The sequence below is a fragment of the Panthera onca genome, chromosome B1 (genome assembly GCF_046562875.1).
Source record: "Panthera onca isolate mPanOnc1 chromosome B1, mPanOnc1 haplotype 2, whole genome shotgun sequence".
NCBI lineage: Eukaryota > Metazoa > Chordata > Mammalia > Carnivora > Felidae > Panthera > Panthera onca.
In genome coordinates, this window is record NC_138342.1 from 92,083,366 (window position 1) to 92,371,723 (window position 288,358).

Here is a 288,358-nt window from a genome sequence, read left to right on the forward strand (position 1 = left end):
GCTTTGCCCATGCAGAGGAGGATGGCTGTTCCCCCAATTTGTCTCCTGGAGACATGCCTGGCCCCTGACTAGCGAACCGGGCCAGCTTTCTCACACGGCACATGTGACCAAGGGGAAAGAGACATCCTGCCCCACAGGAGAGCAGTGGGCGGTGGTCGCCTGCTGAGGACTGCTGAACCTGGCTGTGCAGAAAGCAAGACTTCAGGGCCCAGCAGAGAGATGCAGTAGCAGCTGGGCCTGGTGGAAAAGGGAGGGAGGGAAGGAAGTGAGGTGGGGGTGATGGCATAACAGAAATGCCTGACAGAGGCTGCGAGACTCCCCTTGGTGGTTTCCAGAATTAGATGCAAAGGACTTGGCAGGAAGTCAGAGGTCCTGCATCAGTGGGAGCTACAAACTGGTAAACCGTTGGTCTCTACAGGCTGGTGGGTCCAAGGGAAATTCACGTTACAGGTAAATGAACAAATGAGTTGGCATAGCTGCCTAAGTCTGTTTGGAAGCTCAGTAGGTTTATTTATGTTGTCTTAATTTGATTACTCTGAGACGAAGTTGAAGTTAGAACTGCTTGTAATTTGGAAACAAAGTGCTCGTTTTGCGAAAAGGCTCTGGAATTTTATAGTAACGCACATAGAACTATGAACCGTGGAGGATGCAGGAAGAGTGAACACTGCCTTCTCTTTGTAGAGAGATATTGGCTGCCTTAAGAAACACCCATCAGAGTTTTCATAAATAAAACATAGCAGAGCAATGCCCAGTGTGTGTGTGTGTGTGTGGGGGGGGGGCAGTTTTCCCTCTAGTATGAAAGGAATTAGTGTAGTCGATAGAAAACGAGGCTGTGTATGAAAGCCCAGTGTGTAGCACAGGGTTTTCACCCTGGGGGCCTGAAAATACCAAAGATAGCAGAATCCAGGAGTGAGATCGCAGCGGGGTGGGGGGGTGTCAGGAGGGGGCTGGCACATGTGTTTAACCCTTAGGTTGCAATGTTGTTTTCGTAGTGTGCATGTGTATGATCTTTTCCGCACAAATACATATTCTATGATGCATGTATAAATAAGGTGAAATACCAAAGGTTACTTCTTTCAGTTATTATGTACATGAAAAACAATGAAAAGCAGAAGAAAATGTAAAAGGTGACAGCGTAAAATGGATAGTGAATTAGATATCTCTTTTATATCGGTAGGATCTGATCTTTTCCTGACCCAGAGCCTCTCATCTTGCCTAGAGTCTTTTATTAGTGACATGATGTTTCAGGACAGCATGGAATGAGGCAGACAGCACATGCAGAAGCACGTGTGTGACTATCCAGTTGTGTGTGTGGGGGGGTGGGGGGCAGGATGTCCATCCCCCCATTGTGGACATCCTGCCATCACCATTGCTTCTCAGCAGGGCCCCCTGTAGACTAAGGTGTTTGGCAATAACTGAGACCCTGCCCCAGATCTGCCAGGACTGGAGATTAATCAGCTATAGACAGATCAGTGGGGAGCTCTTAATTATTTTAACTGTCCTGATCATTGATTTAAGGCACTCCCTGACTCCAATTAATTTCATTCACTTTGAAACAGCAAAAAACAGCCAAGAGTGCTCATGTTCCTGAAATATTGGTATTCGGATCCCATTCTTATGTTTCCACTTCTAGGAAGTCTGCTGGAGTAAGTTTCTGGGTTTTGAAATAATGTAAGTGCAGCCTTTTTGTTAGCTAGATGATGATATAAAATGCTTTATGTTTTAATGCTTGCTTCATTCATCTCTGGAGCTTGTATTGTATCACTGGTTTTATCAGTCATTTGTATTGGGTTTCTGAGACTGCTATCAAAACGAGAAACACTCCCTATGTTTGCTTCTGCTTTTCTCTTTCTTTTTTTTTGAGTGAAGTTAATAAAATAATTTGAGAGTAACATGGAGTTCCCTGCCACCCTGCCCCATTTTATCCTGAGTTAAGAGCATACGTTAAATAGGTTAGAAAAGGAATATAAAGTTCCCTCTTTCTTGGGGTGGCTGAGTGGCTCAGTCTGTTGAGCATCTGACTCTTGATTTCGGCTCAGGCCATGATCCCAGGGTCGTGGGATTGAGGCCCGTGTAGGGCTCCCGCTGAGCATGGATCCTGCTTAAGATTCTCTCTCTCCCTCTGCCTGTCTGCTGTGCTTGTGCTTTCTCTAAAATTAAAAAATAAAATTTTTTTCTTATTTAAAAAAAAGTTCCATCTTTATTCTGAGGTGATGTAAAAAGAGGCATGTTCATAGCAATTTGGCTGTGGAAAACATCCCCCAAATGACAGGTTCTTCGGTGCAGGCCTACCCTTGCTAATAGTCCACAGGTGTGCAGGTAATGAATATGCTGTGCCTTCCTGGGGAAGAGGTGCTATGCTTTCAAAATATTCTCCCCCACATACATTTTGCCCTGAAACCCTTTGTCCAGTGACATGGCAAACTGCTTCCTAGTTCGGTGCCAGGTATTGGAATGTTATTAATATATACTCTACTTCTTCCAAAGGATTCGAATGGCAACAATGAAACTGAAGTTAAGAAGATGATGTTAAAATTCCATTCCTTCTACTGCTGTGACATTTGATTTAATGAGAAAATTTTCCTCATCTGTAAAATGGGTTATCCAACTGTGACTGTCTGCCCCATGACTGCTCTGGTGAGCTAATAGGTCTGGAAAGCACGTAAATTAAGAAGTGTTGTATCTGTGGGATCTGTAGTTGTTCGGGGACTACGTCATTATTGAGCTCTACTTGAGACCCCCAGTGACTCACCTACGTTCCACGAGAACATTGGTGTTAAGTGTGGAGTGACCTTCCTGAGATTTCTGAGTAGGCTGTAGTGTCCAGGATGCCCCCTTTGGAGTGCCCAGAGCAAGAGATCAAAGAAACCAGAAACATAGTTTGATTTTAAATCAAAAGTTATGACTTTATTTTAATATACCAAGAAAAAATATTTCTTTGAATGTTGTGAAATAAGCACTTGAAAATAACAACTCCAACATTGCTGTGATTTGCTCTGTGAAGCTTCTGTGGGTGAACTTCTATCTGAACGTGCTCTGGGGCCCCTAAGAGGCTGCATCTCTCAGCGGTTTTCAAGTTAGCAGCAAGCAGCCTCCTACCTGAACATGCCCGGACAGACCTGCCTGAAACTGACATGCCTGGGGAGCACAATTAGGCTACTTCTGGAGAGTTCTTGATATCTGCCCACAGAGAAAAGTCTCAAGAGCCAAGTGTTGAGAAATTGTTTAAATACCAGCATGAGTCAGGACCCCTCGATCCTGGCCTAAGTGGGTTGCAATTATGGCTTGACCCTGACTTATGGGACCGGTTTCTTGAATTTAACGAGTTGCTTCAGAAGTTTACTACAATGTAGTTTTGGGCCTAGATTTCCACTGAAGTGTATCTGACTGCAAGACTTTTGTTTGCCTGACATAAAATTAAAATGCCCTTATTATGACCTTTCCAAACCCACACATGGGTGTGCATGCATGCTTTCTCTTCTATTGTCAGAACAACTTCTGTTTCACTTTTTTCTAAGTGTAATTCAGGAGGAAGGGAAGCCTGGGAATTACTGTCTCCCCTTCTATGAGCCCTGAATTTTTAAAGTGAGGATGAGGAAAGTTAATGGGATGATTCAACAGGCTTGTGAATATTCTTCGATACTCTGTGCGGGTGTTCTTAGCTATGGGTTCCGCCATGTGGCTGGAGGATGTTTATAATTGGGAGTCTGTCACAACTGGCATTCAAAAAAATGCTATAATGGCACTGACCTTGTTTTGCTCAAGTATTGGGTACCAGCAGACCAAGGCCGTCGGTACGTTGGAAACTGGGTCCTAACACTTCATACTGATTGTTGGCACAAAGAGAGTATCGCTGCTTTATTGGCTCTCACTTCAGTGTGTGCGTACTACAGGCCAAACCCTGTAGTGCATTCTCAGCAAAATCTCTTCTTGATGGTAATGGGTCTGAGGCGCAAAGAATCAGATCTTGTGTATGAGACAGAGAGCACTTAACAAAGCTACAGGAGACAGTGACTCACGGGACGAACTATCATCCTGAACTGATAGCAAAATATCAGTGGAAACAAAAAAAAACCTGAACTACTGGAAAGTTCTGGGATTCCATCATGGAATTTTCACACAGTTACACTCTTGGGGACAGAAACTTTTTCAGGGAAACAAGTGTCTAAAAGAGACAGGCATGGACCACCACATACATCTCAAAGCACTCGATTCTGGGATCAAAGTCTACTGGATCTTCTCCACTCCACTACCAGCTCTCTTGAATCAGCACGTGGCCAATCCAACAACTCCGAGAGAGAGCAAAAAAAAAGCCCTCAGGATGTGCTGGAGCTGGCATTTGTGTGACACCTGGTCTCTGAGGGGAGGCTGTTTTATCAGAATAAAGAGAAGAGAGTAACCTGAGCACGCTGTCTCTCCCAGGTAATTTTGCAGTCTGGGAATGAGGCCAGACTTCTGGAGCATTCTACTCAGTGTAGTTTACTCCAGGCACTTTGTTTCTTTGATGTGCCAGGTTTTATCACAAAGATACCACATCTGATTTAGAAAAAAAAAAAAAAAAATTCTGTAGATCTCTTTCCCAGAAGTGTTCTACCATTCTGTTCTGCAAAACTCCTACCCAAATGAAGTTTCTGATTCAGGCCAGAACCACATTAGTAGAGAGGTGGGGAAGTGAGAGTAATATAATCAATCCTTTCTTCCCCCTTAAGCAATCTATCCCTCCCCCCTAGTTTTTATAGTGGAGTGTGACTAGAAGGGTGAGGGTAAATTATCTGGAATAAGAATCTTGATATAGGATTTTAATTTGGTACTTTGGCCTGGCAGGAATTTAAATAGTACAGTATTTACTCTTTTCTCATTAGCAAAACTAGAAGGCCCAGATAAAACCTCCAGAGTGTTTTTCATTAGAATGTTTTTCATTGCAAACTCGTAGACTCGGGTTGATACTCAGACCTCAGGCATCAAATTGCATGCACTTATATATGAAACGAAGGATGTTTGTTTGTTTTTCAACCCAGAAATGTTTTCAACATGGTGGGATTGGAATGCAGTGGAAAATCTCCAATAGAAAGATAATCTATTGCAGCATAGAGGGGCAGTTCTACAAACTTGCCTGCCCAAGTTTTTCTGGAATGTTAACTGATAGTAGGATTATCTATGTGGCAGTCAATTCTCTGGTAGGATTCAGATTTGCCATGGGCTAGTGGTCCAGCCTCTTATCTCGATATAATTAAGTAATCAAGCCAAGATGTTAAAAACATTGTATTGAAACTGTAATACCAGAATTTTTTTTTTTAAGGTTTTTTTTCCTCCCATGATAAACATTGGAAAAGCCTTTAGATATATTTAGCCAATTCAAAAACTATTTATTAGACATTCAACCTGTAAACAAAAATTCTAAATTATCTCACAAGTGAACACAAGTATGAACCTGTATCAAGATAAAAGTGCTTTGGAAGCATCATTTAGAGTCTATTTAAGGTCTATGCTCATTTCCTTATTCTAACCTGCATTGAAGGATCAATGATAAATCAATGGATTCAATAATTAAATTAAATCAACCAGATAAGCTCTAACTGGTCCTTCAGTTAAACTCAAGTCAGCTGTATTTGGCCTTTTTCTCATTTTAATTATTCTGCTCCTTTTCTTTTATAAGGAAAAAAAAAAGCATATTGCACAGTATCATGGATTTTCAAAGCTCAAAATAACATTATTTGCATCCTAAGAACCTAGTAGCTGTTATAGCAGGTCCCACCTTTTTAGCTCATGCCTGTTTTTGCCTTAATATCACAATACATCCCTCCGTCAATTGTCTCTCATCTCTGGACCAATGTCAAGACATCATAGACTGTTCACAATAATTTAACACAGATGTAACAGTTTCCCTCCCCTGCAAAGCCCCACCCCCACCCTGGGTCTATCAGTCATGACCTGGTTTGCATGGATTCTTTGTTCATTGTTCAAGCCATTCACACAGAATGGGATAAAACTTTATTCTTTTAAATTCCACACATAAACAAGATGCTGAGAAAGCCCTTGTCATCTCTGACAGAGAAGCAGAGCAGCTCTGTTTCATGAATGACAGCACAATTAAAGCTAAAATAATATAAAAATAATCTGAAAAATCCCTTTTACTGTACACTCTCAAATAAAGCAAGAAAGATAAACAACAGTTTTCCTTTTCTGCTAGCCAGAAAATGTGTCTCTATGCATTTGGGCTTTGAAGTTGAGTGTACCCCACATCTGTGTGCATGTACGTGTGGTTATGTGTGTATAGTCTACACAGTGTAGCTGCTAATCGTTTTCATCTAGTTTTTCTAATCATGAAGCTACTTAACCAATTAGAATACTAGCATATCACATTGAACAATTTTACATAATTGCTTCTTTGAAATACTAGGAATGTTTACACATTTATTTGGCTTGTAAAGGACTGAAATATTACAGATAATATTATATTATCTAGCTTTTTTTTTTTTTTTTAAACAATATGGCTCTTAATAAATTGATTTTCTGAGTTCCAGAGCGAAAGTCCCTTTTAAAAAAATTTCTGAAGCGGACTTGAAGCAGGAAGAATGTCTTCTGATTTGGCCAAAAATATGACGAGTATTTTATATCATTTAAAATTTGAAGGATAAGTCTCTAAGGGGCCCTTTGTTGTCAACTGTTCAGCCAAACTTGCCATGAAGTGTCTGTTGAAGTATCTCCACTTGACCAGCAGAGGGCACTTTACACACCTCTGCATTGCTTAGGCAGCAAATGCAGAGGATGAGGAAACACAGTGTTCACCCAATATCAGGAAGAGCCCTGCAGATTTCTTTTTGAAATTCACAAAAATATAGAAAATATGGACTGTACAACAGGGTTTCATTTGGAAAGTTATGAGTGTGTGTGAAGTCAAATAGAGAGGGGTATGCGTAGTCTGTTGTATTCATCTTCGGCCCCCTACTTTCCCTCCTGTCCTTTCCCCTTTTTCCCAGCTCAAGATATCCGGCTGGATCTTTTCACAGGTAGTACAGAATCCATTTTCAAATCATTTGGTTGAGTTTTACCTTTTCTATTCTGTATTTACTCTTCGGTTCCAAAGCCCAGGGCAACTGAACCAAGGATAATCCTTTCTAGCTCATTTCTGAGTAGAAATTACAGTTAAACTATCAGAAATGCTCCATGATGGAGCTGCCCCTTGAGGAACTGGGCTGTGTTGTTTCCATCCTCCCAGGAAGAACCTTGGAAAAGTATTGTGCCCCGTTTGGTTCTAGCAAACCCACACTAGCCTGAGCCTGTGCTATGAAGGGAAAGATACCAGTCTTTCTCTGAGTTGAAATACAATTGTTTACATCTGTTTTCATGAGAGGTGATTAAGACATCTTTTCTTTTGGGGGCTACAGCTACTAACCTTTCTTTAAAAGGTTTTACTTTTCGCAAAAGCATTATTGTTCTAGATACACACCCTGTGTCTCTTCCATTTTATCTATTCTATTGGCTCCAGTTTAGTGTCAAAAAAGATTAGAAAGGATTGTGTGTGTATGTGCTCGCACGGTTTTTTAAGTAAACTTCTTTCATTCTTAGAGAAATATAACACTTAGTAAATACGTTTTTTGTTTTTTTTTTCATATAGTGTTAATAGCCTTTGTTTACTTTCTACTTCTCTCTCTTTCTGTGCCTCTGGCTCACTTTTGTTCTCATTTGTCCTAGAACTGACAGTGAAAGGGGAATGGGGTTTTCCAGCAGCAGTCCTTTGAGATGGAGGTGCACTCAGTGAGTCCTCACCCAAAAAGGATCATAAACTTACTGGGTTACGTCAACCTAATTATCCCTAAGCTGCCTTGGGTTTTGTGTTTGCTCATGTGTTTTGTTTTGTTGTAGCTGCACCATGTGTGATTCCTTGTGCCATTTTCTTTTGTCTATTGTTTTTCTTGATGACCCTGAGCTATGGCTTTCTCCTCAGTTCCAACACTATTCAGCCTTCGTTGTTTTCCTCATCTTGCCGATGTAGGCCTCAAAGAAGAAGTGGCAGAAAAGCACAAGGTAGCTGAGGTACATGAGTGAGGACCAGAAGATGTTCTGAAAGTGAGAGTGACACTGGTCTTGCTGCATCCAGGAGAAGACCAGGTAGTTAATGACACAGCCCATCAGCATCTGAGTGATCTGGGACAGGGTGATGAACATGGCAAACTTCCGGGAAACTCGGAAACCTGCCGCTCGCAAGGCATAGTAAGAGTACATCACGGCGTGCACGCCATAGTTCATGGTCATAAACCAACCACCCCCGGCTACCATGTCCTTGTAGGAGTACCAGGAGTACAGGAGCACAGTGATGTGGTGGTACCAGTGCAGGAAGATCAGCTTTTGCTTCCTCAGAATAATGAATATTGTATCTCCTGAAAGACAGAGAAGGCAAAAAATGTGCATGAGCCCCTTGACCATGACATAATGGTAATTCACATTTTTACAAGAAGGTAGGCATCTTGAACTTGCACTTGGGCGTGGCACGGACGGGGTTAGAATCCGGGAATGGCACTAGCTCTGTGAGCTTGGGCAAGTTACTTATCCTCACGATTTTCCAGTTTCTGTAAAATGGGGATGATGGTGGGGATACCAACAGTAGCTTGGAAATGTCCGAGGACTAAATAAGATAACCAACATGCCCTCTTGACACATGGAAAACACTCGATAAATGTTACTTTCGGAAACCTGTTTTACACAAAATCTTAATAACTTTTGATCTAGAAGGGCCATTAGCAATCATGCTACCCAATTTTTAACTCGGCCATACATTTTAGGAAATATTGTCTGGAAGAGTCAAGTGACTTCTCTCAGATCATTTATCAATAGAGACAAACAGATTAGAATTGGAGTGCTCAGCAAAATGTCCTTAGGTCTCTCTAGAGTAGGAAAACCATTTTTCTTTGGTATATGACAAAAGGTACTCCTCTCCTAAAAAACATATCTTTGTAAGCTCCCTGTAAAATGTGAAGCCTCGACATACAGCAGTTGGAAAAGTAAAATGTGAGGAAAAGACAAAAGCAGAGAGAGAAAAGTCACCTTTTACCCAGTTTGCTGAAGTAAAATTTTATATCTGAAAATTTTATATCAATGAATCGAATGATTAAAAACTTAAAAATGACACACATTTTTATGGAGTTAACTTTGAGAAAGCTTTCCAGGATCTATTAACAATATTCTCTTGAAGAAAAAGACCCCTGTTTCTAAGGTAGGAAATTTATGTTATAGACGCTAGGATTCTGCTCAGGTAGGTAAATGCTATTTATACGTAATGATTCTCTGAAAAGCCTTAAGGATTCCAAAAAATATACTGTAGAAAAACTTATGTGAAAATGGATGAAGAGCAAGCTTAGTCACAAATACACATAATTCCATAAACAATTATGAAAGAAGTGGAAAAGACATTGGGATGTGGGACAAAAACAGGATGTATGCTCCTGGTTCTTCTCTCTGGTTCTTCTCAGATATAGGAAAACTCAACATCCTTTGCGACCTTTGGAATTTGATTTGCTTTGCACAACGAGAACTAGAAGGCCCCTCGTCTCATTCTGAAATCTAATTAAGCACAAAGGGAATTAGTACTTACCCATGTCTTATCCCTTATATACTTCATGGATGCCCTAAAACATTTAACACTCGGAAAGGTCAAAGAACGTGAGGTCTGGGTAAGACTTTTAAGGTTCTGATGGTCATGGTTGGAATAATATAGGTGGTGTCCCATTTCATTCAGCAGGAGCTATTCGTTTGTTTCTCTACAGAATTGTTAGACATTATCACTTCATATGTGTTTAGAACAGAAAAGGACAGCTATCAGTTGCTGTATTTCTGAACATATTATCAAATTTTCTTGGAAGTCCTTTTTTCTCTTATGAGATGTCTGGCATATTATGCCTTTAAATGTTAGCCAGACTGATAATGATTGATGGTGACAGTTACTCTGACTTGTATACTTAAGGGACAGAACTGGTATCAGGAGACCCGGGGTCTACTTCTTAGTGTTAAGCTGTGCTATTTTTGTGTGCCTGTCAAAGATCCACTATTTCTGTGTAATTACTACTTTGTGCCTCCCTTGGCTCAGTAAACTATAATGTAGACACAATAATTCTAGCTTACTTTTGTTCAAAGTGGAAAGAAGGTAGAAGTCCAAGGAATTATATGTTAAAAACAAATTCAGTCATTCATAATTGAGAAGATGTTTTTTATGAGTCTCGAAGCATGAACAGAAATGTATATAATCCACCATGACATCCAACCATGTTGCAATAAAAGTTATTTGCTGTAAAGTAACAAGCACCTCATCCTTTTTAATTCTTTTGATTTTTAACTCTAGCATCACTTTTATGTTAAAACTGTATTGTCTAAAGAACAATTTCAGTGTGAGGAGAGTAATAGGGGACAAAAGACAGACCATATTAGAATAAGCTAACTGGGAACCAAAAGTGGGGCCTAGAGTTCTGGAATTGAAACTTGATTTGTGTTTTTCCTGTCTAAGTAGGAGTCTCACATCTCACGAGTAGGGGGCATGATCTGAGACACGTTAGGTATTTCCATTTAAATGGGGGAGCTGGAGGTGAAGGACATGTCATGAGAGCTATAAAACAAAATTAATTTGATTTCATTTATGATTTTTTTTTTGAACAGACAGGATGGCAGGTGGAGTAATGAAGATGGGATTTCCCAGTAAAGGTCGTGGAGCCTCTCCGGGCTAGTCTCCAATGCCCTATTAAGGTTAGTATCCCCAAGGAGGCTGCTGACCTAAGGAATGGTAGATTCTCCTGGGCAAGGGGAAGAGGAAACTGGCGGGGTTCCAGAAGGGCTTCCCTTAAGACCACCTACTTTTTTTTTTTTTTTTTTTGGATATTGCAGCTGAGATGCAATGTCACACCACTCTGGAAGTTATGAATTATTTTTCTTCTGGGGAAACAACATAATCTCACAGTTGACTTGTCATGAGCCCGTCATGCCATGGTATGGTATTGACAGGCCTGCCAAAAGCTACAGAGTGACCTACAAATGCAAACCAAAGATAGGGATTGTGTATTTATTTGATGTTGGCCAACCAATCTTTTCTGGCCAAAGGTCTGGTTGGCATCATGGAAAGAATGTTGGCCAACAATCAGCAGCGGGACTCTCGACTCTCAGACGCTTCAGCCACATCATGTATTTTAGGTACCGCTGGTTCGTGTTCTCCCTACCACTGTCTAACTACTTTTGATTCAGCTATTTTCAGTCTGCAGGCAGGGTGTGCTCTTCTCATTCCTAAGTGTCCCTTCTGAACTGTACCTTCAGCCTGTGTGCCTGTTAAGTACAGGTGTCTGTGCGGCTTTGGAGAAGCCCATCAGCATTTGGAAACCCCCGGGTTGCTCACAGTCACCAGGAGATGGACAGCCCACTGTGCGTGGTTTGTCACAGATGGCTATACCCCTCTTCGCAGAGTTAGCTGGAGCTCTGCTGAGTCAGAGTTTCAAAAACAATGACGAGCTCAACTGTGCAAGGACCTAGACTCAGAGCAGATGTTTCCAAGTTTTCACAAAAGCAGATCTCAGCAGCTTTTCATATAATTCAAACAGTAGGCGCGCAAAGATTTTGGCACACAAAGCAGGTTGGCGGTTCTCTTCTCCTCATTTGTTGTAATAGATCGTAACTCTATAATTCACTGAAATGAGCTCCCTGTTTTCTGCTGAAACAGAAAGCCCTTCTTGCTATTAAGAGTTGAGTGAAGGAGGAATGGTGATAGGATTTGATGGGTGGTGGCGAATGGGGAAGATGAAAAACTGCTAGGGGCGGATGATGGCGATGTGAGTAATTCAAGTGTTCTTAATGCCACAGCGCTGTATACTGAGAATGGTTAAGTTTTACATTATGTGTATTTTGCCATCCCTACCCCACTCCCCCCTCCCCCATCAGCCCCCAAAGAAAAGTATAGTGAAAACTGCAGGCATGTAGGTTTGAGTGGGAAAACAGAGTTTCAGTGTTGGACACAGAAGAACTGTTCCTTCTCACAGGAACCTTTTCTTTCTGCTGCACATAAGGGAGTCCAGAATCTTAGGGTACTGAACAGCAGAGCTTAGGACCTAAAAATAAGAAAAGTTCTAAATAATCCAAGTGGATAAATCTTTATTTCTTTCCTTTTTTTTTTTTTTTAAGTTTATTATTTTTTTTTGTTTTTTAGAGAGTGAGTGGAGGAGAAGCAGAGAGATAGGGAGAGAGAGGATCCCAAGCAGCCTCCACACTGTCAGCGCAGAGCCCGAGGCGGTATCAAACCCACGTGAGATCAGACCATGCTCTGAGCCAAAATCAAGTGTTGGACGCTTAACTGACTGAGCTATCCAGGTGCCCTGTGGATGAATCTTTCTTAACTAAGTGGTAGAAACAATGTTTTCTAAGAATGAAAAAATTGAAAAGGGTCTTAACTTCCAAAATGAACAAGAAGGCATTCAAGAAACATGTTCACTGAATTAGGGCTAGGGGCTGGTGATCTCTTGAGGCACTCAACTGGTACTGATTTTTGGATCTATTTTGATTCAACAGTTTAGTTTGGGAAGGCCATTGTCAATGAGCTCCAGACTATTCAAAAGGAAATAAAACATATTTTAAAATAGAAAAACAAAGCAGTCTGACCATGAAAATATGTATATAATGAACCTGAAACTACATGAAGAATGTCATTAAAGAACCAGATTAAGTTTAGGATTCCCGCCCCCCACCCCCGCCCCCCACTCTTTAGCCCATTGTCAACACTTCAATTCTATATTTTAACTATTAAGAAATGGAGTGTTTGATATCCAACCTACAACCCACTAAGATGCATGAGGCTTCTTAGGGAAAGAGATTATCAAAACACTGGCACAAGGGACTACAGTACAGCTCCTTCTGGGCTCAAGAGGGAATAGAATTGTGTTCAATTATAAGGTCTACCTTGGGGCAGTGGGGAGTGGTGAATTTGGGTCTAGATTAAATAAGACAGGTGATTAATTAGCATCACCTGGACTAACACTCTAACAAGACACAGGATAACAGCACAAACACCTCTAAAATGCTTCACCAATAGTTCTAGTCTGGAAATTTTAACTCTGTCCGCCATCCTAAAACTTTGATGTCAATGTGGAACAGAAGATAGGAGGACAGACAGTAGAGGTCTACTCATGTCTTTGAAGAAAAATGACCACTATAGATAGGTTGAGGTGGCTCTTCGATAAATTATTCTAAAGGTAGAAGGGACTATTTTGAGTTTCAAGTCCCTCAAATACAATGGCATAAAATTCAGAACACAGACAAGCAGCGTTTGCAAGGAAAAGGATTTCTAGAAGCAAAGACTGAGTTTGTTTCTTTGCAATTTAAGGCTTAAGGGCCAGAAGCATAGAAGCACCATTGCTGATTTGAAAAAAAATACGTTGAGCGTAGTAAGGTAGAAATTGTGAAGAGTGTTCAGTGGTGAACATGTTGGGGGGGGGGGTTACATGTTTCAAGTATTCACTGTACTCATATATTTATGGTCAGTTTTGTATCAAAAAAGATGGGGTGGTTCAGGATCCTTATTATACAGTATAAATTAAGTCAAAGGGATATGATATTTCTCAAAGTGAATAGTTCTCAAACATTAATAATGTATGGATTTTAAAGAAAATGTCACAAAACCCCAGGGGAATACATGAGAATGCACGCTCATATTCTTAGACCAACCCCTGTTTGAGAAAAAGTAATCTGCCTCAGAAATTCTATGAATCTAAAGCATCACTATGAAAGAAATATATCTGGCAAGACAATCTTTTATTTCATCTATAAATGCAAACACAAAATTAACATGTTCCCATAGAATTTTGAAATTCCTAAAAACACATCTGTTTTAGGCACTGTGTATGGCTCCAAGTTTGGAAAACATTTTTCTAGTCTAAGATTTGACAGCTTGTGGTCTCAATTCAAACATGAAAAAAATAGCGTCCTGTGGCCTGGTTCATAAAACTCCTATTCTAAATTTCTTTTTAGATGGATTAGACATTCTATTCCAGACTCTATTAAACATCCATTGTAGGTGCTTAACATAAATATATTAAGTGAATGAATGAATACATCCATACTAATGCATTTCACCCTAAGTCTGCTTTCATAGACTCTGCACACACAACGGTGATCTACTTATTTTGGAGAGGACCCCTCTCCATACCCCTGCTTTTCTTAGGAAAGGTTTTCTGAAGTTTTCCTTGTCTTTGATTTGGGAAACTAATAGTCAAACCAATAGTTCAAATCCATTGCCAGTTCTCTGTAGGCAGGATATATAAAGCAGCTGGTAGAAAGTGGTAGATTGTCAACATACACATCAGAGAGATCTCACATCCCTTGTGAACAGACACAGGATATGAAGTAGGGACACCTTAAAGAAAGACTCTGGGTAGTTTGTATTGTAACATGGCTTACAGTGAAAGTACAACCTCTAACCCCCTTTTTAGGAGAAACAGGAGAGGGAATACAATCTATAAATAAATATTTTGAACTAAATAATACAATTCTTAACTCCATATAAAAAATTAAAAAACCCAGAGAGTAGGTGTTCCCTGAGGATATAAACCAGTTTTGAGATGATGACCAGTACTGCTCATGGATGAACCCAGAGTTTATGATCACCAGCAGATCACTTTCTCCGACAGTAAAGATATTGGTGAACTACATCCACGTCAAATCCTTAGTCACAAATTTTCCACAGTTTCTGCTAACCTATGCCACACTTGTATTCAAGACCATTAAAGAGTTGAAGAAGAAGAAGAAAAAAAACACCCTACATACACTGGGAGTTATTTTGGATTAATTTCTAGAAGGTGGGCCATATTCCTCTTCTCCAAGGCCCGTTCCTTAGATGATTAAAATCAAACGTCAGAAACCAATGCTTAGCATTTGTTACTTAGAACATGAGGATACCCAAATGAAAGGCTAGTTTCTAGATCTGAATCTAACAGCAGGATGAAAGTATGCTTCCATGTGGGACTGGGAAATTGCTGCATTGTGAATTTTCCTCCATATTTGCATCTTAGCACAGCTGCTAATGTGCTGGACAGAAGGGGCCACATAGATTTTATATGCTCTGGCAGTGTATTTTCAGTAGTGTTTGGAAGTCTGCATGTTTACATAAACTATTTTGCTCTTTGTATATACCATGAACAATTATTGAAAAGGAAGGAAGGAGGGGAGAGAAGAAGATAGCGGAAGTTAGTTAAGAACTCTCAAATTCATTAATTATAACTTTCCTGCAACCAATAAAACAGGGCCTTCAAATCGTTTCTTTGTTTTAAAATAAATACTGTGGGTGTGTAGCTACCAAGGGGGGTGGGGGTGGAAACGGAAGGAGAGAAGACACTCACCTAGTTCGGGTGCTTTGCTTAGCACAAATGCATAAGCCCAGAATTTGCTGACAGGTCCATTGTAAAAACTCTGGTCACAAACTGACTGCTTCAGGCCTTTGGTCATCAAAATGTACACCATATAAGCACCAGTTCGAAGAGCACCGAATATACTTCATAACGAAAAGAGAAAAGAAACAACATTCAGGAAAATAATTTCATTTCTGACATTACTCACACTTTGAAGACTGTCTGCCGCTAGTGGGAAAGAGGTATAGATGACTCATAATCATTTGCATTTACCCAGAAGCATCTTAAAATGTTTTGTAAGCAAGAGCAACAAAACTTCTTCGCAGTGCTTTATTCTGAAAACCATACACAATGCCACTTATTCTTCATCAGCAGACCCCCAAAAGGCCATGGACAAGGGGAATGGATCCAGGGCAGGCTCTCACGAGGAAGTCTAGTGACCTCTGTGTTTCAGCTTGAGGAGAACTATCCTTTGGGGAGGACATGGGCTTGGCTGAAAACTCTTGGAATCATCTCAAGTCTGTCCTATTGATGAGGTTTTGGGGCGATGGCGAGGGGTCTGGAGCCGACGACCAAGAAAGAATTCTTGAAGACATCTTTGGTGCAAAAAGGTGATTTTGTTGAAGCATGGGGAAAGGACTTGTGGGCAGAAAGAGCTGCCCCGGGACCACGAGGAGAGACTGGTTACATACCATGAAGTTGCGGGAGGTAAAGTCCAGTGGAAGTTTCCAAAGAGATTTTCATATGCTAAAGAAGACTCACAGGATCCTGGAGGCCTAGCTATTGTCAAGCTAAGGTTGTTTTTCCCTCTAGCAAAGCATTAGCATTATGACAGTAGGGAGTTCCTGGAGAACCTTTTACTGCGCCTGCCTCAAGTATTTGTCAATGGGCTGCAGGTTATAAGGAGATTTAATTTTATCCGCCATTTCCTTCTGCCTTTGTTTCCCACATCACTATGTCCAATCATTTTCGAAGTCCCCGGCTGTATTGCTTGAGTATCTGTTTATTTCTCTCCACCAACTCTTCCTTTACTTTTGGACTGGCCTCATCAATGTAGACCTCCATGGCATCTTTTTGGACCCCAGCAGCAGCCTTTAAACCACTAATATCATTGGTTACCCTTTTCTACTCTAATCTGTCTCACAGAAGCCAGAAGAAGGCTCAGCTCTACTGTCACCTCCTCCAGGAAGCCATTCAGGTTCACTCCTCTGAGCTCTCCATAACCACATACTAACACTGTTCAAACTCCGTCATGTGTTTGTCTCCACACAGGCATAGGTACTCAAAGACTGTTGAAAAACAAACCGACTTATGACATTTTTATTAAGGAGCCTTTAAGGAAACAGGAGAGCTCTGGAATGTGTTGAACTCGGTGAAGCAACCCGAGGTGTGAAACACCTTTGCAGCTGGAACAGGCAGCCTCTGTTACAGACTGATCCCCCAGGCATATGTGCCAGACCATGCAGACCACACGCATGACAAAGCAAAGCTGGCAGACCATGTGGGGAGATGTGCTTGGCCATCATTTTCCTGGCAGCATCCCCTTCAAAGGTCTAAGTCAGTTAGGAGATTAACCAGTGAACAACTGTTGAAGTGAGTAGCAGCCTCACCACATTGGGAAATAGGAGCTTTCATTTCTCTTCAGAGGCACTATTGTTTATTCGGCATGTCTTAAGAGTTTGCTTCCAAATAAGTCATTGCTCTGGGCTACAGGGTCTATAAACAGGCATCTACCAACTAAAGGTCAGCTTTGCATAAAACCAATGTGAAGAAGTTGAATTCCTTGCACCTTTTTTTTTTTAAAACGTTTATTTATTTTTGAGAGAGCGAGAGATAGAGTGTGAGTGGGGGAGGGGCGGAGAGAGAGGGAGACCCAGAATCCGAAGCAGGCTGCAGGCTCCGAGCTGTCAGCACATGCCTGACGCGGGGCTCGAACTCACAAACTGTGAGATCATGACCTGAGCTGAAGTCAGATGCTCAACTGACTGAGCCACACAGGCTCCCCTGGCAACAGTTTATTGGGACTTAATAAGTAGCTTCTCTAAGGATATACTGCCTACATTAAATGGAGTTACGCTTTCCAACATATAAAATGATTCTGCTTAGGATTTATCTAATCCTTTAGTAGCTTTCCATTGCATACAGAATAAAACCCCCAAGCTTCTTAACACAATCTACAAGGCTGTGAATGTCCCTTTGTCCCCCACCTCTACCCTTCCCACCTGCCATTGTCTTCCGGGTGACTGTGAGCCAATTATTCCAGTGCTTTCTTATCCTTTCAGTTTCCTGCCTTAGGAACTTTGCCTAAGAAATGTCCTCTTAGGGGGCTTCTCTCCCTGTTCTTTCAAGGCTGTTCCTTCTCACTTTCTTATCTCAAAGAAATGTCCCCTCCTAGTGGAATGACCTATGTCTTTACAGTCAACAAACTGTCCTAATTTGGGTGTGGAGGATTGGATTTCATTGGTAAACTCAGGTAATGGAACTGTTTCTGTCTTACCCGAACTGATTTTTTATGTGTTGTCTTTACCTCACCAGATGACGGCTAAATTATGAGAAGTTGCCAAACCCCTTCCTCTTTCTCCATATCAAAAGAATCCTGATTTTGTTGTCTCTCCCAACTCATAATTCTCCCAAGAAAGTGACACTATCTTCAGTTTAGGAGTAAATCCTAATTACTTAAGCAAGTTTTAGCAATCCCATTTCCCTTCCCAGTGATTTGTTAGGGTGGGTATTGACCTACTTCCCACTTCTAGCCAACTGTGATGTGAAGACAGGGCTGGCAGGGGGCCTTTGGGGATAGGTTACTTGCTCTTTACTGTGAATTGCCTGGAATCACAGCAGCTACTTTCCAAACAGGAGGGAGCTACTGTGGAGACAAAAGTGCCTCTGAGAGGATGCCAAAGTATCCCTTCAAAATGTGAGGGAGCTGCGGGAATAACCAATGCCCCTACTGCAAGGCTTCTTGTTTTTGATAAAGCTTTCTTTCTTATTGTATAAGCCCTTTGGGGTTTTGCTTTCTATTACTTGCATCCCAGCAGACACAACACACCAGATCTGATTTTCGGTAGACCTTTGAACACTAGTTAACATTTCCGTGGCTATGTAATACATCTAAGTCAAGCTACAACTTACTACGTCAGTTATCTGCTTTCTATAAACCAGTGAGAGATACATCAATGATTGTTGTACAAGCCCAAAGCAGAGAAACACACAAGTGACATGCTTTCAACACGTATCAGTCTCTGCTCATTAGTCCCTGGTCTAGGACTTTTCCGAACCATCAGCATATTGTCCAGAGCCCATCCCTCCTGCTACCTCCGGCCCCCTGAACACAGCAAGCAGAGCCCCTCCTCTACTAGGTTGTGCGGCTAGACTCTACTTCACCCGTGATCAGAGCAGATCCGAGGACAAACTTCTGGAAAAGTCACTGTCCTCTCACCTTCTCGAGTCTCAAAAATCATGGTAGTTCATGTCCAATTTCTTAAGTATCGGCACGGTTTAATCTGTTCCTTCAACTGTTAAATATTTATTGGCAATGTCCTAGATGCCGAGGTGACACAAACCAGTAACTCTGGTGAGTGGTGGTGGTGGTGGTCCTGGAAGACTTCAGAGGAGGTGGTATTTGACTTGGGGATAAATAGGTGTTCAAGCTTTGGGGGTCAGGGAAGACGGAGGTCACCTCAGAGCACTGCAGAATTAAAAGTTTAGGTATCAGGATGTTGCCACAATATTGCTGGCAACGAGCGTATCACACATATTACTGTCCCATATCTGGGCCTAAGCCTCACTCCCTAAGCTCTGAACAATAAGGCTGACTCAGAACAGAGGACAGTGCATTTTTCAGGGAAACCGGCAGTGCCAGCCATCAGGCCCATGTGTCTGCGGGCAAAGGCACTTTGTTGTGATGTGACAATGCTCCTGCTGGAGAGCCATCAGGGAGCCGCTTAGCCAATGGGATGATTGTTATCTGTGGGAAGCCAGTAGCTCTGCCCCTGGCACATCTCGGCCACAGTATACTTTGGAACCATGTGGCTCTTTAGTACAAGTGGGCACAAGGCCCTGTTATACATCAAAATATACTTTGGATCCAGAGACATTCTTCCCTCCCTAAGTTACGTCATCTTGAGAGACACTGTGATGTAAAAGACAAATATGCCACCCATGCTCCGCTATCCCCGGTCCTCGCTTCTACCAATGGCAGACATTCCTGATCAATCTTGACACTCTTTCTGGCCATGCCTGGACATGGCATCAACACTCTCAACCACTCTAACCCATTCCAACAGATGAGAGCCACAAATTCCAGGCACAGCGCTCTCACTTGCTAGTTTCATGGCTGGGTGACTTAACGTCTCTAAGTTTTTGTTTTCTGAAATGTTATTATCTAACGTGCACATTAGTTCTATGAATTTTGTAGGACGATATAAGTAAGGTATTTAGTTAGCATACAGCCTCTGGTATAACTGAAAACAGTTTTTGTTATATTATTACTACTTTATTACTATTTATCATTGTTATTAATGCCACTTTACTTGGTCTGTTCTTCAGTTTGGGAAAGCACTTTTACCTGTCTAACCTCACTGTGTCAGACAAAAGAGGTTAAAGCTAATTAGCCCTGAATGAAAGTCAAGAAAATACATATACAGAGAATTTGATTTGCACTGATGATTGTTCATATTATTAAGTGTTTTAGAGAAGGTGTTTATTGTTAAGTGTTTCATGAGCCAACTTTTCACAAAACAAGCGACAAGCAGCAAATTCAAAATAGGATGTGAAATCAGCATTTTCCATAGAACATCTTGAAGGAGAGACTGTTGGTATAGAGAAGCATCTGCTTCATGTAAAATTTATCTTTCAATCAAATGATAAAAGATTATTCTAAATCTAGGGCCTCAAACCGGCTGAGAGTCTGGGCCATTGTGTTTAATGAGGGCAGATGTGTTTAATGAGCTCTAGCACGTCCTTTCCCAGCTGTAAGGTCACACTGGCATTTTTTAAAAGAAATACATAATTCTTTGTGTCAAGGTCCAATTTTGATTATAATAGTGAAGGGACTAGGAAAGAGCTTCGTGAAAGGAGCGGTGGATGTTTCCACTCTCTCTCCGCTACATTAGGCACAATGGGGATCTGGGGGAAACCACAGCCCTGATTAGCTTAAGATGCTTCTCAAACAAATGTTCTAGATTCTTTGTCCAGAAGAAGTCTGTTTCTTCACTGTTAGCCATTTGCCATGGCACGAGGAGGTACCAAGAATGCTTATTGGACTATTAATTATGATACTCTGGGGGTAGAAAAGGGAACCGTCTCTACATACATTTCTGACTATTTTAAAGCAAGCATATATTAGATTGACAATAAAAAAAATTTGTTTAAATAGGCGCTTAGCTACAATTGCTATAATGAATAAACAATCACAGTTGTACTGGCGTGCAAGGCCTTACATAAACTTTTTAGTGTGAAGTTGAGATGTAACATTAATCCCTGATCAGTCAGCCCATGGATGGCACACTAGCATTGAGCCTGGTGGAAAAAACTGGGAGAGTACACATATGTATTTGGTCGGGATTCTTTGGATATATAACATGCTACATTGAACAGATGTTGAAACATTTAGAGTACAAGTTTGGAAAACAAGTTCTCATTTTCAGGTTGTATTAGTTGTTTTCTTTTACAAGCATAAGAATTAGAGTCCTTTCTAAAGAAGTGTGAGAGACATGGCAAATTTTCTTTCAAACCCAGGCTCTTACCATGAGGCCTAATCATTTGTCAACCTTGAGAAAAGGGTGAATAACTCTGTATTCCAGCTTTCCAATTTTCCTGCCATCTGGAAGTCAAAGTGGAATAATCTCAGCAATAACCACAGAATTTCAGAATTCTGCCCTTGGTAGAAAGACTCTTAGGTATAAATCATCACTCATCTTTTCAGTTATTTCACTGTGAATGTCAACGGTAGATAAATTCACTTTTACATTGTTCCCTCATTGGCCTTCGATTTAAATGAAAGGTATTTTGGAATCAAAACAAGGTTTCTGAAAGGTTTTTATTCTGAAGTGCCAGCCACCCAAGTCCCTCACCCTATTAACTCAATAACCAAAGGGGTAATTACTTTTAGGATTGGGCAATGAAATGTTTTAGTATACTTGTATCCTATAATAAGAAAAAGCGGGAAAAAAGTGTGAGATTTTGTCAGTTGTCAAAACATGGCAACAGCTGATCTAACAGTAGTAACTCTATAAACATAGTAGAGGTCACTGATTTTCCTGATAACAAAAGTTGGAACTACCATTTGTCATAGACTCTGACAATTTTCAGAGTAGGAAGAATATTCAATGATCCCAGAATGGGTTAAAGTAAATTAACAACAACCAAAAAATCTACTCTAATGTCTTTAGACTCAGGAGGTGATACATGATTATGGTGCTTACGGTATGGAATAATGGCATCTGAATGTCAGTATCATGTTTCTATTGACCAAGTGCAATCCAGCTTCTAAAACCTCTCTGAAGGAGAAGGCAGGCATCCTTAAATAGAGAATGCCTATTTTAGTTTAGCTTAGTATTTAGCCTGGGTTAAAAATGCACTTTTCAATACTAACATAACAGATCATCAAGCATCAAGATGTGCATTTTTTTCCCCAATAAACCAGCAGTTAAATGGGAATATACATCGTAACTTTTGATAATTTACTTCCCCTACTCCCCCACTAACAAGTCAGAGTACACAGTTTTATCTTTTACTGAGTGATCATTTCTAGGTTTGACTCATTTATCTTGATTGGAATTTTTAATCAGACATCTCCATTACAAAGTCTTGCAAACAACTTGTAGACTAAGACACATGAGGCTAAAATTGCGTATTATATACGTCAAAACTGAAAACACATACATCTTATGTAATACTTCCATTGTTGGAAACGGAAGTTACCATTTAGGTAAACTTGCAAAATCTAAAAGTCTACTAATGCGAGAAAGGTAAAATAAATTACAATAGACACAATGTAACTATAAAGTATGCCAGGTACATCTGCCTTAGGTGCTGACATGGAAAAGCTCCAATATACAGGATGATTAAGTGAAAAATATAAGGAACAGAACATTCCATGTGGTATGATCCAACTGGTGTACATCTAAAAAAGGTTGTAAGGTTACCTGTACATGTACTGATGGCTATAAAAATATTTATGGAAAAAACCCTTCAGCTGTTAGCAATGACTCCTATTAGAATTGTTTTACAATAGCCATGTAATGCTCTTTTAAAGAGGTTATTAGAAACCTGATTTTTAATGTCTATTTCTAACATTTATAATCTGATGCTAAATAATCCTTGGGATTTTTTTCTTAATAAGAAAGGATACATTAAAAGTCTAAATGTTACTTAGATAATGACCATTTTACTTTTCAGATATCAGATATGTTAATTTTCTTAAGTTTTTATTTATTTATTGAGAGAAAGAGAATGCAAGCAGGGGAAGGGGAGAGAGAGAGAGAGAGAGAGAGAGAGAGAGAGAATTCCAAGCAGGCTCCACTCTGCCAACATGGAGCCCGATGCAGGGCTTGAACCTATTAACCATGAGATCACGACCTAAGCTGAGATCAAGAGTCAGACACTTAATCAACTGAACCACCCAGGCACCTTGAGATCAGACACGTTAGATGGAATTTTTAGTCTAAAGGGGAATCACATAGCCAACAATCATCATGAAAAAGACCAGAAATAAATCATTTCAAACTTAGGTACATGTTAAGACAGAAAAGTACCGAGTAGAAAAGCAGAGCCTACTTTAGAATAGGAAGGGGAGGATAGATAAGGCCTCTTTGGAAAACTATCATTTAAGCCCTGAACATGGAATAGTTTCTACTGCATTTCTTGTAATAGTACCTAACTGCTAAATAGTAACACAGATAATGATATTCATGAATCCTAATTAAAGTTACATGTTGCAGCATGGAATCTACTGGAGCTGAAGGTTTCGTGGAAGAAGCTGTAGGTGCAGAAAGTCTTGCAGTACAGGGAAGGTATCTTAGCGGGTAATATGGTTCCCTGACAGACAGACAGTGGGCATATACTCTGTGATGCTCTCTCCACTCACCACAGATCCCCCTGATAAGTCAGAAAACTTCAGTCTCAAACACACGTTCTTATTCAGTGTTTGGTAGGATGGGTTGACTTCAAGTCACTTCCTGATGTATCAGTTTATTCTCTTAACTTGTAAATCTAAGCCTTAAAAAAGGAAAAAGCCTTACGAGGTCTGAATATTGCTTAGAAAGTAGTGTGGGGTACAGTCCATGCATCTGAAATATGCAATGTGGATATAATACAACACACTTGCTCCAGGTATCTGACAAGGCAAAGAAATGCTGGCTCAAGTTTAAAAAAAATAACCTTAGGGGCGCCTGGGTGGCTCAGTCGGTTAAGCGTCCGACTTCGGCTCGGGTCATGATCTCACGGTCCGTGGGTTCGAGCCCCGCATCGGGCTCTGTGCTGACAGCTCAGAGCCTGGAGCCTGCTTCAGATCCTGTGTCTCCCTCTCTCTGTGACCCTCCCCCGTTCATGCTCTGTCTCTCTCTGTCTCAAAAATAAATAAACGTTAAAAAAAAATTAAAAAAAAATAACCTTAAAATAGCCTGGCAGAGTGGGAGTAAGGATGGGTAGGGAGATTAAAAGAAATATTAATAATAAGGGCAATTGGTAACATGATAGATCTCAATTAGAATTTCCCCAAAGAAATGCAATACCTGGCTATAGAACTCATAACATTTTACTTTTAATTTGAAATTTCAAGATTGCACAGTGTGCCATAAAAGACAGGATTTTTTTTTTTTTACTTTTATTTGAGCTACTGTTATTATGCTGTAATCTGAGATATAGGAATTTATTTCATCTCCTTAGAACAACTTAGCCCCATCAGGGCCCGAGTGGAAGGCAGTCACTGCCTAGCATCACCCTGATTCTCAGACCACAGTGCCAGCTTCAATTCTTACTGACAAGTACTTGACTTTGTGCAAGCATTGTGCTAGACACTGGCACAATATTACACATTTGAAGAACTTTATTGAGCTCCTCCATTTTAAAATTTTATTTTTACAACTTCATGAAGCACCATTATCCTGGTTATAGAGACAAAGACATGTGCATGGGGAGGGCAGGGAACCGGCCCAAGGTCACCCGGTTACTAAGTACCAGAATCCTCTGACTGTATCTCCAGTGCTTTTGCCTTTTACCCAGTGCTGATCCCAAACTCCCTACCAGGCTTTCTTAGCTTACTGGTTTTTAGCCTGATTGGACATTACAATCACCGAGAAGGTCTAAAACAATTCTGATGTCTAGGACCCATCCCCTAAGAACTGATTCAGAATCTTGAACATGGAAGCATGAAGGACTCTGAGTTAGGGACTCAGTCTGGAGTCTGGAGTCTTCACCCTCCAAGATGCCTTCCTGCCTGTGCCTCTCCCCTACCCATAATTCCTACCTCATGAACCTTTGGATGAAGCAAATTACCTGTCTATGCATCAATGTTGTGCTAGATGAGAACACTTGACCCTGAATTTTAAGCCTTAGAGCTCTGCTAAATTCTACAGAATTAATGTCTTTTGATTGGTACACTTTCTGCTTTTGCCTTATCTTCTTTATTCAGCTACTGATGGGATCTTATCTAAGGTACTCCGGAGCAAGTGGAGACTGGCCCACAATTTTCAACTATGTTTGGAAAGAACAATGTGCTGATTTCTGGACTTTCACAATGGGAACAAAGAGATAAAGTGCTACCATTAGTGACCCCAATTAAGCACAGCAGAAAATTAGAATAGGGGAGTTGTATGAACTCAAAAGAACCTAAAGATAAAGGTGGGCAGTAGTAAAGATTAGTGTTGAAGCCAAAAAACTCACCAAGATCACACAAAGTGATTAGTCATCTTGTTTCTACAAAAAATGTTGCTTTGAGAAAACTCTTAATCAAATTACTAGGACAGTGATGATTTCAGTGCTAAGACTAATAGCATTGGCCCACTCACTCCGCTGCACAGTCTTAACTAAGTTTCATAGCCACATGAGGAAACCAAACTTCTTTTTTTCTGAGGGATGATTAATGAAAATTTCATTGGAAGAGTACTTGAATCATGATATTGTGATATTCATGATATCATGATATCTGTTGTGAAAATAATGGAAATCTTTTTAAAAACAAGAGTCCAGAAGCCCTGAAGGGAGAGCTCTCATACACGACACCCTATGGGAAGAAGCATTCCTTGAAATCCCCAACAGGAAGAAGCTTAATTTACATACTCCAGCAGGAGTGAGGAAGAATCTTTCCGGGTCTAGCAACAGCCCAGCAGTGAGAAACCACCACACTCAGTCAATGAGAAGCCATAACAGCCCCTCCCAGCTTTCTCCTTTCCCCTTTAAGAGTAAGCCCCTCCCCTCTGCTCTCTGGACTTGCCAGAGTTGGCTTGTCCTGAACTGCAATTCTCTGCTATTCCTAAATAAACTCATTTTGCTGGTAAAATAGCTGGCTCTTTAAGGTCAACATTGTAAAAACAGTCTCCCCCACTCCCACCCAACCCCCAGACTAAAACAAAATAAAAGGAAGGGAGGGAGAAAAGAAACAAAGAGAGAGAGAAGAGAGAGAGAAAGTTATTATGACTCTGTTTTCCACATCCTTAAATTTAGGGACTGGGAATGTCCTTCAGGATTCCAGCCCTAAACTTTTGTGAGTTCAAAAAGAGAGGAAACATATATCAGAAGTTGCGGCTCTTTATATGCCCAATTTATTCCTTTGGGCTTATGGCTCTAAAACCCATCAGATGAATTTTTGTAACCTTTTTAAGCAGCACACTGACAGTTGTTTTTTTCTAGAATTTTCATAGTTGTTCACAGTAATTGAAGAATCCTAATCACAATACCAAAGAAAGTAAATTTAAATAATATTCATTTCACAAATATTTATTAAGTACAAATACCTACTAGGTGATAGGCCCTGAGCCAAGTCTCACTCCTATCAAAAAGAGTTTAGTTTTTAAAGAGATCACTCAAATACCACCACTGGAAAGAGATGGTAGGAGAGAAAAGATATTCCTTTCTAAATCTGCTTTTGTTAATATATATATATTTAAAGATAGGGTTATACAGACCTCAAGGGAAATTTCTGAGGAATTTTCCAGAGAATTACAGGGCCTGAAACATCTGGTGAGCTCTTTGTCTGGTGAACTTTATGTGATAAGGGCTCTGAGAGTCAGCCTCCCCCATCACCCCAGTCTTTTTTGCATCAGAAATATGGTAGTTCTCAAATGAGATCAATTAACCACCAGTATCAAGAAATTAGAGGGGTTGGGGCACGTGGGTGGCTCAGTCGGTTAAGCATCTGACTTCGGCTTGGGTTACACGGTCTCAAGGTTCAAGAGTCCAAGCTCTGCATCGGGCTCTGTGCTGACAGTTCAGAGCCTGGAGCCTGCTTTGGATTCTGTGTCTCCCTCTCTCTCTGCCCCCTCCCCTGCTCATGTTCTGTCTCTCTCTCTCTCTCAAAAATAAATAAACATTAAAAAAAAAAAAAGAAATTAGAGGGGTTGGACAGATAGACACATATGGACTGAAGCTCTTCAATGATAACTATTGACTTGCTAGAGTGCCTAATTTTTAGCAACTGGCCAGTGATCTCAGAACATTAACTCTGCTGGCTACAAAAGTGGCGGCTGTAAAAATCCTTTGTACTGGTAATCCTAGGAATCATTGGGGATTTAACTTCCAGGTGCAACTCAACTTTAAACTCTTCAACTGCAAAGTTGGAGCCCACAGTGGTCACTCTTGAGATATGTCATGTTGGCAGTGACTGCGTTGCGGAGTTCACGTGCTCCCCCGAAAGAAACCCCGGCAAGAAACCTTCAGCAGCACTTAACGGTCCCTGAGATTGTGGTCAGTTCAGAACCTCCCATCCTAAAATTATCAACATACTGGAATGGCTACCCTGACATTTGTGAACATCCAAATGGTCTGTTCTGAACTCCTCACACCCCCACCTCACGAACTTACTTTTGCCCAAAGAAGCCCGAGAATTTCCCCTCTCCTGCATCTCAACACCCAAACCAAAGCCTCCACAGTCCTGCACGACTAGGCAACAGGATCTCACGGGCCCAATTTAATTGCAAAATGATTTTAAAAACAAAAATCATAGTATAGAGAAGCACATTTTTATCCATTTGTGTATACTAGGTAGGTAGGTAACATTCAAGAAAAGACATCTATGTACACATTTGTCTCTTAGTAAGAAATCGTATCTGACTACTAACAGATTAACAGTTGAAAACAACAATGCTACCAAAATCAATACGGAGAGCATTAAAGCTCAGATCCCTTGTTTTAATACTGGAAAAACTTTCAAGCCCATTCAGCTTCTTGGTTGGGACCACAGGTTTATGGAAATATTTTCATCTCTTATGTTTCTATAACACATGTGCCACTGACCTCATAGAAGCTGATAGTTGGTACATTTTGCACCTGGATTGACTTGACATTCAATCACTCCTATCCTAGGAGTATTTCCTTTCTTTCCACAGAGGAATTTCATTTTTTAATCCTCAAGGCAGAAAAAGCTTAAAATGGCATTAAGTATGTTTTCACAAATTACCTTAAAGGTCTTTGGTATATTAGACAGTAGTATCTGTGAATTACCAAATGGCCCTCAGGCACCTATAAATAATAGGAACTCAATGGATGTTTCTGTGCTATGACATTTATGATTATCATGATTGGGTGATACAAACACAGGCTTTAAAAAATTGAGACACCATGCTTGTTTTCTTTTACTTCACAGATCCTCAGGCTATTGGAGTTTCCAAATGGCCTTATCATGCATACCTGAACTCCTAAGATCCTGTAAATTTTCTCAGGGAGAAGGTCTTCTCACTTCATTATTGCATGTGAGTGTGGAGAAACAAGGGGGAACTCCTTCCACTTCTGTCCCTTCACCTCCCAGCCATCCCAGCAAATAAGATGGTGCCCTTGAGGTTTTAGAGTTTTCTCTCTTCTGGAGGAAAAGCCCGCTTCCATCTGATATTTGGGAAGAGAAATAAAAGATATAGCCAAGAGCACAAGTGGAAGGTTGGTGGTTTGTGTTTGGCATTTCTGGTCTCACCTGCTGGCCTTGTCCCTTCCTGTTACTCCTTTCCTTTCCTGTAACCTGTGGCCCCTTCAAAACTTTGAGTTTCAAAATACAGGTTCTTTTGCTTCTCCTTTTCTATAGGAAATTCACATACTTTCTCAATTAGATGTTAGAAGACAATGTGATTGGAGGAGAGAATGAATGAAACTCTCTTACTCTTTCTGGGGAGTTAGAGAAATTTTCAACTGATAGAATTGCAGATAGTCCCAGTCTGAAGAATTCCAGACAGGGAAGGGGTAGGGATTTTTAATCATTCATTCATTCATTCATTCATTCATTCAACCAATTCTTTCTTGAGTGTTTTGTATGTGCCAGGTACTATTTTGGGTGAGGGAGAGGCCTAAAATTTTAGGACCTGGACAATTTTAAAAAGAATATGGATAAGTCATTAGGTACTGGAATACAAGAGTAAACTCAACAGATAGGTCTTGCATTTCTTAGTGCTTACATTTTAAAGCAGGGACAGATATAGTACATCAGGAAACATATAATATGCCAGGTGATGGGGGCACCTGGGTGGCTCAGTTGGTTAAACATCTGACTCTTGATCTCAGCTCAGGTCATGCTCTCATAGCTCATGAGTTTGAGCCCAGTGTGGGGCTCTGTGCCAACAGAGGAGAGCCTGCTTGAGATTCTCTTTCTCTCCGTCTCCTCCACTCATGTTTTTTTTCCCTCTATCTCTCTCAAAATAGATAAACAGACTTAAACAAAAATAATATGCCAGGTGATGGTAAGAAAGATTAGGATGGCTGGCTGTGAACTGGGCTTGATGTTTTATTATTTCTACATATTCCATATTATTTCCATATATACAGATGGACACCTCAGTAACATGGTTACATCTAAACAAAGAGCTGAAGGAAGTAATGGAGTGAACCCCACAGTTGTCCTCCACCCCATGACGTTGACCTTAGCCTTCCACTGAATCCCTATGTCAAGCTGTACCCTATTCCTTTGTCTCCTGGAGCTGGATCTGTGACAGACCCATACATTACTCAAAGCTTTATGCTCATGAGTTCTGTCTCCAATGGACTAGGATGGAACCACAAGCCAAAACCTCACCCAGTCCAATTTTTATGACTCTGGAAGCATGTTTACCTAATTCAAGAGTACTGGAAGGGGACTTCGATGTCTCCAAGTCCAGACTCCTATACTTTGAGCAATCACTTCAACACCAATTAGGTGGGTTTCCCAGTTAATGACTTTTAAAATATTGGAACCAAAGACAAACCAAAAAGTCCAAATGGAAGCAACATATGCCTTTGACAAAAACACAAAAATTACTTTCTGAAATAAACTGGGTTCCAACAATGAAGAGATGATAGAATGAGCTCTAACTTGATCAAAATTATTGGAGGTGTAATGGTGTTGTGTGAGATGGTAATACAGGATAAGCAGATTAGGAAACTGAGCAAGCGTATAGCAGTCACACTACCTATCAGCACAAACAGACCTCAAGAAATTGCCTGATAATGACTCAGAATATGAAGGTATACACTGAATTTGTTTATAAGTAAAAATGAGGAGTTAGTGAAGAGGACTTAAGAAATGAGAGACACATATTAGTGCAGTGTCTTGGGACAAAAATGCAATGAAGTATAAGAGGATAAGGATGAAATCAGAACTATTCTCTGCAATTTATTATATATAACTATATATGATAAGGTGTCAAATGTGTTCATTATAGAATCATAACGGGCTCATTATGGCCGTCATCCACAAACCTCTTTAGCAGCTCCTTAGAAATATTCAATTAAGGAACCCCTTCAGGTATTATTACATGTAAATATCCGAACCAGTAAACTTTACTTGACCATTGAGACAAGAATCTGGTGCCTAACGAGCAAAATCAGAGAGACAGATAACTTTTTAAGAAAACTGATCTCATCAGATTGTTTCTATCTGGGTTTATTATTCATTTAAAAAATTTATTCCAGCTATGGATACTACTTTTATTATTCCTCACAGTGTGGATGCTCCTGAGATCTGCTGACAAATGCACAGAAGGAGAAAAAAGTGATGATTTCAGAGATTTAATTCATCCAGACAGCTGGTTTATTGTAAAAGAAGAAACTATGAAGCCACCCACTAGAATTGCTAAAATTAAGAAAAACTGACACTAGCAAGTGTTGGTGAGGATAGGGAGGAACTGGAATTTTCATATGCTCATGGTGGAAGTGTATATTGGTACAAATTTACTAAAACTAAGCAGTATGACTGATCACACTAAAGACAGGCGTAAAAATGTTCACAGTTGAATTACTCATATCTCCAAAGTAGAAACAACCCAAATGTGCATCTACAATAGTGAAATAAAAACGAACAAATGAAGTACAGTAATGAGGACAAAGGAAAAATTGCTATATGCAAAAACATAAGTAATTCTCACAAATACAGTGCTAAACTGAAGAATCCAGACACAGAAGAGTATATATTGTATATTGTTCAAGTGACGTTCAAATATAAGTGAAATTAATCTGATAGAAGTGAGATTAGCAGTTACTTTTGAGGAGACAAAATTGGGAAGGAGCACAGACAGGAGCTTCTGAGGTGCTGAGAATTTTCTCTATCTTGATCTGGATGGAGATTACACAAGTGAGTTAACTTTGTTTAAAAAACAATCATTGTTTTGAATCATCATTATTTCCTTGGGATAGATTCTCAGCAGTGGAATGACTGAGTTAAAGGGCTGGTTAAGAACTTTTCCATAAAACTCTGTCAGATCATGTTGAGAATGAGGCATGATGGGACATTCAAAGAAGAAAATGCAGACTGATATGAAACAGGGACTCGAGAAATTTGGCAAATCTTATGAGTATACGAGTGGAGGGATGTAGCGTGGGAGACGCTAGAGCCACAGAGACATTTTGCTCATAGGAAATCGTAGCACAACTATGTGATCCTATTTTGGGGCTTTCTTTGCTTCTCACAGCTCTGTGGATACAGGCATTAGGCTGACCAGGAAGTCGATTGACCAGGAAGCTGATGGAGATATGATGCCCTGGTGAAAAGTTACCAGAACACTGATGTTATTTCAGGTGCAAGCACCCACTTAATAGTCCATGGAACTGGGTAAAATGGCTACAGAAAGGTCAGAGACACAATAAGAAATGCATGAGTAAGTATCAAGTATGCCGTCATTGGCCAGAGTCACAGCTTAATGCCTATCCAGAGGTCATCATGCACTGGACTTCTTAGCTACTGAATACCTCCCCCAAACTCTATTGTTTAATAGGGATTTTCAGTGGAGGGCGTCCCTGGATTTGGGGTGAGGGAGAGAGTAATGTCTAAGGGGCATGTAAGACCCTTGAAGTCATAAGAGAATTTTAATTACAGTAAACCATGAAGGTTAGTAAAAAGTGCAGATTGCCAGGCTCTAATTTAATAGCTTTGGCGGAAGACCCAGAAATGGAAATTTTTAAAGACATTCCAAGTGTTTTGATGCAAATAGTCCACAGGTTACAGTTTGAGAAATTCAGCTAAGTTTATCTTCCTTCCCTTGGCGTATAAAATCATATTTCCCGGGGCGCCTGGGTGGCTCAGTCGGTTAAGCGTCCGACTTCAGCTCAGGTCACGATCTCACGGTCCGTGGGTTTGAGCCCCGCGTCGGGCTCTGGGCTGATGGCTCAGAGCCTGGAGCCTGTTTCCGATTCTGTGTCTCCCTCTCTCTCTGCCCCTCCCCCATTCATGCTCTGTCTCTCTCTGTCTCAAAAATAAATAAACGTTAAAAAAAAATTAAAAAAAATATATAAAATCATATTTCCCTTTTATGGAAGTCACTCACAAAGACTGTCTGGAGGTAGCACCTTTAATTTTGACCTTCCCAGTTAAGTAAGCAGCATGTATTGAGCAAAGACCATGGGGTTATAGGTCAGACCAACTAATTCTGACTCTGCTATCTATAAACTGTCTACGGGTAAAGTGCTTAATCAGTAAGCATTAGTTCCTTCATCAGCCAATATGGGCACAGTTGCATTTTACATGGATTTGGATCACAACATTTTGAAATACTGGCATATACAATATTAATAAAGACACATGTGATATGCAAAATCTAAAGGAAAATGAATCCCCTATATCTAAAACGTACTCAAGAACGACATAATTTCAAAGCAGATGGCCAAACTTATATAAACTATGACACTGTCACACAAGAGGACCACATTAGTGGAAAACAGAAATACCATCTTCTGTCAGCATCTTCCGAACTAGGCTGTTGTTTAGGTACCTCAGAAGTCCTGAGTGTGATTTGTGGTGACTATCGAGCTATTACTGGTAAATTATAACCATGCATCCAAGTATTCATTAAGTCGGGGTTGCTAGTGGTAGAACAGAGAAACATGTGCCAGAAGCCAAGAACCTTGGAATGAAGAAACAAAAGTTAGACACAATGAAAAGCTATGATTAGGTATGTATTGTTGTGTTTAAAATTATTCCTATGGGAGCACCTGGCCGGCTCAGGGTAGAGCATGTGACACTTGATGTTGGGGTTGCGAGTTCAGGCCCCACGTTGGCCATGGAGCTTACTTAAAAATAAACAAATTAAAAAAATAATAAATAAAGCCATTATCAATTAAAAAAAGATTTAAAAAAATTATTCCTACAGGAAAACAGATTTTGAATTATGGAATTTCTGAAATATCTGAACATTTTGTCATTTTCAAGGAACGCCTCTATCTCAAAAAATGTGACACCCATCTAATAGCTTTTTCTGCATAGGTCTGTTGGAGGATGATTAAGATTTTGTAGATAAAGCACTTAGCATATATCATCTAAATTGGTTATTAACTTTGGAAATTTAGAGCAAAACCTATGATTTCTTCTCTATTTTCAACAGAGGGGACATGTTCACTTTAAGTCAAGGTAATCCTAAAAATTTTTAGAAAACAAAGTGTTTTCAGAATAAAAATTTTCCATTTGATATTGAAAGCTACTTCCTGTCCCTCTCCTCCCACAAAGGTTTTCATCAATAACATACAAGTCCCAAAGAAGCCTCCTTGAAATCCTTAGCTTTTGTATTACGACAAAGCCTAAGAGTGGGTAATGAATCTGATTTTCAATCTCCTTTATTTTTTGTGGTTTTGACAAGATGGTTCTTTGCTTTGTATTCTGTTAGTTAAAGCAAACAGACCACTTCTGCTCTCTTAGAAGTATTTTTTTGTTTTTTGTTTTGTTTTGTTTTGTTTTTAATAAAATTCAGTGGCTATTTTTGCACCTTGGCTCACATTTCTTTCCTGCAAGAGCAGGGTTATCTGAACAGCCTGAAAACTTGGCAGTTAGAGTAATTATTCTCACTTTTGGACTTGGTCCAATTCAGGAAACAATAAAAGACTTCCGGTAGTTTGCAAGCCCAGCTGTCTCTGACACTCCTCTTCATTCTATAAAAATTCTTGAATGAGCTTCTTAGTGTGCACCTGTCATTAATGTCACATCAGAGAAACCCATCCTTTCCTTTGTTTGTATAGTTATTTAAACTGCATCAAGAAATAATTCATTTAAAATTTATACTGGGATGAAGGAGGAGTTAATTTTTAAAAAAAGCTGCTATATTCTGGATGGTGTTCAATACAAAATACTTCTAATCAAAGTGGTTTCCGGTAGCTTCGTTTAGTCAAAAAATTGCTCATATTGCCTTAACAATGAGTCATTTCTGATCTCTCATTTTCTTTTTCACATTTCTGCCTCTTTGAGTAAAGATTACAAATCACAGTTTTATTAATTTTTGGAAGAGTATTTGAAATCTATTTAGGATTTGTAAAGCATCTCACAGACTCTGCCTAGAAGTGTTTAAGGCAACAAGAAATAATAGATTGCCAGGCCAAGATGGCCCTTACCCTAGGTTCAGAAGCTTCTAGTTCCTTCAGTCACTCCTGCTCAAAGGTTTCAGTGCAACTGTGTGTGGAGTTTATTTTCACCAAAACCAACATCATGGTGGTGTAGCTTGAGTATTTTATAGGAATCAAGATGAGAATGTATATTACTTTCTTCTTTTCTTAATGTTTATTTATTTATTTTGGGAGAGAGAGAGCACGCAATCAGGAGAGGGGCAGAGAGAGAGGGAGAAAGAGAATCCAAAACAGGCTCCATGCTGTCAGTGCAGAGCCCCACGTAGGGCTTGACCCAACAAACCATGAGATAATGTCCTGAGTTGAAACCAAGAATTGGACATTTAACTGACTGAGCCATCCAGGTGCCCTGAGAACCCATATTACTTTCAATCAAAAGTCTGGGTACAGCAATGCAAGGAGAGTGGGATGCCCTTTATTCATATTTCTATCAACCATAACTCTTAAAAAGATGCAATTTGTGTCCATCACCAATAGAATTCTGCACACCTGGATACCATATATTGCTTGAAAGATATGTTATCCATCTAGTCATGTATTGATTTGAGACATAATTGTGAATCATACTTTGTGCTCAAGATGGAGATTCAGAACAGTGACACAATTTCTCCCTCACAAGCCACAATAAGTAGTCCTTGAAATAACAAAAATATTTGACTTTTGTTCTTTAGAACTACTTCACATACAATTCTGTTTGTAATCTTAGCTTGTGTTTGTCAGTGTGAAGGAAGAATTATAGAACATATTATAAAAGGATAATAGAAAGAGAATCAATCAAATATTCACATGTTGCTTCCATATCTTGGGATTGTAAATAATGCTGTAATAAACACAAGTGCACATATATCTTTTTGAACTAATGTTTTCATTTTCTTTGGATAAATATTTTAATAAAAGGAATTTTATCATACGGTAGTTCTATTTTCAATGTTTTGAGGAACCTCCATATTTGCTGCACCAAATTTACATTCTCACCAGCAATGCACGAGGGGTCCCTTTCTCCATATGCTGACCAACACTTTTTATTTCTTGGCTTTTGGTAATACCCATTCTAACAAGTGTGAGTTGCTATCTCCTTGTGATTTTGATTTGTATTTCCCCAATGATTGGTGACATTGAGCATCTTTTCATTTATCTGTTGGCCAATGTATGTCTTTTTTGGAAAAATGTCTATTCAGATCCTCTGCTCATTTTTAATTGGATTTTTTTTTTTTACTGAGTTTTATGAACTTCATGTATTTTGGATATTAACCCCTTATCCGATAAATGATTTTAAAATATTTTCTTCCATTCAGTAGGTTATTTTTTCATTTTGTTTATGATTCATTTGTAAAAAACGCAGAAGTTTTTTTAATTTTTAGTTTGATGTAGTCCCACTCATTTATTTTTTGCCTTTGTTGTCTTTGCTTTTGGTTTTGGATCCAAAAAAATCATTGCCCAGACCAATGTCAAAGAGCTTACTGCCTATGTTTTCTTCCAGGAGGTGTATGATTTCAGATCTTACGCTTAAGTATTTAATCCATTTTGAGTTAATTTTTGTGTATGGTGTAAGATAGTAGTCCATTTTCATTCTTTTGCATATGGTTGTCCAGTTTTCCCAGGACCATTTACTGAAGAGACTGTCCTTTCCCCATTCTACATTCTTAGCTCCTTTGTCATAAATTAATTGACCATACCTGTGTGGGTTAATTTCTGGGCTCTCTACTCTGTTCTACTGATCTATGTGTCTGTTTTAATGCCAATATCATACTGTTTTGGTTACTATAGCTTTCTAATATAGCTTAAAATCAGGGAGCTTGATGCTTCAACTTTGGTCCTCTTTCTCAAGATTCCTTTTGTTATTTGGGGACTTGTGAGGTTCCATACAAATTTTAGGATGTTTATTCTATTTCTATGAAAAATGCCATTAGAATTTTGATAGGGATTGCATTGAACCTGTAGATTGCTTTGGTTATTATGGATACTTCAACAATATTAACCGTTTAAGTCCATGAGCACAGATTATCTTTCCATTTATTTGCATTTTCTTCAACTTTTAAAAATCAATGTCTTATGGTTTTCAGCGTATAAGTCTTTCTCCTCTTTGGTTAAATTTATTCCTAAATATTTTATTCATTTTGATGCAATTGTAAATGGGAATTTTTTTCTAAGTTTCTCTTTCTGATAGTTCAGTATGTGTGTATAAAAACATAATAGATTTTTGTATATCGATTTTGTGCCTTTTACTGCATTCATTTATAATTGTTAATAGGTTTGTGGTAGATTCTTTAGGATTTTCTACATATAATATCATGTCTTCTGCAGAGAGTGACAGTTTTACTTAATCCTTTCTGATCTGGGTGTCTTTTATTTCTTTTTCATGACTAATTGCTCTAAGACTTCCAATACTATAATGAATAAAAGTGGCAAGAATGGGCATCATTGTCTTGTTTCTGATATTACAGGAAACACTTTCAGCTTTTCATCACTGGAAATAATGTTAGCTGTGGGCTTGCCATATATTGTTGTAATATTATGTTGAGGTATATTCCCTCTATACCCACTTTGATAAGAGTTTTTAATCATAAATTGATGCTGAGTTTGTCAAATACATTTTCTGCATCTTGAAATGATTAAATTATTTTTATCTTTTGTTTGGTTAATGTGATGTATCACATTCATTTGAGGATGTGAAAACATCCTTGCATTCCTGAAATACATCCCTCTTGATCATGATCTTGATCATGATTTGATCATGGTTTATTTTTTTAATGAATTGTGCAATTCAGTTTGCTGACATTTTGTTGGGAGTTTTGCCATCTATGTTCATCAGGGATATTGGCCTATAACTTTAATTGTGGCATCCTTGTTTGGTTTTGGTTTTGGGGTAATTCTGACTTTGTAAAATGATTTTGGAAGTAATCCCTCCTCTTCTGTATTTTGTATGAGTTTGAGAGGGATTGGTATTAATTCTTCTGAATGTTTGGTAGAATTCACCAGTGAAGAGGCCTTGTCCTGAACTTTTGTTTGTTGGGGTTTTTGATTACTGATTTAATGTCCTTACTAGTAATCAATCTGTTCTGACTTTCTATTTCTATTTGTTGGTATGGTGTATGTTTTTAGGAACTTACCCATTTCTTCTAGGATGTCCAATTTGTGGGTATATAGTTGCTCATATAGTCTCTTACAATGCTTTGTATTGTAAGATACAATGCTGATATTTGGTAAGATCTCCTCTTTCATTTCTGAATTTATTTGAATCCTCTCTCTTTTTTTAATGTTTATTTTTGAGAGAGAGAGAGAGAGAGAGGAGAGAGAGAGAGAATGAGCAGGGGAAGGAGCAGAAAGAGAGGGAGACACAGAATCCGAAGCAGGCTCCAGGCTCTGAGCTGTCAGCACAGAACCTGATGCAGGGCTAACCCAGGAACCAAGAGATCATGACCTGAGCCAAAGTCGGACGCTTAACTGACTGAGCCACCCAGGAGCCCCGAATCCCCTCTTTTTTTTACTAGGTTAGTCTAGATAAAGACTTGTCAATTGTTTTATCTTTTTAAGAACCAGCTGTTAGTTTCATTGGCCTGTTTTTATTTCTCTTTAAGTCTCTATTTCATTTATTTATGCTCTGATCTTTGTTATATACTTCCTAACTTTGGGCTTTTTCTTTTTCTAGTTCCTAGAAATGTGAAGTTAGGTTGCTTGAGATTTTCTTCTTTCTGAGGTAGGCACTTACTGTTATAATCTTCTTATTGCCTTTGCTGCATCCTATATGTTTTACTATGTTGTATTTCCATTTTCATTTGTCTCAAGGTATTTTTTTACTTTTTTGATTTATTCTTTGACCTATGGCTTATTCAGTAGCATGTTGTCTAATCTCCACATTTTTACAAATTTCCCAGTTTTCTTCCTATAATACATTTCTAGTCATGCTATTGGTCTTGGAAAAGATACTTGATATTATTTCAAATCTCCTAAGTATATTAAGACTTGTGTTGCGGCCTAATATTTCTCTCTTCCGGAGAATGTTTTCCATTTATGCTTGAGAAGAATGTGTATTCTATTGCTTTTAGATGGAATGTTCTGTGTCTATCTGGTAAGTTCATCTGGCCTAACATATTGTTTACAGATGATGTTTTTTTATTGATTTCCTGTCTGGATGATCTATCTATTGATTTAAGTGGGGTGTTATTGTTTTGCTGTCCATTTCTTTCTTTAGGTATGTTAATATTTGCTGTATATGTTTAGGTGTACCTATGTTGGGTGTATAAAAATTTACAAATACTATATGCTATTTTTGGAACTCACTCTCATATGTAATGTTCTTGTTTGTCTCTTATTACAGTCTTTTTTTTTTTTTTTAAAGACTGTTCTGTGTGATATAAGTATAGCTACCTCAGCTTTCTTTAGGTCTGCATTTGCATGGAGTATCTTTTTCCATTCCTTCCCTTTCAGTCTGTGTATCTTTTTTTTTTTTTAATTTTTTTTTTTAACGTTTATTTATTTTTGAGACAGAGAGAGACAGAGTGTGAACAGGGGAGGGGCAGAGAGAGAGGGAGACACAGAATCCGAAACAGGCTCCAGGCTCTGGGCTGTCAGCACAGAGCCCGACGCGGGGCTCGAACTCACAGACCGTGAGATCATGACCTGAGCCAAAGTCGGACGCTTAACCGACTGAGCCACCCAGGCGCCCCCAGTCTGTGTATCTTTACATCTGAAGTAACTATCCTGTAGCAGCATATAGACGGGTCTTGTTTTTGATCCATTTAGCCACTCTATGTCTTTTATTGGAGAATTTAGTTCATTTATATTTAAAGTAATTATTAATAGGTATTGATTTTATTGCCATTTTGTTAACTGCTTTGTAGTTTCTCTGTTCCTTTATTCTCTTGCTCTCTTCCTTTGAGGCTTAAGAGGTATTCTTTAGAGGTATGCTTAGATCTCTTTCCCTGTGTCTTTTGGGTTATCTACTAGGTTTTTGCTTTGTAGTTACCATGAGGCTTACATACACCAATTTCCATTTATAACAGTTTATTTTAAGTTGGTAGCAACTTAAGTTTCAATGCATTCTAAAACTCTACATTTTGGGGCACTGGGGTGACTCAGTCTCAGACTGAGATGATTCTGGCTGAGGTCAAGATCTCACAGCCGTGGGATTGAGCCCTGCATTGTACTCCATGCTGGGCATGGAGCCTGCTTAAGATTCTCTCTCTCCTCTGTCTCTGCTCTTCCCTCTCTCTCTCTCAAAAACAAACCAAAACAAACCAAAACAAAACCTCTACATTTTAATTCTTTTTCCCATTTTTTGTTTTGATGTCATATCTTACATCTTTTTACCCTGTGTGTCCCTTATAATTCTGGTTATAATTATTTTTACTATTTTTGTCTTTTGATCTTCATACAAATTTTACAAGTGAATTTTACTATATATTTACCTTTACCAGTGAGATTTATACTTTCAATGTTTTCTTGTTACTACTTAGTGCCCTTTCTTTTCAGCCTAAAGAAATCCCTTTAATGTTTCTTGTAAGGCTGGTTTAGCATTGATGAACTCCTTTATTTTTTATTTTTTGGTTTAAAGAAAATTTCTTTAACATTTATTTTTTAGAGAGAGAGAAAGAGAGAGAGAGAGAGAGAGAGAGAGAGAGAGAGAAAGCACGCAAGCAGCGGAGGGGCAGAGAGAGGGAGACACAGAATCTGAAGCAGGCTCCAGGCTCTGAGCTGTAAGCACAGAGCCTGACATGGGGCTCAAACTCATGAACTATGAAATTATGACCTGAGCCGAAGTCGGACGCTTAACCGAGGCACCCCTGATGAACTCCTTTAGATTATGCTTGTCTGGAAAATTCTTTGTCTCTCCTTTAATTCTGAATGACAACTTTGCCAGGTAAGTATTCTTGTTTGGAAGTTTGTTCTTTCAGCATTTTGAATATGCCTTTGTAATCATTCCCTTCTACCCTGCAAAATTTCTGCTGAAAAATCTGCTAATAGTTTCACAAGGGGTTCCCTTCTATGTAAGCTGTTTTTATCTTATTGCTTTCAAAATTGTCTCTTGGTCTTTAACTTTTGGCAGTTTAATCATAATGTATCTTTGTGTGGGTCTGTTCATCTTATTTACAACTCTCTGGGCTTTCTGGATTTGGATGTCTGTTTCCTTTCCCAGGTTAGGGAAGTTTTCAACCATTATTTCTTCAAATAAGATTTCTGCCCTTTTCTCTCTCTCTTCTCCTTCTGGGATGCCTAAATGCAAGTGTTGGTCTGTTTGATGTGGTTCCATTAACTCTAAGCTATCTTCACTTTTTTCCATTCTTTTTTCCTGCTCTGATGGGGTGAGTTCCAATGTCCTGTCATTGAGTTCACTTATTCTTTTTTCCATTTCATGTAGTGTGTTTTAAAACCCCTCTACTGTATTTTTCAGTTCAGTTATTGTATTCTTCAGGTCTGTGATTTGTATTTGGTATTTTCTTATATTTTCTGTTTATTTGTTGAAGTACTTACTGTGTTCACCCATTCTTCTTCCAAGTTTGGTGAGCATCTTTATGACTATTATTTTGAACTCTATCGGGTAAATCACTCATCTCCATTTCATTAGTGATTTTTTTCCCTGAGATTTTATCTTATTCTCTCATTTGAAACATATTCCTGTTCTTCATCTTCCTTGACTCTGTGTGTCAGTTTCTATGCATTAAATAAAACAGCTACTTCTCCCAGTCTTGAAGGAATGGGCTTGTGTAGGAGATGAAACTTACTGTTCAACTTTGTTCTAGTTCTTGATGGTCTCTCAAATCTTTGTGATTATTCAAGCAGTCTAATTTATGTTTAATGTCTCCCAGTAGTTGAGATGTGCCAAGATCTGTCAAGGTCCCAAACAGGAGGATCTCTCTCAGTATTTAGATTCAGGCTGATTAGATAGAACTTCAGGCAGCAGCTTGTAACATATGCAAATATACACAGTCCTGTGGGACAGCAAACAAGCCCCATTGGCTACCACAGCAAGGTGATCTGGAGGTGGCTCCTGGGTGAAGCCACAAAAATCAGGGCAGCAGGCAAGGCTATAAATAAATTCCTTTCTGGGAGATACCCAATAGCTGTAGCAAGGCAAAGAGAAGCATAAAGAGGGTGCCCACCAGCCTCTGTCCCTGGAGAGTACTGCAGCAGGCCCCTAAGTGTTTGTTAAATTAGATGCTTGTCCCTTAGTCTGATGCTTTAAAATAAGCCAATGAGCCTCTTGATTGGCTGCTTCTGCACTGGGCCCTGGAATTGGTGAGTCCAAGCACACAAGCCCTTCAAGAGGCACTTCTCAGGTTGATACAGCCCTGTGGGTTTTGTGTGCTCAAATCCCACTGATTTTCAAAGCTGGATATTGTGGAGTCTCATCTCCCAGGTGCATGTCTTTGAAGTTGGGATGTCTTCTGCTGTGGGGTCAAACCCTTCATTCTTCAGGGAAAAGCTCCAGGTTTTCAGTTGACCTCCTGATCGCGGGTCCCTGTGCCTAGGGTGGGTTTTATGGTGAGACTGTGTCTCAGTCACTCCTCCCGACTTCAGTGTGGGCTTTTTGTCTCATCTGCCTGATGTGTAGGAATCTCTCAACTGTATGGTGTTTTGTTTTTATGTTTTTTTTTGTTTTTGGGGTTTTTTTTTTTGAGGGAAATCGAAACCCAAGCAGGCTCCACATTCAGGGCAGAGCCCAATGCAGGGCTCGATCTCACAACTGTGAGCTCATGCATGACCTGAGCCAAAATGAAGAGTCAGATGCTCAACTGACTGAGCCACCCAGGCACCCCTCAACTGGTTTTTAGAATTTTTTTCAGGGGAAATTGTTCCATATGTAGCTATAGACTTGGTGTGTCCATGGGAAGAGGTGAGTTCAGGATCTTCCTATGTTGCCATCTTGATCTGGAATTTGCCTTTTCTTTTAATGACTTCAAACTTTAACCTAGTTCTACTCTATGAATTTAAGGATCAACGTCCTTAGGAGCACAGAAAATGACATCTTAGAGATACCAATCAGCAGATTAGAGAACACTCAAGTGCAATTCCTTCATTCCTGGGTGTGCTTAAAAATGGGTTCGGTTACAACAAAAACATATGAGATGGCAAGAAGCAGTACAAGAAGTTAAGATAAAATCTCCTGAGCCAGGCTCAGGCTGGCTGTCTGTTCAAGATTGCTAAAGTTCTAGAGTTTGCAATATGTTCTTTTTAAAGGCAAGAATTAAGTTTCCTTCTCAGCTCTTCTCTCCTAAGTTCTGCAGTCTTTCCCTGGATCTTTAAAAAAAGAATTTTTTTTTTTTGTACCATACTAGTGTAAACTCCAATTTAAAGCTAGACCCTTATAAAGAACCCAAATTACTAACTCCTGCATAAGAGAACTCTGAATAGCTAATGAATGGTTTGTAATTTCAATTTGTAGACAATTATATAAAGCTGTATTGAAGATTTCTGCTCTAGCTCTGGGTGAAAACAAATACCTAGAATCAGTGAACCATCTCTCTTAGCTACTTTAATTACCCTGCACATCCTTTCTAGGTCTGTGATCCTTATCCAGTTCTCAGGAAAAAAAAATAAATAAATAAAAAACATCTCTCTGCCCACCTTTTACCACTAGTAAACTATTGCTTTATTATCCTGTTAGGGAATTGCAATGTGTGAACAATGAAGTATTTAATGATATAGATTGGATTCTAAATCCTAGGGCTCCAAAAACTCTAATAACTATCACAGGTGATAAAAGAACAGAGGGATGATTGCTTGGGTACTGCAGGCTCCTGCAAGTATGACAGTTTAGTCTTAAGTGATAAGAAGGGAACAAACAACCCCCACAAATTTTCACCTGCAAGTGTTTTGAAACCAATGGTAGAGAAAGAGTTGCAAGGAGACCTTGCTACCAGTTAAACTGCTGGTAGCACTGGCTAGAACTGTGGGTGTAAGGGAGAACCCAGGCACTCTTTCCCATGCAAAATCAAGTGAGAGCTAGGCAACCAGTCAGGTCCACAGCATCATCAAAAATACACGAGCAGGTACTACCCCTAAAGTTCTTGGTTGAAATATAGTGAAGATAGTCTGACAGCTCTCATGAAAGAACTGCCAAAGCTTTTAACAATGAGGTCCAAGAGGCTCGCAGCAGCTGTTTCACATGGGAAAGGCGTGATATTTAGGAGAATGACTTGCACGTATCTAACGGCAGTGGATAATCCTAGTCTAAGTGACCAAAGTTTCTTTGTTTTTAAATTTTTATTTATTTTGAGAGAGAGACAGAGAGCGCCAGCGGGGGAGGGGCAGAGAGAGGGAGACACAGAATCTGAAGCAGGCTCCAGGATCCGTGCCATCTGCAGAGCCCTACATGGGGCTTGAACTCATGAACCGCAAGATCATGATCTGAGTCAAAGTCAGACGCTTAACTGACTGAACCACCCAGGCGCCCCAAGTAACTAATGTTTCTTTATTGGAACAACCCTGATCTCATGTCTTTTCTATGGTACTCCACTGTTCTCAAGGACATGAAGAGGCATGAAGAGAAAAAGATTCATCTCTCAGTGATTTCAGTTAATTCTCTCCTCACTAATGGGCCTCTCCAGAATAAACTTCTAGTATGTTTGCATGCCATTCATTTCTGGGATTCTTTCTGCCAGTCTACCACTGTGGCTAACTCAACTTGATAATGTGGGGGGGGAGAGGGTGGGGATGGGCCAAATAGGTGAAGGGGATTAAGAGGTACAAACCTCCAGTTATAAAATAAATAAATCACTGGGACTAAAAGTATAGCATAGAGAATATAGTCAAAGGTATTATAATTTTATATGGTGACAGATGGTAACTAGACTTATCATGGTGAGCAAATGCATAATATATAGAATTGTCAAATCACCATGATGTAGACCTAAAACTAATATAGCATTGTATGTCAACTATACTTCAATATTTGAAAATTTAAAAATATGATCAATATCAGCATCATCTGATGCATCACAGATAAAACAATTAGGCAATTTCATAAAAAGTTAGGTTTAAAGATTTAAGGTTTCACTTCCTCATTCAAAATCTTATATATATATGTATATGTATATGTATATGTATATGTATATGTATATATATATACATATACATATACATATACATATATATATATTACCCTGTTGACAAAAAGGATTATTTAAAAATTTGTGAGGTAACACAGGAAGTTTAAACGTTGTAATCCTTAATCCAGTCTTAAAACAATCCTTAACAAATGCTTCAGGCGATATTACACTTACATCCTAAATTACCATGCACTCTTCAGGAATGCTCATGTTATTTCTCACACAAGTGTCAGAAAAGCTATCACAGTCCAGCTGTTTAAATACTAATTCATTTTGGTAAAACGATATAAAATGTCTTACGCATCAGCTGTTTCAAGTTGTTATAACACTGGTAATACAAACATATTACTGAGGTCATACTTTTGTCCATACTCAAATATATTAATTGGATTAAGAATTAAAATTACAATGAAAGAATCTCAAGCTTAGCATTAAATTATGGAAAAGGCATGTACCAAAATATCAACAACAAATATCTGTGTGTGGTAAGATTAAAGGCTTTCCGTGTGCTTCCCAGGGTTTTCAGTCTTATCCACACAGACGTTTCACTTTTATAACTAGAAAAAGAAATTATTTAAGGAAAAAAAAACACTCTTGAATAGGGTTTCTAATTGTAAGTAGACAAACGTTGCTAAGTGGACTGTCTTTCTGGCAGAAGGAGAGGCCATTCTCTGTCTGTGCTTACGTTAACCTGAAACTCTTTTCATGCATTACATTGGTGATGGTCTGAGTTTTCTATAAGAGTCTTACATTTATAACAAGCTGCCATACATTGTAAGCTTTTGTCCTGTCTGGACTTGATCGTGACATGATGAGTGGATTTTTTTCCCTCTTAATTTGGAAGAAAATAGATAAATCAGACAAATGTGGAGCCACAGAGTGACCCACAGGTCAACAGCCCATGTAAGTAAGGAGAGGCCAGCCTCCCCACTGGCCAGAGCTCAAAGTGCCACCTGCAAAGCAGGATGACCTCTGTTTTCCTGGCTTCTTTTCAGTAAGCCCTTTTAATAGAAGCTTGGAATTCTCCCTCAAAATGCACATTTTTATTAAAAAAAAACAAGCAAAATATCACATATTTACTTAATTATTATTTTCTTGGAAATACTAATTGGTAGTTCCTGGATTGAAGGGAAAAGTAGAAAATTTTTCCTTTTTCCCCCTTTGGAAAGAAAGAGTTTCCAAAAAAAGGAAAGGAGAGTCACTAACAACTGTCTATTTCATTTTCCATTTCTATTTCACTGTCTGTTCATTTTCCTTTTTAGTTAAAGAAAAATACACACACACACACACACACACACACACACACACACACACACATTTATTAAGCACCTTTTTGGACTAAGAGATGTGGCATAAGATCAGACAAAAATTCCTGCCCTTGTGGAGTTTAGACCAGTAGGAGAATGAACAAGATCAGAAGAACATAGAATGGGCTAGAAGGTAGTGAGTGCCAAAGGGAAAAATATCAGGTGAAGGCAGTAAGGAGCCTGTGGTGGAGAATGTTGTGACTTTAGAGAGGGAGACTGAGAAAGGCCTCACCCAGAAGGTGAGTCTTGAGCAAAGACTTGAAGGAGATGAGGGACGAGTGGTTGGAATATCTGGGCAACGAGTGTTCTGGGCAGGAGGGCAAGTGTGTGGTCCCTGAGGGAGCAGCCTTAGCAGCATATTTAAGGAACAGCAAAAGGCAGGGGAGGGGGAAAGGAGGACAAGGCAGGGGGGAAGGGAGGAGAAAGAGAAGGACAGAGAGGGAGTTGGGGAGGGGAAAGGGAGGTAGGGGAGAGGTCAGAGTCACAAAGACCAGAGTGTGTAGGGCTTTGCAGGCCTTTGGAAGACCTCTGCAATTACATGACATCAATCTCAGGTTTCTTTTTTTAACAATTGAGATAGAATTGACATACAGCATTATATTAGTTTCAGGTGTGCAACCTAATAATTCAATATTTGTATATATTGTGAAATGATTACCACAATAATTCTAGTTAATATCCATCAACACAGTTATAATTTTTGTTCTTGTGCTGAGAGCTTTCAAAATTTACTCTCTTAGCACCTGTCAAATATACAATATAGTATTATTTATTATAGTCACCATGCTGTACATTACATCCACATGCTATACTTATTTTATAACTGGCAGTTTGTACCTTTTTGGTCCTATTGCCCACCTTCTACCTCCTGCCTCTGGCAACCATCAATCTGTTCTCTATGAGTTTGCAGTTTTTTTGTTTTAAGATTCCACATGTATGTGAGATTATACAGTATTTGTCTTTCTCTGTCTGGCTCATTTTCACTTGGTATAATGTTCTCAAGGTCCATCCATATTGTCACGAATGGCAAGATTTTATTCCTTAAAAAAATTCTTTTTTTAAAGTTAATTTTCGAGAGAGAGGGAGGGAAGAAAGAGGGAGAGAGAGAGTGGGGGAGGGGCAGAGAGAGAGAGAGACAGAGACAGAGACAGAGACAGAGAGAGAGACAAAATCCAAAGCAGGCTCCCAGTTCTGAGCTGTCAGCACAGAGGCAGACTCGGGGCTCAAACCCAGGAACCATGAGATCATGACCTGAGCTGAAGATGGATGCTTAACTGACTGAGCCACCCAGTCACCCTGATCTTATTCTTTTTTTATGAATGAACAATATTCCACTATATATATAGTTAGTGTTTTTGTTTCCTCCAGATAAACACCCAGAAGTAAAATTTCTGTATCATTTGGTAGTTCTATCTTGAATTTTTTGAGAACCCACCATTCTGTTTTCCATAGTGGCTACATCAATTTACATTGCCACGAAAAGTGCACAAGGATTCCCTTTTCTCTGCATCCTTGCCAACACTTACTGTATCTTGTCTTTTGCAGATTTCTTAAAACATGTGTATAGTGTCACAGATGAAGCCTTGTGATAGCAAATAAAAACTGGACTGGGTGTGTCTGAGGCAGTTGACCACAAGAAATATGAAGGGTGAACAAGTGAACATGACTGAAAATGCCGATCACGTGTGACTGGAGGAGTGGCCAAATGTCAGATTTTTATTCATTAATTCAGAAACTTTGTGTATGCCAAGGTGTTCCAGGAACAGCGTGACACAATTTGGCCTCAAGAACTCATACAGCTTACCAGGAGGCACATGGGTAAGGCAGCATATGTTCTGGTTAAGTGATACATAACAACAAGTTTGGTAGAAACGGAGGTACGTGCTCAAATGATATATGCCTTTATAGAGATGGCATTCTAAGCTAGGTCAAAGCGATGGCTAATATTTAAGGGAAAAAATGGAGGGAAAATGGAGAAAGGGAGGTGTGGTGTATTCAAGGACATGAAGTTAGGATGGGCAAGTGTGTTTTGCAGGCAATAAACAAACCCATGTTGGCTTGGGTGGAAAATCTGTATAGGGCAGTGGTGAAAGGTGGTTCAAGGTAAGATTACAATTGTTTTATGGACAGACTGAAGTTTAAACCTATAGGCAAAGGAGTTTCAATTAAGATTTCTACAGGAAAATGGTATGGTATGTCGAGTTGCTTGGATAGAGAAAACACGTGGGAGGTAGCAATTAATGGTGGCAAATAACTTAAGGGAAGTGATAAAGGTCATGACTGGAGTGTCCAGTGTGGGGATGGAGTGGTGTAGATGCTACTCTAATTATTGGAGAGTAATTATACAACCCAGTGACTGGTTAAAAGAGTTATTTGTGTATTTCGAATGACTTAAAGATGTTTGCTAGTAAAATAGTGACAAATTTTGAGATATTTTACGGGATCAACAAAAGGGATCTGGCTTGAATATTTTAAATTTGAGTGATGCTATGTCAAACATTTGGAAATGTTACTGGCAGGAGAGCAAGTTTCAGGTGAGAGGCAATGCTAAAAAGAAAAACTTGTGAGGGCTAAGTTGGCAAATGATTATGGGTATTTTTTTCCTTTTTCTGTTTCATTGAGCCAACACAATGTCTCAGTGGGTATAAATAGAATAGCCATTTCTTTTACCATTCAAATTAGGACATTTTGAGAGTGAGAGGGGAGCTATTAATAATTACACTGGGACAATGGGCATAGAGCTAAGACTGTCCAGACCAAGCGGGGATGTGTAGATCTCAGTTTGTAAGCTCTATCTTACTGTTAAAGGATGGAGAGTTGCCCTTTCCTTATCTTTATTATTGTTCTTGGTTTTTCCAAAGGAGTCAAGTGATTCAATTACTGTCACTTCATTGTAATTTGAGGCTACAGTCTATTCTGGCAAAGAATCCAGTTTTAAACATCGAAAGAAAAACACAATGCCAGTGAAATAGCCTATGTCCTGTAACTCCTCTCTGTTATCCACTATTGATGCTTCTGGCAGAACTAATGAAGTGCAGAGGGGAGAATCACAGATAACTCTTTGTTGGCCCTGAAACTTGATGTAAGGTCTCAGCTGAAGCAACATTTTAGTGAAATGCTGTATCTGAAAACAGGGGGATGGCATGACATTCCCAAGAAGCTGACAGCATGCGGAAAAGAGTGTGCGTGTGTGTGTGTGTGTGTGTGTGTGTGTGTGTGAATGATGCACACACACATGCTGGAGAGGAGCAGGCAGGAAAAGAGCTCTTTTTATCCTGTAGCGGTGATTTGTTTGCTAGTTCCTCTGTAGCAAAACTGTTGAACAGAATAACAAAATTGATATTCATACGGAGTAGTACCCTGGAGGGTATTCTGGCAGCTCTCAGGTGGAAAGGGACTCAAGTACACCTCAAAATACTAAAGAATACCACTGTCTTTCAGCCTAGACATTGTCACCTTCATTTACAAAAACACGGTGCCTTTCATCAGGCAAGGAAACCAAGTCTGGAAGTACTGAGTAAATGTAGGGATTATTTTTCTTATGGCACTGGACTATTTTGCCCTCACTGTTTGTTAGGCTTCTTGCCTTAATAATTTATTGGATTTTTTATTCTATGTAGATGCTTCACATTTCTCTTCATGCGAAGGGAAACAGAATGTGTTTTGCTGTCATTGCTTTGCCCTGACCTTTGAAACAACCATGTCATCTGGTTATTTGGTCACCGTGTTACTTCCAGGCTCTGTTGTTTTCCATATCAATAAACAATTTACTTTTGAGAAAAATCGATTTGATTCTGCAAAAAAAAACCTTTTATACACCCTGCCTTCAGAAAATAAGATTTTTCTATACATCTATTAGATATAGTTTAAAAAATGAGACAGAAGCTATAATTTATAAATATGGCATCAGAAGCAGAATATTTCTGTGGTGTGGTCCCTTGATAAAATGGCACAAAATCCAGAGACAAAAAATGCACAAAGTGTATATATATATGTATATATACATGTCATATACATGTCATATATGTCATATATATGTCATATATACATATATTTTACAGTCTCAAATAGACTATATGTAAAAAGAAAACCTTTTGACAAAATGAGGTGATGAACAAATGTTTAAGTGACCAATATCTGACTTCCATCTGTCTACATGTTGTCTATCAGACCATATATCTTTATACAAGATAGAAACACTAGATAGTCAAGAGTCCAACAACAAATGTTCAGAAAAGAAAGGTCCTAAAATTATCCTTCAGCCATAACTGAAAGGACACTCTTAACTGAGGACTGTTATCAGAAAACAGAAAACACGAAATATTCATAATTCTAACTATACATTTGCCATTATGGAGGGAGGGGAAGTATGAGGATCAATAGGGCAAAACTTGTATTTTGCCATAACCTTGATTGATTGATTTAATTTTAGAGAGAGAGAGAGTGCACAAGTGAAAGAGGGGCAGAGGGAGAGAGAATCCTTTTTTTTTTTAATTTTTTTTTTTTTAACGTTTGTTTATTTTTGAGACAGAGAGAGACAGAGCATGAATAGGGGAGGGGCAGAGAGAGAGGGAGACACAGAATCGGAAACAGGCTCCAGGCTCTGAGCTGTCAGCACAGAGCCAGACGCGGGGCTCGAACTCAGGGACCGTGGGATCATGACCTGAGCCGAAGTCGGACGCTTAACCGACCGAGCCACCCAGGCGCCCCGGGAGAGAGAATCTTAAGCAGGTCCCATGCTCAGCAGGAAACCTGACCTGGGGCTTGATTCCACAACCCTGGGGTCATGACCTGAGTGGAAATCAAGTTGAATGCTCAACCACGGAGCCACCCAAGCGTCCTTACCTTGTTTTATTTCACGTACACAAGCATTTCACCAGAATCCTCTAAGTACAATTGCTAGCTTTTCTTTTGAAAAGTAGATTTTTTTCATTATTTGCTTTCAACTTAAAAAAAATTGCAGGGGCGCCTGGGTGGCGCAGTCGGTTAAGCGTCCGACTTCAGCCAGGTCACGATCTCGCGGTCCATGAGTTCGAGCCCCGCATCAGGCTCTGGGCTGACAGCTCGGAGCCTGGAGCCTCTTTCCGATTCTGTGTCTCCTTCTCTCTCTGCCCCTCCCCCGTTCATGCTCTGTCTCTCTCTGTCCCAAAAATAAATAAAAAAACGTTGAAAAAAAAATTTAAAAAAAAAAATTGCCAACTACACTTTGTGTCAAACACAATTATCTTTTTCATGTTTGACTTACTTGTAATGACATAAAATCTTACAAAAAAAGAGTTGAAGACTCCATTGGACCCTCTCTGATCTGGTCATTCTCTCTGCCTCCTCAGAAACAGAGATAGCGTGAACCTTCAAAAGTTATTTTTATGCTTTTACTGCATATATGTTAATAAATAAAATGTAGTGTTCATTTATGGGTTCTGAAACTTTTCATAAATGGTATCACATTCCCATGATTATTCAGCAGCTTGCTTTTCTTTCTTTCTTTCTTTCTTTCTTTCTTTCTTTCTTTTTTTTATAACTACTCAGCATATGCTTTCTAGAGGTATTGTTTCCTTTGTTAATTCTGCCCCCCTTGGTGCTACGTTTAAAAATGTAAAATTTATAACCTGCTATCAATGCAATAGGGCTTTCCTCCTATAGCATTTATAGCTCATGTATCCATTTCCTTTTTATAATTACTACCACTAGAATCATTCTTTGTAAAGTTTTCTTTGTAGATCAAGAGGGAACGCTTTTGGCAACCACAGAACAAAATACTAGACAAGAGGTGCTTGAGAAAAAATTGATTAAGTTGTTCCAAAATGTCATTTTCTTTGTTTCCTCATTTTACAGGTCAATGATTTATTTTCCCCTTCAACACGTCTTTTATTTTTATTTATTTATTTATTTATTTATTTATTTATTTATTTATTTATTTATTTATTTTTGAGAGAGAGAATGTGCACATGCCTGAACATAGGATAGGGGCAGAGAGAGAGGGAGACAGAGAATCTTAATCAGGCTGCCCACCCAGCTCAGAGCTTGACATGGTGCTCAATCCCCTGACCCTGATCATGACCTGAGCTAAAACCAAGAGTAGGATGCTTAACCAACTGAGCCACCCAGGTGCCCCAACAAGATTTTTATTTTTATTTATTTATTTTATTTTATTTTTTTCCAACAAGTATTTTAGATGCCATAATTTACTCATCTGAATAGTTTCCATTGGTTTTATTATATATTTGTTGCCTTAACAATTGCTAATAATTCTCCAGATATTAAACACTTATGCGTGTGTATGAAAATCACAAGTAGATTTAATTAAATACCATTCATCTGCTGCTGTGCACTGTTAAACATACTTTTCTGAATGTTTCCTGTACTATATTTAAGCACTTTATTCTTGGAAATCTCACTAAAGAAAAGAATACTTTTCTATTCAGCTTGAATATATTTTATACTTAAGCCAACACTGAAATTTAATAAAAATTAAAATAAGGCCAGGAAATAAAAATGAGTTTCAAAGGGAAAAAACTTCCAGCTAATAACAAGGCGAGGAGTCAAACTTGCAAAGTATAGAACATCTGATTTTGTCAGGAAGCATGAAACAATTGAGGCCAGACTGAATCACTGGGAAACATGAGTAAGCAAATCTGAAGCAAGTGTGATACAGGCATCTATAAATACGCAGTACATCTTATTCTGATGTACAATGACTAGACACCTTGCTTTGACCCTGTTCTGGGTCAGAGACCTGGAAGGCTCCTTGGAACTCCTTATGCTACCAACGAGAAGGAAACACTGCCAGATAGATCCTGGTAAAAGCTGCCTGAATCAGAATCACACACATCTCTACCCAATCTCGAAGGATTCCAGGGCACCTGAGTGGCTCAGTCAGTTAAGCACCCAACTTCGGCTCAGGTCATGATTTCACGGTTCGTGGGTTTGACCCCCGTGTTGGGCTCTGTGTGGACACCCTGAAGCCTGCTTCAGATTCCGTGTCTCCCTCTCTGTCTCTGCCCCTCCCTCACTCATGTTCTGTCTCCCTCTCTTAAAAATAAATAAACATTAAAAAAAATTTTTTTTAATTTAAAAATTAAAAAAAAAATTAAAAATCTGGAAGGGTTTGAAGTCATTAAATAAATACGTCGAAAATCCTTTACAAAGCAACAGTAGTCAGGCAGCTGAGGTATCATGGCAACATAATTTAATGACTCAGCAGGGTCAGAGAAGAATGGATCATAGGTACCTTGAAGTGTTTGAGGATTTTTGCCATGAGACACAATCTCATCCAAAGGATCTACTAATTCAAAGTACCAGAATTTTTCTCAGTATTTATCCCAAGGAAATGGTCAAATAGCTAGAGCCAACCGCCACATAGAATTATCTTATTAAAATAAGGAAGTGCTTATCCTTAGGTTGGGTGGAAGGTAGGCTAGATGTAGTAGGGCACTGTGTCATCATCCCAGTCATATTCCTAAAGACTGATACCAGAAGCTCATGGTTGGAATCTGAACAGGGTCGGCAGGGTGTAGGTAATGAGGAGAAACTGCCAAGAAAACCTCGGAGACATTATTATCAAATAAAATGAATACATGCGGACCTGGTGAAAGCTCAGTCGTGATCATATTCTATTGACTCCATCAAAACTTATGACAGCTTTCAATAAATTAAATAGGGGCTTAGTTGGTTGAGTGTCAGACTCTTGATTTCAGCTCAGGTCATGATTTCATGGTTCTTGAGGTGCAGCCCTGTGTCGGGCTATGTGCTGACAGCAGGGAGTCTGCTTGGGATTCTCTGTCTCCCTCTATCTCTGCCCCTCCCCTATTTGTGCACATGTGAGCACGTGTGCTTTCTCTCACAATAAACAGACATTAAAAAAATAATTAAAAAATAAAATTAAATGGTACATGGCCTGTATGAAGGCTAGTGTCACATATTCAGTGAGTATCCCAAAGGAAAGAGATAGAAGAAAAATATTCTATAGTTTGGGGCGCCTGGGTGGCTTAGTTGGTTGAGCGGTGAACTCTCAATTTTGGCTCAGATCATGATCCTAGGGTGGTGGGTAGGATCAAGCTCTGCGTTGGGCTCCATGATGAGCACAGAGCCTGCTTGAGATTCTCTTTCTCTCTCTCTCTCTCTCTCTCTCTCTCTCTCTCTCTCTCTCTCCCTCTGTCCCCCTCCCTGGCTTGCTCTCTTTCAAAAAAACAAAAAACAAAAAACAAAATACTCTATAGGTAATTCTTGACAAACTATGGAAAACCCCACACCACTTTCTGAAATAGACTGGTATGAAGACAGGGTTTTATTTGTTTGTTTGTTTTTGCTTAAGTACTCTGCATGTCCAAATTAATTCTCATCTCTGTTGTCTCAGTTCATGAGTAAACAGTGTGTGGCCTCTGGAAATTAGTCATAGTTGAACCTCTGGCTACTATAAAAAGCTAAGGGGTAAGCTTGAGAAGTTGTGGAAAAGAAATTATTCTTCAACAGCAAAATACTCAAAACAATCACATTTTCAATGATTTTTCAAAAAAACAAAAACAAAAAACTTACTGTTTCTCCCCTCCTTCCATTTATAATTTCTCTAACTGAAAATTTTGGTTCTCTTTCTTTCTTTTTCCAAATAGATAATATCTTATCCTGTAATGGCAAAGAGCAGGGAGGTAGAGTAGATCCAGGTTACCTAATACCAGAATGTCTCCTGAGCAAGGAATTTCTAAACTTCTCTATTAGGCTCTATTGACACATAGACTTGAAAATTTGTGAATTATATAGTAAGGTAAAAGCCATTCAAAAATTTTCTCTAAAAACATATGCTTGTAAATAATAATGAAGTTATCCTATCTGGCCAAAATAGAGAAATTCTTACTAACTTTCACCAAAACATCTCTGAGCCAAAAGCATCTTTTGAAGGTTTATATCAACTCCATTCCAAATAAAGGTAGCAAGTATTCTTAAGATTCTCTAGAATTGGGCATGAGATCATGTGCATATATACTGAATAATGTTCTAAATGCAGACAAGCAAACAAGATAACACATCACAGAAAAAACTTTATCTCCTTATTATTATTATTTTTTTAATGTTGATTTATGTTGAGAGAGAAAGTCTGAGTGGGTAGGGCCAGAGAGAGACAATCCCAAGCAGGCTCCGTGCAGTCAGAGCAGGGCCTGACACAGGGCTTGATCTCATGCACCGTGAGATCATGACCTGAGCCAAAATCAAGAGTCAGACGCTTAACTGACTGAGCCACCCAGGTGCCCCAAATCCTTTTTATTTCTAAACTGCCAGTCCCCTAGAACTACGCTCTACCAGCAATGAAATTTTTTGTTTTATTTTCTAGAAATACTAGGCATTTAATAAAAGCATGTCTCCTCTGTTTTTCCAGATATAAAATTGAGTACATTTTTTCTACTACCTTTTTAGATACTTTTAGAAATACTCAAATGTATTAATAAACAATATATAGGTATTTTGTGTCTAGGAGTAAAATTTACATAAACATTATGTAAGAAATATATCATTCTGTATTTAATATTTTCTTCCAATGTGTCATTGACCAGAATTCTTTAGGCACAGAGGAACTTCAATATACTCTTTCTAACATGGAACCAGGTTCAGTTAATATTACAATAGAATTCTATTGTCAGTGTTTTCCAAATTCCTACTAGAATATTATGAATTTTTACAAGATCCTCAATTGTCAATGCTTGAACTCTATGTAGTCCTGCTTTTTAAAATTTTTTTTGCAAAATATGGCTCCAGAGGAAGTAACTAAAAGAATTAAAGAAACAGAAGAGAAAACAAGAAGAATTTGTCAATCTAAAAAAGATAAGGTACTGTTAACAGCTGTTGCACATGCGTTGTAGGATAAAAATAAATAGTTAGTGGCTGACATTGGGATTTGGATTTTGGCATGAGAGGAAGGAGATATAAGAAAGTAAACGAGGGGCGCCTGGGTGGCTCAGTCGGTTGGGTGTCCGACTTCAGCTCAGGTCATGATCTCGCAGTTCATGGGTTCGAGCTCTGCATCAGGCTCTGGGACTGACAGCTTGGAGCCTGGAGCCTGCTTCATATTCTGCGTCTCCCTCTCTCTCTGCCTCTCCCCCACTTGTGCTCTGTCTCTATCTCAAAAATAAATAAACATTAAAAAAATTAAAAAAAAAGAAATTAAGTAAAAACTAGTGGTAAATATGAATTAGAAGTATTAGTACTAACTCTGAATACATCTCTTGAAAAAAAAAATTCTATTTCTGGCCTCTGAAAGGCCTAGAAATAAGAACTACCTTGGCATGAACAATCAACGCCACAACACACCAGTTTGTAAATACTATCTTCCTTACCCCAAAGGAACTAGGGCTCCAAGGAGAAATGACTAATCCCATTTCCAGGTAAGAAATATACAATATGCCTGGCCTAGAACATCTTGTCACCACCCCCACCCCCACCACACACACACAAATCAAGCTATGAGCACTACTCAGTGCATGTGAAAGGATTCAGGAGCCAACTTGATGAGACTCACCGTGACCAAAGATCGATAATTTAGCATCAAAAAGAATAATAGCAATGAACTAAAATATACCCAAATGAAATTCATCTAAAAATCATTGACACATAAAGTATAAATCCATGAGTGCATAATGATACTTAAGAAAGAAAATTATTTACATGCTGGGTAACCAATTTTTTTTTAAGTTTATTTATTTATTTTGAGAGAGAGAGAGAGTACTCTCGAGCAGGGGAGGGGCAGAGAGAGGGAGAGAGAAAATCCCAAGCAGGCTCCACACTTCAGCGGAACTGTGAGATCATGACCTGAACTGTGAGATCATGAGCTGAAGTCAAGACTTGGATGTTTAACCAACTGAGCCAAGCAGTCACCTCAAATTATTTTCTTTTGTGAAGCTGCTAAATATGGCCAAAGAATCAAGCACTTGCTCTGCCTATGCGGTAATAACTGTATATACTTTAGGATAACTGCATAGTTGATAAAGGCAAATTTCTTCTTATAGAAAGTCTTGTCAAATGGTACACCTGAATATAATCAAACTTCTAGATCTAACTACCAACTAACGAAGAATACAGGGGACAGAAGAACACCATCAGGAAAATCAATGAGTCTGGGGGAAACTGTAAGGGGCGAATGATGTGCTTTCTTCAAAGGATGGATGGGGAGTTTGGAGTTTGGGGAGGGCTGAGGAGGGAGGAAAATAGAAACCTGTAAGTAAAAAGAAACATCCAATGGAAACATATGGATCTAATTTTGATCCAGATTCTTAAAAACAAATGGAAGAAAAAAAATTTTTTTCAACTGGGAAAATCTGAACCCTGAAGGATAAAGAATTATTACTAATTTAGGTTACTTAATTTATGAGTACTTAACTTTTAGAAGTGGCACCATTTCATTCAGAAATATTTCAGTTTGTATTATTTCCAGATAATTTGGGAGACAGAGGAAAGTTGGTAGAAATGTAGATGAAAGAATATTAACCCATCGGTGATAATTGTTTAAACAAGGTAACTGGTAAAAAAAAAAAAAAAAAAAAAAAAACAAAAAAAAAAACAAAAAAAAACCAAGGTAACTGGTGCATGGGGTTTCCTTGTACTCTGCTCATATGTGTTCAAGATTTTAAAAAACAAAAGATAAAGCCTTTCGTTGAAAATTCTGTAAAAAATGCTGAAAGCATCCTTAGGATAAAGATAACTTTTTCCTCTGGGTGCTTGGGTGGCTCAGTTGGTTGAGCGTCTGACTTTGGCTCAGGTCATGGTCTCGGGGTTCATGAATTTGAGCCCCACATCGGGCTTGCTGCTGTCAGTGCAGAGCCCGCTTGGGATTCTCTGTCCCCCTCACTCTGCCCCTCCCCTGCTTGCGCTCTCTTAAGAATAAACAAACGTTTAAAAAAAAGATAACTTTTTCCTCAAATATCAAAATACTTCAGTAGAGGCATGTTCTGTGAACCTTAGATGCGAATAAAAATGAAAACACTGCTTTGTCTTATAGAGAATCATGTCCTGATACAGATTGAAATGGAAGAATTTTTTAGTGACAGATCCACATCATGAGCACGTCACATGCAGAACTTACAAAAGGCACCAAATTAGAGTACAGTCAGTAGTAGCAAGCAAATGAGCGTTTGGATGCAGGGTTCTGACATAATGGAAATGTATGGATCATCAGAGTTTATGAAAATCCTCTTCCTGTCTGATCACTTTTAATAAGGCTTAAGTAAGTAATGAGGCTTCCTATTTCTGCTTAGTGGTAGAACAGTTAATATGTAGTATGAAAAAATAAAAATGATTATTCAGAAATATTAAAATAGTTCTCATTTATAATATATCTACATCCACCCCCCCCCCCCCCTTACCCCAAGCCTGGTTATACACTTGTGGGTTCTGATAAGCAAAACACACAAAAAAACAGGTATCTTTGTTAGCACTATAGGTATTTTCTGGCACTTGTTTGGACACCAGCTGTATGCTAACTAGTCTTGTGAATGCTTAGATCACCAAACATCATAAAACTAGAAAAGCTCCTTCAAGCTTCCAGGAGTGTGTCTGAATGTTGGCTCGCAGCTGCACCTGGAGAGATAGACCTGGCCCTGACAGCCTCTAGGAGGACTTCTAGCCAATACAAAGTGACGACGAGTTAGCTAAACATAAGCCAGTTGGTCAGCTCAGGCAATGCGGGGTGAACAGTGCTTTTGGGGATGCAGAGCAAAAGCGTTCTCTGGTCTAGTAATACTAACATAGACAGGTGTCCAGTATCTAGTCATGTGTCTGAGTGCTATTGTTTGATTACATATTAGTTGGTTGGGGGGGGCGGGGAGGGGTGGTCAGCCCCGGTGACCTGGAGGGACGAGACGGGGGCGAGGGGCGGGCATGACGGTGGGGCCCGTGGGCAGCGTCTGGTGGGCCTCCATCACCATCTGGAAGCATCGGGGCTTGCACCCTGACCCTGCGGGCTCAGCCGTGGTCGGGGTCCACATTGAGGCGGCGGCCGTGTGGCCCCCGTCCCCTGCCTCGCCCACCCCTACTGTCCGGGTACCTAGGGCGTCCTGACGTGGAGGTTTAAAGACGCTTCGGGTGGGGTTGCCCGGCCGACTCAGGTCAGGGCGATGGGGCCCTGGCGTACCCAGCACATTTAAACCCTACTTTGCCACACACCAACACCGGTGTGGCTTTGCATTTAGCGCTTCATCTGTATTTAAGCAACACAAGTAATGGAATTGACACACTGCTTCTAGGCCTAAGAGGTAAACTGGATCACTGCACCAGCCGTATGGACAAGAAACGAGACAGCCTGAAAAGAAGAGATTGAGTATATTATGGCAAGTCGGTTGCAGTGGAGGCCTACTCTCTGGACATGACTTTATTTTACCTTCAATGTACTGAACAATCAAAAATATGTGATATAAAATAAAATGCTCAAACATTGCTCCTTTAGCCAGCTCTGAGGAAATGGATGGACAGCACTGGGGAAATGAAAATAAAACCTACCTGAAGACTGCAAGGGTCAGAGACCAGAGCACTAATGGCTTCCTCAGTTCAAACTTCGCCCGTTTGTTCATGAGGTGCCGACCACCAAAGATAAAGGCAGCATACAGAGCGGAAAACAGGAAAGATTTCTTCCTATAACAAACAAAACCCCAATATCTTATGAAATGAAAATCTTTAAGCAATTTATTTTTACTCATCAGAAATCTATGTTTAAATTATTCGTAATTTTTTATACCAGTCCCTCTTTGGAAGCACTGAACGCATATTCCTGGGAATGTGCCCCTTCACAGAAGAGAGAATTAGTCTTTTTGGCTCCATAGCCTTCTGTGGAAACCTCCCTTGACAATTAGGTCATCCAGATTAACCGACACATGTCAGAATAGATTTATCTGCTTTTCCAGCTCTGTGGCAAATTTCAACAACATAACATTAAGGTGCAAAAAGAAAATTTTTCAATGAGGGAATTAAAACACTAAAATCAAGCTACGTAACTTAGGGCGTCCCCAAAATGGATTTCTGAAATCTTCTCCACCAAAGGATTAGGTATAACCTTTCAATATTATCATTAATAATAAGGATAACTGGCAGACATCATACAATGTAACAGAAAGAACATAGAACTACCTAGAGTATACTTGCCTAAAAACTTGAAATTGAATCCTATCAAAATCTGATTTTACTACCTAATCATAAGAAATATAAAGGATAAATACAATGATGGGACCTTCTGTAAGACAAGTGAACATATTTCTTCTCTAAGTCAGAGGAGTATGGAATCCAATAATCTTCTAGATTAAAAAGCGACTTGAGAGACTACAGTGAAATATAATACGTAGAATTTTGGGGGCCTTTACTTGACCAAAGCAATTGCAAAAAGATGTTTGTAATAAATTCAGAATATAAATCAGAAAGTTATTAGTCATAATTTTAAAAGCAGTTAATATTTATGGGTGAAATTACATGTTTTGGGTTTGCTTTAAAATATCCCAGCAAACAAAACCAAACCAATATTAAAGGTAGAGAGTGGAAATTAGATTTTTTTTTTTTTTTTTTTTAATTAAGTAGGCTCCACACCTAATGTGGGCTTGAACTCATGACCCTGAGATCAAAGTTACATGCTCTAGCGATGAGCCAGCCAGGGGCCCTGAGATGTAATCACATTAACAAAAAGGATGATGAAATACAGGGGCTCATTATTCTCTCTTTTCCTTAGTCAGGCTTACATGGAACTCTCAGTCAGAAGCATGCAAGCAATATGAAATAGAATCTCTAGGTCCTGCTGCTTTATTACCGTACGATGGAGAAATAAACAGTAATATTAATAATGCCAGTAAGAACAAAAACAAAAACAAACCCAGGATTCTATAGAACTATGATTCCATAGAAAGTAACAGAGGCCTCGTAAATAATTTAAACATCTAAGCGAACTTCGTATAAAAAAAGTAGTATTTCTCTTAAAATGGATATTCCCCACTCAATTAGATTAAGAGGGAAATCATTGAAAGTAAGTTACAAACATAATACAAAAAGCAAAATGAATGAACCTAAAGAGCATTATTTGCAAAATGCCTCATATTTTCTCCCCTAATTGCTAATACTTCCGCTGTGTATTGCTAACTAAAGAGGGATCTTATTAATTACACAAGCAACACACCTACTTCAACGGATACATGTTACTTACTTGGTGGACACCACCCAATAAAGCACTAATTCCAGAAATTAACCCATAAAGGTGGAATAAGCCACTTCCAAATGAGGTTTGCAAACACTCTTAGAAACACAAGACCTGACACGTAGTAACTTACTTGATAAAATGTTCATGAATGTATATGAATTTTACAAGTGTACGTCATTAAATTACTTTGAGTCCTAATCAGCATCTGTATTTATATGCAGAGACTCACTATAAAACAAGCACAAAATTTTATCAAGTTAATGTAAGCAATAGTCATATGAAATTGTATATATTCTTTTCTAAATTAAAAAAAAGATTCTTACCTAAATTGTAAAGGTAATGATGAGTGACAATTCATAGTATGATTTAGGGAGTGATTCCTTAGGGGTGGGCATACATAGTGCCCAAAAGCTTTCTCTAATCCTCCTAATCTCCCCTAATGTAGGTAAAGCATTATCTTCATTTTATGGATAAGCAAACAGGCTTAGAGGTTAAGTAGCCTCAGATCTCCCTATTCTCCTGTGGTAAACTTTCAGGAAGGAAAAGAGTGTGCCAGAGACATAACACCTGATGTGTTATAGGGATAAGAATTCCTCAAACCCTCCTACTGAATTGCATGGTCATTGTGTAACCGTGTAGCATGTTGTTTAACTGTGAACTGACCAAGACGACTCTCTATGCCTTCGTGTTTCGATTGTCATATTTTTGGGGCTGAGAACACTTTGATCCAAACCCTGTTTACCTCCTAGAGAATACAAATTAACTATATATACCCCTGAAAGCTTTTCCTTAAATTATCAATCATTCTCTTGCACATTCAACCTAATTCAGATTTTGATTATGGTTAGAATAAATGTATTACTTGCAATTATGCACCAAATAAAATGGATGTCTTTATATGATCCTATCATTCTAGCCATTAAGGGGAAGATAAGGTGCCTTGAAGAATCAAGAAAAATATAAAAATCTTCTCTTAGTACCTTTTCCTCTATATTTCTTCAGCTATGAAATGAGAATTAGTCCTAATGCACTACTAACTTCCTGGCACAAACCATTCTCTTTTCTACATATTTTCTAGAGATATCTTGACAAACCTTCAATTCTATAGCTATGGCAACCAAGTCAATCAATATGGACTCAGAGAATTTGAGAATTGCAAGAGACCTAAGCGACGGAGCTCAATTTCCTTGTTCTACAGAAGAGGGAATGGTGGATGGGGTGGGGTGCTGGTGACATTAGTTTCTTATGGTCACATAGCTACATTCTGTATAATGGCCAAAACTACCAAAAGTTTGCTCAAGCAGATAAGTAAACATAAATTGTCCAGGTTATGTCTGAGTCACATGGTATAATAAAAATAAGTTGCTTGTTGTTTACTATACAAATCTTCTACTGTGGTGAAATTCGAATATGCAATGCTTTAGGTTAATTTAGAATTAAGCTCAGGCTTCTTCTGTGAGAGGGAGCCATCTAACGAAGCCTTAACTCTTACCTCTTCAACTGAGAAATCAAAATGTATCATGTATAGTTGAATGTATTATGAATTTTTCCATTTAGCTTAGAATAAGGTAAGATTTTTCTTTAGCAAACTGGGCAGTTTAAATGGATTCAAATTGCCTTTCAGTTCTGGCATCTCTTTTGTAAAGTTTCAATTATAATCAAGATGAAAAATGACTTCCTGCTAGCCCACTTACTATTTAATGGGGACAGATGACTTCCCTAATGCTTCAATGGTAATCTAATAACACTTCATATTCTGGCATGCCTCCATAGCTGGGTATAATGGTAACACTACATTGTTTTGTTACCAGATAACTAGCAATTTCCAGATGGTAAGGACGCTTCCTGTTTAACCAATCTTAATTGTATATTATTTAGCACCACCCCTCGCTACAGGTGCTTAATACTTTTCAGAATGGTGCTTCTGTAGCTATAATTACAAGGTAACCAACTAAGTGAAGATCACCCAGTTGAAATACTGAAGTGCTTTGAGCTTGTTGTGCTTGTATTTACCCTTTCTCTGCCTTCCATTTCTGTCATGGATGTGAATGGAAATTAGCCCATAACTAATAAAAAATAATGGCTTTATTCATTATCCTTAGAAAGCTGGATTTCTCTATCATGCTACCCTGGTCCCAAACATTTCTAGGAGATGTTTTTTTCTGTTCTTACCAGAGTAGCTGCTAGTGATCTGTGTTTATTATTCTACCCAATAACACTTATCAAAGAGTCCTTACACATTCAAATGCTTTTTTTCCCCCCAACTCCTGATATTCCACTGAAACCAGGACCTAGCTTGAGTCTCTTTAACACTCACATCAGGATCTCTGTTGGCTGACCTGTGTTTCTCCAAGAGTCAAAGGAGTTCTTTTGAGAAATGGTGAAACTTTCACGTGGGTAGTGTTTCAACACAGGATAATTGCTAATGAATAACTTGGGGAGATGGCCTGAACTCCTTTGTACCCTGGTGACCTTGTTTTTGTGGCTACCGTGCACGTGTAAGGTGCAAGGAGTTGTGAAAATTCAAACAAAGCTTTGAGGGAGAAAAGAAAAGGACACCTGAACACTTCATCTGCTTTTGGCAGATACCGAGCACAGAATTTTCTTGTTAAGACTCTGAAACTCAGAAACAAATGCTAATTGGTGAGGCCACATCTCTTTTTAAGACTCCTCCTTTGTTCAGCTGCTAATTCAAATCAGCAAACAATTCAGAATTCTGAAAGTAATTTTAAAGCCACAAACAAATTGGAGACCTGGAGACAGAAGGAAATAACACTCAGCTTTTTGCCAACAAGACATTCAGTGGATGTCGATGGTGGTCATAATTTGGTAAGAATATAGAGGAAGGTTTTCTTTCTTTTAAAAAAATTTTTTTAATGTTTATTTATTTTAGAGAGAGAGACAGAGAGAGAGAGAGAGAGAGAGAGAGAACGAGAGCAGGGGAGGGGCAGAGAGAAAGGGAGACACAGAATCTGAAGCAAGCTCCAGGCTCTGGGCTGTCAGCACAGAGCCCAACATGGGGCTTGAAGTCATGAACCATGAGATCATGACCTGAGCTGAAGTCGGACGCTCAACCTACTGAGCCATCCAGGTGCCCCAGGAAAGTTTTCTTGAGAGGGATCCTGAAGTTGTGCTCTTGGGAGTTCTAGCCAGGGATGGATTCTGTCATTTTCTTAAGAATTCCCCCAACACTTTATACAGGCATTTTTCCACATTGAAAATAATGGGAATTTCCAGCAGTTTTTATTCACAAGTAAATTGTAACTGGGAATTAACTCTGCCCAGAAATTCTGACAACGAATGATTTGGAAAATAATAATGGAAATATGTTCATAGTATACAAATGAATCGTGACTTTATAATTGCAAGACAAAGCCATGAGTGACTAAAGGAAAGGGTGTTATTTTTTTTTTTTTAATGTTTTTTATTTTGAGAGAGAGAGAGAGAGGGAGAGAGGGAGTGCCCGCACGCATGGGCAAGCATGAGTGGGGCAGAGAGAGAGGGAGAGAGAAATTCTCAAGATCGTGACCTGAGGTGAAATTAAGAGTTGGATGCTCAACAGACTGAGGCACCCAGATGCCCCGAAAGGGAGTTATTCTAATCAGTTATGTTTGACCCAGGAAACCAAATAATGCATGATTTCTGAGCTTCTTTGAGTTGCAAACACCCCTTTATTAATCTGCTTTCCTCTCTGATGTGAATGGAAAGATCACAAGTTCTTCTAATTAAAAAAAAAAAAAAAAGATGAGAAAGCCATTTTTGGGGATTCTGGTTTTCTGTTGTTGAAGTTGGCCATGGTCAAAGTAGAGTCATATTTAGTATGATGGATTCAGTAACTGGATTGAATAACGTGGCTACACATCTCTTTCTAGGAAAGTACACTTCTCTTAAAACAGACCTGTTACAGAAAGTTGCTTGTACGTATATGTCTCACATACCATTTTCTCCCCTTGTCACCTTTTTAAAAATCTTGATTTCTATTCTTGTTGGCTTTCCTTTTACAACTGAAAATAGGCTCTTTCTACTTGCAAAATGTTAAAATCACGTACACAGCCCCATAAAAATGTCGTCTCTAATAAATTGGCAAGATACTCATTAATGGCCTGTTTTTTTTTTTTTTAAGATATTTTCTGTTGCTGATAAAACATGCCGACATCCATCCATCCCTTCACAATTTAAATGAACTGCCACCATTTTTATTTGCAGTGTGACTGGTATGCCACTGAATGAAAATATAATAATAAACCAATCCCTGTGTAAGAGTACATTCTGCTTCCACTAGTCTAGTTAGAAAGACAGGGAAAACGTGTGTTATAGATGACAATGTGTGACAAGAATTCTGAGTAAGGAGATATTGCTGTGATGAGAAAATGCTCTGTGGAAGTTTCGACTCTGAGGTCGACCCTGTAAGGCTTTGTATAGTAGACAGAAAGAAGTGGGGATTTGGGGTGGGAAGAAAGCAGTGCCTTAGGCATGAGCTAAATTGGGAATGTAGTAGGACCTGATGTTTCTGTAGGGGATGGGGAGACACATGGAAGAGAGTCAGTTCAGAAGTGCAGGCTAAAGATTGCTAGAGTTGTAGCAACTGCACAGCAGTAAGGACAATATCTTCACCTCAAGGTTGCAATAAGCTGTGAGGTGTGTGGTTGGTAATTTAATATTGCTAATAAAGTATAGTCCTAGAACTTGTGGCTTAATTTTCCTTTTCCTTCCTTCTTTCTAGATAAATAAGAATAGGGGTGCCTGGGTGGCTCAGTTCGTTGAGCCTCTGACTCTTGATTTCGGCTCAGGTCACAATCCCAGGATCGTGGGATGGAGCCCTGTGTCTGGCTCCTGCTGAGCATGGAGCCTGCTTAAGATTTTCTCCTTCTCGCTCTGGCCCTGCTCACACCCTCAAATAAATAAGTAAACAAACAAACAAACAAACCAACCAGTAAAGAGATAGGTAAGTAAACAGATAAAAATAGATTCACTCATGTGTGTACCATTATGTGCCTGGGGTGAGAGAAGTGGGGAGTGTTACCACTTGTGGTCCCAGGAAAGATAGATGGAGAAATGCTGGTTCAGGCCATGGATAGCACTCAAAGTCTTTGAGCTGGCTGGGGGTGGGCAGATGTGGCTGAAGTTTGACTCTAGTCTCTAAGTCAATGCCCTCTGGCATGTTCCCCACAGCCTACATTGCTGGCATCTGTAGCTGCAGAAGTTCCCGAGGTGCAGTGGTGTGAACTGAAAGAACTTCTTTAACGAACTGCTGTACTTCACAGGAATTATCAGATGGGACCACCTTCAAGTTCTATTCACTTAAGAATATTCTCCTATCCTATGCAAACAATAGCAAACTGTTAGGCCAACCATGGCACTGTTTCAATAAAGCCGATATCTGGTTCAGTGTCCTCAGCTGTCCTATAGAGGAAATGTCAATTTCAATCCTAAAATATGGCATCTGAGACAGATGCAATAAAATATTTTTTCTGTTTTAGAAGACACGGTTTCATACAACTGATCAGAAAGATTCAATATCACAGTCAGGAATGAAAGATTATTGAGGATTAAAAAACAAAGAATTAAACTCTTTCTTTGAAAAAAGGTTAGAGTTTCTTATCTCCTCAGAAAAAGCAAAGCTTGCTACCACCTCTAAATAGAAATTTTGCCAATGGTCTTGGTAGACAAATGTCCCTTTTCAAAGCAAACTACAAATGGGCTCTGCGTTGACAAACTCATTTATGGTTTCTGTTTTGGCTGAGAGTATGGCTCAACCTGATTATCTGGTACTGATTGTCACTTTGAGTTAGAATTGCCAAGTAACCATCTCATACAGTCTATCAGCTACTGATACTGGCAAAACATTAAACTCTGGCCATTAAAACAAAACAAAACAGTGAAATCTAAACAGGAGACAGCATGCAGAAATAGAATGCAGAAAGTGGGTTCCATCAGCAATTTGCTTTCATTGTGCTAATTCCTTTAAAGAAATGCCCTTTGTTCTAAGAAAAAAGAAAGCTTTCTTCTGAATTTCCAGTGAAGAAATGCTCACCCATTTAAGATGATAATGAATAAAATGAATATAATGATGAATACAGAAAGCGTACGAAAATTCTGAAATGACTCCTGTTAAGTAAGCCCAGTGAGTGACTCCCTGTTACCAGATTAAATTTTACCGTTTACAGTCTTTTTTTTTTTTTTTTTTTACAGCCTTAAAGGCTATTAGTAGGAGAGAGAAATGAGGCGTTAGGGACTTTTTTTTTCCCTGAAAATAAAGTTTTCTTGGACCTGAGGTTACACAATGTCTGTTTGCTTGTTTTTAAATCTTGTTATCTATTCTAATGGCCTGCTAGCCATAGAAATTTGAAATTAAAAATTTCATAAAATATTAAAAAAATATATTTAAAAAATTAGAGTCAAGTATAGAAATTTGTTTCCTGCTGTCTTCATCCTAAAGAATGTCCTGTAGAAAACAGATTTATCTGAGAGTTGCAGACTAAAACCAGAAGTGAAAACAACACTATAAAAAGCATGTATAGTTGTTCACAATGGAGTGGAAACCGGATTTCACGTTTACAAGTCAGTCCAAGTCAGACACACCATTTCCCCAGACCTAAAATCAAAACGACAGCTGCACAGACAACTCATAACAAGCAGAAACATATCCAAATTTAAGAGTGCTTTAGACTCAAGAGCTAATCGTTTCAACTGAAAGATGACCCATTTCTGTTGCAGTCTATACGACCACCTTATATTTATCAAGTTTTAGTTTATACTCATTGCTTCATGCAACTATAAAGAAGCTAGAAAATACTTTCGAGGAAAAAAAAACAACCCACATGTTTTCATGTTAACTACTGGGTGATTAAATATACTGTTGCATTGGCTTTCGCCTGGGTATAAATTCTGAAAGAGGGTTGGAGAAGCAATGAGAAATCATGTCCCAAATGCTATTTCTAGATTAGGGAGAAAATAGCCCAGAAGTGATAAAGACTTCGTGGTATAGCTCAGATACTTTTTTATCACCAAAATAAGATTTACATAAGAAATTTAAGCCTGAGAAAAAAACTGGCAATGACAAGAAGAAATATATTATTAGCAAGGTAGTGGAAATGGCAGACTTTTTCACCCATGAGATACCTATCACTCAGTTACCAAAGAAATAACTCTCTTTTCCCCTTGAAAATAATATGGCAAGATTTAAAAAAAAATTTTTTTTTAATGTGTATTCATTTTTGAGAGAGAGACAGAGCCTGAATGGGGGAGGGCAGAGAGAGAGGCAGACACAGAATCCAAAGCGGTTCCAGGCTCTGAGCTGTCAGCACAGAGCCCAACGCAGGGCTAGAACTCACGAGCTGTGAGATCATGACCTAAGCAGAAGTCAGATGCTCAACTGACTGAGCCACCCAAGTATCCCAAGATTTTTTTAAAGTTTATTTATTTTGAGAAAGAGCGAGTGAGCGAGCGCATGTGTGCATGCACAAGCAAGAGAGGGGCAAAGAGAGAGACAGAGAGAGAGAATCCCAAGCAGGATCCACACTGTCAGCCACATTGTCAGTGCATAGCTCTGCGGAGGGGACGGGGTCAAACTTGCAAAGAATCACTCACAATATGAGATCTTGACCTGAGCGGAGATCTAGTCAGTTAACTAACTGAGCCACCCAGATGCCGCTGGCAAGATTTTGATTGGGGTATTCACACTGCTCCTTCAAAATCTGAATGGTCCTTCAGTGACGTAAAATAAGGCCTGTAGACATTAGCTTTGACAACTTTGGGAACGAGGTAGTTTGCTTTCTGAATTGGATTGTATTGCTTTCCAATTGCTGCTGCAACAATTTCCCACAAATTTAATGGCTTAAAAAACGTAATTACTTTATAGTTCCAGAGGTCAGGAGTCTGGAATAAGTCTTATGGGACTAAACTCAAGGTGTATCCAGGTTGCATTCCTTCTAGAGGTTCTAGGGGGCAATCTGTTTTCTTGCCTTTTCCAGCATCCAGAGGCCACCTGCATTCCTTGGCTTTCTCCATATTCAAAATGCATTGTTGCACCTCTGTGTCCATGGTCACACCGCCTACTCTGACTCTGCTTTTATCACCTTATCACTGTCTCTGAGTCTGATCTTTAAGTCTTAAAAATTCTTGTGATTACTTTGGGTCCAAGGGATAATCCAGGCCCATATCCTGGAAAGAAAGGATCTCTAATTTTAAGGACTTCATGTGATTACACTGGGCCAACCCAGATAGTCCAGAATAATCTCATCTCCAATTCCTTAACCTAATCACATCTGCAGTCTCTTTTGCTGTACAAGATAAAAAACATATTCACAAATTCCAGGGATTAAATTAAAACACGGACATCTTTGGGGGAGTATTATTCATGTTACCACAGGGATTCACCTAAATAATAATATCTAAAGCCATTTTTCTGCTGCAACTCATAGAGTGCTAGTACAGGGCAAACATTTATTCTCTATTCTTGATTTGTTACATCCAAAGCCAGTCTCTTCCCTCTACGTCAAGAAAGTACTTTAGAATGCAAGGGGCTGAGAGTCACATTGTTTCGGATTGTCCTGAAGCCACTCATGTGTATACAAACTCCCAAATATCAGTACTTGAACTCTTAGTAGTAACATACGATTTAGCATATACCTTACAACGGAGTAGGCAACAGAGCTTGGAATTTCTAGTAACATACACAATTTGTTAGAAACGACTAGTTTGTTTAATTTATCCCCACCGTGACAAGTTCTAATTGTCATTTTACACTCTTTTGTGACAACAAATATTTGGCTTGTGGCTAGCGTCTGCATTTTAATCTGAAAATGTATGTTACAGGTTACACCCAGTACATTTTCCTCTTTGTGGCAATTCCGTTGTTCTGTGCTTTATCACTTTTATTGTTAAGCCTTTATCTCAGGATGAGTCTTCATCTCAGGTGGCTAAGGAGCAGCAGCATTTGATACAGACGGTAGCTCCTTTTCTGTAACACCTTCTTCACTTGGTTTGGGGACACGATTTTCCCTTATTTCTTCCCCAACTTCACCATCTGGTTCTTTTTCATCCTCCTTTGCTAGTTCTTTCTTCACCTCCCCAATCTTTAAACTTTGAAGGGTTCCCGGGCTCAATCTATGGACTTTTCTTTCTTTCTTTCTTTCTTTCTTTCTTTCTTTCTTTCTTTTTCTTTTTTTTAATCTATACCAGTGGTATACATGGGGACAATGATTTTATCCCTCAGATGACATTTGGCAATGTCTGGAATCATTTTTGGTTTTCACAACTAGATGGAGGTTGGCTACTGGGATCTAATATGTAGAGGCCCTGGATGCTGTGTAGGACAGCTCTCCACAACAAAGGGTTACCCAGCGCTAAATGTCAATAGTGCTAAGGTTGAGGAAATCTGGACAAGAGAAATATAAAGAAAGATATTAAGAAATCATAAAACTCGAGAGAATGTGTGTTGAAATGTGATACAGCTTCAAAAACCACATTTACTGGATGGGATGATGTCACTTATGCTTCAGATACACGCAGGCTGAATCGCTTCAAACTGATTCCAAGCACAGAGTAAACTTCTCATTTCAAATCAGCAGTTCAATTTAGAAAGGAAGACAAGACAAAACAACTAATTTGGGTCAATTTTTCCCTCGTGATTCTAGAATTAAGTTCACTTCTACCTACAGTGGAAACACCAGCCTGGTAAAGACTTGAATGATCAGTTCTTACAAACTCTACATTTGTTGCAATGCTTCCTTGTCATGAAGGTCATAGTACCTCTCTAAGAGAAAGGAATAATCTGAAACGAAGGTTAGGCATTGCCAAGACAACCTCCTGCCCCACGCACAGAGTTCAAATTCTTCTTGAAGTAGAATTTCAGTTTTTTCCAGTCATCTCTTTACTAACCCATTCTACAATATAAGATCATTCCACGATAGTTAAGTTTATTCCTAACTTAGCTCCAGGTGGGGCAATGACGTAAAAATACATTAGACCATCAGAACTTACAACTGTTATGTAAATCTTATACATTCTTACCCACTCTCTACTAAATCATTAAGTGTGACAAGGTGATAACAATAAAGGTTTCTACGACATAAACTTTTTAAAATTAAGAGTGGGAAAAGCTCTATTTTCTCTCAGGATTATATATGGAAAATAGGTATGCTCATTGGATAAAGCATGCCAAATGTGACAAACAAAATCAGTAGCACTGTTTTCTAAATCTTACAACAAATTATTACTTATTTTTTAGCTCCCCTCAGGCCTCTGCTCCCCAACATTTCTGCCATCTTGGGAGACACTGATTCTCCTCTGATGATTATGTACAAAGCTGAACAAGTGAAACAGGAAGCTGCTCTCTAATGTTCATGTCATCTGTTTCTACCGGGGGGGACCTGGGTGAAGCCTGCCAGATAGTGTCCAAAGCTGGTTTAGGAGCCTTTTATCTTTACATCTGTTTACATCATTTCTCACAAAGACTTTCACTTCGCTTCTCCCCCCCCCCCCCTCCCCTGTTCATTCAAAGGTTCAAAGCTAGAGAAAAATGATAAAAAAGATTTGGGGGGAAAACGGGTGATACTAAAAGTCTCAAGATCTATTCAAAAAAGTAAGAGCATAGCTTCCCTTTCTTTAGAGTGAAAGAGGAATTGTTTTATTTGTACAAGTTTCTTTTTACTACTAGGTTGTGAGACAAATAATTTCTTTTTTACTTGTTTGTCAGAGGAGCCCTGGGACACAGCTAAGGTACAGCTGGGATTTATCAAACATGGGTTCTGATGAAGGAGATTCTCGAGGTAACAAGGCCCACAGGATCCTTTTCTTCAGTCAGTTTCAGAAGAAGGTGAAAATGCTTAGGGAGAAAAGAGAGTGCATCTGACTCATGGATTTTTGAAAGCCTGAAGGTTAATGTGCTTCCTGTATTCCCAAGAGCATTCCCTTTGGGATGTGCATTAGAAGGGAATGTGTCCTTCAGACTGCTGGTGGTCGCATGCATATGCTGTCAATAGAGAGCAGTCACTCTAAATAATAAACCCCAGCCTTTGTTTTTACCATTCTCTTTCTACTTTTCTTATTTGTCAAGACTGATTTCCTAAGCAACAAATTTGAGAATATTGAAAGAATAGTTTTTACTCAGCCATGCTGACCCAGAAAGGTTTCCCACTAAAAGAAGGAAATGAGGGGGCGCCTGGGTGGCTCAGTCGGTTAAGCGTCCGACTTCGGCTCAGGTCATGATCTCGCGGTCCGTGAGTTCAAGCCCTGCATCAGGCTCTGTGCTGACTGCTCAGAGCCTGGAGCCTGTTTCGGATTCTGTGTCTCCCTCTTTCTCTGACCCTCCCCCATTCATGCTCTGTCTCTCTCTGTCTCAAAAATAAATAAACGTTAAAAAAAATTTTTTTTAAAGAAGGAAATGAGTTTAAAAAAAGAAAAAAAAAAAAGAAAAAGGATTGACCTGTGTTTACTTGAGACACATCCTTTAATCCAAAGCATTTTTGAACCAAGTTGAGAAACACTAGATGCCTGTGGGCTACAACGACATTTAAAAGTATTTACTGAACACCCACTGGTTGCAGCTATCTATCTACACAAATCTCTGCTACAGGAACTTACTGGTCCATAACAGACCCAAAGTTAAAGGCTGCCTTGGAATGCACAACTGTGCATTGCTCTAGACCAGTAAAATAGAATAGGTTTCAATTTGGTCAAATAGTAACTTTAAAAAGTTTTTTTTAACATTTATTCATTTTTGAGAGTGAGAGACAGAGCATGAGCGGGGGAGGGGCAGAGAGAGAGGGAGACACAGAATCTGAGGCAGGCTCCAGGCTCTGAGCTGTTGGCACAGGGCTCAATGCAGGGGTCAAACTCATGGAGTGCGAGATCATGACCGAGGCAAAGCTGGATGCTTAACCGACCAAGCCACCCAGGCGCCCTACAAATAATTTTTAAACTGAATACTCACTGTTCCCTAGGCACTGTTCTTGGAACAGTGTTCTTGGAACCATGCACTTAATGTATATAATGTCTCTTATCTTTTTAAAAAGATTTTTAAAACTCATTTATTTTAAGAGAAAGAGAAAATGCAAGGGGAAGGGGCAGAGAGAGAGAGAGAGAGAGAGAGAGAGAGGGAGGGAGAGAGAGAGAGAATCCCAAGCAGGCTTCATGCTGTCAGCACAAAGCCCAACATGGGGCTTGAACTCAGGAACCGTGAGATCAAGACCTAAGCCAAGATCAAGATTTGTACGCTTAACTGACTGAGCCATCCAGGAGCCCCCTTTTTTCCTTTGAAAGCTGAAAGAATCCTACAAATTAATCTGAATTCAATTCTACTGGCTTAAAAAAAATTTGGAAACATGATTAAGTTTCTATTGAGGCATGCTGCTCTTGGAGAAGCACACTGTATCAAGCACTGTTCAGGAATGCTGGACAGCACACTATCCAATTTCTTTCGTTCTTGCTGGCCATGCTGATGTATTGCTTTTCCAATAGAACCGTTTGCATAAAGCAAGCAAAAGATAGAATAGACAGGTATGAAATGAGACTGGCGCCATGACAGCATGACTTTCCACCTGATAACTGTACCCTCATCTGTCATGAATAGAATCTTCATTCACTGACATATTTCAAGACAAATTTTGTGAAGAGCTGAAATCAAAATAATGACAACAAAACATCCATACTTTTACAATTCTAAGTAAAACATATTTGTTTTGATCAGGATCGTTCTATAATCTAAGAAAATTCTAAGATACCATTTGACGTCTATCCATAGGCAAGAAGACAGTGATAACACCTGATTCAGGAGAGGATACAGTGACTCAGGTCTTGCTGATGGGAAGGTAACAATCACAAATCAGTTGGTTAAGCGTCCGACTCGCGGTTTGTGAGCTCGAGCCCCATGTCGGGCTCTGTGCTGACAGAGCAGAGCCTGGAGCCTGCTTGGGATTCTGTGTCCCCGTCTCTGACTGCCCCTCCCCCACTCACACTCTGTCTCTCTCTCAAAAATAAACATAAAAAAATAATCAAAATGAAGATTTTATATGGGGCGCCTGGGTGGCGCAGTCGGTTAAGCGTCCGACTTCAGCCAGGTCACGATCTCGCAGTCTGTGAGTTCGAGCCCCGCGTCAGGCTCTGGGCTGATGGCTCGGAGCCTGGAGCCTGTTTCCGATTCTGTGTCTCCCTCTCTCTCTGCCCCTCCCCTGTTCATGCTCTGTCTCTCTCTGTCCCAAAAATAAATAAAAAACGTTGAAAAAAATTAAAAAAAAAAAAAAAAATGAAGATTTTATAAATAAAACTAATAAAAAATATGTTCTTATTGTTAAAAAGAACAAAATGCTAACAAACACACAAACCATTTGGTGGTGGTTACATGTATATTATGTAAAATTACACAAATTTTATTCCACATACTTTTGCAGTCTTATTGGAAGATGCTATAGTAGTCACTCGCCATCACACCTACCGGAGTCACCAAGCCATGGGTTTCAATCCTGGCTGCCACATATTGGTTCTGTGATCTTGATCTTTTTTTTTTTTTAAGTTTATTTATTTATTTTTGATAGAGAGAGAGACAAAGAGGAAGACAGAGAATCCCAAGCAGGCTCTGCTGTCAGCACAGATCCCGACGCGGGGCTCAAACTCATGAATCATGAGATCATGACCTAAGCCAAAATCCAGAGTCCGAGGCTTAACCCACTGAGCCACCCAGGCGCCTCTGTCATCTTGATCTTGAGTAAATTACTTTACATTTTATCTGCCTCAATGTCATCACCAAAAAAAAAAAAAAAAAAAAAAAAAAAAAAAGGGAAAATAACATTTGTTTTTCTCAGGCTTATTGTAAATCATCAAAATACCGGACTTGGCAGGTCTAATGCATTATAAGTAATCAATGCATTAGTACCTAATGCTATTGATTATTATCAAGAAAAAAAAGACATTATAAGATTAGAATCAAATGCAAAATCAGGCTGGTTGGGTCTTTGTGGCTAAAGGCATTTCAAATTCTATTTAGTCATTCTGACACCAGCAGTCGTTGAAGCTGACCCTGTGTGAGTACTTTAAAAAACAATAAACAAAAGAGCACAATCCACGTTTGTAGGTAAACAAGAGCTTTTATAAAAACAAGTCATTTTGATGTCACAGCTTGAATACGGAGAGCAGTAACACCGCGGAACAATCATTTAAACACTTTATTCCCATAAAAATTTGTAGACAGGATGCAGGACAGGTTTCTTAGATGGCACATGCAGGTAACTTTTGAACTGAGCCCACCTCAGTACTGGCCCACCTAACAGCAGTCTATTTAGGAACAGTAACCATTTAAGAAGTGGCTGTAAATGAGTCTTCTAAATTAGATATTTCTAAAATAAAATGAAAATAAAACTGTTATGGGTAGATACCCTTTTTTTTCCTGACCTATTTAAGGAGGAAGAGAAAAAAAAGGTCCCTTTTATAGTCATTTAATTACTAGGGTGGCAGCAAAGAAAGGAATAGAATTAAACCGTTTGGCTGATTTATGCTGCAGCTAAAAGGTCCATGGAATGTTATGACGTTAATGTTGTACATTGGTCATTCTTTTCGCAACTCACAGTATTTTGACAATAAAAAATGTTGACCGCAGCAAGTCTGAGTGAGATGAGGTTGGCCATGCAGCTAGGTGAGTGGAGATGCGGTGTTGGGAAATCGTTGCCCTGCCTTGGAGTGCACAGGGGGAAAGCAAACGTGGCCACAAGGTGAAGGTTTGATCTAATATAGATTTGTGAAAGTGACATAATTTTCTGATGTCAGCAGACATTCAAAGGATACACATGGATGCAGGATACAAATATGGTACTATCTGATTATTCCAGACCAGCCACTGGCCAAGAATCTGCCTTCAATTCCACACATCTGGCATTGGTGAACTGACCGATCACGAGTTATTTGACCTGAACTGCACCTTTTGCTTTGGCTGACAATAAGCTAACGATCTTGGGTCAATGTCTAGTACTGCCTGTTGCCCAGGATTTTCCTTAGACCTTTACAAGAAAAGAGACCTGCCAAGGGAATTTAAGTAGAAGTCAAAAGGGGCTGAGATTATGAAAGTGCTTTGGAAGATTTCTCTTCTCAGTATCTTCATTAGGCTCCTACTGGCTGTTTGGGGCAGTGGGCGGGCAGCAAGAACTAAACACACCTTTTCAGCAGCACTGAACTTCACTCACCTACACAGCCGCGGGGCAGAGAGTTCTGTGTGGCAGTTCTCAGTATGAAGGAGCTCCGACAGGAAAAGATTTAATCACAAGAGTAGCAAGTAATGCTAAAAATCTAACCTCTATTTTTAGAGTTAAATCTTTCTCCCAGTTGCATACTCTTTGGCTATGTCCTTTTGAAGTGTCTCAGTATATGAAATTGTCACTCAAAATGTGGCACAGGTATAACTATACATAGGTGAAGGCAGCCTGGTCTGACATTGGCAGCATGGTCAAGAATTTTTATCCATAACTATATATGATAAAACAAAAGCATTACCTAATTGACACCAACATGATGATTCTTTTTTCTTGTTAAACTGATGAATTCTGGGGGTAAATTGACTGAATCCAACAATTTATGTCATATATTCACTGAAATTTATATGGCCTACGTTCACCGAAAACTCATGTCTCCCTGGCTGCCCCAACTAAGGAAAGTTGTATATTTTGACAACATGAGTAGCCACGTAAAAAAATTAATTTTCAGAGCTCTGGGGTGGCTCAGTTGGTTGAGTGTCTGGCTCTTGATTTTGGCTCAGGTCATGATCCCAGGTTATTGGACTGAGCCCTGCATTTGGCTCTGTGCTGCGTGTGGAGCCTGCTTGGGATTCTCTTGCTCTCCCTCTGACCCTCTCCCCACTCTCACGCTCTCTCTTTCTCTAAAATAAATAAATAAATAAATAAATAAATAAATAAATAAAAACAAAAAGAAGAAAAATTAATTTTATATATTCTTTTTCAGTTCCAATTAGAACTCCTAATTACTCATTTAGGGGGTATTAATTGAGCACCTACTGCGTGCCAAGTGCAATTCTAGACTCTGGGAATACATCAGTGAGCAAAACAGACATCAAGGCCTACTCTCATGGAGCTTGCAAGTCTGGAGACAGGCAATCAATGATATGGTATGTTAGAAGATTATAAACACTATAGAAAGAGGAAATAGTAAAGCACTGTAAAGGGAAAATAAGGTGCAGAGTAAGGAATCAATCAGAATTTAAAATAGGAGAGCCAGGAGCGCCTGGGTGGCTCAGTCAGTTAAGCGGCCGACTTCGGCTCAGGTCATGATCTTGGGGTCTGTGAGTTCTAGCCCCGCGTTGGGCTCTGTGCTGACAGCTCAGAGCCTGGAGCCTGCTTCGGATTCTGTGTCTCCCTCTCTCTGACCCTCCCCTGTTCATGCTGTGTCTCTCCCTGTCTCAAAAATAAATAAACGTTAAAAAAAATTAAAAAAATAAAATAAAATAAAATAAAATAGGAGACCCAGTGTAGGCACACTGAGGTGAACTTGGGCAACAGGCTTTAAGGGAATGAGGGAGTGAGTGAAGCACTCTGGGAAAAGGTGTATAAGGCAGACAGAAGTGGCCAGAGCAAGAACTATCTCCAACGCTTAAATTTACCAGGTGGTGCCAATTTTGCTTTTGGAAAATTCAGTACCCTAAGATATCCTCTCAGAACGTGCCTATAAGTGTGCATCCAAGCAATAATTCTGCTTCTTTCAGTAAACTTTCATGTCAGGACAACCGTTTGCATATTCATAAATGTCATTCAAGAGGAATGAGCATGAAAGTACCTAGACTATGGTTAAAAAAAGTTTAATTTCTAAAAGTACTCTTATTTAGGGAATAATTATAAATCTGAGTTACTAAGAAATTCCAGAACCTCTGAATCTCTGATAGTACCTGTTGCGAAGTAAGTTGCGATAGTCCATAGATGGAAGATTATAAGGTACCTCCCTTACCATGGTAGAGTCTTGAATTAAGACAGATCTAAAAGTAGCTTGACACTTGAGGGGCTCCTGGGTGGCTCAGTCAGTTAAGCATCCAATTTTGGCTCAGGTCATGATCTCACGGTTCGTGAGTTCAAGCCCCGCATCGGGCTCTGTACTGACAGTTGAGAGCTTGGAGCCTACTTTTGGATTCTATGTCTCCCTCTCTCTCTGTTCCTCCCCTGCTCACACTCTGTTTCTCTGTTTCTCTCTCTCTCTCTCTCAAAAATAAATAAACATTTAAAAAAACAAAAAATAAAAAATAAAAGTAGCTTGGCATTTGAGATGAATTTATGTAATCTTTCATAATAAAGAAGGTGTGTTTTGTTCTTTTAGGATTTCCTCTCGCAAACCTAAATTTGAATATACAAAAGCAAAGGCTGTTTCTTCAAGAATTTACCAGGATTACTCCTGAACCAGAGAGACAAAATTTGATTTTCTACAAGCACATTAATTTTGCTTCACAGGCAAACTGGTTTTAGGTCCAAGTTGGGAAAGAAAGATAATAATTCCTGACAAGGACAAGGAAATAGGTTTTCCACTTTCTTCCTGAGTCAGCAGGAACACAAGTAGGACACAAGTGACTTTCTAATGTATGTTTCCCTAAGTGCACATAGTAAAAAGCAAAGCCTAATTGTTTTGTGGAAATCAGAACTTTATTCTAAAAAAAGGCGAACGAACATGAATAAAATACATTTTTTTTTTTTTTTTTAAGAGAAAGAGAGAGCATGAGTGGGGAGAGGGGCAGAGGGAGAGAGAGAATCTTAAGCAGGCTCCATACTCAGCACGAAGCCCAACACAGAGCTCGATCCAATGATCCTGGGATCACGATCTGAGATGATAACAAGAGTCAGAAGCTCAAGTGAGCTACCCAGGTGCCCCACAACTTTTAAACTAAAAAAGGAACTAAGTGAATTTAAAATACACACACACACGCACACGCACACACACCTACTATAACAACTGTTGATTTCCACTAAAAACAATTAGGCCTTTTACTGCAAGACTTAAGTGAGTTGGTGTGAAGCTTTAAATTTTTAACCAAGTAAAAACACTACATGCACTATAGACTGATCCCAATTTTAGGAAGTCATCATAAAATAGAAACATAAACACTTCAAAGGTAAAGTTTCTTTTTGGGCAGAAGACATGAACAGACATTTCTCCAAAGAAGATAGATAACCAAGAGATACGTGAAAAGATGCTCAACATTAAATATCATGAAGGAAATGCAAATCAAAACCACAATGAGATATTACCTCACACCTGTCAGGTGGCTAAAATGAAACACACAAGAAACACCAAGTGTTGACAAGGACGGAGAGAATAAAGGAACCCTCATGCACTGTTGGTGAAAATGCAAACCGGGTGCAGCCACTGTGGAAAACAGTATGGAGGTTCCTCAAAAAATGAAAAATAGAAAAACAAATTAAAACCAGAACTACCATATGGCCCACTAATTGCACTACTGGGTATATGGCCAAAGAATATGAAAACACCAACTCGAGGGGTATCTGGGTGGCTCCGCCGGTTAAGCGTCTGACTCTTGATTTCAGCTCAAGTCACGATTTCACGGTCATGAGATCAAGCCCCACGTCAGACTCTGCACTGGGTGTTTAAGATTCTCTTTCTCCCTCTCCTTCTCCCTTCCCTCTGCCCCTTCCCTGCCCCTCACACACACATGCACATGCTATCTCTCTCTCAAAAAAAATTAAAATAAAAAAAAACTAAAAAAAAAAAGAAAACACTAATTCAAAAGGATATGTGCACCTCTATGCTTGCTGCAGCATTATTTATAATCACTTAATTTTGAAAGCAGCCCAAGTGTCCATCTATAGATGAATGGATAAAGAATATGTGGGGGATGCACACGCAAGCACACACAGACACATACACAAAATGGAGTATTATTCAGCCATAAAAAAATGAAACCTTGCATTTGCAACAACGTGGGTGGATCTAAAGAGTATAATGCTAAATGAAACAAGTCAGTCAGGGAAAGACAAATACCATATACTTTCACTCTTGTGTGGAATTTAAGAAACAAAACAAATGAACAAAGGAAAAATAAAAAGACAAACCAATACACAGGCCCTTAATCATAGAAAACAAACAGATGGTAACAAGAAAGGGATGGGGGATGGGTAAAACAGGTGAAGGGAATCCAGAGTACATGTATCTTGATGAGCACTGAGCAACAGAATTGTACACATGAAACTAATTTAACACTGTATGTTAACTATACTGAAATTTATGTAAAAAAATAAGGTTTCTTTAAAACCCAGGTGTAATTTTTTTCAAAAAGAATCTCTTTTTTTTTTTTTTTCAACTTTTTTTTTTTTATTTATTTTTGGGACAGAGAGAGACAGAGCATGAACGGGGGAGGGGCAGAGAGAGAGGGAGACACAGAATCGGAAACAGGCTCCAGGCTCCGAGCCATCGGCCCAGAGCCTGACGCGGGGCTCGAACTCATGGACCGCGAGATCGTGACCTGGCTGAAGTCGGAAGAATCTCTTTTTATATTTTTTTGGTTTATCTTTTCTGATATCACAAAAAATATCTTCATTAACTGTATGGATCTCAGAGATATCGCCAGCTATAAAGGAAAGGCCAAAACTTCCTTAATGTAAAGGAAGGAGTGGATAAACACTAATTTTCTAAATTAAAAAAGATACAGCGAGATGATTGGTTTGTGATGATTTTTATTTTCTACTTCTGTTTATGTGACATATATTTACAAAGAGGATATACTTACCACTTTTATAATAAAAAGTAAAAACAATGCAAGTTTTCATTTGAGTGAGGAGGGGAGAGAGAGAGATTGGGAGTAAGGATTAGACCGAGAAAAACTGACCCCGGTCACTGGTCACTGTTTAAGTGACCAGTCTTAAACAAAAGATGTCAGATCCTAGTCGGAGTTGGGGGTGGGGGGTGGGGCTGGCATCAAAATGGGAGCAAAGCTTGGAATTCCCATTAACTGCAAATTAGTAAGTCAGTGTTGGTGGCTTTCTGGAGGTCTGCTGAAGTGTATGTGTGGGTGGTGGTGGAAGATTACATGCCCGTTTTCTCCAACCTTCTAACAGCTCCCTGGTGCTATGGAAACAGTTCCAGAGGGTTTTGCAGGTGTTGAGCCTCTAATATCTATCTGCCAGTTCACATTTTCTTTTTTTATTTTGAATCATTTTTAATGTTTATTTTTGAGAGAGAGAGAGAGAGATAGAGAGAGAGAGAGGGGAGGGGCAGAGAAAGCAGGACACACAGAATCTGAAGCAGGTTCTGTCAGCACAGAGCCCCATGTGGGGCTCAAACTCACGAACCATGAGATTATGACCTCAGACAAGATCAAGAGTCTGACACTTAACTCAATGCACCACCCAGGCACCCCCACCAGTTCACATTTTCTGAGTGCTTTCACCAGCTAACCTTAAGTGTTTCTCAGTATGATCCACTGACTACCTGTCTTAGAACTTCCTGGGGTGCTTGTTAAGACTACAATAATCACCTTCTCAGACCTTCTGAATCTACAAGAGTGCTATGGTCTGAATGTTTGTGTCTCCCTCAGAAATCATGTAGAAACCTTAACCTCCAAATAGTGTTAGGAGTTGGGGCCTATGGGAGGTGATTAGATCACGAGGACAGAGCCCTTCTGAATGGAATTAGTGCCCTTATAAAAGAGGCTCAAGAAGGCTCCAGGTGAGGTCTCAGAGAGAAGGCAGCCGTGTGTGTGTTCTTTTTTTTTTTTAATGTTTGTTTATTTTTGAGAGAGAGAGAGAGAGAGAGAAAGAGAAAGAGAGAGAGAGAGAGAGAGAGAGAGACAGAGCATGAGTGAGGGAAGGGCAGAGAGAGGAGGAGACCATGAATCCGAAGCAGGCTCCAGGCTCTGAGCTGTCAGCACAGAGCTTGGCGTGGGGCTCGAACTCATAGACCACGAGATCGTGACCTGAGCCAAAGTCAGATGGTCAACAGACTGAGCCATCCAGGCGCCCCATGTGTGTTCTTATCAGACAGTGAATCAACCGACACCTTGATCTGGGATTTCTCAACCTCCGGAATTGTGAGAAAAATTTCAGTTATTTAAGCAACTCAGTCTGTGGTGTTCTGTCAGAGCAACCTGAACTAAGAACAAAGAGTAAACTCTGAAAGTCTGTACTTATATATGACTCTTTGGAGGTTTTTAGACTTGAGATTGAACTTTAAGATCATGATTATTTAGCTTCATATCATCAGCTACCACCAACCCTAACCCCTCTGGGTTCCTTGATCTCCTATCTCAAAGATAACACAGGTTTAGTGCATATCAAATCCATTATATCCTCCAATCAAATAAAAACTTCTGGCTAATATCCTATTTACCAAAAAAGAGAAAAAAAAAATCAGTGCATTACAGCTAGAGAAGATTTTGACAAGAGGAAAAAAATGGAAAAGTGGTAGACAATCTCTCATACTCAGCTTTAACAACACAGACAGGATATTTGAGTTTAGTTGCCCCAGTACCTTGACAATGAGAAGGTAAGCCTCAGCCTCAGTAAGCTTCTGAAGCTTCTCACTTACATGAGAATTTAACAAAAACATTGAATTCATCTAAAATTCCTTCGCCTTTTAAACAAAACTGAAACCTAGCAATAACATATTTACTTTTCTCCATATGTAATGAGCTACTTCAGGTAAAAGATGTAATTTTCCAGGGATTGCTTTAAGGATGATAGTTTAATAACAGAGATCAAAGATATTTACTTATCTCCTAATTAACAAAAATTTGCAAAGCCTTTTGGCTTAGGGTACAAAATTTTGCTGAATCAGTATTACTGAGAGTTTATCTGGGACGACAGTAAGGAGAATTCTGATTCATTCATTCTTTCATACCACTATTCAACAAATATTTTCAGCAAATAGTTAAGTGCTAATTATCTGCAAAGTATTGAGGAGAGTTAAGAAAACAGACATACTCCCTTCCACCCTGGAGACTTTAATGTCTTTTGGAGGTAATAGACAAGTACATGGAAAAGTGGAGAATAGATAATAAGGAAATATTCAAATAATAATAATAAGGATGCACTCTAACCCTGATTAGACAGGATGAGTAAGTAAGTTAAACAGCATGAGCAAAGAGCCAGAGGCAAGGATTACACATTCAGGGGTGCCTGGGTGGCTCAGTCTGTTAAGCTTCTAACTTCAGCTCAGGTCATGACGTCATGGTTCATGGGTTCAAGCCCCACATCAGGTTCTGTGCTGACAGCTCAGAGCCTGGAGCCTGCTTCAGATTCTGAACCTCCTCTCTCTGCCCTTCCCCTGCTCATGCTCTGTCTTTCTGTCTTTCTCAAAAATGAATAAACATTTAAAAAAATTTTTAAAAAGTACATTTGAACAATTATATGAAGTTTAGTGTGCTTGACCTTAAAATCCAGAGAGGTAGGAGAGTATTAAGCTGAAGGTCCAAGAAACAGGTGGAAGCAAGATCATGAGGGCCCCTATAGGCCGTGTTAACATTTCTTTTTAATCCTCAAAGCAATGGGAAGCCATTGAAGAGTTTAAATGAATGAAGTCAACATGCTTCTATTTTTGAAATATAAAGATTGCTCACTGATTTAAAAAAAAAAAAAATCAAGAGCTTGAGTAAGTCTTGAGTACGTGAATGACAACATAGGTTTTAGATAAGGGAAGGGCAGGCCCTGGAACTCAGGAAAAGTCAGGCATGTCAAATGTGGTAACAGGAAGTTCCCAAGTCTGCAAATTCTCTGCTGGGGAGTCATCTCACAGTAACATGTCATAGGTCAAACGTCCGGTGCATGGCTGTATGAAGTTTAGTCAGGTGCCTTCTGCAAAAGATTTCACTCAAATGTTTATCTGCTGAGCATAGGGCTCATAGCAAAGTGTAACATTTCCTCATTGGTTTGGTGCTTATCATGTTTTTAGATATAAAATTATGCTCCCTCCCATCATGTGTCAATCTCCAGTATGCAATGTTAGTTTCGGGACTTAGAAAACATTCACCCACGTTCCCAATCAACAAGACAGAACTTGTAAAGGAAACTTCTCAGCCTACCTGGAACACATTTTTGAAGATCTAAGAAACGTTGCACTGATGAGGATAAATAAAGCATGTGACTGACTTACCAAGATTTTATATACATGCTTTAAAAGTAAAATAAATCTTTTTTTTTTTTTAACGTTTATTTATTTTTGAGACAGAGAGAGACAGAGCATGAACGGGGGGGGGGGGGGGGGTCAGAGAGAGAGGGAGACACAGAATTGGAAGCAGGCTCCAGGCTCTGAGCCATCAGCCCAGAGCCCGACGTGGGGCTCGAACTCAGGGACCGCGAGATCGTGACCTGAGCTGAAGTCGGACGCTTAACTAACTGAGCCACCCAGGCGCCCCTAAAATAAATCTTTTTAAAGTACAGGTTTATCTTGCTTTATGCAACAGATTTATTCCAGGAAGATTATATACACATTTTTTTTTTAATTAAAGTGTATTTTGAAAGCATTTGGGGAATTTCCCTACTAAAAGTTAAGTTTATTTATGAGATCAAATCTTGTTACTGTGTTGTATATTTTCTCAAGTGAGGCACATCTATACTAGATTGCTTTCCCTCCTTGCCAGCTGACAGGATAGGATATCCCCAGTGTCATCTCCTGGAAAGTCCTTGAGTCTCTCAAGAGATGTCACAACACCAGGGCAGACATTATAGTAAGCAATGTGCTCCACAGATGTCTTTTGACTGCGACCCTGTGGACCGATCATTAGTGAGGCTGTCGGAGTATGGTGGGATGACTGAACTCCCATCCACAATTCTCTTCTCCAGTGAGTGGTCCCTTCCAGTGAAGGGATAGCCATGTGATGGAGTTCTGGCACTGACACATAAGTGAAAGTAGCCAGTTGGAACTTCTGGGAAAGCCTGACTGACTTGGCTGACCTGTTCCTTTGGAGCTTTACTCCTTTGTGCTTCTTTTTGCCACCTAGTCACAGAACTGACTCCCGGTTGCAGCCGTCTCACAGCCATGAGAAAGGAAGACAGTGCCGTAGAATGGTGAAATGAGCTTGGTTTCCTGATAGCATCACTGAGCTGCCTCATCAACTCTAGACTGTGCGGAATGGACTCCTGTTGAATAAAGCGAGAAGACCCCCATACTTAATTAAGGTTCTATTTGTTGATTTTCTGTTCTTTCCAGCTATATTAACACTCTTAGTATCCTAGACTTCTATTGAAACTTCTCTGAATATAACGCACCAATTTCTGTTGCTATTGACAGTATGTGGAATTTTGTGGTGATTTAATAACATGGATGAGAACCAGCAGGTCATCACCTCTAAAACCTAAATGTTTTTGTAGTGACATTTGTATAGCCTCCTAGGAAGACACCGAGCTACCTGATCTATGGGAGCTGTATTAGTATCAAAAAAAAAAAAAAAAAAAAAAACCCAAAAAAACCAAAACAGCAGAAAACTCTCCCCACACTTCCTGGGTCTTTTGGCCACAATTATTCTCGTTTAGTTGAGCTTGATTGATCAAGTATTAAAAATGACTGAGCCCTGGATGCTAACGTAGAAACAACACAGTGGTCCAAGGGAAGGTAAATTCCCAGAAAAACAGAAGGAAAAATGTTTTGTGGACAATGAAAGTTGCACAGTAAGAAGAACTGCACATGCCAGTCAAAAGTGTCAGCCATCAGTATCAGATAGTTCATGTTAAGCAAACACACCATGTGGGCTGAAGGTTGCAACAGCTATATTTATTCAAAGGTACAACCTGTTTGGCTGGGTCTAGATTTTCAGAGTGGTTTATATGCATGTGACTGTGGTTGTTTTAGGATATCAAAGACAGCAAATTTATATTTGTGAGTGAGTATATATTTTTATTGGCATTTGAATGTATATAAACATAGAGAAGCACATATTTCTGTTCAAGATGGTATGTGAGTTTAACACCATATAAAGATCATTAGAGACTTCTCACTCCTACTCACCTGTAGGAGCTCTGGTGATATGTTCCTTTGCTTCCTTTGTATGTAACAGAATCCCATAGTTAAGAAAGCCTCCTAAAGAATTAATTCTTATGTGTAGGATCTATACCTTGGACACTGAGTTGAAAATAATGAAATACTTATGAAATATCTGCCACAGTGATTTTCAAACCCCTGCAAACCACTGGTTGCTATGCACTAATTGCTTCAAATTTGCATGGAGACAAATTGAGTTCCAGAGAGGAGACAACATGTTCACCACAAGAACTAGGAGAGTTTAGGCTGCTTAATCTAGAGTGGTGTGGATTGTTCTTTTAATCAGAATAATTCAAATTGTTTGTATTGATTAAAATTGGCTGCAGGATTTCCAAATCCCTAATTCATTTTAAGGCATAAGGGCAATATTTTCTCTAGAGAACTAAATTACCTTTTATAAACATGATGGATATAGAATTATCAGCTATAAATCCAAGTTCCTACAGTGTACGTGAATAAAAAAAAATAAGATCAAATCTCCAGCTGATTTGCTTATTCAAAAATATTGAATGCATATATTCGTAAAAATTTCCTGGGGAGTCTATTTGAAAGTCAGAAATTCTAATTCTTTAGGTCCTATGGCAGTGAGGAGGACCCAAAACTATGAATGTTAGCAACCGCTAAGTGACTCTGATATAGAAGGTTTCTGTGGACCCCACTTTGAGAAACACTGGTCTTCACCATTCTGGATGCCAGGGTCACAAATCGCAAACGGCTTAGTGTAGTGAGACGGGCAAGTAAACATCTGTACGATGCATCTTAAACACCCGGAGAGGTATGGAGAAGATAGGAGAAGGTATCAAAAGGAGAGCAGAAGTGAAATTCTCCTGGAGAAAGAACTGGTTTTAAAGGGTTAGTAGAACAACTAGAGAATGGGAGGAAGCATGGCGAGGACAAGCCTGAGTGGGGGGTTGGCGGGGACAAGCATTGGGAGAGTTTGGAATAATCACCGGATACAGGAGTAGGAAATGAGGTTGTTGAATTAAGATGAGGCACTATCTTGAATGACTTTTATGCCTGCGTGGGGCTAATTTTAACTTTTCATCCTGAGGTATGGGAGGCCACTGAAGGTTGAGGCAAGAGAGGCAGAGTCAGATTCAAATTTTAAAAAGCTGGCTAGGCAGCAGGAACATGGAGGACATCTGGGAGGAGCATAACTTGACGAGGGTGAGAGGCCAGGCGACTGCCATTCTCCTCGAGAGAAGATGCCTCCACTGGTGAAGACAAACGGGTGAATGCCGTCTCGAAGATGGTGACCCATCAGAGTAATCATTCCCTGTGTTTACTGAAAAGAATTCAACAAGGAGGGAGAACAGAGGTCTTAACTTAATGTGGGGAGAGAGGCAAAAGGGAGGAACAGATGAAGAATCTTGGGCTTCTGGTTTGTCTGCCTTGGTAGCTGGTGTTAGTTTGGTGGGTAAGTAGTAAAGAAGTGGCATTTCAGTATTTACTAATAAAAATAGTTAACAAGACTGTACGACTTACTAGTAGAGATTGAAAGAGATCTATAGCACGTGGGACTTAGAAATGTCTAGGCGGGGGGCACCTGGGTGGCTCAGTCAGTTGAGTGTCTGACTTCAGCTCAGGTCAAGACCTCAGGGTTTGGTACTTGAGTTCCAGCCGCAGGTCAGGCTCTGCTGAGGGTCTGGAGCCTGCCTGAGATCCTCTCTCTCTTCCTCTCTTTCTGCCCCTCCCCCACTCTCTCTCCAAATAAATAAAAGTAATTAAAGGAAAGAAAAGAAATGCCTAGGCTAATTGAAGATATCTATTTGGAAGTCATCGATGTCTGAGTGGTGGTTGAAGTCACGCACATGAATGAGGTCATCCAAGGGGAATACTCTGAAGGTCAAGGCGGGGCCTAACTGGGAGAGAGGGCATCACCATTTAGGAGGAGGAAAAGAAACATGCAGGAAAGAATACGGAGAGACAAAGGTAAAAAGATAACCAGGGAGTGGTATGGAAAAAAGGTTAAAGAAGAGAGAGGGTCAAGTGAGAGCAATCAAGTCGGATAAGTACTGATAAGGAGAGCGTTCCATCATGACCCATGCTGCCTATCTATCTGTGCCTCCTCTGTGAATGGTTCACTCATTTCTTCAACAAATATTTACTGAAGTCCCCTGAGTACCAGGTGCTGTGCAGATAAATCTCAAACCTCAAGGGCAATCTCATCCTACTTTGAAGGCATAGCGAAAGCATTTCCATTTCCTTACAAATGTTACACTATGTTAAGATGTGAACAGAAATGGATGCAAAGAAGATCCCAGAAGCCTGAGAAGAAAGTGAGCAAGAGATGAAAAGATAAGGCAGCTTGACCCACTCATCTCAGCCCTTGCTTCTGCTTAACCCTTTACTTAACTCCCACATCTGTCTAGGAAGCAAAGTCCTAGGCCAAAGAGAATTGATTATTTCCCAATATGTTCTTTTGGTATCAGAAGAAGAAAATTAAGACAGAAAAGAATGTTAAAGTTGCCAAATGAAACTAAAATATCTCTGGACTCTGACTACACTTTATAGAAACCTTATCTCATAATTACTTAGTACTGATTAAATGTCCATTTTCTCCTTCTTTTTTAAAAAATGAATAAGCCTTTTGATTTTTTTTTTATTACTGAACAAAGTTTCCATTTCTTTTTTTAGCTTTCTGACTCTGTGCTTATGCTTTCAATAGTCACAATTCTTCTGCTCCTCAATAAGGAAAGCATGTTTGTATCAGTCACGGACACATTTAGCACACACGGATCCATCATAGCCCTGCTGACATGTTTTTTTTGTTTGTTTAGTTCTTACCGCAGGGACTCCTCAAATGTGGCCTAGGCACATGCCATGTATGGGTTCTGCTGCCTTCCAAAACATCTTGGTATAAAGGTAAACAATTAGCAGGGGTTCTATCATGAGGGATTTGAGCAGGCTGGTTTGGGGAGCTGTATTGTGGGACAGGCCACAACAGTGCATGTCAAATGCCGCGCAATGCTGAAGGCCTCTAGACACTGTCCCCAGAAGAGCATCCATTTCTTAAACTGAGCCTAAAAACTTAACCTCTGAAACTCTCACATAACAGCTATTAGAAAGCCTGTTTATACACCTTTAGAAAACTGGATAGAACTGATAATATCTGTAACACTTGAACAGAGTAAATCCTGTGATTATCCATTCACTTGGTCAGAAAATACTTCATGAGTTCTTGCAAAAGATTTTAAGTGTTAAAAAGATGAAGTCCTTGAGCTCAGGAAGCCTACATTCCAGTGGGAGACAGAAACTAACAAGCAACCCGAGACCCCCCAACAATGTACCTATAATAGGTGTTATACACAAAAACAAAACACAAGAGTGACAGGGCTTCATGGGTATGGAGATCAGGGAAGGCCTCTCCTATACTGAATAAAAATACATGAAAATCAATGTTTGAAATGGTTAGGGAGAATATCTTTGACTGACATCTTGTTCTGATTTCTGCCAAATATTCTCTTCACCAGTGCTCCATCATTGAGACAGATCTACCACTTGCCAAGCACCATTTCAAGCACAGCGACAGATAAAAACGTTCCATTTCCTGCCCTCAGAGTCTACTAACTAGGAGTGACTATCACACATGCAAGAACATGGTCAGTCATAATAAAATTATTTTTTATTTAAAAAAATTTTTTTAAATGTTTATTTTTGACAGAGAGAGAGAGAGAGAGAGAGAGAGAGAATGAGTGGGGGAGGGGCAGAGAGAGAAGGAGACACAGAATGGGAAGCAGGCTCCAGGGTCTGAGCTGTCAGCACAGAGCCTGGCGCGGGGCTCAAACTCACGGACCGCCAGATCAGGACCTGAGCCGAAGTCGGACGCTCAACCGACTCAGCCACCCAGGCGCCCTTAAAATTATTTTTTAAAAACTATGCTAAATCAGCTGATGGAGGGATTATTTCACACTGTAAGAGAACAAGACCTTTGGTACGACTTGCACAATGGCAGGATAGGAATGGTAGAGATCAGGAGTATGACATTCCAGAATAATGGAATGGTGGGAAACAAGGGCTAGAGAGTGCTTGTCTAGAGACAGAGGATTATTCCAGGCTGGTTAATGTGTTTAATGTTTGAAAGTGATGATGTGGGAAATAAGGCAGAAGGAGTTTGGGAAAGTACAGTGCAGGGTCTTGAATTCCAGGCTAGAAATACGAGGCCTTTCATTTTATTTATATTCACTAACCTGGACAATAAAACCCACACTCCTTTATAATATGTGGATATAAGACCGGAAGAAGATGAAAGAATCGCCTTAAGGCTATCAGGTAAGTCACTGAAAATAATCTGAGGATGCCTAACAAATGAGATGTCTTTAACTTGTACCAGTCTCCAGCGTTGCTTAGGACCTCCCAGGCACTGTGCTGAGAACCTGATTAGGATGTGTGACTAGGCGTGTTTACCAGCCCCATTTACAGACGAGGAAACTTAGTGATGTTAAATAACTTGCCCAAGTTTGCACAATTAGTAAGCAGCCGTGTTCTGGGTTCAAACCAGCCTCACTCCAAAGCCAAGGTCGGCACTGTGGAGGATGAAAATTGTAATTGAATTAGCAAATCTGACTAGTCAGAAAGACATGTAATGAAGCTCAATAAAGACAGTTTAGGGTAGCAGGGTAATAGTCCAGGGAAGTAAAGCACTACAAATCTAAAAATGGACAAGCACAGGGGCAGGTTAAGGCCCTAGTAAGAAAGAGCCTATGACCTGAGGGAACTGCTCCACAACACCTTCGCTTCCTCCCCGCCTCCTTTCTTCCCTCTCTGGCCTCTTGCAATCAACCTCCATCAGGCCCTCCTGGAAGAAGCGGAAAGTATGCCTATTTTTAGTGGCATATGTCCACGCTGGGCACCAGAGAGAACTTGGTATTCAGATAAGATCCTCAAAGATAAACAAAGAGTCAAAAGATTAGAACTATCAAGAAATATTGAAGGAAACCAGGTAGAGGAAAGGCTGACCATAACTTAGTAGGAGGTTTTCAAAGAATTGACCTCTATCTTCATTAACATCACATGACTTCATCGAGGTGTTAAAACTGTGAGAACTAGTAGAAAAAGGAATCTTTCTTCTAAATTTGGATGAGTGATTGGGATGTTAATTTAACCCGTATAACCTAAATGATTAAGTGTGGGTTAAAATGAAAGGTATCTGTAGTCGGCTTCTTCAAAGCACGGATCATGGAGACTATACAGTCACAGACTGAGATATATCTATTCAGGCAATTAACCCTAATACATTCCTGTTTCTCCATTAATGTTGTTTCATGGGATTCTAGATATTTGCGGGTGGGGGAGGAGGATTCTAGATATTTGAAATTCTAAGGGTTATTTTGGTCTCAATTTTCTAGGGAAGTATCTCAAATTCTTCTTTCACTTTTTGATAGATCACGAATGCCCTCGGATGTTTCCTCTGGGGCTGGGAGCAGAAACATAAATACTTTAAGTTTCATATTTAAGTTCAATCAACCGTAAAGTTAAAGGCTGTGCTGATAGTTCTTCTGAGTAGAATTCCCACAGCTATAGGTTTGTCTTTAATAAAATGTGCACTGTATGTTGAATGCCTTATTGAAGGCATTAGAAATGTAAAGTTGTCATAAAGTTTGCCCCGCTATCAACAAAGCTAGGACTGATTAGGTATTCTGTTGACTGACAGATACAGTCACCTGAATTAGGAGCAATCAGCACTTCCTCATTAACTGCATTAAAGTCTAGAGATGCAGTCTTCGAATCAGTTTATGAATATTTTCTTATTTACCCAGAATAACTAATTCTAGTAGGATCTGCCAGCGACCTCTAATTATACCAGCTGCACCCAATATTCACATTGAATATTATTTTACCCTCTGAAAAATATTATTTTATCCTCTGAAAGCTGGCTCAAGGTCAGCTGTGGTTTTCTGAATTTCATATCACCTTTGTGCTTCAGGGTAAATGTATGCGTAAAGCTGCTGTTTGAGACTGAATTAACAAAATTAGCAGCTACATGACAGTCAAACAATGTCCACCTATATCCTAATACAGAGCATAGAGGGAGGTTGGGAGAAAAGGTGGAAATGAAAAAATAGAAGCCTGAAAAGAAAGTCTTTTCACAGAAATGTCCATATATCTTCAGAATTGTCAGTGAAAGAGCTGTGGAGCTCACATAAATGCAGAATTACTCCCATCCTTCTTAGTTGGAAGGCCAAGAGCACCGTGGTAGTAAGTACGCACATCAAAGCCTGTCAGGGAAAGTGATACCTTTGAAAATGTTAGGGTTTGGGGCGCCTGGGGGGCTCAGTCGGTTAAGGGGCCGACTTCAGCTCAGGTCATGATCTCGCGGTCCATGAGTTCAAGCCGCGCGTCGGGCTCTGTGCTGACACCTCAGAGCCTGGAGCCTGTTTCAGATTCTGTGTCTCCCTCTCTCTGACCCTCCCCCCTTCATGCTCTGTCTTTCTCTGTGTCAAAAATTAATAAACGTTAAAAAAAAAAAAAAGAAAGAAAATGTTAGGGTTTGGTATTATACATATTATGTATAAACAAGAAATAGAATAAAATGAATTTCTTTGATTTCCTCAGAAGACTGCAAATCAAGAGAACTTTAGGCTAGACTTACGGATTATTAAGGGTAAATTATAGCTCCCTCCAGCACTAGAATTCAGTGCTTCTTTGACTCTGAGCCTGGATTACTAGCTAGTTGCCTTTAGTGATTTTCCATTTTATAGCTGCTTCCTCTTAAGAAATTCAAAACTATGACTAACTTTCTTTGGGGCAAAGGAGGAAAGCAGAGGTCAAAGTCAATCAGAAATGGAGCCAACTCACTTTCCACTACCTGGTGAGGAGGACATTTTCATCAGGAGCACTGTCCAAGGTTCTATGATCTATTTTGACTTTACTGTAGATGTTATTATGTCCATGCCGGTTATGTTTTTGTTTCCATTAAGTCTACCCAAATTTAAAGGTCGGGGTGCCTGGCTGGTTCAGTCGGAAGAGCATTCGACTCAATCTCCCCGTCATGAGTTCAAGCTCCACATTGGGTGTAGAGATTACTTAAAAACAAAATCTTTATTTATAAATAAATAAATAAATAAATAAATAAATAAATAAAGCAAAAGCTAAAAAGTAAAAGCTAACAGTCACTATTAACAGATTTCTTTTTAGTAGTAGAATCTTATTGTTTTCAACTAAGAATAGTAATAGGACCATAAATTTATATGGCCCTTTGCAACTCACAAACACTTTCACTACCATTACAGAATTTGTGGAAATAATAGTTCCACAAAAAGTGAGTGGCAAAGGACTCACAGATGCCCAGAATTCCAGGCAGCTAGCTCCATGGGCTTTCCCTTTCATTAGTTTCAAAATAGTAAGACTGTGCACATATTCACTTATATATAATTATGTCAGGGTTCAGTTGTGTCTCATGTATCATCTACATTATTCCCAGGAGACAAAATTATTGCCTGTTTTTAATTAAAAGTTTTTATCTATTTATTTTTGAGAGACAGAGAGAGAGAGAGAGAGAGAGAGAGAGAGGGGCAGAGAGCATGCACACAATCAGGAGAGGGGCAGAAAGAGAGGGAGAGAGAGAGAATCCCAACCAGGCTCTGCGCTGTCACCAGAGTCCTACATCGGGCTCAATCCCAAGAACTGTGAAGTCATAACCTGAGCCGAAATCGAAAGTCAGACGCTCAACTGACTAAGCCACCCAGGCCGCCTCTGCCTTTTATAGATAAGAAAACTGAGGCTCTTAAGAAAAGAACTTACTAATAAACAGCAGCTCTAAGATGAAAGAGAATCCAATTCTTTCTTTCACCCCACAGCTTCTGCTCAAATCATTATGGAAATGCATAGAGAAATTTTCACCATTCCCTATTTGCTTAGATTTCTCAAAAACAGCAACCCATTCCAGCCATACAACATGCTCCAAAATTTACTACAGACAGAACTACTCCACTATGGACTTACTAGTACCTTTTCATTTGGTAATACATAATTATTAAAAACCAGTCAAACAGCAACCTACTCTTTCTTCACGGCCTTACTAGTATAAAGCAAGCTAATATAATGTTTGTGTATTTGTGCTAATGAGAGAGCAAATAGATAGATATCATATTAATCCTACAAATTACTTACTGGGGACCTACTGTATACCAGACTTTATGCTTGGTGCTAGATACACAGTACCGAAAACGAGGGGTGCCACTGTGAGCCTCACAGAGCTTGTTCTATTGAGTAGGGGAGAGACAGCCACTAACTAACAAAAATAACCCATGTTAAAAAGAAAAACCGCAAGGTTGCTTAGGTGGCTCAGTCTGACTTCAGCTCGGGGCCTCATCTCATGGTTCAGGAGTTTGATCCCCCTATCAGGCTCTCTGCTGTTAGCACAGAGCCCACTTCAGATCCTTTTCCTTTCTCTCTCTGCTTCCCCCCAGTTCCCGCACACATGTGCACTTTCTCTCTCTCAAAACTACATAAGGGTTTAAAAAAAAAAAGTAAAGAAAAACCACAGGCCCAAAATGGCGTTACCAAGGCTAGGCCAAGTCACCAAACTGGCGCCTAATACCTAATCTAATTGCAGTTTCAGCCACCACTGGAAATCTAAGTATTAACTTGTGAATCGGGAATTTTCTGATAAGAACCAAGAAGGTAATCTGTCACATGGGCCTCATCCACCCCCCAAAGGAAGATGAGGTAATCTGTATAATGAGACCCCTGCCTTTCTCCCTAAGGAAGTTGATCTTGCCTCAAACAATCTTTTCTTTTGTTCATAGCTTTCTTGCCACACCTTCCTTCTTATAAAAATCTTCCATTTTGTAGAGTTCAGAGCACCCCACTCTTTGCTAAGATGGTGTGCTGCCCGGTACACGAATCATTTAGTAAAGCCAATTAGATCTTCAAATTTACTCAGTTGAATTTTGTTTTTTATCACCCACTATGGTGTGGTTTTGATGGAAAACTAAGCAGAGTCCTGGGGGAGACAATGTTTGTGGGCAGTGAGCTCTTTTCATTGGAGGATGGGAGTGTCTTCCTAAAGTGTTGGCCTTGAGTAGGGTGAAAGAACATTCAGGAAGAAGGAACTGCCTCCTGGCACGCCCCAAACTAGTTTGGTTTGTGTAAGCATGCAAAATGGCCATTGTGTGGGTAACATGCTTTGTGTGGGTAGAGGAAGATGGTTTGAGGGAAGAACGGAGTCCTAAACTCTCTAGAAAGTGTGTGCCCCAGGCACCTGCTTCCCATCATGTGACTTCTATCAGCCATGACTTGAAAAATGGTGTTGTAACCCAGAAAGTATTACAGATTAAGCATATACGTAAAATATAATAATATCAATAGACGACCTAAACCAAGGACACAGTGTTCCAACTTTTTAATGAAGGTTTGCATTAAGTGAAACCATTGTAATTATAGATACTGATATAGCTACATTGATAGATAGATAAGGATACATATCTCTAGTGTTCTAGAAAAAAGTATCTCATAAGGTAGGAAGGTAGTGAAACTTTGACTTCTTACACATTTTAAAGAAAGTGCTTTTATAGGAACCAATTTTTTGTATATTAAGAAAATAAACAAACTGGAAAAAAAAAACCTTTTTGTTTTTATGAAAGCCTGATTCTAAGAAAAATTTCAGCTGGTTAAACTTAGGGAGCTAAAAAAAGAAATCAAATCCAAGAATATTCTCTGGAATTGAGTCCAATATATTTTTATTTGACTGAGAATTTGATATATATTTTTATCCCTATGGGGCTCTGGGCTGTCAACATTCTACTTCTTAGAGATAGGCAGACACGTGTAGAAAGTCAGTGACCTCAGTAACATGCTTTTCCTTATTCAAATCTGTTCTCCCTCAAGTTATTTTTGCTTGTTAAAGATGATATATATATATATATATATATATATATATATATATATATATATATATATATTTTTTTTTTTTTTTTTTTTTGGCTTACAGATACATTTTTAGAGAATAACCATGCACATAAAAAATTTTCCCCTTGCTGTGCTGGACCTGGGCTTTCTCTCTATTCTTTGTCTCTTTTTAGAAATGATTTAGGAGCAAAAAGGAATGACTATGTAGTCGACCCTACTCTTCTACAGCGGGTTTTAACTTATACTTTTTAAACGGAAATAAGCTTTGTTACAAATATCTAAGAATATTTTCAGTTTCTTAAACTAACTTTTCCCCCTTCCCAAGTCAACTTTGGCCAGTCCTGTCATTCAGCAGCTACCAGTCTCTAACATAACTGTGACAAACTCTACTGTCGCTAAATTTTCATGGCAAAGAATCTCAAGACACACAAATTGACTATAAACTATTTCTTTAAAAAAAATTTTTTTTAATGTTTATTTTTGAGAGAGAGAGAGAGACAGAGACAGAGATAGAGCATGAGTGGGGGAGGAGCAGAGAGAGAGGGAGACACAGAATCCTAAGCAGGCTACAGGCTCAGAGCTGTCAGCACAGAGCCCGATGTGGGGCTCGAACCTATGAACTGTGAGATCATGACCTGAGCTGAAGTCAGATGCTTAACTGACTAAGCCACCCAGGCGCCCCAACTATAAACTATTTCTAATACCTAAGTGTTGGAGGTGGCTTTGTCCTGTCCCTTCCCCTTCCTGGCAGAACACTTAATTAACCTACCCCTTAACTAGTCATTAGGCACCATTTGGCAATAGTTGTGTCACCCTGTTTGCTTGGTAACTACACTGCTAACAACAGGTGGTGATAATCTATAACCTCCCTAGTCCCCGGCTGCCATCGATGGAGCTGGCTCATTTGTTCCTTCACTCAGTGAGTACTGGCTGGGCTCTCACGTGTCCTTTATGCTCCCTGCACTAAGGAAATGGACAGGGCTAGCACCTTTCTATAAAGCCCCAAACTTGACTGTGTTTCACAGGAAGGTAGAAAAGTTGGATGTTTTTCTTTCATTTTCTTTTTCTCCCCCAAGATAAAGCCAGAGGGAGCTTGTACTCAGTCCTTAGTTCTGCAGCTGTTGCAATGACTAGGTGCTTCCTGCTCATTTCTAATCTTTTGTGCACTAAAGTTTCAAATTCCGACCAATCTCTATCACTTATTCTGCTAAAAAGAACGAATATGGACTGAGGCTCTAGTTCTTTTTCATTTTTTTGGATGGTTTTCTGTTTTCAATTCTGAGCACTGCTTAATTGCAACCAAGAGATATTTTTAAAATAAATTAAGTTTATCAACTGATACTCAAAAATCTTAGCAATGTCTGAGTGAAACTGAGCATGTCCTTATTGCCCAAGTGCCTTCAAAGATTACTTGTTAATTGCAACCCAGGGTAATACTTTTTAATGAATATTAAAGTCTTCAAGATGTACCTAAAGTTTAACAAAATATGAATAATACTATGTGTATTCTTTTATTACCCATTAAAGTCACCTCTTGGGCACCATAAAAATACCATAGTAGACTCTTCTGGAATGAGCATTTTTTTCTAATTTTTTTTTTTTTTTTAGATAACCTCTTTTGTTATGACCTTAGTAGATAGCATGTAAAGAGACAGCTCAACAGCTTATTGAGAGTATATAGCAGTAAAATCGCACTCTTAACTCTATGAAGAATACAATGACTCAGGCTCTTTTTCTGCAAGTGGTTTGCAACCTGGTCGAAGAGCTTAGAATTTAGTCTGAACAAAACACTGACCTAAGTTCTGTTATCCCAATTTACGAACTATTAAAATATGTTTTTTTTAATGGCCCACCACCAGAATTAAATCGCTCATTCACTCATTCTCATTACTCTTGGTTTTAGAAAAACCCAGTCCACAGGAATTGATTCACCATGAGGGGTGAATGACTGACAGCTCTCATTTTTAATCTTTAAAGCTGTATGGTTCTGAGTCCTGGGAGCACATTAGAATCACCTAGAAAGTTTTTAAAACTAGAGTATTTGAGAGCTGATTTTTAGAGAATCTGATTTGTTTGGAATAAGGACCGAGACCTTGGTATTTTTTTTCAAACTGAAGGTGTAAGTTTCATTAATTTCAGGGGTACAACATAATAGGCCATTAGTATTTTTAAAAAGCTGCCCAGGTTGACTTTAATGTTTAGCCCCAGAATATCTGAACGATACTCATATGCACCTGAAGAATACAGCACAGTGGGTCCCTGAGGCCACATACTCAGAAAAGGGTGTATCAGAAACGCTGGGGACTGGGAGAGTGGAAGATCTGAAGAAGCCCAACAGATGACTGGTAAGTCCCCCACCCCCAGGAGGGGGAATGGTCCTCATCTTGAGAAGCACTGTAATCGTTACAGAAGTATTTGAATTTTAGTAGCATAGTATTTAGTAGCATAGTATTAGTGTTTCATTAGCACCTTCTGATGCTTTGGAATTTTAGGTAATTAAAAAAATTTTTTTTAATTTAATTTAATTTTTATTTTAGAAAGAGTGAGAGAACACAAGTGGGGGAGAAAAGCAGAGGGAGAGAATCTTAAGCAGGTGTGGAGCCTGACACGGGGCTTGTCTCACAACTCTGGGATCATGACCTGAGCCGAAATCAAGATGGTCAACAGACGGAGCCACCCAGGCTCCCCTTAGGTAAATTAAAAAAAAAAATTAATGTGTATTTACTTTTGAGAGAGAGAGACAGACGAATTTGAGTGGGGTGGGGCAGAAAGAGAGGAGGAAACACAGAATCCAAAGCAGGTTCCAGGCTCTGAGCTGTCAGCACCGAGCCTGACGCAGGGCTCGAACCCATGAACTGGAAGATCATGACCTGAGCCGAAGTAGGATGCTTAACCAACTGAGCCACCCAGGCAGGCGCCCCAGATAAAATTTTAAATACAAGAAATTCAACTGGTGTGGGAGAATGTACTTTGAGGCAGAATGAATTCCATATAGTTTAACCCTGCTTTTTAGTAAGGCTTTACTTCCCAACTTTTCCATAAATTGATCCTGCTTCTTTGATCATCTTCCCTTTGCCCACTTCTGAACCAGCAATTTGCCCCAAAATTGCCCACATTTTTTTCAGTGGCTCAAATACCAGCAGCAGCAGCAGTGGCGGCAGGAGCTCTGGGAAAGTGTCCTATAAGCCATGACTATCACCCATCCTTGCCTGTCTACTTAGTATTGGTGGCACTATGGCCTCTTTTCAGCTCTTGTCAAATACAACCAATGCCCTTTGCATTCCATAGCCCAGTGGAGTTGGGAGGCTGACAACCAAAAAGGAAAGTTGATACGGATTAAAGAAATACTTGGCTTCTTATCCAATTTCTTCCTCATTGGTGGAAATGCCTCCTTTTACATTCAGGTATCATAAAATTCCTGATTCTGAAATGCGTAGTTATTCTCTAATAGAAATAGCTAGAATATTTTCTTTTCAAAGGGATATTTCCTGATTGAATTGTCTAAATGGATATTATCATTCCAATACTAACAGGGTTTTTTTTCTCCCTCTTCTTCACAAAATAAGTTCTCACATTCCCAGAGGCCCCATTTCTGCTAAGGCAAGTGGGGGAAGCATTTCTCAGTGGGTTCTGAGCTGGTGCTACAGAGCTGTTTGCTCCCACTTACCTGGAGAGTAGCTTACTCATTCTTGAGACTTCCATCCCCAGAGAATAAGCTATTGTATGCAAATAGTTTAAACTGTGAATGTTAGATTGGTAAATGTCTTGTACGTGGATTTTTTAAAACTTGGCACTATTCAAGGTGACTTCACTTAATGTATCGCACTGTAAAAACACAACAGCCCAGATGTTACATACCAGTTTCACAGATGAGGAAATATGTTTGGAGTATATGGGACTTGCATGGTATATAAATTGCAGGGGATGGTGCTAGGGCTTGTGGTGTGTTTCCCTACTATTACGCTCTTCTTACTGTTTCCCAGGCCTCTTTTTAATAGCTTGGGACTAGACTTCAAAATCAAAAAGGTCTTGAAGAGAAAAAAAAAAAGGCTTTGATTCCCAGGTGTATATTTTTTAATGTTTTTCTTTCTTTAAAAAAATTTTTTTTCAATGTTTATTAAGTTTTTGAGAGAGAGAGAGAAACAGAGCAAAAGCAGGGGAGGGGCGGGGGGGGGGGGGTTAGTGGGGACACAGAATGCAAAGCAGGCTCCAGGCTCTGAGCTGTCAGCACAGAGCCCGACGTGGGGCTCTCAAACCCACTAAGTGTGAGATCATGACCTGAGCCGAAGTTGGATGCTCAACCAACTGAGCCACCCAGGCCCCCCCACCTCCCACCCCAAGTATATGTTTTAAGAATATTTACTGCATTCTGTGATTTTTACCCCAGGTAAAAAAATATATATATTTTTTTGATTTTTGTTAATTATTATTTTGTATAAAGCCCTCTGTCATGCAGATTACTTAGTAAATTCTACTGGTGACTCTTGCTGTGAGAATAACTGTTTTGCCAATTTAGCAGCACATGACTGACATTCCATTCCCCTCAGGACAGGGAACTTGAAAGCATGGAGAGATAGGGTGAGGGGTCTCATGTCTGCCTGCTAGCATCTTCCAGCTGCATCTGGGCCAAATGTCATTCAAATGTCATTCATTTCTGGGATCTCTGCAGTCCAAGGAACTTCATCCTGGACATCCTGCTCCTCACTACCTTTTAGCAGAGTCCTGAGTTATAGAAATTTGCCTGACCTGTTTAACAGGATTTAACAGGATTAATCTTGCTCCCATTCTAACTAGTTATTTACAAACATGGCTTACATTCCCACCTATGCCGGTCTGAACTGTGGAATCACTCCCATTTGACGTAATCTGTCCACTCATTTAGTCTTCCTGAAGAATTTCTGGACAACTAGTTACATGAATTAAGGTAAAATCAGGAAGTTCAAATCTTCAACAGTAAGAAATGAACTCTTGATCTCTCGCTCTTTCTCCTTCAGGTAGATCATGTCATTTCCTCATTCAATCTGAATAGGTACACAACACAATTACTGACTTTAGTTAATTCCTTCTCATATTTCTTGTCTGGGAGCTTTGTTGGCTGTGCTGCCAGTTTTTCCAGTTATCAATCCTACAACATACCTAATTCTTCAATATAATTCATCTTTAAATTGTGGTTTTACCTTTTGAAGAAGTTATTAATTATACCAATGTTAAATATTCTAAAACATATTGTAATGGCTTGCCCATTGTCCATCATACACCCCTCTACCCCTGAGCATACACAAAATGGGTTGTCCCTTTGTCAAATTCCATAGACCCTTAAATCTACCAATTAAAACTAGTAACTTCTCTACCATGTGCCTATCAAGTCAGTAGCTATTGTAGAATGGCCCATAATATTATATATTATGTACACTACTGATTTCTGGATTTGGCAAGAACACATCATTAAAAAGCAAAAACAAACAACCTCATTGGACATTGCTAGATGTGCCATATCTCATCAATGTCAGCTCAAATAAATAGCAGTGAGATTTTCATACAAATTAGACTCCAGTGCTGGTTTTCATTTGTCTTTACAATAAATATTTTTCTATAGATATTCTATAAATACACATAATTTTTCACAAATATATATATGTTATATATTATACAATATGTAATACACATCTTCCAATTACTCCATTAGTTCATTTACTGTTTTTATTAATTTTTAAATTTTTTTATTTTTTTAATGTTTATTTATTTTTGAGACAGAGAGAGACAGAGCATGAACGGGGGAGGGTCAGAGAGAGAGGGAGACACAGAATCTGAAACAGGCTCCAGGCTCCGAGCTGTCAGCACAGAGCTCGACGCGGGGCTTGAACTCACGGACCGTGAGATCATGACCTGAGCCGAAGTCGGACGCTTAACCGACTGAGCCACCCAGGCATCCCAATTTTTAAATTTTTTAATGTTTATTTATTTTTGAGAAAGAGAGACAGAGCACAAGTGGGAAAGGGGCAGGGAGAGAGGGAGACACAGAATCTGAAGCAGGCTCCAGGCTCTGAGCTGTCAGCACAGAGCCTGATGCGGGGCTCGAACTCATGAGCTGTGAGATCATGACTTGAGCTGAAGTCGGACAATTAACCAACTGAGCCACTCAAGTGCCCCTAGTTCACTTACTTTTTAATGGTACTCTTGAATCTGTGGATAAGGTAAAAAAAAAAAAAAAAAAAAAAAAAAAAAAAAAAAAAAAAAAAAAATTCATGCCCTGATTCCATGTTTTGCATTCATAGAGTAAATGTCTACCAAGTCCAGAAGAAAAGAGCTAGGTTGTAGAGAAATTACCCATTTCACGAATTGTCAGTCATTTCTTAGGATGCCTAGAGCTTTGCTCCTCGAGGGGTAGTAGCAATCAGCATCACTAGCATCATCTAAGAATCTATATTTCTACATAATGATTTTCTGCAAGAGTCCACATTAATCAAGATTCCCCAGAGGACTTGGATGCATGTTAATATTTGAGCAACACTACATTAGAAAGTTTGGCTTTCCATCAAGAAAACAATTAACCATAGGAACAAAAATAAGTCATTTTCATAACATAAGAAGAGTAGGTTTTGAGAAAATATAAGGCAAGGAACTGACATAGCAATTTCAAAGCAAAAATACTGAGATCTGTCATATGGACCCACTAGATATTTAATATACACACTCTGTGAGTTTCTTTTACAGGTGAAAATTAGGTAGTTCCCTGCATTTTGATTCCACCTCAATCCATAATGCTTATGTAGGTACTTTTATAAGAAATGGAGAGACATAGGGAATAGTTATGAATATTTTAGATACTGGAAAAGCTATCTTTCATGTAAATCAATAAACTTGGCACAATACTTAACAGCATATTCATATAATGTAACACTATACCGGCACTAAAATCATTTTGCTTACATCTATTTCCAATTTTTTGATGAAGAACATGAACGTTTTATCTAAACACCCCCCTTTCCCTAATAGAACTGGAATACCCACCATCGGTGAAGTGATAAGCCCCTGGACATACAGGAGACTCATGAAGCCCTTCCTCAGTGAATGGTGGTTCTCCTCTTCCCAACCTTACACCGCTACCTAAGCTGCAGAAAGGATCCTAATTCTAATAAGCCGGGATGGATGCAGTTAGTGTCTCCCTGCTTGGGTGTTGTGCAGGAGTAGTGACCATTGCCAATAAAAATATAATTTGTAGCTAACTCTTTGAACAGAGCCTCTTCGCTCTGAACATTGAACTAATTCCAAATGGAACAACTGTAATCACTACGAAGAGAGTGTCTGCCAAGAAATACATTATTAAAGATGGAAATTCCAGCACTTCAAAAGATCTAATTTTAGATGCCAGACTCCACCGACTATTGAAATCTTTCTCTCTTGTCTTGTCATCAGGCAGTCACCTCTCTCCTTTTGGTCTGACTTGTACTCATTTTCTGCATGAGCTCCTAGAAGTGTGTTAAAATCCTCATCCTAGAAGACTGGCATCCAGCATGCTGCAATGCAAGAGGGTCCATGCCAGCTAGAGTTAGCATTCAGGGTGGTTCAAGGTGGAGAGGAATGGCCTGGCTGGGGCAGCAGACCAGGCAGATGGTACAGTACCACAATGTGCGGGTTAGGGATGCCAACCCCCTGTTGCAGTTGAAAATCTATTCATTAACTTTTGACTTCCCCCGCATTTCACTACTAATAGCCTACTGTTGACTGGAAGCCTTACTGAAAACATAAACAGTCAATTAACACCTATTTTGTATGTTATATGTAATTATATATTGTATTCATACAATAATGCAAGCTAGAGAAAAAAATCATAAGGACGGGGCACCTGGGTGACTCAGTCGGTTGAGCATCCGACTTCGTCTCAGGTCATGATCTCACAGTCTGTGAGTTCGAGCCCCGCGTCGGCTCTGTGCTGACAGCTCGGAGCCTGGAGCCTGCTTCCGATTCTGTGTCTCCCTCTCTCTGACCCTCCCCCGTTCATGCTCTGTCTCTTTCTGTCTCAAAAATAAACAAACATTAAAAAAAAAAGAAAATTATAAGGAACAGAAAATACATTTATAGTACTGTACTTTTATTTATCCAAAAAAATCTGTATTTAAGTATACCCATGCAGTGCAAACCTGTGTTGTTCAAAGATCAACTGCATACAGGAGACATAAGAGAGAGGTGATTAGGATGAAAACAGAGCTTAGTACCTAGCTCACAGAACTGGCAGGAATAAAGAGGAAAAACAAAACCCCAGCCAGTCTCCTGGGACCAAGGAAGGATTGTTTTCCAGCCGCACATTCCCAGCCCTCATTCCACAGGTGAGAAACCCAAATATAATGGATAAAAGGCAGAATGAATCCTGGTCAGCAGCCCCCTACTCAAGAATGCTGATGGGAAGAGTATCACCAAGACCCTTCTCAAACTGAGCGTTTTACCCCAGTAAGAGCTTCTGATTTGGTTCTAAAAAAGAGATGAATCAGTCTATCCATTTCTAGATGATCATAAATTAGGACAATAATGAGAAAGAAATAGACAATTATTAGAGACAGAAAAGATTTTGGAATAAAACAAATATGAGTATGAATATCGTCTGGACCACTTTCTGCTACTTTCTTGTTAAAGAGCCTTCCTAACACTGATATTTACTTGCCTACATAGAAAAATTTCCAGTTAGAAAAGGCTTACATAGAGAATGTTTTAACCACCCCCAAATGGATAAATGAACTTATTATTTTTTGAAGACTAAATCTTATGGATATTCAAGAACTTAATACTTTCCTAATCAAATTCTGATTTGAGCTTTTCATTTTTCTTTAAAACAAGCACAGAATGAAGCAAAAGTGAGCAATTATGGTGTTTCTGAAAAGTAGAAATTTAAATGGAAACTGGTCTTTCTTTTCCGCATTATTTTCCAAAATAACCCTGAAAATTCAGGCACACAAGTTCATACAACAGTCTCATTGCCAGAAATGCCAAATTTGAACATACAGGCAACAAAAGTTAAACCCATAAATTTCTGATTCTTTGTTTATAGACTGATGTAGATTTGTTTCTAATGGTTTGCTATAAATGGTCAAATGTACTGGTCATTTCCATATTATTGCACATTACCACAATTTTGTCTGGCAAAAGGGAATCTCAAACTCATATCACCTGTCAATAGCCAATTTCAAAAACAGATGATTTCTCAGCAATTAAGGAAAGTTAAGTAAATACTTTCAAAATTCTTCCAGTTTGCATTTTAAAAAGCTAAAAATGTTCAAAACCTTTAATTTAAGAGTTGTTTCCTACGAGTATTATAAAGATTAACTTAGTGAATTGTGAAGAATGTATTTAGTAATCAGCTAATGAATGTAAATCTTATCAAAGAAGTTCTAGTAGTCAACAAGAAGTCATTACCTAAAAATATGAACATCTTCAAATTCTAAATTGTATGGATATCCTACTGGTAAGACTTATCCAGGGGCACCTTACTGGCTCAGGTGGTAGAGCATATAGCATATGCAACTCAATCTTAGGGTTTAGTGAATTCGAGCGACACACTGGGTGTGGAGATGACTTAAAAATAAAATCTTAAAAAAAATAAAGTGGGGGAGCGGCTGAGTAGCTCAGTTGGTTGAGTGTCCGACTCTTGATTTCAGCTCAGGTCATGATCTCAGGGGTTCCTGAGTTCGAGCCCCTTGTCGGGCTCTGTGCTGACAGTGTGGATGGAGCTTGCTTGGGATTCTTTCTCTTTCACTCTTTCTCAGCTCCTCTCCCTCTTTCTCTCTCTAAAAGTAAAAAAAAAAAAAGATTTAGCTAATATAGTATAACAGTAAAATGAATTTTCATATGAGGAGTATACTATTCTAAATAGTTGACTCCTACTGATTTGCCTCTTGAAACTCTCACATCCCTCAAAATATTTTTAAAGTTTAATACTGGTTGGATCACACCATAATAAGAAACAATACAGTTTAGGGACTACTGATAGGTCACACCTTACGTCATCCCAATCCCTATCATGGATGCTTCTCTTCACAGATCATTAACTGAAGACACTATCAAAGAGTAAGTTGTTGAGAAAAACTCATCTGTCGTAATGGATTCTCATCAATTATTTCCCTGGCATTATTTTACACATGTTATCATCACACTATTATGGTTACAACACCTTTACCTGCCCAAACCTCACTTCTCTATTACCCAGGATCAGGATCTCTCGTTTAGAAAAGAGTAATGGATTGTCTCAAGCAGAGAAAGAGAATTATTTCAGTAAAAATACAGACAGTGCCATGTTTGGCCTTTCTGCCAGGCAGTGAGTGATTCTGATACCAGCTTGTCAAACTTTGGATATGTTTGAACATAAAAAACACCTGAAGATCTTGTTAAAATGCAGATTTTGATTCATTCACCCGTAGGCCTAGGGTGGGACCTGAGATTCAATATGTCTATCAAACTCCCCAGGAATATTGCACACACAGATCACACTTATAAGTAGTGAGGACTAAGACAATCAGGTCATGTGTGTGTGTGTGTGTGTGTGTGTGTGTGTGTGTGTGTTTTAGACAGCTAAAAATATTTCAGAAAATTTTTGATGAAGGGGGAAGCAACTTCCTACACTGTCCTAGAAACCTTATTTCAAAATGAACATTTGGTTCTTTCAAAATTTGCTTTTTCAAATTGGCAAAGACAATTTTTTTCTGTCTTTCAAAATGAGGATGTTAAACCTATGTGACCCTTCCATGAATAAAGATACTGGTCTCATAGAGAACAAGAAGGACATAGTAGTTGACGAAGTACTTCTGTGATATGCCCCTGGTCACTTTTTAATGTCAAGGTCAGCCTGTGTTAGTTTGTAAGTAGGCAGCCAGAACACTGGCCGATATTAAGAAACAGTCATAAACAGAATGTATAATAAAGAAAATTTCCTGGTGTCATGGATAAGATTTTTCAAATTTAGTAATAATAATAGTAACTAAAGTTACAGTAGAATTATAGAAAGATAGCATTCTATAGAAAGTAGGTAGCTAGTGTCACTTCCTGGGACCTTACATATTACTTAATTCCCTACATAAAATATTTACCTTTGAAATAGAAGGACAGCATTTAACCACCCACAGATCTCTCTTGAATGCTTTAAACTTTGATAGTAGGATAACGAAATTGAAAGTTATTAGATAGTAGGTTTAAATTTAACTGATAGTGGGTGAGAAACATTATCTGTAAGTGTGGCAATTCTTAACAAATTTATTTCTTGACATAAAATCCACAAGGGTGGGCAGGTGAAAAGTGCCATGTAAAGAAAGTAAAGTGTAAAAAATGCTCCTTTAAGATTCATAAACTTGGGGCGCCTGGGTGGCTCAGTCAGTTGAGCATCTGACTTCGGCTCAGGTCATGATCTAGCGGTTTGTGGGTTCATACCCTGCCTCGGGTTCTGTGCTGACAGCTTTGAGCCTGGAGCCTGTTTTGGATTGTGTCTCCCTCTCTCTCTGCCCCTCCCCTGCTTTCGCTGTCTCTATCTCTCTCAAAAATAAGTAAACATCAAAAAAAAAATTTTTTTTTAAAGATTCATAAACATTTGACACATTTGATCACATTTTATCCTCCATATAAATCTCATTCTTAAAATAGACAGTTTTCTTTTTGGTGTTTTGAAAAATTCAAACTTTAAACCTTATGCCCCCACCTTAATAAGAAAGTGAAAAGTACTATAATCTTAACATTTTTAAGAGTGGTTTTACAGATTTAAACAAAGCTAACAAATCTTTAAGATGGGATGCACTGAACTTTCCAATGCCATTCCTGAAATAACTCTAGAGACGGAATAATGGGCTGTTTCTTACTTTGTAGTTTCTTAATGCAAAGTAAGCAGCTTTACAGGGCTTAGCTGTCTCCACTGACCCAACAGCATTCTTTACCTCATTTGCAATGAAACAGAAATAGTTTTTTTCTCCAACCACAATTTTATTCCAAGGCACAGCCTTGTCTACTAAAACCGATTCCCCCTTTATTTAGAAAAGTTAGAAATGTAAAAAGCGCTAGACATTATGTCATCAGTATTAATTTTTTCAGTTTAACATCTGATTTGCTTCCCTTCAGTTATTTTGTATTATCAAACCCAAACTCTGTCTGCATTTATTTTTTAATATTTATTTTACTTATTTTTTTATGTTTTAATTTTTTTTTTTAAGTAGGCTCCACACACAACAATAGGGCTGAGCTCACAATCCTGAGAATCAAGAGTCCCATGCTCTACTGACTGAGCCAGCCAGGTGCCCCTCTGTGTAAATTTCTTATCAGCTGCCAACTTCTGTCTTATACTGTCACCGCTGGGTAGGTAAGATGGCAAGAGAAGCAGCAACATATAATGAGCAAGATGGGGGACCAAGTGCCATGCCAGGGTCTAACCATAAAACTCCATCTCCTCTTTGTCATTAACTTGGAGGAGAAAGGTTATTCTGGCTGCTGGAGGGCCAAACATGTGGCAGAAGCAGAAATGATGAGGGCTTTCCAGAGAGCTAAGTTGAAATCCTACCCTTTTGACAGTTACTGATTCTGTGATGGAGCCTCAGCTCTCTCATTGGTAAAATGGAGATTGGTAACTGATTTGAAAAATTCCATGAAAATATAATTTTGAAGTACATATTGACCACGTTTATATAGATAAAAACTTTTTTTAAAAATTTGTTAAATGTTTATTTTTGAGAGAGAGAGGCAGAGCGTGAGTGGAGGAGGGGTAGAGAGAGAGGGACACACAGAATCTGAAGCAGGCTCCAGGCTCTGAGCTGTCAGCAGCACAGAACCCAACGTGGGACTTGAACTCACAAACTGTTAGATCATGACCTGAGCCAAAGTTGGACACCTGACTGAGCGAGGCACCCACGCACCCCCAAACCCAAAAAACTTACTTCTCAATGTCTTTCAAATGATACATAATTGCTTGCTTAGAATTAAATCATGATCCTAATTAATATATTTACTAATGGCTTTGTGGTTTTAGAAGTTTTTTACATTTAGTCACATAGTATATATTACTGTGTTAATAATATGGACATATCATAAAAAATTTATCTAAAAATATAGGCACCAAAAATTATTAGCTTGGGGGACTGAAGAGTGTAGGAAACTTTCTATTTATAGCAAAAAAATTGTTTATAATAGAAAAAAACCCAAAAATATATAACTATAAAACCTGCCAAAATATTTAAATGCATCCTATTACAAATTAGATAATATTTCACAAAATCAAAGTTTTAAAGTGTTTACCACAAATGTCAAGATTGAACTATGCTATAGGCATTTGTTAGAATATTTATTTTTTTCTCTCTAACACAATTTCATTCTTTCCACAGTAAGAAGAGACCCAAGTTGTCACAGTTCATATATTCATACCTGAACCCAGAGATAGCTCAATGTGCCATGACAGAATAGGTATATATTCCAAGTATGAGTTTTTTTCTTAAGTTTGTTTATTTATTTTGAGACAGAGAGAGAAGGGGGGAGGGGCAGAGAGAGGGAAAGAGAATCCCAAGCAGGCTCCGTGCTGCTGGCACAGAGCGTGACAGGGCTGGAACCCACGAACCATGATGTCATGACCTGAGCTGAAATCAAGGGTTGGACACTTAACCAACTGAGCCACCCAGACATCCCTGCAGGTACATTTAAGTTAACCAGAATCACTTGAGCAGATAAATAGACCCCCCCCCCCCCTTGTTTCTAATATCTTCCTAAGCTACAGGTTCTCATTACCTCATCTCCTAGGGAAGTTTTTAAACCTGATCCCCGCCTCCAGAAATGCTACGGTGATTATAAAAACTTCCCAGGTGATTAATACGTGGGAAGTGCAAGTCATATTAAGAACCACTATCCTCAATAATGAGAATTGCTACAGCGCAGTGTGGGAATAATAAAGTCCACAAGCACTGAAAAACGACATTGAACAAACGTTCCCTCAGGAATAGTGCCTTACTGGGCATACCTCCAAATATCCCGATTTTCCTTTCAATACCTAACTAAAGAGACAAAGAAAAGGATAGAAAAAGAAGAGAAAGACAAAAAGAAAACCAGAACCTGCTGAAAAAGTGAGATTCCATATAAGCCACCTTGAAAAATCAAGAGACTTGTAGTTGTTATGGAGCACAACATGGTTGGTAAAATCTAAATAATCAGGGAGTTAAAATGCTTTCTGAGTGGGAGGCATGTCAGGAAAGAGGATTAGGTAACAAGTGACCTAGTCTTAGAATGTGAGTCTCCCTGAAAGACTGTTGCTCAGGGGATAATGGAAGGGCAGGGTTTGTCTAAGCCTTCCATGCCCGACCATGTTCCCTCTACAATTTTACTGATGTACATGAATGGAAAAAAAAAGGGCTCCATGTGTGATGAGACACATGCTTCTTTTTTAGGAAAGAAGGGACAGAAGGATTGAATTAGTTTCTTTGAGCGGTTTTGTACTGCCTTGGTTAATTGAATAAACATTTGATTAATAAATGTCTGCCTCGGAACAAAACATATCATGAAACTAAAAACAGCATCCACATGGAAAGCACAAAATTGTTCCTAAAAATCTTTCATATGGTAGCTCATGGCTGGATATCTGTGACTAAAGGAAGCCACGGCAACACTGGTAAAAGATGCCTTTTCCTCACTCACTTAACTGATCTGTAACAACCTGTGCAAACTGGCTAATCCTTATTAGGACCTGGTTTTTGGCAGATGTGGAGAGGAGGATGGTCCAGAAGGAAAAGACAGCTTCCCCCACCCCCCACTGCCCCCTTGGTCTCCTTGTAGCAAGGCCAAAGCCTAGAACTCAGAAGGGAGTAAGAGAAAGGCTCAAACATCTTACTCACCCCTAGTGTCAAATAACCACCAACTTGACCTCTTCCCTCCCCAAGTTATTGCTAACTGAAGCATAATAGGAAAATACTTTGGCGTATGCAATATGAAGTCAAAATATCTGGTTCTTCTACTTTGAGCAGATCAGATACCAAAAATAGTATTACAAAGTACAGTATTTGGGGAGGCAGTTCAGGGGCAATGAATGAATAATCTGTAAAGTATTTCTTAAAGATATTTTATCTTGCTTTAAGAAGAAAATCAACAGTAATTCAATAAACATTTACTGAGCCAAACACGTCAAGGAGTTATACATCTGCTATGGAGGATATAAAAACATCCTCGGAGAGTTAGACATGTTGAATTAGCCTGACACTTTGTCTCATTCTGTTGTTAAGTGATTTTTTTTTTCTTTTTTTTTAAGGAAGTAGTGGGTGCTCCTGGGTGGCTCAGCTAATTTAAGCATCCAAGACTCTTGATTTCAGCTCAGATCCTGATCTCAGGGTTGTGAGATAAAGCCCCATGTGGGGCTCCACACTGAGTATTGGAGCCTGCTTGGGATTCTGTCTCTTCCTCTGCCCATCTCCCCTGCTCTCATGCTCTCTCTCTCTCTCTCTCTCTGTCTCAAATAAAAAAATAAAAGGAATTAGTGAATATATATACTCATGAATGTACGAAGTGGACTAGAAGTCAGTGGTTAATATTTTGACATCTAATCACAAACCCCTTTCTAGGAACAGGAAGGATTAAACAAATACATTTAAATAGTAATTAAATACTCAATAACTTTAGATGGAAACACAAAGGTAAACCAAAGTTCACGGATATAGTTCACTGAAAACTATGTTTGCCAAGTCAGTTAATTATGCTTTCATGCATAGTTTAGGAAAATCTTTACGTTCTTTTCTTGCACTTATTTACAATTTGGCAAATTTATTAACACATATATTACTTATAAAAATCCAATCATAGTATACATTCCTATTTTACTTTGTATCAGACGGGGTGCATCTTTCCATGTCAGTACATATTCGGCCAGGGAAATAAATGTAAGGCTACATAATGGACCCTTGTATGGATGGTCCGCAATTTAACTCCATTTTGAATATCACAAAAACTTTAAACCAAACACGAGGTAACTTATTTTATGCCCTCTATGGGATCGACCTCCACATTTCCTCTCATTGTAGTCTGTTTTACTGAGATGGAAACATAGCTCTGATGAAGAAAAACTCCACATTCATTAACATTTTTCTGTTTCCCAAGGGCACTATCAAGAACTATCAAGAACCAGGACAAAATTTAACAAATATTCTCAAATTACTGAACAAGGAATTGGGTAATACATTAAGTTAAACAAATAGTTATGACTCACAAAATCTTAGCCTTGGCTCGAAAGTGAAACTCACTTTGCACAGGTGTTTTATCTACTCTAATCCCTTCCAGACTTACTTTGTGATTTACAGTTTTTTCTCTCCTTTACCTGTAAAACTGAGACAATAATGTACCTGACAGAATGATAGTGGTACTAGAATACCGGACATTTTATTTAAAAACTTTTTCCTTTATGCAGTCAACAAACTTTTATTGAGTGCCTACTATATGCCAAGACACCAGGGGTACAATACAGATGAAACCTTTTACTACCAAGGAATGTTTAATAGAGGGGACCGCCAGCCAATAATATATGTGAGGACAATAAAAATGATTTGATAAAGTCATTTTGCTTAACTGTATGAAGGAAAATAAATGTTTTCTCATTTACATTGGTGAGATTTAATTTTTACTATGAAAATAATACATGCACATGGTAAAAAAAAAAAAAAGGTCAAATAATACAGGAAGAGTGCAAAATGAAAGTCAAGTCTCCTTCCCATTCCCACAGACTCCCAATTCCACACTTCAGATTTTTATGCATATTGGTGTATTAATATATGCATATACACTTTTTAAAAAAAGTATTTATTTATTTTTTTGAAGTTCATTTATTTAAGCAATGTTTACACCCAACGTGGGGCTCAAATTCACCACCTGAGATCAAGAGCTGCATGCTCCACTAACTGAGCCAGCCAGGCGCTCCTACAAGTCATAATTTAAATATTAATGTGCATCTTGGGGCTCCTGAGTGGCTCAGTCAGTTAAGCGACTGACTTCAGCTCAGGTCATGATCTCATGCTCTGTGAATTTGGGCCCCGCAACGGGCTCTGTACTGACAGCTCAGAGCCTGGAGCCTACTTCAGATTCTGTGTCTCCCTCTCTCTCTGCCTCTCCCCAACCCATGCTCTCTCTCTCAAAAATAAATAAAACTTAAAAAAAAATTAAAAAAAAATACTAATGTGCATCTTGATGTTTTTCACTTACAACAATGTATCTTCAAGATATTTTCACATCAGCACAAGATTGTGCCTTATTCTTTTTAACAGTTAATAGAGAATGTAAAATTAACTTCTGAAATGCCTCCAAAAGGTTCAGGAATTTATACTTCTACCAACATTTTCCCACACTCTCTAGCATTGGGATTGCTCAAAGAATTTAATTTCCCATAATCAAAAAGATAAAAGTGGTACACCGCTGGTGTTTTATTTCTTAATTATGAATTCATTTAAGCATTTTTTTTTCATTTTTCCTGAAGACCTGGCTAAGAAACATTTCCTTTGTTATGAACTTTCTATTTATGCCCTTTATCTACCATATTATTGAGTTATTTCTTTGTCTTATTGATTTGTAAGACCTCTTTTAACAATGGAGAAATTGGCACCTAAATAAAATTTAATGTCTTTTTTTTAAAACAACATATGAGGGGCGCCTGGGTGGCTTGGTCGGTTAAGCGTCCGACTTCGGCTCAGGTCATGATCTCACGGCCCGTGAGTTCGAGCCCCGCGTCGGGCTCTGTGCTGACTGCTCAGAGCCTGGAGCCTGTTTCAGATTCTGTGTCTCCCTCTCTCTCTGCCCCTCCCCTGTTCATGCTCTCTCTCTCTGTCTCAAAAATAAATAAACGTTAAAAAAAAAAAAATTAAAAAAAAAAAAAAAACAACATATGAGGGTTTACTTATCATTTATTAAATACACACATGCAATTGAATTGCCTTGATTTTTAACAATATATCTTGTGGATCTTTCTATGATAGCACTTAGGGCTTGACCTTATTCTTCTTATAGTTTCATAGCACTCCATGGCTTCAATATGCCATACTTTTATTAAACCACTTCTCTATCAGAAGGTATTTAGATTGTCCTTAATTATTTGCTATTACAACCAATACTGCAAAAGAACATTCTTGCACCTGCACCTTTGGTACACATATGCAAGGGAAATCTCAGTCATGGAGAAAACCTATGCACATTTAAAAACTTTGACAAATATTGCCAAAAGTTCTCCAAGATCATCACCACTGATTGTCCTACCCATAATGCATTATCCCACACCCTCAATCCACTAATACTGATCAAGCTTTTAAATCTAGATCTTCTTCAACTCTTTACCGAGAGTCTTCTTTTATACTCAGTGCCCTGACTCATCTGTTCTTGCCAACCTGGCCCCTTGTCAGATATGCTCTTGCCAGGGGTGCCTGGGTGGCTCAGTCAGTTAAATGTCTGACTCTTGATTTTGTCTCAGGTCATGATCTCTTGGCTGTTGACTTTGAGCCCTGTGTTGGGCTCTGTGCTGACGGTGCAGAGCCTGCTTGGGATTCTCTTTCTCTCTCTTTCTCCCTTTCTCTCTTTCTCTCCCTCTGTCCCCGCACCAGACCTCAAAATAAATAAATAAACTTAAAAAAAAAATATATATATATATATATATGGTCTTGCCACATAGGGCCTCTACACAGCACCTTCCCTCAGCCTGGCATTTTCAAAGACTGCAGAGTTCATCCTCGCTCTCTTACAGTCTTTGCTTAAATGCTATCTTACCTAATATCCTTGCAAAACTGAACCTTCCAACTGCTCCCTGATCCACCATCCACACTGGCCTTCCTACTTTGCTTTTCTCCAAGGTACATATCACCATCAGACATACTATATAAACTACAAACATCTACTATATGGTTAACTTACTTGTTTATGGTCTATCTCCTGCCACTAAAATATAAACTTCATGAAGGCAGGGACTGAAAAATGGTATCTTGTTAAATAATCTGTACGGCACCATTTTACAAGCTTGAATCCATCCAACTTCATGGTAGTCAAATTTCAGATATTTTTAATTATCCTCTTTAGACATGTTGTAACAATAAAATACTGAGCGTGCATGTTGCCCCTATGTTCCTGCAATGTGTGCTGATGTGTGTGAATGTGTTTAAAACACATTCTTTTCTTTAAAAAAAATTGTTTTAATGCTTATTTATTTTTGAGAGACAGAGGATAAGCGGGGGAGGGGCAGAGAGAGAGGGAGACACAGAATCCCAAGCAGGCTCCAGGCTCTGAGCTGTCAGCACAAAGCTCGATGCAGGGCCCGAAACCATGAACCCTGAGATCATAAGCTGAGCCGAAGTTGGCAGCTTAACTGACTGAGGCACCCAGGTGCCCTGAAACACGTTATTTTCTATAGAAAGTTTAACTAGAGTGGGAAATGACAAATTGCTTCATGTGAAACACTGAGCGTGGTCGGGTATCAAATACAAAGTTTAGGAAATTGGTATACAGAGAGGGAAGGAACTGAATATCTCACACACTCACTCTTGTGAGGTTTTAACTACTGCTTTTTCTCTTGAGTAGATTCTTGGGCCTTCCTGGAAAACTTGAGAAAATGTTTCTTCTGACATAGCAGATTGGTATTAAGATAGAATTCAAGCCATTATCCAGTAACACCAGCAAAGGGTGCTGCTTTGTGAAAGAATGCAATTCCATCCCCTCTTACAATGGCACAGGAATGTATGAGGAATGTACTGTGAAGCATGCAACTTGATCCGTTTATGTCCTGCAGATATGCATATATACAGTATCCCCAGTAATAAATGGTTGGAAACAATACAAAAGTCCACATAAGGGAAAAATAAGCAGCTCCAATGAGAATATACACCACAAAAGTTCTTCTTACTGAAGTGAAATAGATATGTATGGGTGTATAATATATGTTTAAGATGTAGTGTTAAGTGAAGAAGTCGGGATGCATAATATTATTTATTGATAATACCATTTGTGTCTTTAAAATTAGAAAAGAATAATAGTCGATCCTCATTTTGAGCCGATTCAGTATTTGCAAACGGTCCTACTCACTAAAATTTATTTCTAACCCCAAAATCAATACTCACAGCACTTTCATGGTCATTTGTGGAAATGCACAGAGCAGCAAAAAAATGTGAATTACCTGACACACTCGCATGCCAAGCTAAGGTCAAACACGGAAATGTTCCTCTGCCTCTTGTTTCCACTCTTGTACTATAAAGAAGTGTGCTTTCAAGATCTTATTTACTGCCATGGCTTTTGCATTTGGGGACTTTTTCTTAGTGATTTTGCTGTTTAAAATGACCTCCACTCAAACAGAAAGGGGAGGGTGTGCCATGACCTCCACTTAAACAGAAAGGGGAGGGTGGTGCCTGGCTGGCTCAGTTGGTAGAGCATGCAACTCTTGATCTCAGTTGTAAGTTCGAGCCCCATGTTGCATGTAAACATTACATAAAAACAAAATCTTAAGTGCTGGGAAAACTGGACAACGACATGCAGAAGAATGAACCTGGACCACTTTCTTACACCATACACAAAAATAAACTCAAAGTGGATGAAAGACCTCAGTGTAAGACAGGAAGCCATCAAAATCCTTGAGGGAAAGTAGGCAAAAACCTCTTTGATCTTGCCTGCAGCAATTTCTTACTCAACACATCTCCGGAGGCAAGGGAAACAAAAGCAAAAATGAACTACTGGGACCTCATCAAAATAAAAAGCTTCTGCACAGCAAAGGAAACAATCAGCAAAACTAAAAGGCAACTGACAGAATGGGAGAAGATATTTGCAAATGACATATCAGATAAAGGGTTAGTATCCAAAGTCTACAAAGAACTTATCAAACTCAACACCCAAAAAACAAATAGTCCAGTGAAGAAATGGGCAAAAGACATGAATAGACACTTCTCCAAAGAAGACATCCAGATGGCCAACCGACACATGAAAAAATGCTCAACATCACTCATTATCAGGGAAATACAAATCAAAACCACAATGAGATACCACCTTACACCTGTCAGAATGGCTACCATTAACAACTCAGGCAACAACAGATGTTGGCGAGGATGCGGAGAAAGGATCTCCTTTGCATTGTTGGGAATGCACGCTGGTGCAGCCACTCTGGAAAACAGCATGGAGGTTTCTCAAAAAACTAAAAATAGAACTACCCTACAACCCAGCAATTGCACTACTAGGCATTTATCCAAGGGATACAAGTGTGCTGTTTCGAAGGGATACATGCACCCCCATGTTTATAGCAGCACTATCAACAATAGCCAAAGTATGGAAAGAGCCCAAATGTCCATCAATGGATGAATGGATAAGAAGATGTGGGGGGCGCCTGGGTGGCGCAGTCGGTTAAGCGTCCGACTTCAGCCAGGTCACGATCTCGCGGTCCGTGAGTTCGAGCCCCGCGTCAGGCTCTGGGCTGATGGCTCGGAGCCTGGAGCCTGTTTCCGATTCTGTGTCTCCCTCTCTCTCTGCCTCTCCCCCGTTCATGCTCTGTCTCTCTCTGTCCCAAAAATAAATAAAAAACGTTGGGAAAAAATTTAAAAAAAAAAAAAAAAAAAAAAAGAAGATGTGGTATAGATATACAATGGAGTATTACTCAGCAGTCAAAAAGAATGAAATCTTGCCATTTGCAACTATGTGGATGGAACTGGAGGGTATTGTGCTAAGTGAAATTAGTCAGAGAAAGACAAAAACCATATGACTTCACTCATATGAGGACTTTAAGAGACAAAACAGATGAACATAAGGTAAGGGAAACAAAAAAAAAATATAAAAACAGGGAAGGGGACAAAACAAAAGAGACTCATAAACATGGAGAACAACTGAGGGTTGCTGGAGGGGTTGTGGGAGGGGGGATGGGCTAAATGGGTAAGGGGCATTAAGGAATCTACTGAAATCATTGCTTCACTATATACTAACTCATTTGGATGTAAATTTTAAAAAATAAAAAAGTTAAAATAAAAATAAAATCTTAAAAAAATAATGTAAAATAAAATAAAATAAAATAAAATAAAAAACCTCCAGTGCTGAAACGCTGTCTAGTGTTCCTAAGCAAAGGCTGTTCTACGTCTCATGGAGAAACTTCATGTGTTAGATAAGCTTCATTCAGGCATGAGTTACAGTGCCACTGGCTGTGGGTTCAGGGTTAATGAATGAACAGTACACATTAAATAAGATGTTTTTAAACAGATATACACATAAAACAAGGCTATGTATTAATCGGTTATCAAAAATGTCGTGACCAGAAGCTCTCAGGAACCTAATCGCGTATGCATGAAGGTTCTGCATTTGCTAATTTCAGTGTTCGTGGTGACTATAGAAGATAACTACCACGAATAATGAAAAGTAACTGTATTTATAATTGCTTTGTACACGCATAGAACATCTCTGTAAGGGTACACTGGCTATCCACAGGGAGGGGCACTGTGGTTTACAAAGGGATATATTCCTTTATATTCCTTTATATTGAATACCTTTTTCAGTGCATGCCCTTGTATAATTTTTAATTTTATACCATGCCTGTTCTTAATTATTTTTTAATGAATAAAATTTAGGTTAAAGATAAACTAGAAGAATGCTAACAGCAGAATGCTGAACAAATAGTTTTTATGGGCTATCCACAGTCGAATTATATAAAGATAACAGACAATTACCAAATTATCTCGTTTTTTGTCAGACTCAGTAAAGTTTTAATATGACTATTTCAAGGAATTATAATGAGCCGTTTTTCTGAATATAGATATTTTGGACAATTTCTTCCCTTAGAATTTTTTTTTTCTTTCTTTCTTTTTTTTTTTTTTGCCATTTTTCCTCCTGTCTCCCTGCTGCAATGACAAAATTTATATTTTCCTTAAGGAAACAAAACATCTAGTGGCCGTTTTTCCACCTCATTTAACACGTTACAATTTCTACTGTTAACTTCTTAGTTCCTTTTATCAAAAGCTCCTTGCTGGAGAGGTGGAGGTGCAGGAATCTCCACCCCAGACTTGCATCAATACTTCTGCTTTCAGCAGGAGTGCATCTGCCCTCAGATGAAAACTTCACAACGATGAATGCTTAACCACTGGAACTAACTCCAGTTACTATAGAAATACAAGCTTAGAATCTGGATTTACAATTCCATTTTTAATAACACATTTGAAGGTACCCCAAACACAATGCATGGCAAAATAAGTTCTACTCTTTACTTAACTTCTACTACATGGCAGGCACTTGACATACAGTTTTTTGTTTTGTTTTTTTTTTTTTTCCTTAAGTAGGCCTCATGCCCAGCATGGAGCCCAATGCAGGGCTTGAACTCGAGACTCTGAGATCAAGACCTGAGCTGAGATCAAGAGTCAGATGCTTGACTGACTGAGCCACACAGGTGCTCCTTGGTATACATTTTCTAATTAGATCCTCACATCCCTGAAAAGCATTTGCTGTGATACTCATTCAAGGCAAGGAACACGAGGGGACCCTGGGTGGCTCAGTTAGTTGAGCACCCAACTCTTGATTTTGGTTCAGGTCATGATCCCAGGTGGTGGGATCAAGGCACGCATTGGGCCCCATGCTGAGCTTGGAGCCTGATTGAGATTCTTTCTTCCTCTGCCCCTCTCCCCAGCCCTCTATGTCTCTCTCTCTCTCTCTCTCTCTCTCAAAAAAAAAAAAAAAAAAGACCAGGAACATAAGTCTTCCATAGGTGAATAATTTGCTTAAGGTCACCCAGGTAGTAAGTGGCAGAGCTAGGATTTAAACTAAATGTTCTGTATCCAAGGCTGTGCAAAGAAAAACTGGCTTCCTGTGAACAAATATGAACCAATCACATAGAAATAATACAGAACCACACTGAGAATATAATGAACTCCAAACTATCAAATATGACTCAAATGTGCAATCAATATCTGAGTGTTGTTCAGAAATAAAACAGAAAGCAGAGGCCTATTCTAGTGCAAGCCATAGTTCTCTGACAAAGGCTTTTTGTATTTATTGTCCTGTCTAGGACCCTCTTTTCTCCTACATGTTTCCAGGGCTGACATGTAATCTTCTCCGTGATCTTCTCATTTGCTAACATCTCAGATGATAACTTTAGGGAGGCCTTCACAACAGCCCCCACCCTAGCTAAAATGTGGGGCTTCTTGTGGTCCCATGTCACCTCCTATCACATGGTTATTTTATTTTCATTGTAGCACTTATCAACATCTAACATTATTTTGTTTATGTATTTGTTTGCATGCTTAATGCCTCTCTGACCCAGGGGCATGTATGGTCCATGAGAGCAAGAGCCTTGCCCTGAATGTGTCTGGTGAGTAAATGAAATTCTGCAAATAGTTACTGACCTTACTGTATATTGTAGCAGGTTTGATTACAAGTCAAGTCTTATCATCAATGAGTATAAAATGTGATAAAGGTGATAATACAAATAACAACTAACCTTACTACAAGAAAATCAGCCAGAGTTTAACCCTAAAGAAGAGATAGGGGCTGCAAATATCAAAACCATTTAGAAACCTTTAAAAGTTTTTTGAAGGTGGTGGTGTCGAGTTGGGCTTTCTGGTAAGTTTTAAAAGTAAGGAAAGTGGACAGATATTCCAGGTGAGAGAAACAAAGGAAAAGGATGGGATGGAAATACACAAGAAACAGGAAGTGGTTCAGTCTGCCAGGGTTATAGGTTGTTCATAGGAAAAAGGGAAAAGTAACCATAAGACCAGAAGGGTGAGTTGAGGTTATAGTGCAAAGAATCTTGTGTATCAGAGTGGGAAATTGGAGTCAATGTAATAGGCAACTTGGGAGCAATGAAAAGTTTTCTAGGCCTAGCTGTAACATGATGTTTCTGAATACTTGGTGAGAAGGTAAAAAAATCTTGTTTGATTAGGACCTCTGTTATGTTGAAAGCAAGGCAAAATTCACATGGATGCCCAGGTAGTCACTCAGCAAAAGCTATCTTTTATGAAGGGCCGATAAGGTGCTGGACATTTGGTAAGCAATTTACACACTTTCTCTAGTTCAATTCTTACCACAACCCAATTTGATGATCCCAATTACACACTGAGGAATGGAGGCCCAGGAACATTAATGAGTGTGCTCAAATTCACCAAACCATTAAGTGGCCAGGGTGGGTCTGGAACTTGGTGTGTCTGAATCTACAGGTACCAGGCTTTCATACACTGCTTCTCTAATGACAAGTTCAGGGTAAGGGAAGTTGAAGCCACAGCTCAGAAAAGAAAAAAGGGAAATTGCATCTGTTAGCATGAGTATTATGACCCCAGCACTAGGTACACAGGTTCACATAAGATAACTATCATAAGTCTGCCATCGAGATACCATGAAGATTTGCTGAAAGAAAGAAAACAAGATGGAAGGCAGGCAAGTAGGCTGCTTGTTTCTGATGAAAGGAAGGAGTCCTGAAAAGTAATGCAGAGTGTGGCCTTTCTGCGTGTTCAATCTTTATAATGTCTATCCAAATTGCAGCCAACAAATGAGCTCATGTAGCAGGTTTGACCTTTATTCTGGGAAAAAAAAAAAAAAAAAGAGACCTGGCTTTTAACTAGTTGGACAAGAAATACAGAGTATTTGCTTGGTGTCTGCAAACAATAAACTCAAAATGGCAAAGCTTGCCAGTATTCTCTCAGGTGAAAATATATGTGATATAAGAAAGACATGAAAACAATACCAGGGAGGGGCTCAGTCATGATCTCATGGCTTGTGAGTTCGAGTCCCATGTCAGCCTCTGTGCTGACAGCTTGGGGCCTGGAGCTTGCTTTGGATAGTGCATCTCCCTCTCTTTCTGCCCCTCCTCTGATTGTGTGCACGTGCTCTTTCTCTCTCTCTCTCAAAAATAAATAAACAATAAAAAATAATTTAAAAAAAAAACAATACCAGGGAAAACTGTTGCAGTTGAACCATATGATTTTTCCATTTCATAAGTCAAAATACTTAAGTATTGGTAATTTCATATAGTTCATCCTCAATATTATTTGGGTTTGTGAAAGAAGAGGGCATTATATTTGTCCTTGATTTACGTGTTTCCTTCCTGCCTTCCAGAGCTACTCCAATTCCTCAGTCTGGCTTCCAAGCTGCCCATCTACCCTCACCTATCCAGCCTCATTCCCCCCAGCAATTCCATGTAAACCTCAGTCAGGCTGGGCTGCATCTCCCCTCAGCTTCTAGATCCTGTGTTTTACTAACACTGCAACAAACAGAGCGGGTACAACTGAGCTCAAGTTGCCAAGCTCTCAGAAACACAGCAGAGCTGCGTGTTAACTTGTGGCTCGGTGATGGGCAGGGCAAGCATTGCTTCTGGAGTTGGGCATGCTTGAGTTCTAATCCTGAATTAGTCACATAGTCACTATGGGGTAGAGATGACTCAGTTTCTTTAACTAACAATTATAATGATTCCTGTCAGGATTATCAAAGATTTATCAAATAAGGTATGTGTAGGTTGCCAAGTAACACCTCCTTTGAAAAACCAAACGTTTACCTGGGCATTGGAGAGAATCCAAGAATTTCCAAGGACAATCCTACATCTTCTGCCTATAACCTTTGGCTCACCAGGAAAGGTGGGAAGGAAGGGTGGTCTTCTCAAGCAAGAAGAACAATTAGGCTTCTCTATATTCCTAACAAATTATCAGCTGGTGATCCTATTTTCAATACACTTGGCCACCACCTCTGTGACAGCCACAGAGTCTGACACTACTGGGATAGCTCATCAGCAAAAGCCCAGCTCAGAGTTGATCTTCAGGGAAATTAATGACAGCATTATTGATTCTCTGGGTACCGTGACTTCCAACTTGCTATCAGGTAAGATCACAGGAAAGTGACTTTGACCATGTTCATTTGGCTCCTAGGCTGTAGTGTTCTTTGACATTATATCACTTACTTTACCCCAAAGGTTGCTGTTTTGTTTTGTTTTGTCCTTGACTTCCAGAAAAATCAACTAGCTCTCTTGAGCAACAGACACCCACCTTTTTTCTCAGATAACAACTCCCTTAAATTCTTGTGTTTCTACTTTTGCCCTGGCTGACAGAAAGCAGCTGACAGCACTGTCTCAACCTCAGCACTTTGTAATCTGTCATGATTGTCCAATCTGTCATATTGGACAACACATGGGATTCTACTGTGACCACCTAAAACGTCAACTCCCACTACTCCTTCTTGTCAATCCAACTATAAGCTCTCAAGGCTCCTGCCTCTTAATGAAATCTTCCTAAACATCATACTACATAGTGATTTTCCTTTCTGAGTTACTGTAACTCATTCCGATATTACAGCACTTGAGTATCTGCTCGCAATATGGCAATCTACCTGTATTTTGCATGTAGATTTCTCTTTCTGAATGGATCACAATTCAAACAGACTGAGATATTTACAGAGGGTCTCTACCAATCATAGGACATTGCCTTCTTGTCCTTCTTGCCTGTCTCTTGCATGTCAGGCACACTCTGATCTCTTAGTAATCACCAGCTGGCTTGACCCAAGAACAGACTGAACAGCCTGGATGCACACAGATGACCAAGGCATCTGAAAGTCTCTCCACTGTATTGAGACACACTTTTGGTTCCCCGGAATAAAAACTTAATTCCATCTTCAAAAGGATCATGATTACAATTTTGATATACACACAGTTAAAACTGTGTATATATGTTTGTATTTGTACATGTATAATATGTGTATGTTTTACAAATTGGCCATGTTGTTCTGTACATAGGCATTTTTCTCCTCAGCAATATATGATGTGCATTTTCTGTCAAGACATATTCTTCAGTAATATAATTTTAATGGGTACACAGAGGTCTACTAAAGATTTTTGGAGGGTAAGGATGTTTTTTTTAGAGGGAGACAGAGGAGACCTTTCCATAAGAATATTCTTGACTACAATTGATCTCGGTCAAGAACATACAATTAGCTCACATCATCTTTTGAAAAATATTTATCTAGAGTTCTTATTTCTTTAGAGGCATCAGAACAGAATGCCTATGTCAAAGTTTAAGGCTGTTCCTATTGTTTGTATATAAAACTTTTTGAGGCCTTTAGGTGCTGACAAGTGTCATGGCAATTAAAGAAGTCCTTTCTTGTATTTTTTTTTTAACGTTTATTTATTTTTGAGAGAGAGACAGAAAGGCAAAGCGCAGGTAGGGGAGGGGCAGAAAGAGGAAGAGACACAGAGTCTGAAGCAGGCTCCAGGCTCAGGCTCTGAGCTGTCAGCACAGAGCCCAACACGGGGCTCAAACTCTCAAGCCGTGAGATCATGACCTGAGTGGAAGTCAGACGCTTAAGCAACTGAGCCACCCAGGCGACGGCTTGTATTTTTTTTTTTTTTAATGTGTATTTATTTTTGAGGGAGAGAGTGTGAGTGGGGAAGGGGCAGAAAGAGAGGGAGACGGGATCTGAAGCAGGCTCTGCAACGACAGCAGAGAGCCCCATGTGGGACTTGATCTCACAAGCCACGAGATCATGACCTGAGCCAAAGTCGGACGCTTAGCCAACTGAGACACCCAGGCACCCTCCTTTCTTGTATCTTTGGTACAAATTTTAGATTTAGTGCTTGATTCCAATTGGAAGATCTGATTAGGGAGTGTTTACTAATTAAGATTAATGTTTTTATAGAAATTTGCCTTCGTATCACTTTATGAATAGAGCTCAGAATGTAAGTGAACATAAAAGATTACTCAAAGAAAAAAAATTAAGTTTTCAAGAATGAATCAGCATTTTCTGGCTGTATTTTTAACTTGTTCTATAAGCACTGTATTGCTATAAATTAGTAGAATAAGTCTAATTTGGGGCCCTGGGTGGTTCAGTTGGTTGAGTGTCTGGCTCTTGGTTTCGGCTCAGGTCACGATCAAACAGTTTGTGAGTTCAAGCCCCACATCGGGGTCTGCACTCAGCATAGAGCCTGCTTGGAATTCATTCTCTCTCTCTCTCTCTCTCTCTCTCTCTCAAAACAAACAAACAAACAAAAAAGAAAGCAAATCTTTTTTTTTTTTTTTTAAAGTCCAGTTTAAAAGATACAATCAGAACTTCTTCAAAAACTGCCCATCTCTTCCGGTTACTAGCTCTGTGTTCTTTTGCAAGTTACTTATCTTCTCTGTGCCTAAGGTTCCTCAGTTGCAAAACATGCCCTCACACAGCATATTCTATAAAATGGAGGGTTAGTGAGTCAATGTTCAGAAAGTCCTTCGTAGGCTCAGGGTAAGCTCTCAATCACTGCTAGCTAATATCCTTATTACATGCCCAAAAGAGATCTTTAAACAAACATTACAACTTCCAGCAAACACTTCAATCACCTTCCATATCCATAAGTGCAGTGGCAAAGGCTTCCCTGTGTATGTGTGTGTTTGCAATTTTCCACCCTTTTCCAAAATTCTCTCCTGATTCTCTCTTCAGAGACCACAGCAATTTTTTTGACCTAATTCTTATCTCCTTTAATAAAACTTTAAATTTTTTTTTTTTTTAACGTTTTATTTATTTTTGAGACAGAGAGAGACAAAGCATGAACGGGGGAGGGGCAGAGAGAGAGGGAGACACAGAATCGGAAGCAGGCTCCAGGCTCTGAGCCATCAGCCCAGAGCCCGACGCGGGGCTCGAACTCATGGACCGCGAGATCGTGACCTGAGCTGAAGTCGGATGCTTAACCGACTGAGCCACCCAGGCGCCCCTAATAAAACTTTAAATCTCCAGCTTTAAAGGCATACTTTGTGATGATAGCTAAAATGCTGCCCAGTGTTCCTAAGTGCAAGAAGGCTGTGATGTGCCTTACGGAGAAATATGTGTGTTAGATAAGCTTCCTGCAGGCGTGAGTTCTGAGGCTATTGGCTGGGAGTTTAATATTAAAGAATGGACAGTACATGTTAAATATAAAGTATCTTGAAACAGAAGCACACATAAAACAAGGTTATGTATTGGTCAGTTGACAAAATTGTTACGACCAATGGCTTGCAGGACCTAACAGTGTTACTTCCTTTGCGAGCAGTGTTTCAGAATTTGCTAAGTGTTCCCAGAGACTTTATAGAACGTAACTACCGTTAAGGAATGAGAACCAACTACCTCTGACAAGAACATGGATTAGAAACAGAGAGTACTAATCCATCTAGGCAATAAATTAGACCCTGGGAAGGAAGAGCTTTCTAGAATATAATCCATACTTGATACTAGTTACTTACGTGAGTGATTATCTCCTTCTTAAGAAATGTGATCAGACTTTGCTTAGTTTAAAATAAATGCTTGCAAAAATAAACATTTGTGTTATCCCAATGTATTTAAAATTCTCACTGATTTTTTTTTTTTTTTTTTTTTTAATATTGTGGATTTCTGCCAAGGGGTTTGAGTCTGAATACAGTGAAACAATGAACCTATGTCCCCTGGAGTATGGGGCCTCTGTGTCTGAGCGTATGCTATATAGTGCAGTGAAAACCATAAAAACCAGCAATACTCCCAGATCTCCCAAACCTGCTTTTGTTCAGGTTCTAAGTACAGAAGAAAAGCAAAATCTGCTGTCACACTGACTTTGCACGATGCATATGTTCAACCTTCCAATCAGCCCTGTGCTGAGTAAACCTACAGGTCTGTTTAAGAAGTACAGAAAGCACACAATGCATCGCCATAATAGCATACTGTTTCATCCATTGATTTTATCAGCTTATCTGTGTATTCAAATAGCACCACTAACCTGCTTCTCCGCCTAGACGACATAAATTGTTGGGTGTGACTTAGTCAAGCGTGAGAATGAACACAAACAGGGAAATGTAACTCAGGCCATCAAGGCCCAGAAGCAGGCAGTAATAGAAGCAGGCAGAATGTGATTCCAGCAGACCAATTCGCTCTCTGAGCACCAGTCCCAGGATGGCAGTAGCTGCTCTAAGTTATGTTAATGCCCCTAATGATATCCCCAACCCCCTTTATTTTCTCATCCTAGAACATCCACATCTAAAACATTTCAAAAGACTCCTGACCATCATTTAAAACTTTATTAGACCCGATGAGAATGGATTCTTCACTTGATTTCTAGATTTGCAGGAGGCCATCTAATATAATTTACCCTGTTATTTATTAAATAGTCCATGTCACTCCACCTATGGCTGCATTATGCCAAAACAACTTCCTGAACTATAAAAAGAGTAAAGTAAAATGACATTGCCTTCAATGTATAGTTAAAAAAAAAAAAAATCAAATATTGGGATGTAAAGCCATTCAGCCATTTAAAAAGTTTTTTAACTTTTATTTATTTATTTTTAAAAAAAATTTTTTTTTCAACGTTTTTTATTTATTTTTGGGACAGAGAGAGACAGAGCATGAACGGGGGAGGGGCAGAGAGAGAGGGAGACACAGAATCGGAAACAGGCTCCAGGCTCCGAGCCATCAGCCCAGAGCCTGATGCGGGGCTCGAACTCACAGACCGAGAGATCGTGACCTGGCTGAAGTCGGACGCTTAACCGACTGCGCCACCCAGGCGCCCCAACTTTTATTTATTTTTGAGAGACAGAGACAGAGCACAAGTAGGGGAGGGGCAGAGAGAGAGAGAGACACAGAATCTGAAGCAGGCTCCAGGCTCTGAGCTGTCAGCACAGAGCCCCACATGGGGCTTGAACTCACAAAGTGAGATCATGACAGGAGCCTAAGTTAGATGCTTAACCAACTGAGCCACCCATGCACCCACCCCCCATGCAGCCATTTTAAATACATATCTTCATAATGAAGAATGCTGTTCCTTTTGAACATGAATCGAAAGAAAAAAATTAAGAGTTCAGATGGCATCTCTTTTTGCGTGTGGCCTTACTGAATCAGACTGGACTTAACTGAGAGTTTTCTATCTTTCCTGCACGAAGATGGATACTTCTACTCTCAACACATGTTCACCAGACTGAATTTGCTTCCCCTATATTACATCTGTCACAGGTGCAAAATCTACAGGTACAGAATAGATTTAAAGCACCAGATGGGGCACCTGGGTGGCAGTTAAGCATCTGACTCTTGGTTTCGGCTCAGGTCATGATCTCACAGTTTGTGAGTTAAACCCCTGCATCAGGCTCTGCGCTGGCAGCACGGATCCTGTTTGTAATTCTCTCTCTCTCTCTTTCTATCTCTCTCTCTCTCTCTCTGCCCCTCCCCTACTTAGGCTGCCAGTCTCTCTCAAATAAATAAACTTAAAAAAAAAAAAAATAGAGCACAGTCCCCTTTACCTATATTTTTACTCTTACCCTAGAATTGGCATATCTATGCACTTAAGTCAATCCCCAAAATTTAATGCAGTGAATAAACATAACTACTTCTACTGAGTGCAGTTAACACCTAGGATACTTGTCATCTATTAACCAGTCATTCCTTTCTCTTCTCCATACTTCCTGATGTGATCTTATGGATCATATAATCTGAGAATGTGTAAATTCCAGGTATTTTTTAATTTTTGCAGACACTCTAAGTAAAATTTATAATTAGCAAACTAAAAAGAAATAGTCATTGTTGGGCTCATACATGATTGGGACATAAAAGTATAATAATGTTCTTGCATGGGGATAGAAGGGGGATGAAAATTTCTAGCTCTCAGGGTTGCAGTGAGTGGACCATGAGATAATGTGAATATACTGTATAAAATGTTAAATACCAACACGTTTAACTTTCAATGATAACAGCATAACTAAAACTTATATGCTGTTAATGAATGCTTTACATGCATTAATTCATTTAATCAATGCAACAACTCTATCAGATCGGTATTATTTGCCACATTTTAGGTTTTGTTTTGTTTTAAATTTTGAGAGAGAGAGAGAAAGAGAGAGAGAGAGAAAGCATGAACAGGGAGGGGCAGAGAGAGAGGGAGAGAGTGTCCTAAGTAGACCCCACTGTTGTCAGTGCAAAAACTGAAATGGGATTTGATCTCAAGAACAATGACACCATGACCTGCACCAAAATCAAGATTCAGACGCTTAACAGGCTGAGCCACATTTTAAAAATAAGGAAACTAAGGTTTAGAGAAGATATATGACCTCTCAACACTGTATAGTGAGAACAAGGAAGAGCTCAGCGAGAGCTGAACAAGGAAGGACTCAAATCCAGTCCGGTCCTAGAGTCAGACTATACCATCTCTCTACACAATGTTACTATTTCCAGCATATGCTATTTGATCCAACAGAGACAGTAACAACCACTTTTTCCAAAGCAGTGCCTTGCTTTGGATGGTTAGGTAAGACAAGGATTGAGTTTACGTACTGAGTATCTGAAGATGACTGACACACATGGATATCAATGATCCCAGTATTTTGTCAATGTTGGGTCAAGTTTTAGGACTCCCACATGCCAGGTAACGTGCAGAACTATTCTTTCATAATCATTTGTTGGTACTTTGTTTGGAAATTATTCTTATGCTTCCATTAGAAGATTAGAATTTCAATCTCTATCTTTAGGGATCAAGGAGTAATTCACATGATACATTTACATTTAACATCACCATGAATAAGTCAAAGCATCCACTTTTTAATAAGACCATTCTGTTTGTAAGGAGTCATGTAAAAAGTACCAAAATGAGTTTTATTGAAGCCTTAAATCTTTTCTGTCTTCTATATGTTTTTGTAATAGGCACAGCGGAAGATAATGGAACAGCCAACCCAGTTTCCTCCTTTGCTAACAGAAAACTTAAACCAATATTTTTTGGAATGCAATGTGCCCAGCCCTGAGACAAAGCAAAACTGGTACGAGCATCTCAAGGCAATTAGTTTCTTTGTCAGCAGTCTAAGGGTGGGCAAAACAGTCACAGTCCTCTTTGCCAGTGAATGGGCCAAGAGTGAGGCATGTGACCCAGGCCTGGCCAATGGGATGTTGTTATAGCAAATTCTTATATAAGCTTATTGAGAGTAAGTTGTCTGGGAGGCTTCTCCTTAACAAAGAAGAAAACTAAGAGAAGGCACTTTGCTGCCTCTTTTCTCTTCTGCTTGGAAAGCTGGAGTGAGGACAGATGCTTGGGGATATGGCAGCCATCTGTGGCCACGAAGAAAACAGTGCTGATACATTAAGGGTGGCAAGACAAAAACTCCCATAGGACCTGGAACATTGATGACATTATTAAACCACTAAGCAACTGCAGAGGCTCCCAATCATGCTTATTCTTATATGAAATAGTTAAATGTTTTATGTTTGAAGCCACAGTTAATTATGTTCTGTTATTTGCATTTGAAATCATCTCAACATAGTTCCTTGATTGGTGGGTATATACTACATAGCAAACTGAGGATTATTATCCAAAGAGGACATAATCCATGGAAGGAAATAATCTGAAATGTATAGTATTTTTATTCCACTGATCAAATTTAAAACCATTTTAGTACTATTATTCAATGTATTCTTTTTGCACTTTTAAAGCTACTGGTTTTTCCTTCTAAAAATAACAAAACAAATAATACACTGACTGAAAAGAGTGACATGTGTTCTCTAACTTTTCACATAGTAGCTGGAACATCACAATGAAGAAACATAATTCTCCCATTTACAGTTTGGTGAGGGAAATAACTTAACAACACAGAAAAATTTCCATTCTATATTAAGAAAAATGTCAGGTTATAGAAAAATATGGTATGAATTCTATGATTATGTTTTTTGTTAAAAAGAGAAATAGAACAAATGGAAGAAAGTTTTAAAAAAATTAGCACCAAAATGTTAGTGTTTATCTCAAGGTAACATTTATTTTCTTATTTTTGCTTATTTGTGGTTTCCTACATTTTCTACAATGTTACTTAAACTTATTTAGTCCAGGCCTATCCACTGAAAGCAGAAATCACAACTGAATGAAGTTTATTGCTTTTAAAATATTTCTGTGACAATACATATTTTTGCATTATCAAAATGAATCCTAATATTCTCTACATAAGTAAAATCTTCAGGAAAAAACAAAGATTATATGTAAATCTCAATAATTCCTGGCCTCTAGGTGCATATAATTTAATTGATGAAGCAAAACAATATACACATAAATTTCAGAAAAGGGGGTAGAAATACTAAACCTGTACTTTATTTATTTATTTATTTTTTTTGAAATACTAAACCTTTAAACTCAGCTGAACTCCTGAGAAAACACGAGTATTACTTTTCATTTCCACACGAAAAACAATTTAAGCTAACTATTAAAGACAACTGGCAAGCTATTGATGGTCTGGCCCCAGATCAATGAAAACAAAATTTATAGGCTACTTGGGGAAACTGCTATATTCCAAATGCCCTTGACTTTGCATATAAAGCAGACATTGGAGCTGTTATGCTGTAGCTACCCAATGAAAACAGCTTAGATCTATTACAGTGTGTCTAGATATGACAAACTATAAACAAACAAAAAAAAGAGCCTGTGCATTCTTTCCACTAAGTAAAATCTCATCCTGGAAAGGCCATTCAGCTACACTGTGTTTTGTTATTTTCTGTACACCACTGTGAGTACCAGCTTCAGAGTCCCTATGCCTTCTCCCTCCAGCATTACTGAGAAAAGAAGGAACTTCTGGACACCAAATGCTTTGTGGGGAAGAAATATTCTCCACAGAAAGTTTAGTAGTCAGATGAGGAACTCTTAGATCTCTGAGGCCAAACATGGCTATTCTTTAGCCATGATATAATTCTCAAAACCATGGTAATCTTTTTTTTTTTTTGTTTTTTGTTCCATGTAGTTTTCCATTGTGAGTATTATTTCATCTATGTAATGCCAGTTCAAAAAAAACAACTGTCTGGTTTGCCTGAATTATTCACATGAAATAACATTTACAATCTGAGCCCAGCCATCAGTTACATCACTGACCACTTCTTGTCATAGCAGAACTAAAGAAGAGATTAGCATCGAAAAGAAAAAAAAAAAAAAAAAAAAAAAGAGAGAGAGAGAGAGAGATTAGCATCAACATTTGCTTGATTAAAAAAAAAAAAGCTCAACTAGTAGTAAGGGTTTATTTTTTAAATCACCACAATATTCATATTATATAGTACTACAATTTAAGCTTATTTTCAAAATAAATGTAAATATTTATCAAACATTTATAGTATGTGGAAATTTGTCTGAATGTTTTAAGTTTATCAAAAGTTTATAATATTTAACTTTTTGTCTTCATGTTTTAAAAAATCAAATACAATCATATGGACCTTACTCTCTCCTGGCAGAAACTGCATCTACATATCCCCAGAGATTGTGTAAGTCACAACATTTTATGCTTAGTATACTGTAATTTTGATATTAGACTGATATAAACATGTTCTGGACTATGAAACTACGTATGCTTTCTTTTGGGGTGGTTTCCAAATTTAAAAAAATACATTTTTTTTTTTTTTTTTTTTTTTAATGTTTATTTATTTCTGAGACAGAGACAGAGCATGAGCAGGGGAGGGGCAGAGAGAGAGGGAGACACAGAATCTGAAGCAGGCTCCAGGCTCTGAGCTGTCAGCACAGAGCCCGACACGGGGCTCAAACTCACAAACCGTGAGATCATGACCTGAGCTGAAGTCCGTTGCTCAACTGACTGAGCCACCCAGGCACCCCCCAAAATACATTTCTATAATAGGAGAAAGCTTCCTTAAAAAAAAAATCACCTGAGGGGCCCCTGGGTGGCTTAGTTGGTTGAGTGTCCAACTTTGGCTCAGGTCATAATCTCAGGGTTTGTGGGTTGGAGCCCCACGTTGAGTTCTGTGCTGACAGCTCAGAGCCTGGAGACTGCTTCACATTCTGTGTGTCTGTCTCTGCCCCTCTCCCCTGTCTCTCTTAAAAATAAATAAACATTAAAAAAATTTTTTTAATTACCTGAAAAGAGATAAATATACCTTTTCTTCTCAGGTTACAGAAGAAAGTCACTAATGTTCAGCAGATTAAATTTTTAAATTTACTTCAAAAAAAATATCTTTTGGGAAATAACACTCTTAAAAATAATCAAGTCTAATATACCTAACACATAGTAAGTATCCAATATTTTCCTTAGTATTCTTTTTTGCTCCTGTAGGATATTTCTAGCTATTGTTTGTTTTCTTACATCTGGAAAGAATATATTTTTTTAAATGTTTATTATTTTTGAGAGAGAGACAGAGGGCGAGCAGGGGAGGGGCAGAGAGAGAGGGAGACATAGAATCCAAAGCAGGCTCCAGGCTCTGAGCTGTCAGCACAGAGCCCGACATGGGGCTCAAACTCGTGAACTGTGAGATCATGACCTGAGCCGAAGTCAGACGCTTAACCAACTGAGCCACCCAGGCACCCCCAGAAAGAATATTTAAGTTATCTATATGTCTTATTTATTTTTTTTAACATTTATTTATTTTTGAGACAGAGAGAGACAGAGCATGAATGTGGGAGGGTCAGAGAGAGAGGGAGACACATAATCTGAAACAGGCTCCAGGCTCTGAGCTGTCAGCACAGAGCCCGACGTGGGGCTCGAACTCACGGACCATGAGATCATGACCTGAGCTGAAGTCGGCCGCTTAACCGACTGAGCCACCCAGGTGCTCCTATTTAAGTTATCTATAGCTTATGAGCAAAACTTTTTCTAAATTTATAGAAATGATAAAATAAAAAGATCAAATCATTTACAGAGATTTTTAAAAACTATAGCCCATATGATTTGCAACCATTCTCCTCTAACCTCCCTGTCCCCTCTCCTGTGGCCTTTTGTTTGTTGGTCGAGACAATGGAGAGGAAAAGACTAGTATGGAATGGCAGGTCTTCCTAAATACAGGTAACATAAAAAACAAAAACAAAACAAAACAAAAAACCACAAAAGACTACTTTTCCTGTATTCAAATGGCAATCCCCCATCTTTTTATAAGAGGAAGTCCAAAAGAAGCAAGGATTCAAAGCAATGCCCAGGACTGATAAGATCTCCTCTACAAAGCAGTCCTTTGAAAAAGCTGTCACAGTCTTGCTAACCTCATCCCTAGAACTTCTCACCAGATAAAGACACACCAGGTTCTCTGGACCCACAGAGCCTTGGCCTGTGCACTAGGCTCACCCTTAAAACCTTCATTTCAGACTAACAAAATCCTTCTAGCGCCTTTAAATGAAATACAATCTTCCAGGAATTCTGCAATTCTGGATATATTTGTTAATGATGTATTCCAGGTATGTGTGCAGCATCTGTTTCCAGGTGCCACAAGGTCCCTAAGCCAATTATCCTATTCATTTTTTTCTCTCTGGGGACAGGTTTATGTTTAATCTTTTATCTCTATTAGATTAGAGGACTATTGTCCCCGGGGAACCTTTGCCCTATTAGATACATTCCTGAAGCCCATGCATAAAAGTTGTAATGTTAAAGTGAAACTAATGTCTTTTATCAACCCCCCAACCCCTGCTTAAAGATGTATTACCCCTTCTGACTAAAACATAATCGAACTTAATAATTTACAATTGGAGAAAGAGAAGGAAATTTATTGTGACATCAATAGGATGGCTCACCTCTAGCTTAATCTGAGAAAGTGTATTTATTTCAAGTAAGATTGTGCAGTTCAATGTCCTTACAAATTGTGTTTATGTTTAACTGTACTGCTTTTTGAAATACTTATTAAAAAATGCATTAGTTTTTAAGGAAGTGTTTGTTACCTAATACTAAATACATCATTGTAAAATGATAGTCCTATTATAAAGTAGTAAATACTCTACAGTTAATGCAGAAAAATGGGAGTAAGACCACACGCATAATCACACTACCCAGAGGAGGGCCGGGGCGGCTCAGTCTGTTAAGTGTCATTCCTGGTTTCAGCTCAGGCCATGACCTCACGGTTCATGAGTCTGAGCCCCGCTTCAGGCTCTGTGCTGACAGTGTGGAGACTGCTTGGGATTCTCTATCCCCACTCCCCCTTCTCTACCCTTCCCTGCTCATGGTCTCTCTCTCTCCTTCGGTCTCTCAAAATAAGTAAATAAGCTTAAAAAAATCCCCACCACCCTTGTGTATTCAGAATATTAAAAAGATTATAGAAAACTGGAAGAGCAAAAGGAGAAATAACCACCTCTTTACCATCTTTATACAATTACCTTCAATCATTTTGTATTATTTTCTTCCTGATCTTTGTTCCTTGCGCATACAGTCCCACCCACCCCTCATTGTAGGTAAGTCTTTGGACTTCTTTCTGATTAGAGTAGATGGTTTGAGTGCCTAGTAAAGAACTAATAATCCCCAACAATTAGCACAGTTTCACTAAGAATTGGTCATGATAAATTAATACCTTTTTTTCTTAAAAATAAAATCAGATGAATAAGTATTTTTATTACTGTTTCAATATCGCACTGGACAGTGTCCCAGAATTCACTTAAGGACAATATAAAGTGTACTGGATAATAAATCAGATACATTTGAATGTGAATGAACAGGCTTGAGGATCCATACATATATGCATTCGTCTCCTCAACACACACCCTGCAACTATATGCCAAATTCTGTGATAGGCATGGATTTCAAAGCTAGAAGAAAAAATACTAATCTATTCATGAGTCAAATGCCAGAAAACCACAGAGGAAGACCCAATGGATTCTGATGGGTGGGGAGGACCAATGATTTTTAATTTGCATTTGAATACACAGGTGTGGGATGAAGGAAGGGGATTTGGACCCATATTTGAATGGCCTTTCAAACCAATCGAAACAATGTGGAGTTGTCATACAGACCATGGGAAACCACTGAAGGTTTGTACCACAGGAGTGACAGGATGGGATCTGCAACTTAGTGTTGAAAGACTAAGAGAATAGAGTAAGGGAACAAAAAGTAAGGTGGAGGTCTGAAGGAATAGTGGCCATGGCAGTGAACTAAGAGCAATGGAACCAAGAGCCAGACCACACAGGGCTTGTGGGGAGGGAAACAATGGTGTTGAACAGTGACATCCTGTCCCGAGGGAGGTAACAAAGGAAGTAGAGCAGGGGAACTGAAGAAGTTCAGTTTGTGAAATCACTGGTCTGAGAAGACAAACCCAAAGAATGTAGGATGGAGTCAGCATCATCCAGAGCAGTACTTGCTAAGGCAATTGTAAGAATTACCTGGGGAGTCTTTGCACAGTACCTGGGCCCCTCCACAGACCTACTCATTCTGAATCCCTGACATGAAGCCTGCACATGTGTATTCTGAAGAGAAACAACCTCCTCCAAATGAGTCTGGCCCAAATACCTGCTTAAGGATCAAGAACACAGCATGGTTCTCAAACTTTTTTTTACCCCAAACTACCCTCTTCAGTAGAAAAACAACTCAATAATTACAAAGAATTAGAGAAGAACCAAGTACCAACCAAAACGATGCAATCACAAACAATATCAGCAATCACAACATATAGGTTCAAAAAAGTATTTCTGCAAAAGTATTTATGTGAATGTATGGGCAGTAATCAAAAACCACCACAACTCAAGATAACCCTGGTGGTTTTCTGATAAGAATCCTTAAAATCTCCAGAATGCCATATAAAAAACAGAAGCTTTGTAATGTTCCAAAGGACCACAAGGATTCTAGTGGATTAGAATTATAATTCCCTCTTCCTCCACCATTATTCTCTATTACAGACTTGCTCATGTTAATGTATATGTACCCAATTTTAATAAATTTATTAGCAGTCTACTGGTCGGTCACATTTAATTGTCCAAACCAAAAGTGTGCGAGTCTTAAATTTTGATTTCTCAGAAGTATCCATGTGGATTATGAGTGGACTGCAAATGATGTGAGAATTGGCTTAGAAAAGAAAGTCTAGAGAGGAAGTAATAACAATTTTCAAATGCATACACCATGGTCATATGGACTTGGTTATTAAATACAGGTAGGGTCAGCACTAGGGCTAATAGAAGCATAATGGAGGGACACAACTTTCATGTCAATATGTAGAACAGCCTTCAACAATCAGAGCCACCCCAAGTGGAATGGACTGAAGGGGGCTTCGTAAGAAAGTCCTCAGGTTCTGACAGTGGATGACCAAGTTAAGAAGAAATTGCTTTCCCCAGTTAGGAAACTAGTCTTAATGACCACAACACATGTGGGAATGCTATCCATAACCTTTTCTGCAGTCAAGAAAACATAGTTAAAAAGATACTTGATAACCTACCTAGGTCTTTCCTTCTAGCTCCCCCCAAAAAAGTAAAAATGAACAATGATATGAGGCAGAAAGATAATATCCATTTTTCCCCTTCTGTTTAGAACCTTTACATAATGAACATTGAAATGTTCTGAATTCAGAACAACCAGCAACAATAATGGTTAGTGCCATTGATTCTTTTTATGTGGAATATGACATGTTTTTTGGAGCCATCAATTGAATAAAACCATCGAGAAAAATGTTTATGTGATTTCAGATTCACTGTGCATTATTCAATAAAGTAGGTAACCCTGTCAGCACATCAGAAAATATTTATTCTAACTAGCTAATCCTCACCTTATTTATTCTATCTCTATTAAGAATTTAATTCAACTTATAATGAAAAAATTTAAATGTGTCAGGCAGTACATCATTTTTGAAACTTCTTTTAGAGGGACGTACGCAAAAAAGTTTGAAGAATACTCCTTTCATCTAGAAAATTCCATACAACCATTTATTTTTTCTGATTAAGCATCATGATGTTCCTAGACCTCTTACTCTTCTCTTAACTTTCATGTTGGTACAAAGTGTTATACTTCTTTGTGGGGCCATTTTTCATGACCACATAGTATCTACTCTTCATGAGAATTCCTACCTACAGGACAATAAGAGAGAACACAGCATAACTGCTCTGACAAACAAATGCTTCTCAAATTTGACCCCAGAAAAGTTTTTTTTTTTTTATTTTTTTTTTAAGTTTATTTATTTTTTTTTTTTAAATTTTTTTTCAACGTTTTGTATTTATTTTTGGGACAGAGAGAGACAGAGCATGAACGGGGGAGGGGCAGAGAGAGAGGGAGACACAGAATCGGAAACAGGCTCCAGGCTCCGAGCCATCAGCCCAGAGCCTGACGCGGGGCTCGAACTCACGGACCGCGAGATCGTGACCTAGCTGAAGTCGGACGCTTAACCGACTGCGCCACCCAGGCGCCCCTAAGTTTATTTATTTTTGACAGAGACAGAGTGCGAGCATAAGCTGGGGAAGGATAGAGAGAGAGAGGGAGACACAGAATCCAAAGCGGGCTCCAGGCTCCGAGCTGTCAGCACAGAGCCTGACGTGGGGCTCGAACTCACGAACTGTGAGATCGTGACCTGAGCCGAAGTCGGACGCTTAACCGACTGAGCCACCCCAGAAAAGTTTTTAAAAATTGCTTAATTTCCTGGGCCCTTGGGTCATTCTCCACGTATAACTGCTACTGTCAAAACCATAAATTCCAAGAATCTACAACACTAGGTCTGAAAGAAGAATGTCTCTATAGTTGACAGGGACCCAGGGGGACAGTCCACTTATAACTTAAGTATCATTACCTTAGAGGTTAGTTATAAAACCCCTCTAACAGCACGGCACACTTTACCTGTGCTGCCATCACAAAGAGAGGTACATAAGAAGCCCACTGCAAATGCGAACTCCAGGCCTGGATGGGGAGCTGTTGGTTTGTGACTGCAGGAATTCTCCGGGTGAAATTCCAAACTGGTCCTCTATGCATGGAGACCGAAGAAAGAGGCAGATCACTCCAGATTGGTAGGTGGCAGTTTTAATAAACAAGGGAATTTATGTATGAGGCTTGTCTTCAGAGGCTGCAAGACAAGAAGATCTCTACACCTGCCCGCCAGAATCTTAAGAGTTTGTATAAAGGCCTTCACAGGGTTCAGTCACAAATACAGTCCAGATGGTCTCAACAACACATTCCTCTCTCAAGGCTGTGTCCCTGAAGTAGCGTCTAGTATGGGAACAATGGGAAGAACATACATCTCAAAAACAAGAGTGGGGGAAGGAGAATCTTCCAAATGCCCAGGTCCAGTTTGAGGGTTGAGAGGCAGTCATGTGCTCTCAATGACCTCCTTCAACTGAAGCTAAGACAGGAAGGAATCAACACATGGAAGTAAAATCCTCACATCTCCTGAGAACCTCTAATGGACTTTCTTGTCTCAAGAATGAGAAAACTGGGAACCTTAAAGAAAGGATTCCACTTAAGTTTCTCGACCACAAGCTCACTGCCGTTCAGGTGCATAAGAGAAAATTGATGTGTGATGCTCGCTTATTTTACTTTGCTAAGAAACCAAACAGCCATGCTTCTCTTATTGAAATTAAATTAAAAAAATCATTGAGCAAGGACAAAAGACTTACTTGAAGCACAAACTTGCAAGCTCATAATGCCAACATTTTTAGCCACTATCATTTCACTTATTAATATAGAATGATTTTACCTCTAGTGTAACATAATAAAGACACTATCACACTTTCGATGAATAAATTATTAAATGAGATAATCTCAGGTGTTTTATAGGAAATAAATTAGTAATCAGTGTCTGTTACGAGGACTGCCTGTATTTCACACTGTTACATGTGATTGAAGATAAAGCATAGCTTCTGAAAAGTTCCAAACATTCATGGTAGAGTTGGCCTCCACACTTTTTTTTTAAACCACATATATATTAACAATGTCTTCTCTTGCTGGGATCTTTCAAATTACAGATTTCTTGATAGCAAAGTTGATGTCATATTTTTTCTTCTTTTTTCCCTCAACGCCTCTCTACGTTGGTAGTGGCTCCCAGGTAATGGGCTTTTTTGTCATATTCGGAGGACTGATTGCACAGCCATTTCGGGTAACCTCAGTTATACAGGAATTTAATTATGATTTCTTTTTCCCTTTTGATCCCATAGAGTCTGTGGTACAGACAACAATAAAGGTATACTACACATCACATACAGTCCTGGACACTGTTCTAAGGGCTTAAGGTATAATAAATTGTCTAATTCTCACAACCTGCTAAAGTAGATTCCATCATTATCACCCCCAATACTAATGCTATTATCATCTCCCAGTTTAGAGATGAGGGAACTGAAGCAGAGGTGCTAATTAATCTGCTAATAAGATGGTCACTCAGCTGCTATGTGGTTCAAAACTAGGGCTTGAACGCAGATACATACACGTGTTCCAGAGTCAATGTGCTTAACCACCACACTATAATACCACAGTGGATATTCATCACCACACCTGTGGAAAACTGAAAAATAAATGCAAATAGGAGAGTCCAAAAATTAGCAGGAAGTCCAAGAGACTACTCCTTCTCTCTCCACATTGAACAGGAGCCCAGTCTCCCAGTCTTCTCTCCTCTCTCCCTTCCTCCCTGGGGCTGTTGACTTACAGGTTATTATAAAGAGATAAGCACAGTTGTTTCCCTTAATTCAGAGTGTGATGGAAAATACATTTCTATTTCATATACTAAAGTAGTTGTTAGATCTGTTCCCAGCTATGGAAATTTAGTGTACTAGGGTCACAGAAGTCACTCTACAGAAGAAATTATTCGCAACAAAGTAGTCATGCTGGACAAAAGCTAATATCCTTAATATATCCCAAGTGTAAGCAAACAATAGTTAACCAGGAAAGGCCTGGTACAGATAATTTACAAAAGCAAATGGAAAATAAACCCAAATAAAATTTTTGAATCTCGATAGAAATAAAAGAAATATAAATTAAAGCAATGGGACATCGCATTTTATATTAACTTATCAAAGATTTTTTAAAGGTGATCATCTTCGGTGCTAAGAAAGATGTGAAAACTGTTCTTCTTTGCTGGAGTGTAAATTGATTCAACTTTTCTAGACATCAACCAGGCTCTAGGTATCTTGAACCTTAAAAAGAGTAATTCCCCTGGATGCTATAGTTTAGATTTATACAAAGAAAATTATCAGATAAGTAAAAAAAATTAATATACAATCAGAGCACTAGTTCTAACAGCAAAATACTAGAAACTTAACATGTTCGACAATAAGGCAATGGTTATCTAAATTAACTGAAGCTCAAACAATAAAATATTAAGTTGCCACTGGAAAATGTACTTATGGAAGTTTCAGTGAGATGTTTATAATGTAAAGAGGGACATAAGCAACATAAAAATTTGTAATGAGATGATATGTAAATATAAGCGCCCAGCACAGTCCCTGGCACATAATAAGAAACTCAGTCTGCCAATGGTAAGTACTGAATCATTAAAGTATGTAAAAAACTTGGAAACAAGGCTGGAGGAAATGTGGCAAAACAACAGTGGATGCCTCTGGATAAGAATTAAAGATGTTTTATTTCCTGCATCTTTACATTTTCTAATGATTTCATTTCTTTTTCCCATATTTCTCACTTTAGAATAAGATAAAGAATTTAAAACTCATAAGCAAAACAAATAAATGTGCTCTTTACTTCTTCACACTGCAGGAACTGACCTCAAAGAATAAGGCCATCCCTGACCCACACATTTTTTTTTTTTCTTCCTCTGTCCACAGTGGGTGGCTCTTTACCAATAGCTACAAAAATCTGCCTGGAAGAAAGCATGGCTGGAGGCAGCGGCAGGTGGAAACAGACTCCCAGAGTCTAGAACCAAGCCGAGAGAGTATGAGTCTCATGGAAGAGAATCAGACAGAAAGCATGCTTTATAAGAAAGGTTCCAAATCTGTGTGTCATAGTTTGAGACAAAATTGGACTATTTTAGGATAGGAACATCGATAAAGGTGACAGGCTTTCTCCACTTACGAAAGTGTTGATAGATGAACAAGTAACGTTCAGGAAATATTTCTTAATGATTAAATTACTTATTTATCCATATAGTTTATGTTCATTATGTTCATTACAACATTTATAGGTGTTTTCATAGTCTGGCCTTATGTGTTCAGGATTTAGATGCTAAGAGGCACTTGGGAGATCATTGACTAAAACCACAAGTTCCTGACATGTTTACAGTGCTGCAAGTTTTCAAGTGCGTTACTTATTGAGTTCAAATAAGGGGATGATTGAGGCCTCAGTGACAAACTCTTCAGTGGGGCTGGAGCCCATTTCTTCTCTTTTTAACCCTACGTGCAAATCTCAACTTGTATAAGCACACTGAACCTCATTTCCTGTTGTAAAAAAAATCAAAAAGATAATACATCAAAGGGTGGTTGGGAGGATGGAACAGTTAACATATGCAAAACATTTTGAAAGAATACTAGCAACTAGTAAACAACTATGTATCAACTATTAGGATCATTACTTGAGAATAAAGAAAATCTACCTTACTTTTTAAAGATCTTTAAATCAAGTCTGTTGAACAGTCATAAAATTGAGAGCCAACTATAGACCTGGATATTTACAGTCCCTTTACTGGGCTTCCTTCCCTCTTATTGTAATGATAACCACTGCTAGTTAAGCTTTTAAATGCTTAAACACACCCAAAGACTTCAATAGAAACCTCACGCACTTAAAAAAAAAAAGGTTTCTGGAGTAACCCTTTTCATCTAGCCCTTTTTTCCCCATCGAGCCTCCTAAAACAAGATCATAAAATTCTCAACTTCAAAGCATTTAGTTCCACTGAACTCACTACACCTGAAAAAGTCAATTACCCCAGTTAGAGTGGGCCTAGGATCTTAAATTTTTTTTTACGTTTTATTAACAACACCTGATGAGTAGAAGGAATGACTGGGCAGAAAACCTTGAAGGTTGTAGCTATCGTAAACTATATGAAGACTTTTAAAAATTTATTAATAATTGGGGTAAGTCCAAGTACTAAATGTTCCATTTTTGCAGTTTTAAAATGCTTATTAAAATCGTATTATTTAACTAGTTTAAAAAAAAAAAAACATTGCCAAAGTCAATTAAATTGGCACCTATTTTGCAGCAAAGTCTAAAAGTAGGTCTAGGTGAGCAAGATGCTCTTCGAATACCAAAAAACAGAAAAGAAATGGTCTATAATGGGCTATCAGGTTTCATATTTTGAAAGTCACTTTAGTATCTTTATGTATGTGTGCACTTTTGTAGGTAAATGCCTATATTTTCTTAACAAAGATATATAATAACCATGCATTTCATGGGTCTTTTCAACAGTCTTAAAAGAAAGATGTATACTGTTCCTTAAGAGTTAAGGGATAGTCAATTCAAATATTCAGTCTTAGAACTCAAAGGATCAAATAAAAAACCAAAACATTAGCTCCAAGAATGAGTGTTAATAAAATTAAGGGTTGAGCTAAAACATTCGAAATTTATCTTTAAAAAATGGAGTTACACCTATTTCACTTAAAATATGTGATCCTAAACCTAAGTAAAAACTATGAGGCCCCCTCTCCCAAAATACATTCTATCAGTGATATTCCCCTTATCATTTTGCAATTAGCTATAAAATCTTGAGAAGGAAAAATACTAAAATGGGAAATTCTGAAGGAAATAAAGGTTTTAGAAAAGTGTATGAGTACCCATCCAGCAAAACTGCTTGTAATCAGCATGCCTTATTTATCTCAGGAAAGGTAAGTTTAAATCATTTTCACGTGTACATTTTGGGGGGGCAGACAGACTTAAAGTTAAATTTTAGAAAAATCACTGTGAGTGACTGACTGATTAAACAGAAGTTTTTCCTAAAAATATTTGTCATTCCAATATACTAGGATAAAGAACCCTAAAACTGAAAACGGTGAGTGCTCAGTACAGAAATGAATCAGGAAAAACACAGAAGCCTGAACGTAAGAGAACTCACATGGACCCAATGCTTTGGAATGGTTTTTGCTCAACAAGCTTAAAACTAGAAATTCATTTTTGACTCTAGAGCAATAATGTTTTTAAAAAGGACTAATCTATTTCTAAAATAAAATTGTTGAAAGTTACATATAATTAGGGATGCTATTTAAGCTCTGAGTAACTGCCAAAAGTTACCCATTTGTACCCGCCTGTCTACACACACAATCAGAATATAGATAAAGGACAAAGTTATGAGCCTTAATGTTTCAACAAAGCTATGTTACATTTTTGTTCAGATGTTTCTAAGGTTATCAATAGACATGATATCTGTGGTATAGGTAGTAACTTTTCTAAGTAAATGCCTGTGCTCTTTTAACAAAGGCCGGTAGAAAGTCAATGGGGGCAGGCAGATTTGAAGGTAGGGACTAGAACATTGAACAAGAAAAGGTAAATAGCTAAAGGAAAATTGTGGACTTTTGTCCGCTTCTTAGTAATAAAGGGCAGCTCAGCTCACCCAGGTCCATACATGAACAATAAATGGATCACTGAGATAATGTTTAGATCATTTCAGAAAACGCTGAGACCTAAAATGTGCAGATCATTGAAGCAAAGATGAATTCTTGAATTAACTGAATAGTACCACGCTCCATTTTGCTTTGTTGGCTAAAGACTGATTGGATGCTTATTTTATGCCATCCTAAGTATTCACCCACCCTTCCCCGCCCTCCACCAGCTTCTCCAGGGTCTAACTTGAAAGAATCTTCTTTTTTTTTTTTTTTTTTTTTAACATTTATTTATTTTTGAGACAGAGAGAGACAGAGCATGAACGGGGGAGGATCAGAGAGAGGGAGACACAGAATCTGAAATAGGCTCCAGGCTCTGAGCAGTCAGCACAGAGCCCGACGCGGGGCTCGAACCCACAGACAGTGAGATCGTGACCTGAGCCGAAGTCGGACGCTTAGCCGACTGAGCCACCCAGGTGCCCCGAAAGAATCTTCTTTTAAGGAAGTATGCAAAGCAACTCTTAGATCTGGAGTGAGTTGACTTTGGAGGTAAATGACAATAGGATCCTGATACCTTTAGAATTATCATCATCTAACATCAAAAGCAACAAGCAACAAGCCTTCTTCACAAAATTTAACAAAAAGCCTTAAGTAAAAATTTTACATCATTTATAACTAATGCTAATATAGAGATGGATAATATGATCATAAAATAATTTCCATTATCCCTGGGAATCCTAAAATACTTTGGTGTTTAAGACTGCATGAAAATACAACATTTTTAAAAAGACACATGAAACTTCAGATCACAGTTCCCACATATTTCATTACTTTCTAACACTGTAAAGTAGGTCATATTTCTCTTCTCTGTGCATTTTCTCAGAATTCTCATTCTTTTTTTTTTTTTTTTTAATATTTTTTAATGTTTATTTATTTTGGAGAGAGAGAGAGAGCGCAAGCAGGGGAGGGGCAGAGTGAGAGGGAGACACAGAATCTGAAGCAGGCTGCAGGCTGCAGGCTCCAGGCTCCAGGCTCCGAGCTGTCAGCACAGAGCCTGACACGGAGCTCGAACCCATGAACTGTGAGACTGTGACCTGAGCCCCAAGTCAGTTAACCAACTGAGCCACCCAGGCGACCCTCAGTCCTCTCATTCTTAACCTAGTAAATATTAGGCCAATATCCCAGTGCTTTCTAAAGTTTATTGAATGACATGCTAAATTCCTCACACTTAGGACTTCTCAATCCTAAGGCTAATATGAGCTGTGATTCCCCAAAGTGGAAGGAAGCAGGAGTATTATGTGGACATAGTATTTTCCTAGATAGCTGACCAAATTTGTATTTGCTGTAGTAGCAGATTAAATGAGACTCTGGCCTTTCCTGTTTCATGGGAGTAGACTGCAGTATTCTCCAGTCATTTTTCTTATAAATGAATACAGAACATCTCAAGGATTCTAGGGATTGATGCAGAACAGTTGTCACTACAGAAAAAACAACAGCTTAATCCTATGCCTGCATTTTAGAAGTTTGACAGACATGATGCTGTCTTGAGTAATACACTCACACACAGGCTTACAATATTTTTATGTTCTTTAATACATAAATTGTAAGTCATGTTACTTTCTAAACCTCACATATAAGAAGGTATAGATGTACAATTCCTTTTAAATAGTGTTTCTTCTCATTTTTTTTCCTTAGTAAAAACCAATTTGTAGATAAAAAGGGTTTCTTAAATACTGAATCCTAAAATTGCCTACACTATCTTATAGATCCTAAAATACAAAACACAAAATATAAACAATAAAACCCTTATAGCCAACGCCACCGTGGGGGGAGTGGAAAGGAGAAAGTCAGAAAAATATACAAAGCAGTGAAAGGCTGGATGTGTGAAAGATGCCAAAGGGGGGCGGGGGAGGGTTTCATGAGGTTCTAGGCAAGGCCTGTGATGACGTCACCTCACATCCATAATGTTACAGCAGTCAGCACAGGCCTCCTGCTTTCCTATTGGTGAACACCGTGTCAGCCGACATCAGAAGATAATCATCATTGGCCAGACAATTACAACTGGAGCAACTAGCATCCACCGCTGTTAGCACAAACCTGGCAGGCTGCTGAAAGAGAAGGCAGAGCCCAGCTGCCCTTCTCACTCAATGAATTTTTATGTTGCCTTGCCTTACCAGTCACCATGTGATTTCGCTTCCTTGCAAGCAGGACTTATAAATTAAATCAGCTATTAGTGAAAATAACAGGTAAAGTCCAGACATCTCATTAAGGAACAAAATGCCTTTCTTTTCAATGTTGTAAAATCACAGGGCTTTTCAGTGCAAAATTGGAAGTCAAAAATGCTACTGAGGCTAAAAGCATGCATTTTGCTCTACCTCTACCTCGTCTAATAAAATATCATCTACCAGATAATATTACCCACGGTATTTTTAACTTGACATGTAGTTTCAAGATGAGGTTTCAGGATGATTCTCCAAGGGAAATATATTTATTACTTTGCATTTCAATTGCTTATCTAATTTATTATACATGAAACTATTTGCTAGAAAATTAAAAAGGTCTATAGTATTTATCCTGTGTTTAAGACAACGACTATAGGGTTAATAATTTGTAAAAAGCAGCAATAAATAAACTTGATAAACTTGCCACAATTGAACAGTTTGGTGTTTATACAAATACCACTCCAAAAATAAGGGGATCATAACATTAGTATGTATTAAGGTAATGAATAGGGATTATTTAAGCTCCTTTTAAATAATACTAAGTAGTGTAGACAGCATACTGACAAAACAGCACGCCTGGCCTTTCTCATAATTCTTCAAAAGACCATGTAGCTCATTTTTGAGAGATAAGTGCTAAATCTAGAAATTAATAAGATTTGTTTGAGGCTACGTGTAAGACATTTTTAAGGACAAGTGCAAATGATTGCTCAAAAGAGAGAGTAGATGTTTCACAACATTGTGTGTTTCCTCCAGAAACTATTTCAAGCCATTTTGAGTCCTGGAAAAGATAAGGCTCTGGTTTCCTAAACTTCCTCTAGCCCCAAGAGGGTCTAAGCCTTGGTTATAGAGCTCCCTTCTATTACCAAGGGAAATGAAAAGAAAATCATTTTCTTACACACCTTGTTCAAGACATTTTTGCGGTTGGGATTTTGGTGAGGAGGCTTATAAAATTGGGCCCCTATGATATTGGGAGAAATGCACACCCTCTGGGGTAAAAGGAGCAAGCAAGACAATTAAGGTCAGGTAGACGTGCAAGGAAAGAGTAACAGCTAGCAGGGCTTTTTGACTGCAATATGCAAGCCAAGAACATAGGGTCAACCAAGAAAAAGGACGGAAAAATCCCAATATAGGACTAGGATGCAGTATTCAAATGCAGTGGGAAGACCAAACCTGTTAAGCTTCAGGTATTAACAGGTAGTGCTGGCAATAAAATGGGCACCAATCATCATTTTAACTCACTGGATAAGCATTTTCTCCAGCATCTGCGTCGTACGAAGCACTCTTCAACGTGCTCCGTATAATCACGGGTGGAATGGGACAAGAACCATGCCCTAAAGAGCTGATGAGGCACAGAGGAGGCACAGACATACTCGCAAATATTCATGTATATAAGTAAGAGCCAGGAAAGATGTTGCCATTAGAAAGGTCTGTAAAAAGCTGTAAGAAAACCGTGGTCAAGACTCAACAGGAGAAAACAGCTTGGCGCATTTTTGCCATTTTCAGTTCCGGGGAGGGCTAGGCCCTGTCTGGTTCAGTGTGTACTTGTTGAGTGAATGGAAAGAAGAGGCGGGAAATGGTTACCTGGAGAAGCAACAGAAAGTGGCCTCAGAGAAAGGGCAACCAGTAAATAAGAGGCAATATCCACCGCTGTGGTGCAAGGGAGGGCTGGCCCACCGGGAATGGGGGCAGCCACTGCGAGGCAACGCCGGCTCCAGAAAGGCAGGTTCAATAAAGGTGCAAGTAGGAGACAAGGCGGACTGGAAAACACAGAGCACTCAGCGCTAATGGGGGAAGAAGATGCGTTCGAGTGGTGTGGCAAGAGAACATGACAAACAGCTGCACAGAAGACCCGGCCCCTCAGCTGCCCCGCGGCGCAGCTTCCAGCGCCTGCGGCCTCGGGCTCCCGCCCCCGCCCCGCCTTCCGCGCCACCCTCAACGCTGGAGGAGGAAGTGCCTCCGGAGAAGGTCCCCAGGCCGCCGAGGCCGAGAGGGGGTGGATTCCCCAGGCGCCAAGACCCTTCAGTGTCTGCACTCCTACAGAATCGAGCTTCCCCAGTGTTCAGCCACCTTCCGGACCCATCCTCGGCGCTCCCCGGCCTCGCCGGCCCAGGAGGGGCTCCAGCCCCGCGCCCCAAGTGCCTGCCGCACTTCCTGGGCTTCCGAGAAGATCGTGTTCCCCAGCTGGCTTCCGGGTCTGGCCAGACGCGGCCCTCGGACCCTGTCACGCCCCGCACCCTGTGCAGTCCCCCAGCCAAGCCGCAGCGGGTGTGGGTGCTCCGGGCCCTCCACGCTCGTCCCCAACAGGCCGGGCCCAGCCGGCGCGCTGGGCGCAGGGGGCGGGCTCCGCACGCCTGCAGCCGCAAATGGCCAGCGGGCCTCGGGTGGGCCAGCGGGGCGGGAGGAGGGGGGCGCGGCGGCCCAGCCTCCCGGGGCCAGTCTCAACTCCTGGGGACCGGAGTAAAGGAAGTTGAACCTCCTTCCACCAGCTCCGGCCCGCGGCACCCCCTCCGACAGCACCAGCCAGCCCTGACCCCCCGGCGCGCCGGCGTCTCTGGTTTCCCATTGAGGAGACGGGGGAGGGAAGGCCGGTCGAGACCGCGCGGGGCACGCGCGCTAGAGCACGCGGCGGCGGGCGAGATCCCTTGGCGCCGGAGAGCCTCTCCGCCCGACCCTCCCATCGAGCACCCAGGAAGCTGCAGGCCACTGCCCAGCTCCGGGGTGCGTTGAGCTTGCACTTTACTGATAGCCAGACCCGGGTTTATAGGGAGGAAGGGAATGTCTGCCACAGTAGCTCGGTCTACGAGGAAGAAGCGAGATGAACACACCCTCCCCTGTTAAATATTGCAAGGTGACATAGGATCGCCTCCCACACTGGGATTTTCAAAAGGACTGGCGGAGGAAACAGTAAACAAGAAAGGCTCTTTCCCTATTGGAAGTTTTTTCTGGGGAAAGGCCCCCAAGGACTCTGCGGACCGAGGGGTTTTTAATCTGTGTCTCAACTCCAATCAACAGCTTCCTACTGAATTAGAACGGAGTGTGTCCAAAAGGCGTTTCCGTAAAACAGAAACTTAATAATGGCGTGGCTCCACTCGCTGGGGTTCATTCATTTTTATTACCGTTTTCATTGTCCCCTCCCCCCCGTCGCCCCCGCCTCTTAATGAAACCGGAAAGGGATCCGCGCCGGGAAAGGGGTCCAGGAAAGGAGAAATCCGGCCAGGGAGCAGTAGAGAGTAGGGCAGTGAAGTAGGAGGTCTGCAAGGAGAAAAGAAGGACACGAGGGATGGGGAGAGGGCGAGGACTAGAGCGCGCAGGCGAGAGAGGGTTAAACGGAGCAGGAGATCGGGTCCTTCCTTCACTGCCTTTCACACTCAGCTTGCTGGAGGCCAAGCGAGAAAATCCAAAGCTAGGTGAAAACCAGAAGGTTGCACAGGTAGGGAATCTGGACTGTGGCATCTCTCCCGCCTTCCCAGTCGCGCAGACATCTACTCTATACACATACATGTATGATCTACGTTATATAATCTGTTAAAGATGTATGTGTAGCCACGGTTCACACAGGGGCACTCACAGACCCACGCGCTTCATGCAGCCCCAGTGGCTCCTGCACCCGGGAGACCGGAGAACTCAGCCACCACCTCTCTGCTGCCCCCGATTCATCGCTCCATTCACGCCCCGGACAGAAAATACCGACATTAAGGCACACAGCGGGGACGCGCAGGGCTCCCGGGAAGAGTATCACGGGAAAGCATCACCTACCAGTTTTCCTGCATCCACTGGATGGCTTCATTCTCGTTGAACTGCTTTTCGAATTCATATTCTTGTAAAGTCAACACTGACATGTTCATTGGGGCTGATCTTCGGAGTCGCTACGTGCTCTCTACACAAAATAAAATAATCTGTAAAGCGCTTGATTTCGAGTGCTCTCCTGTGGATTTTCCCCACCCACCCCCCCTAGGTTTTCCCCTCGCCGCTGGGTCTCCGGCGGCCGGCCTCTCTCAGCCTCTCTCAGCTACATCCAGGGTTGAGCATTGCCTGTGCCACGGCTCCCAGCTCCTAGCTCTGGGGTTCTCCTCCTCCCGGCGTCCGCATCCACCGTCGGAGGAAATGAATGCCTTGCGGTCTTAGTGCCCGCACGTTTGTCCATCACCCTTTCTACTTGTCTACAGGGAAATCTCCTCCCCCTCGTGCGATCGGAAAATTAACCCTTAGCGAGAGAGAGCGAGACCTCTCGCCCTGAGGGGGCGTTTTGCTGACGCGAAGGTGACTAGGGGCGTGGAGGAAGGGCGCCGAGGAGGAAGTCGCCTCGAGGTCATCCACAATTCCCAATCCCAACCTCGTGGGCAGCCTAGCCTGGCCTTTGAGTGTAGTTTCCGCGTGCGGGGCGCAGCCCCTAGGCGCGCGGACCCGCGAGTTTGGCTACTAGATGAGAAAGAAATAGTAAAACCTGCCGGCTGTCTCGCCAGCAGAACTCCAGGCAGGTTTGCGCTGAGATCACACGTGAAAGGAATGCGCTTCCCACCTCCTTGCTCCTGCCGTACTCTCGGGGTCCCCCACCCGCGGCTTTGACTCACCTAAACCCGCGGCGCGGCAGCCCGCAGAGCTCTGCTCAATCACCAGCGGGCTGGGGATGCGGAGGATGAAGGGGTGGAAAGTGGAGAGTGACTAGTAGCCGGAAGAGGGAGAGAGGATAAGTGCAAGAGTTAGGTTCGGGGAGAGGTACAGTTAATGAACTGAGACAAAGGGGGTAAGGAAGTTAGCAGATCTACTGGTCCAATGCAAAAACTTCATTTGTATGCCTGAGAAATTTCGTTTTATACAGATGCAACAGAATCGTGTTGAGGGGAAGGCCAAGTGTAATGTTGACCCCCTACTGAACCCCCAGTCTCACAGCCATGTCCTAAACTCAGCGTCTATCTACATCCCCTCTTTCTTTTCAGAAGGAAAAGGATTTTCTACTCAGTCCATCCCTCCACTTATTCTCCACAAGTTTGGAAAAATGAGACATATGAGACATGGAGGTATCTAATAATTAATCTATGAATGTAATTGTAAGCTTAAAATATAATAAGGAACCTATGCTTTAAAAATTAGTTGGACATTAGGACCAAGAAGAAAATTCCCTTCTTCTGGTGCACAATTTCCCCACCACACCGTCTAGGCTAAGGAGAGGGTATTTTCATTCAAAGTCAGGTTGCTTGGAATGTCTGAAAAGTGGGAACTGGGAGAAATATCTCTAAAAGAACAAAAGGTATAATAAGAAGTTAAGGAAAGCGTTGTAAAAATCCAGTACAATTGGGGCACCTGGGTGGCTCAGTCCGTTCAGCATTTGACTTCAGCTCAGGTCATGATCTCACAGTTCATGAGTTCGAGCCCTACTTTGGGCTCTGTGCTGACAGCTCAGAGCCTGGAGCCTGCTTCAGATTCTGTGTCTCCCTCTCTCTGCCTCTCCCCCACTCGTACTCTCTCTCTCTCAAAAATAAATAAAACATTTTAAAAAAAAAAGGATAAAAATCCAGTACAATATTATATAAATCAAAGAGCTAGACTGGTTGATTAGCAAATTAATTTATAAGTTGATCCTCCCATAGATTTCATGTATAGACTTTCCTCATATCTCCATTTAAGAGTTGTCATTCCAGATACTTCTGCAGTATAAGTCAGAGTGAATTTAGAAATAAAGCCCAGGGGGCACTTGTGTGATTCCGTTGTGCTTGGGACTTGGGCTAATGTCGGGACCTTCCTGAGTTCAAGCTCCACACCATGCTCACTGCTGTCAGGGAGAACCCAGCTTGGGATCCTCTGTCCCCCTCTCTCTGCTTCCCCCCCCCCCCCGCCCCCCGCCCCAGCTTGTGCTCTCTCAAACACAAATAAAACTTTAAAAATAAATAAATAAAAATAAAGCCGAGGCCAAAAAGCTTGGCGACATTGACCTAGAAGATGGGTGAGAGATAAAGATTTTACTAGTACCTGGGACTGTGAGCAATCAATAAATATTTGCAAGGTGAATCAATTGTTGATTAAATAAATGAAAAAAAGGAGGGAAGTGAGAAAGGAATCAAATTCCAGAAACGTTTTATTGCATATTGCAAGGATAAGTCTTTTTTGTCTTAAAAAGATTGACTTTTCAAGTTCCATACTCTTACTAGTCATGACATCAATTTCCAACCGGTATGAAAAATTCTCATTTACTATGTTACTTAAATAACAGTTTTTATCGCCTGTTTATTTTTCAAAGATGGATATGAGGTTATGTTAGAAACAAATATCTGATTTGTTCTTAACAGTGTCTAAAGAAAAATTACTCCAAAAAAGGAGATAGCTCCCTATTTTTTACCTTTAAAATGGACAATTAGAAAAAATGGTAAATGCTCGATAGTACTAAGTGCTCTTCCAGGGTTTTCAGGCACTGTCAGTGACAGTAAAAACTGGTGACTCTTTCTGGAAAGCAATTTGGCCACCTCTCTGATCATTTTAAACCCATTTATCCTCTGACCGTTTATTCACCGGATATTCCTCGAGACTGCGCTCTTCTGAGCTCTTGAGACTCAGTGGAGAAGAAAAGAGATAGGGCTCTTGCTCTTTTGGAGCTCACATTTCAGAGGGGAAGACAGAACAATTTCATGTAGAGTGAAGTGCTAAGATGAAAATAAATCAGTATGATGTGAAGGGGTGGAAATGCTCATTTAAGCTCTTTAGGCCTCACAGAGGAGGTGCCTTTGAATTGAAACCAAAATGACAGAGGCAGCCACCTCTCACAGCAGGTTGGAAGAAGCAAGAGCAAGTACAAAGGACCTGGGGTAAGGAATGAGTGTGCAGGTTTAAGGGCAAAAGGCTGGTGTATCTCCAGGTTATAAATTAAGAGTAACTGCCAGGCTAAAGAGACAGACACTCCAAGTCTGGAAAACCTGGTAAATCAAGATAAGATAATTTGGCTTAGATTCCACCTGCAGTGGACAGGGGAGTATTATAGGGTTATTACCTGGGGAATCTTGCACGATAATTCCTAGTATTTCTGCAACTAGGAACTTAGTCTGAAATACACTTGCAAAAATATTCTAGATGTATGTGTGAGATATTATTCAGCACCGTAATAACAAAACACTGGAAATAATGGGGGTTGCTTAACTAAATGATGGCGTATCCTTATAACGGTATATTGTAAAGCTTTTTTTTTTAAAAAGGAATGGTTCTCGACTTCAGCCAGGTCACGATCTCGCGGTCCGTGAGTTCGAGCCCCGCGTCAGGCTCTGGGCCGATGGCTCGGAGCCTGGAGCCTGTTTCCGATTCTGTGTCTCCCTCTCTCTCTGCCCCTCCCCCGTTCGTGCTCTGTCTCTCTCTGTCCCAAAAATAAATAAAAAACGTTGGAAAAAAAAAATTAAAAAAAAAAAAAGGAATGGTTCTGTAGGTTGTAATATTGAAAGATTCCAGATTATCTTTAAGAAAAATAAAAAAGCAAGGCAGCACATCATGTATAGTGTTACACTGAGAAAAACATCTACAATTGCATGGTTTTTGTTTGTTTGTTTGTTTGTTGTTTTTTTCTGGAAAGACAAACAAGAATTTGTTGGTGATGTATGTTTGGAGGAAGACCTGGCAGCAAAATAAGGAAAGTTCTAAAAGGTGCCTGGGTGGCTCAGTCAGGTGAGTCCACCTTCAGCTCAGATCATGGTCTCACGGTTGGTTCATGGGTTCGAGCTCTACATCAGACTCTATGCTGACGGCTTGGAGCCTGGAGCCGGCTTCAGATTCTCTGTCTCCCTCTCTCTTTGCTCCTCCCCTGCTTCTCTCTCTCTCTCTCTGTCTCAAAAATAAATAAACATTAAAAAAAAAGAGAGAGTTTCTACTTACTATTTATACTGTTTATTTTTCTGAAATATTTGAGCTTTCTTATGATGTGTTTGTATTTCATTAAAAAGATAGTAGGAATTAGCGGAGTAGTGAGATAATGGGTCATTTTTCTTTTTTTGATTTTCTATATTGAAAACTTTAATATGTAGCATAATATTAGACATAAAACATTTTAGATGGTGACTTTTCTAGGCTTATTTTAGGGGCTATTGAAGGTTGGGAAAGATGGAGGGGAAGGTTGGGAGGGTGCCCAGCAACACCACCAGGAATTTTTATGAAAAGATTTATTGTGTGTGTTCTAACCCATAACCAGATAGGTAATTAACATTGAATGTAAATAACTGAGGCTCAAAAAGTAGCAGTTAATTGATATTTAGTAGTGAAAGTTTAAACAGTAGGCCAGAGAGTAAGGAATATTTGAAAGATGGTAATTTATTGCAAAAACAACTTAATTACTGAACAAAAGATCTGAATTTTAGTGTTGACTTTATTCCAGACCTAGCTATCTGATCTTGGAAAAGTAAGGCTGTCTTTTAATTTCCTTTCCTCTATATAAAATAACAGTACTGGCCTGGATAATCTTTTTTTTTTAATTTTTTTTTTTAACGTTTATTTATTTTTGAGACAGAGAGAGATAGAACATGAATGGGGGAGGGGCAGAGAGAGAGGGAGACACAGAATCGGAAGCAGGCTCCAGGCTCTGAGCCATCAGCCCAGAGCCAGATGCGGGGCTTGAACTCACAGACCATGAGATCGTGACCTGAGCCAAAGTCGGATGCTTAACCAACTGAGCCACCCAGGCGCCCCTAGCCTGGATAATCTTGATACCAGCTCAAAATTTCTCTGGCACAGAAATATGTTAAAACATACACACCATTTCTGGGCTTTTCTTATAATATTAACCTGCTTTTCCAGAACTCTATTCCATAGGCAGAATTTACTCAATCTGAACCATTTGAGATCCTCTGAGCATCTTACATTTGGGCTCTTTTTCTTCCATAATTCCCTCTGCTCAGAATACCTTTCCATCACAACTCCCCATTTCTTTAGACACTCACAACTCTTTAGACACTCACAAGCTACTCCATACTCAAGGCCTTTCTTGTTCACAGAGATTATCTCTCTGTCTCTTGCCTCTTACGCTTTTGAAGCTCTTGTTAGCACAGCTCTTAAGGTCCTGCTTGATCCATCCACTTCCATGTGGGAGATTATAAATTTCCTTAAGGGCAGGGGCAATTTTTTTTTTATTGTATTAGTTTCCTAGAACCGCTGTAATAAATGACCACAAACCACCACATCATCCAGACTTGTGTAGCTCTGTTTATTGGAGATGTTTTCAAAAAGATGGACGGCACATGGTTTTGTGAAAGAGAAATGCTTTTTGTGTTCTTAATATTGCAAATTTAAAAACTCATCCATAAACTGATACCTGCCCTAGAGGAGAAAAATCGTTATTTGGTTTCTCAACATTCTCACTTTAGACCTCTCTGAAAATTCTAAATTCTAGAAAGATTTTTGTTTTCCTCAAAGACATAATTTATTTTACACACCAAAGAGGCCAAGGAACTTTTAACCAACCCTCAACCCCTTCCTGAGCAAAATCTGACAGAACAGAGATGACTCTCCACCTCCTTATGAGATTTTTGGTTGGAACACTGATGTTGAGACTCAGGCCTTCCTTCAAGACTCTGGCAGGACTAAGCCCCCTCCCAGGCAGTGGGAGGGACAAGCTGAGCCAGGCATCTACTCTCTGATCCTGTCACCCACTGCTCTCCAGTGATATAATGGGACACCCAGGGTTGTATCCCCAATCTCCCTCTCAGAATTCTGAATATCTCCTTCCCTTGACCTTGCGTTTTGGGGTAGGCCTAGTTACCTCAGACTCTTTTCCAAATAGACATGTTTTTTGTTTTTGTTTTTGTTTTTAATTTGAGAGAGAGAGAGAGAGAGAGAGCGAGCAAATAGACCTGTCTTAAAAGATCTCACCATACTGACAAATGCTCCTTATTGATCTTGGAGGGAATTGAGGTAAATATAAAAGACATCAATTATTCTATGTAAATAAGAGAAGTGCAAATAATTAGGTCAAAATAGAGTCACACTCCAAAATGAATACCTATGAAAGTTTAATTAAATGAGCAGGGAGCACAGCAGTTCATGAGGAAGAAATCTGACTTAAGAAAATGTAATAAGAGAATGTGACGGGTGCTCAAAAGTCCAGTTTTACCCCAGGGGTTTGCACAACACTGTCAGCATGTGCCTTCCACACTGAAGACTGTTTCTGCCTGGAAACATGTGAGTTTGCAAACCAAGACCCTTAACTTTGGTAGTGAGTAGCAGAGGGCAAGGAAGCTCCAGGGAAGGAGTTTGTCTTGGCCTTTGGAGACTCAGGGCCTTTCCTCTCTGGGGAAGATCAGTGGCATGATGGGTTTCTACCTCTCTTGTGCTTTCCTTATTTCAGATGTATTCTGATACACTTCCCCTATATACATTCAATACACAGAATTATTCTGTAGTACAAAAATGTATCTGATATATAAATCAAAACCTAAAGAACACTATTTTTTAAAAAAAGATTTTCTTTAACGTTTATTTATTTTTGAGACAGAGGGAGACAAAGCATGAACGGGGGAGGGTCTGGGAGAGGGAGACACAGAATCTGAAACAGGCTCCAGGCTCTGAGCTGAGCTGTCAGCACAGGGCCTGACACGGGGCTCGAACTCACGGATCACGAGATCATGACCTGAGCCGAAGTCAGCCGCTTAACCGACTGAGCCACCCAGGCACCCCTGAAGAACACTATTTGATAATGAAAGCAGATTTCTCATTATTGCTATTAAGGCCATAGCGCCCCTGGAGGAAAATTGGGCAACCTGCACGTGAAGGGAAACCTTTAACTTTTACAATATTATTATTATGATCTTTCTCTCTCTCTCTCTCTCTCTCTTTAAAGTTTATTTATTTTGAGAGAGAGAGAGGGAGAGGCAGGGAGAGAGGGAGAGAGAGAATCTCAAGCAAGCTCCATGTCATCAGCACAGAACTCAACGCGGTGCTCCAACCCACGAACTGTGAGATCACAACCTGAGCGGAAATCAAGAGTTGGACCCTCAACCAACTGAGCCACCCAGGCACCCTGATCTTTCTCTCTCTCTATCTGAATATATGTATTAATGACCTTGCTGTTAGGAATTTTCACGTACTCCTCATTATATGTGTTAATAGAAACAGAGAAGATGCATGGAAAGCTTCTAATGATGAATAAACTTCTTTGAATTCCCAAGAAATACCCAGACCCTTTCCTGCTATCTCTCTGGTTCAAACTACACAGGAGGCCTCAAGAAAGGCGAGGATCTCAGTGGGTCTCTTTCCCACCATGATCCAACCTTCACCTGTTGGATGCATCGCAGCAGGGCAGTAGACAGTGCCTGGGCCTTTGGACAAGCAGGGAGATTACGTTTATGTAAGTTTTAGGACGGCCTTTCACTGCTTTTGGGATTTGGGCTAAGGCTTATAACAGTGAGTACCAATTAAACTCCTAAAGGCTTATCTTTGTAGTCTGTTTCAGGCCAGCTAATCTACAGGGGGTAAAAATACCTCAGTGTTTTTCTTCTGTGGGACCTCCGAAGAATATTTGCATTTGGTTTCGGTATGAAGAATAACTTTGTCATCTTAAGTAATTGACCTATTAGAAAGAATCCTGTGTATCATATCTTCGCCGTTACAACACTTGGAGGCAAATCTGGGACTTGCCCCAGTAGCAAGTATTTAGCTTAATATAATACATGTTTTTAATCTCATTCCTCTCTCCTTATAATTTTACCTTTATTTTTTTCTTTTACTTGTTTTTATGATCTTGAGGTATTTATGCATCCTTTTGCTGTATTTTATATACAGCAGAGTAGGAAACAAATGGAAACATGTCAGAAAAGATAGAAGGGAGAAAGAAAGGGTAGGAGGGAGGTTGAGAGGGAGAGAGACCTACCAGTCTCAAATGAAGGCAGACAAGACCTGGCAAGAGGAGTCATTTCAGCTGCTTGTCTGAGAGAGGACACCTTGAAAGGGGAAACATGTGGCATGGTGGAAAAAGTGTGAGACTGTTGTCAGAAGGCCTGAGGTCTTTTCTAGCCTTGCCATTAACTTCCCGGGTAATCCTGGCAAAGCCCTTCACCTTTCTGGCCCTCAGTTTCTTCCTCTGTGAAATGAGGACATTGGACAAAGTGATCAGTAAAGTCCCCTCCAGTTCTAATGTTTTATGGTTCTTAGCAGGTGAAGGAGGAAGGGAGGATGACTTTGCAAACTGACCACCCTGAAGACTGCTCTGCTAGTCCTCGCCTCACCAGCTATGGTTCATGTGCTCTGGGGGTGGCAGGCAATCACAGCAGGAGATTCTCCTCAACCAATTCAACTTCGACCTAGAGTCTTTCTCAATCAGACTGCATAGAAAACTCTTGTACTTACTCAACCACATTGAGAGAAATCTTTGAAAGAGATTGGATTTAGGTTGGAAAATAAGATGACCGAGATAAAAAGGCCAGCCAGAAAATAACAGCATTTCCAAATTGTCAAGCTGAGTAAGATAATTCCCAAAATGTAGGTTTTCCAAGATCACGCTGATTTATGTATATCTGACTCTTTGTTTGAAGTCTTATACTTTAGGTTTTTGAAGCTGTGAACCATTTTTTTCATTTTTTTCTTATTAATACTATAGAATTCTGGTTATAAAGTCTAATGACTTATGGGGTGTCATGAATTTGCATGCACTTTCTAATCCTTTTGAGTTTTCAAAATTGATTTTTCAATCAGGAGGTAGAGAAAGAAAAAAATGGGATTATTGGTGGTAAGAAAATGGGGGGATCAGACCTGAGTTACAGATGCCACATTGACTTGAAAAGGGATTTGGAAGTAAGCAACACTGAAAGAAAGACTTTCCAAAGCCAAAGAAAGATTTGGGAAGATAAGAAAATCAGCGACATGAAGGACTTAGTTTGTAGTATCAGTAGGAAAAATTTCAGAAAAACAGAGCCTATTGTCTTATTTTTTCCTATGTTGACATTGACATTTCCTGTTTTTTGCTGCTCCCCTTCTGGGAGCATGTCACTGCTCTTTGGGGAAACTTTGGGAAACTTCTTAATTTCACATGGACCCTGTCAATCATGGGGCAGGCTATCCTCTCTCCCCCCTCTCCTCAACTACAGGGATAGAGTGAACATTTGAGGCTAGGGGATCATAGCATTCCAGTCCCTGGGCCTAGTTATTGTTCCAGATGTAGACACATGGCTCAAGTGGAAACAATCAAAGCTTTCTTTAGGGTCACACCGTAAACCCAATTCAATGAGCTATCTTTGGGACTTGAGCTATCTTTGGGACTCTTCCTCAGAGAGAAGTTCAAAATGACCTAACCCTGCTGACCTGTATATTATGGTGGCCATTTCTGTTAGATATACAGCCACTCACTCATGGTCTATGAAGAGTTCCAAGCTGAGTTAAATCGTGATGCCACAGCTTTCAAGTCAGGCTAAAGGGCTTCTGATATGTCTCTTGGTGGATCACTCAGGATTTCTTACACCTTAGGAGAATTTCCAGAATGGAGAAAGGATCAGGTGTAGTAGGGATCAGAGAAAAAGTAAAGGTGAAAGAATTCGTGTCTGTGAGACACAGTGAAAAGAGAAATTGTTACCAAATGCAAAATAAACTTCTTTAAAATATTGATAATCAAATTCTGGACTGCCAGTCAGTTAAGAGTGATACCTTCAACTGCTCCTAAGATTCTCTCCAGGGTACCTGAGTATGAAGTTATTGTCACAAATCCATAGGTGGATCAAGAAATCCTCTCACGACCAATAGTGGATAAAGTGAGAGAGAGACTAACAGAATCAAGGAAGTCGCAGCTGGAACTTGACTAAGCCTGAGCCACTGACAAGGGAAATGGCCCGTTTCCCAAGGGAGAGCTTTGGTTTGCCTCTCTCTGTCTCCATTCCTCTGACTTCTCCTTAGTTGAACTATCACCTTTTCCTAGATCATTCCCTCAAAGATCTGCTATGTGGAAAGACATGAAGGATATAGATTCATCTAATGACAGAAGAATCTGCTGTGAAAATGTTTCACATTGTGAAATGACAAATTAAATTATATGATGTAAATTTCCCCTGCACTGTTATTTCTATTTTAAAATATATAGTCTGGGGGCACCTGGTTTGCTCAGTCGGTTAAGCGTCCAGCTTCGGTTCAGGTCATGATCTCACGGTTCATGAGTTCAAGCCTCAGGTCTGGCTCTGTGCTGACAGCTCAGAGCTTGGAGTTTACTTTGGATTCTGTGTCTCCCTCTCTCTCTGCCCCTCCCCTGCTCATGCTCTCTTTCTCAAATATAAATAAAAATTAAAAAAATTAAGATAAGATAAAATAAAATAAAGTAAAATAAAGTAAAATAAAATAACATAAAATAAAATAAAATAAAATAAAATAAAATAAAATAAAATAAAATAAAATAAAATATATAATCCAGGGGAGGGCCTAGGTGGCTCAGTTGGTAAAGCATCCAACTCTTGATTTTGACCCAAGTCATGATCTCACGGTTCGTGGGTTCAAGCCCCGTGTCCAGTTCTGTGCTGACATTGTCCAGCAGTTGAACCTCCGGAAGAGGTAAGATGAGTTGACATTTGAAAGACAAGCAGGACGGCTAGGTCAGAAATCCCTTGATGGGGAGGGATGTGGTGCTATGGAAAGAGCATGATCTTTAGCTTCAGGCTTTATCCTGGTGGCACCACTTTCTGATAGGGTTTCTTCACAAAGAGGAAGATAGTCATCTCCACAAAAACAGTAGGTTACTATTTCCCGGACTTGAGTTTGGTGCTCTGCATGCATGGTCTTTTTTAATCCTCACAAGAGCCTTGTGGCCTGGATTCTGTTAGCATATTCCCTATTTACATATAGGGAGCAGCAAGAGATAAGACATCATCTCATGCTTCTGTAGTTAGGGGAGAAATTGGGATAAGGAACACAAGTGGTCTGTGTTAAGAAACAATGGTCTTAACCAACACACAATGCTATCTCTTTTTACCTCTGTGTCCTTCTCTGAAAATGAGGATGAAATACAGCAAGAGGCTTCTATGGACAATATGTTATATGGTTAACATACCAACAGGGACAATAGCAGGTAAAATGTTGATACTATGACCTTTATCTCAATCCCAGGGAGAACTGTGAGACATGTGCAAGCCAGCCACCCCCATTCTGTGAATGAGGAAATATTAATGCCTGGAGAGGTCAAGTGGCTTTTGCAAAAGCATTTGTTCTCAGGGCCTGTTCATCTAGAAACACTGGAGATGCCACACTGGAGATCACGGGTGCAGGCAACTCAGCAAAGCCTCCACCAAGAGAACAGTAAACAGAGCTTCAGCCATGATCCAGGAGAGTTTTGTTTTGTAAAAAACAAAAACAAAAACAAAAACAAAAAGAGTGGTGGAAGGTACCTCTCACAAGGTCTCCCTGCTAACAGACTGTTTGCATTCACCACTTACAAACTGGGTGATCTGGGCAAATTGTTTACCTCTGTGTGCTTCAATGTTCTTGGCCAAAAAAGGAATAACAGTGCCTATCTTATAGGATTGTTATGAGGATTAAGTGAGTTAATATCTGTGGAAGTGTTTAGGGACCAAGAACATAATAAGCATTATATACACGTTTGCTAAGTAAAGAAAAATACAATGCACTCTCTGATGTAGAACAGGGGACATTTGAACTGAGACTTGAAGGAATTCATTTTGCAGAAAAGCTGAAAAGCCATTTCAATTTCTAACTGGAAAAGAAAACACTCGCAAAGATCTGGAGACATAATGATAGTGACGGTAATGATAAGCATAATGATAATAATAATAATAATAAACAACTATCTATTGAACATAGACAATGTACCAGTCCCTTTACATAATGCATCTTACTTAACCTTACCAACATCTGCAATATAGATTTTCAGATCTCATATTATTGTTAAGGAAGCTAAGGGTCATATAAAATGGTGAGAGGCAGAAGCAGCATGCAGTTGCAAGTCTGACTAAAGTTTGTGCCCATGGCTGGGAAATTTCACTTTACCTGAAGTCTTGGATGCAGGAGGCAGCGTAGTGTGAGGTAAACTAGAAAGCTGGTCAGAAGTCAAATCTTAAAAGATCCTGTGTGTCATTTTGACTTTAAGGATTTGGACCTCATTCTTAATATAATGAGGAGTTACCGAGGAATTTGTTCACCAAGAGGCAAGATAAGTTTTCTGAACAGGTACAGAGTCAGGAACGCGTGGTAAAGAATGGATTTTCATTTATTTATTTTATTTATTTTTTTAAAACAATTTTATTACTTTTCTTTATTTTTGAGAGGCAGAGAGAGCCAGAGCGCGAGTTGGAGAGGGGCAGAGAGAGAGGGAGACACAGAATCCGAAGCAGGCTCCAGGCTCTGAGCTGTCAGCACAGAGCCTGTTGCGGGGCTCGAACTCACGAACTGTGAGATCATGACCTGAGTCAAAGTCGGACACTCAAGCAACTGAGCCACCCAGGCGCCAAAGGATGGATTTTTAAAATAGGCCATGGGATGCCTGGGTGGCTCAGTTGGTTTGGGCTTGAGCGTCTGCCTTTGGCTCTGGTCATGATCTCACAGTTAGTGGGTTTCAGCCCATGTGTCAGGCTCTGGGCTGACAGCTGGGAGCCTGGAGCCTGCTTTGGATTCTGTGTTTCCCTCTCTCTCTGCCCCTTCCCCATGCATGCTCTGTCTCTCAAAAAATGAGTAAATGTTAAAAAAAATTAAGAAACAAACAAAAAAATAAGAACCCAAAGGTTGCAACAACCCAGATGTCTATCAGCTGGTGAATAGATAAGCAAAATATGGTACGTCCATACAGAGAAATATCATTTGGTCAGAAAAAGTAATGAAGTACCAATCCATGGTACATCATAGTTGAAACTTGAAAACAGTGTGCTAAGTGTAAGAAGCTATCCCAAAAGATCTTGCATTATGTGATTTTATCTATATAAGTTGTCCAGAACAGGCAGATCTATAGAGACAGAAATTAGATTGGTAATTGCCTAGTGCTGGGAAGCATAGGTGTCAGGGTGATAACTAAAAGATATTGTTTGTTTTGGAGGTGACAGAAATGTTCTATTGACTGTAATGATGGCTATACAACTTTGTGAATATACTAAAAACAACTGAAACGTATACTTTAAATGGGTGAGTTGGCTGGTATGTGAATTATATCTCAACAAAGCTATTGCAAAAAGAAAAAAATAGACGAGCTGGGTACCAGCATTCAGAAAGGGGTGTTATGGAGCAAGGAATTCATATTTTGGATGGATTTACCAAATGACAGGCAGAGAATACAACTTTTCACATGGATTACCTTATTTAGTTTCATTCTTACAACATTCTCATGCAATAAGATTTTTGTTTGTTTGTTTAAATCCTCAATTCACGGAGCACCTGGGTGGCTCAGTCGGTTGAGTGTCAGAGTTTGGCTCAGGTCATGATCTCACGGTTCGTGGGTCCGGGCCCTGCATCAGGGTCTGTGCTGACAGCTTGCTCAGAGCCTGGAGCCTGCTTCGGATTCTGTGTCTCCTTCTCTCTCTGCCCCTCCCTGCTCACACTCTTTCTCTCTGTCTCTCAAAAATATATAAATGTTTAAAAAAAAATTAAATTCTCAATTTGCAAAAGTTCAAAAGTAGGCTCGCTGTGATTTCAAAATGTTTGCCTTTGGCATTTTCTGGAACATAATTCCTCCATGCAGCTCCCACCAACAGCTTATTTATTTTGTCCTCAGTTGGGTTCTTACTTCATTGTTCTTTTCTTTCTCTATTCGAGTGGGTAGGTATTTTCAATAATCACTCTAAGTTCTTTTCTGGAGCATTACTCCATTCAAAGAATTTCAATATTCATTCAGACTTTAGTGTTCAAATCTAGCTGAAACCCCCTGATACTCTGCTGAAAGGGGTTTCTGGTTTGTTCATTTTCTTATAGTTTTCAAAATAACATTTATTGTCCTACCTATGAATGGATTCAGCATTCTTTGGTCACACCTCTTTCCTTCCAGATTATGAGTGCTATCAGAGGTAAAATTATTACAAATAATCACAATGTAGTGTAACTGTGTGGTAGGGGCTAAAATAGACTGCTTTTTCACTTACTATGTGCCAGGCACATAAACTCTTTACACATATTATGTCAGATAGGAACTCAATCAATATGTATTTTTTGGAATGAATGACGTATCTGAAGAAATGAATTTATGTAGCAGAGGATATTTAAGCTGAGTCACTAAGAATTAGTAAAAATCTTATGTAGATGGTAACAGAGAAGTGCATTATAGACCAAGGAACACTTTTGAGGAAGAACTGAGGTCAAGATCATTGGTATAAGATAGACCTGAATTCAATTCCTGCCTGAGCCTCTCAGTAACCATGTTATCTCTGGAATTCCTAAACTCCTCTAAGATTTCATGTCTTCAGCTATAATATGGGATGACAGAACCTATCTTTTAGGGGTATTGTATAAATAGCTTAAAACAGTACCGGGCACAAAATTCTAAGTGTACAAAATTCTAAGTGTATTCGAAAGCCTCAATTTAGATTTGCTAGATTTGGTATCTTGCTTGTGAAAGACTTTAGTGATTGGGGAACAAATAGCCTTGGGAAACAGACCCGTCTTTACACCTGTCTCTTTTTAGGAGATAGAAAAGACTCAGTAGTGGTTGCTCTTCTTACTTCCATGCATAGCAATTGTCTGGGAAGAATGAATTAAGAATATCAGTCATGGGGTAGAGATGGGACAAGACAACAAGAGCTGGTAAGGTGAGAGCCTCTGTATGTCATGTTAAGAGATTAAGGCTCCGTCCTTTAAGACAGAGTCAAAAACACAAATGCCCCAGAAGGACCAAGATCAGGTGACAAATGAATGAAATAAACAAGTTATTAGAAAATGGTATTATGTTGACTCAGACACACGTTGTATGTATGTCTTCACTTCTGACAAAAAATTTATGTTTTCTCTTTTTTTTTTTTCTGAATTCATTGCCATGTCAAGTCTCTTTTGCTTTCCCAATTTTAACATGAACATGGTATAAGAATATTGCACTTTTCTCTTAACTCTAAGGAAAGAACACCACAAAAGTATGGACAAAGGGCATCTAACACTTGGCCTCAGTGTGGATAAACAATAAGGCATGGTGGGGATTGTGTTGAACTTGAGAACTAGGTCCCATCTAAAGAAGGCAGCAGCTGTGATCTACTGTGGCCCTGTTTGAATAGAGGCCCAGCGTTGCCAGATCTTTAATTTCTTTTTTCTTTTCTTTTTTTTAATAAAAAAATTATTTATTTTTGACAGAAAGAGACAGAGCATGAGTGAGGGAGGGGGCAGAGAGAGGGACAAAGAGAACTTGAAGCAGGCTCCAGGCTCTGAGCTGTCAGCACAGAGCCTGATGCAGGGCTTGAAATCACAGACTGCAAGATCATGACCTGAGCCAAAGTCGAAGGTTCAACCGACTGAGCCACCCAGGCACCCTTGGACCTTTAATTTCTTAAGAAAAATTAAATATGTTTATGTATATAGGTGTGTGACATGTTAAGATTTTTAAACATTGGAGAGAAATTAATATTCTTTTCAAACAAATCATCGTTGAGGCAAAACAAAACCTGTCTGTGGTCCAGATTTGACCCAAGGGGCCACCAGTTTGCAATAGTTGTGTAGGGGTGGGAAGTCACTCAAGCAGCTTGAGAGGTGGGTCATAGGACCAGCATTTCTGAAAAAGCCCTGCGAGAGCAAATTAGAGACTGGACTGGGGACTAGGAAAAGAATTTATAGTTGGGGAGAAAAATGTTGAAGACTAAGTAAGGTTATGACAATGTGGAGAAGAGAGCATAGACTTGGGTGGAAAAATCTGAAGTCAAATGTTTAAGACGTGACTCTGGAAGGAAAGAGAACCAAGAATCACCAGTGATCCCCAGGTTTCTAAATGGAATAGTGTCATTAACTAAACCACAGTTGTGAATAGGCTGACCAGCCTTTTCCATGCCCAGTGTGGTGTTGGAGAATGGGCTTTGGGAAAGGCACATTTAGGAAGCAGACCCCAAATGATACCTCCACGGAGATGACGAATGTTCAGAACTCAAGCTTCTCTGTACTGGAGGATCAAGAAGGACTTGCCAGAGGAGAAGCTACTAAACTAAGAGCTGAAGGGTGAATTGGAGCCTTGAATCCATTTGGTGTGGCTGACCTGCCCTATTCTCTGCCTTTCCTTTCCAGCCCTACTGGGACTCAGTGGCTGAACACCTAGTACCTGCGCTGGAATGTCTCATAATCCCTTTAGGAAACCATGTCCAAGAGCAGCCCCAGAATCCTACCATACAACTACCAGTCCATCTGGGGAGGGCCTAGAAAAGTCAACCCTACAGGGACCTCATAGGTTAACACTTTATTAAACAGCTCCCCTCCCCCCACCCCGTTGCTCTGTTCTCACTCAGGATTTAGCAGCCTAACTAATTTCTCTCTCCATGCCTCTTCTCTCTGAGATTGTAAAGTTCCTTCGGACTTCACTGTGTTTTCACAGGTCACAGAAGATGATCATCTTCTGCTTGTGGAGACTTCCCTTACATGACTAACAGAAGAGGCATATCCCCTTCCCACCTGCAAGTCATTTAGGAGCAATAACACTCTTCAACCCAGGTGAGCTCAGAGAGAACCGTCTAAACCCTGAAAAAGTAACTTCAATTAGCAAACCTCTTTTGCAGTGTGGCAAAGGAAGGAGTCATGAATGACCCTGGCTTTATAAGATTCTCCCCCGGCTTTAAAATTATCTGTATTTCTTCCATGTAATTCATTCACGTCTAGGCAAATAAGCCTTTCCTTGGGTGACTATAAGGTAAAGTAATTTTGGTAGAAGCAAGGGTGGACTTACGAGGTAAAAGGGACTTCTGGTTTGGGCTAAGTCGCACACAGAGCTGCAGACCTTGCTTCAAGTACTAAGTTCTTTTTTTTTTAATTAAAAAAATATTAAAAAAATTTTTAACTTTAATTATTTGAGAGACAGACAGCATGAGTGGGGGAGGAGAGAGAGAGAGAGAGAGAGAGAGAGAGAGAGAGAGAGAGAGAATCACAAGCGGGCTCCATGCTGCCAGTGCAGAGCCCAACTTGGGGCTCAAACTTACAAAAACACTACATCATGCCCTGAGCTGAAACCAAGAGTCTGATGCTTAACTGACTGAGCCATCCACACACCCCTGAGGTATTTTTTGTTGTTGTTGTTTATTTATTTATTTTGAGAGAGATGGAGACAGCATGAGTGGAGGAGGAGCTGAGAGAGACAGAGAGAGACAGAGAGACAGAGAGAGACAGAGAGAGACAGAGACAGAGAGACAGAGAGAAAATCCCAGTGCAGAGCCTAGTTTGGGGCTCGAACTCATGAAACCATGAGATCATGACCTGAGCCGACACTGAGTCAGACGCTTAACAGGCTGAGCCACCCAGGTGCCCTAAGTACTGAGTTCATAATGTGTAGTGGCATTATGCTAAGCAGCTTACATTAGTTATACCTTTTAATTCTTGTAAGTGGCTTGCTGTATTACCTTTATTTTACAGATGAGAATATTGATGTTCAAAATGATGAGTGACTTACTCAAAGACACCAAGTTATAAAGTGTGAAGTTCAGGGTTCTAACTCAAGACCATTAAGATGAAAAGACTTCATTTTATTTCTTCCACGATGACATGCATGCTAAGAATGTATTCCTCATTTAACAATTACAGAGTATCTGCCAAGTGTGGAGAACTGTTCTAAAGAAATTCATCTGCTGGATCTGGGTGATTTACTATTAAATCCCCTTAAACAGGCAAGACCAGTGGTTGGCAAACATTTTATTGAGCTTTTCTATCAGTTAAAAGACATTAGTCATTATCCCTCCCATATCTATTTCTTTTTTAAAGTTCTATACATGTGCTACTGGACCATGTTATGTATATTTTATAAAACATTGGATAAATCAAAATGAAAAGCAATGAAGAAAAATATAAAAAATTTTAAATTGAAGTTTTAATATTTTCTTCACGCACACCAGGTATTGTATACCCTAGTTTGGAGATCATTGAACAAGAATATAAAGTCCATAATATTTTTATACTACTCTTGAGGAATTTGTGATCCAGTTGGTATATGCCCTGTAGTACATGTTACTCGAGAAAGCATCTAGGGTTGCCTGGAAGAATGAGGAAAGGCTTTTTGAGACAGGTGGCATTTGCACTGAATTGCAAAAAATGAGTAAGAGTGATGGATAGTAGAAAAGAGGAAGTTCATTTCCCACAGAAGGAATAACAGGGAAAAATCATGCATTTCTGAAAGCTTTGTGTATGGGAGAGAGATAAAAATGTTAGCATGTAACTAGAACACTGGGCGTGGGGGAGAAATAAAGCTGGTGAGGTAGTTGGAATCAGATCATGGAGGTTGTTTGTGCCATGTGAAGGTCTTGGACTTTATACCTTAGGTAACAGGGAACCATTGAGTAAGTACACAGAATTGAGAAACTATTGCCATGATTTGGAAGAAAGATAAAGATATGAACTAATGGAGTGGCAATGGCATAGGGGGAGGAGGTGGATTCCAGAACTGTACCTGAGGTTGCATAGAAAGAATTTCATTGCTGAACAGGTGTGGGCATGAGGAAGAGGGAGACATGGAGGAAGAAACCAGTGATTCTGTCAGGAGTGGAGTGGAAAATAATTCCCGTGGCTGAAACAAGGAGCCTTTGTCCCAGTTTTTAGGGATCAGTGTAGTCGAGTGCACAGCCTTTGGTACCAGAAGAACCCAAATTGAAAACCTTGCTATATCACTGTCTACCTCGTGTGATCTTAATCATTGAATTGTCTCTCTGACCCACACTGTTCTTATTTGTATAACTGGAAAACTCTGGTGCTTTGTGGCAACATGGCAATGGAGAAAGATTGTCGTAAGCAACTGAGCTAGTAGGCTCTGATATTTCAGTCCTAGGAAAATACTTGTATTATGACTGCTGAAACAAATTACCATAAACTTGGTAGCTTAAGACAAATTTATTCTCTCATGGGTGTAGAGGCCCATGTACCACTGGGTCACAAGCAAGGTGTCAGCAGGGCCAGGATACAGGAAAAGGGTTTGTTGCTTGGTTTCTCCAGCTTTTGATGGCTGCAGGCATTTCTTGGCTTATGGTAGCATCACTCCAATCTTCAAAACCATTATCTTCAAATCTATCTGATCTGTCTTCATATCATACTTTTTCTGTGAATCTATGTTAAATCTCCCTGTGTCTCCCTCTTGTAATGATTAATGTGATTACATTTTGGGCCCACTTGGATCAACCAGGATCATCTCTCCACCTCTATACCCTTAATGTAATAACCTCCACAAAGACTCTTCTGTCATATAAGATAATATTTTTTTAAATTTTTTTTAACGTTTATTTATTTTTGAGACAGAGAGAGACACAGCATAAATGGGGGAGGGGCAGAGAGAGAGGGAGACACAGAATCGGAAGCAGGATCCAGGCTCTGAGCCATCAGCCCAGAGCCCGACGCGGGGCTTGAACTCATGGACCGCGAGATGGTGACCTGAGCTGAAATCGGACGCTTAACCGACTGAGCCACCCAGGCACCCCATATAAGATAATATTTATAGGTTCTAGGGGTCAGGACCTGATATTCTTGGGTGGCCATGATTCAGTCTATAGCAGCACTTTACTTAGTATTTTAGAGTTTCCAGATTTTATGTGATGTGATCCAGAGTGCATTTCTTCATGGATTCATACCTCCCACTCCCACGGGAAAGAATGAGTAAACTTAGGGGAGGTACAGGTTTTGAAACACTTTCCTTCAAGATCAAATGAGCCCTACACATGTCAGATCCTTTTATTTCCTTCCTTGTAGTATCAAACAGTTGGAAATCTGGCATTGTGTAGCCGGGGCTCATGAATAAATGGAAACTAGGTGCTTAATCATTTCATTGGTATTCAAAGTTGCCAGGTAACACTACTTGCATTTCCTCTGCTTTCAGTAGAATAGATTTACCTAAAATAATTTATTCCCCGAAGGGAGTAACTTCCATCACATTTTTCTGGCACTGTATTGTCTCAGATTGTATAAATACAATATATTAGGACTGTGACACAGTGACTATGATAGATACTGAAGAATGGCCTGCTCGGTCACAGTCTACTCTCCTTTTCGAATACCTTTATGTAAACTGGAGGTTGGGAAGTTGAAAACCACGTTGACCACTCTCCTTTGCATCTACAGTCTGGAGGCAAATTATGTTTTGTCTATTAGATGCAGTCATGACACACTTGGAAGGAGGAAGGTTGTACAGAAAAACTGTTTCTCCCTACTCTACACTTTACTTTCAATGTCTCATACCATCTGGGTGAGTTTTCCCACAATAAGCAATTTTCCCATTCTGTGTAGACATCGACCGAATGTTCTACAATTTAACTCAATTTTGACACTATCCACCTGGACATAGCATCAGACCCCACAGGTGAAGGAAGAATTCAGTCATACAAGACTCCGCACCTCCCTCCACCCCCCAATTCAGGTGCCAATCTTTTTTTTTTTTTTTTTTTTTTAAATTTTTTTTTTTAACGGTTATTTATTTTTGAGACAGAGAGAGACAGAGCATGAACAGGGGAGGGTCAGAGAGAGGGAGACACAGAATCTGAAACAGGCTCCAGGCTCCGAGCTGTCAGCACAGAGCCCGACGCGGGGCTTGAGCTCACGGACCGCGAGATCATGACCTGAGCCGAAGTCGGCTGCCCAACCAACTGAGCCACCCAGGCGCCCCCAGGTGCCAATCTTAAATCCAGGTTATTATCCATGTGCTTCCAGCCTACCAGCTGCAAATTGGAGGCTCCCACAACCCCCTCCTTGGGTTCAATAATACGCTGCAGTGGCTCATAGAACAGAAGAGAGTAGTTTACTTACTAGATTACTAGTTTGTTATAAAGGATTCAACCCAGGAACTCTTCCAGATGGAAGAAATGGAAGCGGGAAGGTATGAGGGAATGGTGTGGAGCTTCTCAGAGGGTGGGGAGTGGGGAGCTGAAAATTCCAACATTCTAATCACTTGATTGGTTCCCCTGGCAACCAGCACTTGTCCAGAGGCTATCCAAGAGTCACCTCATTAATATAAACTGAGGTGTGATTGAAAGGGGCTTCGTATGAATAATAAATGGTAGCTTTATCATCTTTATCATTGTGGAAAAGCAGGGGTTTTAGGAGCTCTGTGCCAGGAATGAGGATAAAATCCATATATTTCTTATTATAATTTTTTTTTAATGAATCACATTATTGAAAAGGTAGCTGGAGACCATCTTCTTGCCCTTTTTGGATTTCTTCTTACAGCTAGCAGGTTTTTCTGCAACAATTTTCCAGTGTCGATTCTTCTGCTTCCTGGGTGTACACGCCTTTGTGGCAGAGGAAATAACAGTAATGGCAATGACTTGACTCCTGTATCTCCATTCCTGGATCACACCTGTAGTATGCCCTTGACCCAGTAATATTAAAAATGTTCTGTAGTTTAATAAACAGCGGCAGAGTTTCAAATCTGGTCTTAATCAGCATTGGCTTTGAAGTATGCAAGTAATTTGAGGGTCTCCAGGAAGTTTTCGCTACCATGAATGATCTTCCTTAACATTGCCAGAAGCATCATCTTTAATGATTAATTACTTTATGCTAAGTTTTATGCTTTAGGCAATATGCTGGAGTTTGGGGACTGGATGGGGGCGGGGTCAATTGTATGTAGATTTATACTGAGATGCTAGTTCAGTTCAGGTAAGACTGGCTCTTCTTAGATTCCATAATGAGTAATACGGAGTTTGTATCTAGTTGAACCTAAAGTTGGGTATGAAAGCCAACCATCAACACAAAGCAGGAGTTCTAGAGGCAGGTGGGCATCTTAAATAATGGTGTGTACTAAAACTAGAATTTCAATTCAGAGAGTGGATTTCTAAAGCGGTGAGGGCTTCACAATGTAGTGTTAAAGATCATAGTTCCAGGATTAAGTGACACATTTTAGGTCAATGGAAGAAAACACCCCCAGCATTCTTCTTTCCCATATGCATGGCAGATATTGCATATTGATCAGTTTTCAATTCTTCTAAATTGAGTCTTCAGTCCTTCTAACTACAGCACACTTAGCAGCCACTACCAATAAATAGATGTAAGAAGGAATGGTAGGAGACATTGATTTCCTACCTGGCAGCCATTTTTCTTCCTTATCTCTTTATTAAAGAGACTGCCTCCCCTAATAGAGGATTAAAATACACTGACAGAGGGCGCCTGGGTGGCTCAGTCGGTTAAGCGTCCGACTTCGCTCAGGTCATGATCTCACGGTCCGTGGGTTCGAGCCCCGCGTCGGGCTCTGGGCTGACAGCTCAGACCCTGGAGCCTGTTTCAGATTCTGTATCTCCCTCTTTCTCTGACCCTCCCCTATTCATGCTCTCTCTCTCTCTGTCTCAAAAATAAATAAATGTTAAAAAAAATTTTTTTTTAAAAATACACTGACAGATATTTTCTTAGGATTCTTAATTCAAAGGCATGGTCATGGGTCTTGGAAAGTATTGAGTGAAACACTCTCAGTTTTCAGCTGGATGTTGATATGTCTACAAGGGATGATTCCTCAAATTTGTCACTTCTGATGTGTGCATGAAGGGACAAGCCTGTGGTCCAAACCAATCTGATGTGGATAGTATGATTGAAGAAAAAAAATAAAAAACTCTAGTCTTTGATGATTTTCTTGGGCCATTGAACCAACTCTGGTACTACTACTTTCTTCCAGACCTGTTTTATGAGAAAAAGCATAAATCATAAAAATCTGAATAAATGTACAATATTTTCCCCTCAATTTCTTAAAATATATATTAGTACTTAAACCAAAAATTATACCATTGTCATGTATGGTTTATAATGCATGCAAATGTTATACATATCACAGCTATGGAGTAAAGGCTAGTGAACAGTAAATGGATCTCCAAGGTTGTAAGGTCTCTACATTTTACATCAAGTGCTACAATTTTAGCTCTAGATCAACTGCAAAAATGTTAAGGATGTATATTGTAATCCTTACCATAATCACTAAAAATTAACACACACAGATACAGTTTACAAGCGCATAGATAGATTAAAATATTCTAAAAATTTAAAAATATATATTTATTTATTTTTGAAAGAGAGAGAGACAGGGGACCAGGAGGGGAGAGAAAGAGGGTGACAGAGAATCAAAAGCAGGCTTCAGGCTCCAAGGTGTCAGTACAGAGCCCTTTTGGGGGCTCAAACCCACAAACTGTGAGATCATGACCTGAGCCGAAGTCCAATTCTTAACTGACTGAGCCACCTAGGCACCCCTAAAATATTAAAAAAAAAAATCAAATAACTCAAAAGAAGGCAGGAAACATGAAACAGAAAAATAACCCGACAAATGAAAACTAAAGGGGAAAAACAGAAAACAGTAAAAATGATCTATCTAAACTTAACCATGCTGATATTTATATTAAATGCTTACAATCAAGCCACTCCAAGTAGGGGTGCCTGGGTGGTTCATTTGGTGGAGTTTTGGTTTTGGCTCAGGTCATGATCTCAGGACACGGGGGTTTGAGATCCGCGTTGGGCTCTGCATGTTCTGTCAGCACAAAGCCTGCTTGGGATTTCTCTCTTCCTCTCTCTCTGCCCTTTTCCCCCTTCAAAATAAATAAATAAACTTAAAAAAAAAGTGGAAAAAAACCCTCCACTCCAATTAAAAAGCAGAGATTTTCCAAATAAATTAAAAAGCAGGGGAGCCTGGGTGGCTCAGTCAGTTAAGCCTCCAGCTCTTGGTTTAGACTCAGGTCATGATCTCACAGTTCCTGAATTTGAACCCTGCCTTGTGGGGGTGTGGTGCAGTGCAGTTCGGACTGCACTGGGCTGGTGCGGTGTGGAGCCTGCTTGGGGTTCTCTCTCTTTCTCTCTCTCAAAATAAACAAAAAACCTTAAAAACAAAACAAAACAAACAAACAAAAAACAAAGCAGGACCCAATTGTAAGCTGTTTATTGCAGATGGACTGTAAATATAAAGACATTGATAGGCTAAAATAAGTGCATGGAAGAGGTATATCATTCAGACAGTCAGTGTACAAAAGATGGAATGGTATATTAATATTGGCTATGACAGACTTCAAGACAAATTGTATTGTCAAAAATAAAGGAGGAGATTTCATAACAATAAAAGACTCAATTCATGAGGAAGGTATGACAATAAATTCATAGAACTTAATAATGGATTGGATCACAAAATCAAACCCAGCTGAATGCTTTGTACAATGAATATACCTATAACAAAGTAATTGAGGAAGGTTAAAAATGAAAGAATGCATACCATTCTAACAGACTCATGTGAACAAAAGAATAGAGGCATTGAGCAAAATATAATTGAAATTAAGAGATAAGTATGCACTTTATAATGTTAAAGAGTTGAATGAAAATATAGAAATTGTGAATATCTAGGCACAAATAGGATAACCACAATGTTCATTAAGCCAAGATCATGAGAAAGAAAGGGAACTAGACAGAAACATGTTAATGGTAATAGACATTAGTAACCCCTGTCAGTTCAAAATATAACAACCAGACAAAAAGTAAGGATATAAAATACCTAAATACTATTTAAGTAAAGTAGATTTGCTTGATAGAGATTAAAACTAGAGAAAACAAGTGTCCATAGTAAAGACACAAAATATGATTATTGTTGCTTTGTCAGCTCCTTGGTTTCAGGTGTATTCTGAAACTGGCCCTCAAATTCAGGGGGCAGGGAGAGACTGAAGTGGCAAGCCACTCATATTCAAGGGGTATCTTGGGCATAGCAAGATGAACAGATCTCTACACACCACCCCCGACCACTAAATCTTAAAAGTTCACATACAGTATTTAACTGGGTTCAGTCACATATAGTGTCTAGGTGGTCTCAACAACCACATCCGTATCTCAAAGCTATGTCCTTGGAGCAGCCTCTGGGAGTGGGAAAGACAAACAATACACACATTCTGAGGACAGGAGAGAGGGGGTGAGGTGCCTCTGATTGCCAGGGTCCATCTCACTGGATAACTGGTAGTCAAGTCTTCTCAATGACCTCCCCTAACAATTATATATTAGGCTTCCAAAGAATACTCAATAAATGTACTTTCATGAGAACAAGACAAAGAAGAATATGTTCAAGGAAAAAGGACAATGTTGACTAAATAATTAAAAAAAAAAACAATATGGAAGGAATCTAAAAGAAATAAAAAGACTCTTAACTATAGAGAACAAATTGATGGTTATCTACAGGGGAGGTGGTTGGAGGGATGGGTGAAATAAGTGAAGGGGATTAAGGAATGCACTTGTGATGAGCACCAAGTGTTGTATGCAAGTGTTAAATCATTACATTGTATACCTGAAGCTAATATTACATACTGTATATTAACTCACTGGAATTTAAGTAAAAACTTAAAAAAAAAAAGAGGGCACCTGAGTGGCTCAGTTGGTTAAGCCTCCCACTTCAGCTCAGGTAATGATCTTGAGGCTCTTGAATTCGAGCTCTACATTGGGCTCTGTGCTGACAGCTGAGAGCCTGGAACCTGTTTTGGATTCTCTCTCTCCCTCTGTCTCTGCCCCTCCCCCATTCATGCTCTGTCTCTGTCTCTCTGTCTCTCTCTCTCCAAAATAAATAAGCATTAAAATTTTTTTTTAAACTTTAAAAGGAGAATAAAAAGATAAATTTTATAGGAAAATGTGCCTGCTATTCAATGTGAGGGAGACAATAACAAGATTCTTGTTCTCAAGAAATTTACAATCTAAAACGAAGAGAGATAAGAACCTTTAAAATATAACACCAAATGAAATGTGCTATGAGAACACAAATGGGAGAGCAATTCCTCATTTGTGGAGGACGAGTTTAAATTAGACTTTTTCTTAGGCTGGGGTCTCCCAAAAGCTGACTGAAAGAAGGAGCTGAGAAGTAATTTTAGGAAGCACTGGTTAGGGGAATGGGAAACGACTCAGGGAATGGAAGGAAGCCAACTGTATATAAGCTCCTGTATATAAGGAACAGTTAGGGTTCAGTCCCACAAGTGACCACTGGGAAACAGTGAACTGTGTACCTCCCAGTTGTCCCATCTAGGGAATGAAGACTTGTGGTATTCATTCCCAATTGTTCACTGTTAAGTGTTGCTTCCAGAGGTCTCAACTCATCAGTACTTCTGGCCTTCCCCTCAGGATGGGCAGGCATACTTATTTGTTAAAAATTTATTATTTATTTATTTATTTATTTACTTATTTTTGAGAGAGAGAGCACAAGTGGGAGAGGGGCAGAGACAGCAGGAGAGAGAGAATCCCATCTCATGAGATGCTCCATCTCACAAACCATGAGATCATGACCTGAGCAGAAATCAAGGATCATTCACTCAGCCGACTGAGCCACCTGGGCACCCCAAGATAGGCATACTTCTTTGTTTTGATAGTCACAGATTCCAAGGGATGTAGATGGGGCAACGATAGCATCTCCTACCGTATTGAAGTTTAGATAGGCATTCTACAGATGAAGATTATTTGTTGAAAAAAATACTTGGATAAATGGCTGAATGAATGGATGGATGGATGGGTTAGTGGGATGGATGGAAAGGAACCCTTATGTGAGATAAAAAAAAAAAATGAAACCACTGAAATGGAAACAATATTGTGGACTTTTGAACTTGTATTTTTTTTCTTTTTTATAGAGGATATCATTATGTATTGAGTATTAACCACTTTTTGATCATATATACTACAAACATTTTTTCCTAGTTATCATTATGTTAACTTTCACTAAGCTGGTTTTAGGCATTATAGGCTATTTTATTTTAGTTAAGAATTTTTTTTTTTTTCAACGTTTTTTATTTATTTTTGGGACAGAGAGAGACAGAGCATGAACGGGGGAGGGGCAGAGAGAGAGGGAGACACAGAATCGGAAACAGGCTCCAGGCTCCGAGCCATCAGTCCAGAGCCTGACGCGGGGCTCGAACTCACGGACCGCGAGATCGCGAGATCGTGACCTGGCTGAAGTCGGACGCTTAACCGACTGCGCCACCCAGGCGCCCCAAGAATTTTTAATAGTGATTACATATTGAAATATTCTAGTTGTATTAGGCTCAATAAAATACATTATTAAAATTATTTTCACCTGTTTCTTTTTACTTTTTAAATGTGGCTACTACAAAGGCTTAAATTACATATGTGGCTGATACCATTGGATTTCTAGTGGAATACAATACTTAAATCTTTTTCTTCTTTTAAATCCAAGTTAGTTTAACATATAGTGTAATAATGATTTCAGAAATAGAATTTAGTGACTTATCACTTACAATAACATCCAGTGCTCATCCCAACAAGTGCCCTCCTTAATGCCCATCTCCCATTTATTTACCCATCTTCACACCCAACACCCAGCCAGCAACCCTCAACAATTCTCAAATCTTACAGTAGTGTTTAGCCCTCATTTTCAAGACAACAGGTCAAAATTAACAATAAAGTAAAAAAAAAAAAAAAGATGATATCTGTGATACAGTCTGAGAGTCACCTCTCTATCCATTTCAAGTATGGCATTTGTTGGGTAGTCATGAGACTAAATTTTGATCGATGAGATACAATTGGAAGGGTTGTGTGTGTGTGTGTGTGTGTGTGTGTGTGTGACTTCCAACAAGTCTCCTTAAATCAGAGGTGATTTGAAAGTCTTTCTCCTCCTCCCTCCTCCAACCTATTACTTGGAATATGGATTCAATGGCTGATGCTCTAACAGTCACCTTGGACAATGAGTTGGAAGGTCACAATTTAGACATGGCAGGGAGATGAACTAGAAAGATTCCTGACCTACCTCCAAATTTCTTCTGCTTGAGAGAGAAATAACATGCTATGGTGTTTAAGTTAGTGTTATTTTGGGATTTTTCATTTTATGTCTGGATTGGAAACTGACCTTTGAGTTATTAGATGGATTCTATAAACAAAGATAGCTTCCTTTGCAGCTCCTACAAGTCCTTGGAGGTACTTGGGAGCGCCTCTTTTGCCATCCTGAAACCCATTTCAGTCTCTTTAGGGATTAATTATTCTACCAGTAAACTGTCCAGTGCTGGCAACAGTAGAATCTCTCATGTTGCCCTGTCTCTTGTTGTCATGGTCCTGGTGGCCATGCTGGTCTGCAAGCAGAGTGGAGGGAGGTGGGAGGAGGGGGAGGAGGGGGAAGATAGAGGACTTTATTGGTTATTTTAAATTACATGCAAGAATTGCTATTCATAAAGAAGAAGAGAATTCCAAAAGCAATGAAGAAATAAACAGGAGGTTGTTTCATTTTGGGGACTTACATGAAAGATCCATTTCTATGAATAACTTGGTTTGTAATATGTTTTTATCAGTTCAGACTTTGTACAATGTTATGTATATGATTCAGAAGGATTTCTGTACCTGGAGAACTGTAACCACGTAAAATGCATACTATTCTGCCTTTTTATCTCCCAGTGTAAATAAAGCACCTATTAAAAAATATTTTTAATGTTTATTTATTTTTGAGAGACAGAGAGATAGAGCATGAGCTGGGGAGGAGCAGAGAGATAGGGAGACAGAATCAGAAGCAGGCTCCAGGCTCTGAGCTGTCAGCACAGAGTCTGATGTGGGGCTCAAACTCATGAACCATGATATCATGACCTGAGCCAAAGTCGGGTGCTTAACTGACTGAGCCACCCAGGCACCCCTAAAGCACCTATTTAATATAATCCAATGCTCAGAAGTACTTTTCCAATTCCTTTTTACCTGCATATAATTTTTGTACTGTGAATGGATATACTATGATGTATCTTTCTACATGATTTAAAAATATGATACTTGGTTTTACACCTGGTCTGTTGATAATCTTGAATTCAGTAGAATTCCAAGCAGAAATTCTATACCATAAAAACAGTGTTCTAGCAGGTAATACCAGTAAAGCAGAAATAGATACCTTCTCAGAGCTCACAGCTGCTCATATGGAAAGTCTTTTAAATAATGGTGATATAATGAGACTAATTAAGCCTTTTATAATCTAAGCATTCTGGTTTTCCTGATATCTTATTAACTAATAATTTTACCTAAGTTTCCAGTGACTTGATTACTTATTTTCCTTTATGATCATTTTGTCCTTTCACTAGGGGTTACCTTTTGTCACTAAATATGAATTAGCAAATCTATTTACTCTTTTGTTAAATAGGAATAATACTTCTCCTAAAGATTTGATGAGAAAAAAAACTGTAAAGGTTATATTATTTGAATATTTTTGAAAATCTAAGTATGATTATAGTTTTTCTCCCAGGCCTGTCTCACCATTGTATATTGGGCATAGAGATGGGAACAGGTAACTCGTCTCTTTAGTGCACAGATCTTTGGGTAAAGAGGAGCTGGGCTCCAAGAGCTGTACTCAGGACACTAAAACTGAATTTCCATGATTAGATTCTAGACCTTCCACTCATGTTATAATGGCATGAAACTTTTGAAAGCCTTGGCAAGGAATGAGTGTATCTTAAATGTAGGGGGAATGTATAGAATGCATTCTTTTTTTTTTTAATTTGTTTTTAACGTTTATTTTTGAGAGAGAGAGAGACAGACAGAATGCGAGTGGGTTGGGCAAGAAAGAGAAGGAGGCACAGAATCCGAAACAGGCTCCAGCTTCTGAGCTGTCAGCACACACCCTGATGCGTGGCTTGAACTCATGAGCTGTGAGATCATGACCTGAGCCAAAGTTGGGCGCTTGACCGACTGAGCCACCCAGGCGCCCCTAGAATGCGTTCTGTAGTGATTTTTAAATATGTTTACAAAGTCTTAGCTACTCTTCTTTTTTAAGAGATGGAGCTTAATTTTCCTCTTCTCGAATAGGATTTGGACTTCTTGGCTCTCTTCTGATGAATATAGTAAAGCAAAAGTGACAGTATACAGTTTTGGAGACAAGGTTATAAGGGCATTGAGGCTTCCTTTGTGTTTTCTCTCACAGAGAGGAGTTAAGTACCATGCTTGAGGATATTCAGGCAGCCTGTGTAAAAGGTCTACATGGCAACTGAGTGAGCATGTGAGGAACTGAGGCATCCTGTCAAAAGCTCTGTGAGTTTTCCATCTTGTGTCTTCTAGCCCCAGTTAAGCTTTTTTTTTTTTTTTTTAACTGTAGCCCCTGCCAACATCTTGATGACAACCACACAAAACACTCTGAGTCAGAACCATCTAGCTAAGACTCTTCAAATTTCTGATCACAGAAATTGTAAGATAATAACTGTCATTTTAAACCATTAAGTTTGGGGATAATTTGTTACACAGCAATAGATAACTAATACAAGGGTATAGGGGTGATATATTAGTTAAATACAGCTACAAATATGCTATGTAACTGACAGTTACAGAATCTCAGTGGCATATAACAGTAAGCTTCTATTATGGGCCATCTGGGGTTCAGCTGATCTGGGCTGGGCTTAAGTAGACGGTTCTGTTAAGCCTCAGCTGGGCTTGCTATTGCATCTGGGGTGAGCTGGGAGTCATCCTTGAGACTTTCTCTTTCTCTCCCTAGACCAGTAGGCTATTCCAGGCATGTTTCTTTTTGAGGTGTAAGAGAGCAAGCCTAATCATTCATATGGCTTTTATGCCTTTGGACATGTCCCATCCATTATCACTGCATAAGCTTAAGCAAGTCAGATGCCAGTCCCAAAAGTTGGAGGTGGGAGAGAAATATACTTTTTAATAGAAAGAGGAGCTGCCAAGTTCCATGACAAAAAGTGTGGATATAAAGAAGGGTGAAAACTTGGGGCCTATAAGGCCATCTACTGCAAGTGAGGTGAAGGGAGCACGTTTACAGCAAGTTGGAAATGGTTTGAAAGCAGTAAGAACCAGACAAGACTGCAAGATTCCATGGTATGAAGAGGAGGGCTGATGCTGCTTTCACTGACAGTGAAATCATTTTCTCCAGTGGGTCGGGGAAAGCCATTGATGAAAGTGGTCATACTGCAAACAATTTTCAATCTTGCTGAAACAGGAACTGCCTTGTAGATTCACTTAACACATAAGAAAAAAAAAAAAGACACATAACCTCCTGAGAAAAGCTAACACAGGTAGAAATTATAAGCGTGATGTTGAGCTCAAATTTATGTTGGGGAACCCCTTTACAAATCCCAGCACCCCAGGAGTGTGAGTTATCATGAACTGTGTCATGTTGAGAAAAGGGAATGAAAAGATATCCATTTTGAGTTTTGTTGGCACTAGATGTGTCTTAATTTTTTTTAATGTTTGGCGTTTCATGCTCAAATATCTTTTTATTAAACATAAACATCTGGTATGTTAGTTTGAGGAAATATTTGTTACTTGGAACAAGGTAGTAGTACTCAAATATACCCATATATATGACGAAACAGTCCTTGGGGTTTTAGATAAAGAGGTGCAGTTTACAAACTGAACAGTTTAGGGAAGATTATATATTTAATTGTCCAAATTTATCTTTTTTTCCTTAATTCAAGTGATATCTAAACAAATCCTTTTTGACCTGTGGTAGTCAGTATAAACATAGGTACTTGGTCCTTTGCATGGAGCAAACAAAAAGTGTGTTATAATTAAAACAACAACAACAACAACAACAACAACAAAAGGAAGGGACAGGAGAATCCTTGGGTTAAATTTTGAGCTTGCCCATTTATTTCTATTTTACTCTTTCCACTTCAGTTCTCTGATCTGAAAATTGGACATCATGTTATATCTACTGTTGTTTTTTCGTTGTACAAGGTAACCTTGAACAATGAACTTCACAAGAGTTATTCACAGACATAAGTATCTCTCCTTTCCTTTCTCCATGGACTCAGGAGGTCTCCGTATTCAGATCTGGAATAGGTAATGTTTCTTAAACTTGAGACTTGCAAATTTGGACTGGATTGAGAAAGGGGAAATTTGGACTGGAAAATTCCTCTTGCCTTCCAACAATAAAATATCATCAAGTACGACACAATTTGTCCAGTCTGCTGCAACTGGGGAGCTTGAAACTGGGACTCGATTGGACTCATCCCAAATCTCATTAATAAGAATCTGTTTTCTCTCTCAATACTAAGGCTGTTTTTAAAAATTTCCCACTGCTTTATTTTCTCATTCATACTAAAATGAGATGAAGGAATTTATTTTTTTCTTAAACAAATTTTTTTTTTAATGTTTATTTTTGGACAGAGAGACAGAGAGAGAGAAAGAGAAGGAGACACAGAATCCAAAGCAGGCTCCAGGCTCTGAGCTGTCAGCACAGAGCGTGACACGAGGCTCAAACTCACAACCATGAGATCATGACCTGAGCTGAAGTCGGATGCTTAACCAACTGAGGCACCCAGACACCCCAGAGATGAAGGAATTTAAAGATACAGTGAGTTTTACAACAACCAGTTATCTCTACGAAGGCTCTTAAATCTTTAGAAAAGATTTTATCCTCAAAATTTCAAAATGATCTGGAAAAAATACTCCAGGATGTTAGGCAAAAAATTATGATTGTTGTTTTGTAGTATTAAAACTATGTGACCGTTTCTCTTCTCTGGATTCACAATATTCTAGATTGTGATTACATCATTTTTTGCCCTAAAAAGACAGGTTTAAACAAAATGATGGAATAGAGGTCAGGGGAGGAATATCAACATTGTTAACAAAAATGTTCACTCTGCTATAATTTCAAGCGGCACGTTCAAACATCCCTTTCTGAAGCCAATACTCCCAGTTTTAGAAACTCCCAGTTTTCTAATGTTATTGAACAGGCTTCCTCACATCAGAATACTTTAGGGGAAAGAAGTGGCCTTTGTCAAAGGAATCACTAGGGGTGAGCTCTCGAAGTTTAAAGGAACCTCTATTTTACATGTATTTGACAAAGAAGATCTACAATTTCTTGTTTCATGCAGGTATATCACTTGGTGGTTTAGCTCCTGTGTTTAAAGATGACTTCTCTTATGAATGTTTCTTGAGGAGTCAGAGGTATGTATGAGATTTGAGGTCACTTTGGATAGCATGGGCAAATACAGAGGATAAACCTTAACTGATTAACATGAAAGTTATATTAACATGAAAGTGGATGTTCTCCCAAACAATTTTTTTTAACGTCATTTGCCGTGAGAGCTTCCGTTTCATACCTGTGTTCAGTTTAAGGACAGTGCTTCCCTATGTTATGAGACCCATGTAAATTGTTTTTCTAATGGTTCAATGAATTGGTTTCTTAATATTCCCAAAATCAAATCATTTTAATTTTAGGGTGTCATCACCATCTTAAAACATAAGATCATGGGATGTGAAAAGAGAGTATCGTTGGAGCCCTGTGGCACATTAGAAAGTGCCTGCTCACTGTTAGATTCAAACTGTCTGAGTTCTTTTCCTCATTTGGAGACTTAGTAGCTGTGGTGATCTTGGTAGGTTTCCTTGTAAAGAAAGGCAAGGCAAGTTTTACAGACAAGAAAACTGAGGTTCTAAGAGGGAAGTGACTTCATGACCTAGGAGGTGGGGTTAGAAAGCCTCAGGTTAGGGTATAACTTGCAGGTTTTGACACGATCCTGATGTCTATTACACTACATCAGAGTCACAAGGACATGGTTTCAATGATTTGTTTTTAATTTTCTTAAAAAAAATTATGTGTGTGTGTATCATTACTCAGTGTTTTATCCAATCAATAGTATAAAAAACGCCATATTTTGAGAAGTGTGCTAGGGCAGTAGGCATTGTCATTTGTATACTGAAAAATGTTCATTTAGAAATTTTCCTTTTAAAATAAAGTTATTTTTATCTTAAAAATTTAATATGCATCACTGAAGAAAACTTGGAAAACACAGACAAACAGAAGAAAGAAATCATTTACATGCATCTCACAGTCTCATCACATATTTTTCCCATATCAATGGATATTTGTGTTTGAAAATAAAAGTTTGGTTCTCCTGCTTCCCCTCTCTTCACCTGTTTATCCCATTCTTTTAAACAGAGAGTAGCAGTCTCTGTTCCTTTGAAGCAGGGATATTCCAGAAAAAAACAAAGGTATGTCAAAAAGATTTAAAGATTCCTAAATCCTATACAAATATAACTTTCTCTTTTTCTCAGTTTTCTTGTTAATAAAACTCGGGATTTTGGCTAGATGTTCCCCTCCATGGTTGCATCAAATCATAATGTTGTATACTTTAAACTTACACAATGTAATATGTCAATTATATATCAATAAAGCTGAAAAAAATAAATTAGACAAAAAAAGTAATTATGATGTGAGATAGAATTTTGTGATAGACTAATCAGCAAAACAAATATCATGGTAAAGGAAAGTTTCATGTGCAGGTGGACATTATTGAGTTTTCTTAATTATAGTTTTTTTTTTTTTTTAAGCATTGCTATTTTATTATGCTACAGATTTATTTTACTTGAAGTTTTAGATAAATTTCCTGAGGTAGGCTAGTCTTAACTTTTCAGCCAAGTTTGGAGGTGATGTGGCACAAGTTTTCGAGGCAGACCACCTTAGTTCTATTTTTCCAGTGCCATGGATGGGGGTGAGATGGCGTGAAGAATCAAGGAGGCTGAAACCTAACTTGTGCTCCATTCACTAAGCAGAACGCACTTTTTGATGTTTTTTTTAATAAGTTGCACAAAAGGACCATATTGGGTAGCCATGACCATGGCTGGATAGTTGAGGGGGAAGCAGAGGGTCAATGTGGTCCTCGATGTCATCTGTTGACACTGACATCCACTAGAACAGCCATCATCCTATCTAGTTGTTAGAGATCCGTCCATACGATTGCCTAGAAGTTTCTCATTCCCATCTCCACAGGCTCTTCGTTTTCATCTTTCTTGCTATGCTCCTTTGAGGGGACATGGGAATCATTCTGTTCTCAGGCTGTACTGGGCCATTGGGAAGCTTATATAACATTGTCCCCAGTGCCATCTGCCTAGGTACACCATGCAGCCATTTCTCCTCGGATCGCCTTGCCATTTCCACATGCTCTTTCTGAACAATGGGTCCCAGAGGCTACCAGCCTATTATAGGGGTTTTGAATCTTTCCCGGAACTCAGCCCAAGAGGCGAGGGCAAGCTTCCTCTTTCTGGGAGCCACTAGACACTGTTACCACTTCTCTGATTCCATTGCAGTAAGATGAAGACTTCCCTTTGCCTGAGAACTCTTTTCTAGGTTGAAGGTTGGAGTGGGGTGAGGCTGAGACATTTTGCTCCAACTAATCATGTATTTTCCCATGTATGTTGTGTGTATCATGGCTCCTGGTTTGTTTTGTTTTGTTTTGCTTTTACTTCCAAATGGCCTAAGTTTTAAGGTCTTAAATCTAAGATTGAGCTTCTCTAAATCTCGTTATCTGTAGACACATTCTTTTCCCTAGTCAAGGAGACAGAACGATTTAGGTGTCTGGATGGTGGTGGTAGTTTGTGTGTGAGAAGGCAAGGTGGAGAGTTGGAACAAAATATTGGGGAATGGGGGTATTTCAATGCCTTAATATTTAAAAATATCAAATAAGGCTTTTTCCTTGTGTTCCTTTTGTTAGTCCTAACTAATACCCTCAAAGGCATCATTTCCCCAGTTTGAGTGATGTAGGAACCTTGTTAAAAAGAAAACCACTTGGGGGGCACCTGGTGGCTCAGTCAGTTAAACGTCTGACTTAGGCTCAGGTCACGATCTCACGGCTTGTGAGTTTGAGCCCCACGTCAGGCTCTGTGCTGACAGCTCAGAGCCTGGAGCCTACTTTGGATTCCATGTCTCCCTCTCTCTCTGCCCCTAACCCACTTGCATTCTGTCTTTGTCTCTCTCAAAAATAAATAAACATTTAAAAAATTTAAAAAGAAAGAAAATCATTTGATGCATGCCTGAGAATAAATCTGTGGGTCAGGTGCATTGAACTGCAATTGTGGAACTGTGCATTCAGGGAAGGTTACTTGAAAGCTAGATAGCACATCTCGACTTGTCAGCTTTCTTTGGCCAGGTTTCCCTGGAATGAAGCCTTCACTGTTTTCAACAAAGGGTTTAAAGACACAGTGCACATATGGGTGATGACATTTTGGGTGCATTTCCTTTCGCAAGATCAAGTTGTGATACATGTGGGTGAGAGTATAGGAATTGCTTCCTTTTGGTAGAACTCGGGTTGGTTTTTTTGTCTTTTTTCTAGTTGCTTTTCCAGAAGTTGAGGGTAGATGGAAACAAGTCTGCTCTATCGTTGTCTTCTTTCTTTGGCTGCCCCTTAATTCTCTCTTTAGAATTTATGGCTTTCAGAAATCTAGAGGATTAAAGAAAGTCTGGGGGTATTTCTTATTAGAAACAAGTTTGACTCTCTCTCTCTCTCTCTCAGTGAATTATTTTTTCCCTCCTTTTCTTAAGGTATAATTTATATGCAGTGAAATTCACAAATCTTAAGTGAACAGTATGAAGAATTTTTGCCTATGTGTATCCACATGTAGTCATTATCCAGATCAAAACATTCCCATGATGCTGGAAGTTTTCTATTGCCCCTTCTCAGTCAATACCTGCTCCCCCAGGAAACCACTGCTTTGATTTATATCATCTCTTTGGTAGACCCCGGAATTTTGTGGGCATTCTCTTCTCATAGCTGGTGAAGTAAGTTGACTTGACTATTGCCCTGGCCCGCGGAGGAAGGAATAGTCTCTGGGCATTGTGGGAAAACCTAAGCTCTCTTATTCTATCTTCTAATACTTCTGCACTGCTGTTTTTTGTTGAATGAGCTTTTCCTTCTGAATTGGAAAAGAGGGAGAGTCAGGTGTTTAGGGAATAAGGACCAAAGTAGGTCATTTGGCCTGCTTTGGTTCTAGGCCTTCAGCTGCCTTTACCTGAGAAAGTGATATTTTTCAAATAGTCTATCCTAATTCATCAATAGGTACAATGCTTTTACTGTTCTCCATCGTCTACATTTTTTCATTCAACAATACTATCTCTGCTATAGACTATACCTGGCAACAGTTATGTGGGTTTAGGTTGTAGTATACATCTGTAATATGTACTTTGGCTTAAGGAATGCTGTTGGTGGTGCGTAGTTGCTGAGCATTAAACATAGGCCTTGCATTTTGTCCTGGAGACTTCTATAAAGTTTTCTAAATTCAGTGGGTAAAAGGCTGGTTTTGTGGACATTTGTAAACATGGGACACATGAGACCATAGGGTTGGGAGCAATCCAGCTTGAAGGCATTAAAGTTGGTGCTACCCCAATGTGACCCAGTTAAAGAAAAATGCAGAAGTTGGTGCAAGCTGTTGAAGAAGGACTAAGACCACCAACCCAGGCATCAGTGGGTGAACCCTCCTATAGACTCAGAGAAGAATAATTTGGGGACGGGAAATATTTGTTACCTATTCTGAAACTTTATGTGGAAAATTGAAGGAGAGATCTACTGGGAGGACACTAATTTATTCCTGGAACAAGAAGAGACTTGTTACTAGAAGGAGCTTCATCATCTGGAATTTATAAGGGGGTGGCCAAGTTCAGGGTTTTTATACAGCTGCATTGGCATTTTGAACTTGTGTTGTCATGTGTCCCATGCTGTGTGACCCTTCTGGTGAATTTGGTTGGAAAATTTAGCATAGCTTAATTTGTTCTGAGTAGCCACCATGAGTTTTATCCGCCGTGGTGTATGTAGGAAGGCTTCCCAGTGACCTCTATGTATATTAACAGGATATTTGGTTAGGCAGACTTCTTGTGGGTGTGGATTTTAATCTGGGGAGAGGGAAGGTCCAAATACCAGAATGGGAAGGACTTTATTTCCTGGGTTTCCTTCCATCCTAGAAGCACTACTTTTCCTCAGGAAATTGGTATAGCTATTTTTAACGTATCCTCCGTTTTTTTTCCTGTAGGTAAAATGCTGGTGCTTGTATGAGTAAAGATATGCCAAGATGGAAAGTGCAGGTTGTGGGTCACTGACTGGGGCATCTTTTCCATGGTTAGAATTGTACTTACACCCCCTGCTTTTGGCCATCCAACCCCCCCCCCCCCCCCGCCACTGCCCCCAACTTCAGTCTACTTCAGATTGATGTATGCAGAGTCTGAGAACTCAGGGATTCTTTCTTCCTGAAGTCCCTTCCATTTCTCATGCAAGACCCTGCTGTACTTGTCTTCTTTCTGGTCTCTAGAAATGTTGAGTTCTCACATCCCCTGACAACCCCTCATTCTCTTTTGTTATCTGCTATCTTGAACCAAGGGCTGTCAGGCATAATTTTGGATGTCAATGGAATAGGTATAGATAGTTGTGTATAGTGTGATTTTAAGAATGAATAGCCCATTCTGGATTATTTCAGATGCTTCTAGATTAAGGGTAGAAATATTCACAAAGTACTGCAGGACAGATACATAGGAACATTGGCAATTTTCTGGCAACACATTCTGATATTCTCCCCTGATAATTGGCCTTTGAATTTCCATTGAGCTTGTGAGGTTAGCAGGCTAAAAAGCAAACTACTGGTGAATGTTGGATTGGGAGAAGATTACAGTTCCTCCTCCAAATAATCCCATCTGTGGCAGAAACTTTTATTTGCCTTACTAAATCAAATTTCCCTTTCTTTTTTAAATTGAAGAAGGCTCTCAGATTCATCTCTTATGATTCATATACTGAAATAATTCTTATTTATTCTAGGTTTGGGTTTATTCTAGTTTGTTCTTCCATGTTCTTCAATTTCCTTCAATTAGTTTATTATATTTCACAACAAACTACTGCAAATTTAGCAGTTTAAAACAGCACATACTTATTACCTCGTGGCTGGATTCCCTGTTCAGGATCTCTCTCATGAGGCTGGAACCAAAGTTTTGGCGGGTCCACATTCCTTTCTAGAAGTTCTGGGGAAGAATCTGCTGCCAAGTTCATCCAAGATGTTGGTAGAATTCAGGGTGTCTGGGTGGCTCAGTCAGTTAAGCATCCGACTCTTAGTTTTGGCTCAGGTCATGATCCCAGGGTTGTGGATTGAGCCCCAAGTCAGGCTCTGTGCTGAGTGGGGAGCCTGGTTACCATTCTCTCTCTGTTTCTCTCTCTCTCTCTGTCTCTCTCTCTCTCTCCATCTACCCCTCTCCCCTACTCTTGCTTAGGGTCTCTAAAATAAAAAAAATAACAAACAAACAAACGAAAAAACCCCAGAGGACATTTGGACCCAGAAAATGCCAGAGATTGGCACACATGAGGAAGGGCCACATGAGAACACAGAGAGAAGGTGACGATCTGCAGCTAAGGAGGGAGACCTGGGGAAAAACCAAACCTGCCCAAACCTTGACCTTGGACTTCTAGTCTCCAAAACTGTGAGTAAATGAATTTCTGTTGTTTAAGACATCCAGTCTAATATTTTGTTATGGCAGCCCTAGCAAATGAATATACACCCTCCTCAGGTCAACTGACTAGTCACCAACCGTAGTTACAAAATTCCTTTTGCCATGTAACATACATAGTCACGAGAGTAACAGCACAGTCCATGGGTGCAAAAATTCTGCCTATCATATGCGGTGTGGCAATGACTATCAGGATTAAAAAATTCAAACTACCTAAACATTTCCTGTATAAGTGAAGAAAAAATAAAAGTGAAATCCTTAGGCTACTCACGTTTCTTTATTTGTATTATCTATACTACAAAATGAAATCACCTAATAAGCATTACTTTTGTTCAGAGAGCAAATGATTTTATAAACTTAGAAATCAATAAGAAAAAAGCAAGTATCTCAACAGAAAAATGAATGGAGTCTAACCAGGCAACCTGTCTACACAAAAGTGCAAATGGATAATAAAATTTTAAAAAAGTTTAACTTTACTAGGTTTTAGCTTGGTTTACCCCCAGAGTGCAGATGCTCAAAGTCTTGTGTTAAGCCATTTATTTTGGTAAATAATTACAGTGAGTGTGATCATAAATAAGTTTCTCAGCAAGTTAGACAGCTGGACTCAATCTTGCTGGGTCCCTCTAAAAGCACTGTCCAATATAATGGGAGACACATATATAATTAAAGTTTTTGGTACTATATTAAAAAATAAAAAAAAACCCAGGAAATTAATTTTAGTATATGTTTTATTTAAGTCAATATATATTTTTTTACATTTATTTATTTTTTGAGAGACAAAGAGAGACAGAGCACAAGTTGGGGAGGGGCAGAGACAGAAGGAAGCACAGCTGAAGCAGGCTCCAGACTCTGAGCTGTCAGCACAGAGCCCGACGCGGGGCTCAAACTCACAAACCATGAGATCATGACCTGAGCCGAAGTCGGACGCTTAACCGACTGAGCCACCCAGGCGCCCCAATCAATGTGTTAAACTATTAGCATTTCAACATGGTATCAATATTAAAAAATGTTGAGAATTTTTTCATTCTTTTTTCTTTTCATTTTCATATTGTCCTTGAAATCTGATGTTTATTTTACATTTACATCATAATCAACTTGGGCTCTTCACATTTCCAGTACACAATGGTGTCCACCTAAATAAAGTGGTAAATGCTTGATACGGAAAACCCAAAAGATTCCACCAAAAAACTACTAGAACTGATCCATGAATTCAGCAAAGTGGCAGGATGTAAAATCAATGCACAGAAATTGTTTGTATTCCTATACAAGCAACAGAAGCAACAGAAAGAGAAATCAAGGAATTGATCCCATTTATAATTGCACCAAAACCCATAAAATACCTAGGAGTAGATCTGACCAAAGAGGTGAAAAATCTATACATTGAAAACTATAGAAAGCTTATGAAAGATATTGAAGCAGACACACAAAAAAATGGAAAAATATTTTATGCTCCTGGATAAAAGGAACAAATATTGTTAAAATGTCAATACTACCTGAAGCAATCTACATATTCAAAGCAATACCTACTAAAATAACACCAGCATTCTTCACAGAGCTAGAACAGACGATCTTAAAGACCCCGAATAGCCAAAACAATCTTGAAAAAGAAAACTAAATCAGGAGGCATCATAATCCTGGACTTCAAGCTGTATTACAAAGCTGTAATCACCAAGATAGTATGGTACTGGCACAAAAACAGACACTCAGATCAATGGAACAGAATAGGGAACCCAGAAATGGACCCACAAATATATGGCCAACGAATCTTTGACAAAGCAGGAAAGAATATTTGATGGAATAAAGACAGTCTCTTCAGCAAAGTTGTGCTGGGAAAACTGGACAGAAACAAGCAGAAAAATGAACCTGGACCACTTTCTTATACCATAAACAAAAATAAACTCAAAATGGATGAAAGACCTAAATGTAAGACAGAAAGTCCTCAAAATCATCAAGGAGAAAGCAGAAAAAAACCTCTTTGACCTTGACTGCAGCAACTTCTTATTCAACACATCTCCGGAAGCAAGGAAGACAAAAGCAAAAATGAACTATTGGGACCTCATCAAAATAAAAAGCTTCTGCACAGTGAAGGAAACAATCAGCAATATTTGCAAATGATATATAAAGGGTTAGTATCCAAAATCTATAAAGAACTTATCAAACTCAACACCCCAAAAACAAATAATCCAGTGAAGAAACGGGCAAAAGACCTGAATAGACACTTCTCCAGTGAAGACATCCAGATGGCCAACTGACACATGAAAAATGCTCATCACTCATCATCAGGGAAATACAAATCAAAACCACAATGAGATACCACATTACACCTGTCAAATGGCTAACATTAACAACTCAGGCAACGACAGATGTTGGCGAGGATGTGGAGAAAGAGGATCTCTTTTGTACTGCTGGTGGGAATGCAAACTGGTGCAGCCACTCTGGAAAACAGTATGGCGGTTCCTCAAAAAAATGGAAAATAGAACTACCCTACGACCCAGAAATTACACTACTAGGTATTTACCCAAGGGATATAGGTATGCTGTTTTGAAGTGGCACACACACCCCAATGTTTATAGCAGCACTACCAACAATAGCCAAAGTATGGAAAGAGCCCAAATGTCCATCGATGGATGAATGGATAAAGAAGATGTGGTATATATATATATAATGGAGTATTACTCAACAATCAAAAAGAATGAAACCTTGCCATTTGCAACTACATGGATGAAACTAGAGGGTATTATGCTAAGTGAAATTAGTCAGAGAAAGACAAATATCATATGACCTCACTCATATGAGGACTGTAAGAAAAAACAGATGAACATAAGGGAAAGGAAGCAAAAATATTATAAAAACAGGGAGGGGGACAAAAACATAAGAGACTCTTAAATATGGAGAACAAACAGAGGGTTACTGGAGGGGTTGTGGGAGGGGGATGGGCTAAATGGGTGAGGGGCATTAAGGAATCTATTCCTGAAATCAGTGTTGCACTATATGCTAACTAACTTCAATGAAAATTAAAAAATAAATTAAATAAAAATTAAAAAAAAAATAAAGATGTAAACTTAGGCAAGCTTGAATTACCAGAACTTGAGTATTATTTGGGAAAAGCAGAGAATTGCAATGGGAGAAACTCATACTGTAGCAATCCAGAGACACATCTGTCAAGAGTCTGGGGCTAGTTTTATTTATGTGCAAGAGGTACAAAGAGGGAGAAGTCCAGCCAGAGTCCAAGGAGTAAGTTCATTAGCTTCAGGAAGGGGAGACATTCTTGGTGTATGTTCATTGGTCAGGAGATAAGTGTTGGTCTTTTGTAAATAAGTCATTTACAGAAAATCAGTCTCTCTCAGTTCTTAAGTTCTGTTTTTCTAAGGGCACATGCATGAGATTCTTCATTTCATATCCTCTGTTTCCATTGTAGATATTGAAATTCCTTTCACACTGGCACATGTGTCTGGTAGCTACCATCTTGGACAATATAGGTGTAGCAGTCACCTCAAAATTATTAGCCTTAGGGAAGGTTAGGGAAACATTCATCCACTTACTCCTTTAACCCTATAACCACTGGTTAAACTTTGCCTTACAGAAGTTAACTCCCTTGCATTCCAGTTTTGCATACATACTGGTGGCCAGAGGATTCCCATAGAATCTTTCACTGCAACACCAGGAAATTTCCAGAGCAGAAAGAGAAGATGCTGTGCAGGTGAGGCAGAGTGCTGTTGCACTTGTTCAAAGCTGGATAGCAGGGCAAAAACGAGAGTTAAGAGTGGGCAGAGAGGTGAGACAGGTTACAAGAGGTGTCTGATATATCCAGCAAACCAAGAAATTAAAATAAAAATATAACTAACTTCTTTGTCCTATCATATTGGGCAAGATTTTAAAAATGACAATCCCATTTAGGAGGCTATTTGAATGAAAATAGCTCTGGAAATGAAAAGGATTTAAGAATCATTGGGGAGATAGTATGACAAGGTGTGGCCATTGGTTAGATGTAAGAGATGAGGGGAAGGGAGGGGTATCACAGGGCTCCAGCCTGAGTCACTGGAAGGATTCCTCCATTATTACCTTAGACTGGGGATACAGGAAGGAGAACTGGTTCTTCAGGAGCAAGAAAGGCTTTGGAATGTTGAGTTAGAAATCTGTATTTGGAGCTTGTTTGTGAGGTAAGATTTGTGAGTCACTACAAATAAATAGTAGCTGACACCTTTTCCAGAAAGATAGTGAGAAGTTGAAAGGGCTTAAGGAAAAATGCCAATATTTAAAGGTGTTTGGAAGAGTAGAAGTAGAGGATGGCATGTTTGGAGAGGTAGGAGGAAAATAAAGAAATCAAAAGTCACATATTGTAGAGTTACTTGTGAGGGAGGAAGTTTAACAGGTGAATGGTGCAGAAAGGTTGAGCGTAAGAATGTCACAAAGGTGCCATTCAACTTGATGAGTAGAAAATTATTTGAGGGAGTAATGTCTGTGGAATAAAATGGGCAAAAGTCATAGGTTGCACAGGGTCGGAAGGTTTCTAGCTAACATAATCACATGGAATTTGGGTTACTTGTTACCCTACTGTCTTTGGTTGCACAATTTCATCATCATTTTTTTGAGAGCCATGCTGGTCCTAGCCACAGGAACTCCATGAGGCCATCTCCACATCCATTCAGGCTGACCACTGGTTAGTAAAATTGTTTTAAACAAGAGAGTGTCAATAAAATCCTCTGATTACTCTTGATGTTCTTCAATTCCAGAGAAATTCTAATTCTCAGTGAAAATTTCTTTATGAGAAATGATATCCATGCCTACAGGATATGCTATCTTTTTTCCCCTATGTATTATTATTATTATTTTTAATTATTATTTTTTTTAATGTTTATTTATTTTTGAGACAGAGAGAGACAGAGCATGAACGGGGGAGGGTCAGAGAGAGAGGGAGACACAGAATCTGAAGCAGGCTCCAGACTCTGAGCTGTCAGCACAGAGCCCGACGCGGGGCTCGAACTCACGGACTGTGAGATCGTGACCTGAGCCAAAGTCGGACACTTAACGACTGAGCCACCCAGGCACCCCTCCCCTATGTTTTATTAATTTTACTTGCCTTGGATCAGAGAAATTTATGCTTAGAACATCCTCTTTGCTCCTGACTTTTTACTGAAATAAACTTTGATGTAATGCTTTTACTTTCACATAATAAGACTCAATAATAGAGACACAATAAGAACTCACTATTATATTTACTGTATGGATATATGTATGGATGATGTTGAGAATGTCATCTACCACACATACACGTATCAACCTTCAAAAGGAACCATGGAAGAAATGGCCATAATTCCAGGAAAAGCTACGTTCGTCCTGTGTAGCAAGCAGGCTTTGAATGTATACTTTATTCATACATTTTATTAGTTTCCTTCTTTGCTTTGGTTGCAAAGAAAGTCAGAATCAAACCTGTTCCTTACCTTTGGCAGATGTATAGGAACTTCCTGTAAATTTTACTTTGGATTTATTATATTCTTCTTCCTGGATTCCCCTTCCCTTTGACTTTAGAAAAAGTTTATTTACTTTGAGAGAGAGTGAGAGAAATAGAGAGAGAGAGAAAGCAAGTGGGGGAGGGGCAGAAAGAGAGAGAGAGAGAGGGAGAGAGAATCCTAAGCAGGCTCCACGCTCAGGATGGAGCCAGACTTGGGGCTTGATCTCACGAACTGTGAGACCATGACCTGAGCTGAAATCAAGAGTAGAATGCTTAACCTACTGAGTCACCCAGGCACCCTGATTTTTAAAAATCTATTTTGTCCCATTTAATTGTATGTATTTTTGTAAGTTGCCTTAAATCCTTTTTTTTAATGTAAGTGTAAATGTGAGGATAAGTAAATAAACAAACAAATAAATAAAATAAGATTTGTTCAAGAAGAACAGACATAATTGTAACTTTTCAGCTTTTCCATGCCCAATGTTTTCCCATTTTTTTTTCCTTCTACTGACTGAAAAATTTACACTGGATGTCAGTTATGAAATGTGAAAAATGCGCATTACAATTGGTGTCTTTTAAAAAACCATACAGAATAGTTTAATTGCTTTATTTATATAAATGAAATACAGGACACTGCAGTTGATTAACTCATTCTTTTGTATTATTAATTTTACTAAATGAAGCAGCTGTTAATGAAATATTCAGGAGGTCAAGTTATCAAGACACATGAAGCATCATATTTCATCCGAGAGGCTTTGTTGTCAGTCATCAAACATAAAATGAGTAGGGTGAAAAATGAGTCTAAGAAAAATAATTTAAAAGTTATGAGCATGAGAAGATATTCTGCTCCCCCCTCCAACCAATTTTTTTTATTTTGAACATGTTCTAACTTAGAGACAAGTTCGATGACTAGTTCAATGAGCATCTTTCCCTTATTTTCCAAAACATTAACATCTTTCCACATTTGAGAATAGGTTGCAGATATGATACTTCACCTTTGAATGTTTCCATATACCAACCCCCCCCCCCCCCGTTATTTTTTTGACAAAGAGAAAGAGAGAGAGAGCATGCACACATGAGCAGGGGAGGGGCAGAGGGAGAGAGAGGGAGAGAATCACAAGCAGGTTCCATGCTGAGCCAGGTGATGAAGGGCTCAATCCCAAAATCAAAAGTCAGGTGGAAGAGTTAAGATGGCAGAGAAGTAGGGAGACCCTGTGCTTTCCTTGTCCCTCAAGCACAGTTGAGATCAGATTACTTGGAATATCAGGAAATTGGTTTGCAGAGTGGCAGAAGGATCTCCACAGTTGAAGGGAGACAGTTTGGCAACCTCAAGGTGCATGAATTGAATTGGAGGAGAGACAAATGGCAGAGCTGCAGAGGGGAGGGAATCCTTTCCCTGGAGAGACAAAAGGGAGGGAGAGCAAGGGGTTGAGATAGTGTGGCATCAAGTTAGCCCAAGAGGAAAACTTCTCTGGACCTTGGACTGGGGATAAAGAAGTACTGAGTGTCCCAGTTCTTTTTTGCAAACAGCTCGTGGAGTTTAAACTCTGAGGTTTTGGAACTGCGTGACTTTCTCCAGAACGGAGCTTTGGCACGTGCTCCTGGGGAGGAGGGAGCTGGCCCTGGAGTGCATAGTGTGATGTAGTGATCTCTAGGGCACACTGGGAGGGAACACTCCCCTTCTTGGAGTACTTTTGGAAGAGCATTTATTCCCTCCTCAAGGACAAGAGACCCTGCAGGTGTCAGCCAAGGCCATGTCAGCATGGCCAAGAGGCTCCACTCTGAGGAAGGGAGCAGATCTGAGCCTTGTGGGGTCCGTTAAGGCCTTGGGTTTTGAATCCCAGCCACGCGCCAAGGAGAAGGGCAGGATAGTTGTGGCGCAGGGCAAGCTGACTGCCCTTGCTATTCTGTGAAGTCTGCCTGAACGGTGAGGGTTGAGATCCCTGGTCTAGTCCTGAGAGACTGGGGTGGTGCCGCTCCCACCCCCCCCACCCCCCCAACACCAATGTGGTGGTATTTCAGAGAGCAACACAGCAGCCCTGAGTGGAGGTAGGACCTGCTTACACCAAACCCTGCCCCTCCGTGCCTGACAACTGTTTATTTACTAGGGCAAGGCTGACTTGTAGCCAACACAGCCAGCCTCTCTTCTAGACCAGCACAGCCACCACCCCTCAGGCACCAACATTCAACTCTTTTTTTCTTTTCTTTCTCCTTTTTTTTCCCTTTTGACATCAGGCTCATACTTCCTTATTTGTTTGTTTTATTTTGTTTTCATTTCCTTTTCTCTCTTTTTTTGGGGGGTCAGCTTTTTTATTCTTTTCTTTTTCCTTTTTTCTTTCCTTCTGCTTTTTTTCCTCCTATTTTTTCCTTTCTTTTTCTTTATAATCAACCTTACAGTTTTTTTTAATTCTGTTTGTTTTCGTTTGTTTGTTTTGTTTGTTTGTTCCCTTCCTTTCTCTTCTTTTTGGGGGGGGAGGGATCAGGCTCCCTTTCCCCCCTTTTTTCCCCAGGGTTACTTCAACAAACAAATCAAAGCACACCTAGTTAAAGGCCCAAACACTCTCCACTGCAAGCAAGGAGGAACTCTGCAGAGGACAAGTGGGTAAGAGCAGCCTAAATGCAATAGCAGAGTGCACACAGCATAGACCAGAAACACTTCCTGGAGTGCCAGACCCTGGACAATGTATGACCCCTTTTTAATATAGCATTACTCTCAGGTGCAGGAAACATAACAAGCCTTTAAAACATGCAAAAGACAGAACCTTAGTCAAAATGAAAAGATGGAGGAATTCTCCCCAAAAGAAAGCTCAAGAAGAAATCACAGCTAAGGACTTGCACAAAACTGATATAAGCAATATATTTGAACAAGAATTTAGAATAACAGTCATAAGACTACTAGCTGGGCTTGCATAAAAGCATAGAAGGCACCAGAGAAACCCTTGCTGCAGAGACCAAAGACCCAAGAACTAGTCAGGATGAATTAAAAATGCTATAACTGAGATGCAAAGTAAACTAGATACAGTGACAGTAGGATTGAAGAAGCAGATGAGAGAATAGGTGAAATAGAAGATAAAATTATAGAAAGTGATGAAGCTGAAAAAAAGAGGGAAAAGAAATTACTGGATTATGAGGGGAGACTTAAAGAACTAAGTGATTCTGTGAAACAAAACAATATCCATATCATAGGAGTCTCAGAAGAAGAAGAAAAAGAGAAAGGAGCAGAGGTTTATTTGAGCAAATTACAGCTGAGAACTTCCCTAATCTGGGGAAGGACACAGACATTGCAATCCAAGAAGCACAGAGAACTCTCTTCAAAATCAACAAAATCAGGTTAACACCATGACACATCATAGCGAAACTTGCAAAATGAAAGGATAAAGAGAGTATTCTGAAAGCATCTAGGGACAAAAGGTCCTTAACCTACAAGGGTAGACACATAAGATTAGCAGCAGACCTGTCTACTAAAACTTGGCAGGCCAGAAGAAAGTGGCAGGAAATATTCACTGTGCTGAATAGGAAAAATATGCAGCCAAGAGCATTCAATCAGCAAGGCTGTCATTCAGAATAGAAGGAGAGATGAGTTTCCCGGACAAACAAAAACTAAAGGAGTTCATGACCACTAAACCAGCCATACAAGAAATTTTAAGGGGGACTCTGAGCGGAGGGAAAAAAAAGACCAAAGTGGCAAACACTACAAAGGACAAGAGGACATCACCAGAAACACCAAATCTACGGGTAACACAATGGTACTAAATTCATATCTTTCAATAATCACTCTGAATGTAAATGGACTAAATGCTCAAATAAAAAGACATAGGGTAGAAGAATGGATGAAAAAAAACAAGATCTATCTATATGCTGCCTACAAGAGACTCATTTTAGACCTAAGAACACCTGCAGATTGAAAGTGAGGGGATAAATGGAGAACCATTTATCATGCTAACGAAGGTCAAAAGAAAGCCTGAGTAGCCATACTTGTATCAGACAAACTAGATTTTAAAGCCAAAATCAAGAGTCAGACACTCAGTCGACTGAGCCACCCAGTTGCCCCATTCCATTTACCATCTTAAGAATTACAGACACCCTTGGAGAAATTTTGAGCTGAGTTTTGAAGAAGAAAAGGAACAAAAATTAATAAAAAGAGGGGGGACACATTATTATACTACCACTTTAATCATGACATGGTATGTTATGAAACAGATGAGCCTGGCTTTTTCAGGGTTTAATTAAGTTAGTCTTTGGGAAATAATAATTATTTCACCTTTATTTTAATCTGTGTGTTTGTGTGTGTGTGTAGTTTACGTGTTAGATTGCCTTTGATTTTCATAAGAGCTCTTGGAGATAATTAAGGTAGATTAAAAAAAACAACAACATCGGAGGTGCTAAACAGGTTATTTTGTTCCAGGTCACTTGGCAAATATGTGAACAAGTCAGGTCTTATGATACTGCAAATAGTGTTCCTCCAGATTTTTCTAACTTCCACAAATGCACACTTTGCATCCGGAAAGAATCCTATGCACTAGGAAATTTAGGCCCAGTGATGTTACTAGATGCATGCTCCTTGGATGACTGCCTCCTTCCTTAAACATTTTAGTTAGGTTTCTGCTATCTCGTAATACTATCTTTGAAGCTGCTGCTATCGTAGCCCTGCTGTACATTTGCACTGCGTTCTCCTCTCTCTTGTATCTGTCAGTGCAATCGGTCCTTGAGATCTCCACAGTAAACATAATAGATATACTCTGCCAGCTTTGGAGTTTCAACAGTTTTGAGTACCTGTGTGCACCTGTGTTTTATATATAGAAGAGAGAAAAGTGAACATGTACTCCTAAATTTCTAGGTGATTATCTGGAGTTGAATGATGAAACAATTGCTCTCTTGGATAGTTTGTATACATGACAAAAAGATTTCAGTAGAGGTAGGATGCCTAGACACTTGCCTGAGGACCCCATCTCCTGGATTTTCTTAGAAGCTTGGAACAGATACCTCATGTTCCTTCAATTTAAACATTTGTCCTCAAATAAGCAAATAACGGACATAACTCTTTCTTTCCAATTGCCATAGATATGTGATGAGAAATCATATTTTTTACACAATTTTTCCACGTCCTGATAAAGGTAGCTTCACATTTGTCCTGAATTCGGCAGGAGAAATAGAGCTTTGTGTCTTTTTCTTTCATTTTTTGGGGGGTTCCAGTGAAATCTAGTCTTGCACATGAGAGACAAGGAGCTGAAAGCAGAGAGAGGATGAGATGCTCCGAAATGATCCAGGCTTTTAGAGTTCTTAAGGTCACGGGTTTTCTATTTGGTTGTAAACTTTGACAACTCTAACCAGAGCCCAGGAAGGGGCAAGACTGAAGGCAAGGAAAGGAAGGAATTAAAGGGCACGGGAGAAGGAGAAGTAAGGAAAAGAGGAAGGGAAAGTGGAGAGGGAGAAGGGGAGAGAAATAGATATTGTTGAAAAGACCATTTTTTTTTTCTTTAGTGAATGGTCTTGGTGACTATACATGAAGGAGTTTATTTCCAGGCTTTCTATTCTATTTCATGCCACTGTGTGTCTGTCTTTATGCCAGTACTGTTGCTTTGTAACAGTCATTACAAAGGAATTTTAAAACTGGGGAGCATGAGGGGTGCCTGGGTGGCTCAGTCAGTGGCTTCTGACTTTGGCTTAGGTCATAATCTTATGGTTTGTGAGTTCGAGCCCAGCATCGGGCTCTGTTCTGACAGCTCAGAGCCTGGAGCCTGCTTCGGATTCTGTGTCTCCCTCTCTCTCTCTTTTCCTTCCCAGCTCATGCTCTGTCTCTCTCTGTCTCTCAAAAATAAATAAACATAAAAATAAATAAATAAGTAAATAAATAAATAAAACTGGGGAGCATGAGTCCTTCAGCTTTTTTCTTCCTTTTTCAAGATTGTTTTAGTTATTTTGGGTCCTTGGAGTTTCCATATGAATTTTATGATCATCTTGTCCTTTTCTGCAAAGAAGGCAGCTGAGATTTTAATAGAATTGCATTGAATCTTTAGATCAATTTGGGGAGTATTGCCATCTTAACAACATTAAGTTTTCTGATCTATAAACATGGGAATCAGTTAATTTATTTAGATGTTTAATTTCTTTCAACAGTGCTTTGTAATTTTTAGAGTATAAATTTTGCACCTTTGTGAAATTTAATCCTAAATATTTGTTACTTTTAATGCTATTATAAATGAAATTATTTTCTTAATTTTGTTTCTGATTGTTCATTGCAAGTATATAGAATATTATTGATTTTTATATATTAATCTTTTATCCTATAATCTTGCTGAATTTGCTTATTAATTCGAATAGCTTTTTAAGTGAATTCCTTAGGATAGTCTATATATATGACCATTTCATCTGTGAATGGAAATAGCTTTATTTCTTCTGTTCCAGTATGGATGCTTTTATTTTATTTTCTTGCCCAATTGTGCTAGCTAGAACCTCCAGTACAATGTTGAATAGAAGTGGTGATCGCAGACATCTTTGTCTTGTTCCTGATCTTCAGATGAAAGCACCCAATCCTTCACAATTAAGTGTATTAGCTGTAGGTTTTTGTATATTTTATTTTTATCAAGATGAGGAATTTCTCCCTATTCCTAGTGTTATAAGAGGTTTTATCATGAACAGGTGCCAGAATTTGCCAGTCTCCTATTAATTGCTTTTCAACTCCACTCCTACTGTTTTTGAGAGCGTCCTTAGGTTTGAACTTCCCTCTCCTCTGTTGCAAACAAATCTGTTCCCGGGGGAAGAGATTCAAAGATCTCATTTATGGCTTGGCTCTCTCCCTTGGCAAAATTTCTGAGCCAAATTTTTGGAGTTTTAGGTAGGAACAGTGATGTGCTTCTTTCTGAGTAATACGTCTGCTTTAGCAACTGGGTACTTGGCAGAGGTGTGAAGAGTAGTCTCTGGGCTTCTCAGCTCTGGCAAAGAAGCTCTCCTTATGAAGGAGCCAGAAGAAGGGCAACTGGGACCCCACTATTCTGAGGCACTGCCCCCAAGTTAGAGCCTCTATCCCATGAGTTGGGGTGGTTGATAGAAGGGACCATCATTGGAACCCCTGTTCAAAATCTCCTCTGTATTATACTGCAGGGAATTCCATTTCCCATAATCCCCTTCCCCATATGATTCTGAGTTAGATTTTGCTGATGCCAAACTTGAAAGAGATCCACGGAGGCATTTGAGAACCACCTGCTTCAGTGCTTTGGAGTTAATTAGTTGATGGAAACTAGTTGAGAGAAACTTGAAAATTCCAATTCTCCCTATGGACTTTAGCTAGATAATGTGTTGCCTTAGTGCTTCAGGTTGTGGCCATCAGTGTCTGTTTCACTTTTTCTGACCATTGGTGGTGAATTCCCCATTATTTGTTCTCCCAGCTCTTCCATCCTTCAGGCAAATTTTAATTCTTATATTAAACCCTTTATTTTTGGAATTTGTAGAGTGCCTCTGCTTTCTTAACTAAATCTAGACTGAAAGGAAACCAATTCCTAGGGCAGATGTTTCAGTAGTTGTTGTTTAGGTGAGAGAGACCACAAATACCAAGAAGATAATGGAAGTATTATAAGTAAGAATTAGAGGGGCAACAAGGTCCTGGGGAAGACAGAAGGGATCGAGGCCAATAGTATTGTTGAATGAAGTACCCTTGAGCAGGAGGAGGAAGGAACATATCCTTAAGGCTAGAAAGAAGTTAATGGATTTTGTGTTAGCTTGGTTCCTCTGAGAAGCAGACATCAGGATGGAATTAAGTGTGCACGTTATTTGTCAGGGAAAATGCCTTGGAAGGAAAATAGGAAGGAAGCTGGAGGGGGCTGGAGCACTTTGCTTTAGGCATGACTTCTGTGAGGGAAAGAGGGAAGGAAAAAAGATTGAGCAGGATGTGTCGTACTTGCAGTGCGGTTCTATGAAGATTTTGACAAGGCCATGGGAGGTCCTTGAGTCAAAGTCAGAGGAGTCTCACAACTTGCAGGAGTGAGTCTGCCTTTGTATCTCTTCACCTTAGTCATTGGCTGCCATGTGGGAATTGTGGTCACAGCTGAAACTCTGGTGGATTTGGAGCATTAGCAGTTGGGGCCATCAGTGGTTATATTCCCCACAGCCAGGAAACCACAAGGCACATTTTCATGTCCACTACTGATAGAGATCTAGATGTTGGTTTGTAGGTTTCAGAGGAACAAGAAGTTGAGGTGGTTCATGCCTTAGTTTTCTCATTTGGGAAATGGGGTAACTAGAATAATAATTTGAAAAGTTCCTTATGCTTCTTAATCCTAATATTTCCAAGTAATACAGCACCTTTGTTTTTTTGTTTCATTTAAAATAAGAAAAAACGGGTGGGAGGGAGGGCAGGGTGGGTGATGGGTATTGAGGAGGGCACCTTTTGGGATGAGCACTGGGTGTTGTATGGAAACCAATTTGACAGTAAATTTCATATATTAAAAAATAAAAAAAAAAAACAAACAAAAAAAAAACACACACACAAAAAAAATAAATAAAATAAGAAAAAACTAAACCAATGTAATTACACTATGCTTTTCAAAACTCGCATGATACAGAAGAGTTTGTAATGATACTAACAATACTAGCCATAATGATGATGATACTAACAATGTTGTTTACTGAATGCTTTCTAAGCAATTTTTATGAAATCACTCAATCTGGGCCCTATTCTTTTCACATTCAATTCTGCTCTACCAGGGTAATTTATTCTAGTAATTTCTATTTTAAGTACTTCTGAGGGTTACTTCCATATCTTTAATATGTTTAGATTGGTATTTCCTGGCTTATCACCTTTGTCTATTATTTTGTGATAGGTAGTCACCTTGAAAAGCTGCTTTGGTTTCAAGAGTTAGGTGCTATGAATGGGTAGCTTACACTACCCTTTCCATAATAAAGGATAGAGAATATGGTTCAAAAGGATTTGGTATCTGTAAATAAGAAACATGTAATCGACTATTATGGCTATAGGCGAATATATATAAAATACATCTAACACAATCAAACACAGAAATAACCAAATACATTTCACTAATCCTTTTGAGCGATATGCATCAAATTGTAGTTACCTATTCCTCATTGCCTTGAGGAAGTAAAAGGATGGCATGGAGGCTGCCATTCCAAACATTATCCATGATATGCTATAAATGTCAGAGGTTAATTAATTACAGGATTCATATGTGCCACGTGACCATAGGGGCACATGTTGGGCATTTGTGAAATAATGGATAGTTCCTTTATCAACTGGCTTTGTCTACATGCTCATATGTAACCTAATTACTGAGTAATACCTTTATTAGAGTGATCATTTCTTTTTTGAATCACTCTGAATCACGTAGCTTACATCTTATTCATGATGCAATCTGTGTGCTGTACGTAAACATTTATCTCTTCTTTCTGCTAAAAGTAAGAGCTCATTAAAAAAAATCCAAGAAAAAGAGAAAGAAGAAAAGAAAAATATCAAATGAATTGTGAGAGAATTATTTAAGTTTTTAAAATTTTTTCTATTTCAACCATATCTGTCTTACACAATAGGAAACGGTACAGTGTTTCTCTACTGGAAGTATGGCTTCTAAGAGGGAGGAGAAAAAAAAAATCTATGTATTTCTCGTCAAACTGCTGGCCGTTAAGGCACAATTTTGGTCATTTTAAACAGGCTTATTTAGACTGATGTATGTGGGGAACATATTGAACAATCATGCTGACAGTTTGAAATAGGTTCTGTCAACACTGCACTGAATTATTTCAATAGTTTATTTTCTCCCTTTGTGCAGCTACCCGAAAAGAGAGGATAGGCGAGGTCCAACATTTACATTGAAATTAGTCCAATTAGAACTTTGGCAGCAGAACCATAACCTCGCCAGCTATGGACTGAGTATTTTCGAGATACTTACGTGTGGTCAAGGCATGTACGTGGAATGCCTTGGACGTTGGGTATAGGCCATTCACAGCATGATAAGTTAGTCTGAGTCACTTATTCACTCTGTTCATGGAGTGAAGAATGATCCTTCCCTGGGGGGATTTATCATGTTCACAGCAGAACTGAGGACGTCAAAAGTATCAATACCATGTTCTCTTCAGTTTATGCCAGTGTCTTGCTTTTATCTGTATTGAATTGAAATGTGGATTTATTGGGTTACTAATCTTAAAAACAGGAAAAAAATTTAGATCTTGTCTTCCAGTGAATACATCTCCTACTCCCTGTAGTGGCTTGGAGCTCCTGATGTTAGAAGCGCATAACTGATTTTTGTTGATTCAATATGTAATAATGGCCCATTCTGAAGGCCTTGATCCTGCCTCTGGAATAACTTCTGAATGGAGTGACACCATCTTAGGCAAATTGTAATGTTTGTTGATGAGGCATTGCTGTATTTTTTTCCCCTGGCAAACAGTAAGCCCTCCCTACGCGTTAGCTGCTCCTATTATTACCACCACCACTGCCACTCCTACCTCCTTTCCTCTTCCTGCTGGCTCCCCACGTCACCAGGCTATTTCACATTTCCGTGTCTTTGCTGATGCTATGCCTTCTCCCTGGAATTGCTCTTTTTTTTTTTTTTTTTTTTTTTTTTTGCCTAACTTCCTGTTCTTTAAAAAAAAAAATCTGTTTATGTTCTTTCTTCTTCAGATAATCCTGTCTAATGTCTCAGGTCAGGCTAAATGGCCATATTTCCGTGTAAACCTGTGAAAACTTTGATCACGTTGCTAAATACACCATAATATGTTATAATCATCTAATGTTATTTGCCATTTCAACTATAGCAGTGGTTAACACACTACAGCCCTGGGGCCAACTCCAACTCACTTCGGCCTGAAATGAGTTATATGGAAATAATATTTTCCTAAAACACAAACACACTGATGTGTTTATGTATGGCTACTTTTATGCTGCAAAGGCAGAGTTCAGTAGCTGTGATAGAGACCCTATGGCCCACAAAACCATACCTTTGCTATCAATTTGCATCTTTTTTTTTTTTTGAGAAATGCTTTTTTTTTTTTAATTTTTTTTAATGTTTATTTATTTTTGAGACAGAGAGAGACAGAGCATGAATGGGGGAGGGTCAGAGAGAGGGAGACACAGAATCTGAAACAGGATCCAGGCTCTGAGCTGTCAGCACAGAGCCTGTCGCAGGGCTCGAACTCACGTACCGCGAGATCGTGACCTGGGCTGAAGTCGGCCGCTTAACCGACTGAGCCACCCAGGCGCCCTGAGAAATGCTTTAAATTACATATTTGTTTTCTTAACTGGGTACAGAACTATTCAGATTTTTCATGTTTTTCTGCATTAGTTTTCATAAATAATATTTCTTAGGAGTTTTTAAAATTGAGACATAATTGACACATAACATTATATTAGTTTTAGGTGTACAACATAATGATTTTGTATTTGTTTATATTGTGAAATGATCACCACCATAATTTTTTTTTATTAAAACAATTTTTTTTAACATTTATTCATTTTTTTGAGAGTGAGAGAGACAGAGCCTGAATGGGGGAGGGGCAGAGACAGAGGGAGAGAGAATCTGAAATAGGCTCCAGGCTCTGAGATGTCAGCGCAGAGGCCGATGCGGGGCTCGAACTCACAAACCGTGAGTTCATGACCTGAGCTGAAGTCGACTGCCTAACCGATTGAGCCACCCAGGTACCCCGATCACCACTATAAGTTAACATTCATCACCACACAGTTCTAAAATTAATTTTCTTTTAAGATCTATTCTCTTCGCAGCTTTAAATTATGCAATACAATATTAGTGACCATAGTCACTCTGCTGTACATCATATCCCCATGCCTTATTTATTTTATAACTGGAAGTTTGTACCTTTTGATCTCTTTCATCCATTTTGCTCATCCTCACCTTATACCCCTCCTCCCTGGCCTCTGGCACTCATCAATCTGTTCTCTGTACGTATGAGTCGTTTATTTTTTTTGTTTCAAATTTTTAAAGATTTTATTTAAATTCAAGTTAGTTAACATATAGTGTAGTATTGGTCTCCGGACTAGAATTTAGTGATTCATCACTTACATATAACACCCAGTGCTCAACAAGTGCCCTCCTTAATGCCCATCACCCATTTAGCCCATCTCTCACCCACCTCTCTCCAGCAACCCTCAGTTTGTTCTCTATAGTTAAGAGTTTCTTATGGTTTGCCTCCCTCTCTGTTTTTATCTTACTTTTCCTTCCCTTCCCCCATGTTCATCTGTTTTGTTGCTTATATTCCACATATGAGTGAAATTATATGGATTTTACCTTTCTCTGACTGACTTATTTCACTCAGCATAATACTCTTTAGCTCCATCCATGTAATTGCAAATGGCAAGATATCCCTCTTTTGAGTAATATTCCATTGTATTATATACCACATCTTAAAAAATTTTTTTAAATGTTTATTTATTTTTGAAAGAGAGAGAGGCAGAGAGACGGAGCACGAGCAGAGAGAGGGAGACACAGGATCTGGAGCAGGCTCCAGGCTCTGAGCTGTCAGCACAGAGCCTGACGCGGGGCTCAAACCCACAAACTATGAGATCATGACCTGAGCTGAAGTTGGACACAACCGACTGAGCCACCCAGACGCCCTATACCACATCTTCTTTATCCATTTGTTAGTTGAAGGACATTTGGGCTCTTTCCACAATTTGGCTATTGTTGTTAGTGCTGCTATAAACCTCAGGCTGCATGCGCCTCTTCAAATCAGTATTTTTGTATCCTTTGGATAGGTTTGGATATCCAAACCTTTGGATAGGTTTTGTGTCCAAATAGTTTTGGATAAATACCTAGTAGTGCAATTGCTAGATTGTAGGGTAGTTCTATCTTTAACTTTCTGAGTTTTTTTTTTTTTTTTAATTTCTACGTATAAGTTAGGTCATGCAGTATTTGTCTTTGTCTAACTTATTTCTCTTAGCATAATGCCCTCAAAGTCCATCTATGTTGTTACAAATGGCAAGATTTCATTTTTTAATGCCTAAATAATATCCCAGTATATATATATATATATATATATATATATATATATATATACACCACATTTTTAAAAATTCACCAATGGACACTTAGGTTGTTTCCATATTTGTACTATTGTAAATAATGCTATAATGTACATGGGGGTGCATATATCTTTTTTGAGTTAGTGTCATATTCTTTGGGAAATAATAACCATATGTAGAATTGCTGAATCATATGGTAGTGCTATTTTTAATTTTTTGAGGAATCTCCACACTACTTTTCGTAGTGGCCAGACAAATTTACATTCCTGCTAACAGTGCGCAAGGGTTCCCTTCTCTCCATATTCCTTCCAACACTTGTTATTTCCTGTCTTTTAATGATAACCACTGTAACAGGTGTGAGATGATATCTTATTGTGGTTTTGATTTGCATTTCCCTGGTGATCGGTGATGTTGAGCATCTTTTCAGGTACCTGTTGGCTCTTTGTGTGTCTTCTTTGGAAAAATGTCTATTCAGAACTTCTACCTATTTTTAAAGCAGATTTTTAAATTTTTTTATTTTTTGCTCTTCAGTTGTGTGAGTTCTTTATATATTTGGATGTTAGTCCTTTATCAGGTATATGATTTGCAAATATTTTCTCCCATTCACCAGGTTACTTTTTCATTTGTTGATGATTTCCTTTGCTGTGCAAAGGCTTTAGTTAATGTAGTCCCATTTGTTTATTTTTGCTTATGTTGCCTTTGCTTTTGGTGTCAGATTCAAAGGTATCATTGACCAATGTTAAGAAGCTTACTGCCTATGTTTTCTTCCAGAGGTTTTATGGTTTCAGGTCTTACATTCAAGTCTTTAATCTATTTTGAGTTAATTTTTGTGTGTGGTGTAAGATAGGGATGCAGTTTCATGCTTTTGGATGTAGTTGTCCAACTGGAAAACTTTCTGAGCACCATTTATTGGGGAAACCCTCTTTCTTTATTCTATATTCTTGGCTTCTTTGTTGTAAATTAATTAACGATTTATGTGTGGGTTGATTTCTGGGTTTGACAGTTCATTAGTGTTCTGTTTTGTTCCATTTCCAAGCTGTTGTTTTTTACAATAAAGTTTTCCAAAGGCTGACAAAGGAGAATATATTTTAGACTTACACTGTTCTGTATGGTAACCATTAGCTACCTGAGCTATTAAACATTGAAATATGGCTAGTTCACTTTAAGATGTTTTGTAAGTATAAATACATACCAGATTTCAAGTCTTAATACAAAAATTATGTAAATTAGTTATTGATTATATGTTGAATCAATAACATATATATACATATATACTAAATAATTTTAGCTCTTTATTTTTACATATGTGGTTCACATTATATTGGACAACATGGCTATAGAATATTCCAGAAGGAAAGATGAAGAAGTATCAGGATATTTGCCTACTACAAGGCAAGAAAAAGACTTAAAAAAAAGCAAAGAAAAATCAGAGTGAATAGAAATCAGGAAAAATATGGTGGGAATAAGATAAATATATAAGTAGTCATAATAGATATAGAAGTTTCATGACCTTGCGGATGAGTTCAGAGACATTTATGTGAGACAAATGTGCTCATGAAAGGATCAAGTGTCTTTTTCAGTTTTTCAAGTTATTCTGTGCCAGGAATATTGGCATGTTGTATTTAGTCTTTTCTTCTAAAGCTAGGGCTATGGGCATACTGTTTTAGAGATAGGTGGAGGAAAAAATTTAAGAACTGTGCCAAAGAGAAAAAAAAAAGATTTCTCTTAAAATTATATTTTATTATCAGGGACAAGGAGCTATATAACAGCTAATCATCTCAAGGGTATTATTGCTCTGAGTACCTTGTTATTACACTCATAATTTTGAAGCCCTTTCTATTTAATTTCAAAGATTCTTTTCTTAAAAAAATAACTCGCATTTTGAAAATATACAAGAGGGGTGCCTGGGTGGCTCAGTTGGTTAAGCACTGACTTTGGCTCAGGTCATGGTCTCATGGCTCGTGAGTTTAAGCCCATATCAGGCTCTGTGCTGAGAGTTCAGAGCCTGGACCCTGCTTCAGATTCTGTCTCTCCCTCTCTCTCTACCCCTCCCCCATTCATGCTCCGGCTCTCTTTCTCTCAAAATGAATAAACATTAAAAAAAAGAAAATATACAAGAAATTACACGAATTATTTTTCATTTGAATAGGAGAAAGGATATATAGTCATGTGCAAGTTGTATGTTCATAAGTTAAACATGTCCATCTGTTAGAAGCAATTAGTAGCTATCTTCAACAGTTAACACATAATTTTGGTTAAAATCATTCAACACCTGGCATTTTTGCAAGACTAGAAAGGATTGCAATTTACGACAGTAAAATTGGTAATGATTTATTAACTTACCTAAATTTCCATTTAAATTTGGTGGGAGAGAACATCCAAATATTATGAAAGGAAAATTCAGAACCATCAAACCCCTGAAAATCTACTACATGTCCAAACATGTCTCGTAAACTTAATTTTGTGGCTAGCCTAGTTATGACAAAGAAGACTTTGAGGAATTGTGTTTTTGGCAATTCCTTGCTGATATATTAAATTCATTTGGAGTTCAATTATTTAAAAGTAATAGAACGACCCCAAGTTCATTATTTTTTTTTTTTAACGTTTATTTATTTTTGAGACAGAGAGAGACAGAGCATGAATGGGGGAGAGTCAGAGAGAGGGAGACACAGAATTGAAACAGGCTCCGGGCTGTCAGCACAGGGGCCCGATGCGGGGCTCGAACTCACGGACCGTGGGATCGTGACCTGAGCCGAAGTCGGCGCTCAACCGACTGAGCCACCCAGGCGCCCCCAAGTTCATTATTTTAAATATTGTCATTAGTTTACTTTATCCAGAGAATAGTATGGCAACGTGCCATTTTCTTTCATTGGGTTTTCCATTCATTCATTTATTCAGTAAGTGAATATTTATCTATACCTACCATGTGCCCATAATTTGACACAAATAAGTATTTGTTGATCTCCTGAAGTTCAACTAACTAACTGAAGTATTCAGAATAGCAAAAGACATGTTCATGATGTTATGTTGCTGTCAACCTAGTGGAGGAAATAGCCATATGAGCAGATCAGTTGAATCTAATGAGGGAAGGGGTGTGAGAGGGAGTTGAACCAAGTGTAGTTCAACAGGGAGCAAATGAGTACCTTCTTGGTGGGCAGGTAGAAAGAACTTTAGAGAAGAGACTTTTGAACCAGGCCTTGAAGGATGAGTCAATGAGAAGTAACTTGAGGACTGGATCATTCTTGACAGGAGAGGAGTATGTACAAAGCAAAGAGGCATGAATGACGTTGGGGAAAGATGAAGAATAGAGTGAAAATAGTAGTGGTTTTAATCTTGTATTTCACAGTAATGAATCCAGGAGTATCAATAATTTTATAAAAGATAGAAATTTTCATTTAAAGACAATCAATTTCTTTCACAAAAAGGAGGTAAAGCTGCAAGAATATGGATATAAGGCAATGCATTTTTTATTTCTGCAAATACTCAAATTGAGTAAATATTTCTAATTAGATGCTATAGCTGCTCCTGTATTTATGAATGGGGAATTTCACTATCTACTACAATGTATCTTGTACATTCTGCATGTACCTCTGAGCACAGAAGGAAGATCATTATGTAGCAGAAGAAAATAACTTTATAGAGAGCACAAGGTGCTCAAGCTGAGTTTCCTGTTAGTAAGTAGCAAAGAGATGGTTACAAAGAAAAGGCTTCAATCAAATGGCAATACAAGCAGCCAGCAGCCAACATCTGCTTTCATTTATGTTTACATAGTATTTTAGATAATGGAATTTGGTGCCAATCAATCTTGGGTTAAATATATTTTGGCTTTGCCATTTACTAATTGTGAAAACTTGGGAAAGTTAATCAATTTCTTGAAGCTTTAGTTTCTTCCTATGAAAAGTGAGGATAATAATAATACTTCATAGGGTTGTTCTGAGGAGTAAATGAGAAAATTTTGGTAAAACTTAGCACAGAGCCTGTGAACAGGACATGCTTAATAAATGGCAAGTATAAGTATTAATTTTCTTTGTCAAGTTATTTAATTTTTTTTTTTTTTTTTTTTTTTTTTTTACATTGGCTGTTGATCCTCTGGCACTATTTTGGGGACTTCTCTTACTCTCTGAGGCTGGAAGGTAGTTATAACAAAGGGGAAAATTTATGGGGAGACTGGTGCCAGATCTAGAAGAAATAGCCAACTGTTTCTAGTGCTTTCTTTCCTAGAAAATACAAATTGGGGAGAAGCATCTAATTCTAATACAATCTGAAATTGGAGCCACAGATTATTCAGCCCAACCCTATAGATAAGGAAACTGTGTATCAGAGAGATCCAATGATATGGTCTACATAATTTTGTGCCCATAATTTGACACAAATAAGTATTTGTTGATCTCCTGAAGTTCAAATTATTTTATTGTTTATTTATTTTTGAGGGAGAGAGAGAGAGGGAATCCGAAGCAGTTTCCAGGCTCTGAACTGCCAAGTACAGAGCTCGCCTTGGGGCTCAGACTCACAAACTGCGAGATCATGACCTGAGCAGAAGTTGGACGCTTAACCTATTGAGCCACCTAGGCGCCCTCCTGAAGTTTAACCTTGTGTGCTATCCACAATACTTCTCCTCAGTTTGAGTTTTCTAGGAAAGAAAGCACTAGAAACAGTACCTAAAACTGAGGGACTTAGAACAGTAGAAATGTACTGTTTTATAGATTTGGAGACTAGAAGTTTGTGATCAAGTTGTTGGCAGCGCTGGATTTTCTCGAGGGTTTTAAGAGAAAATCAGTTCCACAACCTCTCTCCTAGCTTCTGAAAGTTTGGTGGCAATCTTTGGTGTTTCTTGTCCTGTAGGCACATCATTCTGATCTCTGCCATGCTCACATGGCAGTGTCCTTGTGTGCATGTCTATGACCAAATTTCCCCTTTTTAAAAGGATATTGATCACATTGGCTGCGGGCTCACCCTACTTTACTATCACCTCATCATAACTAATGACATCTACAATGATTCTGTTTACAAATGGCCACCTTTTGGGGCATCTGGGTGACTCAGCTGGTTAAGCATCCAACTTCAGCTAAGGTCATGATCTCACAGTTTGCTAGTTCAAGCCCTGCATTGGGCTCTGTGCTGACAGCTCAGAGCCTGGAGCCTGTTTCGGATTCTGTGTCTCCCTCTCTCTCTGCCCCCTCCTGCTCTTACTCTCTCTCTGTCTCTCTCTCTGTCTCTCAAAAATAAACATTTAAAAAATTTTTTTAAAAAGAATATTCATGGGGCACCTGGGTGACTCAGTCAGTTAGGCATCGACCTCAGCTCAGGTCATGATCTCACAGTTTGTGAGTTCAAGCCTCGCGTCAGGCTCTATGCTGACAGCTCAGAGCCTGGAGCCTGCTTCCGATTCTGTGTCTCCCTCTCTCTCTGCCCCTTCCCTGCTCATGCTCACTCTCTCTCTCTCTCTCAAAAAAATTAAAATAAAAAATAAAAAATAAACCCAAATATGGTCACCTTCTGAGGTACTGGGGGTAAGGAGTTCAACATATGAATTTGGATTGGGGACACAATTCAATCCAAACACCATTTAACATATTATATATTTTATTTATTATGCTTATTGTTTGTTTCCTCTCATTTAAATATTAGCTGCCAGGAGAGCCAGTATTGTCAGTCTTCCTAAACTAGTTAAATAATCAATGAACAGCCAAAAACTGGAATGTAAATAGTTTGGAGACAGGGAATTTGTCAGTTTTGGGTTCTGTTGAATCATCATTGCCTATAACAAAGTCTGGCACATGGTGGGCACTCGGTTCTTGGATGAACTAATGACATTTAGATTTAGATAGCCCATTCTTGCCTTTATTTTATAGGCTCTATTGTAAGCAATAAATGTAATAATCACCTATGGAGAAAAAAGAGGGACACTTGAGTTTCTGACAATCAGGACATGAAAAGAGTTTTCACTGGGAGGCAATATTCTTTATTCATGACTTTTTTTAAATGTTAACTTATTTTGAAGGAGAGAGAGACAGAGTGCAAGCAGGGGAGGGGCAGAGAGAGAGAGGGAGACACAGAATCCGAAGCAGGCTCCAGGCTCTGAGCTGTCAGCACAGAGCCCGACGCGGGGATCAAACTCATAAACCGTGAGATCATGACCTGAGCCGATGTCAGACGCTTAACCAACGGAGCCACCCAGGTGCTCTTTTATTTATGACTTTTAATAATGATGCGAAATGACTAATACAGCAGAAAAATTAGAATTACTACCTTAACACTTTCCTTGATTTTTCAGATATGAGATCTGAAATTATCTACATTTCCATAGATGAATTTTTTTTTTTGTTTTAGTATTTAAATTCCATGATATCAATAAGACGATTTTTTCGGGAGGGGGGGAGTGATAATTACAACACAAACTTTTTTTTTTTAAGATTTAATTTATTTTTTTATGTTCTCCCCCCTCCCCATTTTTTAAGTTTAAATTTTAGTTAGTTAACAGTGTAATATTGGTGTCAGGAGTAGAATTCAGTGATTCATCACTTACATCCAGGTTCATTCTTATGCATGTTGCCAACCAGTTTTCCCAACTCCATTTGTTGAAAAGTGTCTTTTTTCCATTGGATATGCTTTCCTGCTTTGCTGAAGATAAGCTCACCATATAGTTGTGGGTCCATTTCTAGGTCTTCTATTCTGTTCCATTGATTTATGTGTCAATTTTTGTGCCAGTACCATACTACTTTCATGACTACAGCTTTGTAATATAGCTTGAAATCCAGAATCATGATGCTTCTAGTTTTGTTTTTCTTTTTCAGGATTGCTTTGGCTATTTGGGGTCTGTTGTGGTTCCAGACAAGTTTTAGGTTTCTTTGCTCGAACTCGGTGAAAAATGCTAGTGTATTTTGATAGGGATTGCATTAAATGTGTAGATTGCTTTGCGTAATATAGACATTTTCACAATGTTTGTTCTTCCAATCCATGGGCATGGAATGCTTTTCCGTTTCTTTGTGTCCTCTCCAGTTTCTTTCATAAGTGTTCTATAGTTTTCAGAGAATATATCTTTTGTCTCCTTAGGTTTATTCTTATTGTTTTTGATGAAATTTGCAAATGGGATCCATTCCTTGATTTCTTTTCTGCTGCTTCGTTATTGGTGTATAGAAACGCAACCAGATTTCTGCACATTGATTTTATATCCTGCAACTTTGTTGAATTCATATGTTAGTTCTAACAATTTTTTGGTGGCATTTTTTGGGTTTTCTACATAGAGTATCATGTGAAAGTTTGACTCTTCCTTCCTGATTTGGATGCCTTGTGTTCCTTTTTGTTGTCTGATTGCTAAGCTTCAGACTTGCAGTACTATGTTAAAGAGTGATGGTGAGAGTGGACATCCTTGTCTTGTTCCAGACCATAGAGCAAAGGCTCTTTGCTTTTTCCCATTGAGGATATTATTAGTTGTGGGTCTTTTGTATACGGTCGTTATGATGGTGAGAATGTTCTATTTCTAGTTTGTTGAAGGTTTTTATGAAGAATGGATGCAGTATTTTGTCAAATGCTTTGTCTGCTTGTATTGACAGGATCATATGGTTCTTATTCTTTCTTTTATTAATGTGATGTATCACTTTGATTGAGTTGTGAATTTTGAACAAGAATTGTAGCCTGGGAATAAATCCCACTTGACCACAGTGAATAATTCTTTTAATGTCATTTTGGATTCTATTTGCTAGTATCTTATTGAGCATTTTTTGCATCCATGTTCATCAGGGATACTGGCCTGCAATTCTCCTTTTTAGTGGGGTCTTTGTTTAGTTTGGGAATCAAGGTAATGCTGACCTTGTAGAATGAGTTTGGAAGTTTTTCTTCCATTTCCATTTTCTGGAACAGTTTGAGAAGAACAGGTATTAACTCTTCTTTAAATGTCTGGTAGAATTCCCCTGGGAATTCGTCCTGGCCCAGGACGGTTGTTTGTTGGAAGATTTTTTATTATTGATTCGATTTCTTTGTTGCTTATGAGTCTGTTCAAATTTTCTGTTTCTTTCTATTTAAGTTTTGGTAGTTTGTTTCTAGGAATTTGTCCATTTTTTCCAGATTGTCCAATTTGTTGGCATATAATTTTTCATAGCATTCTCTTATAATTGTTTGTATTGCTGTGATGTTGGTTGTGATCTCTCCTCTTTCATTTGTGATTTTGTTTATTTGGTTCCTTTCTCTTTTTTTTTTTTATAAGCCTGGCTAGGGGTGTATCAATTTTGTTAATTCTTTCAAAGAACTAGCTCTTAGTTTTGTTGATCTGCTCTACTGTTTTTTTGTTTCTATAACATTTATTTCTGCTTTAATCTTTATTGTTTCCCTTCTTCTGCTGGCTCTAGGCTTTATTTGCTATTCCCTTTCTAGCTACTTTAGGTGTAAAGTTAGGTTGTATATTTGGGACTTTTCTTGCTTCTTGAGATAGGTATGAATTGCAACATACTTCCCTCTTAGGGCTGCCTTTGCTGCATCCCAAAGGATTTGGACTATCATGTTTTCATTTTAATTTGCTTCCACGTATTTTAAAAAATTTCGGGGCAGCTGAGTAGCTCAATTTGTTAAGCATCTGACTTCGGCTCAGATCATGATCTCACAGTTCATGGGTTCGAGCCCCGCATCAGGCTCTGTGCTGACAGCTCAGGGCCTGGAGCCTGCTTTGGATTCTGTGTCTCCCTCTCACTCTGCCCCTCCCCTGCTTGCACTCTGTCTCTGTCTCTGTCTCTCTCTCTCTCAAAAATAAACATTAAAAAAAAAATTTCTTCTTTAATTTCCCAGTTAGCTCATTCATTCTTTAGTATGATGTTCTTTAACCTTCATGTATTTGAAGAGTTTCCAAACTTTTCTTGTTGACTTCAAGCTTCACAGCATTGTGATCTGAAATATGTATGACCTTGATCTTTGGGTACTTGTTGTGACCCAGTATGTGATCTATTCTGGAAAATGTTCCATGCACACTTGAAAAGAATGTGTAATTGGCTGCTTTAGGATGAAATGTATGAAATATTTTGAATGTATCTGTTAAGTCCATCTGGTCCAGTGTGTCATTCAGAACCATTGTTTCCTTGTTGATTTTCTGCTTAGAAGATTTGTCCATTGTTGTAAGTGGGCTGTTAAAGTCCCGTACTCATTATCAATGAGTTTCTTTATGTTTGTGATTAACTGATTTATATATTTGGGTTCTATCAAATCGGGGGCATAAATATATACAATTGTTGTATCTTCTTGATGGGTAGCCTTCTTAATTATGATATAATACCCCTCTTCATCTCTTGTCACAGTGTTTGGTTTAAAATCTACTTTGTTTGATATAAGTATGGCTACTCAGGCTTTCTTTTGACCTCCATTAGCATGAGAGATTGTTCTCCATCCCCTCACTTTCAATGTGCAAGTGTCCATAGGTCTAAAGTGATTCTTTTGTATGCAGCATATAGATGGGTCTTTTTTTTTTTTTTATTAATCTATTCTGATACCCTGTGTCTTTTGATTGGATCAGTTAGTCTATTTACATTCAGAGTGATTATTGAAAGATATGAATTAGTGCCATTGTGTTTGCTGTGGAGTTGGTGTTTCTGGTGATTCTCTCTTTTGCTTTCTAGTCTTTGTTGCTTTGGTCTTTTTTTTTTTTTCCCTCTGTTCTCAAAAAGTCCCCCTTAGAATTTCTTGTATGGTTGCTTTAGTGGTCACAAACTCCTTCAGTTTTGTTTGTATAGGAAACTCTGTCTATCCTGTTTTGAATGACAACCTTGTTGGATTGAGTTTTCTTGGTTGCGTATTTTTTTCCATGCATATTGGATATATAATACCACTCCTTTTTGGCCTGTGAAGTTTCTATGGATAGATTGCTGTGAACCTGTTCTGTCTTCCCTTGTAAGTTAAGGACCTTTTCTCCCTTGCTGCTTTCATGATTCTTTACCTGTCTGGGAATTGTGAATTTGACTATATTATATTTTGATGATGGCTGGCTTTTGTTGAATTTAATGGGAGTTCTCTGTGCTTCTTGGATTTTGATGTTTGTGTCCTTCCCCAGATTAGGGAAGGTTTCAGCTAGAATTTGCTTACATAAACCTTCTGCTCCTTTTTCTCTCTCCTCATCTTCTGGGACTCCTGGTATGAATGTTATTATGTTTTAATAAATCATTGAGTTACCTAGTATGTCTTTATTTATTTTATTTTATTTTTTATTTTTTAAAATTTACATCCAAATTTGTTAGCATATAGTGAAACAATGATTTCAGGAGTATATTCCTTAATGCTCCTTACCCATTTAGCCCGTCCCCCATCCCACAACCCCTCCAGTAACCCTCAGTTTGTTCTCCATATTTATGAGTCTCTTCTGTTTTCTTAATATGTCTTTATTACCTTGACTTTTGTTCCCCTCTTCTTTTCAGCTTCATTATTTTCCATAATTTTATCCTCTATATCACTAATTCACTCCTCTGCCTCTTCCATCCTCATTTTTATGGCCTCCATTCAGGTTTCATCTCGGTTACAGCATTAAAAATATTTGTTTAATGTTTATTTATTTTTGAGAGAAAGAGAGAGAGAGAGAGAATAGGGAATGGGCAGAGAGAGACAGAGACAGAATCCAAAGCAGGCTCCAGGCTCTGAGCTGTCAGCACAGAGCCTGATGTGGCGCTTGAACCCATGAGCTGTGAGATCATGACCTGAGCCGAAGTCAGATGTTTAACCAACTGAGTCACCCAGGCACCCCAGTTACAGCATTTTTAATTTCATCCTGATTAGATTTTAGTTCTTCTATCTCTACGAAAAGGGATTCTCCCGTGTCTTCTATGGTTTTGTCAAGCCCTGCTAGTATCCCTATAATCGTTTTAAATTCTACTTCAGACATTGTACTTATATCTGCATTGATTGAATCACTGGCCGTCATTTCTTCCTGTTCTTTCTTTTGAGATGAATTCCTCTGTCTTGTCATTTTGGAGGAAGGAAAACAACAACAACAACAATAGAATTAAACAAAAATTAAAAAATTAAAAAAAAAAATCAAGTAAAGAAAACTAGATCCTAAGTGTGTTTTGGTCTGCTTGCTAAGAGAAGCTTGGTAGAAAAAAGAGAAAAGGAAAAGAAGAGAGAAAAAAACATTAAAAATTAAAAATATAAAAAATAAAATAAAATAAAATACTTTAAAATAAAAAACTAACTCTTCCTATATCCAAGAAACAAAAGAAAAAAACAACAAAAACAAGAACAGACACAACAACAACAAAAAATGAACAAACAAATCCAAAAGAAGCTAGATCCAGTTTCCCCTAGAGCTGAAACTTTGCAGCAGTCTTTGGTCAGTAGACTAAACTCATGGCAGGGATTTCTGCTGGGCTTCTGGGGGAGAGAGAGGCCTGCTGCTCTGATTCTCAGGTCCACTTGTCCTAGTGGAGATGTACCTGGAAGGCCCAGGGGGGTGGGCCTTGGTGTAATGGCTCTGTTCTCCACTTGGTGGCGCTGTTTAGCCCACTGGGTTTGATCAGTGTTGGTGGGCTAATGGTGAAAATGTCTTCACTAGGCTCTCTAGTCTCCAGAGCAGGAAGTTGATGCCCTCACAGATGTGTAATCAGTCACCCCTCCTGTGTCCCCGACTTCAGTTAGCTTCCCCCACCCCCCACCTTCCCCTTGTCTGTGTCCAAACTGTCTGCCTACCAGGCGGTGTCAGTCTCCAGAGTTTTATCTCAAGCATGGCTGTGTTTCAAAACTCTACACTTCAGTCACCCCAGGGGTTTTGACCTGAAGTGATCTTCTGGGGGAGGATCTCTTGGCACTGTAGCCAGGGCTACCTTGTCCCAGGAAATAGTTGCACCACTGTGCAGGAGCAGCGGCTCAGAGTTTATGGTAAATTGCAACACACAGCAGGTTCCAGGGTTTGCTTTCTTCAGTCAGCATCTTTGCTCCTATGTGGGTGAATGTGGTGGCCTGATGGTGCCACTGGGTCTCCTGCTGAGGAAAGTCTATATCACCTCTATCAAATGCACTCCAAGTAGGGGAAGGACTTCTCCCCATGCAACCCAGGAAATCCTCAGACCACACTGCGTGCTTCCAGCCCTGCTTCCTACCCAAGCACCACTAGGCGCTGATCTCTGCAACTTCAGACTCTGTGCTCTGTTTATAAACAAAACAAAACAAAACAAAACAAAACAAAACAGGTAGTATTGAAACCCTCTCCTTTCCCCCCATCAATGGTTTTGGAGAACAGTTTTCTTGTGCAGTCCCCTGTGCGGGTTTTCACTCTTTCTCTCTATCTGATTTCAGCAGTGCTTTCTTGTACAAACCCGATTGCTGCTCTCTCTCCTCTGTCTTTTTCCTCTCTCTGAAAATGGCTCCATCCCTTCTCTGGCACTGCGGCTCTTTTCGCCCCCAATCTCTCCACACCATGTGCCTGCCTCCTTCTCTTCTTCAAATTATGCAGATTGTTCTGTTAATCCTCAGATTGATTTCCTAGGAGTTCAAAATAGTTTGACGTTGATCTAGCTGTGTTGGAGGGACAAGACAAATCCATGGTCTCCTTACTACTTGGCCATCTTAACTCCTCCTCCCTCAAGCATATCTTAAGATTTTATTTTTAGTGATCTCTATGTCCAATGTGAGGCTCAAACTCACAACCCGGAGATCAAGACTCACATGCTCTACTGATTGAGGCAAGCAGTGGCCCCACACTTATTTTTTTATAAAAGAAGAGAAAAAATTTTAGACTGCCAGATAAGAAGTTTTGTGTGCCAACAAGGCAGATAGAAGAGAACAAAGTTAAAAAGTTAACTATTAAACTATCTTGGAGAACAAACAAATAACTAATTTGGTTATTAGTTATTTCATCAAGATCAGCAGGCTGACAGCAGATGGTGCTGTTCCATCTTTACTTCTTAGGGCAAGAAACCCCCTGGGACAGGATTGTGAGAGACAACGGCAACTGTCCCTCTTAGCACTGTCATTTCGACAAGTGATCTAGAGTTAAAAATCTTTTTATGGAAACATGTCTGTCTCCTAGTATTTTACTTTCATGAAAATTATCTAAATGTGGGTATTCTATTCATTGATTGAAGTGTAAAAAATTAAAGTAGTGAAGGAAAGGATACAAATGGGAAACCAGGGACGCCTGGTGGCTCAGTTACGTATCTGACTCAGATCAGAGTTCAGCTTAAATCATGATCTCGTGGTTTGTGAGTTCAAGACCCACATCCATCTCTGCACTATCAGCACAGAGCCTGCTTGGGATTCTCTGTCCACCTCTCTCTCTGCCTCTCATGTGCTCTCTGTCTCTGTGTCTTTCAAAAATAAATAAATAAACATTAAAAAAAAAAGGATGGGAAAACAGGGTGGAACTTGTGTGGCCATTTTCTCACCATGCCCAGAAAGTCCATTTTTTTTTAAATTTTATTTATTTATTTACTTATTTATTTATTTATGACCCTGGGATCATGATTTGAGCCAAAATTCTCTCTCTCTCTCCCCCAAATAAACTCATAAGCTCAAACTCCTAAAGTGTAAAATCATAAACAACGCCCCTCGAGAGGAAGAGAAAGGGAGAGTGAAAGGGAGGGCAAACAAGAGAGAGAGAGAGAGAGAGAGAGAGAGAGTCAGATGCTCAAATGAGTGAGCCACCCAGATGCTCCAGAAAGCCCCTTCTTAATTGGTTGGGATTTAATTAATTCAGTTCATTAAAAAGCAGTTAGTGTTCACAATATGTCCAGCAAAGTAATAGGTGCTTAGTATATGTCTATGAACACAATAGACAAAGATTCCTGTAGCTGCGGAGTTTCTATTGTAGTAGAGCAAGAAGGTCAATAAAAATAAGAAATCAGGAAACTGCATAGAGTTGGTGAGTGTTACCATGAAAAGATAAAGGTAAAGCATGGTAAGAAAACTGAAGAGTACTGGATGATAGGGAGGGTTTGACCTTGTAGAAGGTATTTATTCACTGAGAATAAATAGAGAAGGGGAAATTTAAACAAACAAAAAAAATAACGGATATAAGAGAAACAGCCAGGTAAATATCTGAGGAAAGAGTAGTCCATGCAGAGAGAATAGCCTATTCAAAGATCTTAAGGTAGAGGCTGTCTGTCTTGTGCAGAGAACTAAGAAAGGAGGCCAGCATGGCTACAGTAGAGTGAGCAAGAAGGAAGACAGTAGGGATGAGGTCAGAAAGGCAAGGTGAGAAGCAGATCATGCAAAGCCTGAGACCATCATGGCAAATTGAGTGCCATTGTCAGGTTTTGAACAAAGGAGTCACAAATCTGATTTATGTTTTTAAAGAATCATTCTGTCCTGTGATGAGAATAGCAGATTTAGAGTGCCAAGAGTAACTGATGGGAGACTAACAGAGAGCTATGCAGCAATGCAGGCTGAAGTTGATAGTGGGTCAGCCCAGCCATCAATAGAGGCATAGCAAAGTAGCTGGATTCTAGCTGTCATTTAACCAGAGATTAAATTCCTGGGTTATAATATAGTGGTTAGTGACATTGGTAAAATAGAAGACATGAGTTGCAGAAGATTTTTTTTCCTCTGTACGTATATTTGTCTATTCATTCCTCAATTCTCTTGCATTCTGAAAAATTCTCTTTGTATCATTTCTAAAAAGTTTCAAAGAAACTGGGAAAACTACCCTACTGGGTTTAGGGGGAGAAAACCCATGATACTTTGCCGGAGTCCAGCTCCAGCAGGTCCAGGGGTTCCCGAAGGATGAACGGCATCGGCGAAAAAGTGAAAATAAAACAAAACTAAGACAAAAATAAAAATAAAAAACTAAAATAAAAAGCTAAAAAAAACCTAAAATAAAAATGGACACAGACAACAGCAGTGTGTTGAATTGGCCGATTTATTGCAGTAAACGTGGCATTATATATACTAGTGATTTCCTTGTAACATACGTCATCTATGTTTTTCTAACATTACCCAATTCTAAAATTGTTCCTTTGTATAATCACCCAATAAGGAATAACATGATTGTTTTGTCATAACGTTCCCTCCTGCCCTTTGCTTGTTGATTAATTTCTTATATTGTTTTTATTATGTATCTATGTTTATCTATAATTTATAAAGTATTTGCTTTGCTGTTTTCACGAAAGGTCATTTACCTCTCAACACCTCAAGTGGAACAGTTACAGGGACATGACCTCTTAGTTGTTTCCCTGAACCATTCGTGGTTTTGAAGAACGAAAGTGTTCGCCTGGGTCCAAGGTGCCAGGAGGGGGGGCAAGAGGGCCTTAGAAACCCATGCCTCACATTCTCAGAGAGACAATGCACCAAGAACCAATGAACCATTCTGTACCTTAACCGACTAGGCTCAGTCATCATCTGGAATGCCTCTGGGGGACCAGGTGGGCCTAGGGGTTGAAGTCACCTGTGCCCAGAGATACACTCCTTAGTTGCCGGAGTGTCTCTCTGAATATAGTCTCTCCTTTACGGGCCTTCTTTGTTGGCAAATATATGAGGCTATCCTTCCTGTAAGTAGAGAAGTCTCCATAGGGGGTGGCAAAGGCTAAACGCAAGGCCGCACAATTTCTTGCAGAACCTTATTTCCTTCCCTAATGGTTCTTTTCCCAGAGGGCCTGTCGAGGGCAATTTCCCAACAGACAATACCCCAGGTAGTCTTAAGGCCGAATTACCTAAAAGCGGGAGTACAAGAAGCTTCACTGTCGGCGGACCGCCCTGCAGTCACCAATCCGTCCACAGCCCGGGCCCTGCCACTCAGGCTGGGATAGCTCGGCTTCCAGCAACACTTTCTTTCCAGTGTGATTCTTTTAGATAAATCTCATTTGAGCCATGTTTAGTTAACTACAGAAACCACGAAATTCACATTGCTTGTTAAGGTGAAGTAACTGGCATTGCTTTTGGCAATAAATAACACAGGGAATGCATTTCCCCAAAAAAGCAGGAAACAGCCCAAGATCAATTCTATTGACAAGGAAGGGCAATAGGCACCCATCCGAATTGCCACTTAGTTATTTGCCCCTTTAATGCATGTATTTGCAAAATGTATGCGAAATGATATATACAATATATGCGAAAACAATTCCCTTCTGGCATTTTGCACAATGCTTTTTTAACTTGCAATTTGCCTACAATACTTGGTAATGTCTGAACATGAGCTAGAACAAGGGTGACCTGCTGGCTCACATTTTTTAGACAATACCAAATGAAGGGAACTCTTGTCTTATAGGCACATTTCTAATTTATTAGGCACTTTAAATTTTAGATTATAACAAAAGATTATCATATTAGTTTTTACTCGACAGATATGCATTCACACCTGCTATATGACCGGGATGTAACCATGCACAGCAATAATGCCCATATTTCACTGTATCTAAGACACTTTGCTCTTGGTGCTTTCTTGATCTCACCAAATGGTGTCAAGGGAAGAGTTTTAAGCAACTATATGAAGACTGCCTCTGGGTGACAGATTGTAAAATACTGTGGATTATAGGTTGCATAGTAATTCTATACGTCAAGGTGTGAAAAAGAAAACATCTTAAAATTGACGAAATAAGTAGTAGGTAACATTTATTAAGCACCAACTCTGCCAAGCATTATGCTAAATGCTTACCATGCACTGATCCTAGTCTAGAACACCTGCATTCAAGTTAAAGTTTTGTTGAAGTCACGATTTTCTATAAGAACATGGAAGATATTTGCTTTGTGGTTTTGTAGCTAAATTATCTAATTAAATACAGTTTTCCCTCTTGCAGCTTAGAAATGCAAAGTTTATTTTCTTTTCCAATTATACCTGTTAAGAATCCCCCAATTCATAGGACGTGAATTTTCAGCAGAAATTTATTATATAATTTGTGTAAATTAAATGTAACCAAGATGACTTTATTCCTTATTTTGTGGTAAACAATATGGAAGATTCTTTGATAATAGCCTGTTGCCATCAAAAACTTAAAATTCAGTGGAAGTATAGATGTTTTTACATTCTATAAGCCAAGGCAGAGTGACCTATGGGCTGAAGGTATAAGTCACATGTTGAGGGCATATGGAAGAAAAACGTTGTATATTAATAAGGGTGAGGTGGATCAGAGATCAGAGAAAATTTGAAGGAGACAATGGCATTTGAGTTGAGGGTCATGAATAAGACTTCCAGGAGTAGAGAACTAGTCCAATCAAATATGTGTTAAATTCAATGACATATCTGACAGCCTAAAACCATGGGTCGTAAATATGGCAATGGAACAACTTCCTTGAATTGAGAAGTAAACACCAAGGATCTTTCTATAAACACAGACACTCAAAAGAAGCAACCAGCAGGGCATCTGGGTGGCTCAGTTGGTTGAGTGTCCAGCTCTTGAATCGGCTCAGTTCATGGCCTCATGGCTGGTGAGATCCAGCCCCGCGTCGGGCTCTGCACTGACTGTGTGGAGCCTGCTTGGGATTGTCTTTCTCTCTCTGCCCCTTCCCAGCTCATGCTCTCTTTCTCTCTCTGTAAAATAAATAAACATTAAGAAAAAAGAAGCAACTAGCAGCCATGTGAGAGATGGCTGCTTTGTCCCTGCCAGCCTGTGTGGACTAGCCTGAACTTCACTTACCAAGAATGCAAAACTTGTTGATTTTTTTTTTTTTTTTTTTTTTTTGACTTGGCAGAATAAAGGGATGAGGCAATTGCTTTGGCTTCCAGACAAAAGTCAAATTGATGTAAGTTGTCCTGAAGCAATATCTGTTGTAAGGTCAGAGTCCAACTTTTTCAGAAGCTGTAAAGGAATATTCTAGACACTCTTTCTGTTTAAAATCTATGCTATTCTAGAGCACAGTTAAAATTCTTTGCCATTCTGTGAAGTTTAACTATGTTTAATTAAAATCAACTCTGAGCAGAGTTCCTCAAATCAGAAATAAATGGAATATATTTTTTTCCTTAGATATTTATCCTTAGGTTTTGTTTTGTTTTGTTTTTGCCTTTTCCAGAGACTTAAGGTCAGTACAGTTTCAAAAATCTTTAAGAATTTTTTTGTTTTGAAAAAGTTACAAGTTCATAGGAAGTTGCAAAAAGCTAACAGATGGGTCTCATGCATCTTTCATCCATTTCCCCCAGTGGTTATATCTTACAGGATTACAATATAACATCAATACTAGGGATTTGATATCAGTACCCATGTGTTACATAGCCCTTTGTCATTTACTTATATGTGTAGATGTGTAGATTCACTACTGCAAATTGCCATCACCACAAATATCTCCCTTGTGACTTTATAGTCACGCTCCCCTGACACTTGGTGACCACTAACCTATTTTCTGTCCCTACAGTTTTGTCATTTATAGAGTGTTATATAAATGGAATCACACAGTATATGACCTTTTCAGACTGCCTTTTTCACTTAGCATAATCCCCTGAGCTCCATCCAAATTGTTGTGTCCAATAGTCTGTATCTTTTTATTGCTGAGTATTCATGGTATGGATGTGCCATAATTTATTAACTGTTCACCTATTGAGGAACAATTCACTTGTTTCTTCTACTTTTTAACTGTTGCAAATAAAGCTGCTATGAACAATTATGTATAGGTTTTTATGTGGGCATAAGTTTTTATTTCTCTGGAATAAGTTTCCAAGACTTCCACAGTCAGGTGTATGTTAAGTACATGCTTAGTTTTTTTTTTTTTGTTTTTTTTTTAATGTTATTTTTGAGAGAGAGACAGAGCACGAGCAGGGCAGGGGCAGAGAGAGACAGAGACACAGAATCTGAAGCAGGCTCCAGGCTCTGAGCTGTCAGCACGGAGCCCGATGCGGGGCTGGAACTCACGGACTGCGAGATCATGACCTGAGCCAAAGTCAGCCGCTTAACTGACTGAGCCACCCAGGCGCCCCTAGTTTTTTTTTTTTTTAATGTTTATTTTTTTAATTTGAGAAAGAGAGGGAGAGGGAATGTGTGTGTGTGTGTGTGTGTGTGTGTGTGTGTGTGTGAGCATGAGTGGTGGAGGAGCAGAGAGAGAGGGAGAGAGGGAATCTCAAGCTGTCAGCGCAGAGCCCTATACCAGGCTCAGTCGCATGAACCGTGAGATCATGACCTGAGCTGAAATCAAGAGTTAGATGCTTAACCAGTGGAGCTACCCAGGTGCCCCAGTACATGTTTAGTTTTAAAAGAAACTGCCGAACTATTTTTCAGAGAAGTTGTACCGTTTTATGAGGGAGATATGAGGGAAGATAATTTTTTTAAAGAGAAGGGCTGTCCTAACATGTTTTTGAAACAACCTACTGGTTCTTTTACCCTATGGCATTTGGTTGACAAATTATCCATATTCTTGTTTGTTTGTTTTGTTTGTTTGTTTTTCTAGTACAATTGGACTTATTCTTTTTTTTTTTAATTTTTAATGTTTATTTTTGAGAGAGAGAGACAGAGACAGAGACAGAGACAGAGGGTGAGCAGAGGAGGGGCAGAGAGAGAGGGAAACACGGAGTTTGAAGCAGGCTCCAGGCTCTGAGCTGTCAGCACCGAGCCCGATGCAGGGCTCGAACTCACCAACTGCAGATGACCTGAGCCGAAGTCAGATGGTCAACTGACTGAGACACCCAGGAACCCCCAATTGGACTTATTCTTAATGCATGGTGAAAAAATACACTACTCACTGTTGGAAGCAAAACTCAGGTTTGTCTTCATCTGGCAAAGATAAATCAGATATGGCAAGAAGAGATGTTGCCTTGATTAAATCTGCCTGGGAGTAAGTGAAGGCTTCCAAATCTTTCCATCTCCCAGCCTCTACTTTCTCAGGGTCTTCCTACAGGTAACCTCTCCCATCCAGGACCCAGATTTGTCATTTTGGTTCTCTGCATGTTACAGGATATATTGAAATATTATCTCAAGTAACAGAGAGTCTCCAGCTGTTTTGGTTTCACGCTGGCTCCTAGTTGCCAGCTTTTGTCAAAGTCCCAGCACTTCTCACTGAGACAGGCTCACGACTCTCTCGTTCAGGTCTAAACTCAAAACCCTCTGGAAGGTCTTCTCTGACTGCTCCACCCAACGTCATTCTCTACGCCCTAAGCTGGCTTTATCTTTCCTCATAGCACATATAATCACCTGACATAGGATGTGTGTATTGGTAGTGTTAATGGTCTTACCTTGCTGGATTTTAAACTACTTGATGGCAGAGGCTCTGTGTGGTTCAGTGCTATTTCTGTGGACCTGAGATAGTTCCTGGTACATCCTAGACGTTCAATAAATAGGTGGTGAACAAACACATCAACAGAGATTTTACAGTGATTTCCTACCTATTTTTATGTCTCTACAGTTTATCTTTTGCTTAAAGAACTGAAATTATCCTCCAAAGACATGGATTGAATCTGCTCCCTCTCCTCAAAACCCTTAAATGGTCCTCCATTATTTATTGAGGAAAACCCAGACTTGTTTAAAGTAGCAACTAAACTCCCCACAATTTATCTTCCAGAAGACTTGGTAGCATACGGTTATGATTATGATTTTTTCCTCCATCTTCTAGCCCAGGCTCACTGGTTCACTCACTTTTTCTGACAATGCCAGACATTTTCACGTCAACATAATTTTAGTCTTCTTTATCCCCTTTCCCATTCGGAGTTAAGTTAGTTGTCAAAGTCCAGGGCTGTGGTGTGTGTGTTTGTGTGTGTGTGTGTGTGTTTCCATTCCATTCCATCCATCCCATTCATGAGTTCTAATCTGCATTTGCTTTGTGACAACATTTTTTTCTGACAAGTTTGCTTTATCTCCTTTCTTAGAGTATTTTGTTTGGAAGTGTATTTACATGTATTTGAATAGGTTTTTCTTTTGTTTTTGTTTTTTTTTCTTCCAGACTAGCCATTAGCAAAAGATTCTTAAGGAGCAAGAGGAAGACCCAGCATAGTTTTCCAAATTCTTCTGCTCAACTTTTTCCTCTTCTGATGTTTCAGTGCTGGACTATTTCTTCAAAACCATGGCCTCACCGTGAAGTTCCACTTCCTTTGGCTCTAGCAAGAGCAGAGCTACTGGCTGTTTTGAGCTTTCTTGGCTGTTATTAATGAGAAACTCAGCATCTGCCTTGTACATACATCTTTCTCTTTTAAAAAGTGGTGCTTTCTCAATTCCCTTTGCATGGGAAGCACCTCCAAAAGGGTTGGCCTTCAGGGATGTGCACAAATGGGCTTACTTGTACTGTTGATCCTGACACTTCCTATCTCGTTGGTGGCCGTGGATCTTCCTGGCAGTATGAAGACCGCGACACTTGCCCATCCTGCCAGTGCCATGGGCTTGAGCAAAAGAGATAACGGGTCTCTCGTTTTATGTCCATCTTTGTTTATTCTTGAACTTCTCCACACGGAGAGCCCTACTGGCTCAGTGTCTTAAAGCATGTTCTCTGATACAGCCATCTCCAACTGCTACAGAGCCTCTAAGCAAGATGGGAATGGTCTTAACATGAGGGAATCATTACAGTTAAGAGAATAACATTTTCTTCAACTTCCAGCTGACTTTTGTTAGTACATAAATGTTAACCCACTCACATGCTCTTCTAAATTTTTTTTGGCTTTCTGGAGATTATGTAGCAATCATTTGTTTATGAATCTTGTACCTTCCTATTGTTTTTTATATTTTGCACTCATGTAATAAATGATGGTTAAACAGAATGAATAAATAAATTAATTAATTAACAAATAAATAAATAAATAAAGTGGTGCTTTCTGAGTTTAGTCACCTCCAGTCCTCCCTGGGCTTTCCCCCCATCTCTGTTTCTTCCATCTCAGGCCTGTGCCCAGCATTCCAAGAGTAAACTCCTGCTGCCAGTCTCTGAGATGGGCCACATGACAACTGCACCAACATTGCTTCTTAAGTTTTTCACATCCCAGACGTTTTGACCATACTTTCGTGTGCTTTGGAATCTTTCAGTGTTTATTTTGCCTAGGACGTAGTTTGTACTTTTTGTTGTGATTGATCTTGTTCTCCTTATTGCTCTGTGTGACTTCCAGGAGAAGTGAGAAGATTCAGTACTATGCTGCTGCCATTTTCCTATCTAATTGATTCAATTTAAAGGACTATGCTTTGGTGTGCGATTTATGTACTTCTTGCTAATTGGGGATAAATAGATCCCCTCTCATATAAAATGAAGGTGAAGAAACTGGAGTTTTATGGAGTTTTTTTAGTGTTCCGACTTGGAAGATTAAATCCTGACAGCTTTGTAGTTGTTCTCAATTTTTTTTTGAAATGTTATTGTTCTATAATACATTAAAGTTGAGAAACTGCTGATACGTATTTCTTTCTTTTTCATCTATCCACCTACCTATCTACCTATTCTATGTACTTCAAACAATATTACTACATTCTAGGCACTCATCTCAGAAACAAAAGCAATACAGAAATTTAAAAGATCCCTTTCGTGGCCCTTTAAGGACTTAAAACTAGGGAGATCATAGATATACAATGAATAAACTATTCTACAAGCTAGGGATTAGATCTGTGCAACAATGCTATAGCAAAACAGAGAAATGAGCTATGACTTCCAGATAAATAAAAAAAATTGAGGGACCTCTTTGGAAGAAATTTTACAAACTTGGATTTTGACTATTAGATGACTGAAATGGAAACAAGAAATAAAAGACTAAACCACATTTACATGAAAGTGTATGGCATGGTCAGAAAAAGTGAGTGAACCAGTATGGTTGTATTGAAAGACGGAGGCAAAAATCATACATTATGTCACAATGTCTTCTGGAACATAAATTGTGGAAAGTTTAGCTGCTAGGTTAAACCAATCTGGTTTTTCACTAAATAAAAAACTCCATCTAAGTAGAAAAAAAAAAACACTAAAAAAATACTACACACACTAGGACAAACTGGTAATCAATAGTTTTCATGTATTCAATCAACAACCAGTTAGACTCTATGAACATGGAGAAATCTTCATTTACGGTAGTCACACAAAAGACAAAATATGAAGGGAAAAAACTTAATTCAAAATGGGAAAAACTCAGGGCGCCCACGTGGCTCAGTCAGTTAAGCATCCGACTTCAGCTTGGTCATGATCTCTTGGTTCATGGGTTGGAGCCCTGCATTGGGCTCTGTGCTAACAGTTCAGAGCCTGGAGCCTGCTTCAGATTCTGTGTCTCCCTCTCTCTCTTCCCCTCTCCTGATTGCACTCTGTCAATCTCTCTCTCAAAAATAAATAAACATTTAAAAAAAGATAAAAACAAAAACCCAAAATGGGAAAAACTCATTACTAAATCCAATGTCATGAAGATTTATCATATATTTTCTCCTAAATGTTTTAAAAATAATTTTTGATTTTACATTTGGGCTTTCACCCATTTTGATTTAATTTTTGTATACGGCGTGAGGTAGGGGTTCACCTTTGTTTTTTTGTTTTTTTTTTTTTTTAATGTGGATATCCAGTTGAAGAGGATATTCATTCTCCAGTGAATGCACTTGTCACCCTTGTCAGAACTCAATGGACCAAAGATGTATTATTGGTTTATTTCTGAACTCTCAATTCTATTTCACTGATTAGTGAAATTAGTGCCTGATTTCCCTTGAAATCAGAAAGTGTAAATCCTTAAATTTTGCTTTTTTTTTAAGACTATTTTTTTAGAGCAGTTTTACGTTCACAGCAAAATTGAGAGGAAGGTACAGAGATATTCCATACCCCCCTAGCCTCCCCCATTGTCAACATACCACTGCTTTTTTTTTTTTTTTCAAGATTGTTTGGGCTATTTGGGGTCTCTTGCAATTCCAAATAAATTTTAAGATGGTCTTTTCCATTTCTACAAAAAAAAACTGTTGGTAATTTGGTAGAGATTGCATTGACTCTAGATCATATTGGGTAGTATTGCTATCTTAACAATATTAAGTTCTCTGATCCTTGAACATAGGTTATCTTTCCATTTATTTAAGTCTTTTTAAGTTTCTTTTAGCAATGTTTTATAGTTTTCAGCATACAAGTCTTTTGACTCCCTGGTTAAGTTTATTTCTAAGTACTTTATCCTTTTTGATACTATTGTAAGTGAAATTGCTTTCTTAATTTTACCTTTACATTGGTTAATTTTAACATACATAGCTAGTATGGAAATATAACTGTATTTTTAAGGTTAATCTTCTATCCTACCAGTTTGCTGGATTTGATTATTAGATCTAATAATTTTTTGTGGATTCTTTAGGACTTTCTACATATGAGGATCGTGTCATCTAAGAACAGAGATACTTTTCCTTTTTCCTTTCTAGTTTAGATACATTTTGTTTCATTTCTTAGTTCTTTTCTTTCTTTCTTTTTTACCCTAATTGATCTGGATAGAACTTTCAGTACAACATTGACTAGAAGTAGCAAAAGTGGCATTCTTATTTTGTTCTTGATTTTGGGGGAGAAGCTTTAAGTCTTTCATCAGTGAGTAGAATTTTACTTATATGGTCTTTCACAAATGCCTTTTATCATATAAATGAAGTTTCCTTTTACTCTTACTTTGTTTATTTTTATCATGATATGGTGTGAAGTTTTGTCAGATATTTTTTCCTGTGTGAATTGCAATGATTGTGGTTTTTTTTCTCCTTTCTATTAATGTGGCATATTATATTGCATTCCTGGCATAAACCCCACTTAGTCATGATGCATAATCCTCTTAATATGCTACTGAATTCCATCTGCTAGAATTTTGCTTAAGATTTTTCCATATATATTCATTTTTCTTTAGCAAAATAGAATAACTACTTTTCATGTCCTATTTTTCCAAGTTTATTTCCCTTAAGGTTTTTTAAAAGTTGAATTTTACGATGTTATAAGATTAGTAAAAATATATTTGAAAGCACCTATCTGACACATAGGAGGCATTTCAAAAGTACTACCTTCTCTCCCCTGCCTCTTTTCACCAAAATGTTATTTAAGAATGTTAAAAATGTTTATTGAATATTATGTCAAAACACATTTTCCCCACACCATTCTACTCCTTCTGAGGAAGTTTCTGAAGGATAAGCTGTGAGTTACTTTGTTGAGAAGGAATTTCTAGAAGGTGCAAGGAAAGGGTGTACTCACTGGGTTGCAAAATCAACATTTTCCCTATATTCTGTAAGGATTTGTGATTGTTTTGACTCATTTATTGTATTCTCCAAGTTACAGTTAAAGGCAAATACTACTTTTGAAGCCACGTTACTTTATAAAAGGATCTTCTTACCTTTTATCTTCTTATCTTTTGATTTAGATCAAGCATATGCATTTAATTTGTAGAGGTGATAAACCAAAACAGACCTCCAGACCTTTGCTGATCTTAAGTTTAAGATTGCTAAATTTCTTAAGATTGGTAAAAGAAGGGTTAAGTTATGTTTGCAAATTGCATGGCCCATTGTTAAGAATCCTCCTGTTACTACTTGAATACATATTTGCAACAAAATTTTCATGAGCCTTCATTTGTATTTTGAGGTTACTTATGTATGTCTCTGTTCTCTCTGTCTCTCTCTTTCATCCTATAATTCCCTGTTTTACTTTTAAGAAGAAATCAAATTTTCACATAAATGAACTTATCTGTTGGTGGTGGAAATTATCATTATTTTGACGTTTATGCTTTGACAGCTTTTTCTTTTTTTTTTTTTTAATTTTTTTTTAATGTTTATTTATTTTTGAGACAGAGAGAGAGCATGAACGGGGGAGGGTCAGAGAGAGGGAGACACAGAATCTGAAACAGGCTCCAGGCTCTGAGCTGTTTGACAGCTTTTTCAATTCCAGCTAATCCCTTAACATTCATCAGTGTAAGAAGCTTTATGCAAATTTTGAAAACCTATTTACTTTGAATAAAGAAGTGCCCTCCAAGGCATCAATTTTTGTAAATCAAATTATTTATTTATTTATTTTTAATGTTTATTTACTTTGAGAAAGAGAGTGCTAGCAGGGGAGGAGGAGAGGGAGAGAGAATCCCAAGCTCAAACCCACAAACTATGAGATCATGACTTGAACCAAAACCAAGAGTCCAATGCTTAACTGACTGAGCCACCCAGGCACCCCTCAAATTTAATAAGTAGATTTTTGTTTTTCTGCATTGCTACTTCTTTTATAGGTCTATGATACTATGTGATTAAAAAAAATTCTCCATATAATAGAACTCTTCATATAATAGAATTGCTTCTAACTTTTAATCTTACTGTACCCTCAGTATCATGTTAAACTTTAGATGTTATGATGTGTGATATAAATTTACTTACAGATAATTAAGATCTATTTTTTAGGTAAGAATTCAACATTATTATTATTTCCATAAGTGAAGAATTTGACATTCAATGATCTTGTGAATAATTATAGGCATGGTAATAAAAAAGGAGAGATGTTTCTTCAAATGGAAAAATATAGACATTGAAAAGTATGTGTTATAAGTTAACAGAGACTTACGCAAAATCTAACTGTTATGGGTAGACTTTGTTTGGATACTAATTTGAACCAACTGCAAAAAATATTTAGGGGACAATGGGTAACTTTGAATGTGGACTGGATACTAAATAAATACATTATTATTGATAATAATAAATGATTATTAATTTGGTTAGGTACAGTAATAGCATTTCAGTTAAGTAAGAAAATATCTTTGGTAGGGCAGCACATTCAAACAATGAGGATTAAAATGTCAGAAAAAATAATGAAATATTGAAAATATTAATAATTGTTATATCTGGTTGGTGGGTATATTTTGAAAATTTTAATAATAAAATTTATAAAGAAAAATGTAGGTTGAAGCATATGTTTTTGGTAAAGAGAGAAATAAGTGCTTTGGGGTGAGATTTTTAGTTGAAAGCACTTGTTTTTTTTTTTTTTTAACATCAGAAGAGATTTGTATTTAGAAATAAGAAACAACTTCTACTGATAAGTCACTTTAGCTTTTCCTGTCATTTGAGTAGGAATTAGTGACCTTTTGACCTAACTGATAAGTATGCTGAAACTCAAGACCCACCAAAGCACTACTGAGTCTAACACCTTTTTTCTTTTTCTTTTAATGCAGGTGATTCCTGAAATTAAAGTAATTGATGACAAAATCTGGTGAGGAAGCTGCCTTAGTTTTTGTGTTCTTAGGCAACAATGGAATATTAAATAATAGCTATGTTAGTGTTCTCCTTTCTATGATTATTGACTTTACCTTACACAGGTTGTGGTAGTACTAGAACCACACTCAAATTTGGACAGATATTAAGGTGGTCATTCTTCAAGATTCATATTCTGACACAGAAATCACCAAGTCAAATGGTATAGTCTATCTGTGGGCAATGTCACCAAGTCAAATGGTATAGTCTATCTGCAGGCAATGAAGTGCAGAACTTCCTATGTTTGGTCGTCCCAAGGAAGTAAGACTCAATACTGGAAACTAAAGAGTGCAGCTTGGGATGGACTAGGGCAGGTCCAGAGAACTTATCAAAACAAAACTGAATTAAAGTAAGATTTATTGGAAAGTGTCCTGATTTTCTCTGGAATGTTATAGGATGCTCGGTCCTTTCCCTGTTCGTCAAACTCACTCAGGGACATATCTTGGTTTCCTTTTACTTTTCTTTTAAAATTCCTGGGGCACCTGGGTGGCTCAGTCAGTTAAGTGTCCAGCTCTTGATTTCAGATCAGGTCATGATCTCATGGTTTTTGAGACTGAGCCCCTTTGCTTACAGCACAGAGCCTGCTTGAGATTCTCTCTTTCCCTTTCTCTCTGCCCCTCCCCTGCTCTCTCTCCCTCTCAAAATAAATAAACATTAAAAAATAAATAAATAAAATAAAATTCTCTCTCTTTATCTCTAGTCCATATGTTTAACTTCCTTCTGGATGACTCTACCTGGATGTACAACCTCCAGCACCAATTTAACAGATCCAATCCAAACTCAGTAGCTAGTTCCCATTTCACTCTGCCATAACAACCCTTTTCAAAAATATTTAAAATGTTTAAAATATAGTATTAGTTTACGTTTTAATAGAGCATAGGGAACTGAAGGTTTTTGTGTTTATGTTCATGAAAGCGATTGTTTTCTAATTTTCTTGTAATGTCTATTTCTGGTTTTGGCATTAAAATTGCTGGCCTCATACTATGAGGAAGTATTCTCTCTGTTTCTAAACTCTGAAAGAGGTTGTAGAAAATTGGTATAATTTCTTCCTTATGTGGTGAATCTATCTGGACCAGGTGCTTTCTGTTTTGGAAGGTTATTATTTATACTGATTCATTTCCTTTAATGGATATAGGCCTATCCAGATTTTCTATTTCTTTTTTTCTGAGTTTTGGCAAATTGTGTCTTTTAAGGAATTGGTCCATTTCATGTAGGTTATTACATTTGTGGGCATAATGTTTTTTATAGTTATTCCTTTATTATCATTTTAATTTCACCTCTTTCATTTCTGACACTAATCTGTGTTCTCTCTCTCTCTCACTCTCTTTTTTCCTTAGGTAGCCAGGCTAGAGGCTTATCTATTTTTTGATCTTTTTATAGAACAAGCTTTAGGTTTCATTGATTTTTCCCTATTGATTTCCTTTTTTGAATTTCATTGTTTTCGACTCTAATTCTTCTTATTTTTTCCCTCTGCTTACTTTGGATTTATTTTACTCTTCATTTTCTATTTTCCTAAGGTGGAAACTTACATTATTGATTTTAGATCTTCATATTTTCTAAATATATGCATTCAGTGCTATAAATTTCCCTCTAAGCATTGCCTTCCCCACATCTCACAAGATTTGTTGTGTTTTCATTTTCATTTAGTTCAAAATACTTAAACATCTCTCTTAATGTTTCTCCTTTGATATATGTATATTGTTTAATCTCCATGAATTTTGGGTTTTCCAGTTATCTTCTTGTTATTGATTTCTGGTTTAATTCCATTGTGATCTGAGAACAGACATTGCATAGTTTCTATTCTTTAAAGTTTGTTAAGGTGTGTTTGGGCTCAGAATGTTGTCTATCTTAGTGCATATTCCATGTGAACTTTAGAAGAATGATTATTTTCTGCTCTTGTTAGATGAGGTAACCTATAGATGCCAAATCATATTATATAATATATATATATAATATTCAGTTATATATATGTAATATATATAATATATAGTATTCAGTTGATTGGTGGGGTGTTGAGTTCAACCATGTCCTTGCTGATTTTCTGCCTGCTAGATCTGCCCATTTATGAGAGAGGAATGAATCTGTTTTTTAGGGTCATCGTAGTGTAGCATATATCAATTGCTCCTTTCATTTTATTGCTGAATAGTATTCTATCGTATGGATTTACATTTTGTTTATCCATTTCCACCAGCAATATTTGAGTGAGTCCATTTCACAGGAACCAGTATCCCCCTCAAAACAACAAATTAATAAATGACTTGATTGCAAAATATGTCATAATTTCTGCCTTAGTTGACCCATACTTTTGCCCTTATACAGCGGCTAAGATGTTCTCATCCATGTGAGTATATCATAAACATTTTTCCTAAACCTGCATATTTCTTTTCTTTTTATCTTATTATTTTTTAATGTTTATTTATTTTTGAGAGGGAGAGAGAGACAGAGCATGATGGGGAAGGAGCAGAGAGAGGGGGAGACACAGAATCCAAAGCAGGCCCCAGACTCTGAGCTCTCAGCACAGAGCTTGATGTGGGGCTCGAACTCATGGATCGTGAGATCTTGACCTGAGCCGAAGTCAGATGCTTAACTGCCTGGGCCACCCAGGTGCCCCAAACCCACATATTTCTTGAATAAGGACTTCACAAACCCATTATTGAATCACTTCTAGTTTCTTTTGGAGTATAAAAAATAAGTTGCTCTGACATGCCTAGTATTTCCTCCTGGAAAGGGGGATTAGTTGATACTAACTAATGCAGGTAAACCAATTAAGATATGACAATACGGTTAAAATCCTTATGTGCATTTTACTGTTTAAAAACTTTTATATTATCTCAGCTAATCCTTTCAATAGCCCCTCAAGGTCAGCAGAAAAGATATTTTAATCCCATACAGATAATAAACCTGAAGCAGGCTCCAGGTTCCGAGCTGTCAGCACAGAGCCCAAGGCCATATGGGGCTCAAACTCATTGTGAGAGCATGACCCGAGCAGAAGTCAGACACTTAACCGACTGAGCCACTCAGGTGCCTCTAGATCACTGCAGATTTATATTCTTTGCTAATATTGTCAATTTATCTCAAAGACAGAGGAAACCACAGAATAATTGTAATTGGAAGAATTAAACTACAATTATATTAAAAAAAATAAGTGTGACATACACTTAAGGATGGATTTTTAGGTGCAAAACTGAAAGGAAGAAGGCGAATTAGGAAGAAACACCCAAAATTCAGAAAACGTAAGGGCCTCAAGGCCATGAGATTTGAAATGCAGAACAGGGGTCAGATGTGGGAACTACTGGTCTGTGAAAGTGGGCACTTTGACTTTGAGCCCCGTGGAGAGCCAGCTCAGCTCTTATACCTCCCTGAGCCTCAGCTTGCAAAGTCCCTTCAGACAGAAAGCTGGGGATTTATCATAAGGCTCATCATATTTGTATTGTCTCTTTTAGGAAACAGTTTTGTGCTTCCAGTGTCATTTCTTACATTTTCTCCAGTTTTAAAACTAAAACAAAAAATTGTATGCAGTAAAGCCTAGTAGCAGTTTGTCCACTATGGCTGGAAATGGAAAACTAGTACTTTTGAATTTAGTAATCTAGCATATTCATCTGAGGAAGTATCTCCCCTGGAAAGTTAGTTAACGTTTGGGGAGTAATTTCTGCTGTGGTGAAGGGAACCGAATAAGGAAGCATTTAAAAAATATTAAAATTAGGTGTCAATTGCTCTTTTGTATTTTTATTATTTGGAAATGGAGAGAGCCCCCAACTTCTTGCAATTACTTGACTAGATGCCTAATTAAATGACAAAGCTGTTGCCCCGTGGGTATCATGCATAGCTTCTAACCAGGAAACAAGATAGCTTTGCAATGTTAGCACAGTGTTTGTCTATTTGGATTTTGCCTAGTAACAGATATCAAATGAAATTTCCTGTTCCTTAAGAGATTTCTTGTCCTTTGGCCTCTGGTTCCACCAAAAGCATCAGTCTTTTCTTCAATAACTTCTCCCTGATAATTTTGAAAAGCTGATATTATTTGGAATACTATACTCAATTTCTGCTCGTTCAGCTCTCTCTCTGCTGGAGATAATGGCCTGTATGATTCACATGAGGATGCATAAGACTTAAATCAACCAGCTTGCACTCGTTCAGCAGTTTGTATCTTTGTGTTAGTATTTATTAGTTTACAGGAACTAATCTATCTTGGCTGTGTTAACTGTAATTAGGTGTGCCACGAAGAGGAAAGTGTTGTTCTTTGCATCGCGTCGTATTTAGAAAAATTTATTTTTCAGAAGAAACTTATTTTCCAGGAAGAATCAAACACTATGACCATACCCTGGATCTCTGTCCATAATTCCACTACTTCTCTGTACCACACAGTATATTGGCTATTTCTTTAACTTTAGATTTTCAGGTTAAGCTCTCAAGGAGTCATTCTCTTCTTAGCAATGAGGATATGGTGCCATTGGGTAACAACAGATGCCTTAACTTATGGAATCTAATAAATATTTAACAAATACTGCATGTGTACTATGGATAAGTATTATTCCAGGGGCAAGTGTTACCTGTGATTTTTACAAATCAAAAGCAGAGCATTGTTTTAAAAAGTTATTTTTCCTTTTTGGAGCCCAACATGGCAAATTAAATTTAAATGAAGCTGGTTTTGACCGAAGATAATCTGAAACGATTTGGACCCCATAGGTGGTCCAATGATTATTGCCTATGATTATATCTGATGCTGGCTTAGATGCTGTATTAGGTTCCCCAGAGAAACAGAAGCAATAGTAAGATATCTATCTATGTCTATGTCTATGTCTATGTCTATGTCTATGTCTATGTCTATGTCTGTATCTAATCGACATAGATATATATCTAGATGGTGTTGAGACAACAAATTATTTTTGCAGAACATGATTTTCCTATACCAATGTTTTGTTTGAATTTAAGTCTTAGTTAAATAGCTTAGTGCCCTAGCTGTTTTAATGCATCTAAAAGGTACTTTATCTGGTCTTACTGCTCAGCTAGAGTGGGGCGGTCTTTTTAAAGCATGGTAAGGAAGACAGATTAAACAAGTTTAAGCTGGTGACAGTTCAAGTGTTTTTTCCCAGAGTCTTGTACTCAGTATTGACACTTTTGTTGTGATTTCCAAGAAATAGAAATTCATTCCCATAAGAAATTAGACCTCTGATTCTTCTTCTCAGGATTTGAACCCCTAGATGCAGTAATTTCTCTTGTCTTGACTTTCCTTCTTGCTGGTATGTGAACATCCAGAGCTGCACCTAATACTAATGTTCAAGGGGAACGCACACTTGGGTTGAGACCTCCTCTGACTAGTTCTTGATTTTGTGCAGGGCACCTAACCTATTTAATTCTTAGTGTCCTCATCAGAAAGATGGAAATAATGATATTCTCTACTTAGTTAAAGAGGGAATATATGCAAACTTCTCCAGTGCAAAGTAAGCATTCCATAAATATCACCTATTGTATTCATTCTTAACTCATTGCTCACTCAGTGCTAAGAGCTTGTTGGCAAAGGCAGCCAAGATAAAAGCAGGAGAGGCTGCTGGGAATAAACAGGAAGTCTTCTCTTGACAGATAAAGACACAACAGAGACAGCAGCTAACATGTAATAACTGCTTTTCAAAAACCCACGACACTTGGCTTACAAGTGTTTATACATCATTATGAGGTAGCATATTCAAGAGCAGGAGGAAAGACAACATAACTGGAGTGGAATGAACAAGGAGGAGATAGGAGATGGAATTGGGAGTAGTCAGAAGGCATTATAGAAGTCCACAAAGATCATGGCAAAGACTTAAAATTTTGTTCAAAGTAGGAAGGAAAGCCATGGGATGGGTTTGAGGAGAATTCAGTTATAACCTGATTTACATTTTAAAAATTTATTTATTTATTTATTTTGTGGGGAAGGGGCAGAGAGAGGGAAAAAGAGAGAATCCCAAGCAGACTCCTCACCTTCAGTGCAGAGCCTGATTCGGGGCTCGATCCCACAAACCGTTGAGATCATGACCTGAGCTGAAACCAGTCAGTCAGCCACTTAAATGACTGAGCCAGCCCGGTGTCCCTGACCTGATTGACATTTTTAAAAAGATTATTTCACATCTTTCATAGAGAGTGGAATACAGAGGGAAAGGTAGAAGCATAAAGACCAGGGAAGATGTGATGGCAGTGATCTGGGAGGAGAATTCTAGCAACCTGTTTGGAAAAGGTAGGGATGGAGAGGGAGAAATAATTGCATTCATGGTGCTCCCTGATGGTGCTGCTGACAGGATTTCCTGACGGATTAAACTAGGCTGTGAGAGCAATCAAGGATGATGCTTAATTTTCAATCTAAGCAACAGAGTTTACAGGAGTGTCATTAATTGAGATGGGGCAGAATGTGTGAAGAGCAGACTTTGGGAGAGGAAAGTCAGGACTTATGCTTTGGTCATAATGTATATGAGACACTAGACCATGACTTCAACTAGGATTCAATATGGCTATAACAATAGCTTAAATAAGATGAAATTTATTTTTCCCTATCACAAAAGTCTGGGGGTAGGCAATCCAAGGTTGGTGAAACAGATCTGCTCCATGAATTCCCTAGAATTTAAAGCTGTTTCCAGGGTTCTGGTCTGCCATCCCTTGCTCCTGGCCCTCATGAGCTGAGCTTGAATTTACATAATTATGTTCATGTTTCAGGCAACAGGATGCAGGAAGGAGAAAGAAGTGGCAAAGACACATGCTAGCTAGATTATAAGGAACAATCCTGGCAGTTGGCCCGTGATACTTCAACTTATATCTTAATGACTTAAATCAATCACATGTTCACAGCCAGCTGCAAGGGGCCCTGGGAAATGGAGTTTTTATTCTGGGCATGATGTATCCAACTAAAAATTCTATTACTTTGGGGCACCTGGGTGGCTTAGTTGATTGAGCATGGGACTCTTGATTTCAGCTCAGCTCATGATCATGGGGTCATGGGATGGAGCCCATGGGATTGAGCCTGTAAGATTGAGCCCATGTGAGGTTCTGTACTGAGCATGGAGACAGCTTGAGATTCTTTCTCTCTCCCCCTGCCCCTCTCCCCAGCTTGCATGCGCACTTTCTCTCTCTCTCTCAAATAAAAGATAAAAAATAAAAAAAAAATTAGATTACCAAAGAATAAGGAAAGAATGGGTATTGGGAGACAGCAAATTTCTGCCATGCCTGGTTTATTCTCTCCCCATTTCTTCAGGACCTCCATATTTAAGGCCTCATCTTATTTGACTTTTCAACACAGTCTGTACTTTTGATCACTTCTTTCTCAAAACACACACATCTTTTGGTTTCTGTGTCACAGTTTTCCTGTTTCTTATTTGTTGTTGTTTTCTTCATGTTGTTTTTGTCCTGCAGATTGCCCTCCTATCTCCAAGAGTGAGTTAAATGGCTCATGAAAGGGACACCACTCCAGGTGTCAGCCTCCCTTGGGGCCATTTCTCCAGATCCACTAGCAGATCCTCTTCTTCTCCCAAGCCTTGTCCATTTGGCCCTAGTCCAAGACTAGTACTTGAAGATCTAACAGACTCCCAGTAAGAAAGAAGGCAAATTTGTTTCCCTGAAGTCCTAGATGGATTTATCCATGGCTAAAAGATACTAGTGATTATAATCCCATGACTACCCCTACAGAAGCATGCTGTGAAAGATCTGGAATATCTCCCTATCTGAGAGTCCTTCCCCAAACTGCTCATCACTGAGCTATAGCTTCTGACTGGCCTCTAATTCCTTTCCCAAAATTGTCTTTGGAATTAAACAAATTAAATGAATAAGTGTTTCTAGAAAGTCTTTGTTAAATTACATGGGTTACCTGAGAAAGGCTGTGAGACTTTGTGGGTGCTTATAAATAAAAACATATCATGGTTAATTTTGGTTCCTTTTGAGTCACTGACACTATGTGAAATAGCGTCAAAGGGCAAGTTAGAGCTCAAAGGAATCGTGTTGTAACTTGATTGTTTCCCATCAATGGTAGCGGTACTCATTACAAAACATCTCTTATAATCAAGATTAGAATCCTGTTTAAAAAATATCCTAGAGCATAATAATGTTTGGTGCTTCCTGAGCCATGAACTAGTTTTCTTGACTACCTTGTGGAATCCATTTTTTCTCTCTTCTCAGCTCTGCTTCTCAGGGGGTGATGGCTCCCATCACTATTAAAAGCAGCAGATCTTCTGCCAGTGGTCAATGAGGGCATGACTTCCAATGCCAACCAGTAATTTTGCTTATGTCTCTCATGCCCGAGGGCAAGAGCATTGCTGTCAGTGTAAGGGAGTATTTTTGAAGCCAGCAGCCCTGTCTTTGGCCACTGTTTAAACTTCTATCACCAATGAAGCAGCTGTGTTGTGCTTTCACATAGTTTGCAAAATAGTTCTAATCTTTTTTGTAGCTTTCTCATGTTGTAGTTCAGAGAAATCTGTAGGGAATGGACAGAAATGCAGTTCATTCAGTTATTCAATAAATATTTACTTGATACCTGCAATGTACTCACATTATTGTAGGTTTTAAGGACATATCAGTGAACAAAATAGATGAAGTCTTTGCTCTCATGGAGCCTATATTCTTGTCTGTGGTGTAGGAGAAGATAATAAACATATGACACACATTGAACCCAATGTCAATCCTCTTTTTTCTTCAGAAACGTTTTCATTGTTCTTGAATGAAACTTGTGATCCTTGATGCTCTTTTTCTCTAAAAAATTAGTTACTTTTCAAGATGTCCTGGGCCCTCATATATACAGAGTCATGATGATTCACTGCATTTGACTCCTGGGGTCAAATAGGATAACGTAGGATGTTAGACTAGGACCCTTATTACATAACAAAGTGAGGGTTTGAAAACAAAGGAGCCTGCTGGACTATCTCATATTTTATAGAACACAGAAACATCACCCAAGATAAAATACCAGGTAAACTTGTCATGTTGAAGATGAAAAGATTTTAACTCCCTCAAAATATCTACAACCTGGAGAAGACCTTGCTGGTTGTTGCTCCATCAACCTCAGCTCTGGTTTTGGAGATCTCCTTTGGGATACATTGCAAAATTACCTCCTATGTGTAGCTTGGAATGGAGTCCTCCAAAGACATTTCATCACTGAACACAGTTGATGTTTCTAGAAGCCCTAGTTGATGAGGCAACATCACTTTGCATCACAGACGTAATAGTGAGCATCTTCTAAAGTGAAACTGTCTGAAACAGAGCACACTTGCCAGTAGGTTCCCAGAACTCAGGAAACTGTCTCCACGAGAAGCCTGCAGGCCAATTCAGACACGCCAACACTTGTCAACACTTGCTTAGCTACCAAAGCTCTACTTGTAGTTTCAAGGGTGCAGACTAAGAAATCTACCCCAGAGAGGGGTGCTTTGAATAAACAGGCCTCTTGCTATTTGTTAGCTAAGTCTACGGATTGCCATTGCCTCTTAATTCTGTTCACAAGACTGTAAAGCCACAGGGTTGTATCACACTTAGAGAGGGCAGGGACTTGCCCTGAAGGGTTATACTGGCAAGTGGCTCTCTGTGCTTGATCAAAAATCTGTAAAGATAGGGCAGTTTCTCACAAAGCCATTTACTGGTGGTGTTAAGGACTTCATAGTTTGAAATTATTGAACCACAGTGTCATGTTGCTGGAAGTCAAAAATTATCAGGGCATGTTCCCTAATACCCAAACAACTCATGGTCATGCATTCAGTCATTAGTTCGTTTCACAAGTATTTATTAAGTGTCTACTATATGCCAGGTCCTATTCTAGCTATTGAAGACACAGAAGTGAATGATACTGATAAACATCTTTGCCTCTTATGGTATTTACATGCTAGTTGGGAAGACCAGGGCTGATTTACCCATTAGACAAAGTAAACACAGTGCTTATGGCCTTTAATCTTAATTTCTTTTAAAATCAGAAGAAAAAGGATATAAAATAATGAATGGAGCCAGGTTATATTTGTCTTTATACCAATATAATTGTCATATGAAAATTTTAATATATTTGTATGTGTGTGTGGAGAAGGGGGCTCACAAAAGCAAAAATGCTTAGGATCCATGAAAGTCACATGCAGCCTAGGGGGAGACAGACAATAACCAAGATTTTAAAAATATATAGTATCTTAGAAAAAAATAAATCAAACAATGGTAATTAAAAGTGTTAGGGAAAGGGAAGTTCAAATTTTAGATGGCTCCCCCTGGTTCTCAGGCCTTTGGGCTTCGTCTGAAATTCATCACTGGCTTTCCTTCTTCTCCAGCTTGTAGATGGCAGGTTGTGGGACTCCTCACCTCTGTAATTGTGTGAGCCAATTCTTATAATAAATCTCTTCTTATGTGTCTTTCTCTGTATATCTTATTGGTTCTGTTTCTCTGGAGAACCCTGACTAATACACACAGATTATGGAGGTCATTTCATGGGACTGACCTTTGTTCCTAGGGGCTAGCCTTCTCTTCTCATATTCCTAAGCAGTTTTGATTTCTTTTTTTTTTTTTTAAGCAGTTTTGACTTCATTTGTAAGATTTCTATGAAATCAATTTCTGACTTTCCACGATGAGGAGACTCTTAGAAAGACACTCATCTCTGCCCTTGTCTCCCTTTGGGCTTTCATGGTTTCTCAGGGCAGCAGTGTCAGCCAAGAAACAAAGGTGAATGATATTATCAGTGCTACAGCCAATGCCAGAGGACTGACCCAATTGGCTTTTGACTCCAGTTCATTGTCTTCTGACTTCCTTGGATCCAGTTGGGACTCTGATTTCACAGTTCCCACACTGGCTATTGCTCCTACTCTGGCTCTGAACAAAGAATCCTCAATGTGTCTCTTATCCTCCTCCTACCGTTCAAGGAGGCATTTCTGAAAATGTGCTGCAGATGTGAATATTTTCTGCAAGTTTCTGCAGGTGCCCCAGACTACCGAGTCTGCCTGCCCAGCATCACTTCTCTGTAACCACCCTTGGGCCCTCTTCCCTTCTTTCTACTTGGAACTCCAGATCTTTCTATTTCATCTTTATCTCCAAGCTCTGCTGGACCTGACTCAAGTGGTTTTAAATTCCATAGCTTTAACTTTGCTAAATCTCCCAGTGTCCTTTGATGATTAAGTACACTCCACCAAGTTCCCAAACCAATATAGTATTCTCTTACGGGGAAAGAGAGGATGGAAAGAAGGAAGAGAATTGACATTAATTAAGCACAGATTCTGTTCCCAGCACCATGCTAAGGTGCTTTGTATGTTCTCTTCTGAATCTTTTAAAATTTTGAGGATGAGTTATTGAAACCTCACTTTCCTGATAGGAAAAACCCAAGATCAGAGACATTAAATTACTTGAACCTAATCATTAAATCGGAAAGATTGGAATTCAGCTATATATGAATCTAAAATTGTTCTATATTTACTATGTGAGGCTTTATGTCCCTTAAGCTGGAACATGTGTTTCTATTATGGCAACCTAAAACCCCAAGAGATACTTTTCTTTGTTTTTGATTGTTTTTTTGTGACCATATCATACTGTAAAATTGTTTGGATTTTGTGAAGTCACTTAAAAACATTTTCACATGAATGGGATCATACTAAGAATCTTGTTTTTCAGCTCTAACCTTATTGCTTTTATTGATGACTAAGACAAGGTTTTTTGAGAGGTTTTCTAAGAGTGTTTTTTGCATGGGCCATTGCGTAGATGCCTATTCCCATCCTGTATCTGGTGCATTTGGATTTTACATTTATCTGCATGACAAGCATTTTATTAGTTCATGCCCTTACAGTTTCTTGTATTTGTTTGGAGAGGTTTTTTTTTTTATTATTATTTTTAATGTTTATTTTTGAGAGAGACAGAACACAAGTGGGGGAGGGGTAGAGAGACAGAATCCGAAGCAGGCTCCAGGCTCCGAGCTGTCAGCGCAGAGCCCGATGTGGGGCTCAAACTCATGAACCATGAGATCATGACCTGAGCGGAGTCGGAGGCTTAACCGACTGAGCCACCCAGGCACCCCAGGTTTTTTTTTTTTCTTAAAAAATGTTTAAAGTTTTGAAAAGGTAATATAATTTAATAAGGGAAAATGGTATTATATTATATTTTGTTTGTTTATTTATTTATTAAAGTAGGCTTCACACCTAGCCTGGAGCCCAACGTGGAGCTTGAACTCAAGATCCTGAAATCAAGCCCTGAGCTGAGATCAAGAGTTGAAAGCTTAACTGACCAAGCCATCCAGGTTCCTTCCCCACCTTTTTTTTTTTTTTTTTTTAATGTTTATTCATTTTTTGAGAGAGAGAGAGAGAGAGAGAGAGCACAAGCAAGGGAGGAGCAGAGAGAATGGGACACAGGATCTGAAGCAGGCTCCAGGCTCTGAACTGTCAGCACAGAGCCTGATGGGGGGCTCAAACTCAGAAATGGCAAGATCATGACCTGAGCCAAAGTCGGAGGCTTAACAGACAGCCACCCAGGCGCCCCTTCCTTTTTTTCTTTTTAAAGTAGGCTCTATGTGGGGCACCTGGGTGGCTCAGTCGGTTAAGTGTCTGTGCTGACGGCATGGAGCCTGGAGCCTGCTTTGGATTCTGTGTCTCCCTCTCTCTCTACCCCTCCCTCCTTTGCAGTCTGTCTCTCTCTCAAAAATAAATAAACATTAAAAAATTAAAAAAAAAATAAAGTAGTCTCTATGCCCAACGTGGGGCTTGAACTCATGACCCTAAGATCAAGAGTCACATGCTGTACCCACTGAGCCAGCATAATGCCCTGAAAATGGGATTTTACTATAGCTTTATTTTGCATTGGCTCTAATTATTAATGAGATTAAATATTTTTGAATATTTAAAAGCCATTTGTAAGTTGTGAACTGTCCAGTTTATATTTTTATTGGATTATTGATCTATTCTCAGTGATTAATGAAAATTCTTTGTTTATTCAGGAAAGTAGCCCTTGTGATATGTGTTGCAAACATGTCCCCCAGTTTGTTGTTTATATTTATAAAAATAGAAATATTCTTATGTTGTCCAATTTAGCATTCTTCTCTTTTTTGACTTGAGTTTCATACATAAAAAGCATTTTCCCTACCTAAATCATAATAATTTCTTTTCACATTTTCATCTATTATTTTCACACATTTTTTTAAGTGTATTTATTTATTCTGAGAGAGAGAGAACAAGCAGAGGAGGGGCAGAGAGAGAGGGAGACAGAGGATCTGAAGCAGGCTCTGTGCTGACAGTAGAGAACTGATATGAGGCTCCAACTCACAAACCATGAGTTCATGACCTGAGCCAAAGTTGGACACTTAACCGACAGCCAAGCAGGCGTCCCTCACACATTTCTTTTTTAACTATCATCATTTTGGCACGTTTTTGTGATAGCCTTTAAATAAATCTCTCTTCCTCCAGCTTCAGAACTCCTTGAACCTATCCTTCATACTGTCATCAAAATGATCTTTAAAATCCAAGTTGAACCCTGGTACTTCACTGGTTAAAATTATTCATGATTTCCATAACCCACAAAGTTCAGCTCCTTAACATGACACTACACAAGTAGACTCTTAGTGATCACTCTGTTCTCTCTCAGTTCCATGACTATTCATGATGTTACTTCAGTTTGGAGGCTTTGTCTCTGTACCAACTCAATTCCATCTCCTTGGAAAATGCTTGTTAATCCTCTGCTTTTTTTTTTTTTTAACTTTTCTTTTGATGTTTTTATTTCTTTTTGAGACAGAGAGAAAGCATGAGCTCAGGAGGGGGGGAGAGAGAGAGGGAGACAGGATCTGATGCGGGCTCCACACTGACAGCAGAGAGCCCAATGCGGGGCTTGAACTCACAAACTGTGAGATCATGACCTGAGCCGAAGTCAGATGTTTAGCCTACTGAGCCGCCCAGGTGCCCTCACGTACCACTGTTCTGCCCAGCTGTCTCCTCCTTCATGAAGCCTATCCTGACCTCTGCTCCTAAGTGTTCCCCAGCTTGTATGCACTTCCATTGTGTGTCCCTTATGTTACGGCGTTGGCTGGTTTACTGGTATCTTCTATTGTCAGGGCAAGTGCCTTGTTTTAGTAATGTTTGTACTCCCAGCACACGCACAAATTTTGGAACTTAGCACCAACTTGATAATGGTTTGCTGGAATGAATGAGTTCCTTATTCTGTTTCGTATTATTCAAAGTAGGATTAGGAATGACTTGCATCAGAATAACTCTGGGTGCCTATTAAAAAAGTAGAAATAATTGGACCCAAGGCAGACATGCCAAGTAAGATCATTTTGGGATGAGGCTCAGGAATCATCATTTTTACTAAGCTTCATAGGTGATTTCTACTCACGCTAAAGTTTGAAAATCACCAGTATTGCCTACGCCTGCAAATAGCTTTTAAACATGACACATAAGAATGGAGGACCACTTGGAGAAATAAAGTACTAAGTGTTAGGATGAGGAGGAAGATAGATAAATTTATGATAGGACCATAAAATGCAATATCATGCAGCTGTTAGAATTCATGAGCTAGATATATTTTCTCTTATGAAAGTTTTCCAAGAGGTATTGTTAATTAAAAAAAAAAAAAAGCAAAGTAAGGACCATGTGGTTATACATATGCTCAGAAAGTCTTCTGGAAGTTTACAAAAACAACTGCTAATAATGCTTATCTCCAGGGAGTAAGACTGAGTGGCTGGGCCAGGTGTAATCTTGCATCATTATCTGTACTCTTCTCTACTGTGTGAGCTTTTTCATTTACTGGTTTCACTTTTATAATAAATTTTTTTAAATGTAAAATCTTTCTTGGTGATTCACATATTAAGGTAATAAATTGCTTTCCCATATCTAATTTTAAAATGTGCTGGAATATCATTTTCTTTTTTCTATTTTCAAACGTAGCAAACAATTTTTTTCAGTGAAAGGAGCTCAGGTTCTGGCAATCCAAAAGCCTGCTTTTTCTTTTTTAAGTGAGCCGAACTTCATGTAACATCAAATTAACCATTCTGAAGGGAGCAGTTCAATGGTATTTAGTGCATTCACCACACTGTGCAACCACCGCCTGTATATAGTTCTAAAGCACTTTGTCACCTCGAAGGAAAGCAGTTTCCCTGGCAGCCAACAATCTGTTCTCTCTGTGGACTTACTTATTATGGATATTTCATATAAATGGAGTCATACAACATGCGACCTTTTGTGTCTGGCTTCTTTCACTTAGCATAATGTTTTCCACGTTCATCCACAGTGGAAGTGTAGAATGCTTCAGCACTTCATGACTTTTTGTGGATGAATAATATTCTATTGTGTGGATATAAGATCTGGTTTCGAGAGCAGACTCCACTTAATTCTTGGCCTCAGACAGGCAAGACACTTAGCCTCTTTAAGCCTCTGTTTTCTGAACGCTGAAATGAGGATAAGAATTTGGACACCTGTGTTACAGAGTCGTGTGTATAAGATGAGAGAATGCACATGAAAGTGTCTGCTACTTGATCAGGCTGAGTGGCAGGTGCCAGATCCAGACCCAGATCTACTTGGGAGTAAAGCTGGAGGGAAGGGATGCAGGCTGTAGAAAGAACTCCAGGTGGGTGGAGAGGACAAAGGTCTGAGAGTGGATATCTAGGTAAGATGTCAGCATCAGAAAAACTTGGACTGAGAGAAATGCAGGATCACACTGATGGCTATAACACAACCTGGGGCATCTAGGAATTGTTAAATTCAGACATCGCCACAAAGAGAGGAGACAATGAAGGACAGGCAGGAGCTGTCATCCAGGTACAGACTCGGCCTCCAAGAAAGCAGGCACGCAGTAGGTTGGGAGATGTGAGGGAACAAAGCAGAACTCCGGGGTTAAAAAGAGTGTGCTCTAAGATTCACTGATGGTGGGTTACTTGAATTACAGTTTATATCCTGCTCAGGGGCAAGAGTTTATATCCTGCTTTAGGGAGTCCTAAAGACTCCCTCCTCAGAGAGGGCAGGGGAGCCCTGGGAGGTGAGGCCGGGCACCTACGTGAGCCACATTTTATTCAGAGACTCATGTGACAGGTCGCCATGGCTCATTCTTCTCTTCTTTATAACTCTGTATGTTAAATAGTGTCTCCATAATGTCACAACAGCCAGTTCAATCAGTGGAGAGTAGGTCAGTAAAAACTGGCTATTTGAAAAACAAACTCTACTTCCTGTCCCAGGAAGGAGCCATGTGGGGAATGCCCCAGAGACTGAGCAATTGTCCTGGCAGCTGCCACACAAGGAAAAACCAGGAACCCAGAAGGCCAGCTCCTGAGACAGTCTGGCTGGAGGCTGATCCTGGCTGCTCTCACCAAATCAGGAGGCAGGCTGTGGTAAAACCTGTGGAGAAAAAATTACAGAGAATTTCTGATTTTTTTATACGAGATTTTGAGCATCATCTAATTTTTTTTAAACGTACATAAAAATATTACTTTGACAACAATCGAATTAAAGTGTTACGTAAGTAAGGCCAACCACCAGAAGGATAGATATAATGATTATTTTATGTATACATTTATTAAAAACGTATATAGTATTAAAATATGTAAATGTACTCTATATTAACATGTATTATCAATACATATCATGCATATTAATATATAGTTAACTATATAAAATTTACATATTAGTAAACTATATTATATGAGTGAAATGAAAGCCAACTTAATCTAACGAAGGGATATAAAGAGAAAAAAATAAGAAAACAGAGTAGAGATGGGACAAAATATAATGATCATAAAATCCAAAATTATAAAAAGTCACTACTATTAAATATCAGTAATCAGTAATACTCAGTAACATAAATACTCTCAGACTGCAATAATAAAATATCTTCACAATTAAATAATCTTGAAAAGCAGAAAATAAAAGATTGGCAAAAAATGCATCAGGTGAATGTACCAATAATGACAATAACAGCAAATGCTTAGATTTTTTCATTATTTCGCTATTATTTTATATGTACAATGGCAGAATAATAAAAGCCCTATAATTCCTTTAGGTTACCTGATGGCTTATGGAGGGTAACACTAGTTATTTACACCCAAATCCCCAAATCCGCAAACTCGGCATCAGAAGGGGAAGTAGTTGAATGAAGGTGAGGCATTGACTTTGTCTCATTATTTAGGAATCTTGTGTTTAATAGCTCCTTTGCTTCCAGAAATCAGTCTTGTGTTGTTGGATACGTCTGCAATGGAATTTGCTGAGCAGGACAACTTTGCTTTTATGGGCATTCACTTGTGGGACAGTTAATAATATCCTGTGCCTGCCTCTTCATTCAGCTGTGACAAGACTGCTCAGGAGACTCAAACACAAGGCCTCTGTGCTCCTCTCTGGTTAATTATACTCCACACTCCCTGACAGATGAAGTGAGCCTTCTAACTAAGACCAACCTTATGACCACAGCTTGGACCCTTTGTCCTGTTGTTGCCATTTCTCCTTCACTCACATTGTACTTAATCAGCTGTTTGGAGTCAGATACTATTAGCATAAGCTGCACACATATACTTGAATCAGGGATGGTCAGCTTAACTACACCTTCCTCTCACAGCATGCAAGCTTGGCTTTTTTGGTTCTAATGTTTGAGATAATGGCATTCTCCACCTCTTAAACCCGCCCATTCTCTGAGGGCTCAGGCTCTTATAGCTTAATAATAATTATAGCTACCAGCAAACTAAGCACCTATTTATACTAGATGTGTCAGTCACAATTGTTATCTTTTATTGATGGCTTACTACGTGCCAGTCATTGTTCCAAACACTCTACATGTATTATTTCATTTAACCTTCCCCACACTTCTATGCATAGGTGCCTCCACCAGTTAATGGTGATATTAATGGTGATAAAACTGAGGCCAGGGAGGTTAAGTAACTTGCCCAAGGTTGTATACCTAGTAAATATTAGCAGTAGATTGGAATCCATGGAGTCTGGTTTCTGAAGCTGCATTCTTGATCACTAATACTATACTATTTTGCTTTACAAATACCATCTCTATCTAATATGCATTATCCCTCTACTGTGGGCCAGAAATGATTCCCAGTGCTAGGATAGTAGCAATCATATTAAAAAAAAAAATCCCTGTCCTCATGGAACTTCCATTCCAGTTGTAGAAACAGACAAATGCAAATACAAATAAGTAAAATACATAGTATGTTAGCTAGTGATAACTGGTAAAGGGAAAAACTCATGTAGAAATATCAGAGGAGGGTGGAAATTTCTGGCAGCATCAAAGAGAGGCCTGGGACACCTGGGTGGCTCAGTCGGTTAAGCGTTTGACTTCGGCTCAGGTCATGATCTCGCGGTTCATGAATTTGAGTCCTGCATCGGGCTCTGTGCTGACTGCTCAGAGCAGCCTGCTTCGGATTTTGTGTTTCCTTCTCTCTCTGCACCTCCCCTGCTTGCACTTTGTCTCTGTCTCTCTCTCAAAAATAAATAAGCATTTAAAAAAAAATTTAAAAGAGAGAGAGAGGCCTAAGGGGGTGACATTTGAGTAAAGAAAGCTGTGTGGATACCTAGAGAGGCACACTCCAGAAAAAGAGTAGAGCCATTGCCAAGGTACCTGAGGTAGGAGTGTGCCTCGCATAGTTGAGGGATAACAAAGAGGGCTTTGGGCTGGTTTGCAGGGAGTAGGGGAGAGTAATAGGACAATAGGTCAGACAGGTAACAAAGGGAAAAGACCTGGTAGGACCATGATAGTAAGGACTTGGGCTTTTACTTTTAATGAGATCCACCCAGTCACAGACAATGGCCTGATTTGACTGGCTATAGGGCTGGACATAGATTGGAAGGAGGAGGAGCTGTAGTGAGGGCAGGGAGAGCATCAGGACCTTTGGCAATATTCCATTGAGAGATTACGGTGGCTTGGGCCAGAGTGCACAAGATCACAGCAGTCCCTATTTTCAGAGGTTTTATTTTATTTTGTTTTATTTTATTTTATTTTATTATATTTTATTTTATTGTTTTATTTCATATTATTTTACTTTATTTTTATTTTAACTCCAATATAGTTAACATACAGTGGTATATTAGTTTCAGCAGTAAAGTGATTCAGCACTTTCATACATAACCTTGTGCTCATCACAAGTGTACTCCTTAATCCCCATCATCTATTTCACCTCCCCCAACCCCCATCTCCCCTCTGTTAACCATCAGTCTCTTCTCTACATTTAAGAGTCTGTTTCTTGGTTTGTCTCCCTTTCTCTTTTTTCCCCTTGCTTTTTTTTTTTTTTTGCTTGCTTGTTTGTTTCTTAAACTTCACATATGACTGAAAATTTATGGCATTTGTCTTTCCTTGACTGACTTGTTTCACTTAGCATTATACTCTTTAGCTCCACCCACGTAGTTGCAAATAGCAAGATTTCATTCTTTTTATGGCCAAATAATATCCCATTATCTATATCTATATATCTATCTATCTGTATATCTATATCTAATTCTATGTATATCACATCTTCTTTATCCATTCATCTATCAATTCACACTTAGGCTAATTCCATAAGTTGGCTATTATAAATAATGTTGCTATAAACATAGGAATGTATGTATCCCTTTGATTAGTATTTTTGTATTTTTGGGTTACATATCCAGTAGTGTGATTATTGGATAGGGTAGTTCTTTTAACTTTTTGAGGATCCTCCATACTGTTTTCCACAGTGGTTGCACCAGTTTGCATTACCACCAATAAGAGGGTTTTTTTTTTCTCAACATTAGAAAAGGTATTCCTATTCTGGTTTTATAGGTTGAAAAACTGAGGATCAGAGAGGTTAGAAAACTGGCTCAAAGTAAACTAGCTGGTAACAGCAGCAATGGGATACAAATTCACTTCTGATTTTCCCCAGAGGCCATGTTCTTTCTTCTACACATAGATTCTTTGAAGTGCAATCCTCAATTCAAAGTCAAAACCACAATCTCCTTGGAATATTGAGGATAAAGATCCCTTGAACTTTATTGAGTGATATCTCCCAATTTATGGATCTATTTATTGATTTACTCATCAACTCTCACACTTTTATGAAGAATTGGTATTGAAATATTTCCTGTTTCAAGCCAGAGCTAGTATAGGATATATATATCATCTATATCTATCTATCTATATATATATAGATATATATAGATATAGATAGATAGATATAGATGATATATATATCCTATACTATAGGATACTATAGGATATATACTATCCTATACTATAGGATAGTATATATCCTATCCTATATATACATATACATATATATATATATATGTATATGTATATATATGATTCTGGAATAGTAGGACATGAATAAACGAAGATAGGGGTTTAATAAACCAACTTGGAAAGGCAGAAACTGGAATGTCAGATAGGACATGACCATATCTCAATGCACATTTCCTAGATGACCATAACTCAATGCACATTTCTTAGATTTTGGAGCCTAACGGTCCAAACTGCCTCTTCTCATTTGATCTTATCAAGCAACTCAGAGTTAGTTTTTTTTTCCCAAAAGGGGAACATGTCAAATTTCCCCCCAATCATCAAAGGAATACCTAGAATAGGCTCAATGTGGTGGACTAAACCCATGTTCCTTCCCGCTATTCATCCCAATGACAGATGATGACTATAACAGTACTGGAAAATAAGAAGAGGTTCTTGGTGTTTTCTATGGACCAGAGGGAGAAACTCCCAAAAGATGGATTGTAATTGGGAAGAACTATAGCCCACAACTTGCAACAGAGAATTGCTACCAAAGAGAGAAGTGGCTTTGGAAGGGCTTCAGAAGAAAATTTAAGAAGCAGGAGGAAGCTTTGTGGAAATGGTCAGGGAAAGGATTGGGGCACCAGACTTGGAGCAACTGGGTACTGTGCCAAGCAATGGGAAAGAGAGGTGCCTATTCCAGGAAGAAGCCATGTGTGGAATGCCCCAGTGACGGAGCAGATGTCCTGGTGGCTGCCACACAAGAAAAAACCAGAAGCCCAAAAGGCCAGCTACTGAGATACTCTGGCTGGAAGCTCATCTTACCTCCCCTCTCACCATCTCAGGGGGCAGACTGTGGTAAAACCTGTGGAGAAAAATTATAGAGATCTGATTTTCTTTATGAAATTTTGAGTGTCATCTAATCTTAACTTATATGAAAGCGTTGCTTGGGCAACAATAAAATTAAAATATTATATAAGTAAGGCTAACCACTGAAAGAATAGATATAGTGTGTGTATAATTATATATATGTAATGTATAATAAAAATGTTATTTCATATATAGATTAAAAGACAACTTAATTTAACAAAAGAATATAAAGAGAAAATAAAAAGAAAGCATTGGAGAGAGAAAACAATATAATGGTCATAAAATTCCAAAGTATCAATAGTCAGTATTATTAAAATAAAAGTACTCTCAGATGGAGTAATAAGATATCATCATAATGGGGTGCCTGGGTGGCTCAGTTGGATAAGTGTCTGACTTCTGTCTCAGGTCATGATCTTGTGGCTTGTGAGTTCGAGCCCTGCCTCGGGCTCTGTACTGGCAGCTCAGAGCCTGGAGCCTGCTTCAGATTCTAGGTCTCCCTCTCTCTCTGATCCTCCCCTGTTTCCACTCTCTCTCTCAAAAATAAATAAACATTAAAAAAAGATATCATCATAATGAAATAACTCTAAAAAGTAGAAAAGAAAATATTAGTAAAAATATTGGGTGAAATTAATAACAACAATGACAATAGAAAAACAGGTATAGAAATACTCATATCATACCAAATAGAATCAATATTAAAAGCACTAAAAGGTGAAAAAGCAATATTTAATAATAATGACAGAATCATTCTCCAAAGATATAACAGTCATGAGGTTTTATGTCTCTAAATACAGTGTTTAGAAGACAGATTAAGATGGTAGAGTAGTAGGAGGACCCTAAGCTTGTATCATCCACTGAATACAGCTAGATAAATATCACACCATTTGGAACACAAGAAATCCATCTGAGGACTGAGAGAGCAAAACTGAACAATTAGAGGTAGAAAAAACAGCCAAACTGTGGAAGGTAGAAGCTGCAGAGAGTTGATTTGGGGGAAAGAAGAGCTGCCAGGGGAGGGAGCTGTAGGGGAGGGATCCCTGATCATGGAGAAAGGAATGAAAGCGAAAGAAAGACAGAGAAAGTGCGGAAGTTCACAAAGGGAGTTGCACAAGAAAAACCTTTCCCAGAACCATTGATTGGGAAAAGAAAGGGGCTGATACTGCCAGTGTTTTTTTTTTTAATTAAAATGGTTTTTTTTTTCTTTATTTTTGAGAGAGAGAGAGAGAGAGAGAGAGAGAGTGGGGAGGGGCAGAGAGACGGAGATACAGAATCCAAAACAGGCTCCAGGCTCTGAGCTGTCAGCACAGAGCCTGGTGCGGGGCTCAAACACACAAGCTGTGAGATCATGACCTGAGCCGAAGCTGGACATTTAACTGACTGAGCCACCCAGGAGCCCCAATACTGCTAAGTTTTATAAACAGCAGAGCAGAGAGTCTGAAGTATCCAAGGTCTGTGCCATTGCCAGAGTCATGCTTTGTGGCTTAGCAGTGCTCTGGTGGGGAAGCAGGGCGGAGACCTGGGAGCAAGCAATGTGGTCTGAGGATCCCTTGGGCCACATGGGGAGAGACAGTTCCCATGCTTGGAATGCATTTGAGAGTGGGGTCATGGCCTCTCCAGGGACAAAAGAACTGGCAGTGCCAGCATGCTGCTCTGTTCCCTAGCATAGGAACAAAGGCACCAGCTGAGAGCAGCAAACCTTGCTGCTGGCTTTTAGCTGAACTTTACCATAAACTCTGAACCACTGTGCAGTTGTGCAACCAATTTCTGGGACAAGCTGGCACTGGCCACAGGTAATAATACCCACCTCCAGAGGACCAGCATGGGTCAGTGCTGTGTGGACCTCTAAAATTTGCAATTTTGAAACCCAGCCCCATGCCTAAGATAAAACACAGGAGTGATGTGGTGCCTGGTAGGCAGACAGTGTGGATGAAAGCAGGGATCTGGTAGAAGCTGGGGACACAAGAGAGGTGACTATTTGCTTTTCTGTGATAGCTTCCTGAAAAGTGGCAGGTTCAAGCTCCCTGCTCTGGGACTGAGAGAGAAGGATAATGATATTCCCCCCCCACCCCCTAATCCATCAGCATTGACTGACTTCAGGGAGTAAAACAGCACCACCCAGTGGAGGCTGGAGCTGCTTACACCAAGTCCCATCCCCTGCACCTTGCAGGTGCATCTCCACTAGGGCAAAGTTTGTCTGAGAATTGGAACACCAGTCTTCTCTCCCAGAAGACCAGCACAACACATCAAGTCTACTGATCATAGAGTGCTGCCAAACTTCAATCTAGGGAAAATAGGATCTAGCTTACATATATATATATATATATATATATATATATATATATATAGCTTCTTTTAAATTAAAAAAAAATGTTTTTATTTATTTTTGAGAGAGGCAGAGCACGAGTAGGGGAAGTGCAGAGAGAGAGAGAGAGAGGGAGACACAGAATCCAAAGCAGGCTCCAAACTCTGAGCTGTCAGCACAGAGCCCAATGCGGGGCTTGAATTTGTAAACCATGAGATTATGACCTGAGCTGAAGTTGGACACTTAACTGACTGAGCCATCCAGGCACCCCTGGATATAGCTGCTTTTAATTAACACCAAAACACACAATATATCCTTCCCCCACCTCCCATCCCCTTTTAGGAGCTCTTAATACAGCCATTACTCTCAAGAGAAGGAATACAACAGGCTTTCCTAACAATAACACGCACACAAAAACAGTGACCCAGACAAAATGAGAAGATGGAGGAAAGAAAGAACAGGAAGAAGTCATGGCCAGGGATTTAATCAACACAGATACAAGAAAGATATCTGAACTCGAATTTAAAACAATAATCATAGGATACTAGGTAGGCTTGAGAAAAGCATAGAAGACACTAGAGTATCCTTTATTGCAGAGCTAAAAGAACTGAATACTAGTTAGGCCAAAATAAAAAAATGCTACAACTGAGATGCAAAACTGAATAGATGCAATGACGACAAGAATGGATGAAGCAGAGTAACGAATCAGTGATGTAGAAGATAAAATTATGGAAAATGAAGCTGAAAGGAAGAGGAAAAGAAAGTTATTGGATCACGAATGTAGACTTAGGGAACCTAGCTACTCCTTAAAGCTTAATAACATTTGTATCATAGGAGTCCCAGAAGATGATGAAAGAGAAAAAGGACCAGAAGGTTTACGTGAGCAAATTATAGCTGAAAACTTCCCTAATCTGGTGAAGGAAAGAGACATCAAAATCCAAGAAGCACAGAGAACTCCCATTAAATCCAACAAAAGCTGGCCATCACCAAGATATATCATAGTCAGATTCATGACATACACAGGCAAGGAAAGAATCCTGAAAGCAGCAAGGGGAAAAATGTCCTTAACCTACAAGGGAAGACAGATAAGGTTTATAGCTGATCTGTCCACAGAAATTTGGCAGGCCAGAGGGAGTGTCTTCATATATCTAAGATGCTACATGGGAAAAATATGCAGATAAGAATAGTTTTTCTAGGAAGGCTGTCATTCAGAATAGAAGGAGAGATAAAAAGTTTTCCAGACCAACAAAAACTAAAGGAATTCATGACTACTAAACTAGCCCTGCAAGAAATATTAAAGGGGATTCTGGGTGGGAAAAAAAAGACCAAAAGCAACACAGAATAGAAAGGAACAGAAAACATCACCAGAAACACAAACTTTTTATTAATTTATTTTTATTTTTATTTTTTTTAATTAAAAATTTTCCATGTTTATTTACTTTTGAGAGAGAGACAGAGAGACAGAGCATGAGTGGGGGAAGGGCAGAGAGAGACAGAGACAGAGAATCTGAAGCAGGCTCTAGGCTCTGAGCTGTCAGGACAGAGCTTGATGCAGGGCTCGAACTCATGAGCTGTGCGATCATGACCTGAGCCAAAATTGGATGCTCAACCAACTGAGCCACCCAGGCACTCCCAGAAACACAAACTTTACAGGTAACACAATGGTACTAAATACATATCTTTCAACAATCACTCTGAATGTAAATGAACTGACTGCTCCAATCAAAAGACAAAGGGTATCAGAATGGAAAAAAAACAGGACCCATCTATATGCTGCCTACAAGAGACTCATTTTACACCTAAAGACATCTACAGATTGAAAGTGAGAGGATGGATAATGATATATCATGCTAATAAATACCAAAAGATAGCCATATTTATATTAAACAAACTAGATTTTAAGCCAAAGACTATAACAAGAGATGAAGAAGGGCATTATATCATAATTAAGGAATCTATCCCTCAAGAAGACCTAACAATTGTAAATATTTATGCCCCCAACTTGAAGAACCCAAATATATAAATAAATTAATCACAAACATAAAGAAACTCATTGAAAATAATACAATAAAAATGGGGGACTTTAACACCCCACTTACATAATAGACAAATCATCTAAGCAGAAAATCAACAAGGAAACAATTGCTTTGAACAGCACCATGGACCAGATGGACTTAACGGTTATATTCAGAACATTTCAACTTAAAGCAGCAGAATACATATTCTTCTAGAATGCACATAGAACATTCCCCAGATCAGATCACACACTGGGACACAAATCAGCCCTCAACAAGTACAAAAAGATTGAGATCATACCATGCATACTTTCAGACCACAACACTATGAAACTTGAAGTCAACTACAAGAAAAAATTTGGAAATACCAGAAATACATGGAGATTAAAGAACATCCTACTAAAGGATGAATGAGTTCACCAGGAAAGTAAAGAAGAAATAAAAAGTATGTGGAACCAAATGAAAATGAAAACACAACAGTCCAAAATCTTTGGGATGCAGCAAAGGCAGTCCTAAGAGGAAAGTATATTACAATACAGTCCTACTTCAAGTACCAAGAAAAGTTTCAAATACACGAACTAAGCTTACATCTTAAGGAGCTAGAAAAGGAACAGCAAATAAAGCCTAAAGCCAGCAGAAGAATGGAAATAATAAAGATTAGAGCAGAAATAAATTCTATAGAAACAAACAACAAAAAAAGCGGAACAGATCAATGAAACTAAGAGCTAGTTCTTTGAAAGAATCGACAAAATTTATGAACCCCTAGCCAGACTTATCAAAAAGAAAAGACAAAGGACCCATATAAATAAGATCACAAATGAAATAGGACAGATCACAGCAAACACCACAGAAATACAAACAATTGTAAGAGAATACCATGAAAAATTACATGCCAACAAACTGGGCAGTCTCAAGAAATGGACAAACTCCTAGAAACATACAAATTACAAAAATTGAAACAGGAAGAAATAGAAGATTTGAACAGACACATACACAACAAACAAATTGAATCAGTAATCAAAAATCTCCCAACAAACGTCCCCTTCTCAGGGAATTCTATCAGACATTTAAAGAAGAGTTAATACCTATTCTTCTCAAACTGTTTCAGAAAATAGAAGTAGAAGGAAAACTTCCAAACTCATTCTACAAGGCCATCATTACCTTGATTTCCACACCAACAAAGGCCCCACTAAAAAGGAGAATTATAGGCCAAGATCCCTAATGAACATGGATGCAAAAATTCTCAATAAGATACTAGCAAATAGAATCCAACAGTACATTAAAAGAACTCTTCACTGTGGTCAAGTGGGATTTATTCCTGGGCTGCAGGAATGATTCAATGTTTATAAATCAATCAATGTGATACACCACATTAATAAAAGAAAGGATAAGAACCATATGATCCTGTCAATACAGGCAGACAAAGCATTTGACAAAATACTGCATCCTTTCTTGATAAAAAGTGGGGATAGATGGAATACACCTCACCATCATAAGGCCAAATACAAAAGACTCACAACTAATATCACCCTCAATGGAGGAAAACTGAGAACTTTTTCTCTATGGTCAGGAACAAAACAGGGATTTTTCTCTCTCACCATTACTATTTATCATAGCACTGGAAGTCTTAGCCTTAGCAATCAGAAAACAAAAAGAAATATGAGGCATGCAAATTGGCAAGGAAGAAGTCAAACTTTCACTATTTGCATGTCATCTGACATAATAGTCTATGTAGAAAACCTGAAAGATTCCACAAAAAAATTGCTAAAACTAACACATGAATTCAGCAAAGTCACAGGATATAAAATTAATATACACAAATCTATTGCATTTCCATACACCAATAATGAAGTAGCTGAAAAAGAAATCGTGGAATCAATCTCATTTAAAATTGTACCAAAACCAATAAGATACCTAGGACTAAACCTAACCAAGGAGGTAAAAGATTTGTATTTTGAAAACTGTAGAACACTTATGAAAGAAATTGAAGGGGACACAAAGAAATGGAAAAGCATTCCATGCTCAGAGATTTTAAGACCAAACCTTGTTAAAATGTCTATACTACCCAAAGCAATCTACACATTCATTGCAATCCCTATCAAAATACCACCAGCATTTTTCACAGAGCTAGAACAAACAATGCTAAAACTTGAATGGAACCACAAAAGACCCTGAATAGCCAAAGCAATCCTGAGAAAGCAAAGCAAAGTGGGAGGCATCAAGATACTGGACTTCAAGATGTATTACAAAGCTATATCATCAAGATAGCATGGTACTGGCACAAAACCAGTCACATTGATTAATGGAAAAAAATAGAGATTCCAGAAATAGACCCACAAGTGTATAGCCAACTAATCTTCAACAAAGCAGAAAAGAGTATCCAAAGGAAAAAAAGACAGTCTCTTCAGCAAATGGTGCTGGAAAAACTGGACAGTGACATGCAGAAGAATGAACCTGGACCACTACCTTACACCATACACAAAAATATATTGAAAATGGATGAAAGACCCAAGAGTAAGACAGGAAATCATCAAAATCCTAGAGGAGAAAACAGACAGCAACCTCTTTGACCTTGGCTACAGTAACTTCTTTCTAGACATGTCTCTGGAGACAAGGGAAACAAAAATAAACATGAAGTATTGGGACCTCAGCAAGATAAAAAACTTCTGCACAATAAAGGAAACAATCAACAAAACAAAAAGGCAGCCTACGGAATGAGAGAAGATAATTGTAAATGACATATCAGATAAAGGGTTAGTATCCAAAATCTATAAAGAATTTATCAAACTCAACACCCCAAGAAAGACAAATAAGCCAGTGAAGAAATGGCAGAAGACAAGAATAGATACTTTTCTAAAGAGGGCATCCAGATGGCTAACAGACACATGAAAAGATGCTCAACATCACTCATCATCAGAGAAATACAAATCAAAACTACGATGAGATACCACCTCGTGCCTGTCAGAATGGCTAAAATTAACAACTCAGGAAACAACAGATGTTGACAAGGATGTGGGGAAAGGGGAACGCTCTTACCCTGTAGGTGGGAGTGCAAACTGGCGCAGCCACTCTGGAAAACAGAATGGAGATTCTCCAAAAAGTTAAAAATAGAAGTAGCCTATGATCCAGCAATTGCAGTACCTGGTATTTACCCAAAGGATAAAAAAAATACTGATTGGAAGGAACACATGCAATGTGATGTTTACAGCAGCATTATCAACAATAGCCAAGTTATGGCTAGAATCCAAGTGTCCATCAACTGATGAATAGATGAAGAAGTTGTGGGGTGTGTGTGTGTGTGTGTGTGTGTGTGTGTGTAATGGAATATTATGCAGCCATCGAAAAGAATTAAATCTTCCCATTTGCAACAATGTAGATGCAGCTAGAGAGCATCATGCTAAGCTAATAAGTCAGTCAGAGAAAGACAAATACTGTATGATTTTGCTCATACATGGCATTTAAGAAACAAAATAGATGAACATATGGGAAGGGGAAAAAAAGAGACAAAGAGGGAAGCAAACCATAAGAGACTTTTAACAATATAGAACAAAGATTATTCTGAGGGTTGATGGAGGGAGTAGGTGGGGGATGGGCTAAATGGGTGATGGGTGTTAAGGAGGGCACTTGTTATGATGAGCACTGGGTGTTATATGTAAGTGATGAATCACTAAATTCTTCTCCTGAAACTAATATTATGCTATATGTTAACTAACTTGAATTTAAATAAAAATTTGGAAGAAAAAAATACACAGTGTTGAAATAAAGTAAAAGCTGATGGAAATACAGGGATAACTGAACAAATGCCATTTCATATACACACTTCTCTCAGAAACTGATAGGTCAAGTAGACTAAAAAAAATAAGCAATGGTATATAAAAATATGAATACCAAACTTAAGAATCTTGACCCAATTTTTGTATAAAAATCTATATTACTACATCACATAAGTTAATATACCTTTTTTTCAACCATACATAGAACATTTTATTTTATTTTATTTTATTTTATTTTATTTTATTTTATTTTTTTAAGACAGAATTTTTCATTATGTTTCTTTTTTTTTTTTTTAATATATGAAATTTATTGTCAAATTGGTTTCCATACAACACCCAGTGCTCATCCCAAAAGGTTCCCTCCTCAATACCCATCACCCACCCTGCCCTCCCTCCCACCCCCCATCAACCCTCAGTTTGTTCTCAGTTTTTAACAGTCTCTTATGCTTTGGCTCTCTCCCACTCTAACCTCTTTTTTTTTTTTTTTTCCTTCCCCTCCCCCATGGGTTTCTGTTAAGTTTCTCAGGATCCACATAAGAGTGAAACCATATGGTATCTGTCTTTCTCTGTATGGCTTATTTCACTTAGCATCACACTCTCCAGTTCCATCCACGTTGCTACAAAAGGCCATATTTCATTCTTTCTCATTGCCACGTAGTACATTTTAAACCTTCACACTGTATTGAGCCACAAAGGAAATCTCAACAAAATTCAAAAAGCAGAAATCATATCAATGATTTTCAGTGGCATATGCAATATTGTTGAAATTAACAAAAGGATATCACAAACCAAAACAATTTAACAGAACTATCTTTGAAAAATTTGAAAATATACTTTAAAAAACATGAATCCAAGAGAATCACAAAGTGTTTAGAAATGAATAGTGGAGGCATTATATGTCTACAGAGTTTAGCTGAAGCACTATTCAGAGATAAATTTATAAAAATAATTTCATGGGGCACCTGGGTGGCTCAGTGGGTTAAGCATCTGACTCTTGATTTCAGCTGAGGTTATGATCTCATAGTTTGTAAGTTTAAGCTCCACGTTGGGCTCTGTGCTGATGGTGCAGAGCCTGCTTGGGATTCTCTCTCTCTCTCTCTCTCTCTCTCTCCCTGTGCTCTCTCTCTCTCTCAAAATAAATAAACTTAAATAAATAAATAAATAAATAAGCAAGCAAGCAAACAATTCCACTTACTACAAAACAAGAAGGAAACCTCTGACCACCCCTAACACATTTGCAAATCTATCTACTCTTCCTCTCTCCTAGACAACTCTTTATCTCTTCCTCTTTGTCTCTCCTATCTTCTAATATTTGCTCCCCCATCCTCAATTTTAGCTGAAAAACTAGCCTCTGATTTTACTGGACATATGGAGGTGGTTAAAACATGTCCACCAATGTGCACCTGACACTGCTGTGCACCCAAAACTTCTCTCAGCTCAGGTGAGCTGCCTGTGCCATCATCCGTTCAGCTTTCATCTCAGAAAGATGCCTCCAGTAATTGTCTTCTGTGCTGTCTCATCCAGTTTTCTCTTCCAAGTCGGTCATTTCCATCAACATACTCATGTTTTAGTATTATCTCCTATCATAAACAAAACAAAACAAAACAAAACAAAGCAAAACCAAAATCCTTTCTTGATCTCACATCCCTCTCCAGATATGGCCCAATTTTCCTGTTCCCTTTTATAGCATAATTCTCAAAATGTCACTGCTTTACATCTCCAATTCCTCTCCCTCTATTCTCTATGGAATCTGCACTTCGATGAATATTGTGGCCCCACCATTTCACTGAGAAACTCTTGTCAACTTGGCCATGCCCTCTATGTTTCTAAACCCAATGGTCAGTTCTTGGTCATCATCCATGACCTGCAGCAAGTAGCCTTTTTGACAGAGTTAATCATATGCTCCTTGAAATACCTGCCCCATATGGCTTCCTGAAAAATCATCCCTCTTTTGATTTTGGAAAAAAAAACCCTCTGAGAAAATGTAACTGACTGTTTCTTCACAGTCTCTCTCTCTCTTTTCTTAAAATAAATTTTATTTTATGTATTATTTTATCTTATTTTACTTTACATTCTATTCTATTCTATTCTATTCTATTCTATTCTATTCTATTCTATTTTATTTTATTTTATTTTATTCTAAGTAGGCTTCATGCCCAGTGCAGAGCCCAACATGGGGCTTGTACTCACTACTCTGGGATCAAGAGTCAGACATTTAATTGACTGAGCTGCCCAGATGCCCCTCTTTCTTTTTTTTATATCCTGATCTCTTAATGTTGGGGCATATCAGGGCACATTATGAGCGCATTTTCTCTTCTCTACCCATTCACACTCCTAGATGATCCCATCCTGCTTCAAAGTTTTGCATTCTATATATATGACAATGGTTTGTTTCTGGACTGGTCCTTTCCTCTGAAATCTAGATTTATATCCAACTTCCTACTTGATGTTTCCACTTGGATGTCTAATAAGCACCTCAAACTTAACATTCAAAACTGAACTCCTCAAACTGCCCCCTGCCGAAACCTGCCCATCTTCCCTCTCAGTGAATGGCAAACATCACCTGCACAATGAAATCTTCCCTGACCACCTAAAATCACAAGTCTCCCTACAACTAAGACTTTACATCCTCCCTCCCTGCTTCTTCCTGATAGCATTTCTCATTGTTTGAAATACTACATATGTTATTTTCATATTTTGTTTATTTTAACAATAAGAGCCTGATGCTCTTATTTTGCATTTTGTATTTTGTATTTTGGAATACAAAATCTAGCTTGAGATTTTCAGTAGGCAGGGGAATCTATGCATCCAGTGTTTGAGGAGAGGTTCATGCTGAATAGTACAATTTTGAGTTGTCAGTGTACATGTGAAATTCAAAGCTATGGGGATGCTGAGATTACTCAGAGAGTAAATGAAGATAGAGAAAAGAACCATTCCAAGAATTGAGTTTTGGAAAAATCAAAGGCCAAAGTTTAAAGATTGAGGAGAAATAGGGATCGAGTAGTAGGAAAACCATAAATCTGTCTTCTCCCAGAAGTAAAGTTACAAAAATGTTTCAAGGAGGAGGGAGGGATATATCATGTCAAATACCACCGATATATCACCTAATATGAGCAACGAGAATTGGCCATTGGATTTGCAACATTAGAGTTTGAAAATTGTTAACAAGTAAAATTTATTACAGAAAACCAAGAATGGTTCTCTATTAATAGTATTCAGTACACTCACAGATTAAAGGAGAAAAGTCTTATGATCATTTCAGTGATGGCATAAAACCATTTAATAAAATTCAACACTCATTCCTGATCTTTAAAAAAAATAGGAAACTAGGAATTGTTTAACTTTAAACTTGAAGAGTCAGTGTGTTAGAAGATAATCTATAGCAGGGTAGTCAAACTTTTCTTTAAAAAGGGAAAATAGTAAATATTTTAAGCTTTGTGGGCTACATAATATCTCTATTGCATCACCTCCTCCTCCTCCTCCTCCCCCTCCTCCTCCTCTCCCTCCTCTTCCCCTTCTTCTTCTTCTTCTTCTTCTTGTTCTTCTTCTTCTTCTTCCTCCTCCTTCTCCTCCTCCTCTTCTTCCTCCTCCTCCTCCTGCTTCTTTATTATCCTTTAAAAAGGTAAAAACCATTCTTAGTTCTCAGGCCATACAATAATAGGCTGTGGGCCAAATAGCCCTTAGCTTGGCAAGCCCTAATCTAGTGTTAGTAATATTCAAATTGTAAAACATTAAATATATTTTCTTTAGATTCATAAACAAACTAAGGATTCCCACCATTCTTACTATTTCTCAAGTATTATGAAAGAAATCTTAGGTAATATGTATGGCAGAGAATAAAAAAGGAAACAAGAGGTATAAATTTTGAAAAGGAGTTATATATCCAGCATTTATTCACCTCTATTCCTTGCTAACCTCAACTGAGGAAAGGTGGAAAACTGAAAAACAAACAAACAAACAAGGCCTTTATTTGGGATCTCAGAATTGTAGTTGGAGGAACATAGATTCTGGAATAACCAGAAAAGTATCCTGTTCATATAGGGGAAGCAAATGGGCTTTATGAGAAAGAAGGAAAGAGTTATTACATGATTTATATAAAGAAGAGAAGAAAAAAACCCTGCTAATTTAGTGCTGACCAGTTGAGTTCCTTCTGATTACTATCTTAGTGACTTTTTTTTTTTGGTGCTATAAGATGAAACTGTCCTTGTTACATATTAATTAACATCACTGTTCTCATATGATCTTGAGTGTCATTTGCTCTGTTGAAATTTTATGAGCAATTGCTTGTAAAGCTATTGCCACTCTGGTGCAGCTCAAGTGTTCATTAGTTGGGAAGGAAAATGGAGCTTCAAATGGATTCTCTTGTGTCCACAAATTTCATACAACTCCACACTAATAAGAACCCAAGTTTTATCCTTTTTTTGTGTATCATCATGGTGAATGTGACATCTGGAGCTGCTGTAGTCACCTTGTAATCATGAGGTGAACCGGCCTAAGAAAAAGCTTAGCCACTGAAACTGGAAAGATGTAAAAAAAAAAAAAAAAACCCAAAACAAAACCCTGGGTATCTGCCTCAGGGATGTACATTATAAATCTCATTATTGTTTAGGTCTGTGGCTGTTACTTACAGCTAAAAGTATTCTGATTGAATGTTTTTATTTAGAGACAATACTCATTGTCCGTCTTAAAAATCCACAGAACCAACCAACTCATAGAACCACTAAGGTTAAATGTGATCTAGAAAACGGTCCAACATGATCAACTTACAAAAATCAAAGGCTCTCCTATGCACAATAGCCAGGTAGAACGTACTTGTAGGTAATAGATTTGTATCAAATGTCTTTGTGCATTGTGCCACAACTGGGCTTGCCTGTTTGCTAAAAGGCTAAACAAAGGGTAGACAAATTCAGCCCTTCTGCTTTTTGCATTTAGATATAACAAATTTAGATAATGTAAAACTTAAAAATTTCTATCAATAAAAGTAAATTAAAGTGAAAAAGTCATAAGAAAATGTCTTATTGAATAGGAGCAAAACCATAACCTGCATGTAAAAAACAACTTCTTACTAGATACATCTCCAGAAGCAAGGGAAACAAAAGCAAACACGAAATATTGGGACTTAATCAAGATAAAAAGCTTCTGCACAGTGAAGGAAACAATCAACAAAACTAAAAGGCAGCCTATAGAAAGGGAGAAGATATTTGTAAATGACATATCTGGCAAAGGGTTAGTATCCAAAATCTATAAAGAACATATCAAACTCAACACCCAAAAAACAAATAATCCTGTTAAGAAATGGGCAGAAGACATGAGTAAACATTTTACCAGAGATGACATCCAGATGGCTAACAGACACATGAAAGGATATTTAAAACCACTCATAATCAGGAAAATAAAAGTCAAAACTATGATGAGATACCACTTCACACCTGTCAGAATGGCTCAAATTAACAATCCAGGAAAAAACAGATGTTGGCAAGGATGCAGAGAAAGGGGAAACCTCTTACCCTGTTGGTGGGAATGCAAACTGGGCAGCCACTCTGGAAAACAGAATGGAGATTCTCCAAAAAGTTAAAAATAGAACTACCCTATGATTCAGCAATTACACTACTAGGTATTTATCCAAAGGATACAAAAATACTGATTGGAAGGGACATAGGCCCCCCCTATGTTTATAGCAGCATCATCAATAATAGCCAAACTGTAGAAAGAGCCTGTGTCTATCGACTGATGAATATATATGTGTGTACACACACACACACACACACACACACACACACACACACACACACTGGAATATTACACAACCAACAAAAATAATGAAATCTTGTCATTTACAAAAATGTGGATGGAGCTAGAGATTACCATGCGAAGCAAATAAGTCAGTTAGACAAAGACAAATACCATATTATTTCACTCATATATGGAATTTAAGAAACAAAACAAATGAACTTGGTCGTGGGGGGAGAGAGAGAGACAAATCAAGAAACATACTCAACTATAGAGAACAAACAGGGTTGCTGGAGGGGAGGTGGGTGGGGGTGGGCTAAACTGATGATGGGTATTAAGGAGGGCACTTGTTTTGATGAGTACTGGGTGGTATATGTAAGTGATGAATCACTAAATTCTACTCCTAAAACTAATATTACACTATAAATTAGTTAACTGGAATTTAAATAAAAACTTGAAACTAACAAACTACATAAATAAATAAAAACTAACAGTTCATCCATTTGAAAGTTTATCAAAGGATATAAAAGGAGATCTAGAGAAATAGGTATACCACATTCTGGTAGGGGGGAGAGTCTATGTTGAAAGGAAACCCCCAATTAATAAAATATTCCAACATATGTTTTTTTCATAGAAATTAACCATCTGACTCTAAAATTAATCTGAAAAAGAAGAGTAGATTAAAAATAGCTGAATTATTTTAAAATAAAAAAGGGCACTCTTGCCCAATCAGGTATCAAAAGTTACTACAGTAATATTGAAAATGGCATGGTATTTTTGTAGGACTACATAAATAGATAAGATAAAAACAGAGTCACATACAGAAATTGACCCAGGTATTTATAGGAATTTAGTTTATCAAAAAGTGGCATATCAACTTGGTGGTCAAGGGATGCCTGGATGGCTCAGTCCATTGAGCGTCTGACTTCAGCTCAGGTCATGATCTCACAGTTTGTGGGTTTGAGCCCTGCGTTGGGCTCTGTGCTGACAGCTCAGAGCCTGGACTCTGCTTTGGATTCTGTGTCTCCCTCTCTCTCTTCCCTTCCCCCACTCATACTCTGTCTCTGTCTCTCTCTCAAAAATAAATAAACACTAAAAAAAATTAAACTTGATGGTCAATTCAACTTTTATTGAATTGATTGAATTTATTTTATTAGAACAATTATCCATTTAAAAACTGATACTTTACATTGTTTAAAAATAGATTTCACAAGGAATAAGGAGGTAGATTTGAAATCCAAATTATAAAAGTGTTAAAATAAAATTTATGTCTGCTTCTCTAACATTGGGGGAGATAAGCCTCTTAAAGAAGACACAATCAGGGATCATCAAGGAAAAAAATAAAAAATATTAAACCATGGTAAACAAAAGACACCAAAGATAAGCAACAGACTAAGAAAAATATACACGACGTACAAAACACACAAATATACATTTAAAGAATATATAAAAGTCACCTATAAATTGGCAGGGACAAAATTAACTGATAGGAAAAGGGAGGAAAAAAAAAGAAAAGAAAAAAAAGTCATGTAAATATGTTCAATTTTGATTGTAATTAAGAAAATTAAGTTTAAAATAAAACCGTATTATTTTACTCACCAGAATGTCAAAATTAAAGAAACAGTCACATTGAGAGACACTATGGATGTGGGAAATATGCATTCATATGCTCTTAGTGTAAGCATAACTTTAAAGTTTTTTGGTATGCAGTTGGGCAGTGCCTATTAAAATTCTAAATGGGTATTAGAGGAGCCAAGATGGCGGAACAGCATGGAAGCTTTTTGTGTCTCGTGTCCATGAAATACAGCCAGACCAACACTAAACCATCCTACACCTGGAAAAACGAATGGAAGATTAACACAACAATCTGCACAACCTGAACCACAGAATTCAGCAGGTACGCAACACGAAGAGCTGAACTTGGGGAGCAAGAAGCCCTGAAAGGTAGGGAACCCCTTTTGTGGGCAGAGAGAGGACAGAGACTGGGGAGGTGGGGGAGCATATGGGAAAACCACCCCTCCCCAAAAGCAGCTGGAGAGAAAGTGGAAAATTGGAAACAGCCACAGGGACTAAACTAAAAAGGGAGAAAGGAGAAAGGAGAGGGTTTAAATTCCATTAAGACTGTAAACAAGGGGAGCGCAAAGGCTGCAACTCCACAGCTCAATACCTGGCAGTGCTCTGGTGGGAAAGGTGAATCGCCAGGAACAGAGTGGGGTCCGGGAGGTTCTCGGGCCACATGGGGAAAAGCGGTTCCACTGCTGGAAGGACATTTGGTAGAGACTGTTGAAGCCACCTAGTCCCAGCAAACCCTGGAAGGCAGCCACATTCGCTGGTGCTGGGGCAAGGTTGTTGAGGGTGAAGCCTGGTGTCAGATGTGTGTTGCGATTTTCCATGGTCCCTGAAACGCTGAGGCTACACTGTCTAGCGATTTTTTTTGGGGGGGGGGGGCAGGCTGGCACCTGGCTGCAGTCTCGGGGCACTGGCAACAGCAGGATCCAGCGGCCGTTCCTGGGTGCAGCCAACATTTGGCCATTGCTCATTCGGCCATCGCTCGGTGAGACCCTCCCGCAGAGGGGCGGAGCGGGTCAAAGGCACAGTCCTTAGGAAGTAAGGGGCTGGGGAAAACAGCCGCATCTGAGACAAAACTTGGGAGAGAGGTACTGCTTGGGGCCTGATCACGGAGAGTGGAAAAGCGGGGAATAGACGAGAGCTGAAGACGGAGGACCGGTGTGCGACTGCTGATCCGGGAGAACAGACTGGGTGGCTGGGTGTCGCCATTTTTCACCACTCCTGCGCGTGCACATGTGCACCTACAAGCACAGCAGCAATCTACCCCAGTAGGCTCGCAGCGCCATCTAGGGGAGAGCGGAGCTGTTACACCGAGTCCTGCCCAACTGGGCCAACTTTCCTCTTCAAGAACACAAACCTCACCACTGGCTTAATCTATGGACTATAAAGAGCTACATCGACTGACCTCTAGGGGAAAACAAAGCAATTTCAGTCCTACTTCAATCTGTTAGCAGTTCATCTATTCAATTTTTTTTCTCTCTTTTTCCTTTTTCCTTTACAATTCTTTTCTTTTTCTTGAATACAGAAAGAAAAAACTCATTTTTATTTTTGATTTTTATTAAAAATATGTCTTTAATTTTTATTACTATATTTTTTACTTTTGTGTAAATTTTTTCAAATTCTACTTTACTTCCATTATTTTATTTTAATCTACTTCAGTGTCCTCACCTTTTCAAATTTTCAATTTCCTTTTCTTTCTTTCTTTTTCTTTTTTCTCTTTTTCATTTTTTTTCTTTTCTTGAATGCAGAAAGAGAAAAACTTCATTTTTACTTTCAATTTCTTTAAAAATATTAATTTTTATTACTATATTTTTTGCTTTTATGTAAATTTTTTCAAATTCTATCTTGCTCCCATCATTTTATTTCAGTCTACTATAGTGTATTCACTTTTTCAAATTTTCAAACGATTTCTTTTTTTTGTCTTTTCCTTTTTTCTTTTTTATCCTTTTTCTCTTTTTTGTTTCTTTTCCTTTTTCTTAAATACAGAGAATGAAAAAAATCATATTTCTTTTTAATTTTTATTAAAAATATTTTTCTATAATTTTTTCTACTATATTTTCTACTTTTGTGTATTTTAGTCTACTTTAGTGTATTCATTTTTTCAAATTCTCAAATGATTTCCTTTTTTTTTCTTTTTCTCTCCCTCCCCTCCTTTTTTTTGTTTGTTTCTCTAATCTGTCAAACCACTTTCTACACCCAGACCAAAACACACCTAGGATCTAGCATCATCTATTCTATTTTTGTGTGGGTGTGTTTTTAATTTTTAATTTTAATATTTTTTTAATTTTAATTTTTTAATTTCAATTTTTCTACCTCATTAATTCCCTTTGTCCCTTCAAAATGACAAAACGAAGGAATTCACCCCAAAAGAAAGAGCACGAAGAAACGACAGCCAGGGATTTAACCAACATAGACACAAGCAAGATGTCTGAACCAGAATTTAGAATCACGATAATAAGAATACTAGCTGGAGTCGAAAATAGATTAGAATCCCTTTCTGCAGAGATAAAAGAAGTAAAAAATAGCCAGCATGAAATTAAAAATGCTATAACTGAGCTGTAATCATGGATGGATGCAGTGGCGGCAAGGATAGAGCAGGCAGAACAGAGAATCAGTGATATAGAGGACAAACTTATAGAGAATAACAAAGCAGAGAAAAAGAGGGAGATTAAGGCAAAAGAGCACGATTTAAGAATTAGAGAAATCAGTGACCCATTAAAAAGGAACATCAGAATCATAGGGGTCCCAGAAGAGGAAGGGAGAGAAATAGGGGTAGAAGGGTTATGTGAGCAAATCATAGCAGAAAACTTTCCTAACCTGGGGAGAGATATAGACATCAAAATCCAGGAAGCACAGAGGACTCCTATTAGATTCAACAAAAACCGACCATCAACAAGGCATATCATAGTCAAATTCACAAAATACTCAGGCAAGGAGAGAATCATGAAAGCAGCAACGGAAAAAAAGTCCCTAACCTACAAGGGAAGACAGATCAGGTTTGCAGCAGACCTATCCACAGAAACCTGGCAGGCCAGAAAGGAGTGGTGGGATATATTCAGTGTGCTGAATCAGAAAAATATGCAGCCAAGAATTCTTTATCCAGCAAGGCTGTCATTCAAAATAGAAGGAGAGATAAAAAGTTTCCCAAACAAAAATTAAAGGAGTTTGTGACCACTGAACCAGCCCTGCAAGAAATATTAAGGGGAACTCTCTGAGGGGACAAAAGATGGAAGAAAAAAAATATATATATATATAAATACCAAAAGCAACAACGATTAGAAAGGACCAGAGAACACCACCAGAAACTCCAACTTGACAAGCATCATAATGGGAATAAATTCATAACTTTCAGTTGTCACTCTAAACATCAATGGACTCAATGCTCCAATAAAAAGACATAGGGTAACAGAATGGGTAAGAAAACAAGACCCATCTATATGTTGTTTACAAGAGACCCACTTTAGACCTAAAGACACCTACTGATTGAAAATAAGGGGATGGAGAACCATCTATCATGCTAATGGTCAACAAAAGAAAGCTGGAGTAGCCATACTTATATCAGACAATCTAGACTTTAAAATAAAGACTGTATCAAGAGATGCAGAAGGGCATTATATCATAATCAAGGGGTCTATAGACCAAGAAGACCTAACAATTGTAAACATTTATGTGCCAAATGTGGCAACACCCAAATATATAAATCAATTAATCACAAACATAAACTCATCGATAGTAATATCATAATAGTAGGAGACTTCAACACCCCACTCACAACAAGGGACAGATCATCTAATCAAAAAAGTAACAAGGAAACAATGGCTTTGAATGACACATTGGACCAGATGGGCTTAACAGATATATTCAGAACATTTCATCCTAAAGCAGCAGAATATACATTCTTCTTCAGTGCACATGGAACATTCTCTAGAATAGGCCATATACTGGGACACAAATCAGCCCTAAGTAAGTACAAAAATATTGAGATCATACTGTGCATATTTTCAGACCACAGCACTATGAAACTCAAAATCAACCACAAGAAAAAATTTGGAAAGGTAACAAATACTTGGAGACAGAAGAACATCCTACTAAAGAATGAATAGGCTAACCAAGCAGTTAAAGAAGAAATTAAAAAGTATATGGAAGTCAATGAAAATGATAGCACCACAACCCAAAACCTCTGGGATGCAACAAAGGCGGTCATAAGAGGAAAGTATATAGTAATCCAGGCCTTCCTTAAAGAAGGAAGAAAGATCTCAGATACACAACCTAACTTTATGCGTTGAAGAGCAGGAAAAAGAACAGTAAATAAAACCCAAAACCAGCAGAAGACAGGAAATAATAAAGATTAGAGCAGAAATCAATGCTATCGAAAGCAAAAAACAAAAACAAAAACAAAAACAAAAACAAAAAACAGTAGAACAGATCAATGAAACCAGAAACTGGTTCTTTGAAAGAATTAACAAAATTGATAAACCACTAGCCAGTTTGATCAAGAAGAAAAAGGAAAGGGCCTAAATAAGTAAAGTCAAGAATGAAAGAGGAGAAATCACAACCAACACAACAGAAATAAAAACAATAATAAGAGAATATTAGATCAATTATATGCCAACAAAATGGGCAATCTGGAAGAAATGGACAAATTCCTAGAAACATATACACTACCAAAAACGAAACAGGAAGAAATAAAAAATTTGAACAGAACCATAACCAGCAAGGAAATCGAATTAGTAATCAAAAATCTGCCCAAAAACAAGAGTCCAGGGCCAGATGGCTTTCCAGGGGAATTCTACGAAACATTTAAGGAAGAGTTAACACCTATTCTCTTGAAACTGTTCCAAAAAATAGAAATGAAAGGAAAACTTCCAAACTCTTTCTATGAAGCCAGCATTACCCTGATTCCAAAACCAGATAGAGACCCCACTAAAAAGGAGAACTATAGATGCCACTAAAAAGGAGAACTATAGACCAATTTCCCTGATGAACATGGATGCAAAAATCTTCAACAAGATATTAGCCAACCGGATCCAACAATACATTAAAAAATTTATTCACCACGACCAAGTGGGATTTATACCTGGGATGCAGGGCTGGTTCAATATCCGCAAAACAATTAACGTGATTCATCACATCAATAAAAGAAAGGACAAGAACCATATGATCCTTTCAATAGATGCAGAGAAAGCATTTGACAAAATACAACATCCTTTCTTGATAAAAACCCTCAGGAAAGTAGGGATAGAAGGATCATACCTCGAGATGATAAAAGCCATATATGAGCAACCCAACGCTAATATCATCCTCAATGGGGAAAAACTGAGAGCTTTCTCCCTAAGGTCAGGAACAAGACAGGGATGTCCACTCTTGCCACTGTTATTCAACATAGTATTGGAAGTCTTAGCCTCTGCAATCAGACAACACAAAGAAATAAAAGGCATCCAAATCGGCCAGGAGGAGGTCAGATTTTTACTCTTTGCAGATGACATGATACTCTATATAGAAAACCCTAAAGATTCCACCAAAAAACTGCTAGAACTGACCCATGAATTCAGCAAAGTTGCAGGAAATAAAATCAATGCACAGAAATTGGTTGCATTCCTATACACCAATAATGAAATGACAGAAAGAGAAATCAAGGAATCGATCCCATTTACAGTTGCACCAAAAACCATAAAATACCTAGGAATAAATCTAACCAAAGAGGTAAAAAATCTATACACTGAAAACTATAGAAAGCTGATGAAAGAAATTGAAGAAGACACAAAGAAATGGAAAAAGATTCCATGCTCCTGGATAGGAAGAACAAATATTGTGAAAATGTCGATACTACCCAAAGCAATCTACATATTCAACATGATCCCTATCAAAGTAACACGAGCATTCTTCACAGAGCTAGAACAAACAATCCTAAAATTTATATGGAACCAGAAAAGACCCTGAATAGCCAAAGCAATCTTGAAAAAGAAAACCAAAGCTGGAGGCATTACAATCCCAGACTTCAAGCTATACTACAAAGCTGTAGTCATCCAGACAGTATGGTACTGGCACAAGAACAGACAGATCAATGTAACAGAACAGAGAATCCAGAAATGGACCCACAAACGTATGGCCAACTAATCTTTGGCAAAGCAGGAAAGAATATCCAATGGAATAAAGACAGTCTCTTCAGCAAGTGGTGCTGGGAAAACTGGACAGCGACATGCAGAAGAATGAACCTGGACCACTTTCTTACACCATACACAAAAATAAACTCAAAATGGATGAAAGACCTCAATGTAAGACAGGAAGCCATCAAAATCCTCGAGGAGAAAGCAGGCAAAAACCTCTTTGATCTTGACTGCAGCAATTTCTTACTCAACACGTCTCCGGAGGCAAGGGAAACAGAAGCAAAAATGAACTACTGGGACCTCATCAAAATAAAAAGCTTCTACACAGTGAAGGAAACAATCAGCAAAACTAAAAGAAAACTGACAGAATGGGAGAAGATATTTGCAAATGACATATCAGATAAAGGGTTAGTATCCAAAATCTACAAAGAACTTATCAAACTCGACACCCAAAAAACAAATAATCCAGTGAAGAAATGGGCAAAAGACATGAATAGACACTTCTCCAAAGAAGACATCCAGATGGCCAACCGACACATGAATAAATGCTCAACATCACTCATCATCAGGGAAATACAAATCAAAACCACAATGAGATACCACCTTACACCTGTCAGAATGGCTCACATTAACAACTCAGGCAACAACAGATGTTGGCAAGGATACAGAGAAAGAAGATCTCTTTTGCATTGTTGGTGGGAATGCAAGCTGGTGTAGCCACTCTGGAAAACAGTATGGAGGTTTCTCAAAAAACTAAAAATAGAACTACCCTAAGACCCAGCAATTGTTCTACTAGGTATTTATCCAAGGGATACAGGTCTGGTGTTTCGAAGGGACACATGCACCCCCATGTCTATAACAGCACTATTAACAATAGCAAAAGTATGGAAAGAGCCCAAATGTCCATCGATAGATTAATGGATAAAGAAAATGTGGTATATATATATACACACCACAATGTGGTGTGTGTGTATATATATATATATATATATACATATATATATATATATACATATATATATATATATACATATATATATATATATACACACACACACACAATGGAGTATTACTCAGCAATCAAAAAGAATGAAATCTTGCCATTTGCAACTACGTGGATGGAACTGGAGGGTATTGTGCTAAGTGAAATTAGTCAGAGAAAGACAAAAATCATATGACTTCACTCATATGAGGACTTTAAGAGACAAAACAGATGAATATAGGGAAGGGAAACAAAAATAATATAAAAACAGGGAGGGGGACAAAAGAGACTCATAAATATGGAGAACAAACTGAGGGTTGCTGGAGGGGTTGTGGGAGGGAGGATGGGCTAAATGGGTAAGGGGCATTAAGGAATCTACTGAAATCATTGCTTCACTATATACTAACTCATTTGGATGTAAATTTTAAAAAATAAAAAATAAAGTTAAATCAAAAAAAAATTCTAAATGGGTATATATTGACTGGGCAGATTAATTTCTAGGTACTGACCTAGAGAACAACTTGGAGATATCTGTAAGAAGTCTTTTTTTTTTTAATGTTTATTTATTTTTGAAAGAGAGAGAATGTGCACATGTGCACGAGTACGAGACGGGCAGAAAAAGAGGGGGACAAAGAATCTGAAAGCATGCTTTGCACTGACAGCAGAGAGCCCAACGTGGGGCTTGAACTCACTAACTGTGAGTTTGTGACCTGAGCTGAAGTCAGACGCTTAACTGACTGAGCCACCCGGGTGCCCCTAAAATGTGTATAAGAAGCCTTAAAACAAATTTTTTTAAATAGTAACAATGTTTTACTTAGACCAAGTTTGGAAATCAACACAAAATACCTGAACTTCTATGAATAAAATAATGGCTACATAATTATAGGGGACACCAGTGTCAGGTAATACTATGCTTTACTTTAAAAGAATAAGATATATCTACAGATCTTACACATAAAGACCTCTAGGAAATGTTGTTAAATAAAAACAGAAAGTACATAAAAGCCAAACAATACACACAGTATGATACAAGAAGAAAGAATAGCACCCAACAAACCTAACCAGTGTGGTTAAACACATATAAAAAGGCCAGAAGAATATGTTATTACTAGTATTATCTCTGCGAAGAGGACTGGTTGGTCAAGAGAGCACATTTACTTTAGATAGCTTAATATATAAAAATGAGATTGTATTTATGTATTAATTATAGGATTACTAAACTCATAAGTAAGAGCAATATATACTCACTATAAAATAGAAAAAGCAAACAAAACGTACAGAAACATATTAAATAGAAAATGAAAGTCTGCCCATCTAAAATGCTAGAGGTAACCACTTATAAAAACTTTATATATGTTCTCCTAAAGGTTTTTGTGCCTGTGTATGAACAACTCCTTTTTGTTTTAAAGAAAAAGGATCACGTTCTAGCTCCTGATATTTTAACCCATCATGTCTGACCCCTTTAAAAAAAAAGATTTATTCGTTTCACAAATGTTGATTGAGCACATATGTAGCACCAGGCATTGTTCTAGGCATGCAGAGCAAATTCCTTTTTGTAAAATTGTGGTGTTCTATTGATCGGATTCACTCTGGTTTTATATTTATCCGATACCAGACTAATGGAAATTGAGGGTGTTCTTAGTTTTATTTTATTTATTATTTTTTAAAAAAGCTTATTTATTTTAAGAGAGAAAGGCGGGGGGTGGGGGGGGGGAGAGGAAGCCAGGGAGGGGCAGAGAGAGAGAGAGAGAGGGTGAATTCCAAGCAGGCTCTGTGTGCAGCGCAGTGCCGGATGTGCGCCTCGATGTGGGGCTTGATCTCACAACTGAGATCATTAACTGAGCTGAAACCAAGAGTTGGACACTTAACTGACTGAGCCACTCAGGTGCCCTGAAGGATGTTCTTAGTTTTATATACACTAACACTGCTGTGATGAACTCCCACTCTCAGAACTTGGACAGACATCTCTGCACAGTTGTTTGATTACTTTTCTGGAATTAATTGCTCACGGTGGGATGACTGAACTGAAGGGAATGCACAAAAAAATGTCACTACATATTTCCAGATGGCCTCCAGAAAATTTGGACGACCAAGGTATGAGAATTTGTTATCCCAAATACCCTTGACAATATTAAAAATTATGTATTTTAGAAGATACATATTTGGCAATATGATAGGTAAAAAATTATATCTCAGTTGTTTGAAAGTGTATTTTTAGTGATAAATGTGGTCGAGATCATTTTAAGGATTTATTAGCCATATATATACTTTCAAGAATTGCTTGTCATGTCCTTTGTTTCTGTTGGAACATTTGTCTTTTTTTTTTATTACAGTATTCTAAAGATATTAGCACGATGTTTGCCAAGTATTTGCAAAACTCTGTGCATCAAAGTTGTGTTAGAGGTCGCTTAAAAAAATGCATGACTGAAGACTAGCAAGGGTTAAATGATGGCATTACAAATTAATGGTAAGACAACATTTGAATCTAAGGGACCTGGCTCCCAGCACAGAGTTTTTCCCATTTCACTCCTTTTGAGTATAATCAGACATATATTAGACTGTTAGTCATTGTTTTACTGGTTTATGGGTACAAAAGGGTAATGTTCTTTGCTAATATTTTTAAATGTTTCTGATGAAGCCCTTAAAAGTCACAAATTCTTGGTTAAGTTCTCTGAATTTCAAGGTCCTAGATATTGCAGACTTTTGAGTTAGTCAGAATTCTTTGGATTACAAATGACAGAGAACGAATTTGAGTCCGTTTAAGGTAAACAGAGGCATTATTGAAAAGATCCCAGGGCTTGTCACTACCTGTGCAAAGGGCTGTGTAGGAAAGGCACATGATTGGGGCTTAGGGCCTTGATCACCTCAGCATGGAAGTACAAATGGTGGCCAACAGCTCCTGAGCCTCACTCTTCTTGATTTCTACTACTACTAGAGAGTAAACCTACCCTTACTCTCTTTAGACTTGAGTTTTAAAATAGCAGAGAAGGATTATAATTGAGTCAGCTTCTATCTGGTGTCCACTGCTAGACTGTAGGAATATGGCAGCATCCATTGAAGCTGTGTGTTTGGAGTGGGGAAAGTCATTTCCCAGAAGAAGCAGGGGAGTGATTCTGTTAACAGAAATGTGGGGAACCTGACACTGTTCCAGTCTGAGTGAACTCATATATTAACCCTTCCAGCCCCAATTATTTTATTTTCCTATGTCAAATACACCTGTTAATCTAGCTCAGGGATAGCAAACACTGACAGATTAACAGTGGCTATCTCAAAGACTAAGATGAGAAAGGTTCTGGGACCTCTAAGGATGAGAGCGATTTATTCTGTTGATTTTGTCCGTAAACACGAGAAGAGAAGGGACAGCATTTGCCTTGGGTAATTTCTGTATTTAGTCAAGCTCTCCCTGTTTGTTAATCTAATCAAAAGTTGAAAGAACACCCCCCCCCCCGAAAGGTGCTTTATTTATTTATTTTTTTGCTAGTAGGATTTTGACAGTAAAAACATGTTCTATTGAGAACTGAACCTCTTCCCATCTCTCACCTTGTCACTGTTAGTCTGCAAATAATAGGAAATGAGAGAACGGGAGGCTGGGCTGGGGTGGGGGGGCATGATGGAGACCATATACAGGTGACTTCGAGTATCCTATTGTGAACACTTATAAACACTGATACTCAAAAAACTAAATTGTGCAAGATCCCAGACTCATTAATTCTTTCATTATGTTGCTTCCCAACTTCCATTCAGCACCACCGCTCTATAACAGACATGTGCTAGAAAACCACAGAGAAAAAGAAAGAGCCTCTATCCTTAAGGATAGTGGTGAGACTCAAGCAGACCAAGGAGTTTCAATGGGGCAAGTACAGGGACTTGTTCATAGAGATTTGGGTGGTGGTTCAGGAGGAGCGGGTGAGCAGCTTGTTTAGACAGGCAGTAAACAAGGGTTTCTCTGAGGGGTGGCACTTGAGCCATCTGGAAGGACAAGATGAAGAAGCAAGAGACTGAGAAAGAGAATGAAAAGTCATCAAAGAGGAATTCCAGAGGCAACACGTTTAAATGTCATGGAGGCAGTAAACTGGATGACGTGTGTTGGGGGGAATCAGTTGTTCAGTAAGGTTGTTGTGAAGCGTGTATAATGGTGTGGCAGGAATAGGATTAGAGAGACAGGCAAAGGCCTCACATGCTAAACCAAAGAGTTCGACCTTTGTCCTGGAAACTCTGTAGACACACAAGGATTTTCAGCAAAAGCGACCATGTTCAGATTTGCAGTTTAGAAATATCTCTAGAACTCTTGAGTATTTCGACGGACTGAAGAGGTTGAAGTTGTGGGCAGGGAGACTACATTATACTCTCGTTGGAATATCGCCCAGGTAAAAAATCATACGGCTTTAACCGGAACTATAGCTTGGAAGAGGAGAGTACAGAGCAGATTCCATCAATACTCGGCAGGTAGAATCCGCACGACAAAGTGACTGAATGGATGGGTGCGGGCATGAAGAAAAAAGAGCAATCTAAGTTGCTCTCATGCTTCTGCCTTGGATAACTAACAGAATGCTGACATCTAGTCTCAAGCTGGAGAACACAGGAAGAGGCACTTACCTGACAGCCAAGTGTAAGTTCGGCCTGGTTTTTAGAAGGATTGTTGGTTAATCTAAAGGGTTAAAAGCTACCTACAATGTAGGTAAAAAGTATACAGTGTTGATGCCATTCTATTATTTTTTTCTAAATTTACATTTGTGTAGGTGTTAGATTTTTCAAAAATTTTATTCTATGTTAAATCATTCCAGTAATTAGCAATTGTTGGAAAGATTTCATCTGAAGGAACTGTTCATCCTTTGTTGCTACTTCCCCAGATGACATGTTACAGAAGGTCATTCAGTAGGTCTGTTAATCATCAACTAATAATTTAGAATTGAAGTTTCAAATTCTGTATTGGGGGAGCTGAATATTGCTACCGTCAATGGCAGTGATATGAACTGTATTAAGATTGCTTTTCTTTCAGATGATGCCATAACTGATGTTAAAAATTTCAGCTCAAAAAGAAAAGGATTAACATGCTAAGTATTTGCTTTATGTTGGTTTTAACAGGGCCATCGAAAAAGAGTAGAAGTGTTAGGTTCCTGGTGCAGCATCAGAACCTATGTAATGAAGCTCCCACTTCTAATAACAGAGCTGTCACTTCAGTTAATAAAGAAGTCCAACTTAGAGAAGCCCATCTTTTCCAGAGCTAGACTCAGACATCCAACATCATCTAGGATCTGCACTCTGTTATTCTTTGCCTGATATGCTGACATTGAAAGATACAAATTGGGGTGCCTGGGTGGCTCAGTTGGTTAAGTGCCCAACTTCAGCTCAGGTCACGATCTCACAGTTTGTGGGTGTCAGCCCGGCGTCGGGATCTATGCTTGACAGCTCAGAGCCTAGAGCCCGCTTAGTATTCTATGTCTCCCTCACTCTCTGCCCCTTCCCCACTCATGCTCTTCTCTCTCTCTCTCTCTCTCTCTCAGATAAATAAACATTAAAAATAAGAAAGATACAAATCTGTTGAGTTGCATGTTGGCTGAAACGTTCCACGCTCCCTGTGAAGCTTTAGACTGGGGAATGAGCACAGTCAATAGTGAAGGGTCTATGTGTTCTACCTATGTGGATTATTCCTGTGTCTGAGACTGCTGGTTCCTAATCAGTCCCTGTCTGTCTCCTTTTCCTTAGCAACAGATGGTCCTGGGGATAGCTAAATAACAGCATTTTAAAAGTTGCTTTGCGGGGCGCCTGGGTGGCTCAGTCGGTTGAGCATCTGACTTCGGCTCAGCTCATGATCTCACGGTTTGTGGGTTCAAGCCCCGCATCAGGCTCTGTGCTGACTGCTTGCTTGGAGCCTGCGTCAGATTCTGTCTCCTTCTCTCTCTGCCCCTCCCCCGCTCACGCTTTGTCTCACTCTGTTTCTCAAGAATAAATAAAATGTAAAAAAAAAAAAAGTTGCCTTGCATTTACAAATGGGCAATAAAATGAGATGTGCGAGGAAAGTCATCACATGAGGTTTCCTGGAAAGCTCTTAAGGAGGCCTGATTCAACTGGGAGGAGCTCCTTTTTAAAAAAAAATTTCTTTTAACGTTTATTTATTTTTGAGACAGAGAGAGACAGAGCATGAATGGGGGGGGGGGGGTCAGAGAGAGGGAGACACAGAATCCGAAACAGGCTCCAGGCTCTGAGCTGTCAGCACAGAGCCTGACGTGGGGCTCGAACTCACAGACCATGAGATCATGACCTGAGCCGAAGTTGGACGCTTAACCGACTGAGCCACCCAGGCGCCCCAGGAGCTCCTTTTTAAAAGCCCACTAATGGGGTGCCTGGGTGGCTCAGTCGGTTAGGCGGCCGACTTCGGCTCAGGTCACGATCTCGCGGTCCGTGAGTTCGAGCCCCGCGTCGGGCTCTGTGCTGACAGCTCAGAGCCTGGAGCCTGTTTCGGATTCTGTGTCTCCCTCTCTCTCTGCCCCTCCCCTGTTCATGCTCTGTCTCAAAAATGAATAAACGTTAAAAAAAATAAATAAAAGCCCACTAATAATAAAGAGCTTTAACTTTTTTGCCCCTGTAGTCAGGTCACACTGCAACAGGCAGAAGAAATTCCTAGCTGGTGAAGTTCCCTTTAATGACGGAGAAGAGCAGGATCTAGTAGTTTAAATTGTGTCTCATACTTCTCTGAAACAAATCTTCACAGCACCTTTGTGCAATATATCAGAGTACACACCGCTATTCTTTTCTGAAAGATGAGTGAGAAGGTTCCAGGGTGTGTGCCTTTTATCAGTTCACATGGGTAAGGAACAGAAATTTTCGTCAAGGTACAATGTGGATCTTGTGCTACCAACTTTTTGTTCTTTCACCAGGTCTTTTAGTAACAAAAACAAAGTAATTAAAGTCTTTTCATAGAGCCAGCTGATTTAATAGATTAGTGCTTTATAATCAGCATAGCAATCCACACGTGGTGGGAAGCACCTGTGAGGGAAGGCAGACTGAAGAAGCAGTTAAAAGTGGGTCTGGAAGTCCCCGTTCAATCACTTACCGAAGTGGGACCCTGGAACTTGTAAAAAGCTTGGCTCCCTCATCTAAAAGTGAAAGTAATGAGGGGCACCTGGGTGGCTCAGTTGGTTAAGCATCTGACTCTTGATTTCGACTCACTCCATGATCTCCTAGTTTGTGAGATCAAGCCCTGTGTTGAGCTCCACGCTGACAGTGTGGAGACCTCTTGGGATTCTCTCTCTTTCCCCCTCTCTCTCTGCCTGTACCCCACCCATACTCTCTCTCTCTCTCTCTCTCTTAAAATAAATAAATAAACTAAAAAAAGAAAGTAATGATAGCAACCAACTCAGAGAGTTGTGAAGATTGAGGTAGTAGATGTTCAATACATGGCCCTGAACTTGGAAAATAATAATTAGTTAATATTAGCCATTATTATTATTATGGCCCCAATGTTTTAGTTATAATTGGGTCTGACTACAAGTAACAGAGAGAGCTCAAGTAACAGTAGCTTAGACAAGATGAAAATTTATTCTCTCTGATGGAAAAGTCCAGAGTTTTGTTATTTGTGCCAAGAATGGTCGCTCTCCTCCATGAAGTCCTTCTTTCAATTTAAATATTATCTGCACTATAGTAGTTCTCCTTTATCCACTGGGGATACATTCCAAGACCCCCAATAGATGCCTGAAACCACAGATAGTACAAAACCCTATGTATAATATGCTTTACCCATGTACCCATACATGCCTATGATGAAGTTTGATTTATAAATTAGGCACAGTAAGAGATTAACAACAACAATAATAAAATAGAACAATGTACTGTAGAGTTATGTGAGCATGGTCTGTTTCTGTCAAAATATCTTATTGTACTCAGCATTCTTGCAATGATGTGAGATGATAAAATGCCTGTGTGATGAGATAAAGTGAGGTGAGTGACATAGGCATTGTAATGTTGTGTTAGGCTACTACTGACTTTCTGAGGATACTTCAGAAGGAAGGTCATCTGCTGCATGACCACAGTTGACCCTAGGGTAACTAAAACAATGGAAAGCGAAACTAGATAAAGGGAGCCTACTATAACTCAAAAAGTTATACAAGGAGTTATGCTACAAGGAGTCTTTATGCAACCAAATCTTGATTCTTTATGGTATATTTTTAATAACTTTAAAAACTGTGAATACAAAGAACAACGTCCAAGTATGTATGCAATTAAGATGACATAATTAGAGGTGAGGAGAGTGTAGAAGTCCATTCACGGCATCATCAGAACCCAGGTGAGAAGTGAAGGTCCTGGAGTTTGAAATCTGAGAGGATCAAGTCTAAAAGGAAAAGAAAAGTCACTGGAAGGAAAAGAAGTGGGTCACTTACTACTTGAAGTACCTTTGTTAGAAGGTGGGAGAAGGAGAAGTGAGCAAAAAAGTAAAAGAATGAAAAGTGAAACTCGTAACACAAATGGTTTATTTCCACACACACACACACACACACACACACACACACACACACACACACACACTTTTTAGGAATACATGTGTATGTAACAAACCTAAATATCAAGAAAAACAAGAATGAAAGAATGAATCTGAGATTGAGCATGATAGTTCCCTGGGTTGAGGTGAGGCTGAAAGGTTGAATGGAGGGGACTATGTGTTTATTTGTAGCAAGTTATGGACAAGGCTCTAGTTTTTCATTTGAATGAGTGGTGGTATTATTAATAATAGCTTTTTTTCAAAAATGGATATCAGAAAAGAAATAAACTCTAACCAAGCAATTATTATAGAAGAAAGAGCTTCTAAGACAGAGAATAGTAGGAGGTAAAAGACCACAGTTACAGTATAAACAAAAAAAGATGAACTCAAAAAGAAATTTGATAAGAAATGTTCAGTCTTAGGGTTCAGGAGACTGGGGTTTAGATGTCAGTTTTAGAAGTGATACCATTTTTCTGGGCCCCATATTCTCATGTCTGAGTAGGAGAACCAGGTTAAGCAATTTTTGGATCTCTTTCAGCTTTAATATGCCATGTCTATAGAAACTTCTCCTTTCAAATCTTTAATGAACTTGACTGTAGCATAAGCATTTCCATGGTATTTCATTGCCTCCAGTAAACATCTTGGAAAGTTGTCTAGAACATGAAAAAGCACACAAACAAAAACATACCGCTTTTAAAACCTGAACGGGGAGAAGACTTGTGTGTCAGCCAGTCTTGTATTACTCTCTTTTATTTGGGAGAAATACAAATCTGAGTGCTGGGAATGTGAGATCTCTCTTGATGGCTAGTATGATTTGTGGCGCTATATTTCTCCCGGCTTTATGTGAATGTACTTCTGAAAATTATGAACGTACTCCTGAAATTATAATGGAAGGTGGTCATTGTGTAATGGAGAGAAAAATATAGGTAGTTCAAAAGAACTGTGTTGAAACTCCAGCTTTGTAGATTAGTCGCTATTTGACCTCATAAAAGTCAGCTGATTACCAACAGCAGAGTCCTGGTCTATAGAATTAGATAATAACATAATCTTTTTAGGGTTGTTGTGAAAACTAAAAGGAATAATATGATGTCACTTTTTTTTTTTTTTGAGAGAGAGAGAGAGAAAGTGAGAGAGAGAGAAAATCTTAAGCAGGCATGGAGTCCACATGGAGCCCTACGCAGGGCTCTGTCTCATGACTGTGAGATCACCACCTGAGCTGAAATCAGGAGTTGGTTGTTTAACCGACTGAGCCAACCAGGTGCACCCTTGATGTCACTTTATAAACTGTAAAGGGCTATACTCTATAAGTTGTTTCACTGGCATTTTAGAAACATCCTTGTTTTAAAGCTTCCTAGATTTGCATATCTTATCTGAGCAATGAAGTAATAAATACACTATCGTCTGTATGGTCAATGTCAGCTGGCCCTATAACCCCAGAATTGAGTATTCTGGATTTTCAAAGTCTCTCTCTCTCTTGCTATTAACCAGATAAGTTTATGAATTCAAAGGTCTCTTCTGAATTGTCCTCCAAGAGTTTTGAAAAAGAATACTGCTTCTTTGCAAAGTTATTACAAGATGGAAAGGCTACAATGCTGATAAAGAATTCTCATATACTTAGATTTTGTAAAAAATAAAGTCAGGACTGCTGTGATTAGGGTTTCTATCATCATTGCTAGAGAATTTTAAAACCCAAATGCCCCCAGGTACCAGGGCTATGTAGGTAATGAGCGACAGCCCTCAGAGTGAATACATTTAACTTTCATTTTAACTGAACAGCAACAAAAACATCCGCATAAGCTCAATAATAAATGTCAACTGACACTTTGGTTGGTTGGGGAAAGAGAATGTTGGAGATGTGATAAAACAAATCCCAAACGCCTAAGGGTGGGGTGGGAGTGGCTGCTCCTCATTGACAGCCAATTGTTGCCAATTTGAT

At 39.0% G+C, this 288,358-nt stretch overlaps 1 protein-coding gene across 2 annotated transcripts; it reads right to left on the minus strand.

Moving 5' to 3' along the window:
* Positions 1 to 5,341: 5,341 nt before the first annotated feature.
* ELOVL6 (ELOVL fatty acid elongase 6) lies at positions 5,342 to 150,569 on the minus strand. 2 transcript variants are annotated; one of them, XM_060654433.3, is made up of 5 exons: positions 150,478 to 150,569; positions 149,663 to 149,783; positions 59,200 to 59,331; positions 15,360 to 15,511; positions 5,342 to 8,381 (listed from the first exon to the last, which is right to left on the minus strand). In XM_060654433.3, the coding sequence occupies exons 2-5, from the start codon at positions 149,749 to 149,751 to the stop codon at positions 7,957 to 7,959; spliced, it is 798 nt and encodes a 265-aa protein (XP_060510416.1). In that variant the 5' UTR covers positions 149,752 to 149,783; positions 150,478 to 150,569; the 3' UTR covers positions 5,342 to 7,956. The 2 variants fall into 2 exon arrangements, with proteins under 2 accessions (XP_060510416.1, XP_060510414.1); XM_060654431.3 differs by lacking the exon at positions 150,478 to 150,569 and adding an exon at positions 149,939 to 150,109.
* Between the last annotated feature and the right edge of the window lie 137,789 nt (positions 150,570 to 288,358).

Coding starts and splice junctions, on each gene's coding strand:
- ELOVL6 (XM_060654433.3), bottom strand. CDS start 149,751: ATGAACATGTCAGTGTTGACTTTACAAGAATATGAATTCGAAAAGCAG. Junction 59,332..149,662: donor CAGTGGATGCAGGAAAACTG/GTAGGTGATGCT, acceptor TGTTTGTTATAG/GAAGAAATCTTTCCTGTTTT. Junction 8,382..15,359: donor AAGCAAAGCACCCGAACTAG/GTGAGTGTCTTC, acceptor TCTGTCTTTCAG/GAGATACAATATTCATTATT.